General features: G+C 42.6%; 5 protein-coding genes, 3 long non-coding RNA genes and 1 other non-coding gene across 15 annotated transcripts; 2 read left to right on the top strand and 7 right to left on the bottom strand.

Moving 5' to 3' along the window:
• Positions 1-3,526: 3,526 nt before the first annotated feature.
• Positions 3,527-11,168, bottom strand: PCK1 (phosphoenolpyruvate carboxykinase 1). The gene is made up of 10 exons (XM_068149999.1): positions 11,059-11,168; positions 10,590-10,864; positions 9,042-9,223; positions 8,236-8,439; positions 7,745-7,932; positions 6,611-6,773; positions 6,258-6,482; positions 6,034-6,165; positions 5,211-5,306; positions 3,527-4,607 (listed from the first exon to the last, which is right to left on the bottom strand). Exons 2-10 carry the CDS (start codon positions 10,811-10,813, stop codon positions 4,153-4,155), a joined length of 1,869 nt encoding a protein of 622 aa, XP_068006100.1. The 5' UTR covers positions 10,814-10,864; positions 11,059-11,168; the 3' UTR covers positions 3,527-4,152.
• Positions 11,169-70,319: 59,151 nt separating this feature from the next.
• LOC137446918 (uncharacterized) lies at positions 70,320-76,739 on the bottom strand. Its single transcript, XR_010988759.1, has 3 exons — positions 76,333-76,739; positions 74,303-74,425; positions 70,320-70,560 (listed from the first exon to the last, which is right to left on the bottom strand). It is a non-coding gene; the product is annotated as an uncharacterized lncRNA (long non-coding RNA).
• Positions 76,740-92,428: 15,689 nt separating this feature from the next.
• RBM38 (RNA binding motif protein 38) lies at positions 92,429-107,917 on the bottom strand. Its single transcript, XM_068149998.1, has 4 exons — positions 107,531-107,917; positions 106,703-106,826; positions 106,062-106,116; positions 92,429-93,961 (listed from the first exon to the last, which is right to left on the bottom strand). The coding sequence occupies exons 1-4, from the start codon at positions 107,696-107,698 to the stop codon at positions 93,661-93,663; spliced, it is 648 nt and encodes a 215-aa protein (XP_068006099.1). The 5' UTR covers positions 107,699-107,917; the 3' UTR covers positions 92,429-93,660.
• Positions 107,918-121,810: 13,893 nt separating this feature from the next.
• On the bottom strand, positions 121,811-130,034 carry RAE1 (ribonucleic acid export 1). Its single transcript, XM_068149997.1, has 12 exons — positions 129,950-130,034; positions 129,411-129,507; positions 129,164-129,268; positions 128,431-128,523; positions 127,960-128,046; positions 126,821-126,907; positions 126,470-126,541; positions 125,919-126,026; positions 125,503-125,609; positions 125,340-125,415; positions 124,666-124,860; positions 121,811-123,138 (listed from the first exon to the last, which is right to left on the bottom strand). Exons 2-12 carry the CDS (start codon positions 129,498-129,500, stop codon positions 123,052-123,054), a joined length of 1,107 nt encoding a protein of 368 aa, XP_068006098.1. The 5' UTR covers positions 129,501-129,507; positions 129,950-130,034; the 3' UTR covers positions 121,811-123,051.
• Positions 130,035-130,123: 89 nt separating this feature from the next.
• Positions 130,124-147,205, bottom strand: SPO11 (SPO11 initiator of meiotic double strand breaks). The gene is made up of 13 exons (XM_068149995.1): positions 145,243-147,205; positions 142,210-142,323; positions 139,102-139,190; positions 138,417-138,483; positions 138,109-138,217; positions 137,055-137,141; positions 135,834-135,870; positions 135,502-135,611; positions 134,445-134,544; positions 133,274-133,311; positions 132,570-132,646; positions 132,266-132,377; positions 130,124-131,651 (listed from the first exon to the last, which is right to left on the bottom strand). The coding sequence occupies exons 1-13, from the start codon at positions 145,386-145,388 to the stop codon at positions 131,532-131,534; spliced, it is 1,206 nt and encodes a 401-aa protein (XP_068006096.1). The 5' UTR covers positions 145,389-147,205; the 3' UTR covers positions 130,124-131,531.
• Positions 135,197-140,697, top strand: LOC137446916 (uncharacterized). Its single transcript, XR_010988758.1, has 3 exons — positions 135,197-135,291; positions 136,367-136,432; positions 140,592-140,697. It is a non-coding gene; the product is annotated as an uncharacterized lncRNA (long non-coding RNA).
• A 454-nt stretch (positions 147,206-147,659) lies between the features above and the next one.
• Positions 147,660-267,816, bottom strand: LOC137446915 (uncharacterized). 7 transcript variants are annotated; one of them, XR_010988753.1, is made up of 14 exons: positions 267,706-267,816; positions 259,213-259,344; positions 248,553-248,643; positions 248,264-248,379; positions 241,627-241,808; positions 236,206-236,361; positions 234,586-234,676; positions 210,621-210,753; positions 164,438-164,590; positions 157,249-157,391; positions 154,307-154,466; positions 152,315-152,384; positions 151,289-151,734; positions 147,660-150,019 (listed from the first exon to the last, which is right to left on the bottom strand). It is a non-coding gene; the product is annotated as an uncharacterized lncRNA (long non-coding RNA). The 7 variants fall into 7 exon arrangements; XR_010988755.1 differs by lacking the exon at positions 154,307-154,466 and having other exon boundaries at positions 147,660-148,643; positions 149,812-150,019; XR_010988751.1 differs by lacking the exon at positions 154,307-154,466.
• Positions 172,236-218,830, top strand: BMP7 (bone morphogenetic protein 7). The gene is made up of 7 exons (XM_068149994.1): positions 172,236-172,755; positions 196,963-197,155; positions 207,412-207,560; positions 212,362-212,559; positions 213,930-214,006; positions 214,505-214,615; positions 215,916-218,830. The coding sequence occupies exons 1-7, from the start codon at positions 172,236-172,238 to the stop codon at positions 216,063-216,065; spliced, it is 1,398 nt and encodes a 465-aa protein (XP_068006095.1). The 3' UTR covers positions 216,066-218,830.
• On the bottom strand, positions 249,300-249,371 carry TRNAH-GUG (transfer RNA histidin (anticodon GUG)). The gene has a single exon. It is a non-coding gene; the product is annotated as a tRNA-His (tRNA).
• Positions 267,817-288,358: the final 20,542 nt, after the last annotated feature.

Below are 288,358 nucleotides of genomic sequence, written 5' to 3'. Positions count from 1 at the left end.
AAAGTTGGGTTTCACCTCTTTCCAACAAAAGTTCTACAGAAAGCTTGATGTTGCTTTTCAGTTTTATTTGTTTGTTTTGGATTAACCTTCACAGTGTTGGCAGAATACAGATCTGTGCATATCCTAGAGACTCAAGTTAATTGCTACTGAAACTGACACCTGAGAAAGGGATTTGAAGGAACAAGACAAAACACAGTCAAAATGTAGCCTTGAGATGATAGAAATGAGCCCATAGGATGGCATGAGGCTTGGAGACTTCTCAACCTGTGCAAGGATTGAACCAATGTCTGGGGCTGAGATCTGTGGATTGATCTGTGCTAATAAGAATACTTGGCACTGAAGCCAGACTTTTTGCCTGAGTAGATAGTATCATAGTATCATTCAGGGTTGGAAGGGTCCACAAGGATCATCTAGTTCCAACCCCCCTGCCATGGGCAGGGACACCCCACACTACATCAGGCTGGCCAGAGCCTCATCCAGCCTGGTCTTAAACACCTCCAGGGATGGGGCCTTGACCACCTCCCTGGACAACCCATTCCAGGGTCTCACCACTCTGATGGTGAAGAACCTCCTCCTCACATCCAGCCTGAATCTCCCCACCTCCAGCTTCATTCCATTCCCCCTAGTCCTATCACTACCTGAGATCCTGAGAAGTCCTTCCCCAGCCTTCCTGTAGGCCCCCTTCAGACACTGGAAGGCCACAATTAGGTCACCTGGGAGCCTTCTCTTCTGCAGACTGAACAGCCCCAACTCCTTCAGTCCTTCTAGATAAAGGTCATCTAGTCCTTCTTCTAGATAAAGGTCATCTAGAGGGACTTCACTAACTGTAAGGGAGTCAAGCACAACCTCCCCTGAATGTGGTGCACCCATCACTGTGTTTTCTCATTCAGTGAATCATGGTGTAAATGAAGTGTCAGAGATTGTATCCTCAACGTTAATGGTTAAGCTCTTGGTTTTGATTTTTATCTCTGCTTTTCAGTCACTGGTACATCCACAAGTGTTTAACAAAGTATTTTGTTTCTCACTTCCCAGAATACCAAGTGCATTTCATAACACAGCTGTTGTGAATGTTATGGCTCTGTACACTTCATGTGTTAGTCTTCCCTGCGCTTCCCTTCTCTCAGTCGTGTTTAATAGGCCAAGTCTTATGTTTCTTTACTAATTTGTTGAAATTTATTGCATTTGTTGCCTTCCCCTCTTTCTTTTGAAATTCAGGGTAACGTCCAAATTTCAATTTAAAAGCGTTTTGTTCTAATGTTCTCTCTCTCCCTCTATCTTTCTTTCTTTATTTTTTTTTATGGAGCATAGTATTTGTTGGAGGAAGAGAAGTTGAGATCATAATCTGGCACAGTTGACTAAGTTTCTAAATTTTAAACCACCGCCTTCTCTCTTTTTAAACATTTCCTCTGCCAATACTAAACATTTTGATCATTCAAAATGTAAATTGTACTCCCCATAGATGCTGATGGGTTGTGGATGTATTTACATACAAAGGAGCTGTTGAATGACTCATACAAAAAGTTGTTTTCTTGTTCTCAGCTTTAACGGTACAGCAGGTTTCTTCCTCCTTTCTCTGTGGCTTCCGGAACGATTTGTGTGCCCGTCAGTCTCTGAGCAGTGTTGGAAAAGGTGCATGTGGTTAAAACACGTTCTATAAAAAAAGCCAAAACCCACAAATGGTTTCAATATTTTTGCCAAAAGCACTCGTGATATCCACTTTCCATAAGTTGTGTTACGTTTCATAGAACGCCCAGAGAAGAACCCCAAGGGCAGCAGTGGTCAAGAGAAGGAAAGCCTGCCAACCTCGTGGGGTAAGGAGGAGAGAGCCAGGGTTTAGTCAGAATATGAAACCCAGTGTTTTGGGCCATGATGTGATGTTCTCAAGGCACTCAGTACCTCGTACCACTGATATTGCAGCACGCAAGATCTCAGTTATGTTGACCTACCATGATGGGACCAATCCCCTTACTGAGCAGCATTTTATGGGACAGGTCTCATTCTTATGTCCATATGCCTTGGCCCTTTGACACGGATTCTTCTGGCATGAAGTAGAAGTTGTTTCTGTTGGAATATTCAGATTGCTGGGTCCAGTTGTGCTTGAGAAGGCAGAGCAGCACACCAGAGCTGCTCAGAGTTCCAGAAAGCCCTGAGCTCCTGTATGCTTGCTGGACAGCATTTCAAAACATGCTTGGAACGTGTCTGCACTGCTCATGATCATCTCACAAGGCCCTAAGAAACTCTGAGGTGTAACTGGCCACAACTCTCTAATATTAGCATGATAGCTTTTCTCAGAGCTTTATTTTTCCTTAGACTTCTCCAAATGCCAGGCCCAGTACCATCACATCAGTTTGGGAATGGCCCAGGCCTTTTATGAACTATTTATAGAAGTACTTTATAATCAGCTTTATTTTATACTCTTGAGAGTAGTCCTCAAATCTGAGGAGTGCATATAATCTTCTCTCTTGGCTCACTTCCTCTGACTTATTTACTGCCTTCCACTTCGATTTTTCTTTTAATTTGGAGCTCACTCAAGAGTACACAGGATAAAACTGACCCTGTAGGAGACCTCTATCCATGCAGACGTGGTTTTTGACCAGCAAGCAGTTTGGTCTGTGATCATCTCTGCAAAGGCTGCCCTGCTCTCCTCCACTTTCATGACAGCTTTCTATTGTCTGGTTTTTAATTTGATTTGTCTATTGACTTGTGCTGTATTGTTCAACTCAGAGTTGAAAACATTTGTGTTAAGTCCTGAATGTGGAGTCAGGAGGTAGGTAGAGGCTTTTCAGGCTATGTGAGCTCTCCTAGCAAACTTCTGTTGTCTAGCCCTGGTACTGTTTGTTTTGTTAGGAAGCGAGGCCTATAAAAGCACTTATTACACAGAGTAAGTGATTTTCTTTTTGCTAAGCAAATATTTGCAATACATTTTGGGAGCTCAAGCATTCTAAGTTAAAAAGCAGAATGGGACATGGGAAGCAGGAAGCATGTATAGGCCATCTTTAATTGGGAGAATGTGGGATGGTTTTAGTATCTTGAATTTAAAAGGAAGCCAAGACAGGATCCTGTCTCTATTTCCACTGAACTATAAGGCTTTAGGCGTTTCAAAAAGCCTGGAAAACTCTTCCCCAACTGTCCTTCAACAGCTCCACTAGTTATAAAAGCCAAGGTACTGTGGAACAGTGAGAAATCATATAGCTTTAGAGTATGATTGAGGTTCTAATATGGGGCTTCCTAGAGGGTAGTTTGTTTTATAAATGCCTGCAGTAATGAACAATACCCAGTTATGGAGAGTGCATCGCTAGCTGGATGACTGCTCACAGCTGGTATAATTTCAGGATCATTTCTTTGACTCAAATAGAAGTTGCAAAACCAGCATGTGGCTTAAACTAGTTGGCTGAGGAGCATCAGATCAACACTAGTCAACATCTAACTTCCACATGTGCACTTCTCCCTGTGCTGTGGTATTGTCAGGAATCCTAATTTATATGCATGCAGTTTGTAAAGAGTGTGAGCATTGGAAGTGAGGTCATATTTTGTATAAACATTTATTTCAATAGTTTAAAGAACAAGCCATTGAAAACATCTGGAAATCACAGGAACATGAGTCATATATAACAGCAATATCTTAAATAGGCATTAGTAATACAAAGTCATCTTTCACTCTAATAAAAGTCACAACTTGGCTTTTCTAAAAAACATTCAAGCCACGGAGTATGTTTATCTCTTACATATATACAGCATCTAATTTCTTTCTTTCCTGTAGAGTCTGAGACTCTGGAGGTCTGTGTGATAGAAACAATGTGCTACACCTTGAAGGCTGGATTGACATGGATTACATGTGCAGATCTAGGCAAATGATTTACATACATCATGGCTATATGAGCATGTAAATGACAAATCACAGTTTTGAAGACCACGTGCACATTACATTGCTACAGCTGCTCACCCATTCACAACAACTGATGTAGTTATAAATGATTAGGTCTGGAGTTACTTCTAGAATGCCCCTATCTCTTTTCCAACTAAACTAAGACCTACTTTCATTATAACGCCCTGCCCATCAGTGTGCTGTTATGCTACCAGTGGTGATTTGATAAAATGTGTTTGTCCTGCCTGAGTATGCATGGATTGATAAATAATTGTGGGTTTGATCAGCTACAATTGTTTTATCCTTGTCTCTAAGGCAAGCATTTCCTTCTCTATTTCACAGGGAAGATCAGCATTAACTTGTACTTCAAAATATTGTTTGATTTCTTCTACCTCCTTTTCCCAGAAATCTTTGGAGATATCAAACAGTTCGGTCAAGTTGACATCTTCTAAACCCTTCAAGTTCAAAGCAGTGTCAGCAGGGATGTAACCGATGGCAGTTGGCTTGGCAGAGGCGCTCCCTTCAATTCTGTTGAACATCCACTCCAGCACACGGGAATTCTCTCCAAAGCCAGGCCACAGGAATTTCCCTTGGCTGTCTTTCCGGAACCAGTTAACATGAAAGATCCTGGGGAGTTTTGCAGCTGGCCGATGTGCCATGCTGAGCCAGTGGGCCAGGTATTTGCCAAAATTGTAGCCAAAGAAAGGTCTCATGGCAAATGGATCATGCATAATGACTTTTCCTGTTCAAAACACAAATGCAGAATGCAAGTTAACGAATAGCACATTTATTCTAATGCACAGAGTGTGAGACCCACCCCAGGATTTAGTATCCATGGTCCCGTAACCACGCTTCTGTATCCAAACTCGAGAGCTTTAGAAAGCATAACAAGCATTATCTTTGATGTACAAAAAAGTACACATTAAATTATTTTTTTGCTATCAGTGGAAATTAAATGTCTTAAATCTCAGGTCAGGCAGCTTAAATGAAGATCCTGAAGAGCTAACTTGGATAATTTGCATATTTAGGTTGAGCTCTAGCAGAAGAGAAAATTCAAGATTATTTATCCCAGACTATAACAAGAACTCCATATCAAGGCTTCTGACAATTCCATGCCTGTACCCTGTTCTGTATATTTGTCACCTAGGAGATTCTTTTGCTTAATTTGATGTTTAGAGAGAATTTGGCTTTAATTCCAGTACAAATATTTTTCTATTGTGAAAACACGTAGGTTGCAAAATAAGCTGCCACGATCAAAACGTGAAAGAGCAGGGGAGAAGGACATAGCAGGCAGTCCAAGGAGGATTGATTTTAATACAGGTAGGCAGATTAAATTTTGATTTACCTTTGTGCTCAGCAGCTGCTGTTGCTTCAGATCTCATAGCTGCTCCTATAAATACTCCATGCTGCCAGTTAAAGGCCTCGTATACAAGAGGCACACCTGTAAAGAACAAAATCACTTCAGCAACTAGAAGTCCAGAAACCTTTTTTGTAGCAGGTTTTGCTACCTGTTGTACTGCTGAATGCATGTTACTGTATAATGTATTCTAATTTTCCTGACTTTTCTAAATCACTTCATTTCCTGCCCTCTTATACCAAAGAAGTTTATATGAATGTTTTCAAAACTAGCTGCTGATTACTGAACACATTCATGTTTAGTTGCTCAGTAGGAAATCTCTGGGGCTCAGAATCCCCAGCAGATTTTATTTGGGAATAGAATCTGGTCCTGTGGTCATGATATTAGACTCAAACCTAGCATTTCTTTTCTTCCTGTCCTCTCCCCCCAGCTTTAGGTAGAAATTGTTACTTATTTTACTTCATTTTCTACCGGCTGTCTACAACGGGTTCACTTCTCTAACCATTTCCTATATGAACTAGTTAAACTGCAAGAAAATTGAGACAAGTGTAGCAATTTGCTTTGCATCTATTATCCAGGTTATTGAGTCCTGATCTGTCTCCAGCCCATTATTATCATGACCATTTTGGTGTTAAGATCTAACAATTCAGACATCAAAATACCAGTGGCTGTGTGTGAGCCAAAGGCTAACAACAGTTAGATGAACACAGTTATTTCTTTGCTTTTCCAGCTGTGAAAGCAAAGCCTATGCCTGGTTGTGTTTAAATTCTTCTGTGGTCAGCACCTCAGCCTAGGTTGCTGCATCTCTTACCAGCAGGTCTACGGCCTCCAAAGATTATCCCTTCAATGGGCACGCCTTCAGGTGATTCCCATGCAGGGTCCATGATGGGGCACTGGCCGGCTGGAGTACAGAACCGCGAGTTGGGATGAGCGCAAGGTTCCCCTGAACAGAATACAACAGAAAGGTCATAATGGCAGAATTAACTTGAATTCAACAGAAGAAGACAAGAAAGGCTGTGGAGTAAGTCAGGTTACCATTATCTGGGGTCCAGGGCTTGTTTTTCCATGAAGTCAGTGTTACTCCTGGTGGTAATGGCTCTTCAATGCCTTCCCAGTAGATACCTCCATCACTGGTTTCTGCTACATTGGTAAAGATGGTGTTCCTCAATATGGTTTTGATAGCATTGGGGTTTGTTTTGACTGAGGTTCCAGGGGCAACACCAAAAAAGCCATTTTCTGGATTGATTGCCCTTAAATTGCCTGGAAGTTAAATGACAAAATATTAAACCAGTTTGACTTACTTCCTTTAATCTGGAGTTCTGTAGCACACCTTGCTGCTAAAAGCAACTCATATTGCCCTGCAAAATAATCCAATTTCAGTTCCATACCTTGTTCATCAAATTTCATCCAGGCAATATCATCACCCACACATTCAATTTTCCATCCTGGAAGGCTTGGGTTCATCATGGCCAAGTTAGTTTTACCACACGCACTGGGGAATGCTGCAGCAAAGTACTTCTTTTTACCTTCAGGATTAGTAATACCCAGGATCTATTGAAAAATTAATGCAACTGTTAAACACAGTCTTTTTATTTTATTTTTTTTCCTTGCACTTTTCATTTTGAAGATTGTCTCTCAGCAAGTGGTAATGAAAAAATATTTAATTATGCAAATTTGTTTCTGCAGAAGCACCACATAATATAGTTGACAAATAACTCAAACTGTACTTCATTAATCAAAAACTCTACACTTTTTGCCCCTAGAATATCTATAAGGAGATCTCTTCTCTTAAAAAAAAACCCTACCAAGTATGTCTGTACTTGTTATTTTGGTGACTAAAGAGAGGCAGCCTATATACAGCTGTGTTTCTCAGCTGAGGCAGAAGAAAACCAAGCAATATCCTTTTGGCTACATGATTGGGGTGAAGTGAAAGCACTTCCTGCATGAATCTTTCTGCACTGCTCAGAGTCCATAGGTAATTTTCCCGTAACTGTTCTCTTATGCACTTGGAAATGATCTTGTTTTTAGTGGTATTTTATGACATTAGAATGTGTAAATAACAGCAGAAAGTAAAGGCAGGGAGGGTTCAAAGAGGAATTAATGTATAAAATGTACTATTTGCAGGTTGAGTGCGTAAACCTCATTATTATATGAAAGACAAGACAATTTTCAAAGCTTGCATTAATCTTTTACTGTTGGACTTGTAGGGGCAATGTGGTTGCATCGTGATGATGTGTAGGCTTTGCTTAGGTACATGTGTCTACCTACAAGGAGACACTTTCAACAGTTCTAAATCCTTCTTGGCTACTGATGTTATAGGTACTATTTTAGAATGTCTGCTACTTAACCTTGCAAACAGTTTCCTGTTTCCCATAAGGCTGCCATGTGATAAATTCCTACCTAATGTTACAGGACTATCGATATGAGACTAATTTCATTGATAGCCAGATGTGATGTATTTATGTTGAACTAATTTAGGATTTAATGGCTGTTCAAATAACACATGATTTAGTGGCTCTTACCAGCATGTGCTCAGCTAGCCAGCCCTCCTCTTTGGCAATTCTGCTGGCAATTCTGAGAGCAAAGCATTTTTTCCCCAGTAAGGAGTTTCCTCCGTAGCCACTGCCAAATGAAATGATCTCTCTGCGATCCGGGAGATGGGCAATCAACGTTAACTCTGGGTTGCATGGCCAGTTGTTGATTAATGGTTCTGCAGAACAGAATGTTGTACTCATGAATGCAGCAATTTCCATGCTGGATCACACTGTTGTTTCATCAGCATCAAGCCTCTGACAAGCACCCATACCAGATGCTTTAAAGGAAACCGCCTGGTAAGTACTAGGGATAATAATCTCCTTTCCATGAAAGTCTCATTGAGCTGTAATTGAGTTCTGAACCTAGTGCTGTTGTACGAGCCACCCTAGTCTTCTACAATGAGTGCCTACCCTATGCAGAGACCTCAGTCAGCTCTAAAGCATGCCTCTGGAATCTTCCAGGGATGACAGTTCCTTACCTTTTAGTGGTAGAGGACATCCAACTGAGTGAAGGCATTTTACAAACTCGCCGTTGCCCAGGGCTTTCAAAACAGCTGTTCCCATCCGTGTCATGATCCTCATGCTGGCCACTACATATGGGGAATCTGTCAGCTGAATCCCAATCTTGGACAAAGGAGACCCAATAGGCCCCATGCTGAAGGGGATGACATACATTGTGCGTCCTGGAAAACAGGGAGTAACCAGATGTGACAAAGAGCAAAACAAGGAACTTTGGAAATAGTTTTATTAAGATGGAGGTTGTTTCTCACGTCTTTAAAAGCTGCTTCTCTTGTGGGTAAGTCTGGTGATGTTTAAAGAGCTGTAGATTTGTTTGTTTAATTGTGTAGCAAGGAATTTTATCTTAAATGCTTGAAGCAGCTGTTCAGACAAATTGTCCAGCCAGTAGTAAAGGTGGGTGGAAGCCAGGTGCTCTGTTAGTATAAATTATTGAACCTGAAATTATTGCTAGGACTAGGGGTTCTCAATTATCAACTCCTTGTCTGCTACTTTGTTGTTGTGTGACTTCCTGAAAAAAGGTCACCTATATTTTCCTGTCTTTCCTTGCCCCTCTTCATGAAGAGTGCTGGAAAGAGACCAAAGGCTATCCTTGCACTGGCACTTGGATCTGTGGTAAGGATCCAGATGAAACCAACAAAGTGGCTAATATCAGGGATATAAACAACCCTCACCTAAAATCTATCTTTAAATATTACGGTAACTACTAGTACTACTAGTGCCTCTATAATCCTAGAAGTTCAACATCAAGCATTCCTTTCTTTCCTACCTTGCATGCAGCCTGGGAACCTGGTATTGAAGGCTTTCTCAAAATCTTCTTCAGACATCCAGCGACCCAGCTGGCTGGTTCCAGTTTTAGGGATGGGAATGGTATCTCTCTGTTCTTGAGTGATGATGACAGTTTTGCTCTCAACTCTTGCCACATCTCTTGGATCAGTGAGAGCCAACCAGCTGCATTTCACCCAAAATCAGAAAATTAGACTTTAATTATCAATATAGAACTTTTTACCAAGCTGCAGGACTGGTTTAGGACAGAAGGGTAAAATGTCACTGTCATTTTAGCCTTACAAAGCAGAGCCAGTATAACAGACAGTCTCAAATATCATTCAGGTACCCTCTCTCGTACAAATTGTTTCAAGACTTGCCAGTACAAATAACAAATTACATGGCCTAGGAAATTCTGGTTACACTTTAATACATCTTTGCCTCTTACCTCAGCCTTATTCTCTTACTAACTTTCAGGGGGAAGTTAATCTCATTTAGTTCTCATTCTCATCAGTGTGAAGTTGTTTTGCATGGAGACCACAAAATGATGCATTAAGCAAAGTGGATGCCAAGCAAATGCTTTAAAGTGTTGGTAGAAGTGCCTTTGGGGTCAGAATCCAGCTAAGTGGATTGGCATAGTCCTTTAAGATAGAGGCATCACGAAAGAACTCCTGAGTATAATCATGATCATAAAACGTGGAAGAGTTTATTAAAGGGGATTCTTTTTCCCCTCTGAAGAATTTTTGCCATCTATTTACAATGGAGAGGATTGTTTTACATTTTCACCTCTGTACACAGAAATTTTCCTTGAGTATAAAAATGTTCTAGTTGGGCTGTCATAACCATCATCACTAGAGCTAAGCATATAATTAACAATGAATAATTTATCTGGTGAATCTTGCCCTTTTCTCTCCCAAATAGTCTGCAAACAGATTGCCAAATTCCTGCACTTAGTTATCCGAAAGTCTTTGCAGATTCCTTCCATTAAGATCTCTCGGTCGGCACATAATTCCTGAGTGTGTACTTGGTGTTAATATTCTCCTTTCATGTTGGGTTAGTTGGGAGAGATGATGAAATACTTGGGGGAAAAAAAAAAAAAAAGTATTTGCTGCATACATTACAGTCAAAGCTCATCGGCATGATATGAATAATGTCTGTTCTGAATAATGCTGGAACACCCACAGAGCGATTTGAACGCCACAAAGTATTTGATGAATAAACTAATTGACTAAAATAGTAGAATTCTTTAAAAGATGTATTTGCTAAATAGTATTTAGCCACTGCTAACGATCAGTTACATAAGTCTTGTGACATTATTTCAGTTGCCTGATGTAACTAATCAACAGAGCCGCTGTGCAGGTGACAGTCCAATTGAATAGTGTGGTGTACATTAAGTCTTAGAGCAAAGAGTTTGTTTTTCCTGGGCGTTTTACCTATACAAGCTAGGAAAGCAAATATTGAAGGCTTATAAGCAGTTTTAAAAGTAAACAGGACAGAAAATGCATCATGCTGCAATTGTGAGGTGGCATTTGACTTCCTTCAGGCTACTCACCAGTTCTCATACTTCCTCAGCTTCTTGATCATGCCATGTTCTACCATGACGTCCAGAATTTTCTTGTTTTCTTCTTCTGAGCCATCACAGATATGAATGCTCTCAGGTTGGCACAGCTTGGCATTACTTTCAATGAAATCCCTTGCTTCTGGAGAAAAGCTGTCCAGATCCCCCTGGACAACCTTGGGCATGACATTTACCTCAGTTTTCAGCTGTGGGGGCATTTTTCAACCTGTAGTGGATCCTGTTGATGGCTTTGAAATACTGATCACAATCTAAAATCAAACATACAGAGTGTGTTATCACACTGTGACTTTCTAACTAGTATCAATAAGCCTTCCCAACAACATATTACACAAATACAGAATTTGTAATAGACCTGATCATGTACTTCTGCTTTAAAATCAATACAGAGAACTTGGATCATTGGTAATTTCAAGCTGGAAAAAATAGAGACCATTCTACTTACTGTATTTGTAAGACTAAGATGGATTTCAGAGAGGATTCTGCTGTTCCTTTCTGCTGGTTTTGTTTCTCTTGCTTTGGAGTACTCTTGTGATCACTGCTTTCCAAGCAAGCATCCTCCTTCCTTAAATAGTCTTCATGGTAGTGTCCATCCCACTAGGCGAGGTGAGAGAGGCTTGTCCTTTACGTCACCACTGGATGTATCTTGGGACAGTGCCACTGACTTTGTCATCATGCAGCCCTGACGAGGTAATCATTTAACAGGCCTGATTAATGAATGCTGAAAGCAGTGATTCTTAGCCCCTGGGTTTGCTGGTTTGAAGTAGTTACAAAATTTAGCAGTTTAATCAAACTTTGATCCAGTTTGGCTTTGAAAACAAAAGCACTGTAACTTCTCAGCGTGTGGGAAAGGTTGAGTACAAAGAGTATGTGGAAGCAGGAACACAGGGGTCACCCAGCCAAAGAGCAGTTGGCACATTTGATAGGCAAATGCTTGTTAGTTGGCTGTGAAGTGGAGGCTCGTCCAAGGTGTGTTTACTCACCTTGGGAACATTGCCCGATCTGGGGATAAAGTTCAACAGTGAGCACGGACAGACATGAATAACCACCATGATTGTCTACCTCAGGGCCTTATTTTTGTCCATGAAATTCAGGGGGGAAACCAAAAAAAAGGCAAAGTAAGTCTAAATACTGAGTTTCCTTCAATGCAGAAAAGAAAGGCTTTGCTTCTGGCTTGCTTTAGGCACTTGAAAACTGAACAGTATATTCTACTGCTACAAGCTCAGAAGAGGTAGAGCAGCAGCTGTCTCAGTAATTAACCACCTCCTTCAAATGTTATGTTTTATTCTACTGGGAGTCCTGTGGGGGTCATAAAATACTAATCCATCTTTAAATTACTGCTCAAAGTAAAGACACAAAACTGCTCAAGCCTGTGGCTGCACACTGTTACATAGCTGGAGTCCATGGCATACAAGCATAGGTATACAGCTGTGTACACCTTTGTATTTGTTGTGACAGTATGTACCAACAGCCATTCCTACTCTTACAATTCTGAGGCTGCAAGTGTGACCTCAGACATTCTGAGGTCTTGCCTCTAACTGTCCCTGCCTGCCTGTCTCTCAGCTCTTGACCTTCTCTTTCTCCATTTTAGACCATCATGCCCGTAACAGCAGGCTGATCTTCACTTCTGTTTGTCCAAGTATTCTAGGTATGTGAGGACTGAAATGTATCAGACAAAATTGCAGGAATAACCCTGCTGCCACTTCATCTCACTCTGCTTGCACACAGTCCCAGCAAAGCATCTTGAGCCTGGATGAGGCAATGCTTTCTTGCCAACCTGTCACTAGAATTTATAGGGCTTCCACTATGTATGTGAAAGATTGTCAACAGTAGTTACCAAAACAGGAAATCTGGGAGCCCCAGTGAAGTTTCATGGAGTCCTTTAAAGAAATACAATTTATTTAAGTATGCTCCACTCACTCAGGTTCATGCAGTCAGTGAGATGTTTCTAGAATGGCTTTTGCTGAGGCAGCCAGAAGCGACTTGGCAAGCCCTGAAAAGCCAGGTCTGACAGAGCACCACAGATCAGGAGTGCAGCTCACCTTCCTGCCCTGTAAGTCTGAAATACTGCAGAGATGAATCTCACACTGTAGGTATGATTCCACTGGGACTATATCCTCTATCTCTCCTGCAAAGCTTTTTATTATGTTTTGTAAATGCAAAAGGAAGAAAACAGTGAAGTAAGAGGGTTGTCCTTGATGGACTGCAAGACCAAGCATTCCTGAAAAAGAAAACAAAAATCTGGTAGGATAAGTGCTAAAGATTGCTCCAGATGGGGTTCTGCTGCAAGCAAAGATAAAATCAAAGATAAAATCAAAGCCAATTTAATGACAGAGGTGGTATTGGTATTTGGAGTCCACATACTGTGTCGCTGGTGGAACTGATCAGAAACATTTTGGCTAATTGCTTTTTCTTTTAAAACATGTTGTTAAGTACTTTATTATGCCCCATTTTATTTGTAATGTTCAGTGACACTAAGCAGACCCCTTTTTCAGTGAAGTACAGAAATGCGAAGTCCTTCCTGCTGGCCAGGTAAGTCATTACACAAAACCCCCCAAACAAACAACAAAAGCACTGAGAGAAAACCAGCAATGCTTAATTGTCAGAAAAAAAAGGGAGAACGGGCCAGAAAATGATCATATTGCAGCAGGAGTAAAGTTGGGATAAAAGCTTGAAGCTGACGGTGTAAGACAGCACGATTAGTCCTGGTGTCTCTTCAGTTTTGAGCAGAGGAGAAAAAGAAACACAACAAACCCCAAGCATTAGTTTCTGCCAATTAAATTATAGTCAGGCAGGTGTTGTGCAAATTTTCTCACACTGCAATCCTAACCTCCCACAATCTTGCTATACAAACTGTGGGCTTCTCTTGAGAAGACACTAAATATGCCAAATTGGTGGCACTGTGTTATGAACATATGTCCATTAAAAATCACATTAAGGATTCCAAATGTTTTTCATTTGTGATGGCAGCAGGGCTCGAGTGCAGATGTCCACTGGGAATTCTAGACACTTAAGCATCAAATTACTTGTATTTAGGTAACACCTTCCATCAGAGGATCTCAAAGCATATCACAAACACACAGTAAGCCTCAAGCCCCCCTATCAAACACACGTAGTATTTGGTGCAATGAAATAACTGCAGATCATGCAAATCAAGGACAAGGGTGTGTTGGTTTTTTTTCAAGAGTTTTCTCATTTAGAGATTCAGGTTTTTGATACCAAACAGAAGGCATTAAAGGTTTAATCCAAAGATACTGAATTCTTCCACAGGAGTAGCACTTCCAATAGCTCAGTTGCACTGGGCTTGAGGTGTTTACCCAATACCAATGTGTACTGATTTTGCTATGTACGTGTCTGCCTTCTGGATTCATTTCACTGGAAGATCTCAGTGAAAAACATGGGAGGTGCCATGGGGGAATGTGAGGTCTTTAAAGAAAAAAATCCAACCTTGAATGTAAAGTTTATTTTCCATTTAAACAAATCTTTTTTAGTAGTAACTGTATTGTAATATTCACCTAATAGCTGATAACATTTCTTTGGATTGAACTTTTTTTGGCACTTTTCCTCTGTGCTTCTTGACACTTGAATGTGATGCTCATCAGGTGCCTTCTTGGAAGCTGTCAAATTATTTAAATGAGTGTGAATCTGACATTTCAAGATGATAGTGCTCAACAAGTGCCTTGAAAGGAGTGTTTTCAGGATGTTTGCTTTGATGGACATTATTCAGGCCATTCAAAACAGGTTTTGAGCACTTCAGCTTTTACTGGCTTACTGGAGCTCAATGCAGCAAATGTAAAGATTCTTAGATGCTTGGGGAAAGTGGTATAAGAAAATGTAATTCATCACTACAAACCAAGGTGCAACAAAGCACTCTCAATGAGATCTGAAAGTTGTTAATGGCATATAATAATACTCAGAAATTCTACTCCCTTGCCATTGCTAATTATCCTGCATAGTGTCACCTCCAAAGAGTTTGTCACTTGGGAGTTTTGCTATAAAATTTTAGATCTAATTTTTTTTTTGAAGATTCTTTGAGCTATTCTACTATCAGAAGACTGCTGCTTGATTGTCATTTTTTGCTGTGAAAGTGTGCTCAGCTGATACAGATCACTCTGCAGTTGCTGCTGGATTGGAAGCCGCACAAGCTCAGATCCAAGGGCAGCCTTTGCAAGGGTACAGCTCACAGAGACCAGGTCAGGGACTGCTTCTTGCAGTTTCCAGAAGAAAACGTGAACTGTGTGCATTGCCTGTGGTTGCAAAAGAGTCTGTGGCCCAGCCAAGTGCTTATTCCAGACCCTGCACTGCCCTGTGTGATGTTTCTATCTCTCAGCCCCTTTCCTTACAGGCAGGCCTTCAGCACTGACCGAGCCACGGGAGGTCTGAGGGTTCTGGCCACACATGCTGCATGTTCTTCTCCTTGTGCACCACGAGATCAGCCTCTGAGACCAGGCAGAACAGGTAGCTGCAAACTGGGAAGACAACACTTCCTATTTTTTAACTCACTCACTTCAACCCTAAATAATATGGTACTGGTCTTGGGCTGATTTTAAGATATAACATTTGTGGCTCACTAAGGTGATGTCGGGCTGATTTTAAGATATAACATTTGTGGCTCACTAAGGTGATGTCACTTTTTTTTTGTCTCTATTCAAGTGGCTTGTTTTGATGGCAAAGAAAAAAATACCCAGAGTTATTGTGATTAGGCTGCACTTTGATTAGCCTGCCCAGCATGTTCAGCTGGACAAAAGTCACCAACCTTTGATATTTAGTTTAATATCAGCTTGAGTCATCAAGTCTGATGTGGTTTGCAAGGGAAAAAGTCTTGTCTTTGCCACAGTCCCAGCCAAGGCTGACATTATTCCACAAGCAGACTGGTTTCTTGTTTGTTATTCCTCTGCTTTGGAAGAGAAACTATTTACTCTTTTTGGTTCTCTTAGTGTTTCTTTTGTAGGGAATAAAAAACTGTGTCTTGGCTAGGGTGGTACTGTGTCACATCCATAAATTGCTTGTGGAGACAATACACTCAGTGTACTGTAGTACACTGTATTGTGTATTGTAGGATTTATTCCCTCATCTCAGCAACACAAGACACTCAGTTTGGACTCTGATTTCACACCTGAATCTCAGGTAGGAGATGGCACCCCACATGCAGAGCAGCAAGCAACTCCCCTTTCATGGTGCTTGCTCAATAAGTGAGTCTGAACAGCGCAGTTATTCACTGTCCATCACTCCCTCTTATCAGCTTGTTAGCACTCCAGATGGGATTGATTCCTGTAATCTTAACCCTGGTTAGTTGTCCCTCTTTTGGAGCTATTTCCTGAGTTGTGACTAATCTTGAGGACTCCTCCCCAAAGGAAACCCTATGAGGGATCAGCATGACTATGTAAGTAATGGGTTCTGTAGCCACTGATATCTGACCAGTGACCAGGTATGTGCAGCTGCCAAGTGTGAGCTTGGGAGCTCTTCTCATCTACTGCAGAAGGTCTAATAGAAATATGGAGAGTTTGGGCTCACAAAGACTTCAACTCACTTTATCTTATCCAGCACAAGGTGGATAAGAAAATTACTATGGTTTTTGCATGGTTATTGTATTTGGTTTTGGCTGGATGCACAGCAGAACCACAGCCAGGAGAGAAAGGGACAAACTGTACTAAACAGAGTGGAAAACAGTCAGCATAAGGTTGTGTGCTTCCCTTCACCTATGTAACATCTGCTCTGTTCAGTCATACAAAGCCCAGATGGCTCCGAGATTCAGCTTTGCAAATAAAAAGGTAACCCTTGCTGGAGCGAAAGCAATTTACCACAGAGCTGTGTGTCTGCAGCTGTCAAGGGCTCCCTGCTACCTACCTGTGCAGGAAGTAAATGACAAATCCTTGCACATAGGTTCAAGCAGCAGATGTTTCAACCTCTTGTTCAAGAGTAGTCTTCTGGCTTCCTGCTGATGACTAGGGTCCTTCTAACTGAGCCCTCTTACAAAGACTTCTCAGGCCTTGAGAAATTACGTGGCAGCACCTTTCAGAATTTAAACTTGTTTATTTTTGTCTAGGATGAGATAATCCTGGCTCCTCTTGCTTTTTTCCATTTGCATGCTGTTAATTATGTCTCTGCCACTTTTGCTTGCTAGTAGCACTCTCTTGTCAGTTGTCATTTCAGAGTTCCACAGTTCTGTCTCCCTAACTGGCAATGTGGGCTATTTTCCCATTTATTTCAATTATTCCACTTACTTTTTGTGCCTCTTTTGATCCCTGACTGCATGTAGACTGACTCACTGGACACAGTTCTCTGTCCTTTATGACTGAGTTGTTTAAAGAAAGGTGGCTTTAACTGGTAAGCATGGCTGTGGACTCAGAAGGTTCAGGTTCTGCTTCCTCCTCTACTATGGATTTCCCCTTTGACTTTGCACATGTAACTCTACATCCCCATGTAACTTTATCCTCTCCCTGGGAAGGGAGTTGGGAGGTGATAATTCCAATTTCTCTCTGTTCTTGTGCATTCATCCTACTTGGGTTGATGGGTCCTGGTCAGAGGAGTTAAAAACCTAATTAGACAAAGATCATTATCCCTTCTCATCTTCAGATCTGTGCTACAGAGAGTCCCTGCTGGGTACTCTCTAGGTTATTGTAATGCAAACAGTATGTTCTCATTTGAAATTAAAACTATTTACTATAACCTGGTTTATCCTTTGATAACAACACAAAAGCACCAACTTGGGCTACACTGTGTTTCAAGTAAGATTTGTTCTGGGGTTTTTTTTTGTTTGGTTGTTTTGTTTTGTTTTTCACCCAAGAAAAGAGTTTTGAATATTTCAGGCATTTTGTAACGCTGGAAGTGGCAACAGGATAGAGAAGCTGATTGTGCAGAAATAAAAGCCAGGCTACATCTAAAGGTCAGAAAGAAAATGTTCCTATGTCAAGCACTACATACCTTTTGGTTCTTGAACCTGAGGGCTGTAGGGAAATAAACATTGCAAAAAAAAAAACCCCAATTACCTCTGTAATTAATCCTGTGTTTACTGCAAAACCCTGAACAGGTCAGTTGAAGTCCCACATACTCTACACTTGAGCTTAGCATTTCTCTAAGAAGAAGGAGGAAGCCTGGGTGGACCACAATGGGATTTTTCCAACGAGTAAACATTTTTGTTTTGCTGGTGTAAATACTTCCTGCCAGACAAGTGCTACAAGTATGATTATTGCTATGAACAACAATCAGTAAAGAGGTCAAGGGTTCAACCAGGCCCCAGAGATCATAATTGCTTCTATATCTTTTAAGAAGACAGAATCCTGACTCTGCTGTACATGCTTCTGTTGACTGACCATCTGTACCTGTCTCCAAATGTACTGATTCAGGATGATTCATATACTTATGAATATTGTTTACTTAGAGGAACCTGATACATGAGCTTAAACTAATATATTCAAATGAATAACAGCCAACTTGCATTCTGCAAGTAGAAGTAACCAGCTTGTTAACCTTGTATAGTTCAGGTATTTGTGTTGCAATAGCATCAAGGCAGTACCTCATTATTTTGGGTGAAGCATAAAAGTGCTCTGCCCAGGAGATCTTACTGTTTAAGACAGAACAAAAGAAAGGTTTGAATGACAGATCAAGAGACTGTAAGTGTGTAGAGGCAGCTATGAACAGAGCAATAACCATTACTCACAAAACGAGTCACTTAGCTATCCTAATTTGCTTTCTAGGCACTTCCTCATCTTGCTGTTTAAAAACATTATGAAGTCTATAAGGCTGACTTTGTTTATTCTCATAGGAACATAGACAATGTTCAAAGATGCCTGCTATACCATATTTCTGTTACCAATTCCTGTTGGAGAGGCATAGGACTATCTGGCTTTGAATGGGCTGCCCAGGGAGGTGGTGGAGTCACCATGCCTGGAGGTGTTCAAGAGGGGATTGGATGTGGCACTTAGTTTAGTCATGAGGTCTGTGGTGACAGGTTGGACTTAATGATCTTTGAGATCTCTTCCAACCTAGGTGATTCTGTGTGGTCTTTAAGTGATGGTTTGTCCCTGTACCATGGAGAAAGACTAAGATTTAAGGTATTTCTGCTGCTAAATATGGAGCACTAAACCACCTGCTGTCTGTAAAGTCACACTAATATGCATGTCTTTAAATATGCCCTTAAATTTTGTAGTTCCCTTTTATTTTTTAAATTTATTTTGGGGCTGGCAAGCTTTATCAGGGCTCCTCAGTAATTTTAGCACCCATGCTGATTCGTGATCCAATCTAGTTAAAAACCACACAGGAAGCCAGTGCTCTTCTGAACGCCCCCAACCAACTCTGTGCTGCTGATTTTGCAAGATCTAATGTACCCTTACTCCATGTCCACGTGGAAGCAGAATTTGAACTCCTTTGGGTTGTACATCTTACTCATTGATTTATTAGGACAATGATTTAATGGTTGCATTCTCTGGAGAGCCTATTAACTTCCAAGCAATGGTGCCTGTTTAGCTGTACACAAAGAGCTGTTCTCAGAACTGTTTTCCTGATTAAAGATTAACAGTGTGATAAAAGCAAGGCAACATGGGCATCCTTGGATTTTGTTTCTTGCATCAGCTGGGTTAAACCTTTACTATCTTTTCTCACTGTGTATCTTCACTTTGTGTTTGGCAATCAAATTCTGCAGAGCTCCAGCACGTTTCCTGCACTATTTAGTCAAAACAAGAGGAAAACTTTCTGCCTTTTAAACTTTTAACTCTTTGACCCTTGAACAAACAGCAGCAGAAACCTTTACTAGCTAACTAAGGGGAGTTGTCTTTAAAACTTCCTTTCCTATCTCTTGGATTAAAGAGTATTCTGTAAAAACAGTGGAAGTCACTGAGGTGTAGTTAACTGTATAACCATACTAACGTCTTTTGAAATGGAAGACATAACAGGCTTCTCAAGTAAACATCCTCCTCCCAAACAGACTCAGGCACACAGATTTGCTGGATGGCAGAATTGTTTCTAAATATATCATGGTGTTAGATGGAAATGGTTAATAGATAAATTGCAATTATGGTTAATATTTTTTATCCCACTTCCCTGACTTGTGTCTGAGCAATCAATCATCGCTGGTACTTTGCGCTCCAACAAGCTTACATTAACACCTCTTTTATATATTCCACATCTGTATGCTGTTATGCCCTGTGTTTTTTTGTCATGCTATATAATTATAATCATTAACAGTATGGAGCAGGATTTTAAAATACTTAATGCTTTTAAGTCCTTTAACTTAATAGAAGTTGCTTCACTCAGATTTAAAGAGATGATTTGTCTGATCAGAGTCATGGTGAACGCTGGAGAGAAAGCAAAGCAAGGCTTTGCCTTGTGCCTGAGACACAGCCCACTTCTAGCTGATTGTGAGTGAACAGCATAGTCCAAGCAAGAACCATGCCTCAGCTCTGTAGCTCTCCTCACCCTCCTCTTTTGCACTGAAAGAGAAGTGGTAATTTACAGCTGGGCTAGACGCTAGTCAATCAATACCCTCCAGGATCATTTCCACCTGTCTGCTTTGCTATGCTCCCATCTTCCTTTGCTTTGGGGAATAAGTAAGGCAACAAGCAGGGTGGTATGTTTTGAAGTTCCTGGGTGTGAGGTCTGACTAGCTTTTATTAGGACTGTAGAGACAGGAACTAGAGAATTGTGTTCCTTTGGGTAGACAAGGAATCCAAGTCAGATCTGATATCTGCTAGAATAACCTGCAGCTCCCAGCTCAGAACCAGATGTCTGGGGGGGGGTGGACAGGGAGGGGGAAAGATTAAAATACTTGAACAATATACTTTTTTCCAGATAATCAGTATCTTTTCTGAAATTCAGACTTTGTAATTTCTCCTGAGAATCTTCCAGGCCCACATTGAAGCACTAATTCTGAATCTGCAACTTTCAGTTGCTTAGAAAAGGATCCAAAACAAAACACACAAAAAAAGCCTTTTTTCTTCTTTTTTAATTTCACTCATTAGCTGACATGATTTCTTTTTTTTTATTTTGGTTGGGTTTGTTTGTTTTTTTAATGAGGTTTCTGGTGGTCTCTGAAGAGGTGCTTCATCTGTAGGAAAGTGGGACGCTAAGAACAAGTTAACAACAGCACCAGAAAATACCGAGAAGAGATTTCAACCATGTAGAGACTACAGCTTCATAAGCTGAATATTTAAAGGAGCACCACGAATCAGAACATTATAAAAGTACACTCACTTTAGCTGAAACAGGTGATAGTGTGAAGGAGGTTATCTACTGCTGTCATTATTAGGAGGGGCAATATCTCACTGCAAAGCAGGTGATGAAGGTAGCAATTGTCCCATGTGTAAGAGCAAAAGTAAAGGCATATATGTTTTCAGCCTGGTGTTAAGGCACATAGATACCACTATGACAGGTGCAGTGTGAATACGACATACACTTGGAAACAAAAGTGAGACATCAGAGGAAAGTGAAAATGGAAAACTTTCCAGATGCCAAGTGGAAAATGATATTAAAGCTGTCAAAATAAGTCACAACAAAGATTGGGTTTTCTCATAGACTAACAGGAGTCATGTTCTGGAAGAGAATGGAGTTTTCAGCGACAAGGCAGAATATCATAAATGAAACAATCATGAGCACTAGAGGTTAAATTGGGGCTTATTTGTTTGGCTTTTTGCTTTGGTCTCTTTTTTTTTCCCCTTTTTAATATTTTTTTTTTCCAATTTTTGAATTTCTGTTCCATTCTCCCCCTCCTTCCTTCCCACCCCCCTTGTTTCAAATGTACTGCGACTGTCCTGATTTACTCTGAATTTCGTGGGTAGGTAATAAATGTGTACACAAATTACACCATGATTGCCTCACAGAGTGATCCCATTTAAATAGATGGCAATCCCTCTCTTGGCATCAGAGAGAGATTTAGGATCTCTGGCAGGAGGATAGAGGTGCAAGGTGTAGACAGTAAAAGCTGGTGATACAGTCTCTGCAGTCATCCAAAGTGATTCTCTAAAACATAGGAAGGGAATGAAACTGAAGACTTTGAGCTGCCTTCAAGGTGAAATATGCTTCATGCTACACGGTAACAGAGCTTTTCAAAGAGTCAGCTTCATCTGAAAAGCATTAAGAATCTCAAATACTATAAAAGACATTTTTCCAGATTTAAGGTGAACAATCTGTAGAGACAATCCAAAATTTTATTCATCAAAAAAGTCAGCTGTGCTGTTTATACTCAGAGGAAAACGCAGATCAGAACGAGGTTTGCTGGATTTCCTTAGCGCAGCCAAGGGCAGAATTTTCCCTGCTGATTTAGGATTTAGTTGTCTGTATGTTCACTTTCATGCACTGATAGAGTCTTATCAGCAATTTATCTGCATTTTTGTGGCTGAATTTTGTTTCTATATGTAACATTATCACAAGAGAATGTGCCTACGCTAAATTCCTCATAAAATACTGCTAACAAACATTAATTCTTCATACTGGGTATATAAATATAACTATGACTTAAGAACAGAGGATCTCTTTTATTCTTTTCTTTTTCAAGATAAGTTTTTCATGCTGATTGTTCATCTGCTAGAAATACCCTGTAGAGGAGTGGGTAGGACCTTGACTGCGGTTAGAGGTAGCTGGTGTAGTAGGCAGTATTGGTGACTGGAGGTTGTAAACACAATAGATCAGAACGACCATTATGGAGCTGTTAACACTCTATTGTGTCAAGAAGTAATTAGAAAGCAGGTGAGTTTGTAGATGTCTGATCCAAAGTATCACGGTAGCTCCTTTAAATGCATCAAAAATAAACTGAAGGTCTATTCTGCATTTGAATTATAAATCCTTGAATATATCGGTTTATAATGTTAATAATGACAGGCCCTTAACTGTAGCTGTATGAATGGTGCTGGTGGATGGATGTACAAGGCAGGACAGCTCTTGGATGCTGATGACTGTAAGTGCAGAAAAACTCATCAAAAAGACCTAAAGGAGGTTATATGATTACAACAACTTCAGTTCCCTTCAACTATCATGACTGCACTGTATGTAGCAACTTTTAAAGGTTCAAGAGATGTGTAAAAAGTCTAAATTGGTTATGGTCAAAGATGTACTTATATGAATGTATCATGTATTCTGCATCCTATAACTGGTTTTTTGAGAGCCCACAGATTCTGCAGATGGTGAATAATGTGGTATCAGCCCTAAGTACCTTCTCAGTATTAAATAATTGCTTTGGATCTGTGTTGATTCCAAGTGACATAATAGTTTTGACCAATTTTTAGTTTGTTGGTTTTTTAAATTATTATTACTTTTGCATTTAGCATCCTGCAGGTTTGTGAATAAGAGTAGTTGCTGTCAAGGGCATTTATGGGAGTTGCCAGACTTCTCTCTCTTCAAAGATAAGGCCCAGTAAGGTCAATGACCTAAAATCATAATGAGATTAATTTTTCAGGCTGTGAGGGTTTTAATTTTTCATTCTTACAACTTGCTGCCGTGGCCCCACTGATGTACATTTCATGGCTACCTCCTTTGTAACAATCAGAACCACCAGCTCTTCCAGTGGTGTATGGCACTTGCTATCTCACACATTAAAAAAATCACACACAGAGTAATAATGTCCCTGCCAAATTCAGTGGAAAAGGAGACGTGTGGTCCTTGGGTACCCAGCAGTGTTAACTGTACTCAGGAACACACCCTGTAATACTGCCTTTGTGCAAAACACCACCTCACCTGGTGGAATTGTACAGCTAAACAGGCCAGCAGCATTTGCTGCTATTTTCTGCTAAGGATATTTCAGAAATGCCAACTTCAGTAGGTTACTTACATAGACAAGGAAATTGGTTAGGGTTGATTTTGTTTTGTTTGAAGTTCAGTACGTGGTTTAGCAGGACCAGGACCATGCTGGGCTATAGCCACTTTACAATGTACTTCACTTTGCAAGGCACTGAACTAATATTTAGAGATGAAGCTCCAAATACATCCTTTGCACTGGTGTATAATAGAGTATTAATAGTAAGTAGGTCTTATAAAATGGTTGATGGTTGGAAATTGCTAGTCTAGAAGGGTACACAAGATTAAATGTTAAGTCCCTCAAATTGTATAAGTTTACCTCAAAGATATTTTTACAATGCCTTTGAAGAACTCTCATTGAATAACCAATTCTGGAATAAAGTACAGTGCAGGGATGCTTATACACGGCTTTAGTGCCTCTGCAAATGTACTTCAGCCAATTTTATAGGATACTTCAGCTGCCAGGATAAGCGATGCTGTGGCACTAGCAGTCAGCCAGCTCTTCACAGCACTCCAATGACATGGCACCCAGGCTGAAGTGTTTCTGTAACAGAAACATGGGAAGTACTTTAAATATTTTAGTAGAGGGGAAACCAGTTGAGCTTGGCCCTGTGGTCTCCAGCCAAGTGGGAGCAGAATGTTAAGGACCTACAATTAAGACCAGGTGATCTTCATCTAGGACTGGAGCACAACAAAATGGAAGGCAGCTTCTACAGGTGACCACTCTGTCTCCTGGTGCAGATTTGCCAAGTTTCACTGTGAGAAGGGCTCTGCTGGGCATTTGGCACAGGTCTTGCACAGGGTGGATTTTGGAAGTTCACCCATGTCAGGCCTTTGCAGCTCTCTGGAATTACCAGGTGAGGAAACAGCTCTCCCCCATGAGAGACACTGCCCACAAATGGGCTTCCCCCAACCCCAGCTACAGTGTCAGGGGCGGTTTCAGCTGGATGTTAGGAAGAAGTTCTTCGCAGAAAGAGTGATTGGACATTGGAATGGGCTGCCCAGGGAGGTGGTGGAGTCACCATCATTGGTTTGAGAGGAGACTGGATGAGGCACTTGGTGCCATGGTTTAGTTGATTAGGTGGTATTGGATGATGGGTTGGACTTGATGATCTCAAAGGTCTTTTCCAACCTGGTTATTCTATTCTATTCTATTCTATTCTATTCTATTCTATTCTATTCTATTCTATTCTATTCTATTCTATTCTATTCTATTCTATTCTATTCTATTCTATTCTATTCTATTCTATTCTATTCTATTCCTGAGGTTTGACTCCTCCTTGGAGTCCCTTCTCTGCCTGCCCTTCCCTGAGCAGCACGGCACAGGGCACACTTGCTACTCACTGGGGCTGGGCCCGCTGCCAGGGGAGGAGGATGAAGTGGGGAGGTGGAAGGCTCCCTACTGGGGAGGACTGGGGGTGAGGGAAGGTCCAAACTGAGGAGCAGGGACAGGGTGAGGGAGTGGGGCTGAGAGGGTGAAGGCAAGCAGGGAAGCTTTGGGAGTGGGGTGGTGAGCAGTGTGTCAAGGTGGGGGATCAGGCCAGTAAAGTGGTTCAAGGGCTGAAGTGCAGGTTGACCTGAAAGGCTGTGATTTGCCCTCATTTTTAGCCTCACCTTTTGAACAGATTCACTGTGCAGTGTACGTGGCCTTAGGGCTGCTGGAACATTACATCACAGTCCAGGGTATGGAAAACAACATGGACAGAAGAGGAGAGTGCATGAGTGAAGGAGAGGAGCAGTGTCAGCGACCACAGTGCAGGATTTGTAACGCAGACAGTGGCAAGTGTTCCCCCAGAGCAGCCCTTGTGTCCTGAAAAGGTTGAAAAGCACTTGCTGATGCTACAGACAATGTGTCAGAAGGCAGAGGACTTGGAGGGAGTATGCCCACTCTCAGAAGGGGATGGTGATGGCAGCCCTGGCCAGGGCAGCTGTGGTGCAGCCAGGGCAGGGCATCCTGTATGACGTGCTGGCAGGCGTGACTGCAAACGTGCAGGAAGGTATTTGTGTGTTTTACGACTTAGGACTGACACAGATTAACATTTTGCAAGAAAAAGGGCAAGCAAAGAGTTCAGAAAGCAAGCCAACAGACATGGAACTGATTGAGGTACAAGCTCTGGCTGTGCTGAACGTGGCAGTACATTAGCTGTTAGTGTGTGCTATCACATTGAATTTTGACCTCAATATTACTTTTTTTTCTAGGCAACCAAATTTTTTGGACTCAGGCATCTAATGCTTTGTACAACTTTTCACAATCTCATTCCCTGTTTCAGAATTCAAACAAAATTCCAGCCTTTCTACATGACTGACCTGTTGAAATTCAGACAAGGCTTTAGTTCAACTCACCATTTAGATGCTCTTTGGTTTGACAGCCATTAGGGTCAAATGGATTAAATCAAATGGTTAAATCCAGCATCCTGTGGAAATTTGGAAGAAGCCTTAAGTGATACACATTCAGGTTGATGTCATCTGCTTTGTGTTCAGAAGAGACATTTTGGATGGCATTTAGAAATTAATGATCTTGTGACCAGTATGTGGTATTTGAAACCTCCAGGGAGATCTCAAAGTTAATACTGTATAAATGTCTTTGAACAAACCTAGTAATTTATTTGATCTTTCTTAATTCCCTCATTCAGCTGCAAAATGCCCTCATTCAGGGGTTTATGGATGATGAGCTTAGAGTCCTTCAAGCTGCTGGCTGAGGATGGTGGACAAGTATCAATGTCTGTCAGCCAGTTATCTTCCAGAACCTAAGTAACAGAAAATAAACCATTATTTAGAATAGAATAAACCAAACCAGGTTGGAAGAGACCTTCAAGATCATCGTGTCCAACCCATCAACCAATCCAACCCACCTAAACAACTAACCCATGGCACCAAGCACCCCATCAAGTCTCCTCCTGGACACCTCCAGTGACGGCGACTCCACCACCTCCCTGGGGAGCCCATTCCAATGGGCAATCACTCTCTCTGCATAGAACTTCTTCCTAACATCCAACCTGAACCTCCCCTGGCACAGCCTGAGACTGTGTCCTCTTGTTCTGGTACTGGGTGCCTGGGAGAAGAGACCATCATCGGCCTGTCTACAACCTCCCTTCAGGTAGTTGTAGAGAGTGATAAGGTCACCCCTGAGTCTCCTCTTCTCTAGGCTGAGCAATTCCAGCTCCCTCAGTCTTTCCTCATAGGGCTTGTAAAAAATGTCTGATTTAAGATTTTTAGGAATGTACAAGTATGTTGCAGAAGTGAAAGACTGACTTAGAAGGGAATGGTTAAACAACTGTTTCCCTAGAAACTATGTGTGTGTACTGTAAAAGTTGGATGACATCAGTAATATTGATGAGGTTGTAAATGTGCATGATGTAGTATCTGGATAGTAAGAGATCTTGGCTGAGGCTGATTAAAGTATGGCTATTGTACAAATAGTTAACGTCCCTTGCTTTAGTTACTGCATTTATAGGAAGCACATTTGAGCAGCTTCAACAGCGCTAACATGTTTTTGTGTGGGCATGAATCCACAATGAATAAATAGCAATAAAGTGTTTTTGTTTGCTGTTACTGAAGTGAAGTGTTAGCTGCACAGCTCTGTGTGGTATACAGCATTGTATAAAATACATTTTGGTCTCAGCATGAAAATCATTACAGGGAGTGCACTTGGGAGCTGAGACAACTGTTCTGGAAAGGCTCTTCAAATATGACGTATTTGCCATTTTGCAGTTTCAGATCTCCTTCAAAACTGGAAGTGTTGCACATTTACTCTTAACTTGTTAAGCTCAAAAGAAATTTTTTTTACTGCTGTGCCATGAACTTGGAAATGTTATGTAATCCAAAAAGCATAACTTTATTATATTACTTCTTCAAGGAATTGATCTTTTTATTCCCCCCTCAGTCTCAACTAAGAATTTTTAAAGGGCTTTTGCATCAGAATGGTTTTCGCCATACACTGTACGGTTTCAGGACTCCCAGGAAGCTGAGAATAGCCTAACCTGCCATTGCCAAATCTTTGAACAAACTTACTTAGTGCTAATTATGCAGTTCTTATCTAGAAATGTGTTGCACAGGTTGTAAATGCCTTGCTGAACCACATCTTAATGATGATATCTGGAGAGGAATTTCCATTCTGTCTCAGAGGTGGGAGCTAGGCTAGGAGGCTTCCTGGGATTAGGTTCTAAACTGTCACCAACACATGGCACTGTTTTGGGGGGGCAAATCACTTCAGTCTTAAATACTATAATTTCTATTTGGGAATTTGATTTTTTATAATGTATGTTGAATCTTTTTTGTTTAGAAGTAGGAGCAGTTTTACCCAAAGTAGAGGAACTGTACAGATACAACTACCTGAAGTTTGGAGCAAGGAGGGAGCCAGACTCTTCTTGGCAAGTGACAGGACTGGAGGAAACTGTTACAAGCTATACCAGTGGGGGTTTAGGCTAGATGTTAGGAAATAAGGAAGCCGTCAGTACTCCCTGCTGTTGCAGAGCTCTCACTAATACTGCTATGAGCTTTACCTGGATGAGAAGAGCTGAAAGAGTCCCCAGTAATACTGTATGATTGGAGTTTTATATAGTAAACACTGGCAATCATGTTTGATTTTAGACCCAGTGAATAGCGGTGCAGATTTGAGTGGATCTAGCAGTGAAATCATTAAGTGTGTTTATAAATAGGGAAATTGAACATTAGGTAAGTCCTAATTTTAGCTTGCATACCTACAATATTTATGTAGAGCATATTATAAGAGCAGCTTAAAAAAAAAGCAGAATAAATGAAACTTTTACAATGAAAGTACTTCACTGGGATTTGAGGGTAAAGACAGACTTTGGTTAATGACTTTGATCTTTCATGTATTTTCCTGTGTGTTTTCAAAGACTTTTATGTTTGGCATATCGAAGTGGCCTGAAGGTAGCAGGTATCCCCTTCAGCTGACTTAAAAATTCTAGCTTTTATGTTATCATTGCAACATTTCTCTGTTTCTTTATGTGGACACTAAACATGGAGGTGAGATCATCTGGGGGAAAAGTACAGAAATGTTACATAAAACCACAACAGGCTGATTGTAGAGGAAAAACAGGGGTGGTGGTGGTGAGAGGACTGATTCTGGGACTGATGCAATGTTCAATATTCCAATAGATGTATTTTGTAAAATTGCTTATATTTCAATTAATTATGACTCTCAATGTTACTGCAGAAAATGTCTTGTTTTCCTACTAGGCAAGCCAAATGAAACAACACGTTCACTCAGATACAGGAGAGCATCTTTATGCCGGTGACCTTTGCAGTTATGCCAGCAAAGATGCATGCAAACTGAAAAAGCACATGATAACTCATTCAGGTAGGACTCTGATGTAATGATCAAGTCTGTGTCCTTAGGCACTTAACATTCAAAGGGTGAGAGTGATCTAATTTCAGGCTCTAAATTAGCACTTTTAAAAATCTGTGATTTGGAGTAAAAAATGTGCCTGGAAAACATGTTCTCTTTACATTTGTTTGGATTTGGCTATTGGAAGTCTGGCTGTACAGTGCTGGTTCTCCCTAAATGTTTCTTATATTAGAAAAATATTTCTGTGGGTTTGTTTTCTGCTGTTAATTTTATTTCTCAATTAGCTGATTTCATGTGGAGATATGTCTGACAGGAGACTCCTTAAAATGTCTGCTCAAACATGGGCATGGTTGTGACCCCAAATTGCTAATAATTAATTTGGTCAGCAAAGAATTGAGTTATTTTAACATTGAAAGCAATGGGTCCCAGTCAAGGCTTTATAACACTCATGCCTTCTTAGAAGGTATCTGTCACATACTTCAGGGTTTAACTTAGCTCTGTTATGATATGCAATGTATTTTATTAGTAGTGTTTTAGTCTGAATCAGAGTGTGAAAGTGTGCTCTGAATCTTCCAGACATCCCTCTATTCCATGCTTTGGTTCATGTCTCAAGGCAGTTTGCTGCAATTAAAGGGAATTCTTTTTTAATGAGAATGAACCAGAAGAGTCCAAGAATGTTACTCAGTACTGGTAGAGACTTAACCCACAGGACCAGTCTGGAGCTGGTTCAAAATCTATGTGCATTTTGGATCCTCATTTCTCTCTTACTAGACTGTCACTTGCAAGTGTTAATATTACTATTGATGCTATCCACACTTGATCTGACTTTGTGGGGAAGAAGGGCAAGAAAACAATTTACCACTTTCTCCTCCACCTTTATCAATGGCTGGTGTTGAATCATTTTATCATGATGTTGTTAAAGCTGTCGACTTTCTCTCCTTGCACATTTGAGGATAATAATTCTGCAGTTTTGTACACTAAATATTCAAAACAATAGGAGATAAGTAAAATTAATTCCTGATTAATATTTTAGAGTTATATTGATGGCTTTATGCTTCATCACTTTGACTCTCACATTCTGGAAACCAAGTTTATGCTTTGCAACCAGCTGCATAAACTTAGGGAAACTTGTTTAGTCTTTTCTGCATTGTTAACTAATAGTAACACTTTGCTTGGTCTGGAGGCCATTGCTGTAGTAAAATGGATTTTGAGATCTGTATGAATTTTGAATTTATATCAAATTAATAAGAGTTTTTAAGCCTATGGAATTTTAGTATGTTTCTTATAGATGAAAAACCCTATGCATGTGGTGTGTTCCAGGCCAGATTCACACAGAGGGGCACCATGAAAATCCACCCGTTACAGAAGCATGGAGAAAATGTACCAAAATATGAGTATCCACTTTCTGGTATCTTTATTACATGGAAAAGTGACTTGGGTGAGTTTAAAGACAAAAATGGAAAACGAAATGTAGAGATAAATAGAGGTGAAACCTCTTAATTTTCACTCCTTACAATGATACTAATTATATTAGATAGGATTTTATACCATTATAAAATATGTCTGTGGAAAACCTATCTTTTGTTTTACAGGTAAGCTCCTTCTGCAAGGAGATGTGGTGACATCTTGTGGTTGATGTTCTAATTTGTTTAAAATGCTATGTAGCCAACATTTAGCTTTGGGGTTGGGGTATTTTGCTGTTGTGTTGTGTGGGGTTTTCTGGTTTGCTTTGTTTTGGGGTTTTTTGTTTGTTTGTTTGTTTTCAATAGCTCTGGCATTGTGACCTCCTGTTTTTCAGTGAGAAGGTACCTCACAAAAATATCTCCAAGTTGTACTGAAAAGTTGTTTGTGTTTTTTTTTTTCTCAGAGGCACAGAAAATTGTCAGATCTGTGTAAAGCCTTTCTCAGCTCTGGTTAAAAACGTGTATATGAGTCTAGCTGTAAGAGAAACAAAAACTAGACTGAATGTTTTAGTTTTGGTGGGGTGTTTTGGGGTTTTTTTTTTGCATATACCAAATCATCTCTTCTCTCTTAATCCAAAATTATACTCCTTGTTTGGTTCACAAATGGTGAAGTTGAAATGCTGCAAAGTCTGAGGCTCTTTTCTTGATAAATCTTTGTTCAAGCACATCAGCTGCTTGGAAGTATTAAGTAAGCGCAATCACTTTCAGTGAACCTGTGATGAGAGCCAAATATCTTATATGCTCCTTAAATGTCATTTGCAGCAGTGTCACAGAAAATATTTAGTCTCAACTGAAAACTTTATCTAACAAAGTACATTTATGGAAGCTTCGCTTTGGCTGTGATATGTTGGAATGTACCATTGCTCCATTCTGATTTATTTTTTTCTCTCTGATAATTTTAATAAGCTTAGGATGAAAAACTCTATAACCTTCTCCAAGCCAGTCATTGGGTAGTGTCCTAATGTGTTCTTCGGTATCTGCTTACAGTGGAGAGTAATTAAGGAGTCTGCACAACCCTTGCACTTTTCTGTGTGCCTGTGTGGATTTTTGAACATGTCACAGAGGTGGATAGTTATGTCACAGATATTTTCTTTGTTTCAGGAATGACATTTAATTGCTCACAAACAAATCCATATTGTTGAGAAGCCCTTCATTTGCTTGTCCTGCAGCAAGAGCTTTTGACAGAGGCAGCTTCTCAATCTTCACTTTAGGAAGGACCATGATCCTAATATTAAGCCTACAGTGCACGAATGCCTTAAGTGTGGTAAGGGCTGTTCACTCGGGGTGAGATACTTCCTTCTAAGGAATTTGGGTGGAGTTATCTTTAACTAAGTGTTGCAGATCACAAAGGACTGAGAGCCAAAATCAGTGTACTGGCTGGAATGTTGACTTCTTAATGCAAAGTCAGCACAACTTGTTTGTTTCCTTTCCCAGACCTCATGTTAGAATCATAGAATCAACAAGGTTGGGAAAGACCGCAAAGATCATCAAGTCGAACCTGTCACCACAGACCTCATGACTACCATCAAGTGCCACATCCAATCCTCTCTTGAACACCTCCAGGGACAGTGACTCCACCATCTCCCTGGGCAGCACATTCCAATGGCTAACAACTCTCTCTGAGAAGAACTTTCTCCTTACCTCCAACCTAAACTTTCCTTGGTGCAGCTTGAGACTGTGTCCTCTTGTTCTCGTGCTGGTTGCCTGGGAGAAGAGATCAACCCACTCCTGGCTACAACCACCCTTCAGGTAGTTGAAGAGAGCAATAAGGTCTCCCCTTAGCCTCCTCTTCTCAAGGCTAAACAATCCCAGCTCCCTCAGCCTCTCCTCGTAGGGCTTGTGCTCGAGGCCTCTCACTAGCCATTGGGGCATTAATAAAGAACTTGATAGTATGTCCCTCCAGGCAGAAAATATCTTGCACATCATATTTAAATGAAAAAAAGAAACTAAATAAAATAAAAGGGCAGTGTGGCTGTATGAATTTTAAGGCAAACTAAAGAACTTGGAAAGATAATTGAAGTGAAAGTGTGCTAGGACCAGTGCAGCAAGGAAAGTAAGGAACATTCATTAACTTTTTCAAAACCATATGCAGTGAGAACATATCTCTGGTTTGAGGTTAACTGTGCATGCTTGTGAAATAGATGTAACCTTTTTTCCATGTACAGATTTTACATATAAAACTTTATTGCTTATCCAGGAACCAGAAAATGATAAATTTTCTTTTATACCCAGCAACTGGCAATGTTCCTTTAAAGCAGAATTTAAATACATATTCTGGAAAGTCTTCAGGAATTTTATAGAGGTTGTTAACTAAGTCAGCCTTTCATTTAATGTTCCAAAAGTTGTCTGTCAGAACCATATCTGAGGCTTGTTTATGTGTTAAGTTTCTTACATACATTAATACTTTATTCATATATTTATGCTTGATTATGCTAACAGAATAATATGCATGAGCATGCTGAATACGGTGGATTGGCAAGGCCAGAAACTGCTACACCCAGAAAAAGAGGCAAGGGCAAACACAAACCCCACGAGAACCCAAAGTGTGCTAACCAAGAAGGTAATCAGCGAATAAGTTAGAATTTAATCATGTAAATTAGAGTCAAGAATAAAAGACTGAGACAGTGAATCTCCCCTGCTGTTTAATTACTCTTTCACAATGAAGCTAATTTAAGTGCTAGTAATGGAAGAATACTTCCAAATAGTCTATTGTGTGTCAGAAATTCTCTCATCTGAGGTTGGGTCATTGCTCAGGTACCTATTCTGGGACTTGTGCTTCAGACATCTTCCTAAACTCCCTCTTTAGCAGTGCTTGCAAATGTGGTTTCCTTTTTCCTTTTGCATATTCCCTTTGCCTATATGAAGGAGGATGAAGCACCTCATGATTGAGGTGAGCCTTAGTGAGTTTTCTTTAAGAGCTCATGATTTATAGTTTGCTGCTTTAATACAGAGCAGATTGAAAACTTTTCAATTTCAGAACTCAGACTGCATGTTAGTCACAAAAGATCTAGCACATTTTAGTAAAGAATTCTTCATCTTCTTTCTCTCATACTTCGATGAGGTAGTGATCAAATAATAATGAAAATGTGACTGATTGCAATAGCTAGAGTCATTCTTCAGCCAATTTATAGAGCTCTTGGTTCATCATGTCAGAAACTCACTCACAATTACTGTGGACAGGTCTCAAACACTAAGCATTTATTATGAAAATGTCATTATAAATCAAAAGGTTGTCCATAGTTTATCTCTTTCCTTCTTTCTTCTGCTTACTGATCTTTTCTCATTAGGGGAAGAATCCCAGGAAATACAGGTTTTGGCAAACCAAAGCAGACTCAACTGGTCAGTTGGTGTGTTGTCAGTGAGAACTGCACAGTAGCAAGTGAAGTGTCCTTTCTTTCTATCTGGATTATGCTGCTAGTACATTTCTGATACAATGGTTTATATTCCCTCTTATTTGCATCTCTGAACACACAGGCAGACTCTGATCCTCCTTGTTTTCACTGGTTGCAACTGACCAGTTTAAAGCATGTGACTATGTCCAGTTAGAAAGCTAAAAAAGACACTAGCTGAAAGCTGTCGAAGCCCTTCTGTGCTCTTTTTAATTCTTGTCACAATTTCTACTGTGTAACCTAAATAGCATCACTGAAGTGTGAAAGTTATAGGGAACCTTCACCTGGTTTATTACACGTGTGAAGAAAAATTAGCTGATTTCGGAGTAATTTATGAAAAAGCAGGTGGCTTCTCTTTTTTTTTCACTGTGCATTTAATTTTTCTTCCAGATTGACTCTCAGAATTGCTTACTGATCTGAAACACACCTACTCCTTAGTAGCTCTGTGAATTGAGGTACATGAACTCCAGTCTGTTTGTAGTTTGCTGAGGTGAGCACACGAAAAGGAATAAATACTTTTTAATGCAAGAAACATTTACTAAATCTTTCTGCAAATCTTTTGTTTCTAATGCTAAAATACAATTTTGTGCTAAAGATGCAGGCCTTTATGCCTTGTATTTCTAGTGTTATTTAGAGCTGTTAGCTCCATTCTTTTTTCCCAATGCTTTTCTAGAGGCGTAATGTCAATATCTTCCCTTACTTTTATCTTGTTATTAGGATACTAAGTTCCTTCCAGCTTTGAGGCACAGTCTCATACTGCCTGTTCTGACTTTTCCCCCCATGTCCAGGGCAAAATCCCGCCCCCCCCCCCCCAAGTTGAAAATAGAATAGAATAGAATAAACCAGGTTGGAAGAGACCTTCAAGATCATCACGTCCAACCTATCATCCAACACCACCTAATCAACTAACCCGTGTAACCAAGCACCCTGTCAAGTCTCCTTCTGAACACCTCCAGTGACGGCGACTCCACCACCTCGCCGGGCAGTCCATTCCAATGGGCAATCACTTTCTCTGTGTAAAACTTCCTCCTGACCTCTAGCCTGAACTTCCCCTGGCGCAGCCTGAGACTGTTGTTCCAACTCTATCAGCCACACAGCTGTAGAGTGAGTTTGATCAGCATTTCTAATTCGAAATTAATCTTTTCTCTTGCCTCAGTTTTGGTCAGATCAATTAGCTGGACAGACTTGGAGGTGACAAAGCAGCAGCATGGTCTCTCAGCAGTATGCAGCATGACCCCTGTCTGAGGATGCATAACTTTGTGTCACCTGAAGCTGGCTACTTTTGGAATGCGAATGGTAGCCCTATCACCCCTCCTTCCCCTTCTCACAAGTGTTTCCACGTTAGACTGTGATCATACCTTTAGCACTAGGTCCAGAATACTCCCATGACTTGGATTCTAATTTGGCCTTCAACAAAGCACACATACTATTTAGCAAAGTTCATGTTTATAGTACATTTAAGGATCTGGTTATAGGAACTACTGGGTTTACTGCTTTATTAATAATGATTTAATAAAGTGATTACAGCAAGCACTATTGATTTTTATGATTAGTTACAATGATCAGAATTCCCATTCATGCACTGTTTGCTCCTTTTTGGTCATTTATAATTAATAGTTGGAAGCCTGTTTATAAAATCTTAACTACTTCTAAAATATTCATCATGTTTTTTTATGCTGCTGTAACACTTCATTATAAATAAGCACTGGCATTACTAACCCAATTTTAATACTACCAGGTCATGTAACAAGTAAAGAGTTAAAATGCCAAACCTTCATCCTAATTTCAGGATTAACATCCATGTTTAACTACATTATAAATATAAGACAGAACCCAGCCAGTATAAAATTGTTAGGGTTTGCATGCTGAGCAAGCTGTTTGCTAGGGATGGTGATGTGGTCAGGGGTAGTAGATTCTACTGTGGGCTGTGCCTTCCAGATTAACTGCAGTTTGAGATCTAAATACTGGAAAATTAATTTTTGTTACTTTGAACAGCCTGTTAAAAATTAAAGCTTAGGGGTTTTATCCTGTTAATACTTTAACAGCTTTGTTCTGTCCTTAACATGTGTACTGGGATGAGTTCTTAAATTTGGCAACTGTTCTGCTGTTAGTAGGAAACAAATCACTGACATGCTCAGGAGCTTTCTGTCATGCAATGAGATGTACATGACTATGAGATAAGGATGTCAGAGTTGCTGTCTTAGAGTAAATTAGCTAATCTTAGAAAATACAGCCCAGCTACACTAAAGGGCCTCTTCCAGACCTTAATCAATCAGCTCAATTAAATAGACAAACACAAGTCACTTCTCGGGTAGTAGATTCTGTTTTGTAGTGTGTGTTTTTATCAGTCACTGAGAAGTCACTGTAGTAGAATTTATCAAAATTACTCCTTGTCTCTGTCCTCCTTCCATTACAATGGTTTTAGGGTTTATTAAAGACTTAATGATTGGTTTGGGTCTGTTTAAACAGCAATATTTATCCAGTTGTAGTAAGTTAGTAGTTTATTCTGGCTGCCTTGTCAATAATAGACTGAGGAATACCTCTGTCCTTAATTGCTTACATGATACAGTTGACTTTGCTGTGCTGGTTTTGTCTTGTGCCATGAATTTCCTAGTTAAAATTCGTTGCAGAAGTTCTGTAAATTGCTTGATCAATTTTCTGAATATATATTGCTCATCTGAATTGTTGTTAATAACAAAGTTGGCTCATTTTGTGCTAACATCTACAAATCAGACTACATAAAGTGGAATTTGAATGTAAAAAAAGAAAAAGATCTTCTTGTCTCTGAACTCACAGAATGATCATTTAAGTAACTGGAAGCTAAAAATGTGTCTCTTTTGAAAACCAAGAAAAAAAATGCTTTGACCTCTTCAGAATCCATTCCTGGTGGCCTCCTGCTTTTTAACCACTGATTGTTCTTTATGATTAAGAATTTGCATCACTATGGCTTTCAGATGCTTGTTTTACAAAGATAATTTAATGGTATTATTCATATATTTTACAGGAGTGCACATGTAGAACATCTCCCTTATGAAGAAAGGCTGAGGCAGCTGGGTCTCTTTATCTTGGAGGACACTGAGGGATGACCTCATGCATGTTTATAAATGCATGAAGGGTGAGTGGAGCCAGGCTCTTCTCAGTGGTGGCCAGTGATAGAACAAGGGGCAGTGGGTTCAAGCTGGAACACAGGAGGTTCCACGCAAACATAAGGGAAAACTTAAATGTGAGGTTGACAGAGCATTGAACAGGCTGCCCAGAGAGGTTGTGGAGTCTTCTTCCCTGGAGACATGCAAAACCTGCCTGAATGTATTCCTGTGTGAACAACTCTAGGTGATCCTGCTCTGTCAGGGAGGTTGAACTCGATCTTTAGAGGTCACTTCTAACCTGTAACATTCTGTGACTCTGTAATTCTGTTTTTCAAAGCAGAGCATACTCTCAGCAGATGCTAATTTTAAAATATTTAACTAAGTATGGAGGAGTTGTTAAATATGTTGGAACGACTCATGTCATGAAACAGATCATGCTGAGGTATCCTGTAGTATTCCCTAGCAGGGTTCTCAGATAAGAACACTGAAAAAGAAGATTTCTAGGTAAGAGGAATTAAATAGTTAATGTGTGAGGAAAAGGTACAGTTTCTGCACAGGCACATTTCAGACATCATACCCAGTAGATAAAAGCAAATACAGAGTCGAACCAGTATTTTGGAAAGTTGTTTGGGTTTGGTTTTTTTACTGACTAGGCTCCATAAGACAGCTGAAACTTTGAAGTGCAGTAACTTCAGCAGTGCTGGTATGTGACACAAGATGCTGCAGCACTGAGTGCATTTTGATGTACCGACTGGAATCATCTTCTGAAACTCAGAACATTTGTTCCCGCTCACATTCTAGAATGTGCTAAGGAAATGAAGAAAAGGAGGTTTTGCAGCAAGAGTGGGTCTGTAAATTGGCACCTGTGCTTCCCTCACAGTCTGTAATTAAGCATTGTGCTGTGGGGTGATGACTACGAGTGGTAATAGGAGGCGCCTCCCGTAGATGGCAGTGCAGATTCACAGCTAGTTAAGCAGGCAGAACAAATGATACATGTCAAAGGTGCTCTGACTTCTTTTGTTCTTGGTTGATGATTTCACGCGTGTCAAGGCTGTACAAAAAAGAGCTCTTCCTAGCTTTTTCCCTGAGCAAGCTCATACTGGAATGTGAGGTCACCACTGCCTGGACAGCAAATGGGCTGTATGTAGCTGTTTGGCTTCTGCTGAAGCGTGGCTGGGATGGGATGGAGCTGCCCTGCAGCTGCTGAAATGGGCAGTGGTGCCCAGTGCAGTTGGCACAGCCCCAGCTGCTCAGCCCATCCCTCTACATTGGTTGACTGCAATGCCTCACCAGCCCCCGACACACCCTTGCTGTGTTTATCTTGACTGCTCTGGCTCACTTAGCTGAGTTGGCCCAATGAAAGGTCAGGTGAGTGCCACCAGTGAAAGGGAGGTGTAGAGCCTGTGCCTTGGGGCATGTTAACCTAATTTCTGTTGCTGATAAACCATTTCAACAGGTCAGATATTGTTCAGTGATACTTTAAACTGTTTATCTGAGAAATATTTAATTTCATCTTAGGGCTTTTAACAAGCAGCAGATTTGTTAGACATGGTTTTTAAGTGCCTTAAGATGAAGTGAAGTGTGTACACAGGCCACAAGGAGTCATTTGACCCTTCCTAAAAGGATGACCTTATCAGCTCCTACAGATTTCGTTTATAATTTCTCCAAGTTAGGCTTTGGCACAACAGTATGGAAATGGTACAGAGTCAGCATCACTACAAAGTCTAGGTCTCATCTGTGTTCTGTGATGTAAGAGTTTATCATGAGATGATCTTTACTCATTGTCTAAGCATTATTCTGGTAGAGATGAGGAAACAGTGGATTTCCAGCTGATTTCCATTTTCATGAGTGTTCCAAGAAATTTTCTTAAACTGTCATCTTTAAGTTCTTGCCACCCTCTCCATTGTATCCAAAAGAATATTTTCCCTGCCTTTCAACTCTCTTTCCTGATTGCCAAGTCTGGATTAGGGAAACATGTCTGCTCTCTGTTGGTACACCCACTGAAGATCTTTGCTGTGATTACTTTTTATTAGATAAAATTAATTTGATTTGGTTATTTAACTGCAGTTTATTGCCATTACATTGCAAAGATAACTGACAAAACGTTAGCAGGGATTTAACTGTTGCTGTTGTGAGGAAGCCTAACTGTACTTCTCAGACATAGCTATGGTGTCTCCATTGTACAGATGAGAAAGATGACCCACAGAATAAAATTAATCTCTGATTGAATCCTTTTGCTTTCAGAAGCAGTGAGGCCCACAAATGATACAGTATGCTGCTGCTTGTTACTAGTTTAATCTCTCTGAACTAGAAATAGAAACCTGAGGTGTTGCAGCATGTAATGATTAAGTTACATTAGTAGAAGGTAGTGAGCAAACAGGCAAGGACCTAATGACATTAAGTCAGTGCTGTTAATTACTTCCAGAGACATTAAACTCAGAATATTAAAACTGAAATAACATTTATAGCTTCTTAAAGGTCAATGCTTTAAGGCACAATGGAAGCATGACAAAACAGCCATGGGTGTGAGTGGTGGTATGGCATCTCCTAAGGAGGAAATAGAGTTTGATCTGGTGGTAATTGGAATGTTCATAAAGGACATGCAGGCTCCTGAGAACTTTCTGAAGTAGGAAGAGTAAAAGGAATAACATTTTCCTGTGACAGAAATAGAGACTCCTTTTGCTGTCTTTCCCACTGAAAGTAAGCTCACTCAGCGCAGTCACTTGTGGATTGCTGAATTATGACTGTCTTATATGCAACTCCAAAAGTAACTTCCAGTTGCACACTTTACTATCTACTTGTTTGGTTTAAGAAGCTGAATGTGCATTTGAAAGCAATTTACATTAATGCAGTATGTCTTCAGGCAAACATATTTCACTGTTGTTGTGCTTTTAAACAGCCCAGCTATTGTTTGAAGTTAGTTGCTGAAACAGTTGGACTCTGTCTGGTGTTCTGGGTGTGTGATTGCTACAAAATGGTAAAGAATTTTCTGACAGTTTTGGTTCAATCTGTTTTCACTTTGAACTGGCACTTGATGATGAATTATTACATTTCTCTTTTCTTTGGGAGGTGACTCTTTGAGTTACCTCTGTAATTATTTTGGCTTATTTTAACCTTTTTTATTCTTTTTCCCTTCTTCAAGATTTGGACTGTTATTGGGGTTTATCCCTGCCCTGTCCATGCAACATTTGCAGCTAATGGGAGGAATTCAAAGCAGTGAAAGTGCTGTTTGATAAGAAAGAGCCTTGCTTTTATTACCAACTATGCAAATGGTAGGCAACATCTAGTGGTGTTTATTATTAAGCATTGGAACTGCCATCCTTTTTCTGGATGAACTTCATGCTGAGAGATCTAAATTGCCTTGCCTTTAAGGCAGAGGTGATTTTTTTGCCATTCTATTACAGTAACTCATCAGCTCTTTCACTGTGAAATGAAAGTTATAAAACCATTTATAGTACTTATTTTTCCATCCTATTTTAAATGTCCTGCTCTTTGAACTGAGTTATTTATCCCTTCATCATTTTTAACATTACTGACTGCAAATTGAACTCACCCAGTTTTAAATGGGCTGTATCCTCCAGGCCATCCTTCTGACTAAACTTTTACAGGAGTTTTACTTCAATAGCAATTGTGGGGTAAGAAACATCATAGTAGTATTACTATATGACTCTACTCCACCTTTGCATGATTTTAAGATTATATCCATTTAGTCCAGTGAATTCATTACAGTTAGATGAGAGCTGAGATGCTGCTCTCTTCCTTTTTGTGGCTAACTTCCATAAATTGTTGTATAACCAAGAATTCCCATTGAAGACCAAGACACTTGGCACCTTTTAAGATTAGTCAATGTGTCTGTACTTTGTATACAAAATGATTCTTTTTTCTGCTTCTCTTGAAATTCCTGGGAGGAATGCAGAAACGTGCAAGGGTGCCTGCCGGCTTCCTCCTGACAGAAGAACAGCGCAGGAGTGAACTGCTGTTCATTCTGGGGCTTGCTGCTCCGTCTGACAGATGCAGGCTAGCTACAGGAGGTCATATGTATGGGCAGGCAGGCTGTCCTAATAGTGGAGTTTTCTCTTTCTCAGAAGCAGATGATTGAATAGAAACAATACGTTGCTTTGCCCATTCGATGATGAAGACTGACAGTTTGTACGAGATGAGTCAAAGGTTACTGATGAAAAGATCCATCCAGATAATTGCTATAATTGCACCCTGAGGATGCAGCTCCTATCACAAAGCATTAGGCAGCAGATTCTGTTTGTAAATATATACTTGGCAGTGAACTTCATCTTGTGTCTTAAATCACGAAAATTCCTTCATGAGAGATAAATGGGGACGGCCCTGACTTTCTCTTCATGCAGCTATGTGCATTATATGCAGCAGGAAATAGTCCCATGCTAAAACAGAGAAATAGTGGTGAATGAAGCATGAAAATAGCATTTAGTGTTAAATCCTTTGATGAATACACTTCATTTCTCAAAACTAGCTGTTGTTATAGCTCAACAAATACCAGTAAGCAGCATGAATGAATTGATATGCATAATTCATAATACTTAATTTGCACTTGCAGCCCGCAAAGCCAATCAGATCCTGGGCTGCATCAGGAGAAGTGTGGCTAGCAGGTCGAGGGAGGTGATCCTCCCCCTCTACTCAGCCCTGGTGAGACCCCACCTGGAGTACTGTGTCCAGTTCTGGAGCCCCTATTACAAGAGGGATGTGGAGGTGCTGGAACGTGTCCAGAGAAGGGCCACAAGGATGATCAGAGGGCTGGAGCACCTCTCCTATGAGGACAGACTGAAGGAGTTGGGGTTGTTCAGTCTGCAGAAGAGAAGGCTCTGAGGTGACCTAATTGTGGCCTTCCAGTATCTGAAGGGGGCCTACAGGAAGGCTGGGGAAGGACTTCTCAGGATCTCAGGCAGTGATAGGACTAGGGGGAATGGAATGAAGCTGGAGGTGGGGAGATTCAGGCTAGATGTGAGGAGGAGGTTCTTCACCATGAGAGTGGTGAAACCCTGGAATGGGTTGTCCAGGGAGGTGGTCGAGGCCCTGTCCCTGGGGGTGTTTAAGAGCAGGCTGGATGAGGCTCTGTCCAGCCTGATCTAGTGTGGGGTGTCTCTGGCCATGGCAGGGGGGTTGGAACTAGATGATCCTTGTGGTCCCTTCCAACCCTGAATGAAACTATGAAACTATGAAAGTGCAATTTGTTTATTTTTTTCTTGAAATGATTGGGTCATTTTTCTTGAGTTTGTACAGGGACTTCTGTGCAGTTTACTACAGAAAGCTTTTTTTTGTTGGAGAGTGAAGAGTTACAGACAGGACACATGCCTGCCCCAAAATTAGCTCTTTATTCCACCCCTTTGCAAAGCACAGAAATCAGCAATGCTAAAGTATTGGGATGAAAACTCGCAGTGGGGAATGAGAGGCAATGAAACCACATCAAATTTTCAGCATATCAGTAGCTGCCATTAAATAAATGCTCAGCTGTTAGGAGCTAAAACTCAAAAATGAGTCTCATAACAGCAGAGTCTCGTAAAGCAGAGCAAGATGAAAGAATTTGGATTTTCCAGAAAGCACACAAATAATTTTTAAAGGTATGTCTCAAAAGGTGTCAAAATTCTACAGTAGCCAGGTGGAAATCATTTTGTGTGCTCCAGCCTGTTTGTAAGTGCCCTTGGTGTGAAAGGAAGCCTGAATGTAAGAACAAGGAGTGTATACAAAGCTGCTTCATGTAACTTCCACTGAAATAATTGATTAGAGATTGAATTCTGGTTTTCAGAATCCAGGCGGTTCTGTGGTTGTTTATGAAACCAGTAAAACTCCCTCTCAGGCTTTGAAAGAATGAGATTCATGATCAAATTCTTTTTTTTTTTAGAAACTGAAAATATTGAGGTTTTTTAAGTGTTCTGACTTGGGAAAATATCTCTTGCCTGAACACATATATAATCTTGCTCAATCGAAGTAACTTACGTAAGTCCTTGTGCTGCATGACACAGAGACCATTCGCAAGGAAGTGAGGAAGTAATGAAGTTTGTTCTATTCTAGCCCATGCTCCCTGGGACATGCATCTAGCCTGGGAATCAGCACAAACTGGGGGCAACAGTGTATTTATTTACATTTACCGTAACACTTAGCTGTTAGGAATGTCTTTTCCTCCTGAATAGGACTCACGTTGGGTTTTTTTATGACTATGCACTTAGAAATTGTAAGTAGCACTGATCGCCCATGGGTCCTTGCAGCATGGACTTTTTAGATTAACTGTTCTGAGCTTATGTTCATGCCTTCCAAAAGATACAAAAATATTGGCATGATTTTGTGCTCCTCTGTAGTGTTACAAGACAAAGCCAGTCTCATGCTTCTCATTACGTAGGGCTAAAATCCAAGAGCTTTATGGGTGCACTGCTGAGTGAAACTAAAGAAAGAAGTAACACTGTTAGCCATCAGTCCAGCCCTTGGCAGTTAGGGTCTGATTGTATGAAGAATAAGAAACCTTGAACAGAGGTGGTGCTCACTAAGAAGAAGGTGAAATGGCAGGAACTGAATCAAATACAAAAATGGGGTTGTTTTTTACCTCAGACAACAGTTTAAGTTTGAATGCTGTGTATATCACCCAATGCTGCCTGGTTTAACAGACTATTTGTTTGCCCATAGGACAATTTTTCTTCTCTTCTGTTTTTCACCACAGTTCCAAGGCATTGGAAGCAAAATGTTTGGTTTTGAAAGAAGTTACAGTGATAAAGCTACAGAAAGAATCCTGACCAACCAAACCACAATGAGAAAGGTAAGTTAGTGTCCAATATTAATTATGATCCAGTTTAACACCAAACATTTACATTTACCCTTTGGACTGAGTGTGCTCTGTGTCCGTTTTCTGTGGTTACCAGAAGCTAACAGAATGAAGAAGCTTTGCACTGCTTTAAACAAAGACTTGTTCCTCTCTGATGCACTCTGGGGCTGGTCTGCATGTCGAGGCATGTTCTTTTCCTACTGACTCTTACACAAAGGCAGGGGAAGAACATAATTTTCTGGAAGCCACTTTCATACCTTTTAATCTGCCGTCATTTCCCCCTGCATAGATTTTTCTGCTCAAACTCCCAAGAAAGTGTGATAGGAAAGACAAGTACTTGTCTCTGAAGTACATGCCATTGCAGGGTTTATAATAATAAAGCTTTGCTCTCATATTGCAATTTGTTCAGTCAGGTTTCTCTTTTGTTCTGTTAAATTGCTGTGAGTCTTTTCACACCGATAAAGGCTTCAATATCAGAGACATAGTGGTTTACATCGTATAACCTTCATGCAAGTATTAATTCCACCCTACCTTTACTATTATGAAACAAGTAGGCATTAACATAGTCATAAGAAAAATTGTGCCAACATGGATTAGTACATTTACAATTAGATTAGTACAAATAGGTTTCAGACTCCATTTCATGCAGTAGAATATGCATGCAATCTGTGAAATCCAGTGATGCTCTTCTTGCTTTGGTAGAAATGCCTTTGAAATAAAATAATGAATCTATAGTTCAGGAAAGAATTTCACATTTTGTATTAGTTCAGTAGGCTGATGTTACAGTGGTTTAATTTATGCCTTTTGTCACTTCTCCAGCAAAAGGTGCAACAGTACTTTGTGCCCACCACAGATTTGGATATTTAACGGTAATTAATTATATAACTATAACTCAAATACACTCTTCAAAGCAAATTCAAATACACTCTTGAAAGTCTACTCAAATCTCTTGCTCATGGGAAACTAACAGACTTACATCAAACATATCAGCCACTACTAGAAGCTATCTGACGAGAGACTTGGGGAAAAAGAAACCTTCTTAAAATACAGTTTCAGAGAACTGCAAATATTTGACACAGCCTTCTTGAGACAGCTACTGCACAGGAGCTCTGGCAGCTATTTTTACTGGGAGTGCTTTTGGGTAGAAGACAAACATGGTCAAATTAACCAGAATGCTGGAAGTTCAGTCAAGGATACTGCCTTAAATAGTTCACCCGAAAAGGACAACACTTTCTTAGGGCAGCCCCTTCAGAATTCCAATTGCAGTTACCATTTTTAATAAGTTAATGTGAAATATTGTCATTTTTCTGGGGTCTGGTTTTTTCACAACAGGTTATTGGAATGTTTTGAGGTGAAAGTCAGCCCTCTTAACCATGCAAAAGTCACTAAAGCAAAAATATATATCCACGAGCAGACCTTGATTATTATCATTGTTTTCCTATGCTAGGTTATGTTTTTTCTATTCATGGCAATGGGTCACATAACTGGAGAAGGAGGGGAAAAAAAGGATGATAAGATGCTAAAATTTAAAGGAAAATGTGTTCATTATTGGGCTGCTTCTACTGTGTGATGGTTTTTACTTTTTGCCAAATACCTGATATTTGACCGGACCTCTGGGCTATGATAATATTGAGATTGTCTTTGATATAGGATAAAATCCTGTATTTACCCCTAAATATTTTGTGTTTGTTGTTCTTTTGTTGTGAGGAAAATAGGGATGAATGAGGTAGCAGGGCAAGCAGAACAGGAATGCACTGAAGCCGCTGTAGATGTTGGTTCTTGTTCATTAAGTCAGTTCAAGCTTGTTCAGAAAGCCAGAGAATTTTGCTTGAATGTTTATATAGCTAAGGGACAAAGGAGCATTTCTAGAGCATAGCAGCAACCTGGAAGTCTCAAGATGCAGCTGGACAGGTTGCTAGGTAATCTCATCTAGGTTTCCTTTCCCAAGAACCTTTGGGCCAGATGATGGTGTGAGCTCTGTGTTTCTATCGTTCACATTTACTTTTCAAGGACAGCACCATGGTATTTTTGATGTGATGCTTGGTGCTAGAGGTAAAACCTTATCAGAGCTCAATTTTAGGAGCTTCTGACAGCTGGTTGGGCAAACACTTCTGTTGCCAGGGAGTTCAGGTAGGTTGGACTTGAGATGGGTATGTGCTGGCAGACTGCAAACGGCTGACCCCTCTTTTTCACCCCTCAAATATGACACCTCATTGTGGCCTGCTGGCTGTCATTAGACTTCATTGTTTTGGGTCAGATTTGGAGGGGAAAACCAACATGCCTCATGTTGGGCATCCTTATTCTTCTCTTCCAGTGCTCTTTCAGGTGAAATGATCACCTACCACCCCATCTTCTGGCTCAAATACTTCATGCTCCTGGGTTTCCTGCTTCACCACTGTTACAGCCAACATGACAACATTCAGCCTTTCACTTGATCATTCCTGTTCACTCATCTCAAAATCCTTCAGCTGCCACTAAGCAGCTTTACAGAAGTTCCAGTCTCTCCCAAAATGCCATATGTGTGGGTGCAACCCCCCATCTGTTAATTAGCATTTGCAGGCACAGACCAGTTTCAAATCATGTGGGTAGGTAGTGGCTACACTCAGCCCACTCGTATAAAAGAATCCTTTTCAAATGCCAAAAGCAGAAACAATTCTCTGGATCATTTGTCATGGCCCCTTTGCAAATGCAGCCCCTCAGTGAGACTCAGCAAAGGGTTAACAGGGGCTGTGCACAGCCCATCCCCTTACTGCCTCTGCTAAAGAAACATTAATTATAGAGAGCCCTAAGGATTCAGAGCAGCTAAAAAGGCTGAGTAGTATTTAAAGCCAAGACAGTCAAATAAGTGGTTGGAGTTGATCTCTAATAAATTACTATGTTCTGATGATAAAATTCAGCAAGAGTGTGACAGTCAGATGGGAAGGTTGGCAGCAAAAGTTTTAAAAATAAATAGTCTTAAATTGCAGGAAATTACAGCAAGCAGCTCCTCAGAGTTATTTTCCTCGGTGCATTGTGTGTGTGAGAAGGCAGGCAGCCTGCTGGCAAGCTTCTGACCTTTTGTATGTGAAATAAAATATGCAGGTGCAATGGTGTGAATGCACAAAGGGTGACAGTGACTTTCAGCTGCGGGTTTGTGCACCAAGGCCCCACACGGCTGCCAGGGGTGCTCCAGATTAGCCCTATTAAACTTGAGATCAGCACAGTCAGAGGCTAGGGCTGGGAAGGATTGCAGAATACATGTCTGCTAGATGTATTCTGGTATTCAAAGCCTGGAAATCAGCCGATGGTCGACTTGTTATACATTATTGTCCTGATTCTCACATTGCCCTATTCATAGCTCAGCCTGTAGTAACTCTTCTCAGGGCAGTTGAATTTAGCTCAGTTACACTGCTGCAACCGTGATCTAACTCTCGATTCCCTGTGTGAAAGGGAATGCATACCTGCGTGGTATAGACGACTTCTGAGTTCAACTGTATTTGAAGAAAACCAGGTCAAATTTATACCATGGCATTTTAAAGCTCCTTTTACTGCATCATCTGAGCATCCCATAAGCTTTTATATGCTTCTAATCATTAAAAACCACTGCAAAATTGAGGAAGCACTATTGCCTTTCTTCTCTGCAGTTTTGTAGCTGATGCAGTGAAAGACTGACTGCCTATCTAGAAAAGTTTATGGGAGAAAAATCCACGCCAAGCTGTAGGCTGATGCAGCAGCAATTTTTTCTCATGAAGTCTTTGTCATGGGAAGCAAAATACAGGGATATTTTTGAGGGGGAGAAAAAAAGGTTGTTTCTTTTTTTCTCCTGAAAGTTTCACATGAGACTTTTTCTGCAGGGAAGCTTAAGTTTTGCATAATTTTTGCTCTGTAACATCAGTGTTGTTTGGCTGCTCCTACCCTGACAGCTGTCTCCTTTTTAATGTGAAGGATAAAATGTGTTGGGTTGTTGGTTTGTTTGGTTTTGTGTTTTGTGTTTTTTTTTTTTCCCAAGAGAAGTTTTAAAGATTAAACTATACTAAATTAATCAGCTCTATTGCATATCTTGTATTATACCATTCTGCACCTCAAAGGAACATTAGTTACTTAAATCTAAATGACTTATGCTTGAAAGATCCTGGGCTGCATCAGAAGTGTGGCTAGCAGGTCGAGGGAGGTGATCGTCCCCCTCTACTCAGCCCTGGTGAGACCCCACCTGGAGTACTGTGTCCAGTTCTGGAGCCCCTATTACAAGAGGGATGTGGAGGTGCTGGAACGTGTCCAGAGAAGGGCCACAAGGATGATCAGAGGGCTGGAGCACCTCTCCTATGAGGACAGACTGAAGGAGTTGGGGCTGTTCAGTCTGCAGAAGAGAAGGCTCCGAGGTGACCTAATTGTGGCCTTCCAGTATCTGAAGGGGGCCTACAGGAAGGCTGGGGAGGGACTTCTCAGGATCTCAGGTAGTGATAGGACTAGGGGGAATGGAATGAAGCTGGAGGTGGGGAGATTCAGGCTAGATATGAGGAGGAGGTTCTTCACCATGAGAGTGGTGATACCCTGGAATGGGTTGTCCAGGGAGGTGGTCGAGGCCCCGTCCCTGGAGGTGTTTAAGAGCAGGCTGGATGAGGCTCTGTCCAGCCTGATCTAGTGTGGGGTGTCCCTGCCCATGGGAGGGGGGTTGGAACTAGATGATCCTTGTGGTCCCTTCCAACCCTGAATGAAACTATGAAACTATGAAAGGAAAAAAGATTCTCAGATAAGTTGTGAGCATGTTAGGGCCATGTGCTAGTTACTTAAGTACCAATTCTATAACTTATGTAATAGATCAGAATATATCATTAAATGGTTATGATTTTTAAAATTCTTTGCTTGTATATAACAATAAAGTAGCCTTTAAGCCTGATCCTTTAGAATAAAGGGTAAATAACTGTATTTTCATTGTTAGAATTAATAGGACTTTCCATGATGAGCATAAAGACTGGATTTTTACTGTGTCCTTATTCTAAGGGTGACTTAAGCATTTTTGGAAGTTATATTTGTGAGCTATCTTTACTCCTTCACAGCAGAAGAAGAAAGACAAAAGGAGCTTTCATGTTCTGTCTCTTTTTTTTTCCCCCATCACTCTTTTAGAAATTCAAGCTTTAGTCTTGAGCAAAAACCCAAACAACTGAGGTAGCTACTGTCTGTAAGAGAACAGACAAAGTGCAACAGTGAGGATGCTTTATTAACATGCCTTTTAATTTTGTATGCCACAGCATGTTGGTTTTAATTGCTCATAGTCTGGGCTTCCCACTTGTTTCTTGGAGGTCCTTTATTCTTGCAAACTTGTCTGAAGATTTATTGGGTTATAACCCAAATTCCTAAAACTGTGAAGTAAGTATGTATGAGAAGCGACCTATTTTAAATGGACTAAAGGTGCTTTAGTTGGAAGGTGACAAGTAATGTTGGGAGTGTCAACATTCGAGACACATATCTCAATTTAAGAAGGGCATTGAGACACTTGAACATGTCCAGAGAAGGGCAACAAGGCTGGGGAGAGGCCTCAAGCACAAGCCCTACAAGGAGAGGCTGGAGGAGCTGGGATTGTTTAGCCTGGAGAAGAGGAGGCTCAGGGGAGACCTTATTGCTCTCTACAACTACCTGGGGGGAGGCTGTAGCTAGGAGGGGGTTGGTCTCTTTACCCAGGTAATCAGCACCTGAACAAGAGGACACAGTCTCAAGCTGCATCAAGGGAAGTTTAGGCTCGAGGTGAGGAGAAAGTTCTTCACTGAGAGAGTTGTTAGCCATTGGAATGAGCTGCCCAGGGAGGTGGCAGGGAGTCACCATCCCTGGAGGTGTTCAAGAGGGGATTGGATGTGACACTTGGTGCCCTGGTTTAGTAGTCATGAGGTCTTGGGTGACAGGTTGGACTGATGATCTTTCAGGTCTTTTCCCACCTTATTGATTCTGTGATTCTATGAATTCTCCCTCTGCAGCAGAAGTGACAAGTCTTGGCCCTCCCTGGAGAGAAGGAGTTGCTCCACTCAGCCATTCAATATTTGTCAGATCAATATTTGTGTAAATAAAACAGAAGAGTTCCAGTCATTCCTTTCTCACAGTTTAATGCTCTCGTTAGAGCTCCAGTGTTTGTCAGTTGTTCAGGCATGAACAACCACCACTTTCTACTGTGGATAAAACCCCTGCATGGTCCCAAGCACTTCCTTGTCTTTATAAATCATAGAAGAGACATAAGAAACTTAGAGAATTATGAACCCACAGTTTCACCCACTGATGGATCATATTTTGAACCAATTTTTAGCTTCTGTGTTCTTAGTAAAATATTGTTTACAAAAATCAAAGGATACTTCTTTTTTCTTTCTTATATGCCCTACATAGAGGTTTTTCTGCTAAAACCAGTTCTAACTGTTATCTGCTGGTGGCACCATTACACCAGAAGAATTTACCTTCCAAGTCTTAAACCCCAAAAAATGCCACAGATGACACCTTTCAATCTGATTCAATGGGGGGAAAAAAATGTGTGGGTATTTCTTTTCCCAGTATTTCTTCATAGTTTAATGCCAGTTATACTATTTAGCTTGTTGTCAGCCTTTTTCTTCAACAGATACTTTAAAAACAGGCTACTGCAGCAGATTTATGGACTCAGCGTGCCAACATGGCTCAAACAGTTAATAAGGAAAGGAAGAACAAACTGGTTTGGGGCTGAATATAAATATTGAAATTTTTGCTTGTGATATTGGTGAAGTTTGGCAAAAGCCAGATGCCTTGAGATTCTGGCTCTCCTGTCAGGTCAGGACTCAGGCTTTTAGATTCAGCAGAGATTCAGGGTTGATCACAGTGTACATTAGTGAGCTTCAGAGGAACAGGCAAAGAATTGCAGCAGTCTGACAGAAAAGTTCCACATCCAAGGCAGCTGGAAAGACAGACATGACCAGCTGGGAAAGCTTGGACTATCTCTACCCATGTGTTAAAATTACCTTAGAGCTTCAAGAGCTATTAACTCAGAGCACCACTCATTTCCATCCCCCCTGCTCTGAGGTGCTCACTGTGCCCTTGAGACAGCAGTAGAGCCTGGACTCTATCCTTGTCACTAAATCTCCTGTGAATATGGCACTTTGATGCCATGAGGCCTTTGTGGGGGACTTCTAAAGAAATGAGCTCAATAAGGAACATAATGGTGATGTAAGGAGGAAGGAAACTGTCTGGCAGTGTCACCTAAGGCTGGTGATCCTTTATGCAATCACACTGTTTTCTTCTCTGCATCAGCAGTACTTATGCATTGAGTTTTAGTTCCTCTGTTGTTGGGTTTGTGGGTTTGTGGGTGGTTTTTTTCTTTCAAGAATCTTGGCTAAATAAATTTTAAAAATTGGAACTTGGTTCACCTTCTGGATGCTGATGGTTTTTCGCTGACACTTGGCTTTGCTAATTGCAAGTGGGCAGGCACAAGGCTCTTAATCTTCTATCTCCTTTGGAAATTTTCACAAGAGTTTGGTTTGTGGTGTGATCTGTTGATAAAAAACTTCCTGGTAGCTCTTCATTTGCTGCAGAATGATTGAATGCAGGTGCATTAGCTTTTGTCTGTGGGGTAACCACAACCATTTGTTTTTGCTGGCAGCTAAACTACAGCTGATTCCATTGCCCTGACAAGCTTATACTTGTGTGAAAAATCCGTGGATTAAAAGCAGGACCTCACTTTTGAGACATATCAGTTGTGTTTGTATGTGGAGAGAGGTGCAGGGAAGTTTGGTTTGTTTTTTTTTTGTCTAATGAACACTGTACATTCACAAGCTTTGAATACAGCTGATATCCATTCCATGCATGGTAGTTGCATATATGTATATTTAATGTCTGTACCAAATCTTTATGATAGCTTAAATATGATATCCTTAAATAAGGATTACACTGATTGCTGCAGTTGTCCAGTTGATAATGTTACTGTGGGTTTAAATTGTCCTCTGGCTCAGGAAGTATCAGCAGTGCTGACTGTAGGTAGCATGGAGGGATATTCCAGGTAGGCTCCTGCTGTGTTTACTTCTCTGTATAGATCTGCTGTTGGCCACTGCTGGAAGCAGGTCAGTGTGTTTGTTGTCTCCTTCTCCAGCTGATGAATGGCAGCAGTTGGTAGTTAAATAGTTCCTTCCTATGCACTTTTTTTTACAGAAAGTGTTTTGGATGTACAATTTGCATGTGTTTAGCAGTTGCTAAGTTTACTGAATCTGCATTTCTTTTGTTTCTATATGTTGTATCTGACCCAGACAAAAATTTTGGGGTGTGAAAATGTCTGACTTTATCCTTTTTACTTCACCACACGTTTCCCTAATCCTTCCTGTAATTTCCCAGCCTTTTTCATTGTTGTTATATGTTGATAAGTATGTGCATGATCCAACTGTATGCCACAGCACACAGATGCAAATTCATCCCATGTTGCTCCCTCCCTTCTGGTTACTGTTGCTTTAGAACTGTAAGTAATTTGTGAGAGGCATACTGTTTATAGGACAGTGCCTAAAAATATTTCAAAAGGTCACTGCACATGAGAGAGAAGGCAGTGATTGTTCCAGCCACTCACACTGAAAACTACAGGTCTTTGTTAATATTAATTGTGCATATTTCAAACAGTCTGTGTTTTAAAACAACCTCCGTGTGAACACGCAGCGATGCGTGTTTTGTAAGCCCTGGGGCTGGATAATGGAGGTCAGTTCTTTGCTGATGATTTTAGGCATAAAATGTTTGCTGTTCTTATTAACCTCAGGCTTTGTGAGTTAGGGCCATGTTGCCCATATGCTTCCAGGAACATGGGCTATATTTCCATGCTCACCATTTCCAAAAATACAAGGGAAATAAAATTAGTAACAAAGATGTATAAAGTACCAAGAAGATTCCGAGCTAATCATTTGCACAAACATTCACCATGATTGTACTTATAATAGCAACTGTACACAGAACATGGGAAAAAATCTGCTGGGAGATCAAGGCCCGTTTCCCTACATGCTCAAAAAAAAGCTGAGCTGCCATGAGGTGGTAGACTTACAGCTTCTGCAGTCTCCTGCTCCTCTCTGCCTGCCCTGGATCAAGGATGCATCTGCTGGGAGGGCTCAGTGCTCACAGTGCAATCTGCTGACGCTGCTTTCCTGGCCACCTCTGCTCCCTTGGATGTTGCCAATGTCTGGCAAAAGGCAGAGGTGGCAGACTGCTCTGTGGATGATATTAGCATCTGGTTGATTTGTCCCCAGGGATCGTCTTTTTCGCAAGGGTGGTTCAACTGAGAAAGGGTGAAGTGAAAATCAGCTCCCAAAATGTAACACACGTACATTCACCCTTTCTGACTTCCCTTCTTGTGAGCTAAGCCAAAAGTCAAAAGACATTATTCCCTCATTTGCCCTACAGGTTTCATCTAGTTTTTCTTTTGAGCATGATTACAATTCATCAGCTCACTCTCACTCTGCCAATTTGAGAATCAGATCCATGAAGGAGGTTTGGAAGGGAAGGACATAGATTAGTTGGAGGCCCGGGAATATCTTCCTCTATGGTCTTTCCCAGTATCTGTCCATGCAGTCCCTGCCCTGTGCACTGGATGTCTTCCACATCTGCTCCCAAGAGATCCCCTGGGTTTTCCCTACAAGAATCCCAATTTCGTCCCTCAGCATCCCCCCTCAAGGATCCTGTAGCTCTGCAAATAATGTCCTACTGTCTTTTTTTTTCTTTTCCCCTCAAGTAACATTTGACCATATGTTTTATTTGGAAATGCTGATGGACAGCAACATCTGCTGCTCCCAGCCAGCTCATACACTCTTATTTGGATTGTAATTACTTCATCGTCTGCGATCTGTGTCCTGTGTTTGCCCACTATCTGTTTCTGTCAGGTCATAGTCTTCTACAAACTACCCATTATGTAGTGATGATAATTAAATCTCCCCTCCACCAGGCAGGTCTGGACGGTGCTAGAAGGGCCCTCCTTGTCCTTGCAGCTGCCAAAGAAGATGCAGCTTGTAATGATGCCTTAATCACCTGCCTGCTAGACAATGGCCGCAACCACCTATTTGTTTCAAACAAGCTATTTCAGCAGCTGTCAGATGCTAATGGCTTTCAGCTGCTGACAACCTGTGCCCTATGCAAACCAGGGGACATATCATGGGAAAGGCCATAAATATTCATGTGGGACTGACAAAACCAAAAGTGCAAGTATGGTTATCAGAGCTCTTGCATGAATGTATGTGCGTGTGGGTTTCAGTGTGACAAATGCAGACAAATGTTTTGAAGTAATGTTGCCCTTTTTATGTTTGTGAGAAAACAAAACAAAACACCACCAAAGGTAGTGGGGTTGCAGGAGCACACAAGTAAGAGCAGGATTGGTGCCCCTGGATAATGTAGGCAGGTTTAGATCAGCAACGCTGCCTGCTTGTTTCTCAGAGGAGGGAATGACTGTGTTTAATCATTCTCTGCATTTCTTTTCTGAATGTGTGTATGGAGAAGTGAAAGTTTCTCATCAGATCTGCGTGAGGTGCTTAAGGAACACAAGAACCTAGTTTTTGAGCTCAGTGTTTGAGTTTTAACTAACTTCAAGAACAGAGAAATATCTGATTTGGCCAAGAGATTACCATTTCCCACCATTCTAGCCCCCTGAAGCAAAAACAGAAACACTGTGAGCTGGTCTCTGTTGTACAAATCAATTCTGTGAATATGTCTGCATGCTAATATTTTTTTTCATGTTTTGTTTGTAATGTGCTTTTACTTTCCTCAGCAGATTCTGGATAGCCATGCTGAGAGGGGATGTTCAGATTAAAGTACACAATGGGAATGAAGAAGATTGTGTAACAACAGAGTTGATGGAAAAGGATGATGGTCCTTTTGGATCTCTTCCTTGGTAGGTACCTGTAAGGTACATAAGAAGCTAGTTATGCACATTAGCTTGTGTTTCTCTGCCATATTAATAACTTGCAGTAACATTCCAGTTCTGTAAAGCACTTTTAATAAGGGTTTTGTAAAAAGTAATTGATTCTTGGGAGACTACCAAGCTGTCTTTATATATCCCTTAATCTTTTTACCTCTACTGCCTAAAACTAAGTTCACCATTAAAAAAAAATCACTAAAAAGTTTCTGTCTTTAGGACTGCATAAAAAGGTGTGGATCTGGGGCAGGGACTAAAGAAAGGATCAATGCTGCAAGTTGTTGGAACATAACCAATTTTACTTGTGAGAGCTTGTGTGGGAAAAATTCACACTGTGGTTTGACAGTGGTCTGAATCTCATTTGCACTGACTATATATTGCTAGGGATGGGTAGGATTCAGTTTTGAGTGGGACTGACCACATGAGAAATCTTTCTTGGGTATGTGTGGATAAGACAGGCTCTATGAAGGCATCCAGTTGGTTAACTTCATCTAAGTCTGAAAATGATGATAAATTGTTGCTGGTACCTTAATTCCCTTGCATGATTATCCGTGTAGCCTGTGTGTATATATTTTTGTGGCAAAGAGGCCTTGTGGAAAAGTTAATTCAGTGTTTCAGATAAAGAAGGGTATTTTGGTTAGAAATCATTGTTGTAATAGTTAGCCAAAAGGATTCAAATATTTTATAGCTTAGTATGAATAAAGTGTTAAAAGATACACGTGTTCATGAACCATCAAAGAGTTTTCCACTGTCACTGTGTTTTATTAAAATGAAGAGGGGGAAAAAAAAGCCAGAGCCATGTGCTAATCCTTTCCTTTGTTGCTTAAGGGAAATTTCAGTATGAAGTAGCAATTTCCATATCATTTGAATAGCAGTTGCGACCAATTGATGTTTAAAGTAAAACGTGCAGCTACTGTAATCAGCAAAACAGATGCAAAGGTTTTGTTTGTCTTACATGGAGCTCTCTACTTGCTGTCTCAATTAGATCTAGAGTAGAAAACTCACTTAGTAATAGTTTGTTCAAGAGCAAGTTGGAGTGAGCTTGGCTAGGTGCAGCACACAGGAGCATGAGCAAGGATGCCTTCACCAGCCCTCTCTCTGCGCTGCAGAAGAAGCTGCAGCCTGTGCTGTCTTGGAGGTGGGAAAGGGGCACGTCCCTTACCTACCTATCTGTTTGCCAACACTGCTCCTGCCCCTGGGGACAGGAATGGCCTTTGAGTTGTGTTTATGCTCAGTGGCATCCCAGTGCATGTCTCTGCACAGTTTTGTAAGTAAGCAATAACAAAAATAAGTGACATTTAGCATTTAGATCCCAGCTCAGTGGGGCTTTTTGTGCTGCATAGTGTAGCAGGTTAGATCAAATCCCATTGAACTCCCTGAGCTCTGCCATCCCAGGCTTTGGGTGGCTGGAACTGCTCTTCATAGTGCTTTTTAACTCTAAAAAAATCCCTGTGATGGTATGAAGGAAGAGTTTGCTTTACCCTTCATGTTTCCAAATTAAACAATGGATATGTTGACAGTGCTTTTCTCTGCCGAGTGTATCTGAGCTGCTGGTGTAGCAACTAGAGCCAGCTAGAGATTTCCATCAGAACGATTGCTGAGTGCATCTGCCCTTCCTGGCAAAGGGAGAACTCAGGAAAAGACTTGGGGTTTGAGGAAATTGAAATTGAGCTTCTGTTAGATAAATTAAATAGATGGCAGCTTAGCTGTCCACTTGGGTAAATGGAACTTACGAACTTCTGTAAGGTGTCTGCTGGTAAAACACCTCCCTGTGTTTGGTGATCTGTGCTTGTCCTAGGCAAGGGAGGAAAGAGGGAGGGCACAACTCTCCGTCTTCCCTTCAGCTCCTGCTGCCAGGTGGAAGAGGTAGCTAAAGGGGAGGCCCAGGAGCTTCCTCATCCTTCTGGAAGTACCTTCTGTTTTTTTTTTGCCCCTGGATGGAGAAAAAAACAAAACAAAACGTGAAGTGGAAGTCTTCCAAACAGGTAGCTGATAGGATGAAAAATCCTGCTTTGCTTTTCTAAAATTACTGGTAGAAGGATGCTGTTGGCTTGTTGGTTTGTTTTTGTTTGGTTGGTTTGGTTTTAATTAGTATTTTTCCTAATCAAGAAGCGTCTTATGGAAAAGGATTTCCATCTTGTGGTCAGCTGTGGTAATAAAAGTCTCCTGCTTGTTGTTTTGTTTATAGCAAACCAAAATGCATTTAATAATAAATAGTGAAAATCTGTTGGATGAAGAGAAATGTTGAAGACCTCACAAAGTCTGTTTGTGAATAGAATAGAATAGAATAGAATAGAATAGAATAGAATAGAATAGAATAGAATAGAATAGAATAGACCAGACCAGACCAGACCAGACCAGGTCGGAAGCGACCTTCAAGATCATTGAGTCCACCATATCATCCAACACCACCTAATCAGCTAAACCACGACACCAAGCACCCTATCAAGTCTCCTCCTAAACACCTCCAATGATGGTGACTCCACCACCTCCCCAGGCAGCCCATTCCAATGGCCACTCACTCTTTCTGTGAAGAATTTCTTCCTGACATCCAGTCTGAACCTCCCCTGGTGCAGCTTGAGACTGTGTCCTCTTGTTCTGGTGCTGGTTGTACTTGGGCATGTCTACCTATCGGGAGGTTAAAGTGTTTCAGGATTAGCTCCCTTCATAAAGTCATCTTTGGAATAAAAGAAAATTGGGCAAGATGCAATATAAATTGGTCATGACAGAATATTCACTTTTAACAGGTTATACAAGATTTTGGGCTCAGGAACCAGGCACAGGTGCCCAGACTCAGAATTAGTTGTAGCCTTGGCAGAAGAGTTTCAAAACTCCCAAACTTCTGGGAAATTTTCCACCCAGAGCCAAATATTGTTGGTTGGATTGTTTTCTATTCCAGGATGACTCTTAGGCTCAGTAAAACATCATCATAACTTCATGTAGATATTTGGTCTTCAGGACGAATTTTGAAACTCATGCTCTAATCTTGAAATAGTAAAGTGCTGCAGGGTTAAGTGCTGGAGTTCACTGGAAAATCTACTCACTGCAGTGGGAAAGATTTTCTTTTAAACATATTAAAAACAAAACCAATTTGGAAAGGTCATTTTAAATATTAAGAACTATGAAGGACAGATCTGTACGCACTGGAGAACTTTAGAGCTGGTGGCAGTCAGGATCTAGTGTCAATTGTATCTCTGTTGCCTTTTAAATAGCCTAAAAATATAGGTGAGGCTGTTGAAAAGGAAGAACTTGATTCTTATGTTTAGTTATTGCCTTATTTGTCCAGTTTTATGCTGTGATGCCACCCCTGATTGAACTGCAGATATTCTGACTTCAGTGAGAGCAGGGCCAGCCCTGAATATTTATAAGGAGAGTTAAATAAGATCCCAGATCAAATTCTTATAGATAGATGTAATAACTTTGTAAGTTCTTTTTATTTTGAGGGCTTGTAACTAAAGGAGATGTTCAGTGTGTTCCTTAGTGGGTGCCAAAAAGCTTATTTTCAGATGTGTCTGAGGCTCAGGGAAAGTCAATGACTGCTATATTTAATCTGATGTCTGTGCAACTGCTGCCGAAATCAAGCCATGCTCTTTTTGTAGGAATAACAAGTAAAAACCCAGAGCATTTATGTGAAGATTCTGACTTGTGTGAAAGAAAAACAAAACCAAACAGTTCAACACAACTGGCTGAGGTTGTGTTTTAAATGTTACTGTAAAGAAAGCATTAAAAATTGTGACTTTTTTGCAGTATTTGGTAAATACTTTCCAGAAAAACTTGCTTCCAGAGTCTGAACTTGGGCCTTGCTCTCCTGGTAACTGCAGTCAGCATAAGTTTTTGCTATTGTCTCTGCTGAGACAAGATCTAGCTTATATTTTTTTTTTCTTCTAATGTGGAAATATAAATCTTGGGTCTTAATTGCAAGAACACTTGAGAAGGAAAATATTTTCTGTTGTTATTTAAAAGAAAGTAAGTAGTTTAAACTACTTGTTACTTAAAAGCATTAAGAATACTGGAGGAAATGATTCTTCAAATCAAAATCTCTCATTTTGCTTTGAGACCTTCCTGGAAAGTGCTGTGTTTATGCCATTTATTTTAAATGTGAGAACTTTATGTTAGGTCAAACTATTAGCAGCTGTCTGGGGAGCAGACAGTGCTGGGCAGGGCTCAAGGCCGCTGTTGAAACACCATTTCTGCACCTTCATGTTTCACCACAGGAAGCATGCAATGAGGAGAAATCAGCCTAAGAGAGGAGCGTGGCAGATAACTCAAGGAGCCCTCACAGAGTGGCTACTCACCAGCCCCTAAGGAAGGCACAAGTAGGCTCTCTGGCCATCCCCAGCCACCCCTTGCTACTGAGCATTGTAAATCTTGTGTGATGTGAATTCATCACCAAGCAAGCCAGGCTGGCTGCATCCCTGGGATCCCTCTCTGATCTTGGATTACGCTGTGAGCTGCAGTGTGTACCTGTGGGCATTTCTTCTTTCAAAATTTTGGGGACTTTGCCCATAGTAAAGCCAAACTTTTTTCAAACTGCTGAGCCTGCTCTTTTCTTCACTTTACTGGATTGTTTCTCTTCTCTGTTTTGAACTACTGAGTACTTATATTACCTGAAAAACTGTGCTTCATTTATCTAGTTCTCTCCTCCTCTAATGTTCCCCAGTATTTGTGTCAGTGAAGAAGTGTTTTACTTGTCTGGAACTCCACTGAGAAATGTCCACTTATATGAAGGAGAGGTTTGTGTTTTCATTTCACTTTGCCCTAGTCAAGTGACTGCAGCAGCCACGTAAGCTCTCATGTATCCAGCAGTCCTGACAACATTGGGTGGATGTCATCCTCCCCACTTCTGCTGTTCCTGGCCTTGGAGAGGACTGTTTTGTGCAAGTTTTGGTTCCCACATCTTCAGCTCTTTAAAGTGTGAAGAGAAAAATATTTATAGGTGCTTTAGAGAAAGCTTGATGACCAAATGGCCTGTTGCTTTTCTTTTTCTCTTTATTACTTGTTGCTAAGAAATGTCTGAAGCAAGCTGTCAAGCACACTTTTGTGGTGTTACTTTCCGTATAAATGGCTGCTAGGATCACCAATACAAGAGTGTGGCTATGAAGGAGAGAGGTAGCTGCTCCCAAGGTCAGGAACAGTGACCCAAGCAGGTACCAACAGAGTGACTTTCAAATAGGCAGGAAGATATTTGTAAATGTCTCACCTGGGCATGGTCTGTGATGGGACACACCTGTGAGGTTTCTCTTGTCATGGAAGGGGCACTCCTGGCTACTCTGCTTGCTTACACTTGGACTTGTGAAGTCCTGTGTTTTGCAGTCCCAGTGCACTGAGTGGAAATCAGATGTGTTGATGAGTGATGGAGTTCACAGTGCCTCACAGCAGGGCTTTCTACCTGCCCCAAACTTTATTTGTTTCTGTGGCCTGAATATGATGTGGGGTTTTTTCACTGGTTTTATTTTCTCTACAGTTCTTAAGCTGAGAGTGATATGCTTTCAACAGCAGCATCCCAGAAATACTACTTAATCATGAGTTTATTAGCTTATGGCCTTAGGCAAACCTGAAATCATTAGCAGCCCATTTGTTGGGCTAATGACTCTTTTTTACTAGATGTATAATTTAATATATGGCAACTTTCATGCTTAATTATGTTCTTCAAAGCTTCTTTTAAAGGAATTTATTCTTCTGCATGCATGTATAGAAAAGGATTGGGAGCTGGCTGGCTTTGCTTGCATGCTACTCTCTTAAAATCTGGGTAGTTTATTTAAGATGATTTCAATTTAGGTATGGATAATTCCTTCTTGGCTTGTTCTTTCATTATTTATTTTTTTTAATCTTTGAGTGCTTGAAAAATAAATAATGATGAATTACCAACATGTTTAAAATGGCATCATTTCATGCCCCCATTGTAGCTTGTTGCATTGTTTTGGGCAAGACATAACCCCAAAGTCCTGATCAACAGGGCCATTGTGCCAGCAGTTTCCAAATGAATGCCAGTCTTGATCTCAGTGTCCTGGCCCTATTCCAGCCTGGTTCACATTTTACTCAGCGGCAAGCTCCAATTCTGTTCTCTCTAACCTCAGTGAGAACAGAGTCAGCCCACTGTAAAGTGCTGCTAATCCCACGTGCCATTTGCATGCAGCACTTGTAAGGCATTCTGGGATCAGTTTGGATGAAAAAGGCTATGCCTGTAAGATGCTTTTCATTGGCATCCCAAATCTATATCAATGAAAGGAGGCTATGACTTCGGCATGATTTTTTTGAGCTGGGCAGCTGATTGAGATAGATAAAATAAAAAGAATCTGATTTTCATTCTGTGAGCTCTAGTGTCCCCTTCGTGGAGATTAAAAATTTCCTGGTACTGTTTTCAGCTCCACAGAGTGAGCACAAGATAATCTCCTGCTTGGATATACTCACACCATTGCGATCCACTAATAGGATCGCCGTACAGTTTTGACTTAACAGGCACTGGGAGAGGATAATCCTGTTTATTCAGCCATCCAAAACACTGATGATCTCAGATAATCAGTGGGCCAAGAGCAGGGAGGAGGAGAGATGTGTGAGGTTCACTTTGCCTGAGTGGTTGATCTGGTTGGACGCTCGGTGCTGGAGAATGGCTTGATCTCATTACTGCAGCCCCAACAGAACATGGGAGAGTACCCTGTACTCCTCACAACACAAGCCATGGGGAAGCCAGCCTGGTGGAATAGCTTTTGGCAGAGTCTGATCCAGATGTTGTGCTCAACAGTTTTAAATTGTTCTTTTTTGTGACTGATTTGATATAGACAGACTCACAGAAGTGTCCAAGTGGCCATGTGAGGAACTTTGTACAAAACACTTTGGCTACCAAGTGTCAGTGATGGCATGGTAAATGTGTCCTTTCCCCATAGTCATTCACATTTGGAAAGTTGAATGTCCTGTACTTAGATCCAAATGTGCTGAAAGTGGAACTACTACTAGATCTCTAGCTAGATATGAGTTGTTCTTTCACAGGAGATGAATATTTGTACGCAGCTCTCTGTGAGTGTAGGAGCACATTCTGCAAATCTGAGCTAGAGATGTCTTGCAACTGAAGTGTACAGAATCTCTTGAGAGGATATAAGTGAGCTTTCAAATGATTTTCTGCTCTTGTGATCATAAAAGCTTTCACACTTTGTATTATATCCTAATCACTTGCTCATTAATTTACTGGCTTGGGTGTCTGTGAAAGGCCCTATCTTCACTTCTATTTAATCTCAGTCCACGTGCGTATTTAGCAGTCAATACTTTCCTATTGTAGATATTTTCTCTATTTGTAACTTAACTTTTACAGCTGACATGAGCCATGGATTAACTTCAAATAGTGCTGCTGACTTGTAAGCCTTGGTTTATGATCTCTGAGCTGTCATAGCCCAGATGACAGGTTTACAGTTTGGGAAGCCAGTGGCAATGGCTGAGGAATTGCTCACTAGTCATCACAACTAATGTGCTGTATCTAGGTGCAACTCCTCACCATGGTGACACTTGCAAATATTGGACACACATAAAATGATTCATGGGACCCAGTATAACGCTGGCTTTAATTAATATTTTACAACCCACTAGCTTTATTTAACTTTCCAAATGTGAGTGGATATGGGAAGATGATCTAAAGGACAGAATGTTGCCATGTAAAATTTATAGGCCCTCAGGTTTTGTGTTTGTTTTTAAAACAAAATGTGAAAGAAAAGATTAAAAAACCGACAATTTTTTTTCTCTCCTCTCTCTCTCTCTCTCTGGCAGGTGTTCAGAGTCCTGCAAGTGGCTCCTGTGGATTTTGTGTGTGTTGAATGATGAGCTCTCAAAAGCACTGTGCTTGCTCCCCTTCCTTCCATGCTCCTCATTTCCTCATCAGCATTGCAGGGCTGCGGTCTTCCTGAAAGTGCTGTAGGATAGCTTGTGCGGAGAGCACCATGCAATGGCACAGAATCACTCACTTTCAGTTGTAGGTAAGCACTGATGTACTCCAACCATCAGGCCCTTCAGACTCCAGACTTAGCCATTTCCCCCTGAAGAAATGACATGTTTGGGAAAAGTAACACCAGATTCTTTACTAGAGTTCCAGGAAATGAAGCAGTGTGGCAGTTGCAGAGCTTTGGAGCTCTCTGTATCTCTTCCAAAGAAACAGCAGGAGATAACCAAGATTAAATCTTGTTAACCAAGGTAACCAAGACTAACAAGCTTTCTGGAACTGCCTGTAAGTGGTTTTGTGAATTGCCAGGTTTGCACACTGGAAACGGCTGCTGCTCAGTGGGTTGAAGTGGTTTTATAGGTGCTGGTACTTAAAGCAGCCCCCAGAGAGCAGTAACGCGGCGCAAGCTGCCGCTGGTGTGAGAAGCTCCTGCATGGATAGAACGGGGTTGGTTCCCCATGGTTCCTGCCTTGGCAAGTCCGTACTCGGCCTGACTGCACTTCCCAGACTTTGGGAGACTCTGATAGCCCATCTTTCTGGAGAGGACACTGTGGAGGTGGCTGTCTCCTATCTTTCTTCTGCCCAGCAGGGCCATGCAGGCAGCACCCAGCGATGCCCACATATCACTGAACAGTGCTAAGCTGGCACCCACTGTGCCTGCCCAAAGCTGTTGTTGACATAGAAAGCTGCTTTTGTGGCATCAGAATCAGCCTCTGTCTGGAGATGAGCTGACTGAAGCTGACGCTGGGCAGGTGATACTGGAGCCCTCGATCTGTGAATGTTGTGCATCCAGGAGGTCCTTTCTAATGCTCCAGTGCTTTGTGCTTCCCACACACTATACAAAATCCAAACACATGGCAGCAAAAACGTTTCCATAGGAAACTGACCACAAGACTATACTTCTGAACTGGACTGCTGTGATGAGCTTATTCCAGATTTCCATTCGTTTTAACTGGAATACATTGCACCTAAAAATCAGTGTATGGATCAGGAAAGCAGTTTCACCTGACAAAGAATACATCCACTCATCTACCTAGACAGTGGTCACACCATTCTCAGGTGTGATTCTCACATCATACTCGGGTGCTTTCCCCTTGGTTATGCCCTAACAATTCGAGATATTGCTTCATATTTATAGCCTTGACCTCTTACACCAATGAGATGGCAATCACCAAGGAGAAGGCATAGCTTCACAGTGTAGAAAACACATAAAATACCTTTATAAGGATTAAAAGATTTGGGTTCTCACCAGTGAAGTTTTCCCTGAATGAGTGCTTTTTGCATCTCTTTCGCCTTGCTCTTTGTAACCCATTACCAGTTGGGGTTTTTTTTCCCCCCAAGTCTGACATGTAGCATGACGTTACAAATTCTGGCCTGTGACAGCTTGAGAGCTATTTGTTTGTACAGCATCTCTTTCCTTCCAAGTTTATTTTAAATGCCATGGAAACGTTCTCTTAGTCCTGGGGTTTTGTTTGTCATTGTTAGTTATTAAAAACCTATGCTGAAGGTCAGCAGTGATCCAGCCATACTCCGCAGGAGGCATCTTCCACAGTCCAAGGATGGCTTTGGGAGGTCTCAAGGGATTGATGGAGAGGAGAGGAGGATTTAGGGATAGGAACTTTTTCTAGATGATTTGAAAGGTTTCTTTTTCTTTGAGGAGTGTACAAGAAGAAGTAACCATGAGGCATGCAATGAAAGCTGAAGCTGTGCAAGACTCAAGCGTGGCCCAACTCAGCGTCAGAGGACAGCTTCTGGTGAGTTTTGTTTCTTCCCCTGTCCTCATGGCTGGGAATGTGCCATGATTTAAAACCACTGCAGTATTAACTGCCCCATTACACAAAGCAGAAAGATGAGTGTCTGACCTCATCTGCTAGAACAAGTGTTTTAATGCTGTCCAAAGTTCAAATCAATCAAAAGGTCAAACTTGTTTAAGGCAATGTGTGATAAGAGAGGGGGTAGCTCAGGAAGCTCGTTCCCAGCCATTGGAACAGAGCCAGCTTGGCTGCAGGAAACACTCCAGAGAGCACAAGCTCTGGAGAACAGTGACAGCTCAGAAACTGAGGCTGCGTCTCCCCTTGCTGGAGTCAGTGGCTGGAGGGAATTCCCACCAACTACAATCGAAGAAAGCTAGACCCTGGTGAACAGGACTTTAGGTAAACCTCCTGGCAAACCCTGGACAGGAATCAGGTCATGATGTCTTTAGTTTGGTGAGATTTTCAGTTGGGTGGTTGTACGGACATTAAGAGGAAAATGTGATTTTCTATCTGACAGTTTTGTCCTTGTGAAGAAGGAAAGATCCCCTTGGGAAGGCAGGGAGGCATCATGGACCTGAGATGCAGGTGAAAATCAAGAAAACACTCCCTGCAGTCCTACTACAGACTTCTCAGCCTGAGAGGATGTCTACATATCCATCCCTCCAGCCACTGAGATTAGATTTGCTCTGCTTTTTACTCACCTTCCATGTCGCCGTTGCCAAAACCAGTACCATCAGCAAGATTTCAACAGAGGATTTTTTTTTCTGAGCCCTGGTTCATGAAACCAGATGTGCCTGTGCTTTTTTTTTCAAGTTCATTTGAATATATGCAAGGAACTTCTAACTTTGGAAAACTGTCACTTACCAGATGTCTTTTAAATTGTAAAGCTCTGTAGCTAGAGGTTAAAGCTGTCAAACAGTCACTGATAAGAATTTATATGGCATTTAACACACACTAGGGTTTCCTCCAGCTCTTTCCCCTGAATAGTTTGCTCACAGAAATGTTATGACCCACAAAAGATTTGCCACCTGCCCATTGCTAGTTTCAGTCCCTTATTTACTGATTAATGTATTTAATAATTAAGAGTTGCAGGACCTCTCTACCTCTGTCTGATAGTTCAGCTCTCTGACAGAAGGAAAAAGGGCCTTTCGTGGCTGGAGGATGTATGCTTGTGGAAGGGACCTGCAGCTGTACCACCTGGCCCCAAATGCACATCATGTCCTGTGACTGGAGTTGTTCATAAGAGAACTTTGTCCTGGGCCCAGTTTTGAGCTCAGGATAGCTGGAGGAGCAGGGATGCTCGCAAAATTCCTAAGGTAAGAGAGGTTTCTGCGGCCATGTTGCATTGAGAAGGAGCAGTGCAAGGCTAAAGGATGAGCAGGTTGGGCTGTGATTTTCTTTCTTAACCCAGCTCTCCAAGGTCTAATCCAGCCCCTGTGCTGGCTGCCAAAAGCTCATACAGAGTGGCTATTTTGGGATAAAGCAACACCAAGTATTATTTCAGAGATGTTTGGAGAGAGACTTTTAATAAATTCAGCTAATAAGATTTGATGTGCTGAAGATTACAAAGAGACTTTCTGAACATCTGGCCTGACCTCAGAGGTGGGAGGCCTAATGGACACATGGGTGTCTTGAGCCTGGGATGCCCATTCCTGGGACAGCAGGTGGGACACAGCCATGTGTGCACACAGCTCACCTCTTTGTGTAGCCACCTCTAAACTGAGGGCAAACCAGCAGGGACCACCTGGCACTAGGTATTTGCCTTAAAAGGGAAAATAAAGAAAAAGGCAGCAGAGCAAAAACACCAAACAAAACACAGAAGAGAGAAGCCAGCTGTAAGCTGTTGTACGTCCAGGGGCTGGGAGCAGCCAAGCTCTCTGTGCAGCAGGCAGCTGTGGGGGGTCACTTCAGCAGTTGTCCCTGGGTAAATCATCCTGTGCCTGGCTCAGCAGGCTCCCCTGGCTCACACTGGGGAAGCAGGGGTGAGCTCCTCTGAAACAGCAGAGCAACAGCAGTGCCCTTGCTGCTTATTACAGTTCTCACTGCCGTGGGCTTTCAGCTTCTGGTACTGTTTTGATGGCTTGAATTTGAAGGTTTTTTTGTTTGGTTTGGTTTGTTACTCTTTTTTTCTTGTAGGACCAACCCAGAATAGACTCACAAGGTCGGTGTTTATTATGTTCCAAATAATCTATAGGCTGGTTTTACTGCTGACCCTGTGTGTGGAGGGCTGTGTCCCCACTGTGCTTGTGTTTCCATGCAACACTGAAGCTTACTGGGTTTTCCCACTTCATAACTAATAATTGAAATGAGTCTGACGGCCTTGGATTCAGCTTTAGGCACTTGGTTCCCATGTTGCAGACAGGCTCAGTTAGCAGCAAATTCTTGTCAGGAGAAGAGAATTACAGCTCAGGCTTGAAATGTACTAGTGTCTAGTGCAAAGTTTGGAATTCTTGACCAAAGTTAGATAAAGTCAGTTGAAAGTGTGACATTTGAAAATACACTATTTATCTTCTCCTTCTGACCAAAAATACCTAGAGTAGAAGCATGTGCCTTATGTACATTCAAGTGGAGAACAGTTGAGCTCCTCTGAGGAAAAGAGTAAACAGCATTTTAAATAATCTGGTGATTTACTGTTTTTAATCTGTGCAACTCTCTCATTCCCTGTATATATGTTGTCTATATATATAAAAGAAAGTAAGTATATGTGTAGATGTCTTTAAAGAGAAGAGAATTATTGGGGTTTAAGATGTAGGAAAGCTTATTTAACTGGTAATGAGGAGGGGGAAAATGCTCTCTCCCACAGTAGTCATTAATAGCTCTGAGTTCCAGCCTGAGTACAGATGGAGCTTTGATATTATCAGAGGTTTGCTGTGACTATGTGCTGGATATCCTGCTGCTAATCCTGTGCTGGAAATCAGCTCCTCTTAACACCTAGTGCCAAGAAACAACCATTTGCCTGAACCTGACACAAGTGATGTCACCCACAGCATATGCAGCTTCATAGGCTGGATTTGGCCACATCCCAGTTCAGTAAATCAATGCTGGGCACTTTCTCTGGCTTATGCCATGTGCTAAGGTCCTCCTGACTCCTTGTGTGACATCGCTCCTCCAAAGCCACCCTTCTGGGCTGCCCTCCTGAGTTGCTTTCAGCTCAGTTATTTATTCAGGCTCCATTTCTTCATGCTTGTTGGGGACTGCTCCTCCCCTCTGGGCACACAGAAAGAGGATTTGTTTTTAGATGATGGTTTTAGTTATAGTTTCCAGCAGGATGAGCCATCCCACATCACAGCCTGGGTGAGAGAAGAACAGCTGGTGAAGTACAGCAGCTTCTGTAGTCATCTGAGGAGCAAGAGCCAGTGGAGCTGGGAGCCCCAGGCTCTGAGGCTGCAGCCCTGGGCACCATCAGGCCCATGCTGTTAATGAGGCCTCTCAGATGGGCTGTGGCTGGGCAGGGAGCATGAGTGCTGTGAAAACTTGTGTCAGATGTAGACTCCTCATGGTTTGGGCCTCTGCTAACTTGCAGCAATATCTTGTTCTTTAAGAGTTTTCCAGAAGCTGAATAGAAGATTGAGAGTGGTTTGGAGGGATTTTTGTTTGTAACAGTTAGCTAAATCTCTGTTTTAGATGTGAAGGGACCCTTAGCCTGACCTCTGGTATATAACATGGAGTATTGGATTTCATGCACTTAACTCCCACAGCCTATCCAAGAGCCAGCTGACCACAGTGCTTCCCTAAGAAAAAGAAAGCTCTTAAATGCAGCCATTTCAACATGGCAGAAATGTTTGTTATTCCTAACAACATGCTGATAGCTAGGAGCCATGAGGATTCTCAACAAAGCTCTAGAGATCAACACGATCTCCTGACTGAGGCTTTCCCTGCCTTCCCTTGACCTCATCACTCTCCCCAAAATGCACTCTGTCATCTTCTCATCACTTGCAGAGCAAAAATCTGTCCCAACCCCAGAGAAGTCTCCATCCAACTCACAAGCTAATTATTTGTCTTCATCCTTTAATTCTTCCTTTTTTTTTTTTTCCTCTTCTAGGTACCCAGATAATATAATTCCTCTCCCACACTCTCAGAAGATAATGCCAAGGAAATGATTCCATGTGACCTCCTGAGACAGGGAGAACTGGGCCAGACATGCTGCCAGCAGGCACTGACCTACCTGGGGTAAGGCAGATTGGTATATCTCAGAGGGGTGATGCACAGATCTGGAAAGCAACAGGGGGGCTTTTCTAAAATGACAGACAAAGATATTCTAGAGATTATCCTCCAAAACCTCCGTGGTCAAGGGCTTAATGACTTAAATAGCAGTCAAATGTCTGCTCATTATCAATCACCTATTGCCAGTTGAACCACATTAATGAAAGTTTCTTGATAACAACTGCCTTATCATCCGGAACTGAGATACCAGCTCTAATGTGCTCCTGCAAGGCTTGGGGAAATGGTCTTTTCAGCAGTAAGAGAGATGGTGTGTCACCTTCCTTAATTAGGCAGAGGCAAATGGTCAGTGAGCCTCTCCAGAATGAAGCAAGTTCTTTCACCTTTTGGTGTTAAATGACTGCATTACCCAAGTGCCAAGAAGTGCCTTGCAAGAGTTCAGAGTCCAAGCAAACATACCTTGCTGGCCATTTGCAGTGGCCTGGGCTGAGGGCCACCACACCAGCATGGGGAGGTGTCACTGCACCCTGAGGGGAGAGTGCAGGTTGTTCACTGCACACCCATCTGTCATAACTCATACCTCCCTGGAGAAAATGGGTTGGAAATAGTATTTTATACTGTGGGTTATGGTTTCTGCAGATTTACTGCCTGTTTGGTTTTTTTGTCCACTGTTTGGCTGCCTGCTTCCCCTCCTTCTGCCAGCCCTGTAATCTACCTCCTCTTATCTCAGCACAGTTTGCTCCACCTCTTGCTCATTTTCATTTTATTGCCTGGCTAATCTCATCCTCCTGCTTTTCTTGACACTGCTCCCCCTTCCCCATCTGTGGAGATTAAATCACTGCTCCTTTTGTTTGATGCCACTCAAAATTCCCTCATTTCAGTCAGGCTTTGGGATGCATCCAGGCACTTTTGCTGTTGGTGTACACATCCATTTTCCTGGCACAAAAAGGCCCGTCAGCATCTGATGGAAGTGTTACTGAGTCCTCATTTCCACCAGTTCTCAGAGAGATCCTGAATCAGAAATGGAGCTAAGCTTAGCCCAAGACATGCACAGTGCAACAGAGGCAGCTGTAAGTGTGTGGTCACTACAGGAACATTGGTGGGATGCTTAGGATGGGTCTGTAGTGATGTCAGAGCCTGGCACCTGAATATTAGCTGAGAAAAGTCTAGATCTAAGCATGGTCTAGAGAATGACTAAGCTACCAAAATGTGAAGTGGCTTCTCATGTTGTTAGGTGTACCTGTGTGGTCATCATCCCTATTTGCAGCAGCTGGATCCATGACAGTATCTGTGCCCTCAACAGTCTCTTATTCTAATTACTGCTGAGAGGTGATGGGGGTTTTAAGACCAAAGTTGAAACCAGCCTCCCTGTTCAAGGGTGCTAAGTACATCCTGGTTTGGGGTCACAACTGCAGGTATGGGTGGAGACACTGGATTTTTAGGCCATATCTTTCTGGCACTCTCCTACCTTCCCACAACTGAGAGCAGTGCTGGAGACTCTCCTACTGCTGTTTCCTCCATCTATATGATTGTGCAAGCCCACTGATTCCAGTGTTGCTAATAGCCAGCTCAGAACAGGAACCAGCAGAGCCTTTAACCACCAGGGAAACCCCAGACAACTTCAGCTGAGGGACCAGGTCCATTTACAGGACTTCTTGCAGCCACCAGTCTGCTGATCCACTCTGTGAGCACCCACATGTTCACAGCCAGCAGAGATGAGAAGACACAAGTCCTGATTCAAATAAACTCCTCTTTAAGTATATGTGAGATACTTCCCTTAGCAAGGACCCCTGCTGTTTGGCCCTAATCTTTGAGTGCAGGTATTCCATTTTAGTCTGTTTGGGTTTTTTATCTCTTGCCTTAATTCTCAATTTGCAGTGCCAACCATGATGCATTTGCTCTATCTTCCCTCACTAGTTTTATCTACCAACATGTTTTAAATGAGTTTAAAGAGTACAAGAGCTAAAAAAAAAATACCCAGGCAGCTCAAGATAAAAGCCAGCAGCATGCTTTTAAAAATAGACTGGGCAGCCCTGCAAGAGGTGCCGAGTAAGTGGGTGCATGGAAGGGGAGCCGAGTGGGCTGAGGAGGCACTGTTTAAACGGAAGGTAAATAAGTGACAGGGGGAGCTGCAGTTCATTTTGTTCCCTTACACGTTGCTCAGATAATGCAACATATCTTCAGGCAACCTGGTTCTAAAAATGGATGCAGCTCTTGGGTTTCACTGGGTGACACTCGGACTGCAGCTCTCGTACACAGTCTCCTGTTAAGCGTCCATGGGAGCGGTGCCAGTGCCATGCCAGTGAAATGGCATTTAGTGTTTGAGAAGCAGCAGCAGTGCTCGGGTCTCAGCACTTGTATTTTATGAAGAAGGCTTTTGCATGATGAATGTGTACCTTTGTATTGCACTGAGGTCTCTGTTGCAAGAAGGAGATGCCTGTAAATCCCTGAGGTCAGGCAATGTTTTGTACAAATTCTCTTCCCTGCTGTGGTCGACCTGTAAAAACAGCAATCGTCTGTCAGGGGTGATGGCACTCGATTAGTAACTCAGGATTAAAGTGTCTTGTCCAGCGAGTAATTTCACAGAAGCAGAGTTTAGGATTGAAGCTGGTTTAATATACCAAAACAATTGTCTTGAAGGCTTCCTTGACATTTTAATGGTGGTGTTCTTTGGTCTGAATATACATGAGAAGTTGAGAGGATGGGTAAACCTGAGCAGGAGATGGAAGGGACCAAGACTCAAAGACCTTGTCCAGACTCCATGCTATTGCACCACGGTGTGAGCCACTGGCTTCCCTAGGATAAAAGCCTCACCCTAGAGAGCTGCACTAGTCACCATTCCCCTCTCATGGCTCCAGGACGAGGGTTAGTGTCTTTATCTCATTTCTTACTCTCCTCTCTCCTGCCTAAGTGAGCTCTGCTTGGCTGTCAAAAGGATGAGTATTTGCCAATTTTCAGTGGCTATGCAATCATCAGCCAGCTTTTCCCTGCCCACGAGGAGACTGACCCTGCTCTGTAAATTCAGGAGAGAAAGGGCATCAGTGCTCCTTAGCCAAACCACAGCAAGCAGGTTTGTTCTCATAAAGAAGGTGACAGAGTGCAGCCTTCCTCCTGGGAAGAGTGTTTCCCTGTAAAGTTGGTGCCTGTTGGGCAAATTGTTGCCTTCAAGGTAAATTAGCTGTAGAAAATGAGCTGGAATACTTAGGAGTAACACCTCCTAATCAATTGTTTTATGTGAGGACTGGCAAGCTAAATTCATGCATGTTTTGGGCTTGTTTTAATCAGAATGGAAAATAGTGCTTTGCATTCTTCTGTTGTTCTGCTTTCACTTCTAGATGTCAGGAAGTAAATCAACATGGCCTGAGTTTTTAAGGTCTAGGGATGCCTGACTGCACAATATTTAAGTTGTCTCCTGAGTTCTTGAGCTGATCTAGGAGCAACAACTCTTCGGGTCTTTCTTGTTTCCACTGTTGTGGCTGCTCCTAGTATGGTCAGGGCTCCCACCTAGTAAGTACTGTAAAAGGCATCAGTGAAAAAAAGTGGAAATTTCTCCTTGGAGTATAGAGCTGTTACAGGAGACAGTCAGTGGGGTGACTGCTTGTAGACCTGGCCCTGTGCTTTGAGATGTGAATTCATATACAATATAAAACCTTCTGTGAAAGCAGCTCTTCTTGCTCTTGCCAAACTACTCTGAAGACCCATACAACGATGTTAATTGTAAGCCACAGGCTGGCTCTTATCTTTGAATTGTTTTTCTCTAACATTTTAAGAAGAGCTCAGCATGTTCTCAGTGGGAGCTGATAGATGCTGAGCACTTCTGAAATCCTGCCAACTTCATTTAGGTTCCTAAACGGGAACTGAGTGCTTTTCAACATATGATCCTAAGGGTTCATTTCATCACACTACAGCTTTGTCCATATTATTTGTTTCCTCTCTTACTGTCCCCAGAATGCTCCCAGCAGTGGCAATAACAGTAGGAGCACCAGGCTAGTCAAGGCTTGAGTGATGTCTCAGTTATTATGTCAGCTCAAGCAACACTGAATAAAATTAAATGGCAGCAGTTAAAAGGTGGGTGCCTGTTTGAATCCTATCTGCAGCAGGGTCCCTAGAAGTGCTACCAGCACTACAGAGACAGCTGAGATGGCTGTAGTGGATTTTATAGCTATGTGTTATCTATATGCAAACAAAACCCAGGACAAACTCAGCCTTCTTTGTCTGAGTCTTTCATCCTGTCTTTTAGGCTATGCACACTGCACTTGAGAATACTCCGGCTCTCCCTTTCAGGAGTTACATTTTCTCCAAAGTAGGTTCTTGGGGCAGATAGAATGAATATTTTTAATGTTTGCAAGGCAGAGGAGGAGGGAAGACCAGCTTCAGCTGAAACTTTTCCAACAGAGTTAGTGCATGGAAGGCATCTGTTTTGGTCCTGTGAGGTTGACATCCTCTCCCAGCAGACTTGGCAGTGAGTGGAAGAACCACATGTCAGAAAATCTGGGGGGCCCACACACTGTGGACAAAAGTATGTCAAAGAATTTAAACATTAGTGACTGGAGTGATGTGGAGGGCCGGCTAAAAGCGATTAGCATAGTGCTCTGGAATGTGGCCTTTCAATAGCCGCTCCAGAAGGATCTGCAGCCCCATTGACTTTTGCAGCGTCAGGAAAGAGCCCTTGCACTCTGGCTTTTGCCACTTTGAATGGGTGAACGTGCAGGGCAATATGTGTGGTGATCACAGAGCTCCCTGCTCTGGCTGCTTCCAGGGCACTGCATATCCTGTCCCACATGCCTGCTGGCTGGGGTGGTTTCCCTGTCCCCAGAGAAATCCCATGACCCAGTGACTCAGGTGGCTACAAGGTCCTCATGTATTGCCAAAAACTCCCTTTACAATCTTGATCCGAGTCAGACCATAACTTCACTGCCTGTTTACTCTGAGCCAAAACACTGAGAGCCTCCTTTGGCTGTGCTCTGGCTGTTGCTTGCTGTGTGTGTTTGGGCAGTGTGTCAGTGTGGGATTTGGGGGTGTTATTTCCACTCCTGCCTGGGGTTTGGTCTCTTTGGGAATGCATCCAGCAGGACTGGGCCTGTGGTCACATTCACTTGTTTCACTTCTTCTCCATCCCCCCTCTCTCCCCGCTTCTGATTTCTAAGTAGGTAAAGTGCAGAATCAATTATAAATAAAGGTGGCTAGAAGGCTGATATGAACAAACATTTCTATCTGAGGTGGGAAGTGAATACCCTCATTCAAGCCCTCATCTAGGGCAGGGAATTCCCTTGCTTTTGTCTAAATATGGAATGCAAGAGCAGAGCACAGGCAATGCAATATTTCACTGAGCATTGTTTAAAAGGGTGCTTGGCACTGAGCAGCAAGTAGGCTACTTGTGAAAACATGGCATGAGGAGTTGTTTGACAGATTCTGACATAGCAAAGTCTTTATGAGAGGCCAAAATGGGGGGAAAAAATCAAATTTAAAAAAAAAAAAAAAAAGAAGAAGAAGAAAAACAGTGACTCTGCAGAGTACATGAAGCCAAAAGCATTCTCTCTACCTCGGTAAAATAAAAAGCATTTAGTCATACACTGCATGCTGTATGGGTCTGATCCTGTTAGTGATCGATGGCACCAAGTTAAAAATCCACTCCTAAATGATTGCTGGTTGTCAGTCATTCAGGAGGGCTGATGAAGTAAGAGCTGGGGAAGAGAGTGTTATGTCTTGAGCCCACTGCCCAGAGTCTCTACCACAGACTTCCCTGTTCGGAGGGACCTGTCCTCTACTGTCCTGACGTGGCTGTGCATTGTTTCACCTTGCAGGCAGTGGTGTTTCACCAGCAGATCTTTGGATGCAACACTTTGTACCGAGCAGTCCTGTGGTTTGGGTGGGTTTCTCCCTTTCTGCATAGCTTATACTGAGTTGTGGCTTTGCATACTTATAGCAGTAGTGAGGCACTGCTTTACAAGTCACAGCAGTGAAAGGTTTTTGTCTCAAAAATTCCCAGTCTGCTCTTGTAATATGGCCATAATATGAGCGCATTTTGAGGCAGAGAAAACTTATCTGGCATTCAGTCCATTTCTGGAGGTCTCAGATGAGGACACCTCACTTGGTGACTCTGTTGCTAGCTACTCAACAGGCTGTGTAGTTCATACAGAGAAGGTCTTGGCTCAGCCTTCCCTATATAAAGTGAAGCCCTTCCCTGGCTTCACCTCGAATGCAGCTTCCACACTCAATCACAGCTGGAGCCTCCTCACCTCAGAGATAAGATGCTGTTCCCCAGGTTGGTTTATTGGATGGTGTCTTGCAATGTAAGGTAGAATGACAGAGGAGATGAGCAGTCTGTAATTAGCACATGACCTCAGGCAATTTCGTTGTTCCTGAAATGCAAAAACTAAATTGAGTTCTGCTGCAATAGTGTTGGCTGCTCTGCATTTGTACTGGTGTTGCTGGAAGCTGTTCCCTAAGAGCTGCACATCTGTCTGGTATGGAATAAGCCCATCATATGTTTTAATGTGTTGCCCATGAGATATGCTCAAAGCAACAAAGTCCAGCAGTTTCTGGGTCATCTTAGCAAAGCTCAGGAGAGGGCAAAAGCACAGGAGCACTCCTCTGTCGTTTTTGAGCATTTCAGCTGGTGTTGTTAATTACAGTGGAGCTGCTGCAAATACCTTTGAAAGCAAATATTTGATGTCTCCATCTACTAGAAAATAGGTGGAACCAACTGCCTGCCTACTCACCTGGGCATCTCAACAAAACCGAGCCAGGGCTGAGAATAAATAGCAACAACTGCTGAGCTTTTGTAGTCAGCTTCTCCATGAATATGAGCTGTGATGGGAGAGCAAACAACACCTGCCTGAGAGGAACTAGGCTGGAAAGGGGGGGGGCTGGTGGGCAGCGGCAGTTGCATAGCCATTGGTCTCTAGGGTGGGGCTGCTGGCAGAAGCAGGAGGAAGATGGTATCTCCATCAGCCCATGCCAATGCAAAAGACAGAGTGGACAAACACCCTGCTTCCCTGTGCTGTGGCTAGTGAACCATGAGCAGTGGCTCCTTGGTGCCACCCAGGAGGAAAGCCTGGAAGAGAACTGCCCCCTAGTAGGTCCTTCTCTTGGCTGGTGTTTGGGTCACACCAGAGGACAAATCAATCACGGGGTTGTCACAACCCTCGGATTGGTCTCACTTAGAAAAACAAACAGACAAACAAACAAAACCAAAAGAACCCACCACGTTTTGTCAGAAACCACTTAGCAAACCATCTTTATTTTACACATTTCCCAGTTGCCTACAGCAGTCACTTTAAATGTGGCTTCACCTAACTTAGTTTTACTTGGTGGGTGTTGCTTCAGGGGTTTGGGCTTTTGGTTGTTTTGGTTTTTTGTTGTTGTTGGGATTTTTGGTAGTTTGGTGGTCTTGCCTTGTAGTTTGGGCAGAATACACTGGAGGACAGGAACTTTTCTCCCTGGTCATTCCTGCCTCTGCCTTGTGTTTGGGCCAGCTGGCCCCAGCCCATCACTCTGCTACCAGGCAGCCAACTGGCTTCCTCCTCTTTCCTCTGGATACCCTTCTTCCCACTTTCTATTGACTAAAATCATATGTAATCACATGAACAATCACATTTATGATGCGATGATGATTCCTTCTTTGCCTCTGAAGCCATTTGTGGACAGTGGTGGAACATCAGGCTCAAGTTGTGGTTGAACTTGACTTCATACCATGACTCCAAACAAGGCACAGTACTGTGGTACCCAGGGCTAGCATGGGGTCACATAAAGCACTGCCCTGGGTGCAACCTTCTATGGGGTAAGAAGGGCTTTCTAATGGGCCCATGTTGAGGCAACACCAGTTCAGCTCTTTGCTGCTTTGCCCACCTCATATGTGGAGAAAAAACTTGTCTCAGCCTGGGTGAGATCTACCTTTGAGAGCTTGGGAGGGGGATGTGCCTAATTGCAGGTTGGTGAACACTGCTGGGAAATAGCATTGGCCCTCAGCCAGCCCAAAGCAGTGAAGTGGCAAAACTGCCTTTGATGCCTCTGCTGCTATTGAGTGGTAGCTCCTGAAGGGGTGGCCCTGCAGGCAGAGCCACAGGAGGCTCTCCACCAAGCTGTTCCCATTCCTGCTCCCATGGATGTGGCAGTTGCCGCCCCTCCACACCCCCACCCCCTTGCTGGAAGATCAGCTGGCACTGGCGCCTTGGCTCTGTTGTGTCAGGAGGCAATGGGCAATTTTTAATCCTTCTATTCAGAGTCTTTTGAGGAACAGGAGGAGAAGCATAAGGCATATGCTCACCTCAGCTCCCAGGAGGTGTAGGGGAGTCTGACCCAGGAGCTGCAGGGGTAATCCTTGACCTTCTGTACACAACACATTCAAAAGGTGTCTGCAGAGTGCCTGGGCATCACCCTACAAGCAGGTGGGCTCCACCAACTTGGCAGGGCTGGATGGGGGCAAAGACCCTCTTCCCTTCTGTGTCCCAAGAGGGTCATGGGTAATAGAATCTGTAGTGCAGAAGGACCAGAGTGACTCCATCCTCTCCTGGGTCTCCTTCAGGTCCACAGTGGTGTTGGGGGCACCTGGAAAACACAATTTATCCCACAACAGACACCGCGGCAGAAACTTTTTGGATACAGGTGACATAAGCATTTGGAAAGTGTATGGATTAAGGACTGACATTTGACCAAAGAAGGTCTGTGGTGAGATCCAGGTTAGACACAGATGTAGCCTCAAAGCACATGAGATAGAGGCAAGGGCAGACTGCAGCACTCAGCCATCAGAGACCTGCTTCTTGGACCACCCAATATTTCCGCCTGTCATCACATCTCCACCACATCATGATTTGATGCACTGTTATTGCTCATTGTCCTGGCCCTCATCCTGACCCTATTGCAGTCAACAGGAGTGGTGTTGGGATCATTGGCAGAACCAGCATCTCCTCTTCTCCCTCCACTTGTTCCACCCTGTGTCCCCTCCTGCCTGCCCTGATCTCACTCTCCCGCAGCCTCGCCTGCTCTGGGCACCATCTGGTGAATTTTGGGCTGTCTCATCTCACCAACTGTCGTTTGTCCTGGCTGTGGTGTAAACGTGCTCACATTTTGCATCAAAGGACCCCTAAACCATTTGCTTTGTGGACCGGCCAGCCTGTCGGAGAGGAGCCAAGCAGTTGGCACCCAGTAAGAAACAAGCATTAATAAAAGCGCTACAGTGAGGTTAGTGCCTCATTAAAGTAATGCTAACGAACCGGCTGCCTTCCAGGAGCATGAAATTTTAACTAACACTTCCTCCTACTAATTTTGTGTATAGTTACATTTTCCTAGGGAGGCAATATTCAGTTCTCCAGGATGCTGCAGTATGAGCAAAGCCAAGTTCAGAGGAGTTGCTCTGGGAATGCACTGGTGCTCTCAGGAGAGGTTTCTGGACTCTCGCTTCAGCCTCGTCACGCAAGGTGCACCCCAGGCGCTGTGGTCCCAGCCGCGTCCTGGAGCCCTCTGTACTGTGAGCTCTGGGGCTGCAGGGTGCATGCCAGCACGGGGGGATGTGGCTGTTCCCACCGCCCTCTCTCTGCTTGGTCAGGACTCTGCCTGGCCCCATCCACCGCAGACTGAGTTAGTATGGAGTGAAGGTAGGTTCTGGATCAACATACCCAGGTTGGGGCAGCCAACAGCAGCCACTCACTTGGAGCAGACTGGCACAGATCCAGCCCAGGTGTGGGCAGTGCCATTCATTGGCTCTTCTGCTTGCCAGGAGTGGGGTGCAGCTGGGAGGCTGGGTTTTCAGAGATGGTGAAATTAAAGACTGGGGGCTTGCGCTTGATGGGCATACCTTTTGCTATGTGTCTCTGGGAGGGAGAGGTCCCACTCCTTGTGGTCCTTGGGCTCTTGCAATATCCCAGCTTTTCTGGATGGAGATTGCTGGGTTTGGGAGCTGGGGACTGATGTGTCTTGGCCAACTGTGTCAGATGGGAAGCAGCAGGGGTTTGTACCACAGGAGTTTTGCTCTGGGCCCTCCTCCAGCCTCCTCAAGCACCTTTAAGGCTGTTTCCAGGTGGTTTGTCCTGGCTTCCCACACAGCCCCTGGGCCATGGGAGTTCTGTGCCCACTGCCTCTGGACCCCAACTGTCCACTGAGCCCCACGGCTCCATTGTAAAGCAAATTAATTCTCCCCTGTGCTGAGGAATAAATGCTCAGGAAGGTTTGGCAGCAGCAGTGAGGAAAGCAGCTGCTCCAAGACTCACAGCTCCTTTTCATTTCATTTGCCTGGTTTTAGCAGCGCATGATGGGCACATGAGCGGTGGCACTGCCGGACACACAGCCACCACAGCATCTCCCTGGCTGGACGGCTGAAGCTGCTGTCCTCCCTGTTCATCTGTGAGCTCATATCTTCTCTCTGCTGCTCCTCCTCTCATCTCTGACAGATTTTTGTTCTCATGCTCCCTCGAAGCAGACACAGAGGTTTTGCTATTAAAGGATGGTATTTGATGAATGAATCCCTCTCTTTTATCTTGTAGGTGGGAGGCGTACAGGGCAAGCATGGTGCTTTTAATGCTGAACACCACTGCCTTGAAGGGAAATAACAAATCATAAGAGTTTCTGCTGTGTCTAACAGACTGTTTGGATGATCTGTGCAGGGGAGAGGGTCTCGTCAGAATGGAATTGGTGTCACACTGCTGTCTTATGTTCAGCTTGTTTTGGATGCAGCTGCAGGTTTGTACTAAGGCTGTTCTCCCACTGCTTCCTAAAGATTCTGGGTCAAAGGGACCTACATGAGCAATCATTCAGCTTTGGGACGTGCAGCCTGGGGCTGGCAGTGTCCCAGGTGTAGGATGACCACAGTCTGGGGTACATCACCTCTCCCTACAAAATTTCCTCTTTGCTTCAGGCTTTACAGCACATCTTGCAAAGGCCTCAGCTTTCCAGACAAGCACTATCCTCACTGAGTGATGTTAACTGAGTGTCCACAGGCAAAGGTAAAACTAAAGCATATAAGTAAACGTTTGCAGGATCAGGACCTTATTCAGGCATCAGTCAGGTGGCTCCAGCCAACAATAGAATTACCTAAGTATAAAATCCCATGTAAGCCAGTAAGATCAGCTCCAAACCTGCTATGAATTTGCTTTTTGTTTCCATGCCAAGAATATATCATTTCTAACTGCTGCAGTCATGGCTGGGCCTTTTTATGGTGGGGGTTTCTTAAGTGCTTTTGGGCACATTTATTTCCTGTAGCCAGCAGATACACAGAGTCTGACCCTCCTTTCCTTGGGCATGCCCCAGCCTGCTTCACCCACAATAAGTTGTCACTATCAGGGTATATTTTTTTCTTTCTTTGCCTTTTCTGTTACTGCATTCAGTAAACAAAGGGACAGCAGCGACGCTCCAATACCGTTTTTTGTGTTTGCCTGGGAACTGAGTCAACTATTTGTTGGCCTTTTGTTATTGGTTTGTGGTTTTGTTTGGTTTGGGCTTTTTTCTTCCTTTTTTAACTGATGACCATTTAGATGGTTACTGGTACCTGTGGTTGCAAGATTTGTTACCAGTTGGTATTGGGCAGTCACAGACGAGGCAGTGAAGAGGACAGGGAACAGCAAATCAAACCAAAGGTCCAGGGCACTGTCCCTCCCAGGGAGCAGGAGAATAGCCTGCAGGGCTTTCCTGGTCATTGTATGTGCTTCAGTTCCCTCAGCTCTCAGTACAACGTTTTCAGATGGTGCATCAAGACAAGAAGTCTGGTGATGTTTGCACCTGCTTGAATGAGGATGACATTGATTCTTGGAAATGAGCTTGGGCAAAATACCCAAGGAGAAGGAAGGTAGAGAGAGAAGGAAGCTGGAGACACGTTTAACTTCTATTTGCCTCTCCACCCCTGGGGCCCATGCAGCAGTGGAGCAGGAAGTGAAAGCAGCTCCTTGACCAGTCTGTTCCTGGCAGACACTAAGATAAGTGTTCCAACTCCTGTTCCCGTCTCCAGCTATCCCTCTACATCCCATAAAAGGGTCCTCTGAAAGCCCAGGCAGAGCTTCCCCTACCCCATTACACTGCAACAGAGCAGCGCCCAGGACATGCTGTGAAGGACAGATATGCATTTCCCAAGTGGTATTTAGCCTCTTTGATTATTTTAGAAGGGCCCAGAGGGCCTGTGATGTGCTTTAGCTGTGAACCTCACCATATACTGGGGTTTTACAGGCTTTGCTTTCTCAGCCTCATGTCTTGAAGCAGAAGCAAAAACCACCAGGTAACTGCAACACTTTTCCCTCCTGGGATGCCTCTGCCATCATCACAGCTGAGTCTCTTGGGGATGTCTGAAATGGGAGTCCTTCACTGGTGCCACCGAGGGGATGGTTGGCTGGCATGGAAAATAAATCACCCTGAGCTGGCGTCCTTTAGAAGCCACTATTTCAACAGGCCACAAAAATGAAGAAGTGGTGGGGGAAGCCAGGTGTAACTCTCAAACAGTGATACTAGAGCACTCACCTCGATGCCTGCCCTCAGGACTTCAAGACCCTCCTATGTGCTGAGTCAGTGTGGAATGGAGGGGCCGGCAGTTCTGTGCTTCTGCCCTTCTCAGGGGTTTTGGTGCTTAGTTTTGTTCAGCTCTAGAGCAAACCCTGTGTCCTCTGAGGGATTGCTCAGTCTCAAATCATCCTCTTACAGCTCCAGAGCTGTGCTTTCCTCCCCTGTCTCCCTGGGCTTTCAGCACTGATGTGGCTGGGTGCCACCAGAGCCATTTGTCTCCCACTGGTGCTCAGGAGCAGCGGTGGGAGCTACTCCCCAGCCTCTGCCAACCATAACCCTGCTGCAACCCAAAACCTCCCACAGTGAAACATTCCTGGGAGCCATATGGCATCTCTGGGGCTTTGATCAAATTGAATGAAACACAGCACAGCCCAGCAGGTTGGACTGTGAGCTATGACGAGCCTGAGGGATCCTGTCCTACCCTGCTTGGAGGTGCAGGCTGCCAGCCTGGGCGTTAAAGGAGCCTGTTAGTGTCTCCTGCCAGTGCCCAGGGGAGCTGCTGAAGGGACCTACCAGACATGGGGTGGGGTGGGGGGGGGGGGGGGGGGGGGGCGTGCACATAAAGGGAGATGGTTTTGTGGTCGAGTGAAGAAAGAAGAAAGTGGAGGGAACATCTCAGGCTCATGTGTGAAACAGCCAGCAGATGGAAGTGGGTCAGGGAAACTTGAGCATGCAGAGTGTTTGCTGTAAACTCAGGCTGTAAGAGCCATGATTCACCCCCGTTATTAGGACAGAGTCTAACTCTGCTAAGCCTTGACCTGACCTCAGCTCTTTCAGGTGGAACTAAACAGTCCTGAAGCATCTAAGAAGGAGAGGTGCATGTGGACCTAGCCTGATGGTATTCACCAGAACAAGCTCCAAATCCACAGAGGGAAAACAAACCAACCAACAAACCACTACAGGAGATAGGTGATTAGGGGCACCATCTGCCTGTGCCAGGACATGGCAGGCTGAAGGAGGGCTGGAGTAACTCACTAATTGTGGGGCACTGGCCAGAAAAGCAAAAGACCTGGTGCAGAGGATGGATGTCTAACGTTGCAAAAGTTTTTGGAGGTTTACTCTATAATTCTCCTCAGGTAAAAATGCCAGCTTGCAGAGTTTAAAGGAGAAAGGAAGGTGGCAGGATGATCGTTTCTGACTGATTATGGATTAATATTTTTAGTTATGTACCTATAATGTGATGTCATGCAAAAAAATGGCTAACCTCTACAGAAACTCATTTCAGAATGAGTAACTGCACCATTTTTCCAGTCATTGTCCAAAAAGGATGTTGCAGGACTGCTGGGAGTGCCCTTCTCCCCCACCTCTCTTCACCAATCTTGTGATATAATTGATGGGGTATTTGGACTCTGATAGCCTTTGCACCCACCCAGTTTCTTGTGAAAGCACTCCTGCTGCTTCACAGAGCTACATGAATGTAGGTAAGCCTTGCTCCCCCACGTTCTCCCTCCCAGAGGGAGGACAGGAGTTGGAAAACTCCTCCAGTTCCTCAGCAGAGGGATTGAGGTGATACAGCTTTGCTCAAAACAGCTCTGGCAAGGGGCTCTTGCAGCAGTTTTATCTGCTTGCTGGGCTGAAAATTGTGATCTTGGCCATTACAGCAGATTCTCTCTGGAAGTAATTTGCAATGAAATCTGTTTAAATAGCAATAGCAGAACTGTTGGAATAATTTGTGCATCTGAACTAGCAAAGATGTTAATCTGTCTCAGGGGCAAGAAAAATTCCTGTGAAACTTCCAAGGTCTTTGCTTGATTTTTTTGCACCTTAACAGGCTCTTTGGGCTGTGCCTTATGCATCACTGCATGGAGGAGAAAGCCCTGCACACAGAGGCTCCTTCAGTGGATAATGGGAAAATCACTGTCTGGTCCTGCTGTCAACAAGTTTTAGTTTGGAGGGAAATCTTCCCTAATCAGCTTGCTTTGTAGCATTTTTACAGCAAAATAAAAGATGTCTTGAATTATTTGTTGGTTACCAAAGCAAATGTGTTGCTGCTCACATGTTCCAGAGGCCATTTACAAAGTCTGGATTGACAAAAGTGCCAAGAATTTATAATCCTACACATGCTCGCCCTTCTTCAGAGGCAACCCAGGCCGAGATGGAGATGAAGATGGTGGAGATGGAGATGAGGTGGAGATGGAGCTTCCTCCTGCAGGAGCCACAGGGGTCACCCAGGGCTGAAGTGCAGGTAGAAGCTCATTTGTTATGCAAATGTCTGCTTGAGCCTGGCATAGACAGTGGAAAGCTCTTAAATTATTTTAAGCAGATGACAAAGGTTCTTTCCCTCCCCCTATCATCTTGGATCCTTGTAAAAACAAAACTAAACTAAACAGAAACCTCTGTGTGAACCATCTGACAATGATCAGCCCTGGTCTTTCCTGGCAAGGGCAGAGGCCAGGGCTATGGTGTGCATGGAAATAGAACAATTAAGGTGGGGGGTGGGGTGGGGGAAATGTATTGGAGCAGCCAGGCTTTATTTTGTCTCGATGGCAGCACGAACTAATCATCCTCCAGCTTTATCTCTGTGAGTCTGCTGGGGACAGGGCTGAGGGGCTGTTGCTCCTGGGAAACCGGCAAGAGATGCTTCTCCACTGCCTGCCTGGGGGTGAGGGCTCAGCCCAGGCTCTCTGGGCAAGGAGGGCATCAGGGGTGGCTGTTTTGGATGCACGAAGCACTTGTAGGCCAAAAGTTCAAGCTGGCAGCATGGCTCATGCAGAAAAGCCACCCGTGTGTAACGGCGAGCTTCCTGCAGCGGCTGCCGGCTGAGCTCTGCGGCCCCGGCTCCCCCCGGGCAGCAGCGGTGGCTTTGCATTAGCAGATGTGAGGTTCAGGGCTGCTACCAGCATCCCGGCAACATTTACATAGCGCCGAGGTGCGCTGAAGGGACACAGCCAAGCCTTTCTCACGCGGGCTGCAGGAAGCTGTTCCATGGGGAGAGCAGCTGAACCTGTGCTGTGTGCTCCTGAAGCAGGGGGCTGTGCCAGGGAGGGGTGCTGCCCCTACTCTGCCCACCAGGAGCAGCAGCAAAAACCTGTTTCCCAGTCAGACTGCACCCCTCCAGAATGTTTTTTTCCTGAGCAGAGTTCTTCTCCAGTTTCAGCATTCCTGTGTCCACACCAGGCAAAAGTCTGGGCAGGCAGCTGAGCTTTGGTGTTTAGAGGGCTAGTTAAACTGTGGGTAAATCAGCTTTGAAAAGAGGCTTTAGATGGTAGCTGTTGGCTGCTCCTCAGCCAGGGCACCTGTGGAGGGCACAAGGCTGGGCCCTCAGACAGTGCTGGCAGAATTAAGCTCCAGTTAGCGTGGGCTCTGCCAGTTCCTCAGCTCGGGGCCAGCTTGCATCCCAGGGTCTCGTTGGTGCATGTGGTATCCCTGTGAGTTCACAGCTCTGCTCATCCTGGCTCAGCTCTCTCCTGTGGTGTGCAGGAGAACTAGAGCCAGCTGGCCATTAGGTGTGTCACAGGCTACACACAAGCCATGTGTGGCAGGGAATGAGCTGCCACACTGGCAGGTCACCAGCCACACACCATGACTGCCTCACTGCTGGCCCATGTTGCTGGAGCCTGTGGGGTGTGGAAAGGAGGAAACATGCATGTCCTCAGGGGAGGTCTGGACAAAGCCACCACCATCATCTGTACCACAAGGTGGGAACTAAAAAGGCTTTCTCCAGGATCATGAGCTAGTCAGAGAGAGCTCAGCTGCTTTTAGTAGTCATACCATAAATAAAAGAATTAATACCATGAATAAAAGAGTGTGTGGTGTGCCACAGCAGTCCATCCTCAGAGACGAGCTGTGACCGACCCAGACTGAAGGTGGCACAGAAGTTTGTGACCACCTCTGGAGCACTGGCCAGAGCCATACACTGCACCTCTGCAGTAACCACGGGACAGAGCAAACACCACCATTTCCCTTGGCATGGCCAGGTGATGCCACCAGGACTTCCCCAGTGATCCTAACATGCTTCTGCAAGGCCACCTGCAATCAGCAAGGTATGAGGCAGGGGCAGCAAAAGGAGTTTGGGTGTGAGGGACAGTAGAGCATGGACCACATTTTCCTCTAGAAAGTGCTTAATTTCCTTAGTGCTGTGCCTGCCCTGCAAATTCTCCACTGAGATTTTTCTCTGCCTCAAAGCAGTTGCTCTCATGGGCATTTCTGAAATTGTTAGAAATCTCTGTGTGGGCATTACAACATTTGTTTGCTCTGATGACTATTTTTAATCTTCAGCTCATGATAGATATGAATTGAAACTGTGCCTTTAAATACGGCATGCTAATAGTTACACAAAACTAAGCACAAAACTAAACACAAAATTAGGGAGAGTAGGAGTATGTGCCTAAAATCTGTGAAAGGCTCAAGCTTTTTGTAACTCTTTCTTGACAGCACTGCTGAAAGCCTGGGGACTGAGGCCAAGGCGCTGTGCTGGCCAGTTTAGTACCAGTGGGGTTAAAGGACCAGGCTCACCCTGCAAGGAAGGAGCTGTATCTGGAACTGGCCTTTCCAGGAGAGGATACTGGCATCAGCTCCTCCAGTCTTCCACATGGCATCCAGCCTCTGAGAGCTGCCAGTGTGCCCTGGCAAGGCACCCAGCAGCCCAGCCTGCCGGGAGCGGGAGGTGGCAAAGGCAGCGAGGGGGATGTTTCATTTTAATGCCCTGTTAGTTTCTGTCTTTGGAGAGGAGCCCTGCAGGGAGCTGTGCCCTCCCCCATCTCTGGGGCTCTCCAATTTTGTTCCTTTGCTGGGGATTTGGCCAAGCGGTGCAGCTGAGCCAAGTGAGAGAAGGCCAAGAGTGTGTGATTCTCCCTGCAGCAAGCTGGGGACAGGGGCCCAGCAGCAAGGCCCTGAGGGAGCAGGCTCACCCCAAAAGCAGAGGCAAAGTCTTGTCCTGCAGCACTGGTGGTGTTGTGTCACATTTGGTGCCATACCACCTGGAGAGTGCAATGAAAGGAGACAGGAGCAGCTCTCCATGTCCTGCTTTGGTTTTCAGGAACCCAGCCTTGCCCTGGGGATGTTCATGCCCAAAGCTGGGGAGGGAGGATGAAGGATGGTAGTGTGTGGGAAGTGTGGTGGCACAGACCCTGGTGAATGTCATGTTGAGCTATTTAAAGTTTTTTATCTTACTGCCCTCTGACAAAAATGTGCTTTGGAGCAGAGCTTATCATGTGCAGTTTGGCACATGGGAGGGCCAATGGGGGGGTTGATGGAGTTTATCCCCATAGCTGGGGGCAGGCAGTGCAGAGCAGGTGAATCAGTGGTGCAGGAGGGGCACAGCTGTGTGTGCATGGCACAGGAGATGGGCGAGAATGGGCATGGGCCTGACCCAACCAGCCTGTCTGGCACCTCTCTGAAGGGACAGATAAAGAACAAGTATCTGACCCAAAATCCCAGCCCAGAACTGAATCATGGGAGTGCCAGGCTTCACTGTGATCCTGCCTTCCCAACATCACCCAGCCCACAGGGTGGCCTAGAACAAGCCTTGGTTGGAACCCTTCTTCCCTCCAGTTTCTAAACTTTAAATCACCTTGAAAGAGTGAGTTATCAGATGAAAGATGCTACCTGCTGTAGCCACCTTTCCCCAGGGTTGTGCTGCAAGGAGGACAGGGCATCAACTGCAGAGGCAACGCAAGTGGGACAAGGTGCATGACCTGTGTTTGCCACCACTGCCAGCTCCTAGTGGCTCCTGGAGAAGGGTGAAGAGGTGTTGGGGTGGGGTGGATGCCGCAGACAAACTCCCCCAAAATGAGGGAAACTCTGCAAGCACTCAAACCAGCAGCACTATCCCCACCCCACCACTGGTGCAAGCCCAGGGTTGTTGTGAGTTATCGCCCTCCCCGTTTTGCCTGCTGGGGCTGGAGATTAGGGAGCTGCTTCTTATCTGCTGTCAGCTCCGTACCCGGCCCTGCAGCCGTGAGGCTCCTGTTTCAGTTTTATTCACAGGAGAAATGAGTAAGCCTGTTGTAACTGTCATGCTCTTGGGCAGCAGGCTCAGGCTGCACTCGGTTCAATTGGGGTGGGGTTTTTCTAAGCTTCTCAGCACACAAACCTGTAGCAACCAGGATGCACTGCAGGCACCTGTGGGAGCTGTGGCTGTGCTGGAGTTTAGTGGAGTTTAGTGGAGTTTAGGGTACACCTGCCCCCAGGCCAATGCCTGTGCACAAAGCCCTTGGGCCAGTTTCCAAATGGGGCCCAAACTCCTGTATCCATCCATCCATTCATCTCTTGAACAAGTCTTAGCAGACCAGCCTCCTCCAGCACTGTGCCAGGATGCTCTGCACAGCCACCATTTCTGGCAGTTGGGATGACAACTACAACAAAATATTCATGCACTCTTCATCTTTACTAGGCATATGACCTGAGCAGTGCCAATAGTATAAACACTAGGATTTGAGTAACTCTTTTGTTGGCAGTCTGTGTCTCAGCTGGACAGCTGCAGAGTGGCTCTGGGGCTGCTCCCCTGCTCAGGGGGAGAGGGGCTGGGGCAGGCAACTGGCAGTGCTTGGCCAGAGCAGCCTGGAAACCTTTGCCCAACTCTATGGGATATTTTTACTTTTTTTTCCATTCAGGCCCATGTAGGGCTGCTGGCAGGACTGGAGCTTTAGTCCAGACTGCAGATGCCCAAAATATCTGTATTCTAGACTGAGTAGAGTGAGGTTGAAGTACCCATGGCTGGGTGATGGAAGAGATCATACAGGAATGCAGAGAGACAGAGGGATAGGCACAGTTAAAACGCCTCAGCCTGCGTGGTAGCAGCAGCAAGAGCATGGGGAACACAAACAGGCACTGCTCAGCCCAGGGCTCTATTCAGTAGGAGCCAAGGACAACCCCCGACCATGCCTGCCCATCTCCCAGGCACGGCTCTTGTAGCAGCCTGTGATCTTTGCACTATATTTCCAGCCTAGTGAGCTCAGCCCAGGACATGATTCTGACCTGGATTAGCTTGTTCTCATCCTAGCAATGCCTGGGCACAGCATGCCCAGCCCTGTCCAGCCTCTCAGCAAATCAGCTGCATCCATACCACTGATGGCTGCATCTTACTGGGACATCCACTGGGACACATTACTGGTGATTCCAGCCATAAGTTAATCATAAAAGCAGTCCCACATTTAGCCTGCAGACCAGGACCAGGCTGAGTTGGGGCAACAGTAAGCAATGGGGCCCCTGCAAAGCCTCTGTCAGCCCTTGGGGTGTTCTAGGATGGGCTCAGCAAACAGAGGGCCTGAAATATCCTACAGCACACAGTGAGCAGGAGCAGGCCAGGGAATGCTGAGCCTTCTGACAGGAAACAGCTGAGCATCCCTAAACTGGTCCTGCTTGCCCTTAAACTTGGTTAAATTGCTGCTCTATTGTGCTCCTCATTTCAAAATGTTGTCCACTCTGCAATTCACCTGGCACCTTCAGCAGCCAGCAATGATGAAGCAGAAGTTAAGTATCAGTTGAATAAAGGCACTCATTCTTTCACACACACATTGCTGTTGATAGGAAGCATGTGCTTGCTCATACATACATGTTTCTAATCAGATTTATATATAATAGAAATATATGAACATACTACAAATGGTTTTGTACATCTATATTTCATTGGAAACAGGAAACCAAAGTGGTTTACCTTACTAAAGTAGCATGAAATAATGAACAGTGCACACTGTTTAAAATAAAGTAGGATGTGGGTTTTGGAGGGTTTTTCCTTTCCCCCAAGGGCTCATTCCATCACATTTGTGTCTAAAATCTGGTAATTTTAAAGCCTAATGGTAGGATTTATTTATTTCACTTCACTTTCATTCTGCAAAGCTCAGGCTTGGTTTAATGTGCTCACATGTAAGCAGCTGATACTGCTGGGGAAAGCAGACGGCTCTCAGCATCTGTGTGTGCACGGTGACACCACACGCCCACCCCCACCCCCCCCCTCCACTCCCCCACCCTGTGTTTATCCAGAGGTAGAGATTAAATGGGAACCACTCAAGTGTACTTAGTCTGATTTTGAAAGATCTTTTGAGTGTTAAACATGTAATAAGATGCTTAGTGCTATATTCAAACCAAGACATGCTCCTGGCTGATTTACAAAAGGCCCTGCTCCTGCTCTCCAGCTTTATGTGGGTAAATGCTTTTCAAAATCAGCTCCTGGGATTTTGGAGCTCAATGATTCAATAAGACTTAATAACCAGGTTGCCCATGATGCTTCCCAAAGCGGAAGCTGAGCTCCCTTCTCAAGTCAGTCCTTTAGATTATGCCACCTTATGCTGCTTTATCTTACTTCTGCTGGATGTAAAACCACCTTTAATAAGGGGCAAATAATATTAATGGTGTCCCAGGGCAATTTTTTAAATGCAACTTCTTTCTCTGCAGTACTGTGCTGGTTCAGTGGATGAGGGTAGGAGATGGTGGTGCAGCTGCCCCATTGCTGCCTGGCTCCAGGAGCCAGTCCCATGCATGAGGGGAATAACACAGACCATACCCTGGATAACAGGACACCGTCACGGCTCCAGCGAGCATGCTGCTCCTGGCATGTGAATGCAGCAAGCCCAGGGGCTGCAGCTCAAAAATGCTGACAGGGAGAAGGACAAAACTTAATTTGTATATATGCATATGTATTTATGTGTGTGTGTGTGTGTGTGTTTAAATGAATCTATATATAATTATGCAGTTAAATCATATATGCTTGAATTATATACAAATAAATAACCATAGAGATGCCTTTAAGGATCTCTAAAAAAAGCTACATATGCCCTGTGCTCATGCCCTGAGGCCCTCTGTGAGCGAATGCCTGTGCCATGGTGGCACTGCCCTTGTCCTGACCCTGGCCCTGGATTTAGTGGCTGAGGCTGGGCACAGCCTGTACCCACCACAGTCTGATTCTCAAGAGATGTGCTGTGCCTTTATTGCCTCGTTTCATCCTGAAGCATTGAAGCACTTGAAGAACAACCTTTGACTTCTCCATCTCTGATGTCTCCAGGTTTGATCTTTCTCTCACTCACTTCTCTATCTCCAACCTCTCTGTCACCATCATCATCAACCTTTCAAACACAGGCACACAGCTAATAAATCTGAGTCTTTAATTGCCTTCCACACAGCATGACCTTATCTGAGCCATCATCCCTCTCACTGTGCCTTGCCACACCTCTCTGTTTCCAGGTTTGTGCTCCTGGTGTCAGCAAAGGAACAAATCCACAGTTATTTGGCTTTGGGTTTTGGTTCAAATTCCCCCAGTAACACGTTCCTGGTTGCATGATGTGTCTGCCATGGTTCTGCCTGGGTGGGGATTTACAAACCCTCTGCATTTATCTCATGCAAGGTCCCACTTTTATGGTTATGTAGATAAAACTATGCAAATATTAGTGAAGGGGGGGAGGGAAAAATATCCCAACATAAATTCCATTGCTACAGACATCAATAAAGGCAAAGGAGGCTGCTGGCCCCATGTGCTGCTGGAGAAGCCTCACTCACCATTTACAGCTGGGTGTTATTCAGCAGAACTAATGCCTCAGGTACTCGGAGGGATTGGTTTGTCCTCCTTACCCCTAGGAGCCGGGGAAGCGCTCGGCCGCGCCGCAGGAGCGCGGGGCGGTATCAGCAGCCGCGGCTCTATCGTGCTGAGCAGAAGCTTTTCCAGGAACTATCTAGCGAAACACATGACGGTGCTCCCGGCCGAGGGGTGATACGTGACAGGCATTCACCGGGCTCCCGGCGAGTCAGTTGACTTTGTTATTCAAACTATTTTAGTGATGGTTTTTAATCCCAGGCTTAAGTTTTTCTTTTTTTTTCCTATTTTTTAACCTCTCTCTCCCCTGAACAAGGGAATCTCTAAGCTGGCAGGATTCAGGGAGGCACAAAGGAGGGAAAACGTGTTTCAACCAGAAAGGGGGTGTGGGGGGTGTGGGAAACAAAAAGGGATGCTGTTAGCATTCCTTGTATGTGAGGGGGTAAAATAATTTTGCTGTGAACTTTATTCTAAAGGGTAAGTGCCAAGAGCAGCCCAGTTACTATGCAAATCAACCCTGCCCTTGGCCTTTCCCTCTCAGCTGTAAACTTTTGGTGCTGGGGCTGTTATGCACAGAAGCTGGGCTGCAGGGCTGGCACACGATGCTGGCGAAGGAGGCTGTGCCGTTCGGCAACATATGAACAAAAAAAGAAAGAAAAAAACCCAAACCCCAACAAAATACACTTTTAAGCAATTGCAAAGGGATTGAAGCACTTGCCCTGTGCTAGTCAGGGCTCACAAACCACTGCCTGCCATCCACACCCCTCATGTACTGCACTTAACTCTTGTTCCTCTTACACAGTGACCCATTGGGCTCTTCCCTCCTTCCCGGCTCAGCACTGGGCCAAGGAAGCACTTGGGCTCCTTTTCAGGGCCACAGGCTTCCTTCACCCCCTGCCAGCACATCCTGGTCGGGGGATATCATACCTGGCTGTGATTGCACTGTTGGGTTTTTGTGACTGGAAAGATGGTAGGTTGGGCTCCTGTTTTGGTGTGCCTTTCTCAAAATGAGCCTGGGACAAAGCTGAGTGAGAGCCAGGAATGGCTCTCAGTGGTGGCATGCTGGGTGCCAGGTCAAGCAAGGAGCATGCTGCTGTTCCCAGCTGCCTGCACCCTTGCTTCCTGCCAGTTTTGGCCACCTTTCAGGAAATTAATGTCAGCTAAATGGAAAATCATTACTCTTCTCACTTCAAAATGCACTGGATGCATTTTTGCAACAAGGCCTTGGTCTTCCTGTTGTCTGGGGGAGGCATGGGCTCTTGGTGAAGACAAAACCTGACGTTCAGCAGTGCCCATGCCAGGCAGACACACTGCCCAAGGACGGGCACCCCCTCACCATGTGGCTGTGCACAACCCAGCAGCTCCCAGGGCCCCCTTCTGCCTCCAAAATCCTCGCCTCTCCCTCCTCCTTAGAAAGGCTCATGACAGGAAGAAAGAAGAATTGCTGAATAATCTCTCCAGGCCCGACAGTACTTCAAAAGTAGGTTTCTCAGGCCAGGCTGTGCTCCCTGCCAGCACCGTGCTGGATGAGGCACTCGGCTCCTTCTCCTTTGGCAGCCCCACAGCCACATCCAGAAAGTAATTACTTAAAAAGGAAATAAATGTCACCCACACAGCTGTAAGCAAAACCCCCAGCAGGTTGAACAGAGGCCCACCAGGATCTGCGTTCTTACGCAGTATGAGCCTGGGAGGAAGGAGCTGTTTCCATTCATCGAGATGGGCTATTTACTCCGAGGCCTACTGATGACATTAGACTTGCCCTCCATGTTCCTTTACGTGCAGCAGGGCTTTCATCCTGCAGCACTCTCTGCCCTCAGGACAGCTTGAGGCTTCGTCATCTTCAATATATGCTGGTGCAAAATGTGCAGGGAATTCACTAACCAGTCCTGTCATAACCTCTGTAGAGATGAACTAGGTAACTGGCATGAGCAAATAGAGTAATTTTATTTACTTTTAAAAACTGGTACTTTAAGCTTGCAACTGTCAAAATCTGAACCCCAAGTTTCTAAAGCAGGTTGGTTGGGGAAAAAGACAAATGCAGCCATCTCACTATCAAAAATGGGGTTGAGGGGTGTGAGCACCCTGGCAGAGCCTTGCTGTTACCTGCAGTCTGCCTGGGTCCTGCTGGGTTAGAGGCCCTCAGCAACCCATCCCTGAACCAAGACAAAACTCCCAAATAGCGGTGCATGGGCCCTGTGAGGGATGGTAGCTCTCATGCCCTGCCCATGCAGTGCAGTGCTGGGTCAGGATGCAGGCAAAGGCTCTTGCCAGCCTCTCTGCACTGCACAACACATACTCCCAGCCCACCAGGAGCCCGTTCTGCTGGGTGACAGCTCAGTGTAGCCAGCCCATGTCAGTTTGAAAGTACTCCCTAGTGGACTTCAGCCAAGCAAACAGGGTACCATACAGTACTGAATCATTTTAAAAGTTAAAATAGTTTATTGCTGTTCTTTGTAGAAATGCACTTAACTTACATCATCTGTTCTCTTCCTTTATTTGGCTGCTGGATTATAGGCATAAAAAGGTCACGTTTACCCATTTGTTCAGAGACACAAACACCTTTCCTCTCTCTCTTGCTCCACCTCATGCTATTCTCCTAAGCTTCACTGACCAACAGCCCCCAATCTGCTTCACATAAATACTGTAAATGTCTCCATAGGTTGCAGCATTGTAACAAAGGATCTACCAAAGTAGACAAAATGTTCAGTATTCTTGGTTTGTTTGTTTGTTTTTTTTTTGCATTTAAAAATATACCTAAATTTGAGATCATCTTAACAGAGTAACAATTACCATAAGAAAATAGTACAGTGCGTTGACTAAAGGAATATCCTGCTCTCCTTCAAGCCAATATTCCCTTTTGCATGTTGAAGTGATTCAGCAATTACTTGTAAGAACTTTGTACCTACATACAATAATTTAGTAAAAGGAGAATTAAACAAGGCAGATACTTACTACTATTCTTCCGTCTGCAGTTCACAGCTCATGCGAATAAAATCGCAATAAATATTAAAAAATAGGTTTTCTTTCCTTTTTTTTTTTTCTTTTCTTTTTTGTTTTCCTGTAAGGCATCTCTGAGTATTACAAAGTTTTTGTACAACCAAAAAAAAAAAAACAACAATAAAATGAAAATAAGATTGCTCTTTTCCACGTTCTCCGAGTACCTCAACGGTAAAGAAGAGGATTTCAGGGTTGGATGAGGAAGGAAAGGGCAGATTGGGGTTAGGGGCAGAGAGAGACCATGGCGGGATGGGAAGCAGACCGCAATGTGTGCAAGAATCTGGAGGGTTTTTTTTTCCCCTGTGAAACATTTCAGTCACTTTTGGAACATCTTCAAGACAGTATCTGTCCAGACTGCAGGAAAAAAAAAACCCCAACAAAAAATAACCCCCCCCCAAAAACCAACTTACCAGAAGTCCATTTTTGTAAGCACAGTCAGACTGCACCGTGGGTTTGCCCTTAACACTATAAATAGCTCAGGTATGGATATGCACCTGTGTGAAGGGGGTAAAGGGATGGGGTGGTTTATTTCTCTTTTTGTTTGTCGTTGCTTTGTTTCTTTCCTTGTTTCCTTGTCGCTGCTTTTCTTGTCCTAGTCATATCCTACCACTGTAAGAGATTGTCCTCGGTGGCGAAGGCATGGGCAGGGCCTCACTGCATGCGGTCAGGCTGCAGCTGCTGGGGCTGGTACTGCACGAAGGCGGTGGTGGGAGCTGCTGGGTTGCTGGCGGTGATGGGAGGCTGGACTGCGCCCGTGTAGCCATATCCCACGAAGCCGGCAGCAGGGGAGGCGGCGTAGGGGTACTGATCATAGGCAGCTGTGGTGTACTGGGAATAGGCTTGGCTGGCGGCGGTGTAGTCGATGTAGGGAGACGTGATGGACTGCACAGGGGTAGGGATCACCACGCTGGGCTGGATGATAGCTTGGGGGTAAACATAGTGAGGCGTGAGTCTGGGGAGGCAAAAGGAGAGAGTCAGCAAGGAGTTGGGCTCCCTCCAGCCTGCATGTCCTGCTCCTTCACCCCCAAATTCATGTGCATCAGCCACAGAAACAGTGCTGCCCGACAGTGCTGCCCTCAAATGAGGGGTGCTGCTCCGGGTGAGGGCAATGAAAAGCAAACACTCCTAGATCCCAAGAGTGGAAGTAGTGCAAGGTGAAGCATGGAAGGCAAGAACAGACACACACCCTGGTAACCATGTCTTGTACCTTCCACTATCCAGGCTGCTGGTCTTCAAGGTAACCTCCCTAGATGTCTACAACACAGCCCTTGCCTAACTGGGTCACCACATCTCCCTGGCCTCCACATTCCCTGCCTTTCCCTGCATGTGTCCATATCCTCCAGATCCACATTTCCCCTGCACTGCACAAACCCTGGGAAAGGTTCCCGAGAAACCACAGCCCCTACTTGGCACCTCCCAGCAGCCAGGACATCAGGTTATGCTTCTGTTGTCCCACCAACATAGCATCCCACCAGGGATGACCATTGCCCCCAGGCACAGCTGCAGGCATTCCAGCTTGCCAGCTGTTATCAGTTACCACACATTCAAGCCTGTGTTTCCATAACACTGGGTGTCTGGGGCAATGCTACAGGGTGCTTGTTGCAAAACACAAGAGATTAAATTCTGGTTTTCTTCCCTTCAGCAACACTGCTCAGTAGTGACTGTGCCAGCAGCTCCTGACCCAGCAGCAATGCCCACGTGCTCCATGAGCTTCCACATCCAGGCTCTGTGGCCAGCCAGGCCCTGGCATTTCCTCTGCCCTTTCAGTGCAGCTCCTAAAGCCCCAGCTCATTTGTCCCTGCCCTGAAGTAGCCATGCTGCCGAGAGGAACTTAACATGACCCCACACAATTAAAGTCTATTGACTGAAAGATCCCAGAGATGATTAATGCAGGACCCAGTAATTTGCTAGAAACTCCTGATGGAGGGGGGGGAAGAAAAGAAAAGGGCAGCAAAATGAAAGGACTGTAATTTCCACAGGGCCCACAAGAAGCTTCAATGACCAACAACTGGGCAAATCTGAAGGTGTAGACCCATCCACACAAACTGTTGTGGGCCAGACAAAAACGGGCAATCACACATCAACCACAGAGTGCAAACAGGATCTACCTGCATGGCCCTTGGCTGCTCTACTGTGCACAAGCTTGACAGATTTGGGGCTTAAGAAACATGGGAGTGCAGATTGTCACCAGCAGACACGGGCCACTGATGGATCAGTCACGTGCACCCCAAAAAAGTGCACACTCTGGAGAAGGTCTCTTTGGCCAGCTGCTTGCTGAATCGTTTAAGGCAACAGCATGAACCAAAAGCCATCCTCTGGAGAGCTCATTCCACCCTGCCCCCAACCCCAAGTCGTTTAGGCAAGCAAAAAAGAAAACCAAGGTAAAACTCTGCAGAGAGCTTATGTAGATTCAAATATTTTGGGGATTTTTGTGTGGATGTGTGACAGCACATTGTCAACCAACCACTTTTCAAAGCCTCCCACTAGCTTTTCACAAGACAGGCCTGTATGTGCCTGAACTACTCTTTAAAGATGAGCTCAGCTGCCTGGGCAGAGGAGATCTTGCCCACTTGCCCATCTGAGCTCTGGGTCTGAAAACCCCAGCTGACTTCCCATGACCAAATGCTCTGGTGCTTCATGGCCCCTTGTAGCCAGGACTGGGCACTTCTGCTGGGTGGGTCACTGGCTGCCCTCATTATACACAAGGCTCTGTCCTAGGTCTCAGCCACCACCTACAACATACCAGCGTCCAACTGGGGCTGGTCTCTCCTACCCAGCAGCTATGGGGCTGTTTCCTTTTGCTTTGCAACCAGCTCTGAATGCTGCTAACCTGCTCTTCAGGCAGGAGAAAGGCTTCCCACAAACAAGGACTCATCTGAGCTGAATTTTCTCTCATTTTCCCACTCACGTATGCTCTTTGTTTTGTTTTTTTATCTTGAGGCAATTTGCACAATGAGAGAATGAGTGTTCTCTTCTCTGCACCCCTCCAGCAATGCTGCTGCCTCCAAAACCAGGGTTGTTAGATATATAGAGGCCACCTCAAAAGGAGCATCACTAGGAACAGCAGCCATCTCTCCTAAGGAACTGGGCCTAGCCCCAGCCCAGAGGTTTTCACCCTTAGGCACTAGGGTTTCATTTTGTTTCATTTTGTGTTTAAACAACACAGAGGTACAACACTGCTTCTCTCAGCCTGCCAGAGTCTGGGGGAAGCTTTCACAGAATCACAGAATGCTTTTGCAGAGGCATTCCCTGGCACTGGCCCATGTAACCCTTAGGGGTGACATGAGTTGACCCCACACACACCTCTTGATCTACCCCTTTGAGTTTGGACTACAGCCTGCATCCTGGATTGCTGATGGATGCTCTGGCTGCTTGTTGCTTCTCCCTATATGTGGCATCCCACAAATACAACAAAAATCAAATGCACAGTCCCCACACTCCTGACTCACTGAAAAACAGGAGCAGAAGCTGGAAGGAGCAGGAGCTGGGAAGGAGCACTTTTCCTGTACAGAGGCACTGAGCCTCTGCCTGCAAAATGACCAGGAGGACATTGAGAGCCCCAGAGCTATCCAGCCTGAGCATCATCCTGTGTGAACAGTTCTGCAGGTCACCCCTGTGTCCCTTGCTGTCACCCAGTTTCTCTTTGGAGGTTGCACACCACCCACATGTGAGGCTGCCAGGGTGAGTGCACACTCCCACTTCATCCCAAATAAACTCCACATGCTGGCTTTGCCATCACATGCACAGCTCCTCCAATGTGGGTTCCATGGTGTGCTCCAGAGAGACAGCAAATCTGCAACATCCTGCACTATTTTTTCCTCAGCAAGGAAAAATTCCAGCTCTTCAATGCTACTTTGAATAAAAAGCACCATTAGCTAGGAAGGCAATAAGAACTCCCCCACTCTGTTTCCAGAAATACATCCTGGCCCAATGCAGACACAAGCACACATCACACACCAAAGCTTACTGCACTAGGGGGGAAAAAAAGAAGAAAATCACACTCAGCAACTCCAGAATCTGCTTCTATGTAAAAGAGAAAGTTCTTTTGGCCTGTGGGGTTCTAATAATTTAGCTACAAATTTCAATCAAGATATTATGCAGTCTGGACTTCCAAATTAGGTGGCCAGATAGTAACTTATCGATCAAAACAAAACACACAACCCAAGCTAAGGTCACTTTGATGACTTGCAGCTACAAACAAAACAAACCAGTGCAGTACAATGAAGTTCTCTGCTGGCTATGTTTAGCACCCACAGAAAGTCTTAAAATGTTTTCCCCTCCCTTCCATTATTTCTGAAGAAGATCTTTCAGGAGAAGAAGGAAAAAAAGGCAGCTCTTTTGGCATCCTTTTTCTAGAAATCAGCAAACTCTAATCTGAATTTCTACAGAGTGAGTCACATCTGTGTTTTAAGAAGCTTTTCCCTTCCTCCCTCCCTGCAGTTTGTCTCCATCCCCCACAACTGGCTCTGCCAGCCAGAAGAGAACTTCATCTAGAACACACACAATGTGATTATAAAACATCAACCAAGCGATCAGCCATGGCCACCACACAGTCATCCTGTGAACAGCAGACATAGGAGATGCTTATGGCAATAAGATTAATCGTGGGCAAAGGCCACAAAACAATCGGTGTGGGCAAACCTAAGTCTAGAGCTGGCTGCAGGAGGGCCTCAGGAAGGCTGTGGAGGTGCAGGAGGGCAGCCGGGCCCCCAAGCTAGCCCATGCTCCTAACTACGTGGCACAATGCCACACTGCCCCAGCAGCCAAAATAGAAAGACAGAACAAAAGAAATGGTTACAGAGCCATTGGCAGAGGAGATGCAGGCTTGGCTTCTGCTTTTGCACTGCACAATATGAAGGGCAGAACAAAAGCAGCTCGTTTTGTGTAGTCCTGGGTGGAGATGTTCAAATGCATCAGGTGAGGCTTGCAGCTGCCAGCACCCTCAGCTCCAGGAGGTGCTGCCTGATGAAAGAGTGAAGTCTTTAAAACCTGCCTTCTCCTGGTTCTCCCCATTGCACTGGCTGGGCAGAGGTGGTTGGTGGGTATCCACAGCAGGCAGGCAGAAGGGACAAGTCAGATGGTGATGCATCCCACACCTCTTCCCAAACAGCAAGGAAGAGGAATAAGCTAATGAGGCCCTCTCCTCTCCCTCAGCTGCAGTTCTATCTGCCAGAGCTCACCTCAGAGGTGTCTTGTATATTTTATTGTACCAGATTTACACCTAAAACGTGTTTTAGCTGTACTTTCTTGGTGTTCCCCTATCCTGCAGGGCTTCCTGTGCATGAGCAACGAGCAACTCCTGCAAGCCTCACAGGTCTGGGAGGAACAGCAAGCAAGAGTTCCTGACCCCCTTGATCTCTGCTAGCCACAACGGGAGCTGGTTTCATTGCTTCTGGAGATGTGGGAGACAGGTGGAACCCTCTGAAAGGGGGACAGAGCATCACATAAACACTTTGGAAACAAGGAGGGGCACAAGGGCTCTTGGCAGTCTCACAGAGATCAGCACACAAATGCCACCGCCACGACCAGCCTTTTATTCCTTGAAGAATAAAAGAAAACAGAGCCCTTTGTGTCTGCCAGCAAAGGCACAAATTCTGGCATTTGACCCCAGGAATTTGTCCTCCATTTCCACTAGAGTTGATCCATTAGCTGCTACAGGGACACCCACACTGTCACAATGTGTGATGGCAGGCAGTGTCGGGCTTCAGTTGGTACTGCAGAACAAGCTGAGCACAGGCACAGCTGTCCACGACAATATGAAAACCACCTCTGGTGAAGTAACACCTCCCACCATAGCTCAGGTAACAGATTTGAGAGTGTATTTTGAAGTGGGTTCTTGAGTTTAAAGGCACCAAACAGAAGCTGTTCTGAGAAGCACACCCCAGCAACACCAAGGAACACAGCAGCAATCCAGGAGCTCCACACTTGAATTAGCAGTGCTGCCACACCACCTTGGAGCTGGTGATGCACAGGTATCCTGATGTAACTCATGCCCAAGATCATTCCTGAAGGACACTCCCAAGCCAGCACTCACCTCATGGAGCCACTTTAAGTAAACCTGTGTGGAGTGGTGGTAGGCTTGTCAGAACATACCATATGGGCCCCAGTCACAATGACAGGCTGTAGAAACATGAGAAATTCAGGTCCTGTTCTTAAATCCAGACATGATGAGGAAAGGCTACAGGCTAGAGCGTGGACAGGGCATTCCCTGCCTGTCAACAAGGACTTTTGCTCAGGGAGAAGATCACGTAGAGTTGATGCACCAACACTTCGGTGAAGATCAGTACATTCATTGTGCCTCAATCACTCTGCCACCCATCATCATTCACTGACAGGCTGGCTTTCAACCACTGACATGACAAATCTCTGAATCTTGAAACATCCTTTCTGAAGCTCATGAAAATGTTCTTTGAAATGTCAATGGCTTCTGCCTCATCAGCCAGATTGAAGTAGGACAAGGATGAACCCTTCAGCTCCATAGTACAGTATTTGACCTCACCTACTACACTATGACACAAACACAAAACAGCAAACCAACCAACACAACTTCTGCTCATCTTGTAACTAATTCATCTGTTTGACTTCTACTTGTCCTCTGGCCCTGTTTCCCTGTTGGGACCAAATGTCACCATACTGGTGGCAATCACGAAGGAACAACCTTCTGCAACAGACTGTCCCAAGTTGGAATCAGTACAAGAGGAAAAGTGAGTACATTTCAGTACTCAGCGATAACCTCTGCTGCTTGAGAAAGACACGTGCCAACTTAAGGGTACAAGAGCAATCCATCATTCCAATTTCTTTTCTTTTTGGAAGGAGAGAGAAAATTTAAGGAACAGGAAGTAATGTAGTAGCTGAGAACCTACCACAGCACAGCAACGTCCTCATTTTACAGTGTTAGCACATCTTGAGCTCACAATGCAACAAACTAAGGGCCCATAGCAGAGGAAGGTGGATCCCACAAAAACAAGGAAGAAGAAATGCCATCTACACCCCATAGCTGGTGCAGAGGTGTGTGGAAATAATAAATCAAATGAAAACAAAACAAAACAATTACAGACCACAGAGTGCATCTTCTCACAAACATCTAATCCTTCCTCTCAACTCAGAGTCCAACATTAACACGTTGAGCTCCACCATGAGCTAGTCAAGCTCAGTAATTCACAGCTTTATCCTCTGTATCTTACTTCCCCTGCATCCAAAGGGGAATAAAAAACATCCAAAACAGAGGCATGCTGGGCCACACCAAAAACAGTTTTGGAGAAGTAGGCTGAAAAAAAAACCCACTCAGGTAACAGGAGATACTATCTGCCTGAAATGAGAGCCATCTGGCACCAAGGAAAAAACCACATGGAAGTTTATCCACAACTAGTCAGCTATCCAGAAAAGGCAAAAACCCTCCTCTTTGAAGTTATCAGCACACCCAAACCAGAAATGAACTGACAGAAGAGACAGAAAATGCTTCACACCAGGGCACTACAGGAGATCAAGTCCCTCTGCATCAATGTGAGAAACCCCAGAGGATGGTAGATTCACCCTGTCCACACAGGAGGAAAACCAGAGGTCCTTAGTTAAAGGAATTCTGCCTTTAACCAAGCTTTCTAATTTTCTTCTGTAATTTTGAGAAAACCAAAGGCAGAAACATCTCTGAAGTCTTCTCAAGTACCTGGTAAGTGTTGGCATAATATACATTAAACCAACTACTTTCAGTGGGTCCATTTTTTATCAGACTTTCTTTACACATGATCCCTTTCACTGGCTTTAATTAAAACCATCCACATGTTTGATTTATCAAAAATGCTTTTTTTGGATAGAGGAAGTATTTTGAAGTAGAATGCTTAAGCTATGGCAGAAGCAATGAAATATCTATTTTTGATAAAAGATTACACTAAAAAAAAAATCACATAGTTTCTCAAACAAGAAATAAATTTCATTGTAAGAGTTTCAGTGATCGCTGCTGCCAGTTGTGCCTGAACCGTTCCAGAGTGTCCATGTCATCTCTTCCACACCATTCTGCAAGCTGGAATCATGGGGAGGGGATTGTAAGCCTGCCCCTGGCATGACTTTCCCAGCCTCCACTGCTTTGGCCAAGAACAGAGGCAGCAGCAGCTCAGCTATGACAGAGGGGAGCTGAAATGATCAAACCTGTCAACAGGGAAATTGCAGGGGACAACCGATCCTGTTTACAGGATTTAGAGACCAAGAAATAGGAGACTCAGTTTTAACTCTGAGGTCCACAACTTTTCATCTTTTGTGATCATAGAGTATATTTAGCTCTGGCATGTAGCTTGCTCCCATCTGTGGGGAACAAGTTCTTCATGTAAGTCATATTTAGAAGTGACCCAGTGTCCTTGCTACCAAATTATCAGCACAACTGTCTAGTTCCCTCGCTGGTGTTCTCAGCTCAGAAGCAGGCTGATCAGAGCAGCATTCATCATCTGAATTACTGGGCATGTGTTTAATACTCCAGAGTTAGGACCCAGTGTGTCAACAGCTGCCCAAAGGAAAGATGAGACCAAGCAGGAGCTGGACTGCTCTGAAAATTCAGATGCATGCATGAATCTGCCACACCACAACTACATGGCACCAGCCAGGTCAAAACAGGAGAACTTTACATCTGCTACTCCCCAGCTTCTGCAACAAATGGAATGGAATTAGGGCTGTGCTGCTTCTGAGGCCGCTCTTCTGCTGGTGAGCATGAAGAGCGAATCCACTGAATGTGATAGAATCATACAGAGACGACAGCACAACCCAAGTCAACTGTGATAAAGACAAAGCTAGAGCCAGCTCAGCTTGGCCCGCCATCACACACAGGTCTGTACCCTGACTGCACTAGAATGGCACATGGCACCCATCACCTGTCCCTTGCAAAATGTGTGCTGCTGCCTCAAGCTTGGCACACCACTTAAGTAGCCAAGTGCAAGGTCAACATATCAGATCATGCTCTCCCTTGTATTGTTCTGCAGGCCTGTACGGGATGCAGGACAGGAGCAAACCAAGCCCAAATACAAAACAAATTGCATACTGAGCCCTTTAGATCTGATACCAGCATTTGTTACCTTGAAGGAAATGTCCAAGAAAATTCATAAAGTCATCTAATCTATCTGTAAACACATGGCTACTCTTAAAAAACAAACAAACAAACAAAAAGAACCAAGAAAAAGAGCTCTGACTGGCAAGCATTTCATCTCAATAGCAGTAATCACAGCAGCTGAAGCAGTTTGGAAAATGGGTTTGACTGTTTCTTAGGAAATCACACCTCCCAAACCTTTCATGTTACTGGCACATGATCAACAACAGGTGCTGTGTACACCATCCCCAGGGAGCTCCTCATGAGCCAGGTTAGGGTCCTGCTGCCAGACAGTTCTTTGGTGCCAGTGCACCAAAGTTGGAAGTTGGAGCACAGGGAATGCCAGCTGACAGGGGCTGAACAGAGCAAGGCCAGAGTGTGCTGGTTTACAAAGCATAACCACAGAAAAGATGAAAGTTTGTTTCCTTCTATTTTTAACCCAATAGAGACGTTTTGAGGATAAACAGCTGCAAGGGAGGGTGGGCTGACACAAAGAGGGACTTTCTTCACATCTTAACCCCAACAACAGTACAATGACATTTCACCTCAGGTAAGTTTAACTTTCTGATACTGCCTGAAACCAAATGTGGACCAGAGTCTGAGGGTCAAGGACTTGCAGTGAGGTCTCTGGAGCAACATCTAACACGCAGATACAGGGAGAGCTAGATCCTGCTGCAAGAGACAGCTGCATGCTTCCAAGAGCTCAGTCCCTTACGCAGTCACTGGTAGATCTCCCACACAGATAGCTCCTCTGCTGAGGCACAGCCACAAGAATGCATCTGCCAGATGCTGCTCAAGTCCAGAGCAGCAAGCATAGCTAAGAGGAGGAGAACCTGGGAATCCCCATTCCCTGCACAGGCTCAAGCCCGTCTCAGACACTGGAGTCACAGAGAAAAGGACCAAGAGAGGGGCACCAAGCAGCTCTGCTACATCACCATGTTCTACTCCTGGTCAAGGGTCTACACAATCGCTCCTACCAGCTTCCAAGAAGTTTCATATGTTTCTCAGAATTTCTTAAAAGGCACATTGCTGCAGGAAGAGAGCTCCAAAGCTCTCCCCCCTTCTCTGACTGTGTGAGCACAGCTCTGTGCTGGCTGCAGGAACATGCTGCGGTATCATCAGCTGCCTCCCAGCAAAGCAGTCTGTAAGCTCCAGGCTAAGCCCTCAGGCCTAATGCTGCTTCCCTAAACTCAGAAACCAGATCTCTGAGTCACCCTGACACAGATGCCTCCTTTGCCTTGCACTACTGTTAAGATCTCAGGTTATGACAATCTCGAGACTGCTTTTCAAACCAGGATTTACTATCGACTCCGTGCTGTCTGCTGTGTGAGTGCCTCCCCAGCCGGGACAGCAGGAGGAAGGAGAAAGGCTCTTCATGGTTTCTCTTTCTGTTCCGCATACCCCAGGCAGCATTTACAGCTGCATTTGGGTGCCTGGGGCTGGGGGGAAACCTTCAGTTTATAAATAAACCTTACTGATGTTTGGGTAATTTTCATAGTTTCCATTCATTTCAGCTTTCACCAAAACCTGCATTTTGTGGCTTGACAGCTGGAACATGACTGGCTGATTTTCTCTTATTTAACTTCCTAGCAGTTAATGGGATGCTCATTTATGCCAGGTTCAACTTGCACACCTAGAATCCCATGTCCCATAACAACGGGTCTTTGGAAACCACATGCCAACCCCTTGTCGCAATCACTTGTGGAGACAGGAACTACAGGAGGGAGAACCAGGCAACATCTTACACTATAGGCAAAGCAGACAACTTACTGAGCTTCACTTGGGGAAGGTCAGGATGCACCTCTCACTGTGCAGAGTAAATGGGCAACAGCAATTTGATAAAGCTTTCAAAGGCAGACAGACCTTGATAAACTCCTTGTCCATCCCACAAAAAGCCAAGGAAATTGTGGGCTCAAAGGAATGTAAGAGTGGACCTTGGCCGGCTCTTAATTTTGCTGGTCCACTGATGAGACAAAACAGGGAACTGGCAGCCAATCTCTGTTGATTGACTGAGCACCTGATGCTTTGCTCAGAAGCAAGAGAGCAACTCCAGTCATGGTGTTCAGGTAAGTGGCTCCCTATTTTGTCAAGTCTACATTTCTAGTGACTGCTGCTGAATGCAATGAAACTGTTTACGGATGCTTGCAAATAATGATATATAATCCTCTCCCTCCAACCCTCCAGTTCTCCTGGTTCCTGTCTCTTGGCAACTGATAAATAATTTATAGTGCTCTCTGCTGTATGTGCTAACTGCAGCTCTGCTGGTTTAATGATGAAACCAATGCCTAAGAACTGGAACAGTAACTGTCTAGATCACAAGGAACATGCAGTTAGTTGATACTCCTGCATGTAAAACCCAAAGCAAACTGTTCAGAAAGAGAAATTGGGTTTTCCAGAGCTGCAGGGCTGCAGCTGCTAGGTAGGAAGGGCACCCACAGAACAGCAGATTATCTTCAAGAGGAACAGGCACACACCATCACTCCTGCCAGCACCAGAAGTTTAACACGTTTCACCATTTTGCTTTTGTCTGTTAGCACGCATTGAAAAACTCTTTAACAGGCTGGCTTTAATATCAACTTTCTGTGCAATATGAAAAACCTCTAGGCTTCACATCTTGACAGTACTGCTGCTGCCTACTTCATAGGCTAAGGCAGTTATTGTAGCTCCTATGCAAAGAGAGCTATTAAAATGCAGCATCTTGTCTGTGTAACTAGCAGGGCTCTTGCACCGAAAAAAAAAGACTGTTCATTTCATGACAGATGTTCCTTGGGTCTTTCCAGCAGAGCCATAAACACTTAGGAAAACTGGCATGTTTGAACCATACACAGCACTCGTACACTGGGTGTGCACTATTGTGGCAACATAGTCTCTTACATCCACAAACTCACTAGAACGAGATTACCCAGGCAGCTGGCAACTGCAGCCATGAGGACAGAGGAGTGAAAGTTTCTGTTTTGTTGTTAGTAGATTTTTTTCTTTTAAAGAATAAAAACAAACCAAAGCAAAGCACACACACACAAAATCAACACTCCCCCCCAAAAAACCACAAGCAGAGAGCAGGAAAGGGCTGAAGGGCTTCTGTTGACAAAGGCAAAAATCCCATCTATTTATATTAGAGTCACACAAAACCCACAACAGAGCAGTGCTCAAAAGCTTTAAAAAAAGACATTTAAATGCACCTACTTTCTTAATGCTCTCAGAAAATAATAATAACCCCCCCCTATCAATATTCACTTTCTGAAATGGTGTAAAAAAAGAACTGCATCAATCATTAAACAGTTAAATGAAGGCAGTATGACAGTCACTATTGTTCTCGTGAAGCACACTTGTCTTTTGCCGAGCAGCTGCCAGATCCTATTAGATGTATAAAAAGAGGACTTTTCTAACCGAGTAGGGATGGTATAAGCTATTGAAAACAGCAGACAAAAGCCCACTTTTGCAGCCTATTCAAGCCTTGTATAACATCTGTCCAAAATCAATTTTTGACCTAATGTTACTTTCATTAAGTAACAGACTTTGGTTCCAATGCAATTTGTTTTCTAGGATAAAACTGTACTCTGAACATTACTACGTGGGAAATGGCACAGAGGAAGCACAAGATCTTACTTAAGATACATGAGAACAGAATTTGCTTAATTGCTTTGACACCTTAAGTATTATAATAGAGAAACTATTTTCCATTTATTTGAATGCCCGTGAATTCTTGAAGTTGGCAAAGCAGCAAGCACTGCACTGGGTTTATTATGACTAAGACTTACTGAAGATAAAGGAGGATCTTTGGGAATTACATTAAAGTTGACAAATGCAGAGAAATTCCGAAATCTTCACCAGAAATAAAGCACTCCCAACATTAGCAACAGCTGTTAAAACTGTCCACTCTTGACAGCTATGTGATTGGGGTTTTTTTCCCACACATTTTAAATAACGAGGCAGTTGATTCATGAATTTGATTTCAAACAGACTGTTAAGAAACATTTCCACTTACCCAAAGGGTCTCTGAATGAAGGCTGGATGGAGCTGCTGCACACCTATGGTAAAACCTGAAAACAAAAGTCAGAGAAAAAGGAATATTAATGAACAGCATGCATTGTACCATTCCACTCACATTATCCAGGCACATTTATCCCTCAGACCACACGTACGTGCATTTTGTCCGCTATGCGTGTGAGCAAATTCAGAGCCCCACATAGAAGTAAGCAGTGTGTGTGATAAATACAAGGACCAGATGGGAAATCAGACTGGAGAAGAGTGTGAAAGTGCTGCCATGGAACAGTGGGATATAACGCTTTGTTTTACGCACTGGGCCCTGTGGCCAAAGGATGGAATGATGAAAGTGATCTGTCAATACTGACGCAAAGAACATGATAACAAAACCAGACTAGCCATGGAAGAAAAGAGCTTTGACTCAGTTATATGAACTTAGGTGCACAACATGAGTTTAACTGGGACAAGCAAGAAAATATGGAAGAGAGGCAACTGGACTATACAGTATCCTCAGTCAACAATCAGAACTGTGAGTGATGAGCACACATCATCAGATCAGGTGATTCCAGCCTGAGCAACTTGTTTCCTTGTCTTGCAAGTTATTCTAATATATAGAGAGATGAGATCTCCTGGATGCCTCACCAGTTTGAATACTTCTTGGTTTTGCTCCCAAATATGCCAGGTTGACGTTTGCTTTCCTGCCATCGATGATGGGGTTGGGGTCTTTGCATGCTCTTTCAGCTGCAGCTCTGTCTGCCATGGTCACCTGAAATTAAGCAACAGCCTTGTTTATAGCAACAGCACTTTATAAACACTCCAGCAACAGGCACTAAGTGGAGTTTATTTATTGTTCTATTTCGGATCGGGAACTAAACTCCTCTAAGCAGCGAGATGGGAAAGGCTCCTGGGGACTTGACAGAAAAGAGGGCTCCCCCCTCGCACAGTTACTCTGTTGGGCTGTCGCCAGTTGTTTTCCCGTGCTTTTCCACCTCCTCCCCTCTGCGGTTGGAAGAAGTTGGTGGAACCAGTCCCAGGACTCCCGAAGCAGCGGCATTTGAGGGGGCTGGCAGCTGCCGATTACGGTGCTAAGCGAGGGCTCGGCTCGCCGCTATGAAGCCCGCAAAGAAACAAGGCGACAGGACCGAGGGAAGGTGCTGAAATGAACGGCACGATCGCGGCGGGTATGGAGGGTGTCCCCCACCGAGGGACCTTCCTCCCGGGCCCCCTGCCCCAGCTTTTGTCCTGGCCGAGCCACCCCGCTCCCGCTCGCACTAGGCATACCCTCTTCGGGCCCCATCGCAGCAACGGGACGGGCGACAGCACCGAGCTACTCCGGAGTGGGTCTGGCGGCCCGGGGACTCCGCTGTCAGCCCCCATCGCCGGGGCGTGGCGGGGGGAGCAGCAGCGCCGCCCGGCCCGTCGGGAAGTGGAGCGGGACGGAGGGGCGCAAACGCGAGGAGCGACACTTACAAAGCCATATCCCCGGGATTTGCCCGTCTGCCGGTCGGTGATCACCACCGCCTCCTCGATGTCCCCGAAGACCTCGAAGTACTTCCTGAGGGAGGAGTCGGTGGTGTGGTAGGGCAGCCCCCCGACGAAGATCTTGGTGAAGGTGGTGTCCTTCTGCACGGTGTGCATGGTGCCGGGCGCGGCCGGTCACAGCCGGCATCCACCCCGCGCCGCCGGCGACGAGAAGAAACACCCCCACACCACCCCTCGGAGCCCCCACGGCGGCCGAAGGGAGCGGGGCAGCGGCTGGCTGCCAGGGGCCTACAGCCGGTTCATGGCCGCGCTTTGTCCCGGGAGCGCGGGCGGCACCGCGCCCTCCCGCCGGTGCCGGTGAGTAGCGGCCGCCCGCTGCAGCCGCCGCCTTTGTAGGGCCGCGCCCGCCCCGCCCCGTTCCGCCCCGCTCCGCGCAGGGGTGCTCGGGGCGCGTAGTCCGGTACCGCGGCCCTGACGGTGGGCGGCCCTGCGAGGGATCGCCGAGACCAGCGGCCAGTCCCCCTACGGCGGCAGAGCTGTCCCCGACCCAGCCGTGGAGCTCCCTCGCTCCACAGGGAGTGGCCCCGCGGGCCGTGCCGTCCATGCACACAGAACACCCTGCGGGCACTGGGGCCCCCGCCGGGCCCTGCAGATGCCCGGGGTGCCCTGCGGGCGCCCCCTCAGTCCAAGCCTATCCCAGACTACAAGTCCCGGCGGCTCCCGGGGATACCCAGGGGTACAGGTGGGAGGTGAAGGCGAGGTGACTGCTCCCGCGGGAGCCCGCCAAAGAAACCCGCCTCGAAATAGTTTGTTTTTCACGACTCCTTCCCTCTTTTCAATTGCACAATAATATCAACTGCAAGTGTGTAATCCCTGGCAGGTTGGGACACAGGAACAAAGCCGCTTAGCAGTTTGCCAGCCCTTGTGGCACGCTGGTGGCAAAGGCATGTTAGGAAGCCAGGAGGAAGGGATGGTCTGGAACCAAGGCAACAAAGAGGAAGAGCCCGGGGTTTAAACACTGGACAGATGTCCAAAAATAGCCTTCCTAAGCAGATTCCTGCTTCTCTACTGGACTCATGGAGAACATCTATCTGTGCAGCCTGCCTCTGTGGTGCAGGGATATGTTATTCCAATTTCCACTGATGGTTAACAATGGTGTTCCCCTCAACTGCCTGCCTTTTGCATTTTGTTCCCTCTAAGGATGGGCAGCTCATACAAGGGAAGTTGTGAAATACCAGTGCCTGTGACCTGACCTGCAGTTTTCAGCCCTGACCCAGGAAAGCTGTGATTCAAACCTGGCAGTACTGTTACTGTACTGCTGCCCTGTATTCAATTCACATTCCCCCTCCATTTATAACTGCAGGAAAACAAAAGATGAAAAGCTAAGTGGTGCCTCAAAACCCACCCTTGGAGGCCACTTCAATGGTGGAGAGCTTGCAGTGCACTAATTCCTCCCCTTCTATACTGGTCAGAGTCTAGAGTGTGGGAGGAGGTTCTAGGTATCATTTATAATTTACAGTTTCCATCATCCACGTATTCATTGGAACCTCAAGAACTGCCCCTGTGCATTAGGTTTATCTTGCCTGTACAAGGCTCTCATTTTGCATAGAGAGGAGATTTTTTACTACATGATAAATGCAGAAGTAACATTCTAAAATAATAATAATAATAAAAGGCCAGTGAAGTTGTAAATCACCATCTACATTGGCTTCTATACTGCAGGTTCAGACCCTACAGACATTTCTCTTTAACAGAGCCCACAGAGAAAAGCCAGTTATTTCAAGAGAAAGGAATGTGTTAATGTCTGCACTCCATAGTTATTCATTAATATTTTTCTTGCACCACTTCCATAGTTCTAAACACCCTATGGTTCATAAAAGAAACGGGGGGAAAATAAAGCCAAGGAAAGCCATTAAGCTTTTCATTCCTAAAGCACCAGACTTCAAGACTAGGACACATTTCACATTGAGTATTGTGGAAGAAAGATGGATCTGGGCCAGCAGCACCCAACGCCGCTGCAACAGTCAGAGCCTTCTGCACAAGAGGCAGTCACATGGGACGCCTCAGAGCCTTTGTGCTCTATGCAGTGATGTGTGTAAGTGCAGCCACGATCTGCCCTAGTCCATCCCAACAGCAAGCCCAGAATATACCTTTGAGGTTGGAATGCAGCCAGAAGCTGGGGTCTCTCCACCACTGAGTCATACCCCTTCTGTCTGCATGACTTCCACCATAAACTGCACATCAGCTGCTTCCTGGGCTGCCCGAGCTAATGACAACCCAGTTGGCATTCAGTCACTGTCCTTCTACAGAGCTTCATTCTGCTCCAAATGATGGCAAAGATTCAAATAATCCAAACAGACTTCATCCCCTCTGCAAGGCAAGAGAGTTCTCAAAAGCTACCAGAAGTAGCTCAGGTCTTGATGCTTACACTGGTCACAGGGAGAACAACATTACATACTTTTTTCCTCATCAAACATGAGCCCCACACACCTCAGAGGTGGAATCCCAGATCTTCTCCTTTCCTAGAGGCAGGAACAGGACAAGGAAATTAGGGCTAACCCTGTGCTTGGTGCATGCTGCAAAACCCACAGTACCACTGGCATGGTGGCAGGGGGGGAGCAGTGTGCATTTATTTTGCCACAGCCTGGAAAGCAGGACAGGAAATGAAATCTCCTGTCTCATGGTACAGCTATTGCAAGCACAGGGTCTAATGAGCTGTTACCACAAACAAAGCAGGAAAGAGAACAGAAAGTGAGTAAGGGTAGCTTTATGGGAGTGAATTATTTTATTATTTTACATTCCCCCCCTCCTTGTTGTAAGGAGCAGCCATCCTCCCCAAAACATCAACAGATTAAATCCAGCCACCAGATGAAAACTGCAGGAACTTGGCAGAGCTAGTTTGCTGACACCTTCCTGTGCTTTCACTGCAATGAGAAGAGTACCAGAGAAGGATATATTGTGAGTTTCTCTGATCAAAGAGAGCTCCTGCAGAGACAGGCATATCTCAAAGTATGAAACCGCCTTGGGGAATGCTGGACAATGCTTAGCACAAAGCTGAGAGCAGACTGCTCTTAGATACATGCTACAGTAGGGCTGCATTTAGTTCTCTGTAGTTATTAAGAAATGAAACTACCAGTCAGACAGTGAGGAGGCTGGGAGAGAAGTCATCTTTAGCAGCACTGTGTGGTGTACAGAATTTGTATTGCAAATCCAGAGCATCCTATTCTCATACAGATCAGGAAGATTAATTTTATGGTAATTCAACATAGTTAAGAGAACTCACTTGCTTTTTACTTACATGTCAATATACTCCTTATGGTTTATGCAAAACTGATACACAAAGGCTCCTTCTGGTGGACTTCAGCAGCATTAGCCAAGAAATGGAGCAGCTGAAGATCACCAGGTGTCTTGGATTCCACTGAAAATCTTAGAGAATGTGACACTACAGGACTGTCTAAGTACAGAACCACATCTGTCCCTGTCTAGAGAAAGAAAAACAAATTATGGCAGAGAGACTTGTAGGAGCACAAGAATAGGAGAGGTGGGGAAGGAGCAGCTAATTCATTGTAGGGGGAAAGTTAACCCTGTTCCTTGCCCCCTGCAAAGCTGAAAAGTGTTTTCTGTTCTTGTCCAATAGAATGTCAGTGAAGCTCTGTGGTGCTCTCCTGATACACTTGTCTGAGCATTTCCATTTCTTCACCTGGTGTCTTTGAAAGAATTTGTGTCAAACCATTCAAGGTCTGACTTGAAAGCCACTGAAGAAGCTAATTTCTAAGGAAATTGATGGGGTTTCTTTTTAAAATGGAGCAGAGCTACTGTGGAGCTCTGACCTTTATCAGTTTCTGCTGCTGCTTAGCCAAGAGTTCATTGCTGTAGGGCAGTGTCCTTTGTTTTTGTCAGGGATACCTGATTATTGGTCATTGCAACAGTAGATGAAACATGGCTCTCAGAAGCTCTGCAGTTAAATAAATTAGCTGAAGAGCAAGGGACTTACTGTGGGAACTGTTGGGTTTGTTAACTTTACTAAAGCTCAGTCTGGATGCTGGCCACCAGCTAGGCTGTGTATGGTGGTGTAGCTGGGAGATCTTGAGGGAAGCTTCATTCAGTGGCATTTGGTTTTGGTTATAGCAGGAAATTCTGCATCTGGGCCCTTTGTCTCAGTTTTTCTGCTTTGATGCCCTGAATGTGCCATGACCATTGCATAACTCAGAGCTGCTGCTGCAACAAGAATTAAAATATAAAAATAATACTTCTTTGGGCCACTTGTAACAAAATATTTGAGCAAAGGATATTCCTAATCAGGGCTGCTTTTTGAATAGGCTTTTGGTTCACCGGGAATCTCACAACAGGATTATTTCCCCTTCCAAGACATTTCAGAACTGGGAAGTATGCAGCACTTGCAGCCCGCAAAGCCAATCAGATCCTGGGCTGCATCAGGAGAAGTGTGGCCAGCAGGTCGAGGGAGGTGATCCTCCCCCTCTACTCAGCTCTGGTGAGACCCCACCTGGAGTACTGTGTCCAGTTCTGGAGCCCCTATTACAAGAGGGATGTGGAGGTGCTGGAACATGTCCAGAGAAGGGCCACAGGGATGATCAGAGGGCTGGAGCACCTCTCCTATGAGGACAGACTGAAGGAGTTGGGGCTGTTCAGTCTGCAGAAGAGAAGGCTCCGAGGTGACCTAATTGTGGCCTTCCAGTATCTGAAGGGGGCCTACAGGAAGGCTGGGGAAGGACTTCTCAGGATCTCAGGTAGTGATAGGACTAGGGGGAATGGAATGAAGCTGGAGGTGGGGAGATTCAGGCTAGATGTGAGGAGGAGGTTCTTCACCATGAGAGTGGTGAGGCACTGGAATGGGTTGTCCAGGGAGGTGGTCGAGGCCCCGTCCCTGGGGGTGTTTAAGAGCAGGCTGGATGAGGCTCTGTCCAGCCTGATCTAGTGTGGGGTGTCCCTGCCCATGGCAGGGGGGTTGGAACTAAATGATCCTTGTGGTCCCTTCCAACCCTGAATGAAACTATGAAACCATTTCCTCTGCTGGCTACCCTAGTTACACAGAAGCAGACCATCAGCTCTATGCTTGTTTATCACTGAGTGATCTGTTCTAACAACACAAGTAACCGGCAATAAAAGAACGTCATAAGATACCACACGCATATGGACATTGGTAACTCTGGGACTGAGAGAACCCACAAATGGAACACCTGACTTTACTCTGCTGGGCTACAAACACATTTGAGAGGGAAAGTGGTGAAAGGAAATGTCTCCAAACCTTCCTGCCCTCCCACTTGACATCCCTGTGAAATGTGAAAGTTATGTGTCTGTGCCATGACAAAGGACAAACTGAGTCGTTGTAATGGCTAACAAAAGTCCCTGAAAATAGAAGAGACCGGTGAGAGATCCTCCAGTTGGAGGATCTTGCCACAAGAAGGCAGAGCTGCAATGCAGGCCTTGGATGTACATCTAGATTAAAATACAGACATAAGAGGTAAATGAAACTGAGGCTGTGCTGTCACATTAAACATATGCCTGCAACTACCAGCAAGAAGAACTGTGTGTTCAGGAATGTTGGTCTTTGTTCTCCATTAATGGTATGGGCTCAGAGTCTGCTATTTCTTTCCCAGTGTTAGGAAAGCATTAGGGAATAAAAGTCCACTGGATGGTAAATCAGTTTCAGTAGCAACTGATGAGTACTGACACTGTCAGAGTTTCTTTTGCTCCTGTTTACCAGGAGAGGAATTGTGGCAGAAAGACTCTCTGCAGCTCACACCATCACAGCTTCCTATGAGTTTCTCAGGGACTAGGCTCAGCTGCAACACAGTAGCTTGGCACTTTTAATCAACACTTTTGCTCTTGTCCAAATCATACATGTCACAGGGGAAGAATGAGCCACCTGTTTGGGAGCAGGAAGGACTGGGTCAGCAAGGAAAGGGGCTTTAGTGGAGTAGTGGTGAACATGTGCTGCAGCACACCTTAAGCATTCAAACCTACATTTATTTGCTCTGGTAACAGCAAACTGATGTTGATTATTCTGCTCTTGGGGAATTTCTCCTCCATGATCTATCATGTGCTGTTTATCACAGGGAGCTTCCTGGGAGCTGTATGAGTGAGTGTCCCAATCAACCAGACTATATCCAGTCTTGGCAAAGCATGCTGGGGAGCTGGAATGGCAGCACACCAAGGATGCAGCAGAATCTGGTTGGGCCTGCCAACTGGGGATTGTCACAGTCTGACAGCAGGGAGCTGAGGTGGCTTTCTGGGCAATGAAAATACTGCCCTTGATTAGGATGGTGACTTGTTTTCTGGCATTGTTGGCATCTATACCAAATAGTTTTGCCATTATCCATATTGTAATGTCTTGGCCTAGAGCAATGGTAACCCTTGCCTTTCCTGTCGTCTTAGAAATGATTCCCCTTTGCCCCATGAGTGAACAAACCACTGACAAGTGCTGTGATGCCCATACTGCAACTGAATTAAGCAATAAATTCATTAAACCCTTTACTAGCTGATGTCACTTTCTTCTTTACTTTGCAGAAGAAAGAAGGAAAGGGATGATAAAGGTTAGAAACAGAAAAGGAACAGGACAAAGCAAACAACCCATGTCACTTTCTGGATCAGAAGTTTCTATCTAGATTTTCTTCCACAGCTCCTTCATTGATAGTAAGTAATGATGGATAGAAGCTGTAAGACAAAGGGAGATCCAGCAAACATATTCCTGCTACTTACAGCATTAGATGATGTCAGAAGAACATTAAATATGTAGGCCAAAATCTGCCCATTTCCTCATGTTTACCTTTGGTGATGCATTGGAGGAAGAGCCTCTTCAGGAACAGGCTTAAGTACCCCCAAATCTGATGGGAAGAGCAGGCCAGACCATGGGGAAAAGGGAGAGAAAGATAAAGAGACAAAACCACTAGTCATCATCTGCTAAACACCACCTCCAATAAAGAGAGTCTTCCTTCTCAATATTTCTGCACAGAATTTCTGGCTTTGTTTAATGGAAATACTGTCCCGTTTCTCTCAGGCTGAGACTTAATTATCAAACAAAAGGTTTTCCTCTCTGAAAAAAGTTTGGTTGTTTTTTTTTTGTTTTGCCTGACAATCTTTGCCAGAGCTGCCAGGGCCACATCCCACAATCTTTTAGTGGGATTGCATGTGACACTGGTAACACAAACTGAGCAGGAACTGTCCACCTTCTCCAACCAGGGAACAGTCAGGATACAGAGGAACATTAAATGAAATGCCTCAGCTCTGGGACAGGCATAACAGACATTCCTAACAGTTGCTAAAGAAAAGTGACTTCAGAGCTGGAACACATCGACAGCACTGGATCAGACCTCAGGTGGGTCCTCTCTATCCACCTTCCCACAGGCAAGCATACCCAGGTCTCATCCATCTGGATCACTTCCTTAATCTGGTGGTGTCCTTTTCTCCAGGTTGCTGTATTTTAGAACTTACTAATACAGACTCTTCTGCCTTGTCACATCCAATTAGATAAATAATCCATCTACTCTGATATCACTCTTCTAACTGCTGATACTTTTAGAAGGTATTTTAAATGCCCACAATGAAGCAGGCCAAGTGCAGAATACTACACACACAAAACAGATGATCAGCATGGTATGTAATTAACTTTCTATAAAGGTTTTGTTAGAAACTCCTAGAGCCTTCTAGTTACTATTCAAACACAAGGCAGCAAAGATGTGTTGCAGTGGCTCTGAGCAGGATATGAACACAACTGAACTGTCAAGACATCAGCACTGGATACCAAAGCTATAACCATGGAGCCTGGAAAGATATTAAAAAGAAAAACACAGATACCTGGACTGAAATCTGGACAGAATAAGTCCTGCTTCTACATGATCTCAAAAGGCCTAAAATGTGCCTTTTACAAAAACCTCATTTATTGCAGTGCCACAGAAAGGCAGCAGTCACAGACTGCAAGGATAAAAACTCATTCTGGTGATGCCATCCAGTTCTTTGCAGTACAACACCCACATCCAGTCGGCTGGAGCATCGCAGTCATTGCTGGTAAGGAGCAGCCGTCAATAGCTCAGCAGGCAATTGCCAGCAACACGATGTCCCCAGCATTGCAGCAGGACAATGACATCATCTGAACATGACAACTGAAACAAAGGCAGGCCATTCCCTGCTAAATCACTCGGACCAGTTACTACATCATGCTTCTAGTTAGTGGATAAGCACATAGAGAAGAGCATAAGACAGTAGAGAGGGTGTGTATTACATGCATTTTCAGAAAGACAAAAGGGTTGATGCATCAGCTGATCTGTGCTCATGAAGTAAAGTCTAGGTCACAAATGAAGTGTATGGATTAGTACTAAATTAGGAAATCCATTCTGCTTCTTGGAGTATGGCTTTCCTTTTGGCAGCCCAAGGATGCCAAGGCCAGTCCTACCTCAAAGGATATTTTTCATCGGCCTACAGGGAGAAGAAAACAACACTTCTATTTCCTTACTAGAAGGGCAGCTTTGACAGCACTGTCCATGAAGTTAATGAGGCCCCAGTACAAGCAAGATAGTAGCAAGTAGGTTCTCAGATGGTGCCTTGATAGGAAAGTTGCTATTAGGGAACCTTTCCCTGAGTGAGGTCACATTCAGAATAGTTTTGAGAGTTCAATCATCTGCTCTTTCATTTTCCCACTGCTGCTGGCAGGACCACCAAAGAAAGGTGCTCAGATGATGAACTAGATGACCTAAGCCATTATGAAATCCATAGGTCAGCATTACAGAATGACTCAAACTGCTTCACACAGCCTATAGTTGAACAAAAGCTTGATAGGAGAAGGGCTCAGTGAAAAAGGTTTTGCTAAGCTGTTCTCTTTTGACAGATATTTCCCATCTTTCTGTATTTGTGTGAAAAGCCATTTAGGTCCAGTGAATGCCTTTCTGAAATGCTACATATTGATGTTTGCAGTCATTCAACAGATGAAAAAGTTGTTCTTTACAAATACATAGGTACTGTTCCATAAATTAAACATTAATGCATAAGAACCAATTACAGTCTGCAACCCTGCTGCTTCAGACTGTGAACAAACATTATGTAGAAAAAGGAGACCTCCAAGGAAAAGAGTCAGATATCTGCAGAAAGCAATTACCTGCCAGTAAGTGATATCTGTCCTTTTGAGTCCACATAAATCCCACTCTGTGTTACAGCAGGAGCAGGGCAGACAGCTGTCCTACCAAAGGAAAAAAAAGATAGAACTTATTTTAACTCTGGTTTTAGTCCTTTGAGACTAGTTTGAGCCTCTGCATTATCTCTGCACTTTACTGAGTACAATAACCATGGTCTATTCTAAACAAAATGTATCTCTCTGTTGTAGATTAGTAGTTGTGTCCTAGACTAGCAGAGGAAAGGGACTGAACCATTTGAGAGCAGCTGAGAAAAGGACATTCAAATTCACACCTTTCTGGGAGATGATGCATTTGTGATTAAGTACTTTGGGAGGGTTTGAAGCAAATCTGTTATGTGAGTTTTGATTCATAGCTTTCCAAGGAACTGAACTTTCTCATTGTCCTGGTCTGGTCCAGCAAACCAAAGAACGCAGCACTAATGATCTGCACTTAAGAAACATTAATGGCAGAAAGCATTCAGTATCAAACTACAAAGCATTTGCTAATACACCATAAAGTAAGGAGAGACTTAACTGATCCAGGTCCCCTAAACAAACTCATCACTGGATCTCAGTATATCCATACTTCACATTTATAAAGCAGTTATTGCCTGCAAAATGTACACTGGACAGTAAAGGGTAAACTTTCCCTATTCACAGTTAAGAGCACTACCTTAATCTTTTATCTAGGCCTGCTTTTCAGGGGCACTTGATACAGGAGCTATACGAAACACTTCCTTGAATACATAAAGCCAGAGATTGAGTTACACATGATTGAAGATCTGTGCTGCTAGTAAGACAAAAGCTCCTATATTACCTGGCACATGCCTGCTAAATTATTGAAGTGTCTCTTCAAACTGAATATATTCACTGGATAATTAGTCAACAGAAGAAAACAGTCTCTTTTTACAAAGCTAATGCTGACAGGTAATGTGTCTTTCATGCACTGTAACAAAAAGTATTTGCAGAACCCATGCAACACCAACATTTGGAATTGCTCTGCCAGTGTGCCAGTGTACCTGAGGCACATGGCCCCCTTTGTGATGCTGCATCAGTCTCGTATTACCTTAGAAGGAATGTACACTGTTTAGGACTTGCTCCTATCTAATGTAGCAACATCCCCATTTCAGGAGGAGGTAAAGGCTGCAAACAAATGGAAGCTTCCTTCATGTTTGAAGAAGGGGTCTGATCAAACTGGAGCCTGCCTCCAGCCCTACACTGCGCTCACCTCTGCTGCTGTGTCCAGTGGGGCCTACCCAGGGCAGTGCAGGCAGATCACTGCCACTTTCAATTCATAACGCTTGTAGCTGTGACATCCCAGTGTGCCACTCCAGTAGCTCTACTCTCATGAGCTTGTTTCATCCTGCAGATGCTTGGGAACACAGGCTACTCCATGTGTACACAGAACACACCACACAATGGAAGTACAAGCATCTGTCTGCTGAAACCATCGCCGCCTGCCAGCTGATGTTTCATTTATTCTGACCTGGCAAGGGGAGGACAGTAGCAGTTTCCACATTTAAAATGGCTGTCCCATCGCTGAGAGCAGTAGGATGCTCTCTGTACTATCTGTATGTAAACCTCAGCTTACTGGGAAACAAGAATAAATGGCTTTTGGCTGTTTGAACATGAGCTGTAGGATGAAATATAGCCCTGCCAACTCCAGCTCACAGTCTGGGGTGTGCAAATACAACATTCCATCAGTGCAGCTATTACTGGGTTGTTCTTTTCTTTTAAACAATGCCTGGCACCTGACACGAAGGGGACAGGCAGATTCTTTTAGGGATCCTTGGCAGGATGATGACAACACTAAAGTTGTAGTTTCTTAGCAGAATATTATTACTAGTATAGCACAGAATTTACAAGTAAAATGGCACAGGATTTCTACAGGTAGAATCAATATAGTACAGTTTATAAGTAGCATGATACAGAATTTTTAAATAAAACTTATAATTCCTTATCACCAGGACCCTTTGTAGATTGGATCACAGCACATGATTTCCTGTATCAATATAACAATCACAATCTAGACTCCAGAATCATATAAGAGAATACAAGCCACTCACTCAGTCCTTGGATGAAGCAGATGGTGATGGAGGCATCCCTGGCCATGGCAGGTCACAGCTCTCACTGTTCAGCATCAGTTTGGGTCCAAGTCTTGCATCTGCTTGATTTTTATGGGGAGTGCTCTGTGTGCTGATAGTGCTTCCCTGTTCTGTGACAGGGTCACCACCACCACCAGGCTGGCCAGGTGCCTGGGACCATCAAGGACAGCAAGGCAGGCAGTAACCAGTCTGCTGCCCAGGAATTTTGAGGCCAGGAGGGAACTTAATCAGAACCCTAGTAGCCAACTCACATACTAACTCACATAGTTTCATCCTCACCTAAGTCTAAACTCTTAAAATGTCTGATCCCCAAACATGCTACCAATGTCTTTAATACTATCTAGGTCCCCAAACCTCAGGTAGCCATACAGACGTCTCTCTGAGCAGCCAGAAGAGCACCTGATTTGTTCTAACAATGTCTTGGTTTGTATTTCTGGATAGATATCATGCACACTGCTGTAAAACTCGAAAAGTATTTCCATCGTATACAGACCATCATCCACTCTCAGTATTTTGGTATAGGTTGATTTTACAGGTTATTTGCTCCACAGAACTCGAGCTGAGCCAAGCGAGCAGCAGCCCCTGCCACAGGGAAAGCTTTCCTAAAGCCGCCACCGAGACTGCCATCTGCTGGCATAATGGAAATTTACAGCAACTACTTTACAATGCACGTTTAGAGCATTTTGTGCACACTGCAACTGCTACTGTAGAAAATGTGATCAGGGAACTGTTTGTATTCCGAATTTGTTCCATTCATTATCTTAGGATGCAGCACCAGATGATGACTCTCACCTGGCTGGTAAGCTGAAGAACCATGAGAAATGTTATACATAGTGGATATCCATCCCAAACTTTTGGGAGAAGGTAAATTAATCTTACCCCAGACTGCAAATGACACCTAGCTAGTGAATCCGGAGATGTAAAACCCTAACAGCATAAACCTTAACATTTCATTTTGCTCGGGTTTATTTCTACAAACAGCTACAGCAGAAAAGCAAGTAAAAAAGTAGCTTCTATCATTCCAAATGCCAGGTAACAGAAAACTTCTGAGACCAGTTTGACACATTCCTTATCACGGACAGATGCCCAAACATGTCATCTACAAACAGTACTTCATCACAAATTAAACCAAGCCTCAGCAATAGCTTTACTGAAATTTTCCACATAGACTTAACCCAACCCTCCCCCCAGATCCATACCCTCTGGAGAGTAACTCAAACCAACCTGTTTTCCTAGTCTAGGAGCTAGACTGGAGCACTCACTAACTCAACTATTGCATTTCATCTGACAGATGGTAAGTCTACCTGCTTGGTGTTGTGCAAACATGGTGCTTTCATTTATGAAAGGCTTTAGCAGACAAACCTTTTGTCAATTTCTTCATTCTCTGAAATATCCTTCGTTAAACCAACCTGCAAGGCCCCTGAGGTGAGACTAGGAGGAAGGTTAAGACAGGAAAATGTTTATAAAATGTCCTCATGTTGGGAGGATTAACTGAATTGCTCTTTATGACAAAGATTGTCCTTCTGCAATAAAACATAAATACTGACAGCAAACTTTCAAAAAAATCAATGAGTTGTTTCACTAATCTGGCATTCCTCTGGTTAACTCTGTGTACACATTTAGTACCTTACATTCTACTTTGTTCACATTTTTTGGTCAGGTAACTGCCATGGAACAGCAAGTTAACACTTCTCCAGAACATGCTCTGACACTTAATTTGTGTGTGTGAATAAGCTCTTACTACATGTTTGATGCTTGAAGGGATACAGCTGTGTGTACTTTACAAGAGAACCTCACAGCAATTCCAGGGAGGAGTAAATTGCCAATGCATTCTCTTAACTTGGGTAATGGAAAACAAAATCTGTTCAAAGTTTGACTCTGTCCTCCCAGCTGAATCTATCTAATGTGCACGGAAACGTAATGGAAAACACACCCTTCAAAGAGTAGTCTGAACAACTGCGATGACTAAGTAATTCTGAAACTTATCTGACAGGTAAAAAGAAATTTATTCCAAGAGGAGAATAAGGACTCAATATTGCTACAGCACTGATTTACCAAACAGGAGACTTTCCAGTGCTGCCTTCATCATGAAAATGTGTTTTGGCCAAACTTAGTATCCACCCACGTTGGTGCAACTCCACTGCATCCGGTAGAAACATACCTGCCGAACTGGAGCAAACCTGTTTTATCATCACTCACTATTTAGACAAAGAAACACCTTTTTTTTTAACAAGATGCAGATGATACATTCCATTCTTCCCAGTCTACAGCAGTGGGAGTTCTGCACACAAGAGATTTTTTGACCATTGATGATCACACACTTCAGCCTGTGGTTGCTTAGTGGCATTTATCTCACTGGAAAATATATGCTAATAATCAAAGATTCTAGCATAACAACCACCACCTTTAGAAATAAAATTCAACAAAAGCAAAAAGTATTTTTGAGGCAATTACCAGCTAATGATGTAGTTATTGGGAACTCTTTCCCATCTTAAAGAAAAAAAAAGTGAGACCTAAAACCATGTGAAGCACAAAAGCAGCAGGCAAGAAACTGATTTGAGAAATAAAACCCAGAAAAGAACATCCCTAAGCAACAGCAAAGTGGATTTTATGAACTAATCAGCCATACCAAGCAAGAAATACACTCCAAAAAAACCCCTCGTCAACTGTGTGAAGAGTCTGAAGTTAAAGGACCAGCAAGCTATGGGGTTTTGAGATGGTATGATTCATTTGTAACAAAGACAAATTGCCTGGTGTTTGGCTGCTGAGATGATTCACCCTCATAAAACCCAAGGCCTTCACACTAGTCCTCTTAATTCTCTGGTGCAAAACCACAGGAATCATTTGCAAGGAAAGAGCAACTGGAAAAGGCATTAGATTTCCAGCTTCAGCAGCTGCAGGGAAAGTACTTCCAGAAAATACGTCTGAATTACGGTGAAAGGACAAGAAGCTGCTTTGAGAGGTGAAGCATACCACCTTGCTCATGCTGTTATAAAAGAACTTTCAAATATATACATATATATATATTAAAAAACCCACAACATTTAATAAAAATTTTATTTGAAATGTAGCATGAATCCATAAGTGTTACACCATACAGTTTTACAGAGGATTTGTACAAGATGACAGGTATTTCTATAGATATGACTCCCCATTTTCCTTTAGTCATTACCAAACAAACAACAGTTAATTCACTCCTAAAAAGAGAACTTTGGCATGTATACAACTGGCTAGTTAAAAGTAAACAGTGGTAGATTCAAGTCAGAAAGAGATCCACTTGTTTTGTTTCACAGCATTTTTGCTCAGGATGAAACTCACGAGTACTATTGTCTAGTTATTACAAAAATGAGTACTTTCTTTTTTCCAGTCCACAAACCCCTGTTAAGGGACAAAAACATATTCAGAGAGATGTAAAAGAACTCACTTTTAACTGTAAAAGGTGTCAGTTTTAAAACAGTTTAGGCCATGAGGATTTTACACTCATAGTTTTGGTCATTAGGAAAACAAACCTCTTAGTGGTTTGCTCCTGTTACTGAACTATATTCCACTTGGCACAACTGATAATTTCTCCTTTGAGCTACAATCAGCATGAGTCCTGTTGGCTGCAAAGTCATGTCTGTTGAGAGAAAATAAGAAGAAACAAAAGAAAAACCTGCATCTGTTGTGAGTTTCTGTCCCTGCTGCTGGCCACTTTACATACCTACCAAATTCAGCCAAACCATGAGGGAAACACAATTTGCAAGGCAATTCTCCTTGGCATACAGCAGACAATATTTCCATTTTAAAACTCAGAAAGCAATGAAAGAACCCCTGAATAAGAAGTAGTAACAAGCTTCCTTTGAGAAGAATGACTTTCAATTCTTCAAGTACTTACAAAAAATACAGTATTTATACAACTTCTCCAGAACGACTATAATTAACATTTTAAGATAGTGCTAATAAAATAAATCCATAGATACAAATGGTTGCACTTCTAAGCAGGAATGTCTAGCTCAGATTTAAATTTTGCTGCAATTTCATTATTGCTGTGGAACAGACAATGGTTAAGTCATATGAACACAAGCCCCTCTTTCTTATACACATCAGGATATCTAATTTGGAAAGATGTTCCCCGGCACGTCAAAACGCTTTTAATGGGATTTTTACAGATCCTGCTAAATGTTAGCGATCCAAAGTTGACTGAACCATGGTGCAATAGGGCACAAATGGCAGGAGAGCAGTGGAGTAGAGGCAGGAATGGCAGAAAAACAGTAGAGTAACACAAGTCAGACTCATACTCGCTACTTCTTATTCCTAGGCTTTAACTCTTCTGCTGCGTTTCGCAGGAAAATGTAGTTTTTCTTCTGTGGATTATAAAATTCATGACCCTAGAAAACAAAAAAGCTCATCTGTATTTAGTCTCTTCAAAGAAATACCAGCATTACCTTAAGATATAAGAATATGAGTGTACTATTAGTTTGGTTTAGTAAGATTTAATCTTAAAGTCTTCAAGACCAGATATTGCACAACACTAGTGGATCACAACCAGCTTTACTGTAACAAGTAACTACAACTCTGAATAGAAAGCAAAATCCAAGGGACATTTATCCATTTTTAAGGTATTAAAAAAACCCTTTTAATAAAAACTAACCACATCTTTCTAAACTCTACAAATGCAGAGAAAGAGCTCAGTATGATTTTTGTTTTTATCCTTTCAGGCAGGGAAGAAACTAAAAGTGTAACGGTCACCTATACTCATTTTGTACTTTTTAAATGAAGTAAGGTCACATTTCTTTCAAAGTGAAGCCCAAGTTCCACAGGCAACTGCAGAGGTATCTCTGCTCCCCAACTGCAGATGCAAATACACTATTCTGCATATTGACATTATTTGCATACACATTACTGACTCAATATGCAAGTATTCAAATCAGGGACAGTAAACACTAATCAAGCTATTAGAAGTCCTATGCACATCTTGAAAATTACCAACTCCACTTGGCAGACATGGTTCTAGAGAGGAAATTTAGTACCCACTGGTATTTCTAAATATTGGTTTACAGACGCGAAGGATACCTTGGTACATATCCACCACTGCATCCACCCAAGCCTTTAGAACAGAAGAATTCATCTGCCCCACTGCCTAATGAAGTTATCTTGCTTTGAGTAGCATATACAAGGCTAGATACAGTGCAGTCATTTAAAATTCTGCTCTTTGTGGCATGCAGACAAGCTCACGTGATTTCTGCATACATTTCAGTCAAAACAACAAGGAGTATAATCCTCCAATTTAAAAGCCCTAGTTATAACAGGAAAGCAAGATTTTCAGTGGAAGTTGCCATTCCATTAAAGTCAGCTACGTTTCAACCCTGCTAACCCCCTGTTGTGTTTCTCTTGCATCTATAATATGATTTATTATTGAGTCAAGCTGGGAAGATGAATACGCAAGTACATGGTACCAGGAAGCTGCACTGAATGACACTGACAATTTAATACCTGGTATTCAAATGCTGTTTCAAGTGTTTACAATCAGTCACAACTTTTTTTAAGTTAAAGAGAACCTCCAGAAGCAGCAGAGATGTCCTTTTCATAGACATTTGTGGGAACCTGTTAGAGCGCCACACTGCTGCACAACACTCCCCACAGCACAATCTGTGTGAGCAACCATAACGACTCGGGTCATGTCACTGACCCTTGCAAAGCAGCAGTGCTTAGCAATCTTACCCAACTGAAACCAAAACCCAAACTCCATAACTTCAGCATTAAATTTCATCAGGTGTCTACAATGAGCATTTTAAATTCTCTTGCATGCCTGTGAAATTAGACTCAGCTACAATTTATAAAGCAACGGCCTCATGTGAGAGGGACAGGCCTTGCTGTCAACTGTAGGTATGAATACGAGTCTAGTCCTTTCTTACCTTTGACCAATCGTAACTGGAAGCATATGCAAATATATTGCCATTGTGGTTGAAACAACAAGCAGATATTGGCTGGTCAAGTTGTTCTGAGGTTTTTAGCTTTGTTCGTGCATCTTTGTCCCAGAAGCTGAATCTACCATCAGAGCCTACTGTAGCAAGAGTACCGTGGACAGGGTGAAATGCTATCCCATTTACCTGCAGAACCACAAATACACCATGTAAAACACCACACATGACAACACTCCCCAAGTGCTGAGACACCAAAGACACAGGAGAGATTTTTTTTTCAAGTAAATATAGGTCTTATAAAGAGATTTTCAGGTATGTTCTCTGGAAAACCAAAACTACCTCAACCAAAACTACTACTGAATCAATTAGGAGAGCATCATCATTTTTGTAGTAGTTGAAAATTCAGTGTCTAATCCCATTACTCAAATATGGATAAGTATTGCTTCAGTATCTGCAAAACTAACAGGTGTCTCCACCAAGATGCTTTAATGAATGGTTCATCTGGAGTTTGTTTTCTTTATGTATGACTATAACTGGTCTTTAAACATACATCTAAGATAACTTTAGAAAGGACAAAAGGTCCATGAGAAAAAACAATTCACAGCTAATTTCACATTTGAAATGTGCATTCCCTTGCATAAACTGATCTAGTGCTGAATACTTACAGCATAGATATCCTGAGGTGCTGATGTGTTTGTTCCATTAGAGCGATGACATTTGAAAGTGAAATTATCTTTTGCACTAAGGGAAACAACAAAAAAAGTCTTTTTACTTTCCTTATTGTAAGCTGAGCAACAAAGAAAGGACGTTTCATTAGATGGCACTTACGGATTTGGGGGGTTGATATAATGAATAGCTACTCTTCCTTCAATACTTCCAAGGGCAAATCCAGTAGGTTTGTTCACTTTGTCTTTAAAAATAGCAACGCAGCGATGCTAAATTTGAGAGAGAGAGAGGATTTTAGACAGAAGCCTGTGGACCAGATTTCCTGAATGCTGTCAATCTTCCATGGGGACACAAAACATCACATCCATCAATGCAAAGTACATCAAAACCACAAAGTCAAGAGGTAGGTCAAATTCTGTTGAGAATTTGTGCCACACTAAAGCCTTACGAAGATCACCAACAGATCAATGGCAAACCAGGATGTGCCACACCAAGTACTTCAGTTTTGGAACACTGTTCATCAACACTAAATTTCAGCAATCTGCATAAATATGCCTGTAATACACATAAACATTTACCTGGTGTTTAAGAGGAGATTCTATTCTTCTAAATTCAGAAGGCTGATTCTCTAACTGATAAACTATCAGACCTCTTTCAGCGGTGGCCACTGCAGCCATAGGATGAACCTGTATAAGGTTGGAAGACAAAGACACTTGTGTTAACAGTAGGGCATTCTATCTATTATTTCATAGAGACCCCTGAAGAAATTGAAGAAGTTATTTTCTGGACAGAAGAGGGAAGGAAAGGGAAAGAAAAGAAAGAACAAAGTTCACTTGTAGCTATATCTTCAAACAAAGCAAATCAGCTCTTCCCTGCCATTGAGAAATGAAACATAGCAGAAATCTTCTAATTATTTGGTGACCCATCCAAAGCAAGCTCTTTCAGAAATGAGGATAGGTCAGTTCCTGTGCTCATTTGGTTTTGTGATGTTCCAAGATTACTAATTGTGTTTTGTACTATGCAAATACCTTTTTTACAGAGCCCAGTTAAGATCATCTATGTCTTACTGCTAGCATCACACAGAGATTGAATACTACTCCATACTACTTGACTGTGTATCATGACTTACCACATCGGCACAGTAACACCTTTCAGGGAGCTGCAATGTCATCATGGGTGTTGGTGAACGAGTATCCCAGAACTGATGGAAACAGGAAAATGAAGAAAGGTTTGCTTGGAGTTGAGGATAAACCACTGAAATTTCTTTAGTAAAGAGAACACCATTGGTACCCAGATGTTTTGCTCTTGTCTCTACTCAGAATACTGCAACTTTCTGAGGTGGGACTTTGTTAATCTGCCTTTTATATCAGTCTTTAATAAAATATTTTCATTTCACATCAGTATTTTCATTTCACATCAGTATTTTCATATACAGATTACTAGCACACTTTGTGTCCGTTTGTTCAGGTAAAAATCATACCTTCAAAGTTTTATCCCAGCTTCCTGTCATCACGCAGCTATAATTCGGTGCTTTAATCCAATGAATAGTCTTCACAGGAGCATCATGCTGAGGAAAAAAAGGATAAACACATACATTTAATATGAACACAATCTGCATTTCTTGCTTATGCTTTTTTTTTTTAAATACATATTTACAGTTTTTACCTATTCAAGAAAAGCAATTCATTATTTTCATCACAGCAGTTAAGAGAGAGGAGGTGGTCACAGAAGAAACAGAAATTATGCACAGCAAACTTTCTTTTTATAAATAAAGTATATTAATCACCTTGCTAAATACCAATATTCAATACAGCACATTATTTACTACAAACTAATACATAAAACAGGTTCTTCTGACAAAAGCTACAGAAGGAAAGCCCTTTGTTTATTACACTACCCAAATTTAAATGAAAAATCAAAGCCAACAATCTGAATGCTACACCCTAAATGAAATACAAGACGTAATCATTATAAGCAACGACTCTTCTTAAATTATCTAACTAGTAACTCATTGTAAGTACACATTCTATGAGCAGACACTTCTCCATTCTCCCTGTTACTGCTGCAGCAGAAGGCTGGTAGTTGTGAAAATGAATTCAATTATTCCTTAATTAACTTTTTCCCCTGTAATAGAATAGACCAGGTTGGAAGAAACCTTCAACATCATCGCGTCCAACCCTTCAACCAATCCAACCCACCTAAACAACTAACCCATGGCACCAAGCACCCCATCAAGTCTCCTCCTGAAAACCTCCAATGACTGCGACTCCACCACCTCCCCAGGCAGCCCATTCCAATGGGCAATCACTCTCTCTGTATAGAACCTCTTCCTAACATCCAACCTAAACCTCCCCTGGCGCAGCCTGAGTGTGACTTAGTGCAATCACAGCAGCAATGGAAGAGCTCTCTCAATTAACAGAGAGGCAACAGCTGCACAAGCTATTCAAATCACTTTGCAGGTCTCCCTGTTCATGTGCATTTCACTATCTCAAAAATACAAAAAAAGCACCTCTATTTCACATCTAGTTCAAAAGTACTAAACGTTAGCTTCATTTGTTAATAAAGGTAGAAATTGAAAAGGAAAAACCCCACCTAATAGCTTGGGGCTTGCTTACTTACTTGTGCAATCTGAATAGCTTGATTACTGTTGAGATCCCACATTTTGGCAGTTTTATCACAGGAAGCAGTAAATACTTTACTCCCATCCTAAAATAACAAGGCCAAGAGATTAAAAAGCTCTACCATGCAGTACTTTTCAGAAAGCTGTCAAGTCTTACTCTCTTCCAGTAACAGCATAACAGTAACATAACATATATAGGGATTGCAAGAAAAAAAACACAAAAATGTGAGTTTCCTTGTAACTCTGTCATAAGAGACAACTGTTCAAGTTAGTATATAGTTTTAAATACACTTTTGCACATAAATTCATTGTTATCCTTCTCATACCTATGATAGTCTACTCTGACATGGTTAGCACCTATTTACAGTAGCAGAAGTCTATACAATAATCACAGATTGCACCTGCATATGCTATATGGAAAACACATGCCAATACATTTACAGTTTATTTGTTTTTACTAGTGAACATACATCACTCCAGCAGGCATCTAGTACAGGCCCTGTGTGCATCTGCTGAGCCTTTGGAATTGTCTGTCCATTATCCTGAACTTCCCAGCAGCGAACCTGTACAGGAGAAGAGTATACAGATGGAACATATTAATACCTCCCAGTGCTCTCCTGGAGAACCCTTCACTGTCAGCTAAGAAGCTGCATAGTGCAGGCTACTGTCCAACAGGACAGTTTAAAAATGCATTCAGGTTTGTCTTCCCTCCTTGTTTGTACAAAATGGGATCTCAGCCTTCAAATTAAACAAATTTCAGTAAGGTCATAAGGAACTTAAGCTTTTAGAGAGCACACTGTGAACCTGGATGATTTACCACATGTTCATGGCTCTTTTACTGGACAAAGCATAACTGTGCTAGCCTAATTGTATAAGAAAATGAAGGCAACCCAAACAAGTTAAAGAAGGAAAGTCAAAGTAATAAAATTCTAACAGTAAAAATCTAACAGGGAAAACACTGACTACATATCCCAAGCTGAAGCTTAAAACACACAGGCAAAGGAACAACTTATTTGAAGATTACAACTGAGTTTCTCAGCTGAAGCAGCTCAGCTATGTCAAACTTGGCACCAGACAAAAGTTTTGCAGTTCTGCCAGAATGATTTTCAGGTGCCCTGGCACAAATTTTCAGGATCACATTCTGCAGTTCAGGCACCCATGCTCCCATTGTGTTCAGCTGTAGATCTGACTGTGAGTACTTACATCATTTGCCCACGATCCTGCAATGAGAAAATTACCCGGCAATGTTGGCGGGCTAAATGCTAAACAAGATATGCTGTCATCAGGTGGAGATGTTACTTCAATATCCTTAAAGGACAGAAGAGAAAACAAAATTAGCCACATTTGCAAGCTGCACACTGAGATCCTCTTACTTGTACAGAGCAAGATATGGCTCTAAGACATTAATCCACAGCAGAACAATAGCTGCCACTGGGGCTAAGGCACGTACCTTCATCGGATTGTGATTATCAGTCGTGGTACTGCCAAACATACTGGTACCTCCAGTAGCAAACCCTGGTGTTGATCCAAACAGACTCATCCTTGCCCTGCAAACGAGAAAAAGGTTTCCTGAGCCCTGCAAGGCCCTCAAGCATCCCTGGGGGTGTCTCACCACACCAGCACACCCCTCGCCCCACCTAGGAGGGCCAACCTACTACTACTATCAGGGATCTCTCTCTCTGGTCGTCACCTATCCGAGCTTACCCCCCTGCCATCTCCCTCACCGGCCTTAGGGAGCCACAGCACAGACTCCCTAGAGGAGCTTCTCCTCCGGCCCAAGCCCCAGCCCCGTATCTCTGCCTGTAGCCACGACGCCCGGCAGACGAGGACGCGCCGTTTGGCGGGGGTCCTGCTTCTCTGCCAGCAGAACTAAGGGGTGCGGCCGTTTTGGGAGGACGGAAGGGGGCCAAGTAGAGCAGGGCCGAGGACACAAGGAAGGAAGGGGCATCCAAGAGCACGGGGAGGGCCCCAACGCCGAACCCCACTCACCCGTATGACGAGCCTGCCCCAACTCTCTGCCTTCAGCGACACGGCCCAGCGGTTAACGCGGCTCCGGCGCGAACAGGCCGCGTCTCTCTGCGCAGGCGCCGTGGCCAGAGGGGCGGTGGTGGCGCCTGCGCACTGCCCGGGCAGGGCGGGGAGGGCAGACGCTGGGAGGGAGGCTGGGCGGTTGGTGCGGGGCTCGGCAAGAAACGGGTCACCAGCGGTCTACCGGCCGAGAGGCGCCCAGCGCGGAGCCTGTACTCGTGCTCGCCCTGCTGCACTCGGCATGCTGGGAAGCTCCGCGGCGCTGCCGCTAAGCTAAAAGGATCCAGTACTTTTTCTTTCCCGGCGCTGGGGGGAGTGGCGTCAGCTGAGCAGTGACGCTTGCAGCGCTGCGGTAGAGATTGCGGATGGGTGTTTTTCTGACGCCGAGGGAGTTGAAGTGATCAGGCGGTCAAAGCACATTCGGTCCTCTCGGGTCTTAACTGCTGGAACGTGGGGAAGGTTCACCAGGCTGACTTCAAATGATGTCAGCTTTTGGTGCAGTACGGCTCCAAATTCCTCGAAAGCTCACTCCCTCACTATGAAGTCTCTCAAGGCCAGGCATAAGAAAGTTGTGTGTTGATCTGACCTTCCTGCCCTTAGGACTCTGACCCATGCAGTTACACGTGCTGTTGGAAGTGGCCTGGTGTTCCCTCTGGATCTAAATTGTGCACTTGGACACTAGAGTACTGCTACTCCGCAGTAAATAAAAAGGAATCTTAATTTTGTTTAATCCTGGTGGAATAGTAGTTTGTTTGTTGGGGTTTTTTTTAAATGTCTACTGAAGATAGATCTAAGATTGATGCTGATGACTGCATAGATAATTTGGAAGTATTTTCTGTGCAATCTGGTTTCCTTACATAAAACTGTAGGCTTTAATCACCATGGTTTCCTGCTCCTTTCTACTGTTCTAGAGCCAACTAAATAAAATTAATAAGGGATTCTGTTATGATGTGCATCATTAACAGGATTGTTTATTAAATTCTTAATCAGTAACATCTGCTTGCTTGTCCATTGAAGACAAATAGTAATTTGCTTGCTGGAACATTTATGGCTGCTTCAGATAATGTGGTGATAAAGAATTATCTCAGACTTTTCAGTCTGAATTTACAGCAAACACAAAATGCCACAATGCTGTAACTTACAATAATTTCCAAAGGAGGCATTTGCACTAAATTGTTAACAAAGTCTCTTACCCTCTTCAAACCTGAGAACGTTAGTACAGCATCATCTTGTGCTTTAAAGCAGAAATCAAAGCAATTAGTTGATACTTTTTTGAACTTAATATTTTCTGGCCAGAAAGAACATACCTCGTTATCTTTTAATGTATGTACCACTGCTTTTGGCATCATTACAGCATGGAAGCCACAGACTTCTGTTAAATTATCATATTTTTTCTTAGTTTTAAAAGGAAAAAGATGAACTAAATACAGTGCTAAAGAAACCTAACAAGCTGACACATAGTCTTCTGTCTCTGCATTTTCTCTAAGATCAGTCAACAATGTAAATTAGTATCAAGGAACCCATTTCAATTGCAAACAAACATTTATATCCATCCACCAAATTGCAGTTTGTTTGGTAAATAGACTCTGGAAAGGTAATGCGATGAAAGAGAAGTTAAGACTTGGATTTCAGCCTTCAGTTTGGATGCTGCCATTATTTCCAGCTGAAAAGGAACAAATTAATGCGTGATGTCTAGCAGCCTGGGCCAGGGTTAGGCAGTTAAGTAAGAACTACTGTCATATGCGCATGTAGAAGGGTAAAGTTAGTGTTACTGATGCTGCAAAATCTCTGTCACTAAGCTGAGATTCATTTTATTATATCTCCTGTGGTGTTCTCTAGTATGCACCACACAGCAACACAGTTTATGAGGTGAGTAGAAAGAGGCAGAAGGTACACAATACCTTTTCTTCCTTTCTAACCATTTCACACAATATAAGCTCAAACTGAGATATAGGTTCTAAAAGCTACAGATAGAATTAGAGGGCTAGTACAGAGTAAACTGTAAGCAGTCCTCAATATATTTTGTACTATTTAGGAAAGCAGTAAAATACCATGTGATCATTAGATGACTAATGGCAGGAAGGCTTAAAATGATGCCAGTTCTGGCCTGTAAGCTACCAAGGCCCATGGATTCAGAGACACAACCCAGGACATTGGCTTTCAGGCTGCAAAACCTTACTGGTTCTGCTACACTACAAATTTGTCATCACAGAGTTGCAGATGATAGGATTTGTCTTGTGGGGAGTAAGAAATAGGAAATAATAGGTTTATACTTACTTCTTTTTTCCACATTGGCTGACAAGCAATGTAAGGTCTCTTTTGTAAACTTGCTAACTTTTTTTGATCTTGCTTTGTAAATGGAATCAGGGCATCTTTGTGTATATTTAATCTGAAAAGAAAAGTTGTTAAATTTTCTCATGCACTTAAATAGTTATTCCAACTCATTTCCTTATGTTTACCCAAAATAAGTAATAAAAAGAATAATGGAAGTAAATGACAGTTGTCTTTTAGTGCATTAAGTCATTATTTCCTGTCTACGGAACAGAGCAACACATCTCTTTGTTTTGGGAGAATAACTAACCTCTCAAGATCAGAAGGAAGAAGACCAAGCCACTTAATAGATGGAACGGTGAGATGATGAGCCTCAAATGACATGGACTGAAATAAGAAAGTTCAGCTAAAACTACAATGACTTTTAGTTTAATTATTTGAGATACATGTCTTCTGGGGTCATATCCAGATTTTGTTACAAAGATACTGGTGTATTTTCACAATCAGAATGGGAAAGCAGAACAGTGCAACTTACCACATCCCCTTACCAAAACTGTTCCTGCGTTAAGATTTGAACCCTTCAGCTTCTGACAGATTCTAGGCTAGTCTAGTGTAGGCTTGTCTAGCCTGAATATCTGAAAATGTCTGCTATAATCTGCTGGAAAGTACCACAACATATAAAAATAGCCCAAACTAAGGTTCATCTGCTACAGTAAATACATTAAGGAAAAGTGTACCAGAAAATAAGCAATTAATGATACTTCTCAGAATACTCCCCCTGCTTTCCAACTTTCTGAGCCAGAAGTGGTGGTGGTGATTTTGTCAGGTTGCTTTTAGAACCGACCTCCCTGGGCAACCTGTTCTAGTGTCTCACCACCCTCAGTGTGATGAATTTCTTCCTTGTATCTAGTCTGAATCTACCCTCCTCAATCTTAGAGCCATTCCAACAAAGCCCATAACATTTCAGACATTCCAGCTTCAACTAGGTATTTGAAGTGGAAAACCTATACTCACCACAGATCCATATTTGTAGATGCACATTATTTCCACACCTAGGTTGCAGAATACCAAATATTAAGTGTCTGTCTATCTGGACATGTTCAAGAAGACTGTGTAACAGTTGTGGCTTTATGATTAGAAAGGTTCTTTGTGGTTTACAGTTGTTTTCAGAGTATGTCAAAATAATCAGAATGTGAGCATAGTATGCCACCTTTGTATAGCTAAATGTTTCACACAGTCTCTGCACAGTCAGTTTGAACCCAGAGATAATCATCTTTTTTACACATTGTTGAACATCTATCACAAAATTTGTCTTTCCATTGTCCTGTCTAATCCATATCACTTAATACTATTGCTCTGAGCAGCTGCTTCTCATTTTGCAGTGATCTCCTTAATTTCAGGCAGGATCACTGTAGATTCATAGAAGATTGAATTAGTACTCAGAATTGAAATTCAGGCATACACACACACACATAACAGAATCCCTCATGAAATGAGGGAAATTTCTGGCCTGCCACTGATGTAACAGAATGCACTTGTTTTAGGATTAACTGTGTTCCTCCTCTATCGGACTTGGAGTTTCTAGCTTTCATTATTGTAAACTATTGGCATGAGTGCTGGATTATTATTATAAATCTATGTGAACTACTTTAAAACCAAAAAAACATGCACTTCACTCAAACATACTATTTTCTTGACATCTGTCTGACCTAAAAGTAATAATGTAGTTTAAAAGTTTGCTTTATAGTAAACTGAGCAATGTTTACTAAGTTCTTGTTACTTGCTTTTATTTTACAAACCAGAAGGTGTCCAATAGTCAACAGTGGAATTCTTGGCAGAGCAACTTTTTCAATGATATTTAACTCTGTAAAGATAGACCTAGGCCCCCCTGACACTTGGAAGTGGTCAATTGCCTAACTCCCATTAACACCAGTGGAATCATGCAGTGTATCATAAAATGCCATTGTCCTCATCCTCATTTTTACTTTCCAAATCTCTCTCTCTTCTGAGCTACCAATTCCATATTTTATTTTTCTTTTTTAGGTACAAGGTGAGATTCTTTTTAGTACCTCAAAACACAGCAAATCATCACAGAGGGTAAGAGCATATTCAGTGGGGAAGTAAGGAAAGGTGTTCTATATAAATTGTGCTTTCCCCTTATGTCACTGAACCTCTACAGATTTACCATGTGGATCTGCATCCATAAGGGTGAAAATAGGGATTTTGAAAGAATCCCACAGCTTCCTGACAAAAAGTCGTGTATTAAGGTCTGGTATGCCTTTGCCCTAAGGAAATAAAGTAAAAGCAGACAATTTAATTAAAACAGCATCTGACTACATACTTGTTTACATTGGCCATTTAAAAGCAAGCAAGCAAACAAACAAACAAACTGCTGGCAGAAGTATTTCTCCAGCAGCTATTTTTCAGGAAAAGTTCTCTGCTCCTTTTTGGCTCTGTGAGGAGGGAAGCAGGAATGGGCTGGGGTGCAGCACAGTGGATGTCCTGGATTACAGGCACTGTAGCAGCATCATCATCCCTCTATTGAAGGAGTTAATTTGTAAGTACAGATGTACCCAGGCATCTGTATAAATTAGTGTAAGAAGGTCATTTTTTTTTCTTCTTGGAGCTGTGAATGTACCTAATGAAACAACCTAGAATCATACAACCATTAATTTCAGAAAAAAACTTGAAGATTATCAAAGTCCAACTGTCAACCCAACACTACCAGCCAAGTTCTTGCTATGAGTGACTCTGACTGGACAGTACACAGCACAGTGCAAATGCTTCTCTCCTGTAGGTATGGGGACATGTTTTTTCCTCATTGTGGGCCAAATTCGTCCCAGAACATGTAGCTATGTATATTCCTATTAATTATCCAGGCTCCATAGCTCCTTCAGTACAACCTAAAATCAACCAATTCTGTTTCAGTGGGGTTTGCCCAACTCAGGATCCTGACGCACCAAAAGTTACTCAACAGCTGAGCCTTTCTGAGAATGACTGGGGCAGCTACTTTGCAGCAGCACATAAAGGTGGTAAGGTACCCAGCTCTAAGGAGACGCTTGGAGAAAAGAAATCTTTAGAATGTGTAGTTTATGTCTCTATAAAGGTAATATTTTTTTTAAATATTGTTAGACGTGTTTCATACTAATTTTATTATGGTCTTTTTACCAAGTTTGAGTACTACTACAATGCTAAAGTACTGTTTACATTCTTGTGTCTAGCTAGTAAGGCAAGATACATACCGTAATCATTATACATGGGGACATTCTATTGCAGAAGTCATCATCCAGCAGTCTCTGAAAAGTTGCATCTTTTTCTACAATTAGCATAAATTTGGCATGTGAGATTAAATCTTTTTTGTTAAGGCTGGCTGCATGTAAAATGATCTATCACACCAATCAATTAAAACAAAATGCTTTAAAATACCTGTTCTAAAGCCAAAAGTTGTGTTCAGGACTGAACTTCAGAGCCAACAGGCTAAGAAAAAATTACCAGAACGTTGTTTAACTTGGAAAATGTTTGGTTTTACTTAATTTTTTTCAGTCTACAATGAGAGTTCTTGCTCAAAGGATACTTTTAATTCCTTGAACATTAGATGGCACAGTGACTGCCTAAAACAACAAAACTGAGATTAATCATTTTAAATAGAGAAAATGATATATTTTAAAATAACAACATTAGGTAATGAGGGACACAATTACATCCTGAAACAATCATTCATCTTCTATATACATGATCAATCTTGACATTTTCACCTCTTTATAAGTGCATTCAGCCATTCATATCCTGCTCTATTTTATGGTTTTGGGGGAGTCATCCTGTTACAGAAAGATACTTTTCAAAAGTGTTTGTACTGCTGTTTCAGAATATTGGGCAGATGGACATCACAGTGAGAACAATGTCTTGATTAATTCTTTATGTGTCCTAGCCAGGAAAAAAGTCAGCTTAGTGTGAAGATTCCAAATTTAGTACAGGCTTAAAATAGTTCAGTATTCTTTTTGAAAGACCACTATATCCTTTCTTTTGCTGACCTGTAACCTGATTTTATAAGTATTTTTGAGCTACAATTTGAAGACATAGTAATGTTTACTTTACTTCTCATATTAGGATTGGCTTAATCTGGCAAGCATATGGATGAGAAAATAGGAACTGGAGAAAGAACTTGGCAAAAGAGTATGTATATTTTGAAATGTGTGGTCTGCTTTTACTTCTGACTGCTAAATCATCTCTGGTGCCAGGGTGGAAGAGCTCAACAAATAAAAATATGAAGAGTTGTAGAAGAGCATTAATAACAGAACACTTTACACTGCTTAAAAACAAAGTGTAAAAGGCAGCTTATCATTCCAATTTGAAATTACTAATTTAGGCTTACTGTGAACACATTTTCCAAGAAATCATGACAGCAGTCAGGCAGTCTGAGTTCTGTCCTTGCTTTCGTATTCTGCACAGTTTTAGGAAATCTTTCAGGATTAGATTAGTTGAATCTCATTATCTCAAGCCACTTTTGTCTCTTGAATCTTAGGAAATCATGATTATAATGTTCTCTTTAGCTTAGTATCACCTTTGATAACATAAATTGATGTACTCCTGGTTAGCACACAGCTGAACTTCAGAACTGCAGTGCAGTTGAGCAATACTTTTTATCTCTCTTTTTGCATCCAGGTTGTAATGTCAAAATTTGCCACATGCACAGGTCTGTATAATAAATTTATATGGTCACCTGAGCTACAAGAAGTGCAGGATGTAATGAACGGGTAGATACTAAGAGCTGCTGTTACTGTTTTGTAATACATACTGTTGCACCACAGGTACAATTCACTTTTGTACCATCTTCCTCTGTGTAACTTAAATTGCCAGCAACAAAACCATTAACTGTAGACAGCTGGAAAACAAAAAAAAAGTAGTTGTATACAGTAAATTGGGTGTTATGTGCTGCTGTGTTACTCTATTGCACAGGCAAAACAAGAAACCTGTAGCTGTACTTTTAAAGCACTAAGCAGTGTCGTTATCATCCTGGGTAGGAAGGCGTACTTACCAGAAATGGTTAACTACATTTATAGATACAAAGGGATACAAGAAAATTTGATAGTCTCTTACTTTAAAATTTCATTTAACCCCCAAGTCAGCAAATAATTTGACTATGGATTGCCTAGCAGATGTCTGGCATTCTGAAGTTTAGGGACTGCTCTCACTAGACAACAGCAAAAGGCCCTGTGCCTTTATAGTTTCATAGTTTCATTCAGGGTTGGAAGGGACCACACGGATCATCTAGTTCCAACCCCACTGCCATGGGCAGGGACACCCCACACTAGATCAGGCTGGACAGAGCCTCATCCAGCCTGCTCTTAAACACCTCCAGGGACGGGGCCTCAACCACCTCCCTGGACAACCCATTCCAGGGTATCACCACTCTCATGGTGAAGAACCTCCTCCTCACATCTAGCCTGAATCTCCCCACCTCCAGCTTCATTCCATTTCCCCTAGTCCTGTCACTACCTGAGATCCTGAGAAGTCCTTCCCCAGCCTTCCTGTAGGCCCCCTTCAGATACTGGAAGGCCACAATTAGGTCACCTTGGAGCCTTCTCTTCTGCAGACTGAACAGCCCCAACTCCTTCAGTCTGCCCTCATAGGAGAGGTGCTCCAGCCCTCTGATCATCCTTGTGAGCTGGCAGTTTGTCCAAGACTTTTTGGAGCAAGCAAATTCTGTAAATTAGGTTTCATGTACACAAATGACACTTTTTATTTCAACTATATATTTCCTGCTGATAACTTTTCTTTGTACTTCAGCTTTCAGTTCAATCTGTGTGATTTGGAATTAACAAAAAAGACATTTGTAATGAACCACTTACTATATGCAGACTTCTCCGAGGTATCTTAAGCATGCAAGAAATGTCAGTGATTATATTGTCCACAACAAGCTGGCTACCAAACAGTTGTGTATCTGTATAATATATATCTCTATCAAGACAAAATATTGCATTTGTAATTATAAAACTGAAACAGCTGAAGGCTTGTGAGAGTTTTATAGCAGTCATGGATAAAGCATGCTATGTACAAGAATCCATTTAACTACAGGTGTGCATCATGCAGGCTGATTTGCCCAATAACATTCTTAAAATGCAACTTTATTTGAAATGACAGAAATGTAGTGTGTTACCTTTTAGTTGCATAAGTATTGCTCTGCACCATCTTATAGATCATAGATAATATTTTGAGCATCAGAGCTGGAAAGATACATTTTAAAACATATTTTATCCTCATTCAGAAATGCATATACAATTAATTTCTCATTTTATTGACCTATATTTGCCTGTCATAAAATAAAACGTTGAAATATATATTTTAATGTGCTGTTATAATAGAGAGAGACTGTTCTAATCAATAGACTCAATAATTTCTAGCATAGCTAGGAAAAAATAGGAGGGAGTTAACTGAGGAAATGTATGCCCTGCTGTCCAGGCCAAGAAGTGAAATGATTGAGTTAGAAAAAGAAATTAGCTTATTGTCTGTATTCCAAGATTCCTTTCCTAGTTAGCTTTTTGAAGAGTGATGTTTTTACATTAAGACCTTTTGAATATGCCTTCAGCTGATACTCATTCAGGGAGGGCAGAAACTGTGAGAATGCTGTATTAATTTCACTGTCACTCTAATTTAATAGAGAAGAGCAAAGCTAAGGGCTGATCATACTATCAGGTTATATTAGCCATACATTTCTAAACCACAATGGATAATATTCTTTATGGTTTACTTCTCTTCCCCCCCCAAAAAAAAAAATTAAAATAATTTTGAACTAAAAATGCAAGAAAAAAACAAGGATTCTGCTTTGGACTTTTTAAACTTACCAAATCTTGATGCTGATCTAGGACAGTCACTTCTTACTTGTTTCATAGTACAACGTGGCACCATCTGCAGACCTACAGAATCTGTAAATCTGATACATTGCAAACAAATGCAATAAAACTGTAAACATACTGACTATATATAAATCATTCTCTGCAAGGTAACTCAGATTCAGACCCTCCTGTAATCACATCTGCTAGCGCTGTTTTCAGACTCAGTAGGGAAACCATCAGCTTGGGTGGAGTTGGAGTGGCCAAATGAAGAAGGCAGGCAACAGTCATCCAAATAAACTATTCAAAATGCTACTGAACTGAACTGACTTAATTCATCACTGCATTCAACACATGAAAAAAAATTCTCAAGGGGATGCTTCAAGACTGAATTGAAGCCTAAAGTTCATAAGTTTCCAAACAATAGTAAAGACAAGAAATCTATTTTATACCTGTTTACAACTGTTAATATATCAGCATCAGTTATTATTTAGCATGAAAACAAAGGAGTAAATGTGAATCATTAGAATACAAATCAAGTCTGACATGGTGAGTTTCTCACACAGAATGTATGAAAATGTGCCATTATTTCACGTTGCAATAATATTATCTACTTTATGTCCTTAAATTATTATCAGAATAACTCAATTAAATTCCATTATTCATGTTTGGAAACAAAATTGTGGTTCATCCTCCCCTCTGAGCACTTATTTAACCTAAATGAGCTCCACCATTATGTGTTTCACCAATTCATGTCTGAAGGTGTGCATTTCACCAGTAGAATCAGTTATTTTCTAAGGATGCTTCATTATTCTACTTTATTCTGTTGCCTGATGATATGATGGTCCTGACTTTAAAGCATTCTCTTTCATTCAGCATTTTGTATGTGCTTTCAAAAAGTACTGGTGGTAAAATGGCTATAATTTCATCTAAACCCACAGTGTTTCTAAATGCCCTTGTCAATGTTTTGCTCGCTGCATCCTTTGGGTGGCAGAACACACCACGCCGCACACATACGAAGTGGCAGCAATAACGAACAGCCCACACCGGCATCATCCCGTCAGCCCCAAAGGAACTTTCTTGCCTTTGTGCTGCAACATTTAAAAGGTGTTTGTGCGTTTGCCTACGGTTTAGCTGCTCAGGAGCAGAGCGGTAACTGACACGATGTGGGATTGCTCTCCCAGGTTAAATAAGCAGCACTCCTTTCAGCGTGCTGAGAAACCTGATCATCGTGGCTGACACAGGTGTTTCATAAAGACAACTGCAAACTGGCACTGGATCAGACACCCAGCAGTTCTTTCTAGGATTGTGTTTACCCCAGAAGAGTAGTTTTCTCTAAAATCTCCCTTTCGTTACGAGGATTTTGGTTTGGTTTGTTTATTTGTTTTTAATTTTTCAGTTGGTTACATTGTTGCTGGGTTTCTTTCTGGAAAGATACAGCTGGACAATGTAAACTGTGCTACTTTAGGCCTGGCATTCTCACTGCTTGACATCATTCTCAGGTAAATACTGCTCTGGGCATCTACAAACGTTTACAGAGAACATTTCAACAATGAAATCATTTTCCCATTCTACTAGTTCCTGCCCAGCAGATTCCAGTTGTGTAGATCAGGTATGAAATGGCTGCCTAAAATAAATAAACAAACACATAACTAACTAAACATTAAAAAACACTTCCACGGACTAAATTTCCTTCCACTCACATTGTATTTTGGCATTCTGGTTTTATTTTTATTTGCTTATTTTTATTTTACTCTTCTTTAAATGCTGGTTTGAAGTGTGGTATGGGTCACAATTCAACAGAAATGCATAGCTGAGATTACATTTTTCCACCATCAATATGGTTCAGCTTTTATCAAAATCTGACTGATGAGTCTTATTTTTAACACACTGTGATGTTAACTTGCTTTAATTTGAATGTTTCCCCCCCCAACCCCCCCTGTGTTCTGGTGGCAAATCTCATCTCACATTTGTTTTTCTAGCCTGGAATGCCGTTTCCCCAAAGACTGCCAAAAATTGCAAAACTTTGTTATAGTATTTTAATTTTACAGACATCTGAGTGAAACATTTCTGTCAAACTATCAAGACACAAACCATTAAATTCCCTGGAATGTACAAGCCTTTCAGTTAACTGATTACCTTCAGGCCCCTCAGGTTTTTTGAGTGACAGAAATTTATTGTTCTCATTAAATGAGTATTCCACCAAAGTGTTACGCATGGAAGGTTTGCTATACTTTCTCAACCTCGGATGTTTGTAATGTGTCCACTTACAAGCACCTCTGCAATCTTATCAATCTAAATATCCTTTAACCCACTGATGTCCAGAGCAAGAAATAGATTTATGTCTTCTTTTATCCTTTTGCTTCTGTATTATAGAAAGCAATTAATCTCTCTGTTTCAGGTGGTTTCAGTTTAAATGAGTGCCTTGGGAAATGGTATTGCACAAGCAAGTTCTACAAATCACAGCGTGTGTTAAAAAGGAGGACAGGTTGCTTTTATTCTGGTCCTGTCTAGATAAACTGGCATGAGATCTGAAATTTGGATAACATGTTAGAAACTTGTTTTGCTTTATTTGGCTGCTAATGAACTTAGTACACAACATGGAGGAAAGAAATACACAGGAAGAGGTGAGATGAATCATCTTTGAAGAACAAAAAGAATCATCTATCACTACCATTTTAAGAAATAAGATACCATGAGGAAAAGCAGAGAAAAAGAAAAGAGGGAGCACAGGAAAGGCAATAGAGGAAGAAATTGCTAGTAATTGTTTCCAGCCTAAAACAGACTTTTTCACTCTAACACAACTTACCATTTCTGGTTTCTGCTGCTTCCAGAAAATGATTGTTTATAGGACCTTCCTTTCCCTTCTAACCCCTGCTATGGTACTTTTACTTTATGCTATAATCTGCTGTTACTAAATACTTGATGCCTGTTCATGCAGAGTGGCTACTAAGCATTACTTTTTATTTGTCCATTACTTTCTAAGAATTCAAATTATTTATTTCTTCTAATGCTTATAGAACTATGTATGACTAACTTCTCTGTAAGTTACATAATCAAATTTATATCTGTGGCATTTATATTAATATAAAGCAGGAGTTTAAAATATATGATACTTACTTTACATTTCTCCAATCTGATCTCCTAGCCACTGTCAAAACAGGTGCTTTGTTTTGGGCCAAGCTTTTAAATACACCTTCAATAACATTTTCTATTGCTTCAAGTACTTCAGAACTGAAACAAAGAAGATTAATGATAGAGGTCACATGATAAAATCTAGTTCTGCTTTGAGTTTTCATCATCTATCCCTGCTCCTGTGAAAATTATGTGAACCATAAGAGCTTCAATGATATATTTGTCTCGGAAATGTGGAGGAATTCTTTTGCTTTTTAGTCTTGATTTACTCACTTTCCCTCAAATCTTTGACTTCTCATTCCAACTGCATGGCAGAGGGCACAATTAAAAGTACATTTCTGTTTAATCCTGAAGCCATTAAATATTTCCACCATATGAACTTTTAGACCAACTGTCTGGTTTGTGACTGATAATTCATGTTTTACTGTAAATGATGTAATACTGGCTTTAGCTATGATTTGGGCTAGGGCTAAGGTTTTTTAAATGCTGTAAATTTTAAAAATGTTTGAGTACAAATACTTCCTGTTGCACCATTGTACATTAACCTTTTGATCTGCTGCCCTGAACAAATTGTTAAGGGTTTTAATTGTGTCAAGGCTTATTCTGAACAGATAGACTGTGAAAAGAATAAAATTTGAGTCTTTCACCTAAAAAGGCAAAGTAACCTTGCAGTAGATCCCTTACAGCAAAACTGTAGGCTGGCTTGAGTGTTATGACAGATGCTTTTTATTTTCACAAGCAATCTGACTCCAACATTTCAGCTGTCCTGAAAATTGCAAGTGTACTATGTATCACCATAAGTAGGAATGAGAAGAATAGACAACCCTTTAGTTCAAAGTTTTATCAGCAAAGTCCAATTTTATCATTGAGTAATATACTATGAAGAGATGAATCAATATCAGTGCACACCCCATCAAAGGATTTTTAAAACCTAGCTGTAAGCCTCCTTAAACAATAATGAAGTCTCATTAAAGCTCTCTTCTGTCAACAGAATGTATTTCTTCATTTTCATAGCCCAGCTTCCACTTACTCCTCCTTCTGTTGAAATTAGATTGTAATTTTTTTGAAAGCAATTTCTGAAAAATAGTGATCTTTTGTTTTAAAATGGTGTTTGTAATAGTATCTGTATTCAAACAAGCAAACAGAAAAACTTGTATTGCTAACGTTCTTATCCAATTATATTAAACCATTCAGCAAACGCCATGTAAGATTTTTTTCTGTTTTCTTTTCCAGATGAATGAAAATGAACACAGAGGGTTCTAATGATTTTCCAAAGGTAAAACAGTGAAGCATTTGCAGTGCTGATAATACTAGAAGATCTGGTCATGCAGCCAAAAGGTAAATTCATTTTCCACTATACAATAGCTTCATAATCAAATCCAAGATTCTCTAACTTTCAGACTTGTAGCCTCTTCCTCCAAATTAAAATCCTACTGCCATATCCATAACAGAAATTCCATTAAGGACAGAGGAAATGATTGGCTGGTAAGATAAATGCATAATGCAGCAAAAGGAAGAGTAAAATTGTTAAGCAAAGCTGACTATGATACAAACCTTCAACATGACAAAAATCAGTGTTGAAGACAATAAAAATAAATGGGGGTGGATAGATGAAAGAATGAATATGTAGGCAGGAAATCTAAAGCATGTAATTGCTTTCATATATAAAAATATTTTTCTTATTCATTTGGCTCTGCCCACTGTAACTATTTTAATATTTCAGATTTATTTCAAAGCCTGCTGCAGAATTTGAAAGTTCAGGTTTCTGTTCCAACCCCAGTTTCCCAGTTTATTGGCCAACAGAAGTTGTAAATGTGGCAAAGTAGGAGGAAGAGGACAGCAATTCTTTATGTGGCCCCCTGCTGATTTTCTGTTTCCTTTTGCAGAGATTAATTGAATTTTAATAAGCAAACATACAATACTGGCCAAGTGTGCCTACTTAAAATCCATACTGGTTTATTTAACAGCAGAGAAGGAGTAGGTAGGCACTGTATATCTCAGAATGTTTGCCTGCTCATTTCTAACAGGTTTCAGCATGAGTAGATACTTGTTTCTGTATGGCACAAGAGGCAGTCTTCAACATTAATAGCATAAAAGATTAACATTATAGCACCTTTGGCAAAGAAACAATATAAATACACAAGAGAAACTGTTACATATAAAAATCTGCAGTGTAACAGGCTAAACCATTCCAAACCCCAGAACTGTACATCACCAAAGCCACACAGTTCCCATACCCTGCCACAAAGACCTTTTCATTTCAAACTACTTCTAAGATGCTCTCAGTCTGTGCTATCTTCTGAGGCTGATAACGCTGTCTACAAAAACATTTACAAATTTGTGACAGTTTGGGGATTTTTTTTTTAGTGAAATTCATCTTGCTTTGTCATGTTTTTCTGCACTTCTGTCTGTACCAACAGACCTTCTGGACAAGAGGGCAGGGCAGGGCAGGGCAAGGAAGGGAAGGTTTGGGAAGGGAAGGGAAGGGCAGGTTTGGGAAGGGAAGGGAAGGGCAGGTTTGGGAAGGGAAGGGAATTAACCAGGTTGGAAAAGACCTTCGAGATTGAGTCCAACCTATCATCCAACACCATCTAATCAACTAAATCATGGCACCAAGCACCCCATCCAGTTTCCTCCTAAACACCTCCAGTGATGGTGATTCCACCACCTCCCTGGGCAGCCCATTCCAATGGCCAATCACTCTTTCTGTGAAGAACTTCTTCCTAACACGCAGCCTAAACCTCCCCTGGTGCAGCTTAAGACTGTGTCCTCTTGTTCTGGTGCTGGTTGCCTGGGAGAAGAGACCAACCCCCACCCCACTATAACCTCCCTTCAGGGAGTTGTAGAGAGCAATAAGGTCTCCTCTGAGTGAGAGGCTTTGTGCAGTATGAGAGCCCCTCCAGCCCTGTGTTTTTATAGGGGAAGAGGTTTCTCACTCTTGCACAAGCCTATTAGGTGCATCAGTGCACTGCCTTACCACAGAAAGGGAGCATGGGTGCTATGTTCCACATCTTTTACCTGGGGACATGGCGCTCATCGCCAGGCAGACGTGTTTCTTTGCAGCTGGCCTTGCTCCCAGCTGGCACGTCAGGGGAACACACATCGTGGTCCTCCAGCGAGGCTGGCGCAGCCCAATCCGACTTCTCTGGGAGGGACGAAGCCATGGTGAAAAGAGGCAAGAGAGTTACCAAAGGAATTAGAAAAGGCTGTTGTGTGTGCCGGGCTTAAAAGTCTTCATCTGAGGTGAAACCAGAGAGTGCCAGATGGAAAAAGCAGAAAACTTTCCTAGAAATCAAAGTCAAAGCTTTCCTGCCCTTGCTGACGGAGGCCTTTTCCCGCCCTTTCCAACAGACCGGAACTGGCCCTGCTCTTCCTGTTGGGCTGCTTTGCCCTCTCCACCTGACTGACCAAAGGTGTTTTTCTGCTCTTCCAGACTGACCAATAGTTTTTCCCGCTCCTCCTGACTGACCAATAGTTTTTTCCCGCTCTTCCTGACTGACCAATAGTTTTTTCCCGCTCTTCCTGAATGACCAAAGGTTTTTTTCCCGCTCCTCCTGATTGACCAATAGTTTTTTCCTGCTCTTTCTGACTGACCAAAGGTTTTCCCACTCTTCCTGACTGACCAATAGTTTTTTCCCGATCCTCCTGACTGACCAATAGTTTTTCCCGCTCCTCCTGACTGACCAATAGTTTTTCCTGCTCTTGGTAACAGGCAGGAGATGACTCTGCCCACCCAGTTCCCACCCTGCCTGCCTGACCATGGTCTCCACAGAGAACTGAACCTCAGAGCTGCCTCTGGAGCTGCACTGTCTGAATAGAGTGCACAGATCAGGGCTCCTTCACTGGCAGCTCCATGGTGAAAAAAAAAGTAAATCTAGACATCTAAATTGCTCTCACCTTCGCAGTTATGATATGCTAAACTATTTGAAACTACCAAGTCATTGCACCTAACTGCCTGATTATGGTTGTTCTGAGACTCCTAGCAGTTCCTTAGGAGATAAATATCTTAAGGCTTGTGCTTTCTAGAGGATTTTTCTAAAGCCCACTACTGATAACATCATCCCCTATGCACCACAGTCAGTGATATTGGAAGCTGTGCTCTATCTAGCTCCCTGCCAACAGCATTTCAAATGTTGTGTTGCTTAGGCTTGCTGTTAGCAAGTTAGATGATGTAGTGTTTAAGATCTGGTTTCTCTTGCTGTTTGATTAGCTGCTGCCCCTCAACCTTTCTTCTTTGGCACTTGTAAGAGGAAGCCATCCAAAGTCAGCTTGGGTAGGTAATTGTAAAAGATTGTGAATTGATTTATTTAAGGAAAACCTCAGGCTGTGAAGATGTGAACACAAGGGGGTTCAATTAACAGAGGCAAGCAAAAGAAAGGGGAATTAATGTATTGAAATGTTCAGATCTTTCATCTTAAGCCTTTGGCCTTTAGGTACCTTGAGATCACCCCAGAAATATTTATGTAAAATCTCTGTAGCTCTTTCCAACAATTCAACATCAAAATCAACAGGTTTGGTTTTTTTTGTTTGATATAGAACTGACAAAATTATATCATGCCCCCAGCAACAGATTGCAAACAAAACTGTAAACATCAGCCTGTGAGAAGCTAATTTAATAACTTGCCTCTTCTTCACAGCAACAAACAGCAACTATAAAAACCCACAACCAAATGACTCGGTGTTTATACCTGAGTTAACAAAGTAGAGACTGAAAAAACAAACAACAAACATTTCTGTGCTTCAACCTTAATATTGCACATGCACGTAAAAATAAAGAAATAAAAGTAACCATGTCCACTAGTATCCAGAATGGGACTGGGAAATGAACTACAATCAATAAATAGACTAGCAGGTTCATTTCCTAATGCTCCTTTTCCTTTTATCCTTCTTCTTTCTTTTCTTCTTTCTTTTTCTTTTTTACTTTCTAATTCTTCTTTCTTTTCTTCTTTCTTTCTTTTTTACTTTCTAGTTCTTCTTTCTTTTCTTCTTTCTTTTTTACTTTCTAATTCTTCTTTCTTTTCTTCTTTCTTTTTTACTTTCTAATTCTTTTTTCTTTTCTTCTTTCTTTTTTACTTTTTAATTCTTTTTTCTTTTCTTATTTTTTCTTGTTTTTTATTTTTTATTCTTTTTCTTTTCTTTTTTCCTTATATTTTCTTTCTTTCTTTTTTATTCTTTTTTCTTTTCTTTCATTTTTCTTTTCTTTCCTTTCTTTCCTTTTTCTTTTTTCTTCTTTTATTTATTTTCGGTTTTTTTCTTTTCTTTTTTTTTTCTTTTGTTATCTTTAATTTCTTTATTTTTCCTTTTCTTTCTTTTTTTTCCTTTCTTTTTTGTTTTTTTTTTTCTTTCTTTTTTTTTTTTTCTTTCTTTTTTTTCCATCTTTCTTTTTTTTTTCTTCCTTTTTATTCCTTTACTCCTTTCTTCCTTTCTGTTAGGAAAGCAAATAAGGAGCTACTATCAAACGTTAAGATGGACAGAAAGATGTGAAAAATCAGTGTAACTGATGCGGTTATCCCAGCATTTGTCTTGCTTCTCCAAAGACATGCAGTAGAGGGCACCACAGATGGCAAGGAAAAGAAGGTTACTACTTTGAAGCTGTTAAATGTAACACGATTTCACTAATCCTTGATAAAACAAGTATTATAGGTAATGAAACACTTTCAGATTTGTTTGCTTTAACAGATACCCTGTTACCAAAATGTTCCCTTAAGACTGTCTCCTACTATAAACACCTGCTCTTATGAGGAGGCTTTTGAAGGAAGCTATGCTGTGAAACAGACTGTGTGAGCTGTCTGATTCCAGATTCAAAGTCTGTCTGCAGCTGCTTAAGAGGAACCTGCCTGGATCAAAACATGTTACCATCACTACATGCTATGCAATAAAAGAGCTATACCGAACAAAAATGTGCATTTATCTTAGTGCCAAGATTCTCAATTGCTTGCTACTGATTTCTCATGTATAAATAACTGCATAAATACAATAAATAATATGCAATATATTTTAAAGCATATGCATGATTTTTCCTTCTCTTTACTCCATTCCTCTTTTCATATGTAATTAGTCTCTTACATTCAGTGTTTGTGACTGCTCTGGTAAGCATTTATCTCCAAGTGGTCTGTCTTTCATTGTTTTACTAGACTGGTAGGCACACCAGTCTATGTTCAATTAATATCAACTAACTTGTGGAATTCAATCTTTCACTCAAGCCTAAAGAAAAGGGAGACCTCTGTTAAAAGCAGTGATTCGGAAGTATTTGGGCAAGTTAGCAGTGCTAAAGAGATAAATGGAGGCTTAAAAACTACAGCAGGAACATGGGGGGAAAATCCCCACCAGCCATCTAAGAACTTGTCAGGAGTACACCTACTGTGTTCCAGCAAGCTTCAGATTCTTTCCAGCTTCCTTGCTTCTGATCTGGACAATCCCTGGAAAGACAAACATTGTGTGAGCCAACAGATTGTACTGTGAATAAGCTAGGATGAAACAGGAGCCACATCTATCACCTGCCAGTTACATGAAAAGTTGCTGCTCTATTTCTAATGAGCAAAGCCCAGAGAAACAGGAGATGAAAAGTCATTCAGTGCTAGCGGCTAACAACTTCAAATGGGATATCTCCTTCCAACTAACATGGTTTTTAAAAACCCTTCCAAAATGAATACATTTTCAGTTTGCCTAGCTCTGGAGAGACACTCATGGAATATTTATTCTGTGGTGAGACAAATCATCATAAGAGGAAGTGTTTCTTTGTTACCATCCCTTCTTCTTGTGTTTAATCTTTCAGCCAAAAATACATTCTAACAGGTCTGTCTTAAAAGTAACTTTCATCTAACCTCTGTCACAATGATTTTCAGATCCAACATTTTCTAATGCTTTTAGAAGCAGTAATGTATTGTGGGTGGCAGGGCAAGACAATTACTTGGGACAAAGAAACACAAAATAAACGAAATAAAAGAATGCTTTCCCCCAATTTAGCATAAATGCCATACAGACTGTGGTTCATTTACAAGAATTAGGCTGCAAATAGGCAGCATTATATGACTGAACAGTCAAAGACTTCATTTATATGTGCTGAGAAGTTTGTGCTTCCCCAGTACTATCATAGGCACTATTTCTGACTCCTAATCTGGTCTCAGAAGAGCACATTAAAAAGGAACATAGAGAAAATATTGTGAAACATCCAAGCCTCCAAGCATCATAAAATTATAGAATGGTTTGGGTTGGAAAAGACCTTTATAGGTCATCTAGTCTAACTCATTGCAGTGAACAGGGACATCCACTAGATCAGGTTGCTCAGAGCCCACATCCAGCCTGATCTGGAATGTTTCCAGGGATGGGGCTTCTACACCTGTGCCAGTGTTTCGCCACCCACATTCTAAAGAATTTCTTCCTTACATCAAGACTAAATCTCCTCTCTTTTAGTTCTAAACCATCACCTGTTTCCCGTTGCAAGAGGCCCTGCTAAAAAGGTTGTCCCCAGCTTTCTTAAGTGCTCTTTGAGTATTGGAATGCCACTATAAAGTCTTCCCTAGGCCTTCTACAGGCTGAACAACCCTAGTGCCCTCAGCCTTTCCTTACGAGTAGTGTTCCAGCCACCTGACTATTTTTGTGCTCCTCCTCTGGAGCTGCTCCCACAGGTCCATGTCTTTCCTGTGCTGAGTGTAAGCGACTGTTGAAAATGAAACAAAGAGATTGTCTTGCTTTTGAAGGTCTTTCACATGCAAATAATAAATATAACTGTCTATATTATGGACAGGATGTTTAAAAATCTCCCTGCTGTCTTCTGTATCAAAATCCATGACATCTGAAAAACAAAAGAGATTAGGCAAATACATGGCACCACTCTCTGTACCTAATGCTGCTCTGTTTCTCACAGTTAAACACCTATCATTACCTATCACTCCATTTTTCATTGCTAAGGAATAGGAATCAAATTAAAATCCAGGCTGAAGTGCTTACATAGCAGCTAAATAAATAATAAGGCTATGGAACCAGGAGTGAATTACAGCCAATTCCCTCCTCTCTCTGGCAACTCCCAGAAATCAGCTGCTCTTACTGTCTGTACAGTAAAAATATGACCAAACCCACTTATTAACAGCGGTAAGGTCTTGGGTAGCTGCATGTCATACTGTATAAGCAGTAATAAGCATCTCATGAATTGATTTGTAAACATCTATATACTTGTAAAAATCCAAATCTGTTTTTAACTGAACACTGCATAAACATGCTATTAGGAAAAAAAATCTGATTTAAAAATGTGTTAAAGGGAAAATATGTTGAAACAAACAAATGGAAGACATCTGTGCTAAAACATAACTGGAAAGCAAGAATGTCTTCTATTTCATGTTCATGTGACAGCTTGAACATAGCAGTCTTGGAAACAGCTGCACCATTTCTTCTGGCTTTCAAAAGGTAAAATGTCTTGTTTATTTTCTGTTTTCCTTTTGTTGGCAAAACCCTAGAAAGCATGAACACTCAGGTGTGATTTTCTTCTTTAAACCCAAAAATGCCAGCTGCTGTACATTAAAAATACTCAAGCCAAAATCAGTCCTTTCATTTATATAAATTCTACACCTATGCTGTCATGGCCTCAGATTTATGCCAACAGGTAAAATTCAGGATGGACCTTTGTTATTAAGTATTTAATAATGCCTGGGGAAAGTGAAGTCAGAGGATGACGTAGGAGTCTATGCTGACACCCAGCACCGTGGGCCGTATAAAGAGCAAAAAAAAGGTGGGGCAGTTGATTAACAGACCTCTGCTTCATTTTTGGAAGCCTAGATTAAAATCAACTTTATGTCATCCTTAAAAATGTGTTTGGTGATTTTTAATTAAGCTACTAATTTTAATTGGTCCACACCACAAAAATGCCAGGGGCACCATGATGTCATTTTGGATAAATGACAGCCTTTGCTTTTGAGGGTCCTAAGGCTCAGTAAAAAGTATATCAAATAAAAAGCCAGCACAGATGTCTTATCTTGGTTTGCTGGTGGTTTTATTTTTGTTTTTTATTGGAGAAGAGAAAAATCATGATTCAAATAGAAACATTAATCTGGGCCAAAACATGTCTTACTGAGTTGTTGTATAAGTAGTTCTGGATCCAGTGAGATTGTTAACTGGCCTTCAGTGAAGAATTCTCTGCACTGCCTTTTCAGGACACATTTTTAGTCCATTCAAACATTTTTCAAAGTCTTTCTGTATATTTATAGACCACTCTTTTTTCTGTACTCAGAGCAATGTGTCAGCTGGATGTCACTGCTGTAAATCATCTTCTGTATTTGGGCACGGAGGAAGGTATGACATTTTGCTCTGTTTTGCCTTGTTTCACTGCTGTTGGCAATGAAAGCTACCGACTGTCTTGAGTTTGTCTTGATGGATCTTCCTTCAGGCAACTTTCTGTCTTCTGGTTTAGGATGGGGCTCTAGAAGGTACCGGACCAGATGAATCACAAGGATGTCCCACAGTCAAAAAGGTACTGCTCACAGCTACAGCATTGTTTCGGTAATGGAAGTATGGAGTCTGTGAAAACAAATACAGACTTCTGCAATATAAAGCTCTCCCTGGCTGATTTCATGCAACGATCCCAAAGGGAGATCAGTGCTGAATAGGGGACTTAAAGAATGTAGCAGAACACAAAAAAAAAGACAACATCTTCTGGCACAAAGAGGGGTTTGGAGCTGTAGACTAAGGGCTTTTCTACACTGGAAAACTGACTAGAATTGCTGTTGCAGAATAAGCTATTCTGCAGCAACTTACTGACCGACCAGTGACTTCTCCTCCAGACTAGAATACCCACACAGGGAGCTATTATGGATAGTTTATTCAGAAATAGCAACTGTGGTCACTTTTCCTACTCAGATAAATGCAGTGTCCCTGCATCTCTGTAGTAAGGAAAAAGCTTGTTTGTTTGTGCTTTTTACAGAAGAATACTTTTTTCTCTATATATATATTTTTTTCTTCTCTTTTCCTCCTTTTTTTTTCTCTGATACATAACACGTGGCAAAATGGTAAAGCAGACAGGAATCTTTCAATCAGACTCTGATGCAATCGATTAAGATACTTAATTTAAAGTATATTATAATTTACCATGATTACTTACATGCTAAGAACATCTGTACATCTGCAAGGCTACGTCCATTAGTCCACTACAGGATGCTGCATCAGTTTAACTAAATCATTAAAAGGAAAAAAAAAAAACCTAATTAAGTCAGTAGAAAAATATTAACAAAATGATTTGCTGTAGTCTCTGATTGATGGATCTCACATCTCAGTCATCAGCCTTCTGAAAACATCACATGCATTGTGAGAAAGCAAAATACACCAGTTCCATGCAAAACCCAAGTTTTTTGTGTGTTATCTCAGTAATTTTAATAAACAATACATAGATGATTGCTGTCAGCAATGCCTCAGCTAGTTAAGAATTCCTGCTTGTGCCTTAGGCACAGGTGGATGGCTGGTGGGTGTCACAATTGTTACCAGAAAGAGGGTTCCTTTCTAAGAATCTGGTGTAGTATTCATTTATTATTTCAATATTTTTCTGCATGTCCTCTACTCTCTAATGTTAAAGGGCCTCTCCTGAATTGTGCTAGAATACTTCCATGTTTGGATCCACTCACAAGGACTTTAGAGTGCCAGGAGAGCAAGACTGGGACCTTAACATGTTGAGAAGAAATGGCATTGTTGATGATACCGCAGACCAACCACTAGTTCTAAGAAAACAATATTTAAAGCCTTTTCTGTAAGCAGAAGGTTTTCTTTCAGCCATTTAAAGATGTTTGATACTTCGTCAGAAGGAGAATTAACATGCTGATCAACCACTCCAGTTGTGTATTTGGTGTAGAGAGCCTGATGAGGTCATACCCTCAGCAAAACTTTAGAATGCTATGAAGCAAATCAGGAGAACCAATTCCTATCTCTCATTTTAACAATAGAGTGCCTCATAGTACTGGTGTAATGTAAGCAAATGATAGATGTTGCTGAACAGCTGCAATTGCACTACATTGGCTCTTCTCAAAGATTCAAGCAGGAGGGAACTGTTCCTTTAAGATTTAGGTAAATTGATTTTCTTGATATTTCAGCCATGTTGTCATGCCAAATTAATAAAAACATTAATTTTTACTTAAAGTAATTTTAAAAATTATTCCATTAACATTATTTAATTCCTGCAGAACATGCTTATTCTAGAGAGGTATTTGCTGAAATACATATTTACTTCCAGAAAATGGGATTCACTGAACAAATTCTATCATGACATGTAAGGAGAGTCATGCTGCCTCTTAGATACCTTTAAAATAATTTTGACATTCTATATTCTTTTAAGGACTCTTGATTATGAAGCTCTACAATCTAAAATAAATATTCACATATATGTGTATATATATTCATATATGTTACCTATTTTGACAAAGAAAGACACACTTTATACAAATCCATTTTTGCCAACAAACAAACAAGTTGCCACTGGGAAATAAATACTCAGATTGTCACACAAACATATTAAGCAATAAAATGGTAATTTGAATAATGAATAGGAAGAAGACAATTACACCACATCTGTTGTCTGCAGGGATCCAAATCCTTACAGGTTTAGTGTAGTTTTGGGGATTACTGACACACTGATGAAATATTGGCACTTCTGGCTCGGTGTTTTGGAAGTAATTCTGACAGTTCTAAGAAGTGCTGTGCTGACAGTATGTTTTCTGGGAATCATGGTTCTACCCATGGGAACAGATGGGAATCAGATTGTTCACTCACAATGACAGAATGAATGGCCACAAGAGTAATTCTGTATAATCTCCTTGGGGAGAAAAGAGCTGTGGTAAAAGGATTCCCAGGGAGTCCTGGGGAAAAAAAGAAATGAGGTTTCATTCTGGTGCAGCAATCCATTACAAGATTATTACCTAAACCCTTTCATGTCACAGTTACACTGGGAAGAACCAAAAGAGTGGCTAGTGGGAAGAAAATGATAAATAGAAGTTGGAAAGCAAAATTAGACATCTCTCAGGCTAGAAATGGAAGAAACAGGACAAAGAAATGCCCAACTAGGAGAATTCAATTATGCAAACAGGTGGAATTATGGAATCAAACTGACCAAACAGTCTTCAGAACAATCTGTGCCCATTGTTTCATTTCAGTTGTGTGCACCTCTTGGGAGCTTGTTTCACATTCATATTGCACATATTCCTCTTCTGCCAAGAGACCATAACCCAAACCAAAGCGGTCACGCTACACCTATCAGGTGGATTTAGTCACTGATAACATAGAATTGAAAACAAAACAAACCAAATCACCACAGAACCATATCACAAACCAAAATCAATAATTTGCATGATGCACAAACTAATATTAATAGAGATTCAAACTGATTTCCAGCCCTAGTAGAAAACTTCTTGTGTCATCAATGAAATAGTGCCTCTTTCACAAGACAAGCTCTTGTAGAATATATGGTCATCACCTGCAGTCATACTAACTTTCTGCTGTTATAAGGCAGCAATAACAGTCTTGATTTTCCTTCTGTATTGTAGATTATTCTGTCTGCTAATGAAGAGTTAAACTGAAAATAAACTCCTTTGAAATGACATGTTTCAGTGGTTTGTATAACACACTTGTAATAAACATATTAAAGGATACACTGAGGTCAGTCATGCTAAAAGACTGCAATAAAAATGCTTTTTGCTGAGTGTTTGAGAAATTATTAGCAATAACTGTTTTCAAGTTTTCATAATCATAAATTTCCCCAGATGGACTTGATATTGGAGAAACATTTCTGTGCAGCATGAATAACTATTTTAATCCTCATTTAAAAAAAAAACCAATAAACTCTAAATTTTGCCAGATGACTTCCTAGGTAAGAGTCTTGCCCATAAATGCAGTGAGGCAGATTGATGCTAACGATATGTGAAGTTCATCTTTGTACTCTATCACTACCGGCAAGATTAACAATAGCATATTTGCATTGATTTATACTAACTATTTACAGTCTGCAGAGCACAGATGCAGAGTTTGTTCATCCATGGAAAAAACTCGTCATACTCTCCTTTTTTGTAGTCATTCCTCTACATATGTGGTGATAGAGAGATTGAGCTTCTGTCACTGGAGTATCCTGCGCAGAAGTCAACTTCTCTAAAGCCAGGTATAGTGGAAAAAAATAACTTTGCTAATAGCTGGGGAAGGTGACCTAAAGAGGACAACCTGTATGCTACATTTTATGTTTAATTTTTTCTGTATGCAATTAATAGTTGACAGAATGTTTTGGTTGGGTTTGGTTTGGGGTTTTTTTAGGAAAGAGTTCTTTTTGCATAAGCAAAAGCCAGAAGTGCTCAGTTTACAATGTAATATGGACTATTGTCTTCTTGAATTGAAAATTAGCATCTTGTAATGAACTCACTGAACTGTTTGGGCACCATTGCATCACTTTGCCCACCAAGGCAAAGGAAAAAGTTGGGAAGAAAAGAAAACTGCATAAAATCTCTTGGCCCAAAGAATGTGAGCATGCTAATTAACCAGCAGCAGTTACTTGAATAATCAAGACAGGTTAATTCTTGTATTTATTACAAGCTCTTTCAGGTATTTATTACATCAGCTGTGACATGTATCTAAGCATCTGCTCAGAACACCACATTGGAATGTGTGTGCTAGAGGAAAGGGGTTAATTCTGGTTATTTAAACTGCAGGTATTCTATTTAAGGAACTTTTTGACACCAACAAGTTTTCAGCTTTCCCTCAGGATTTACAATCTACTAGCACTTTTCAGATGGCTCATACTAATTTTAGTGCTTTCCAAATGCAGTTCCATTCAGCTTTTCAGTACCCAGTGAGAAAACTGGTTTCCTTTCCCTCCTATCTTTTCAGTTTCCACAGACTGGTGGCTAATATTATCAGCACAGACTCTCGATTCAACAAACACAAAATGTTTACAACGTGGGTGACATAACTATCTCTACAACGCTAAAACCTGAGGCATGGACTCACTTGTAGCCAAACCAAAGCTTTCTGACCATTTGATTGCTGCATCTACAGAAAATTTGCAATGTACAGGTAATTGCTGGAGGTATAAACATTGATTTGTGCTTTAGTAGATCAACTAATGTTTGAGATTATTTTTCTTAAGTCTTCCCTGAGAAGTCACCCCCATTATACTGAATTCATAACTTTGCATCCTATTTAATAATATCTCTGTGCTTTGGCATAGTGCTGAAAGGACACAGAAATTGCCACACAAATTTTCTTGATGAGAGGAGCTTTTGTATGAACTTTCTAGAGCAGCTGGCAACAAAATATAGAAATATCTACCATGCTTCCCTGGATTGGTTTAAGAGATGGAAAATAGAAGGAATACAAACACCACAACACTTTTTAGTCCTGTTTGACAACTAAGGGCTAAATTACCTGCTGCCTTCTATTCTTAATAAAAAGCATAAGACATATTCTACTTGTAAATCCAAAGTCCAGCTAGCCTAATACTCTGCTTCTGACAGCAAGCAGCACTGAACATCACAAGAAGACTAAAAGAAAAGAACCTAGTCATGCTTTCCTAGCATACTCTCCCAGTCTCCTTCTATATATGACTCACGGACTTCTGGAAACAAGAGATGTCTTTGTATTCATCAATTATTATGTTTTTCCCTGGTCCATGACAATAGAGCCCAGGGAAGAGAAGTAAAAAATAATAAAGAGGTGTAGAGGAAAATGGAGGGAAAGCAAAGATTTGAAGAGAACACAATATTCCAAATATTTGCAGGATGATATGTGGAGCAGAGAGTAAGAGCAGGAAAACAGGCTGTGAACAAACACATAAGAAGAGAGTGAAAATCCCTAAACAGCAGAAGTGGTCATTCCAGACAAGATCCTCTGTCTTCCTTTGGATAATACAGGTGTCAAAATTCAGAAGGAGTTTTGGCCATATGAACTTGGCTGGAAGCTACACATTTTCTCTATTTCTTTTTTCCCCCCATACATATCAATTCTGCAATCAAATAAAAAAAGCAGGTTTTAAATTCCTTAACATTTGGGCATACACAGGGCAGGTTTTACCTCCCATATCCTCACTGCAGTCCACTGATATTTCAGCCCATGGAAATCTGAGATTGTTGTTTGGCTCCAAAGAAATTCAATGTATAGAAGGACATTAAGGAGATACACCATCTCTTCTCACCACTGGAGGGAACTTTTTTGCCCTAGTTTGAAAAAAAAACTTGGGTGAGATCAAGATAAAATAGATTATGGAGAATTTGATATATGTGTAAATGCTTCCAGATATTTAATCAATGGGGAAGCAGTGGAACAGGTTTGGGCAGCCTACAGGTTGATGACCTGTTCTGATAAAACCTTGCTGGACTATAGAAGTCATTCAATATCCATCCTTGCTGCATTTTCTCATGGCCAGCTAGCTACACGGAAAAGAGATTCTTGATCTTATTAGACTTTAACCTGCCACCCTCATACAGCTTACTGCATTAGGATAGAAGGAAGTAATCTGAAAAGGACATGGAATTTTTACCTATAAAAAAAACAAACAAACAAAACAAAACTAAAACAAACCAAACAAACAAAACCCCCAAAACACACACACACAATAAACAAACCCCAAAACCAACCAAAGAAAAAACCCTACCCCAACAAAACCCACAACCAAATCGTTATCTCTCCAGATTGGGATGGAGAGGAGGAAAGTGTAGGAAATATTGGCTAGGAGTCCTACTATATATGCATGGACATGAAATCTTGGCTGCCCACTGTATGAGCTAAAATGTTGGATAGTAACAGTGCTCTAGAAAAGATTGAACCCTGGGGCTTACTGCTAGGCAATGATGGATTTAATTAGCAGGGTGTGTCTAGAGGGAATGGAGGAGATTCTTCTCAGGACATGACTACACTTGAAACTGTGTGGGCTTTGTGCATCTCTGTTAAATTATTTGAAGAGACTATTGTATATCAATGCACACATTCCTCCTCACAATACAAGATATTCCTATTTTCTGTCATTGCAGTTCTTCATGCAATAAAAACATATTCTGCATGAGCTTAGTTTAATTTTTTCACCTTGTTCACACTCCTTTAGTCTTCTGTGCTATTTCCTACATGTTCAGCTACATTGTCAGTTACAAATAGGATAAAACCTGGCAGATTAGCATTCATCTGAAACAAAAATACCCAGTGAAAATGCTAATGCTATGGTTTTGCCCCTGGTCAGCATACTACATTAAATAGCACATTTCCATTTATGCAACAGGAGATCTTGTAAGTCAACAAATCCACACAATCTTAGAGGAAAGAATTAATCTTACGTAATTGGGAGTTTTGTTTCAGGAAATGAATTTATACCAAGAGTGCCAGTCTTCTAATTGAAAAGATTTAGTGTATTTGCATTCCACTTTGCAGTCTTATTTGTTCTTGAATTTTCCATACTAGGAAGAAATAAAAAAAGGAAGAAGAAGGAGGAAAAAAGAAAGCCAAGAGGAAAGGGATGTGCATACCAGCTTTGTGTGCAGACAAGAAACAGGGTCTCCAGCTATGCTATTAGTTGTGACTCTTAAAGACCTCAGAAAATTTCAGAACATTTCGTGCTGGTTGCTCTGTCTGTAAGATGGAAATTGAGCACTTGGTTATCTCGCGTAACTGCTGTTAGTATTGGTATCCATAGAGGGTGCAGTTGGTAAGTGCACTACTAGTATTACCAATGTAACAAAATCAAAGGAGGCAGGATAAGATTTCATGGATGGGAAAGGCAGCCTTAACAAGAGGCTTTTTCAAATGTCTTTCTCTCCTGACAAAAGATGAGGAAATTACTAGTAAATGCATTAAATTGTATTGCAGGAGGAAAAAAACCAAACCCTGCCATGTATACGTTCTGCCAGGAGAAGAAAAAATGGCACTGAGCTGTACCTCATACAAAAGTGTTTGTATATTGAATAATCCTGTATCGAGCTTGTGTCCCCATGTGGGAATTTCATTTGCAAAAGAACTTCAGGGACTGTTCTGCAAAGAGCATCTAAGCCTGCAGACCCCCCTGCCTTTCCCAGGAACTCTTGCTGCTTGGCTTACTCTTTCTGGCTGTGAAGTCTGAAAAGAGTTCACAGAAGAGCAGCAGGATCAGACTTCCCCTCTCACCTTTTGTTGAAGAAAAAGAAAAGGGTTTGATCCAGACTGCTAAAAACACTTCAGCCTGCATTAGACCACAAACAAATCCATATTACACACAATCTATACACTTACAAACACCCCCACTCCCCCGCCTTCCTAACTCCCGGAACTCAAACTTTAGAGCTTCTATTTACAACGAAATACAGCCAAATATCTTTAAGACCGAATATAAATGATAGTGAAATTGTCTTTGTGCTATGACTTGAAGTATCCCATAGGTCTGATTTTAGCTTCCACTGAAAGCTGATGTAAGGAACCACCACCCCTGGACACAGGGAAATAGACGTGCACATATTTCGTCCAACCCACTACTACCAGTTCCAGGTCACACTGATTAAAACTTTTCATGTAAAACCACATTTTCCTATTTCAGATGTTAATGCTGCACAGTGCAAGGTGAAAGTCTATCCAAAGACAGAATCCCTTAAGAGTGTTAATTAAGCAGGACAATAATAATCCACTGGTGATTTATAGTGAGGTGGATTACTAGACCATAGTGGTTGGTCTGATAGGCATTTATTACCTACTTAACCATTTAAGTATAACAAAAAAAATCATTGTGGTACAAAAGGTGATGAATGTTTCTGCTAAAACAGTCCATTAAGATGATTCATTAACATTACAAAGAGGTCTGCAGCCTGTGTGCCACTTGGAGCCTTTAAAAGTCTGGGAAAGTGAGAGGCATTACCATAGGAAATGCTTTATGCTAAATGTGCCCTGATAGAATCTAAAGTCCATTTTCTGCAGATAACATCACTTTTTACATTTTGCACTACAAGGTCTAAGGGTGCTTTGTACTCAGCTCTCCAGCTCGAGAATGTATCTTCCTAACAGAGGGGTGCGGGAGGAGAGGAGCAATAAAAGTCACAATGCTCTGGCATACATTTGCGTCCCTCATACTTCCCTTTGAACTGATGTCACTGGAATGCTGAATCGCTGGTTACACCACTGCAGAATGACATGGGAGTCATGAGTTATAGTCACAACAGCTACAACTTTATTAAATGCACACCAAATAAAGCTCGTGTAATGATCTTTTCAGGTCAAATAACAGCAGGTTCCTGCTGTGTAACAGCAAGGCAGTGTACCAGCTACAACTGAGGCAGGGAATTGTAGAAGGGTTAAATCATCGTGTAAATGTATCCAAAATACCAAAATTAAGAGCTCAATATTTTCCTAACAAATTATTCCCTGAAAAGTGGAACTAATGAAGCTTGATTCTTTATGGATTTATGTTACATCTCTTACATCTCCCCGTTGGAATAACCCCAGCAGTCCTTCCTCCCGTCCTCTGCTATGTCACACTGCAAGGCCGCCCAGCCCCCTTCAGCCTTCCAGACTCTCACCTCCTCCAAGAACATTCGGTATCTCTTCTTCCCTGGGGAGTACCTTAGTGTGCCTTGGCATCTCTCCCCTAGCCATCCCCTGACTTTTTCGATTAGGCAGCTGAATAAAGCAATGCTTTGGCTGAGGAATGTCAGAGCGATGTGCAAATCAGTCGAATGGCTTGCTGTTGTCAAACAATGAATAATTGCTACGTTCTCCCTTCTTCCTCAATGGGAGCATTAATAAGGATTCCTTCCTCTACTTAGGTGCTAATTCTTGCAAAACTGGAAAAGACATAGTATCTCTGAAACATCTATGTAGCCTGTGACAAGTGTGTCAGCATATTAAAATCTGGGTCAGACAAATAATAAGATTGTGTAAGTAGTTTCCCTAGGGAACCAGACTAAGAGGCATGATAGGATCTCTACTGACCAGAAGTCAGTAGGATCTTGTTTATATATTTCATCTAAAGTAGAGCATCATGCAGCACTTCCTAAATTACAGGAAGTGTGTACAACACCTGCCCAGACTACCTGCTTTAACTCTAAACAAGACAGACCAGATTCTAGGAGGAGAACAAGAAACTTGCACCAGAGCTCATAAATTTTGCCTCTTAGTAGGCAATTAGCCTATTTTATTTCTCAGTAAATGAATGAGCACAGCTACACCAAATCCTGGGCTGGCAATAACTTAGGTAGCTTTGCTGCCCCTGTATGGTGTTTATTTGGACTTCTAGACCTTTCAATTGTTCAGAAATTAATGTAAAAGTGAAACACTGGAAATGCTGAATCTGTTCAAGGGAATGAAGCTGAGACACACCTATGACATCAAACATAGCTACCCTCAATACTATTCAATATCATTTAACTGCTTGGGGAATTGAGCATGCCATATTTAGTGTCTGATGGAAAATATAACTCCATTTCATTCTTACAGGAAAACTAGGCTTTGACTGCATACATAGTGTTGAACAATGCTTTATTACAAGGCATGATGAACTGGATTGTTTTCATCTACAATAATAGGATAACTGTTTTCAAGTAGAGCCATTAACCCAGTAATCAGCTTTCCAATAACCAGTTGCAGAAATGACAAACATCTTTAAAATTAACTATGCTGATTAATGAAACAGTACTGAGGCTGGGAGATAGTGTGCTGTTGAAACACATGCTCTCCACCTCTACATGCTTTAGATTCCCCTGGGACACTTGCAAGTCTCAGTTCTTAGTCAATAATGCCCAAGGGTGAACAGCGCAAGGGAAGTGTATTTGTATTTTGTGGGATGAGGCCTGGGTGTAAGGCAGACAGGAGGGAGGAAGGAATACAAAACAGGGGGAGGTTGGCAGAAGCACAGGCTAAACCAGAAAGAGAAGCTGAACATGTGTGTCCAGTAGGGCTTGATGAGATTCAGAGTGGGACTGGAAACAAGGATGAAAGGATTGGATTGAAAGAGCCACGTTTGCAAAGCAAAGGAGAAGAGTTAGTTGGGAATTTCAGGACAAAGTGTTTTTTGCCATCAGAAAATGCCAACATGCCAAAAATAAATAATAATAATGAAAGTGATATACTGATTTCCATGGAAATATAGTTAGGCAGGTTTGGCTATTTCCACGAGAAAAATCCTTTCTGATTGAGAATAGAATAAAATAGAAATGTGGATGTTCATGTATTCATTACTAAGGTCAGAAAAATACCCAAACATCTGATAACTCCCTACCAAATGCTGAGTGACGAAACAGCCTGGTGACTAAGTCTCACCTATGAGGCACAGCACTCCAAGCAAACTCTTTTTCAATCCACTTCAGAGCTCAAATTGGAGCCTGACAAAAAATAATGTTGAAAACATTATGTCAAATGTCTGCTCCAAACCCCATAAAGCACTCCTTGGATAGGACCCAAGTAAATACCCTAGCCACTGGATGTTGGCTATTCTGGGATGTCTCATTCTTTCTATTCATGTTTTGTTTTTTAAATCATTTTGTGACAAATCTAAAACAAATGTCAAAACCGTTAATTTTTTTATGTACTAGATTTTTTTTCCCCTTTATTATTTTTTTCTCTTTCTGAACAGCTGTAATTCTCAGTGCACCACCCTTAACTCTTCAATTCATTTTTTTTTCCTCTTCTAACTTCATCCAAATTGCTGGCCTTTAGAAGAGTGACATTTAGCTCTCACATAGGGAAAATTAATTTGATTTGTGCGTTCTGCATTGTCCTATATCACTGATTTTATTTAACGTGAGCTTCACAAGAGTTTGGGGCCCTTGATCCCAGGGATCCTGAAGGGTAAAGAAGACAGATTGCTTTGATATAACACAGAGAATTGGCTGCTGCCAAAGCCTGCAAATCAGGATGCCAACATACATATATCCTACTGTTGTTAGTACGGGTTGAGAGCTTGCAACAAGCTTTTATTTGCACTTGGATAAATAACAGCTAACATTAATAAAGGCTAGGAGAATCACACGATTGTTTGAAAGACAGTAAGAATACTTTGGCTCAGGACGTTCATGGTTAACTGGATTCATTACTTTCAAGAGACAGCAATTTTGCATCACTCAAAGTTAACATAAAGTTCATGTTCCTACTTTTTCCTTGCCTATATCCTAACAGAATCATATGAAAACCAGGGGGGAAAAAATAGTCCTCTTCGACACTGCTGTCCTCCATGATGAACAACTATCACATCTCTAATATGACCCTTAAACGTGAGTTTCTAGTCAGAACATTAAATAAAATCTGGTTTACATGGTATTAAACACAGTTAGAAATCCATTTGTTCATTTATTCTGACAAAGTAATCCCCATTAACATCTGTTAGACAGATTCAGAAATCAAGGTGCTTTTTTTTTCAGTGCACGCACCTGCACTTCTCAACCAGAAAATCTTTGAGGCAGCAAACTTTAGTCAGACACAATTAGATACAATTTTCCTTAAATGTGCATTTTTGAGGAAAGATGTGAGAAAACTAATAGTGTACATTCTGTACCTACTATACCATGTGTACAAAGCACACACACTTTTAAACCTGAAAATTGGATGATGCACAATACCCTGTGTCATGTTTCTATGCATACAAATAAGAATAACAGATTTAATTCATAGCAAACATTGTCCTGCACTCATGGACATTTGTTTTTACAAAAGGCCAGGTCAAGCCTCAGCTGTTCTTCCTCAGCACAGTGTTTTACCAGAAGCATTTTCTCTATCCCTAGTGCAACAACACAGCTTGCAGTAGAGACAAATTAGGCTCTGCACTTTATTAGCTCCCTTGATGTCCAAACTGCTCTTCCATACATACCAAATATAGTAAACAGTAAATGCTCAACTTTTTCTTCTTGCCTCGAGGCTTAGAAACAACTTGCAAATCCTCTCAATTCATTTCACATCTCCATTCTTTCTATTAGACTTGCTAACAGTATCTTTCACAAAGATTCTTTTGTTTCTACTGGAAATCTCCTAAAGATTTCTTTGACATTTCTCTCTCTCGGTATCCTGTCACAGGGCACTAAACCTTCATCCTGCACTTACCCAAATCCTTCCTTTCTCCAAGAGACATTGAAACCTTCCATCCCATTGTTCTAAGAAGGAAAAGTGTGGGCACTATCCATAAACAAAACCAAACAAACCCAAAGAAACACCACCCCCAAACCCCCAAAATTAAAGTAAAACACACACACACACAAGAAACCAAATCCAAAACCCAAACAAAACCAAAACTAACGCTCAGAGCCGCAAACTGCTGAGCACTTACCACAAATAGCAGAGTGCTCTCAGACCCCCATCACATCGCAGAGACTTGAGTGTGTTCTGTGTCTTGTAGGGGTCACTTTTCTCCAGCATTTAGTCTCTGCTTAGAGTGTGTGGTTCCTGTTATAATGCATGCTCTCTCTTCCACAATCTCTTCCTGTTTCCAAATGAAGAAGTAGTCCATGCTTTAACTTAGAAATACCCTTCGTAAATCAGATACTAGAACACAAACAGCAGCTTTTTTCAGAAGAAACTGACACTCTTTATTTGCAAATGTAGTCAGTGTAATTCTCAAATCATCCAAATTATGGACTTCTGCTGATTGAGCTATTGTTGCTTCCCAATTACACTCAGTGAAGATGCTTTGTAAATAGTTTTTTTAAGTGGAAGGTCTGTGCTACTTTTTTGATGTATCCAGGACACAGAAATAGGGACAGAAATAACCAGGAAGTGATTCATAATCTCCATAGCCCTCAACTGCATGAAGACACACTGTCTATGCTACATGGATCTGTACAGAGCGTCCTACAGTTACTCATCTGGAAGAACAAGAATTTGGTCCTTAGTGGTTTCAGTTTGTCACCATATCTCTAATGTCTCTAGAAACTAAACAACTGAAACCTTTCCCCTCCTCAGAGCTTTTCCTTGTCCATGAGAGAACATATATTAGCCACAAAAGTAAATTTATGCTCCCCAAAATGTGAGGATTCTACTGGAATGCAAAAAATCTTAACTTTTTTGGACTTTGAATTTTTGTTTTCATATGAGTTTAACAGATAGCAACTAATAAAAGAAAGGAAAAAAAAGCACAAGCTTTTATATGGAACTCATAAGAGTTTATTTTATAGCCCCTTGATTTAAGTAAACAAACAAACAGGCAAACTGCTTCCTTCTGCTCTTTTCCCGACAATCCAAATATTTAGAACTCTTTATAAGATGCTAATTGTGGAAATTCATGCTTTTAAATTATTCTTTTTCGGTGCCTTGAACAACAAAAACAACAGATTCTCTCTTGTGGTCAGACCACCAGAGCGGAGTAAAGTGCAGTAACTCTGAGAGTTTCTGCCCTATGTTCTGCTCTGCTTGTCCTTTTGAAAGGGGTCTCAATGAAGAGCCTTGTTGAGACCTCCGCTGGTGCCACTGTTTATAGAGGGGGTCATTAGGAACAGTTTAGTCAGAACAAAAGGGGGTTTGTTTCTATTGTCCTGCTTGCAGTTTGACGATGTCTTAACTGAAAATTTATCTTAATAGTCTAACAGTATATATTTGCCTATGGGGTTCAGACAACTGCAGAAAAGGCTCTCGATGAATGCTGAAAAGATGATCTTTACAAAGCAAACTCAGTGCACGCTAAGCACTATTTAGGGAGCAAAAATTTTCCGACTGAAAACTTAGAAGTCCCAGTCTCAGAGAGATAAAACCCTCACAGCGTTGCCCTTACAACGAAAGTATCCCTGACAAACAGAGCAGCAGCGATACCAGCCCCTCCATACATAGCCCCAGGAAAGCCCCAGGTGAGTTCCTCGGAAGGTGTAAATCCGCATACCTCCATCTGCTCACACGGTGCTATGTCGTGCTACACCAGCAGAGGAAACAGCCCACTCGCATTGTTTTAAAATCCTCCACCATAAACTTCTGATTAATGATTTTCTGCTGCTAAAGCTCTGGGAGATTGCTTCACACAGCCACTTGTAATGTGGCAAACCTCCTCCCTCGGTCAGACCGGGAGCTGGAACGTTCCTCAAACCATGGAGAATTGGGGCCAAACAGTGCTACTCTGTGCAACTTGGGAAGGGATATTTGTGGCCGGGGCTTTACAGAATCAAATGAATCTTCAGCTTCCATCTTGTTTCAGACCAGTCCAGAAACACTGCTATAAATCATCGCAGATATAATGAAAGTTGTGTTAGAGGCAGAACCAGAAACAAAAAATGCACATTGTATCTCTGCAGCCCCATGCAGCTCTAAAGTGGCAGCTCAAAACTTCCAATTGGAGTGGTTCTAACATGCATTCAAAATAGACTGGTAAAATAATTGTTCCTATGGAAATGAAATATAAATAAAAGTAGAAGCTGAGACTGTATTAAGATAATGTTGGACAGAATTCTGTTTCCTGGTTATTTAAACACAGAAGATAAGCCTCAACAGGAGAGAAACGGTGGGGTGCAGCTGTTGTATATAATCCTGCTTCCTACAGACCTGTAAAACCCATAGTCTCCAAAGATCTCCCTGTTCCAGCAACACAAGTTTTATGATTCAGGGGCATGGTACATATGGTTTAGCACACACACCCCAATTTTCCATGCAACCTCCCCTGTTAGGATTACTAATACTTGTGGCATGAGTAGTTTGTACAGCAGCTGTGCAAGGGTTATGCAAGCATTTATGTACACATTGGAATAAAGGCACAAAATAATGGTTCTTTTGAGGTATTACTCTGCACCTGCCTGGAGAGAAACAGTAAAACCATCCAAATCTATCTCACTGTATTTTACAGGTCAGAATCAGTTATTGTTCCCTTTGCAAACAATGAATAGGTTTTATATCTTTTTGTACATAGCAGAGTGTAAAAATACCAAACAGCTCTACCTTTAGAGATTAGAAACAGCAGAAAACTAAAGAATACTCTGGAAGACATAACCATATGTGAATAAAAAGAGTTCTGCATGTCTGATGATGGACAACCACCATTTATTGTATGAAAACCTAAGCAGACTCTACATGGCACGTTTTCAAGGTGCTGCAGCATGGCTGACATCTGCTCCTCACAGTGACACCTAAATGTGTTCTCAGAGTAATTTTTCACCAAAAAAAGTAGGACTAAGATTTCAGATGTTCAAATTACAGCATTAGCAGCAAAGGAAATGCCTGGGTTTATGCCAAGAGCTTCAATCAAATCAAAAGTGTATGGAATAATTTAATAGTACAAAATTAAATTCAGTTTTGTTTGGGCTGCTTTGGCAATATACAGACCCCAGAGTGATCTTCCATTAAACAATACACATATGTATGTATCTGTGCCACAAAAATATATTGCTTACATAAAGATTACAGACATTATGGAGGTACACTGGTGTATGCACACGTACACACGCCCCTAGTGATATACAGCTACATACAAACATAGATAGAAAATAGAACGTTGGCCTCTATTTAGGCTGCATGGAAATGTATGATGGATAGAACACTACAAATATTTTAATGGTACAAACAGATTTCTAATGTTCTCTGGAGCAAATAAGAATAAAAGAAGCCACACAGTTTCATCAAGTGAAGTCCTTTGAAGTGCTGAACTGTGAAGGACTGAACTTTGCCTGCCTTACTCAGTTGGCGAACATTAGATTCGGCACTATAGTCCCATTTCGTAAACCCAAAGATCATTTTCTACTTTAGTTACCACTAGCATCCCCAGATGTAATAATTCCCTTTCATACCCCAGGACAAAGACGTAATGTGCGACTCGCCTTTCACTGGCAGCGATGAGAATCAATATTTAATTCTTATAACATAATCAGTATTCTCCAACCCAGCACAGTTCAACCCAGATCTGTTCAAATTCCTGGATTAGAGCTAATGTAATGGCTTACTCATAATGCGATTACTTTCATATTGGTCAATATGCTCTCAGTAATAAGGCTGAAGAGATGAATAGAAACTATTCCTAAGAATGAGCCAACACAGCGTCATCAAATATGCACGGTAATTATGCATTCTTATGCAAATAATACTACTATTATTTTCCTTCTAAGAGTGTTTTGCATACACAGGGCCCAGAACAGTTCAAAATTCCCCAAACACATGCTACTTTAGTGGGAATATCTGGAAGAAGAAAAAAGTTTGCTATAATTTAGGACTTTCACTTTGTTCAAGACAAATGAGAGAAGATGCAAAACAGAATGGAAAAGAAACATGGTTAAAGTTAAAAAGAGGACATCAAAGTAGGAAGGCAAGAAGCTTGAAATTGATTCAGCAGAAAAGAGGAAAAAATGCTTTGTGTCTGACTTTTTAAAAATCATGAAAGGCATTTGGGAGCAGAAAGCAGAATTTTTACTGCCCAGTTGGTAAAATTTAATGCAAATGGTCGAATTCTGCCACTGGCATATTCCTAAAATGGGTATATGATGATGACAGCAGCACATACAAATTCATGAAGCACAAACCTGCACATTTTTGGCCATTTCATATGTTAAAATCAGACCCTTTATCTCCTATACACAAGCTTCTAGCTGTACTGACTTCCCCACAAAAAAACAATGGCAGTAGATGGTACAAAAATCAGATAACAGTATATTCACAATGCTCAAAGAGATCAAAAAGTTATTCAGTTGGTAATGTGGCTTGTGCAGACCCTCAGAAACTTTGAGAGTTTGTTTTTATAGAACTGATCTGAAGCAGCAAGTACCAACAAACAGGATTACTTCATCATAAGCATTTAGTTCTCCTTTTCAAGAAGAGGCCAGACGAGAGCAGAGTAAGAGTAAGAGGAAAAACTGGTTTCTTAATTGATCCAGGAAGGAGGAGGAAAAAGACAATGACATGAGGGTGTCAATATTTCAGCAACCTGTGTGGAACTGATCCTACAGGAAGCAGGATGGGATTTATGCAGCAGGCAAGAAAGGGGTGGAAAGACCTTGTCCATGAGAAAGGCAATCCAGTACCTTTTCTGTTTGAAAGGTATTTGAAATTCAAGCTCAGATCTGAGGACCAAACCACTGTGGTATGAGCTGCATCATCTTTTATTGTATGCAGCAGAATAAATGCTGCTCTTTGTTGTGCCCCAAAGCAACCCGAAGTCAAGAGCTGAAGACCTCACATTCCAAAAAATGACTCTTTAAGAGATTCTCTTTCTCACTGCACACTAGTGCTACAGTGTTACACCTTTTAAGAACACATGCAAGCAGTACCCTCACTACAAACTATCACACACTTACTTAACGCTGTAGCTGATTCAATAGGATCATAGAAAACGCTGCTATGTAAAGTTAAACTCTTGCAAATGTTCCTGTGAAGGCATGGGATACACTTGCAGCCTTGCCTTCTCTTTAAAGAACATAATTGCATTAATGTATCTAAACTTAGTCAACCAGACCACATAGCCAAAAAAAGAAGGAATTAGATTCAAACATCACTTTCCCAAGAAATTTATAAATCAAGGTTTCCAGGTTTACTTCCCCCCCCCCCCCCCTGCTATTTCTTGATACATACATATACAGCTTCAACAGTAGTTACCCAAGCTGTAGCCAGGATCCCAACCTTCCAAACTGTTTCTTTTCTTTCTCTCCAAGAGCAATGTCATTCCAAAGGCTGACACTGACATGTTTTAAAATGTGAGCTACAAGCAGTTCAGGTGCAAGTAGTTCAGGCTGCAGAGACACCTGCTCCCCAGCCCACTGTTCTATCACAGATTTTTGATCTCACTGTCTGCGTTTCCTTGCCCTACTGCTGCTCCATCAAAGGCCAACACACAAAACTAAGAAAAAACAAACTTCCTACGAGGAACAAAACAGAAAGTGAAATCAAGTTATCTGCAGCTGAAAGGGAGAGTAGAGGGATACTGAATCATCTGTCTGCCCTTCCACCACCAGCAGTTTCAGCCAACCTAAGGCAACCCAGCCCAGACACCCTATCCTTGCCCCCAGCTGTGCATTCCTGTGGCCTCCCTAGCTCCGGCACAATATGTAATCAGTCAGAACTGACTACAGCTGATCCAGCAGAAAATTAATTCAGCACAAACCTAATACATAAATGGTTAAAAAACAGAACCAGCTTCCTGACCTGTGTGTGGATGTGTTAGCACTGGAGAGGGGTGGGGTTTCACAGCTGAAGGTCCAGACTGGGGTGGGATGAGGAAAAAAAAACAATCTTTCTCAAGAGGAGCCTGGCTTTAGATCAGCTTAAATTGATCTAGAAACCACACCCTCGGCAAGAGAGAAATTTAGGCAAATACCTGGCCTGCTTAAAAGCAGGTTAGTGCTGCTCCTCGGGAGGTACAAAAGATGCTAGAGAGTTTGATCTTAACTGGGGATCCAAAATGCAGCTGCTTAAGTATTCGTGTTTTCGTTAGCGGGAAGCAATAGGAGGGCCACTACAGAGTGGCTTTTGAGCACTCCCATTAGCACCAGTGAGTTTTGCAAGTGCTCTCATGTTACTTAAGGTAAATGTAGATCCACAAACTCTCCCCCGCCATGGTCCCAGAGCTTGAGCCATTGCTAAACATATGTTAGAACTGGGAGTTTATTGCTGGTTCCACCACTATTTCAATAACTCTGTGAGTCATTTTGATGTCATGCCTCAGTTTCCCTGTTATTAAGAGGTGTATATACATTCACACAAACACACTAAATCACTCAATGTGCTTCCCATGTGGCTTTTTACCTGCTGTTCACACAGGGCTTTTGAACATAAAGCGCTAAAAGAAGTAATCAATACTAATTTCCACAACATATGGAGGATCTAGTGCTGGATACTGCTGGGTATTTCTTGCCTGAAAACACCAGAAGAACAATGTATCAAAAAAACCCCACAAACCAAAAAGCCTTGTCCTCCTTCATACCGTGCCCTTCTTCATCGTTTGCTTAAGGAGCAAATCTTAATGTCGGCATAAATGTAGCATGTACATGTGTATGTTTTTGTGCACTGGATGCAGTAACACAGATAAACCCTTCCATCCTGTCTTCCCTTGCATTCCAAGTAAGATTTGGGAAGAAGTAGCCTACGTTTGTTATCTGAGATTATTTACTGTTGCAGTAGACATCTATCTGGACTCATCAGGTCTGGGGCTCACTCACTGCATATGATACGTCCAGTGAGGTAAAAAAAAATTGTCACTGCTTTAAAAAGCTCGAGCCAGGGCTCTACGAAGGTGTGTGACCAGTGAGCAGAGGTGGATAATGTAATGGTACAAACCACGCATGGTGTGCACAGGTTGATGGTTCCAATCCAAGTTCTATGACTCCTCTATGATAACTTGCCCCTCGGATTTCTGAGTCTCCTCCAGTAACACCCCCCACTGCCAGCTGGAAAAGGTGACCCGGGGCTCCCTGCACACAGACATACGTGCCTACGTGCATGAGTATGTAATCCTCACATTTGAAATAATTTAGCGCTGTTGGTTGTGTCCTGGACAGCTTCTCCCCTTCCGCACTGCTTCGAAAAAAACAAAACAAAATAGGGTGGAAGAGAAGAAAAAAACCCACTGCCGAGTATGCATGTTTGTGCAGACAGGCGAGACACTTGCATCTCTGAACTCTGTGGGAGTTTGGGCCCCTTCCTTATGCATAAACCACCCTCCCTCCTGGGGTGTCGTCTTCTTAATTACATTCACGTTAATTGAAGTATTCGGGACCGGCTCACCCTCTCCCCCACGCCAGCAGCCTCCCCAAACATCCTGCAAAGCAACCTGATCAGATGTTCCTCCTCTAGGCAGTTACAGGGATTTTCTCTCCCAAGCGGTTTGGAGCGGGCGAGCGAGAGCGCTCGGGTTTTCCAGCCTGCTCCTCCCACCAGAGACAACCTCCCGCTGCCTCCCCGCCGCGCAGCACTGCACACACAGCTCCGCCGCGGCGTGCGGGACACGGGCACAGCGCACTAGTCCCGCTCCCACCGCCGCTGCCGCCACCGGGAGAAGCACTTCGGACCGCCGCCGCCGCCGCCGCTCCGTCCATGGGCCGGGGCCGCTGAAGGTAGCCCCCGCCGCTCCGCGCCGGCGGGCCATGAGCGGGCTGCGGCGCCTCCGCGGGGGCTGCCGGCCGCCGCAGTGAGCGCGGGGCCGCGCCGTCCCGCCGCTCCGCTCCGCGCCGCGCATGCCGGTGGGGCGCGTCCCGCGGCGGGGCAGCCCCGCGCCCCCCGCGCCGCCCCTCCGCAGCCGCCGCCGCCGCAGCCGCGCCGCGATGCCGGCGGCGGGGCGCGGGCAGCCCGCCTCCTGGCTCCTGGTGCTGGGCGCCGCCGCCCCCGCCCTCTGGTTGCGCTGTGTCCTGGCCGACTTCACGGTGGACAACGAGGTGCACTCCAGCTTCATCCACCGGCGGCTGCGCGGCCCAGAGCGCCGCGAGATGCAGCGGGAGATCCTCTCCATCCTCGGCCTGCCGCACCGACCGCGGCCCCACCTCCACGGCAAGCACAACTCGGCCCCCATGTTCATGCTGGACCTCTACAATGCCATGTCCGTGGAGGAGGGGGCGGCTGGGGCCGCAGCTGAGGAGGGCGAGGGCTTCTCCTACCCCTACAAGCCCATCTTCAGCACCCAGGGGCCGCCCCTGGCCAGCCTGCAGGACAGCAACTTCCTCACCGAGGCTGACATGGTCATGAGCTTCGTCAACTTGGGTGAGTGCCTGCCCTCGGTGAGGCCTGGGGGCTGGATCCGGGGTGGCTGGGCAGGGGAACCGTGCAAGGGGAGGCTGGAGCAGGGCCATGGTCACCGGCGGGAGGACTGGGGTTGGTCGCACAGGTGGCCTCAGTGAGGAGATGTTTCCACGGAGGGTCAAATGGGTGGCAGTGCACTTGGGCTAGGAAGGGCAGGTAGCGCCCCTTGGAGAGGCGACTGCTTTGCGAGGTGGTAGTTAAATGGCACCAGCGTGGAGAGGACTCTGACTTTCCATCACAGCATTTGGACAGCCACAAACTCTGGCCACAGTCCATCCCACACGCTGACACAAGAAGTTCTTTGTCGTCTTCTTCCTATGATAGTTACTTGCTGCATCTCAGAAATTGGATTTGCAGGTAGGAGTTGCGCAAGACGATTAGCAGGTCTGTTCTGCACCCTGCACTGCCAAGGAAGACACGAAAACCCAGGCAGGACCACTGGTTCCAGCACAGCTCCAGTGCTGGGCTGGTGCTTGTGTGTGATGCAGAGCCACTGGGGCTTCCCAGATGAGTAGTTCTGGCAACATCCCAGCAGCATCCCGGCACCGTGCACTCTTGGCCGAAGGGGCCGAGCCACTCACACATGTTTTCCTAATGGCTTGGGAGGGATTCCACAGTAAATCCTTATTTACTCCTGCAGCTTTTTCTGTTGACCCCAGTTTGTGCAGCTCACTTGCCTCTTTTCACAAGCACATGTGGATGGGTTTATGCAAATGATACCAAAGTTGGCACGTTTTGTATGTGGCTCGCTAGGCCTCTCTAATTGGATGCCACGGTCCAATCTGATTTCTATTTGCTTGCTGTAGATTGCACACCCGTGTGGACTGACTTGGCTGGATTTGAGTAAAACACCGTCAGGATGAGCATTCTATTTTAAATATGTAATTACAGACCTGGTTCACTCTATCCATTTTTAGACCTCGTCATGTGCAGCTCCGAAACCACCACATATACAGATTTGGTGTCTGCAAGTTCAAGAGAGAATCTGAATACTACTTCCAAAACAAGTTCAACTCAAACTTTGTCCCAAACAAAGGGAGAGGTAAAGAGCAATAGCAGCCCAGCTCTGGCATGTAACCCACTAGGGATTACAGACACCCCCGTTGCCAATAAATCCATTAACACCTTTATGGATGTCACTGTTCTGGACACTTCCACTGTCTGGAACTTCAGAGGCAGCAAAGATTAAATCACCACCTAAATCACCAGCTCTCTAATCCCAGCGCTTTAACTAACTGAAAAAGATCAGTACCTGTAAAGGCTTGGTGACATGCGTTAATAATTGTTAGACACGGTAGCCGTCCTGACACAATTCCTGTGAGATAGGGAGACACAGGACGCTGTGGGAGATCTCTAGTTTGCATGAGCTGCACCTCCTTATTAACTGCCATAAGCGTCACAGAGGGAAGCTCGGAATTACATCTGGCCTGGGGGCTGCACTCTTTGAGAGCACGGGTGCTTTCCATTTGGAATTACAGTGTTTGTCTAATTGCTGTTGGATACTTAAGGTGATCAGCAGTGATACATTTAAAAATCAAATATTTGAGCAGCTAGAAGTACCAGCAAAGTCAAATATTTGACTTCAGAGATAGGAGTGATCTTGCTAACATTGTTCTCTGTGCTTCTTGGGTCCTACACAATGTACAATCAGCATGCAGGGAAAGTCCCAAACAGAAGACAAAGGAAGTTGAAGTAGTGATAGCAAAATTCACACTTCTGTTTCCGTTTTGGGAGAGAAGCTTTCTGAAATGTGTAAGTACCTATAGAAGGGATTTCAGCTCTGGGGAAGCTGCTTTGCTATTCGGCTGTAGTTATTTACTGCATAATTTCCATCAGTGGAACTGCAGCGCTCCCGTCCTGTGCTTCCTGTGTAAGGAAATGTCACCTTTGCAGCCAGGGAAGTTTTACACGGAAGGAATTAATGTTCAGGTCCCCACATATTCTGAATACAAAGGAGTGGAATCAATCCATAAACCCTGAAATAAAAATTGCAACTTTGGATATGCCTATTTCTACCTGGGAACTTCTTACAGAGAAGGTTTTACCTGCGTAAAGTGTACATAATCAAGAGTCGACACCCCGATGCGATGTGATGACCACAGTGGATGTATTCATTCATCATGACCTGCTGGGTTTTATAGCTGGCTTAGAAATCCACAAAGTGTTCTTTATTCAAAATACTTAATTGTCATTTTATGTAATTGCTGTCAACATGGTCATTGAGCGGGAAGAGTGCAGGCAAAATCCAATAGGTTTTTAAGGATAGGCGGAATTATTACCATCAAGGCACATTTTGGAGGTTTAGCTGTACTGTTTTGTTCCCTTGTCAACTGTGCATGCCAGGACGAGTTTAAAAAGGACATAGATCTGTAACAGCTTTCTTCATCCCTGTGTACACCTTTCATCCCATTATAGTCATTGGTCTTTCATCTTTATAGGACAAAGACAGGCTTGTTTATGGATGTTTTAGTGAATTAGACCAGCCACTCACTCCTGTATATATAGTCAAATGCAACACCTGCTTTGATATGTACAGTTTTCTGTGACATTCAGGGAAAAATCAGAAGATCTGTTGTAGAACTGATATTTTTTTGGAGACTTTCTACAATGATCCCTTTTAAAGCAGAGCTGAATTGCTAAATGCAGACTGTAGTAAACTGTGTCCTAGTTTTGTAAGAGATACTCTGAGAGCATTGCATTTCACAGGTAGACTTTTATTTCTATACCAAAGCCCATCACAATGAGGAAGTGTCACAGCATAATACAGTTTCATCTGAGAATGGAGGAAGCAAAAGTGATTAAAGAAATGGTACTTTTAAATTCTAATAAATAAAACATGTTGTTCTAGGCTTCCCAATGCTAACCTACAAAACCACATTTTTGCTTTATTCACATTCTTCATCTATCCAGTTGTACAGCTTTAGAGGGAAAAAATAAAAGAAAGAAAAAGGAAAAAAAGGGTTTGCTTTACAAAATTTATTGGGATACATAATTTAAAAAGGAACAACCACCCCTCCACACACTGATTTCTATGGAGATACTGTGTATTTATTCCAGAGAATTTATACTGGGTAGGGAGGAAGCAGAATACAGGTGCTCCATTTCAGGGTTAGGCTGCAGGGAGCTTTGTACTAAGCATGTAATGTTACTGTAAAATCTTGGCAAATAATTAGATTTAGAATCAGTTAATTCACAGGCTACATTTTGTCTTAGCCTACACCTGTGCTAGGATGGATGAGGAATGGATTTATGTCAGGAACGAAGTTACATTTAAATTAAAAGAGAATTTAGCCGCAGTGGTCTGACTAAGTTAGTTAATTACTGGCTAATTTTGTACAATTTATTGCTGTAATTTCAGTGTTTGGAGTTTTGTTTCAGGTCCTGTCCAGGTTAGTTTACAGAGTGATCCATTTTGGGAGCTGAAAAACACACAAGGCATTTTTTTGCACAAGTTTAATTTCAAGTTTATAAACAGCAACTAAGGAGTAAACATCCTCTGGATTACTTAGACCCTCTACTTCTAAAAATAATTGAGTTGTCCCTATGTGGGTAATCATGCCTTGGTAAACAGACTTGCTTAGAATATTTTTTAAGAGAGTCAGCACAAGTGATATGCAATTTGTTAATTTGTCTTGTGGCTGATTATAAAATGAACAACATTGTTTAATCCTGGCAAAAAATAAAGAAGGGGTGTGTGTGTGTGTGGAAATTAGTCATTCTTGGAAGGAGCACATGAAAGTGGCTTTTGTTAATGTAAATCAAGAAGCTGAAGAGCCCCAAAGTTTCCTTTTATTTCATACCATCTGGCTGTCCTTTTTGTTGACAAGTGTTTGGCATACAGAACCATCTCTTTGCCCTTTAATAACAGGCTTTAACACTGTAGGGTATTAGAAAAAGATTCTATAACAGTTAAAAAATTTCCTTCGGGGAATACTTTATAAAGTGAGCACGGGCTGCAGGCATTTGCAGCTGTAACCTGGCTTGTGTTAAAATTTGGAAGGGGCTGCCTTGCATTCCAGCTCACTACAGGCCTTCATTGGTGTACAGCCAAAGGTTAATATAGATGTCACACAGTTTTTCTTTGGAGAGCCTCAGATATAAGAGTGTGCGTACAGCTGTGTTTTTAGTAACCCTTTCATAATCACTTCTTTTAAACCTCATTTTCCTGCTTATATAAATCAAAGATTTTCAAGGATATTTGACCTGGATTTGAACTTATTTGATCTTCGCATATTTCCCACTTGAAACAAAGCAGATTAAATGTTAGCCCTGGATGCCTGGTCATGATCACATGGTTTGTCCATACATTAGGCCAAGCCCTCAGCTTCTTTTTTTCACTCCTCCACCTAGTGCTGTTACAGGCTCTCAAGCCTGGACAGGTACATCCTGTAGTTGTTTTGGACAGTATGGATGTATGCAACACTTGGTGGTATAATATTAGCTGAAGTAGAAAGCTTGAAAGCTATGAAAGCTTGAAAGGTATGAAGTACACTGATGCTATAGTAAGGTATTCTTTGACTGTGCAGACCTGTTCTAGAGACTAATGAAATTTCTAATTTTCAGGTGCAAAATGCTAGAACAGAACAGGAAATATTTACCTTTGACATAGGGGTGTAGTGGTAGTGGAGAATGGAGCAGCTGAGGAGAGATGTCCTCATGCAAAGAAAAAGCGCATGGCAATTGTCCCCATCTGCTCGCACACTTCTGTGGCCGGTTTACCCCAGCAGTAGGGTCTCTCCTCTGTTCCCACACAGGCTGTCCTGGGGAGGTGAAGCCCCCTCCAGGAACTGTAGTTTAAAAGCCAAAACACAACGGCTTGTAAAGCGCTTTGAAGGAGACAAGCCTTGATGGCCAGATCTTGTGATGCTTGTAACAGGAGTTAGGCACAAGTGAAGCGTACAGGACCCATTCCCACCCGTGCTCTGCTCGCCCTTGGATTTCCTTGTGTGTCTGTGTGTCTCCCTGTGTGTGCGTGCATCCCCCCTCTGCTCCTTTTGCAAAGGAGGTTTAATGGCCTTAGAGCAGCAGGCAGCATGAAATCAAGCGTTATGTTTTGGTCTGTAAATAAGCTTGAAACACATTTTTGGGTAGGGGGCAGAGAAGCATGAGAGAAGGCTACACAAGTAGTTGGAAACATTAATTAAAAAAAAAAGATTGTAACTATTAAAGCCTAGTCAGGGCTGTTGACAGGCTCCTTTTAAATAGGACACTGCAATGTTTTAGTTTAATACATTCTGGCAGTGTCACCGGGGTTAAGGCTAATACTGGGATGTGTGGATCCTGTCATGTTATTGTCAGGAGGAATGCAGGGATTAGGTTTAGAAGTGGTGGTGGGTGAGTGGTGCAGCTGTGTACACTTATTGTAAAAGATTTAAGTCCCACTGGTAAAATCAATATATTAAATTGCAAGAGCCTCTGTTTTTAATTAGTTTAAATCAAATATACAGTTAGTGCCATTATGGCTTCTATCCTAGGACCAAGTGAGGAAATACTAATATTTATATGGAAACTGTTAATTTCTGGTTAAAATGATAACACATTTAGTTGTGTGCATCTAAATTGTTCTAACTTGAGGAATACCAGTGAAAAGTTGCAATGATGGATGAAGACATTTGAGCAAGAATACAAGTAAGCACATTTTGATAGCACGCCAGATAAAGAGACTACCTGTTGATACACAGTATTAAGAGACCACAGTATTGAAAGCCCTTTCCAATGGTACAGTCCTCTCTGGGGCCTGCATCAAAATACTCAGGTGAATTAACTATACATATGTGTATATACATATGTATGTATATATATAATATCTATAAAAATGAAATGTATTCCATGTGTATACTTCTGTAAAGGGAAGGAACTGCTACAGAAATGAGTGAGCTGTTTAAATTAGTTTCAGCATGAAGATTTTAGTTCTAAAAGTGTTTGAAGTAAATGGGACTAATCACATAGATAAAGTTCTGCACATGCATATGTTTGGAAAGTGGAAGCCCAAGAGAAAATTCTTGGCTAGGTCTTCATTGGTGCAAATTGTCAAATTTCTACTGAAGCTGGCCCTATGGTCTCATTATACAACTGTACGTCCAAAGTAATTCCCATAAACTCCCTCTTGATTTACACTAGCACAGTTGAGAACACAACTGGGCCAAAGAAATGCCCCTGTGTTGAAATAATGAGCATGCAGTAGTTTCTGCTAGAGCTTCAAACAGTTTTGCCTCCTCATCTTGAAATTGTTTTTGAGAGAGGTTTCCTTTACTGCAAATAATCAAAACATGAACTAGCTCCTATTAGTTGCTGCTTATCATTATTAGCCCAGTCCATGTTGTTGAACTACAGCTGAATTCCCATCTTTGCAACAAACAGAATTTAACAAATAGTGTTTGACAAAAATGTGAAACTGATATTTCTTAATACAAGACATATTTCATATGGAGAAACTTCAGCGATGAAAGATTCCTGGTATCAAAATATCTGAATCACAGTACAAATAAACAGTGTGTTGTAAAGGCTACGGGGCCAAATTCCGTGCTGGAATAATTCCACTGAAGTCTGTGGAGCTGTGCCAGGAGATAAACTGCCATCAAGACTTTTTTTTTTGGTGTACACATGAAAAAAAACCCAGAAGTGTTTTCAGGGTATGTCAGTAAACATCTTTGTTAAGGAAAAAAAAAATAATGTTGCAGGTAGTGAAGTCTGAAGTGGTTCTAGTTCAAACTATTTCTTTTGCAAGTGCTTATTTTGTTGATGAGAAATACCCTTTATTTGGGTATACACTGTATAATTCCATTATTCATACAGAAATTTACCTGATTTGCAGCAGGTAACATGAGAGGGTCTGGAGTGTGAGCTCCTATGTGCAAGCCTCACAATCTTGTGCCTTGCATCTTCTTTTTAAGCATTTGTGCCTGCTACATCTTGAAGTCAACTGCAGATCCAGATTGAATTAATGGCAACTTTGAGACTACAAGTTTGTAGTGTAATTGCTTTATTGTTTTGGAACCAAGATGCTTACAATCCAGTTCCTGTGCAAACATGTTTAACGTGTGTTAATGTGTTTCAAAACCAGACCCTCTCTGCAAAATTCTGCTTTTCATTAATTGACATCAGTAGCATGGTACAGTATTTCAAAGCACTGGCCAAATATAAACTGTGTTTCTAATTTCCTTACTTTCCTGTGTTTGGAATGCCAATGTTAATTTGTTCCCATGGAAGAGTGAGAGCTGCCAACCACAGTTTTATATAAATGGCTTTGCAGTGCGGGGTTGCCAACACTAAATGATACTTTGGAATTTTCATGACATTATGTATTTACTTCTTGTGTGTGTATGTGTGAGAGAAATAGAGAGATATATAGGATGTTGAACAGCACAGCCACTGATGATCAAGGCAGATGTTGGGAAAAGTTAATCCTCTGAGTAGCTGTTACTTCATGTTTCTTCTCATATAAGATTTTAAAACAATTTATCAGATATCACATAGCATGTTCCTTCTGCTTAGGAAAAAAAAAACCACCCTGCAGTCAGTTTCGTTGCTGACTATCCAAATAGCTCTGTGGTTCCCCCCCCACCTCCCACAGTTTTAGTTATTCATTAATAGATGAGCAGCACTTTTGTTTATGTTGCTGTTTGGATCATTATTATGAACTAGACTGGAAGAATGTGATATTACTCAGCATGAGAAAATGTAAAAGTAGAAAAAGCTGCCACAACTCAGGAATGAGGGAATTAGCTGATTTCAAATAAAACTGCCAGCAGATATTTATTTATTTTTTTTCTTTAAAAGGAGTAGCTAGATAAAATGATTTGGTTTCTGAAAGAAATTCAAGCATGATCATAGTTTCTTTAGTGGTGAGTACTGTCTTTGTTCATGAAACAAATGTGAAGTTCCGTTTAAACAAATGCATTTTAAACTGCTGAGGGTGAAAACAAGGACTGTTTATGTGTTTTTTCCTTTTACTCCTGGAGGATATTCAAAATACAAATTGTTCATGTTTCAGTAGATTCCTCTTAATGAGTGCCATGGTTTATCTCTCAATTTTCCCATTTTATTGGAACAGGTGCAGTGTCTGCCATCTGTGCCAGCCCTGCACTATACCAACAAACAAAGTGTTGTTTTGGTTCACTGGATTTAAAAGTCTCCTGAGAGTAGAGAAATGAAAGAGAAAGAATTTAGAAAGTGCCTAGTGAAGGAAAGGCACTTCAAGTAATGTGCTTTGTCACTCAAGTCTTCCCCTAAATTACCTTAAACTATGTCTAAACTGTTTGAAAAATTTTATCCACAGAGTATTAAGTTTCTGTTACATCTCAGAGGTCCCATGCTATTCTTTATCATCTTTATCCTACCACAGTAGCTTCCAAGTGAGACTCTTTTGTTGTCAGGTTGAATTAAATTTTACAGGAGGAAAAATTCTTTTTTTTTCCATGCCTCAAAGTAGAAGAGTTGTAAATTTCAGCTTTTCACTGTGTCTGATTCCACTTAATTTAAAAGATACTGCAAATAGCCATCCGGCTTTAAACAAGATTATGTTGTAATTAGACAGACAAACTCATAATTATTTAAGGGCTAAACCACCAACAACAACCCTTTCAGGTTCATTTTGACAGTGTTTATCCAGTGTATCTGGAAAGGCTTACAATTAAAGTGCCTGAAGGGTGGGGATGAGATTTTTCAGCATGCAGTCAGTGCTATTGGGTCCACCTGGCCTGGGAAACTATGCAGGCTTTGTACTAGAGAAAATCCTTTAACTTAGATCTTCATGGCAAGCTCTTAGAAGTTACCTTCCTTTTAAAAAAAACAAAGGGAGGGGGAGAGGGAAGTCTCCACTTCCCTCTAAATAGTAACTAAAATGAGCAAGTGTCTAACTTAGGCTCTCTGTGACTAGGGAACACTGTTGCTGATAATCTGGTGGTGTGTCATTTTGTAAAGGTTTGCCTATTGTGCACGACTGAGCTCAAATGAGCAAAAAGTTTCCTCTCGTTAGGCTGCAACCTCCCAACGTGTGATGCTGAGCTGAATTACACCTCCATGCAAAGCCACTGATGTCACCAGGCAATATCCTCAGCTGGCACAAGGCCACCCCAGCAGTGAAGTCACCACAGTTGACGCCATCTGAGAGGCTGGCACAGTGTCTGCACCATGTCTGGGGGGCTGTAAATCAGGTTGAGCTTTGACTCTGTTACTAGAGTCACTAGGGCAAATCCTGCCTTCAACCACCTTGTTGCATTGGCCCTGGTGTGGCTGCCTTAGTCTTCTGATTTTACCAATTGTTCTTCCAACAGCACAGCGGCTGTAAAACTTTTAAAAAGGGACCAGAAGAACCCTGGGAGAAGCACTAAAAAATGCTCATAAAATAATACAGCATCAGTAGTTGGGAGTTATAATTCTGATGGAAAGACAGGTTTCTTACTGAGCCAGGATTAGGAACAGGGCTGGTTGTATTTCACTGCTGGTGTCCCTGAAACACCCAGTGACTTTAATGAGTCCTTTGGCACCCCGAGGGAAAGCAAGTTCAGGATGAGCATTTAAATGGAAGATTAAAAGTTAGTGTAATTTGGGAACTCTGAATTCTGGTGCTTACAATTAAGTAGTGTTCACATAATTTTGTATCAATATTTTAACAACTCACATCAGCCAACTCTCTATAACGCCACAAGCAACATTAATTTGCCACTGACAGGGATAAATTCCTAGTTGTATCTGTTCCACCCCCACACTCGATGCTAGCAAGCTGCTCCTCCCCTGGTTTTAAAGTTTAAAACTTAATTGCTTCTATCACTAAAAGTATTCTGAACATTTTAATCTAGCTACTTTTATTTGTTTATTACTGTGCAGTAATTATAATCCCACAGGGACTTTTTGGATGTTAATAAAGAGAACTGCACATCACTCTCTTCCTGGAGTTTGTGTGGCACTATAAACATCATGCTGAGTTTAAGTTCCCCTTTCTGACCATATCCTTAAAAAATCCAGCATTTGTTAAGAGAAAGGAGGGGACATATTTTTTTTTCCTTTTTGAACAAAATAGAAATGGGGGAGGGGGGAGGGAAAAAAAAAGAAGGAACTTTACCCTCACAATCTGCTCACTAAATAAAGCAGTAAATGTTCAGTTGAGACAGGGAAAAACCAGAACTGCTGGAGATTGGTTGTTTCCTTTTGGAGGAAACAATAAATGTGCCTACTTGTATTTTAACAACATTACTACTGGGGCCCCTAATTACATAAATATACTTGTAATAAACTGCAGAAGAGAAGAGCTGAAAAAGAGTCATTCTGCACCAACCTTCAACTCAATAAGAAGCTCTTTTAAATGTTGGCCTGAATGAGAAGGTGAAGATATTTCAGCACTGTGATGAATCATTTGTCTCCTGAGACAGGTGAAAAGGAGAAACAAATCAGACATGTGGTGTAAAACTTTCCTCATTGGTGTGAACACAACTTTGACCTCTGAATGCAATAGTTCCTGCACTCAGTGGCATGCATTATAATTGAATTACAAGATTATCAGACTCCATATCCACAGAAATCTCTGACTGTTACGCTACATTAAAACCTAACATAGGGAATACAGAGATACATGAAAGAATCCAGAATGATGCAGAAACACATTTAAGCAAACCCCAAATATTATTTGAGAAAATAGTCCACTGCTATTTGGCTCATTAATCCACAACTGTGAGATAAGAGCTGTTTCACTGAAAATATTGCAGAAAAAGGGTGTGTGTGTGTGTGGGAAGACTATCTGGGTCTGTGCGTCTGACACTACAAGTCTTTCCTCCCTGTATTGACAGTTGTGGTTCAACAAGAGAACAGTGGCTGATAGGCAGGAGACCAAGATGGAGAAGGATGATCTGTGTTCTTGCTCCCTGAAAGACACTTTCCTAAAGGCCATACTCTCATTTCTGTGTTATTTTTAACAGTTGCATGCAACGGGACGTGAACTGTGTTCCCTTCATTCATAGCAAACTGATGCGAGGACGCGAGGGTGTATTACAACAGCTGATCTTTTACCCCAGAACTGCAGTTGCAAAATTATGTTTGAAGACACACAAAACCCAAAACAAAACAGAAAATGCTGTTGTTAGGGGCTGACTCAGGAGGCCTGAATGGCCCAACCCTAGTGAGAGGCTCAGTGTGAGGAATCCAGCCCTGCGATCCACAGTGTGGTATGCAGGGCTAGGTGCTGCTGATGTCACTGATGGGCTTATCTTGTACCAAAGAAAATTCCTCTTGTATAATAGAGATCGTGGGTGGGAATTAAATTGAAAATAAATCTTCTCCTAACCTTCAGATGTTATGCCTGGGGCGTTGGCCACCAACATTTAAAGTGTAAAGTGGACACACACATGCACACGCTCTATACATACATCTATATCTCTATCTCTTCCTGAGAAAGACATTTCTGAAATGCTAGTTTTCACTTTCCATCACTCTAAGACACTATCATTTTACATCTACCAAGAGAGGTATATGTGAATGCCATCAACTTACAGATCTTTAATATTCATAGCTCTCAGGCCCATATACCAAGTTATTAAAAGAACAAACAGTCCCCTGCCTGTTTCTCAGTGAATGTATTGCACAGCAAGCATTCCTAGAAAGCAGAAAAGATTGCACATGTAAGCCATGAGTCCCATTGCAGGCAAAAGGCCAGCAAGTGGATGTGTGGCTCTGGGCAGCGAGGATGATTGCTGGGAAGTGATGTACTCTCTAGTCCCTGTGTCTCAAATTGAGGAGGCTGTGCTCAGTGCCCCACCTGAGCTCAGCTGTCTTGGCAGCACAGATGAAACACTATGATCTCAAAGGAAAATGTGAAATAGGTCACATTTTCCCACTTTCACGAGGAAGAGCGCTCTGGACTATCTTTTTAAGCAGTAATTGAAGTCTCTAATTAGTGTTCTTCAAAATGTTCCCTTCCATCCCTCCAAGCACTCTGTTTATCTAATAATTCTGGCTGCTAAACTATGTTAATATCACTGGACCTCCCACATATAGAACACCTGAAAAATATGCAGTGGACATAACACTATAGACACAAGATGAGCTCTGCTCTCACAGATGGACCTTCTCCCTGAATAGCTTGTTGCCTGCTCATCTCCCAGCACTTGCCTGATGGAGGAAGGCACAGATGTTTGTTATTGCACAGTCAAGCTCAGAAGACCCAGCCAAATGCAGTCATATGGCACAGCTCAGAGTGTATACATTCCAGTTTGAAAGTTTGCTGATCACAATCAAAGGCTGAGATTCTTATCTGATGGCCACCTGTCTGATATCAGCTGGTCATTTTGTAATATCCCACAAACTACTTTCTCAACAAAGCCAGAATCTGAGATTTCAGCTGAGAAATCTAGCAAGTCATATGGTTTCAAACCTGGAGAACTGGTTCTTGAATTATTTTCCTTTTATCACAGTGAACCACAAAAAAGGCTCAGTTCCCCATGCCTGCGACTCCTGCTGTGTCCCTCCCAGAGAGCCTGTGCAGGTGTAGACTCACACTCTGGAACATTTTGGGGGGGATGCTGTTATTGTTGTGGCAATACAATATTAAAGGAGGATTAATTAGATTTATGTTATTTATTTGGGCAGCTGTTCAGTAGATGAAAGGCAGTCTAATGCAAATGAAATGAAAAAGCCTTAAGAGGCCAATGTGCAGTCAGTGCTCCACTCGTGTCCCTTAGCACGGCCAGTGCAGAAATGGGCACATTCCTTTGACAGAAATGAGGCATTTGAAGATTCCATCAGCTGAATTTTCTCTTTCAAGTGTTGCCAGTAGATGCACAATATATACATGGGCTTTTAAAAGACTTTTATTTTGAACTCAAGATGTGAATCTGTGGTATTAAGGAAAGCAGTACAATCCTTTATTTAGCTGCACCTGCACCTTAATGCCTAATGAGTTTAGTCTGATGGAATCCAGACCTCAGGAAGGATTATAAATTCTCATTTGATTTCATTTACTTCTAAAATACTTTAAACCAGCTGTACCAGTCCAGAATCCAGTCCTCATTTCTATATCAATTTTGCAAATGTTGTTGAATTTTTTGCTGTATTAAGTAACTTTATGCTATATAATAATACACCAAGAGTAATGAGGAACAGGAGGCAACTTTAAAAAAAATCGTGTAGTGGAAGATAATTAGCAGCAGATAAGCTGCATCAGTTTATGAACACAACTTTCATAAAGTTCTTCAAGCTCTGGAAGCATGATTTGGAAATTACTGGAAGTAAGTTGGTGGGCAATATCCTCTCTCGCTGGCCCAGTGTAAAGCAGAGGAGCCTGGCCTTGCAAATGTGGATGAATGAGCTCTCCAGGGCGTTGGTGGTGCATGTAGCCATTGCTGCTGTCTGTTTTGTATAAACATATCAGAGACGCTTGGGCAGTGACCTCCCCAAGATTACTCACTCAGGCTGTTTATTATGAACAGTGTCTGAAGCCTTTTTAGTTTGCCCCAGTGTAGTTACTGGAGCGTAAGAGCACAATTTGATATTGTCACATCTCTACATGATCAAATCGTTGCATCAAAGAGTTACTATGTCACAATTTGCTCTCTCTTTGCATGCCCTCTGCACATGCCTTCCTGCGGATCAAGGTGCCTGTGCTACAGGTTCCCGGCTTCCTGTAGAGATGCTTAGTCTGCCCCTTGTACAGACATTGGGGTATGATGAGCAGGGAGGCTTGCAGTGCTGCTGTCCTCACTCTCTGAGGATGAGCACCCTTCCACTTTGCCCATCGCTAGTGGGCTGTCTTCTTGAGGTTAGGTTAGAGTGGGCTAAAAATGCTTCAGGGAAGCATTTCGTGCCTTCCCCTGATCTGAAATTTGGTCCAAGCTCAAGAAGAACCATTTCACACTTGGAAGTTTTCAAGAATGACCTGGAACATTTTCTTCCAGGATCTGCATTTTGTCCCCCAGTAGCCCATTTTAGGTTTCCCTGTTGTAGTCTCTCACACTGCCTCTTATCTTCCCTGCATGAATATACGTTACTTCTCACCAGATCTGGTCAGTCACTTGTCTCTCCTTCTTTGGCCCTGGGGATGTGTTTCTGTTTGCTCAGTGCTGTGTGCACAAGCAGACAGCTGTTTTTTGCATCAATAATTTTTTGAGAGGCCTCCAGCCTCAGAGCACGTTGCAGGAAGCACCTTGGGCCCCATTTGTCTGCTGGTTAGACTTGGGGATTACTTTTCTCAATGAACCATATTGTCACTAACTTTTCTCTCTCTTTGTGCTCTGCAGCCTCTTCTTTCTCTCGAGACACCCACCACCCTGCTTTCTCTCCAAATGTGTACTACCCATTTCTGTGCTGTCTGCCACCTCATCCTGACCCTCATCTGAGATTCCTTCCCCTTGGCAGGGGGGGAGCTGTCACTATCTCCTTGACCCTTGGATGCACTGGCAAAATGTGTGACTAGGAGTTCACACCTAATGCTGGCACAGCTTCCCTGTGAAGCTGGCCTCACCAGATACAACACACTGACTTCACAGCACCAGGAAAGTAGACCCACTATCCTCCAAATTGCAAAAAGAGAGCAGGGTAATGTATCAGTCATCTCAGCTCAAGGAGGGAAAAGAAAAAATATATTCCTTCATATACTTCCCACAGCTGCACCCAAAGGATTTAGGGTTTAAGAGATGTTTTAGACAGCAGCACACCTCTGCTCTTAGCCTGTGTTATTCCATGCTATGCATTACAGTGCAGACAGAGAAGAGGAAACAGGAATTATGCTGAGCTTCTGCCTTTCATTTTGCTCAATTTGAACACAGAGACATTTCTAGAGGAGGATAAAAAGAAGAGCTAAGATTGCCTTTGATGAGCAGGAAGCTTTGCAGCTGCCTTAGCCTGTCCCATGCAGCACATGGTACCAGCAGGGAGCTGCAGGAGGCCCCTTCTTGGAGCTGCTGTCCAGGTGCATCCCTGTCTTTCAGATACACAGAGACATGCAACAGCCCCAGTCTGTCAGTGGGGCAGTGTGCTGGGGGTCAAAACCAGCCAAAGTTAACCCTGCTCTCAGTGACAGCATGAGAGCTTGAGACATTTTGTAATGGCCACAACTTTGTGCCATTGGGAGGACATAGGAGGGGCCACGTCTTGCAGCATCACCACATTCCCCAACTTGCCTCTCTGTCTCTCTGGCAAAATGCCACCCCTAAAGTGCTAGTAAAGGGAGAACTGCTGGGGGTAAATCCCCAGGTCAGCACTGTCCTGAGACAAATAAGAGAGGCTGATGAGGGAGACCCTGCAGGAGATTGCCTTATATTGGATTCCTGGAGGATGAAGGTAGAAATAGATGAGTCTGTCTAAAAGAACAACTTAATGAACTCCCATTCATTTCTTTACTATGTCACCCCTCATTTCTCCATTTCCCCACACACCTCAAATCCTGCAGCAATCCTAAGTGCGTTAGAGCAGCTGCAGATGGATTGCAGAGCTATGTGTTGCTGTGTTTCACATGCTAAGGCTGTGAAAAAGGCATTCTGAAGAAGCAGCTCTTGCCTTCTTATTTAACTTTGCTTTCCCCAGATACACATACAGACACTGCAAACTCAGCATCAGGATTCACACCACAATCTGTCTGTTTACTATTAGGAGAGTTCTGTGTTCACAGAGCAGTCCCACATATAAATTTTTCACAATACCTTTCATCTAGCCTGGCTCTGATTTCAGCAGAGAAACCACAATGTAAATGGTACTGATCAGGGCGCACTTGGAGAACAAAATGGATTACCTGTGCATAACCTGCTAGATGGTTCATGGATGTTCTTTAAGGAGAAATAGTTTTACCATCCGGCATTGCCTTAAAGTGCCTACAAAGAAATCTGGCAAAGGAATATCTTCAAATGCAGAAGGCAGTGTGCATACTTCTCTCTGTCATTTCCCTCCTGATTATGATGTTTGCCCTTTGCTATCTACCACCCAAGGAATTGTAACTTAAAAGTCTCCTGGGTCACACTTGGGGCAAGAGGATGTGGTGGCTTGCAGCATCCTCTCATCCCCTGCTGCCTTCCTGGCCAACACAGCTCCCAGAGGAGCAGGTGGCTCCACATCGCTCCCTGAAGCCTCAAAGCAGGTACAGCACTAACCCAAATGCTGGAAGAACATCGTCAAGCACTCAGGCTGGCATTTTGTCAGAGAAATGCCAATTTCTGTCCTGAGCAGTCCTTGCTAGCTGAAGTTTAACTTGGTCAGGAGGAACTTGCTGCTGCTTCGGAGATAATTAAACCCATCTTCCCTCAGCCCGCTGTTTGTACATGCACAATGATACCATTGTTCAGAGTCATGCAACACATATGCTGACATTAAAGTGTTTAATCTTGTAGTACAGTATTCCATTATTTTGGACATCTGTACATGATAGAAAGGGTACGTATTAGGGGATTTGTTGACAAAGAAATAGCTAATGCTGATACATGTGTGGACTGAAAGGATCTTTCCAAGTTGTGCTCGGCAGTAGGGAGAATGCTCCTTCCCAGGCCTGAAGCCTGGCACAGATGTGATATGCACTGTTGCTATTACCACTTTGCAATTTATAACAAGGAGTCAGTGTTCAGAAGAATTTTGGAAGCTCCCTGCTGGGTTTGTGGCTAGGTGGTCTTGCTGGCAACACCACCTTCATGCTGGCAACACCACCTTTATGCTGAAAGCTGAAAAAATGAAGTGATGGCTAAGGGAAGAATATTAACTCCAGAGGGTTTTCTTTCCCTTTCAAAGTGAAAATGCTTACCCCGTATTGCTTTGCAGAGTGAGCGCTAAAGAGTTTTGAACCCTTCTGTTTCTAACCTCTGGGGCTGGGGATCAGAATTTACAGAGTCTAGTATTCACCTCATTTGAAATTAATTCATTAGTCCTGCTTCCACCCATGTCTGGGGCAGGACTTCTCCCTGCCACGTGCTGAATTTACTGTGCAGGAGATACTGTATCACTATCACCTCTCTCTACCTAACTGTGAAATGGGCGCATGAGCATCAGAGTGTCTGGGTGCAGGTTCTCTTTTGCTGCATGCTGCCTTGGCTGAGAGCAGCCACTTCTGCAAAGGATTGACAGGCTCAAGACCATCAGGACAGGGCTTTGACAGGTGAGTCCAGACCCCCCAAATACCTGGGGGTTCTGAGCCTGTAGCTGAAGGACAGGGTGTGTATTCAGAAGTGGCATGATGGCAGCAGTCTCAGGTGGTGGGGTGCATTAATGAGTTCCAGAAAAACCACAGACTATTTTTCTGGTAAGCTTATCTCACAGACCAAAATGAAGGGATGCATTTGTTTTTCCATAGGTTTCTCCAAAAACTTGCAGTAGCTTTTAGATGACTTTAGAGAGCTGCAGCTATCCAAACCCTCCAAATACTGTTTTTATCACTCTTTAAAAAAAAAAAAAACCAACAAAAAATCCCATCACACAACCCAAAATGTTTGCTCTGCTCCATTTATAGGACTCCCAATTTATATCCTGTAACGATTTCTTCAAATATTTCTTTAACTGCTGCTTTAACTGCCTCATGTCAGCATGTAAATCTTGTAGCCAAGAGGATGAAACAAATGAAAACCAATCACAGAACTTTTCATTCCCAAATTCTTGCCATTATAAATTTGCTGCCACTGCCCCTGTAACTCTTGCTGTCAAGCACAATGAGGAGGGAAATGTGTGCTTTAGCAGACCGTGGCCTGGCATGACATTATTGCAATCTTTATTATACTCCCCCTTTTCCTCAGAAAAATATAAGGACTGACCTTGCACTTCTTGCTTCCTTGGGAATTCTGCTGAGCCCAGTAGGCTCTTTCAGCTGTGGAGACCACTGGATCCTTCCCTAATTGGTTTCCTCCTTCTTGAACCTCACTAACATATTGAGAAAAGGCCTGTATTTCATAAGTGGCATGGTTTTATCCACCAATTTAGAGACAAAGAAGTGCAATTTATAGAGGGAACATTTAATGCCTGTTAATTAGAATCCCATCAAGAGGTCTCAAATTTGGCATCCTGAAAATTTACAGTGCAGTTTCACAACCGCCGCAAGCCCAGAGTCCAAGGGGTGGCCCTGCCCTCCCTCCTGCCATCCTGGGAGGTCCTCACTCCTCCTCCTGCCACCACTGCTCCTGAGGCACCACAGTGGGCTGGGTGAGGACAGGATCTATTGAAAACTCATCTGGGGAATGGAAAATGATTTTCCAGTTGAATCCATTTCCTAAGAGAGGCAGCAGGGTGAAGCAGTAGGTAGGAGTGGGACCTTCCCTTTGGACACTTGCTGAAGATGCTCATGGACTTCAGACAGCACTGGTGGTCCCAGGGCAGCTGGTTTCTAGGAACCTCATGTTCTACACTGAAATGCAAGAGATTTTGTGAAGTTTTGGCTTCAGTCTCAAGGGGGTGGTGATGGAGGGAATTAAAGGTAAATTTTCTTGGAAAATCAGATGAGATTTTCAACTGCTGGATGAAAAATGGTGTAATTCAAAGTGTAGTTTGCCCTCTCAGGGGTTTGCCTAGGAGGGCTCACTGGACAAATCAGGCAGCCCTCAGCCATCTCTGAAAAAGAAACGCTCATTTTCTGGAGTTCTCTTTCTGTCAGGAGGAAAATAGATAAAGACTTTCTTACCCACTAAACACACCTACATGACTTCTTCAGTGCCTGGGACAGGCAGCCACAGGTAGCCTCTGAAAACCTGTTAGACCTTGATGCCAGAGCATGGCAGATTTTTTTGGCATCCAAATCTCTGAGGGGTTAAGATTGTCCTTAAAGTTGCTTAAGTGCATCTGCTGATGGCTCTGCAGTGAGTCTCCTGCCTGGCTGGGAGGCTGAGGCAAGGGGGTGTTGTCTTTTGGAATCTATTTTCCTTTGACTTATCTTTCAGTTTCAGGAATTCAGGACCTTTCATCTATTTGAGATTAAAGTCCTTTACAAATCCCTTCTGGCCTTTTTTTGGGAGTAAAGAAGTTACAGACACCCTACTGCACATTCCTTTTGGTACTTTTTTTTTTTTCCCCCCTTCATTGTAAATGAGAAACAAGTAGCACTCTTAATTGTTGTTAGCTCCGCAATAAATGAGACAACTACTTTTAAAGTGCCTTATAAAAACAATTAGCATATTATCAGGTGAAAGCATTAACAGGAAAAAAAATCTGAGTTTTTCCTTGTTTAAATATTCCAAGTGTATCACCCAAATGTGCCAGGGAAGAGGAGGCATGGAATTACTGAAGCTTTCCCAGTTTGGCAGCCTGAGCACAGAATCTATTCATCTGGTGTTTACTTTGCTTGTGAAACAGGGAGTTTTTACATCTTCATAAAACAAGAGCAGAAGAACACTTAGGTAAATTGGCAAAAGGCCTCTCATGAAATCCCTTGAAATTAGTGCAAATATTTCTGTTGCCTTCCCTGGGATTTGGACCAGCTCTTTAATGCCTCTGTAATAATTTTTTTTAACATAGTCATTCTTGGAAAATTGATGCTGTGATTCACTGGTTCTTTGCTTGACACGGAGCTAGTGATTGACGTCGTGCTACCGTGCTTGGTACTAGGACTAAACCTCCGTGATTCCTTTCGTATGTGTGGAGAGAAATCGTAACTTCTGCAAGCTATGTCTCAATGTAATTTTTGTTGTCATGTGTCATGCCTTGCCTACCACCAATCCCTATTACAAAACCAGTGGTGTAACCAGTATTTACAAAGTTGGCTCAGTTCAGCCTTTCACTTACCGGTCGTGATTTGCAAAGTAACTGAAAATAGTTGGGGCCCTCACTTCTAATCTCAACATTTTGTAGTGAAAATAACCCAAGCAAATGTAGGATCATTTCAAGTTTCCCAGCTTAATGCTGATGTGTCATTTGCTTTAGAAGTTTGGGTACCCTGAGCTGTTAAACCAGGATCTCAAGACTTTGTCCAGCATGACATTTTTTCATACTGGTTTCACCTTCGTTGCTGTGAGTTCTGGCTGTACCTACACTTTTCCACCTCTGCATTTTAATGTTTGCAAGTTATGTGTCTGAGAAGAGTATGCTTTAGGACGCGTCGAAACAAGTGCCAGGGATTTGTTAACGTTTAATCTCCATCTTTTCCATATTTTTGGATCTGATACTTGGCTACATCACACCTGAGCATATGTATCTGTGTTTTCTTTTAACCATCCTGGTTGTTGCACAACTATGCCATCCTGCCTCCTCTTGCATCACCACAATGCCACAACAGAGTTGGTTTGGAGAGACAAAAGACTTCAGAGAGATCAGAGCCTTATCTACATCAGATAGAGTGCAGTCTGTGCAGCATTCAGATTGCAGACAGATAATCAAGGCTGGGCTTTCAAAGATGCTGAGCTTACTTGCATATTTGCAACAGAGGTGTGGCAAATTTACTGATAACCACTAACCTAAGATATGTGCTTGTTTTGATCACCTTAATTGTCCTGCACAATTTTTGGTGTCTTGCTTATTTTCTCATGAATCCGTTGCCTGCCTCCATCCTACAGCTCGCAAGTCCCATTGTCTTGACCTTTCCTTTTCCAAAGGACTATGCCAAAGGGAGTGTCTGGTGAGCCCCACCTACCATAGCTACGATTAACTACTGCACTCACCATGCCCAGAAGTTGTTTTGCACCAGTAGATTTTGAGCCAAGTGTTAAATTAGGTCTCTGTAGTTGTTGTGCTTCCAAATGGGAGACCACTTCTAAAACTGAGGAAAGGTGCATTTACCCATGCATCACCTGTGAGTGACTTTGGGTTGTTCCTCTAGGAGAGGAAATCCACTATTTTCCCACAGCTGAAGCACACAGTCTGTTTCATAGCAGAATTATTTTTCAAGGGTGTTCTTCCTTTTCATATTTTACAACCTTTGATTGCACATCCAGAGCTTTGGTTTCCTCTCCAAGCAGCTGCCTTGCCAAGCCATTTGAATTGTGACAGTTTCTGAGCTGGAATTTCCAATGTTTGAAATTAGGAACTGGGCTAAAAGTATTCACCAAAAGCCTTTGGGTAGCAGTGATTTTTAAGAACTATGAACCTGGGACAAGCACGAGTTCAAGTTCTTTGGGCAGAAGGGCTATGAAATATAGCCAGAAATATTCATATTGTTAGATGACTTTTAAGGGAGCATTTAACACATAATGGCTGACAGACAGCTGAGATGAAATCCTTCAAGAATGACCAAAAGGTTCTCATTATGGTATGTTGCATCAATGGGGATCACAGATTTTATGGATCTAATGGAGAAACCACAGTTTGTATTCAAAGAGCTGTAGCAATTTGCATGGCTATTTTGGTGAACACTTACAATATCACCCCCCTCCCCTTTTGTTTGTTAACTTCCTCTCCTCCCCTGCTGAGACTGCTCAGGTAATTAATTGGAAATTACCCAGTTGCAGTATTGTCAAAGGTCTGACTAACACCCGTCAAACCCAGGAAACTCGGGCTTCTTGAGCACTCTCCTGCTCACCTCATGCTGTTGTGCTCGGGGTCTGCACAAAGTGCACAATCATTTATACTGTACCATATGTTCACAAATACCAATGCACAGCACCATGAATTAAGGATAGGATTTCAGCTCTCATAATGAAGAGTCTCGCTTTTATGAGTTCAAGTCAGACCCTTAACGTTATTTTAAAGTAGATTTTGGTGTTTAATTATGTAATAAGATTTACTGCAGTCATCTAACAGATGTTGATTCAGGGTCAGTGTTTCTCATAAATTAGTTCTGAAAGGATTTGTTACTTCTGGGTCAGCAGATAGGTCCAGAGTGCAAAGAAAAAGGGGAAAAACAATAAACACTGAGTTGAAGGGTTCCTTGGGATTCTTTCTTCAGTTACATATCCACATATTTTCATGATCTTAATGACTATAGCCACAGGAATGTTTGCTTTAACACTAAAGATGGCTCAGCCCAAAACCCTATATCCAAACATCTGCAAAGCATGGGAAAGTTCAAACTCTGGGGCTCTTTATTTTATGACCCAAGCTGTTAATTTTTCATACTAATATGACAGATTTTTTTCTAGGGCTCTGCAGTGGGAATCACTGTGAACTCTAGCAGCACCCGAAAAAGTTCCATCCTCATGTGTTTGTTGTCAGACTTTGTGTATGAAGTGCAGCCAAAGCCTGGTGTTGGCCGATGTAGTTGTCATCACATATGTATGCTGAAAAGGTGCACCCACCTTCCTTTGAAAAAGCAGCCTTCCCAAGCCTTTGGAAGCAAAACACATTGATATGCTACTGCTAGACCTCTCTGTAAGACACCCTGCTGGTGATACTAGCCATAATCTAACTAAAACCACACCGCATTATATTCATTCTTCTATAGTTGTGGTTAAAGGAGCTATTCCATATTAAAATATTTTTCCCTCCCCTCTATAATTTAGTTGCAGACAAATTCCTTTGAGACTGAAATCATGCTCTTTATATCTTGTTCTGCTGAGAATGCTTTGGAGGAAGTGAAATGAGGCATATTTAATAGTGTTGCAGCACTTATAGGGTGGTTTTAGCCTGCCAAGTGTTTTACAAAGACTGGTGAATGTTAACAGTATTCCCCCACTTGTGGGTATGAGAGAGACTGAGTGATCTTCCTGAGGATGTACGAGATGCTATACTTTAGAAGGGCAACAATAACTTTGTTCATTCAGCACACACTAAGAGTCCTCAACATATAAAACCATTTGCTGAACTTAATCACCTTTGTCTTGGAAAGTTTAGGCATTTCATACCTAAAAACCTCTTCTACAATGAATCCCAGCTACTAGTAAAAGCTCTGAAGTATTTCCCTGAAGAGCAATCACACAGTGGCAAACTGCAAGCTCTGGACTCCTCGCAGAAGTAATGTGTGAGAGGAGGAAGAGCCTGTGGCCAGCTGCTGAGTCTCAGCCAACAAAGCAGCACTGAACCTGCTCTGTGTAAGTGCTTGGACACAGCCTGGTTCCCAGAGGCTCCCCACGCTCTGTCCCTGCCACAAGGGAGGCCCTCGCCAGTGCCGATGGACGTTTGTGCAGTGTGGTGCTGTAAATTTAAATAGCACTTTCCAGACCTGTGCTCGAAGCTCCTCTTTTTCAGGAGTAATTCCATTTAAGTCAATGGATTTACACAATGGATTTATGGCTGCCAGAAGAGAATCAGGCCTGTAGAAAGACACACATTCTTTGCCAAGAAAGTCTCAGAGCTAACTACTTGAATTGTGCAGTTGAGCTGCAGGGAGGTCAAGTGGACAGACAACGGGACCGTGACATACGGGAAGTCCCTGGTTCAAACTTCAGCTCTTAAAATGTCACGTGGTGTGACCTCTGGCGAGTCAGTTCATCCCCTTACACCTCTGTTAACCCATTTTCCTTTGTGTGACTTGTCTACTTAATTTGGAATTTGTTCCAAGAAGGGTCCTTCACTTCATATGTTGGTATGGGGCACTGACACCTTGCCTCCCTGTTGATGCAGGACAGACTCAGAGTCTTTGTTTCCTCACAACACTGACCCTTCCCTTCAGTGTCCACAAGCAGTGTTACATGAGACCATCAGCTGTCCATCAGAAGACAGGCAGACCCTTTGCTCAATGGGATAACACACCACAATAATACTGTCTTGGGAGGGCTCTGGCACTTGCTTGTTCTTCAACAGTCAGGGTTGGGAGTAGAAAGGAAGTACTCACTTTGAACATTTGCTTCACAGCCCTGATTGCTAAAGATGCTTTAAAAGGAAAGCTTTGACCCTTGGGAGCCAGGGCTGTGAGCTTGTGATGAATTCAGCTGGCAGTGAATATGGGTCACCAGCATGAAAAGCCTCAAGGACTGGAATTTGTGTATATATGTGTGTGGGTATGCATGTGCAATTTTCAGGAGGAGAGTCAGGCCAAGAACCAGTGCTTCTGAAAAGCCCCATCTGTTTCTTTCTGCTCCTTCCCACAGCAGCTTGGTCGTTATCGGTGGCAAATGTCCAAAGTCACTTGTCAAGCATGAAGCTGCCAAAAATCATTAAGACACAATGGTCACCCACACCCTGTACCAGCCAGCTGTACAACTGTTTCAAAGAGAGTCTGATAAACACATATATCCTTATAATAGCCCAGATAAAGTTGTGTATTTCCTACGTGCTTTAATGAACCGAACAGCAGCCTGAGATGCTGCAATCAGATATTCTTGCCCTTTTCTGTTGTGGCAACTCACAAGCTTGTTTGATGGCAAGGGGAAAGGGAACAAAGCAGGTGGCTAATGGGCTGTTTTTCTGTTTCAGTGGAGCATGACAGAGAGTTTCACCATCAGCGCTGCCACTACAGAGAGTTCAGGTTTGATCTCTCCAGAATCCCCGAGGGGGAAGCGGTGACGGCGGCAGAGTTCAGGATATATAAGGATTATATCCGCGAACGCTTCGATAACGAAACATTCCAGATTAGTGTCTACCAGGTCCTCCAGGAGCACCCAGGAAGGTGAGTGACCTGCAGGGATATCCTGATGCAAGCACAAGCACTGTGTGTTCGTTCCGAGTTACATCCAGCAATTTCAGAAATCCTGATGCCATCAGCACAAGGGTCTTAAGAGCTGTCTTTAGCCGTCAGGATTGTACAGTGACCTCTCAGTCAGTGCCAATGCAGCAGGCACATAGCTGCCATGTACGTTCAGCCACTGAGGGCATGGGGAGAAGGTGCCCCAAAGGCAGTCCCAGTGCTGCTGCTGTTGTCCCTGGGAGCACTCAGTAGTTGAGGAGCCAACAGGCCTGGGCCTGGGCCATGTGCTAGTGCAGGAAAAGACCATAAACTCAGGGTATTTCAAGATTTCTGGAAGACCTACCCTCCTCCTCTTGCCACTTAGGGATCCTGAAGTGGTAAACCCACATCCGAATGCTTCCTTTCTAATTGTAGCTTAATTACCGAAGGCATTCAAAGTCCCTAATTAACAAAGACAGATGACACCATGCTTTTTATACTGACTGATTGTTTTGCATGTGCAAAACTACAAGATGAGCTATTAAATCCATTCCAAGCAATTATTAATATATGCCAAGATCCCTGACAAATCCTCCAGGGAACTTGAATAAGAACATATGTTCAATTTTCTCATCTGTTTTTAGTTCCAATTAATCAGCAATCCCAAACCATTTATCAAAGGCACTTAGTTGCATTTGCACATGATTCTGTTACATACAAATCCTACCAAAAGTGAGACTGCATTTATTTACATGAGAAGTATTTACAGTCACATGCTAGTCAGAAGTTATTCTTTAGGATTACTAAATGTGGGGTAATAATACTAAAGCCCTAATTTAAGTTTATGAAAAGAGAGAAACACTAGGGATTTAAAAAGGAGAAAGTCCAAAAGGGTAAGAAAAAAACCCCAACAAACCAAACACAAAACATATATAATCAAGAATCTGGCTTTTTATTTTTATAAGAGCTAGTAAAAATGCAGGAAAAAAATTGAAACACGACAGGAAACCTCATCAACGTTTTTAAATGGTGAGGATTTCTACTGGCTGGGCTGTATGGTTATTTAACAACTGGTGTGTTTTCTTCCACATCTGAAACTCTAATTTTGTGGCTTAAAGCTCATGGTTGTCCTGACATTTCTAATAATGCCGTTGTTTGCAGAGTTGGGGGACTTTACTGATGTTAATCTACTTTTTTATCAAGCTCTACCTTTTAACCAGGCTTACTTAAAAGAGAAGGCAACATGGCACACGTGTGCATGGGACCTGTTAGATGTTGTGCTTACCATAAGCATTGAAGTTTATTCCATCTTAGGCCCTTCCAGCAACAGAAGCCTCCCTTTGCTGTGCTTTTTGAGTAGGTTATTTGGGTATCAGCCTGCAGGGATGACTTTTCCCTCTTGAGAAAAGCAGAAACAAGAGATGTGTTGGCAGATGAAGAGGCCCTAATCAGTGTGCCAGGGCATAAGAGAATTGCCAGAAACCTGTTCTTAGAGTAAATGTCTTTCCTCATCAGACGCCAGGGAAGTTTTCCTTCAGATCATGATGAGGGAGGTAGGTGCCCACTAGGAATCTTACTGACAGAGTTAGGATGACATTTATTACCTTAATTTTTATGATGATACATCCACGTTTGTGAAAATTAGGTTTAGAGAGGCCTGCAAGGGAACCCCTGGGCATAATTCTGTGTGGACCAGCAAGTGTTTCTGCAAACTGTGTCCTTCGTAAATGCTTGTTTCTAAAGGAAAAAAAATGTGTGCAAAGAGCAGGCATATACATGAACCACTGGCTGGAAGAGGGGAGGAATCTTGCTAGTGATATGGATGTTCCAGCTACAAGATTAGATGCCATTTTACTGTATCATATTCACCATAGGAACACTATTTTTAATGAGCGTCAATGCATATTCACTCTTCGCATACATTTTGGCACAGGCAATAACGAGGTTTTGAACAGTTTGTCCTGAAAAAAATGTTCCTGTTGGTTTGGATTGACCAAAGGTAAAAATATTGTCACTAACATTTGTAAAAATATTTGTTCTTTTTCTGCATTTTTCCACTGACATTTTCCAACCGGCTCTGTCACAGACCAGTCATCCAAGTCAGTGTGTCATTGGGCAAGTGGAGAAAGAAAACAAACTCTCTCCAGTGTTGATCAAAAAACACCCATTCACTTTGATGCTTCCTTGGCTGTTTGTCTCATCCTGAGCAGGCTGGAAAGTCAGACCCATCTGACGTTGTTAGCAACAAGAGCAAAACAAAGCCAAACCCTCCACCCCACGCAGGCAAGAAAACCTTTACTCATTTGGCTTTGTAGATTCCTCTCCTGAGAGCATGGCAGGTAAAACGGCCAACAAAAACCCAAATGGTTTTCCCTCTCCTTGTGCTCTTATGATGATACAATAGCAGTGGGATCTCCCAGGAGATTGATGGAATTGCCTTGTGGGATCTGAAACACCAGGTATTCTCCAGCCCAGTGCACCTCCTGTTGAAGTGCACCAAGGCACAGCCAGCTCAGTGCTTGGCTCCCCAGAGATCAGGACAGCGTCCAGGGCCACAAAACCAGCACAGCGTGCAGCTGGAAAGCCCAAGCTGAGGCCAACTGGAGATTTTTCCCTTTGAGGGTGAAGAGTCCATCAAGCTAAAAGCTGGATTTTCAGTTAAACCTCAGATGAGCCTCCAGTTTGGAGGGTGTGCTGGTGTACCCTCAGTTCAAATAAACCAGGAGTATGAGCAGTTCAACAATTACTGACTTGCTTTACAAGTTCAGGCAGGTTGGCTGGTATCTAACCAGTAACATCTCTCGTCTGCAACTTACTGTCAGTGAAAAATAGAGGCATAGGTCTTTCCAGACAAACAGCTGCACCCACAGCAGGCTACTTCTGAAATCCTGCCCCTCAGTACTATGCATGTGTGAACACGGGATGGAAGCTCTCCTCCATCTACCGCTCATATAGGCACCTGACAACCCTAGCAGTAAAAACAAGAGCCCAGCTCCATCCTTACTAGTCAATGGGATGCCACTCTGGACTTTGACTAACAGAAATTATGTCTTGTCAGACTGAAGATATTATTACAGGTGTTTATAGGAAATCAGACTAAAGGATCAAAGATTCTTTCCGGCCCTTCCAAATCTGTGAATTCATTGCAAGACAAATCTGGCAACATCTCCTTTATAAAAAAGCATGTGCAGCATTCTTCAGGGACAAAGCATCAGTTATTCACTTGATGCAAACAAGTACATTCATGAGCAAAAATGTTCCTAATATCATAAACACTGTGAAAACTGTTGATATTTTGACTAATATGTCTCAAAGCTTTCATGTGCATAACTTAAAGTCTGGTGATTCATGTCCAACTTTTGTTTGGTCTTCATGGTTCATTCATCTGAAAGCCTGGGAAAGAGTTTTTTTAAGGACAGTAACTGGCTTGAGAAAGGTATTGAGCAGAAGAATATCAAGCCCTGGTTTTGGTCACAATCCCTGCTAGTGGGAGCTAAAAGTTGGCCATTGCCCTCAGACTCTCTGCTGTTTTTGTAAGCAGCGGCCAAGGCAAGCATTTCAAAGGGACTTCAGTGCTGAAAAGACATGAAGGTGTGCAGAAGAATTTCTCACAACCAAGCAGATTGGATACCAAACTCCTATCACAACTGAGAGGAGCTTGTGGTTTTTTGTTGTGTCTTTTTTTAATGTCCCCATGCAGTGCTGGGGCAGATTGTCAGGCCGTCATCCTCAGTATGTTAACCTGACAATGCAGAGCAAATGCACACTGTATAGTTCTCCTCAACACCAGAGCTTGGTCCTGCCCATCTGCCTGCACCTTCAGACATACCTCATCCCAGATCTACCTCTCTGATTTCACTGGACTCAGCACTTGCACTGTGGAGTAAATCCCAATCCCTTTGAAGTTGATGGGAGTTTTGTTACTTGGAGAGAATAAAGCCAGGTAATTGAAATGTAGTTGCTACCTGTTGACTGGGTGGCCATTACAGATTTCACAGGCTTCAAAGGCAGCAAACAATTTGAATGCTCCTGTTGCCAGCCCTACAGAAAAATAAGATCCTGCATTATGCATTCCTGGATTTGATTTGCAGCTGGAACACTTGAGTTTGCACTTCAAACTACACCACTTCAGCACCCAGATCAAACCTGAGCCCCTGTCCAGACCCCTATGTGTAACTTGGTAACTAAGCAAGGTTGAGGCCCACCCAACCTGTGAAGCAGATGTGCCTTCTTTTTGGAGCTTTTTGAAGTACCAGTGTGGTCATTCTAGGGATGTTGCAGTAAAGAAAGGTATAGTTTGTTTTAACATGGTGCCTCAGTACCATGATGGTATCTGCAGGTACTAACAGCATCTAGAAAGATACTGACAACAGCTTTGAATTTTTTTGGTGACTTATCTGCAAGTCAGTGGTACTCATCTCTTAGCAGGTAGCAAAGGAACTTTAGCATGGAAACCCCATAGCTCTGCAGAAGCAGACCTACATCTAGTTCTCTCTTTCGGCCCATTCCTAAAAGCCACTGCAGCCTGCAAAATCTCTGACAGATCTTGAGCCCATGTAGTGAGGCACAGCTCTTCACAGGCACTTGAGTGGCTGCAGGAGGCATTCTGCATACCCCAGTGGGCTCTTGCTCAGCAAAGTGATGCACTAATGAACAGCAATTCCATGCTGAACAGAAACAGCTGTATATAAAGTGTCAGAGATATGTATATAACCTCATTTCTCTCAGCACTGCTTTTGCAAGAGACTTCGTAGGAAACATGCTGCATTGCTCTGTAACAAGCTCACATTGCCACTTTAATGTCTTTGAAACCCACCTCTTACCCTTTCAAATACTCTCAAACATAGGAAAGGGACCATTATTACCAGAAACATACAAAACAGCATTAAGGATCTGCTGCAGTTTAAAAGTGAATTTAGTTTCTCCCATGATTCAACAAAATTTACACAGATCTCTTTCACTACCAGGACAGCCAGTTTGCAGACCAATCCTTGGAAACCACCTCCAGCAAATTATTCCTGCTCTGGCCATCCCTTCACCTGGAGAAGACCCCAGACTGTATAGGCTGATGGCTCCTCCCTGGGGCATGAGGAGGGTTTTTTATCAGGGGAGAGAGAGTGGGAAGGACAAGCAGGGAATCCGAGGCGTGTGGGGAAGGAAAGGTGTGGGAGGAGGGCTGCACCAGGTCTGTGTACAGAGGGTGTTGCAAACGTGCCAGGGAGAGGCCCAGGGAGATCCTGGGGCCTGCTCAAAGTAGGAAAGTCTGAAAAATATTTTCCTAAGCTTGCCTTTGAACAGCTGCAGCCGACTTAAAGCAATGACACCAAGCAAACTGGAATCTGGATACTGCAGTTTTTAATCCAAACAGATGTCTTCTAAGCCCAGATCTCATCTCACCCTCCCAGGATGTCCTTTCTCCCTTCTCATCTCTCCACCTGCTCAAACCTGGACATGAATTGCCCCTAGCCTACCATGCCAGCTCCATCCTTGGGCTGCCTCCTAGTAAACGTGCTGTCTTGCATCATGCCTGTGACCCAAACAGCCCTCTGGGGTTAGAATACCAGTGAAGAGGACAGAATTATGCTCCTAGTTTAGTAGCTGTGGTTTACATACCAAGTCAATAAGACATTTAACATATCTGTGCCTCAAGTGTTTGCCACTTTAAAACGGAAGCAAGAGTGTTGACCTGTACTTGTAAAGCCATTTGAAGTCTCTTGCAAGTCACAGTATGGTCATTGTTTAAAACACTGTTAGATCTGTAATTCCTCAAACTAGCAGGCAGGGATTAGAGCAGTGCAGCTGCTGGGCAGCCTCAACGTACTCTTTTGGGCTGGCAGATTACCTGGACACAGGCAGGAGAGTGCAGGACCTCCTGGCAGTGGCCATGTGGTTGCTGCTGCCAGGACACAGCCAGGTGAACCAGAGCTCTGGGTCTGCCCCACATCACAGAAATCAGCTTGTCTTGAAATGTAATGAAAGTTGCCAAGAGTCACCTTCACTGCTGCTGCCTGTCCTTCTTCCCATTCATTTTTATCCCACTTGGAAGTGATCATTAGTGTTTACTGCCACTTGTCAACCAGCAGCTTGAAATAACAGAGCTGATGAGGGGGATGGGGAGGGTGAGTGAAGAAAACAGACACAAAAGCAGGGGCTGTTTGGTGAAAGGGCTGCCCTAGAGCAGTGCAGACCTTGTGTATTACAATTTATAAATGCAGAATTTCATCTCCTGTTCTTTCTTGCTATTGCAGAGCTGCCAACTCATGTTTTCACTGGCTCTCTCTCACTAGCCCATTTTCATGAAGCTTCATTGTTGTTCATCCTCACAATTACCACATTTCAACATGGCAACTTTTTTCTTTGCTGTTTCCTTACAGGATAATCTTACTTGCCTTTTCTGTATTTTGTCTCCCCTTTTTTCTCCACTCACCCCTCACAAATCTGACTTTCTTAGTCCTGTTCTCTTCCACTAGTCACCAGTGATTGCTTTTTTCACTGTATTCATGCCACCGGCCCTCAACAGCCCTTTGGCTGTTCTATCTCCAGCTGCTTTCCAGACACGATCTCACATGCATCCTTCCCAGCCACCCTCGCTTTGCAATGCTTGTTATTCATCCTTGAGTTCAGAAAACAAGTTCACTAAGGAAATTTCATAGACCACACAGCAGTTACATGACCTGTAGACAAATTGTTGGAGTACTTTCTAACAGGAGGTGACTCTTCTTTCTGGCATCCAGTGTCAGACACCACCAAAGCAATAGTAAATGAGTGCCAACCTCACATCCTCATCTTAGGCTCCACTGACAGCCCAATGCTTGAGAAAACTGAGCTGGAAGCCCTGAGTTTTATCATTGCTTAAAGCTTTGACATTCTTGCTGATGTCAGTACTTTGAACGCTGAGCCATTTTGATGTGGTCTCAACAAAACATACTTGTGGTCTGGATCCAGACTTCATAATTTATGTAACTCTAATCTAGACATGAACATTTCCATGTCCCAGCTTAATTTTCTGTAAAATGAGAATCATGCCTTTTCCTATCTCTTGGCCTGGTAAGAAGTTCAGTATAGCTTCTAGCTTCTCAACTGCTCTGAAGTTCTCAAATGAAGGGATTGAATGCAGGGCCAAAGAGCCAAAATGCTTTTCTGCCTCCTGGTTGTGAATCCATTCTTCACATCATTCCAAGAATGCTCTAAATATAGATAGAGTTGGTAGGTGAGATATCAGAGAGTCAGATGTGCACAAGAGAACTTTACTGTTTGTGCTTAGATCTTTACCTCAAAGCTAAAACCCAAACCAGCTGCATTAGACTTAACTAACCCAAGTCAAGAGGTTGGAACCCTCAGAGTAAAGTTGTTAAGTGTAGGCAGAGTAACATTCTTTGACATGTTTATTAGGTCTTGTCCAATAGTGATGTCTAAAGGCCTTGCTGTCTGCTATCTAATGACTGAAGGCTGTTTGCCACAAGTCTTTGGGAAGTATGGCATGTCTTTGTAAAAGAACAAGAGATTTCTTCTCATCAGAGCTGGTGACAGTCTCAGGAGCCTCTGCTTGCTACACCAGTCAGGTTTTGCATCCTACCCCTGGCTGCTTCTGATGGACCAGAGTGAAAAGTGCTAATCCAGGAGTACTTGAACTTCTCCAGAGAGTATCTGACACATGGCCTTTTGGGGTCCAAATGTTCCAAGTGTGTGTGGGAAGGACATTTCCCTTCAGTAGGTCCCTTTGATCTCTCTCACTTTAGGCTTCCCCTCCAGGCCTATTGTTTGCACATTGCTGTAACTACAGGAAAACAAATGCATTATACAATTTCCCAGACTGACTCACCCTGGTACTTGATGCCTCATGTTGTCTGGTTACCCTGATTGCATCATGTCAGCATGGGAAGCTTAAAGGCTGGTTTTTCTGAGTAATAATACTGCAATTGAGCAGTAGCTAAAAACAAAAAAGTTATCATTGTTAATATTATCTTCAACCTACAAACTACAAGGGAGAAAAGCCAAGCAAGCCAAGTCTCTATTAACTAAACCTTGTGTGAATCATGAGTTCCAGTCATGGGCCATGCTTAAATGATGCAGTATGTGAATATAAAAACCCTTTACTTCTGGAAACTTGGACTCAGCCATTGGAACGGTCCAATCTGTACTACTCCCTCGTCCCTGGCTCCTCTGGGATGCATTTTGTTCAGCATGTTGTAAACAGGGAAGGGCAGGAGGTGTTCATGTGGCTGTCATGCTCTGTGGGATCAGGGCTGTTGATTCAGAGTGGAGATGAAACCCCAGGAAATTTGTCCCCCCAGTTTGAGTTCAAGCATCTTACATTCCTGTAACTGATGTAGAGGAAGGGTCTTATCCATACTGTTTATTTTCAGCTGTCCCAGGTGCACCCAGAAAAGCTAACTGAGCTCTGGAGAGCAGCTCCAGCACCTGGATTGAGCCTCTTCAGCACTGCACCACAAACTTCCTGAGACACTCACCTTGGTTTCCCAAACATCCACCAAAATGCTTCTCCACCATAAGATCCCTGGCATATTAGCATGAAACTGTTGCAGCAAGTTCAATTCTAATGCAGGGCTTCTTCCACAAACCAAAACTTTGCTTAGAAGAAACCAAAGCTCCTCTCCAGTGCCTTCCTCTGTGGCAGGGACATGTTAGGTGAGAAATTATAATCTTTACAATCCCTCACCTGCAATACATCTCTTGCAAGCCTATGAGTTTGCCTCCTATTTCTGAACTGAGCTGACCCAGCCACTGCTTTCCCCAGGCTGCCCCATTCAGCACTAACTCGACCCTCAGCAGCTCTGGCTGTACCTACACATTTAGCCATGGGCATCCAAAGGTGAGGAAACAACAGAATCCTCCTCTTACACACACTGGGCAACAGGCTCATGTGTTCTGCAGGAGCTGTTTTCAGAAGCCGCATTTCATGCAAGCCAATACAGAGCCAGAGGCAGCAACATCCGTTAGCTCACGGAGGAAAGCCATCACCTCCTGTGCTCTGGCTCACAAAGGTTGGAAGGAAAGCCAGACAGTAAAAATATTTCTATAAAACTGCATCTTTGTTTTGAGTCAGGTGGACAAAAGACTCTGATTTCTTGGTATCTCACAGGGAAAAGAAGCACTAAAAGCTGCAAGACAAAAGCCTCTGTGCTGACTCTACTTCTCAGATTCATTTTTGATCACTTGATATTTGGTGCAAACAAGCAGCACTGTGTCAGCTGAGTTAAATACATGACAAATCAATACTGACAAAATTAAGAAGGCCTTCTTTATGCTTTGAGAAGATGATTAAAGGGTTTTCCAAGGATGTTTCTTCATTCAAAAGGATATAATTACACTTGAAGAAGTTATCATGTTTGTGCACTGTAACTACAAAAGCAGCTCTTACAGGACTTGTCTGGACACTTCCACGTTTCTTTGTTCTTCTTGTAAAGCTGTTTTTATGAAGGAACCTCACCACTATCCATACTTTTCATCCAAGTTTTATCTCTCTCAATTTCTGATAAGAGAAGATTCCTTCCTTTACAGAACCTGTGTTTTCTCAACTTTTTATTTTACATAGCTTTGCCAGGGAATGTTTTGTAAATCCAGAACGATTTCATCATTTTCAAGTGCACAAAATCCTCTCTGTCACTGACACTCTCTGGTATTATTTCTTGAACTAAAATAACTCAGCAGTAGCCTTTAAAAAAATAAATTAAACTAGGATTGAAGGCAAGTTGCCACCCAATGTAATGCAGACCTGTGACTGTGCAGAGGGTTATTACCTTAATCAGTTATCTGTAACCTCTGATGAACAAATGTGAAAAAAACATTATCTATGGTAATATATGCACACCAGTGTTCCAGCTGGCTTGTACTGACACTACAATCATGCATAAAAGTCAGGAAATTATGTGTGGAAAGGATAATGAGCAGCATTGTCTGCCCAATTACCAACTTTGCATATGCAAACAATAATTTTGCAAATCTGTGCCTGGCAAGCATTTTTTTCCTGAAGTTGCATCAGCAGCTCTAAGGTTAACTGTAGCAGCAAAGTAACCCAAAACCACCTCAACTCTGCTTCAACCCATCCTCCCTTTTTTGAAGGGAAGAAAAGTGCTTCATCTGAAGGTGATTAGAGGGGAAAGCACTCCAGCCCAGCTCCAGCAAAGCCTGTCTGTGGCGGAAAGGCCAGCTAAGTGTGGTGCTTAAAGCCTATGTGTGGATGCTTATAGAGGCTCCAGAGGAAAGCCTAACTGGGAATTACACTTCTTTTATTTCAGGGACTCAGATTTGTTCCTGCTGGACTCTCGAACGATCTGGGCTGCAGAAGAAGGGTGGCTGGTGTTTGACATTACTGCGACCAGTAATCACTGGGTGGTGAATCCCCAACACAATCTTGGCCTGCAGCTATCTGTGGAAGGCATTGATGGTGAGTGTCAGACACCCTCATCAGTCAGTGACTCTCCATTTCGGGTACACAACTCTCAGCCAGGGCAAGCCTTAAGCATTCAGCACTCTTTACTTTGAATAGGATTGCTTATGCATGGTTTTCCTGAATTTGCCTAGGAGGGAAATAATAATAACAGTAATTATAAAAAAAATCTGTAGATGTGTCAGGTTAAGGATGACCTCAAATGCTTTAACAGATGTGTGTCTGACACACAAAGTACATATATGCTGCTATCTAATTTGCTGGTAGTGCAGTCCAGGTGTGGAGAGAGAAGGAAAGTTTGTACACATGGAAAGACACAGCTGAGGGTTGTATGTAAAAGGCTGGTGTTAATTAGCACAAAAGTCCTGTCAGATTCAGAAAACAGCTAGGAACCCTTTTAATTTCCTCTCTTGCAGCAGAAATTACTAGTAAAGTCATGTCTGGTCTGGACTCCAGGGTCTGCAGTAGGCTTAAGGTACAAACATGTGAGGTTTGGGAATGGGTGAGAAGACCCAGCTCTGAAACATCTCCAGAAAGGATGTGCTCAGAATCACGCAGGGAATTTTCCTAGCCAGGTATTAACTAAGTCATGCTGCTTTGTCTTAAAGTTAAGACTCCTATGCTCACCTGGGAACTTGTGCAAGGAAATGAAAGTATTCTGGATCTTCTGGGGTATTTTTGGGACCAAAACCATCTGGAATTTCCTGGATGCCCCACAGGAGACTAAGCAAAATCCACCCCAAATTTACTATAAATACTCAGAATGTAATTATCTAAGGACACATTTTAATTCTCCAAATGTGCATTTATGGTATCACTTGCTATTGGTTTTTATACAACACTCTGAACATTTCCAGTAAGTAGCATTTTGCATAAAGACTGTACAAAGCAGTTTTGCAACAGGCAACATATGGAGAGTGATTTACATGAGAGAGTGATGTTACTCCTGTGAGACCTGCACACAGAGGTGCATAGAGTTTGTTTTAACCTGCCCTGAGTGATCAGTCAATGCAGCAAACCAAACCCAGATACAAAGCAGGAGCTTTACGATCGACATTACTAGTCCCCACCCCAATGACAGATGCCTTTTGCCATCTTTGTATAAAGATTCGATTTCAACCTGATGTAGAAGTTCATCTTAGCTCTTCAAGCAGTAAGGCAAATCAACAGCCCAGACAAGCTTAACCTGTTTTCAAACACTTCTTGTTTTGTTTCCGGTTTGCTTCCTCCATAAAATGCTTGGAAGTAGAGGAGTTGTGCCCAGGATTATGGCACGTTTGTTCTGTTGTGGTTCACACACAGGAAAACCATCAAGACCCAGCACAGAACCCGCAGAAAAGCAATAGCTGGAAGCAGACTAAGACCTCTAAACACTATGGATACTACACTATCACACTCTCCTACTGATAAAGTCATCTTATCACTCTTTCCTCCCCCACCCTCACCTAGTGATAAAACAGCAGAAGTCAGTGCCATTTCTCATCGTTAAGGAGGACAGCAGCTGATTTATGAGCATGTTACAGATTTCAGTGGAGACTTCTTTGGGAACCTGCATCCAAGGAAATGTTGCAACTTTGCATACATTTACAGTAACCCTGTCTGCTCTGCTGGAGCAACTAGAAACAGGCCCTTAAAAGCATATAGCCAGCTCTATCACACAGTGAGCCTTCAAAGACAGAAATTCCCTGGTTCAGTGATGAGTGCATGCTCATCTGTTACTTGATTCAATTAAAATTAGGAATCTGATTTATTATTGTTTTGGACTCCAGAGAAATCTCTCAGAGTTTGTATATGATTTCAACCCATTGCTAAGTGACCTGCTCCTTTCCTAAAGCAGATTAACAAAATACTTCAATCAGCTTGTCATTCAAGTTAGAAAAGTCATCTGCAGTGTTTGAACAGTAAATACAGAGATACAGGACCCAGCTGTCTGCTTGTCTTCTGTAACCAAGTTCCCTGGCACCACAGCTTTGCATTCACATTTCTCCACCACACACTTGAATTTTTCTTTCTATTCTGAATGGCAAGGACACGTCCTTCCTTGCTCCCCAAGTTTCATTTTGGATTTAGACCAACTGTGTGTGCTAACAAGAAGGCTGCTTTAACACCTGGACTTCATATGAAAATCATATGCTACAAACACAGCAGGATTTTGATGCAACACTATATGCTTGAGCAATCCCCAAAGCTTTAGCTGAATTAGAAAAAACCCCTTGACTTTCCTCTGCATCTGTCATTACAGAGATCTCTAATCATGAAGCCAGTACAGTCTATTAAAAATTCTGACGTCATGAGCACTGTCCAGATGAAATTATACACAAGAAATTAATTGTTTTAACAGATCTTTCTATTTCTTTATAATCTTGCCAAATAAGTCTGTCAACGTGTATAACTAGGGTGGAATCAAAGGGCATTTGTTTACTCTTTGAAAATGGGGATCAGCTCAAGCAGTAAGTAAAAGAAATGTTGGAGTGACTCAGTAGCCTTCAGCAAGCTCTCAGCCCAGCACCCGATACGCCTTGCTCAGCAGCAGCATGTGGGAACCACAGCTGCCCACTTAGGTTTACTTAGTTTATTACTTAAGATCCCATTTGTGACAGTATTTAAAAAGCAGTTTTATAAAAGCAGATAAAGCAGTGGCCTCCAGTTCAAGAGCACAGCTCTAGTTCTTTTGGGAGAAGTTTATCATTGTCTAGCGGTGACTACACACGTCCTTGTGTTTAGCCTTGCTTTCTGGATGCACAGGGAAGTGAGGAAGTGGATTTCCCCCCTCTTGATTAAAAAGAAATGTTCTACACCACATAGAGAGCATTCCATGCCTTTTTTCCACCCCCCCATAAGGAAACACTGCCACCATTCTGCTCTTGAACCCATGCTGATGTTACATGAGGAATTCATTGGCTAGACGCTAATTACAGATGCACAAATGCAACTCCATTAGACATATCAATGTAAGGTTCAGTCCCCTCACCACACACTGCTAACCTACTCTCTAGAGACATGGTAAAGGTAAAATAATTTACACTGGAAAAAAACATAAGTCATAGATGTACTTACTGGTTTGGAGAGCTTTGGGAAGCTTGGAGGCTGCTTTGAAGAGGCAGGAAGAGCTGCAGCAGTGATCTTCAGTGAGCTCAAACTCTTGCAGCTGAGTTTTTTTTCAGGAAATAGGGCTTCAATCTGGCAAAGCCTGAGCACAAGTGGAACTAGTTAGATATCTAGCATTAGCTGCTTCCTTAAGTACTTTGTGGGCTCAGCCTCAAATGTTTAAAATAAAAACTGTTTGGACAAGTTTCCAGAAAGGAGCTTAAGCAGAAGGTGAAGAAGTTGTTGGTGTATGTCCACACATAAATCTAAGTACATGAGTTTTTGCCCACACATAAATCTAAGTACATGAGTTTTTGCATTTGCCATTTTCACCTGAACTTTCCTGGTGTCCTGTCCCAGGAGGAGTTTTGCTTTATCTAGTTGGCAAGGCCTGCCTACACTGGGCAGTTGTTCTGTTGCTGAGCTCCCATTAAAACCCCTTCTGAGCCAGTCCTCTCCACAGATCCCATATAGTGCAGCGTGGGGTTTGCTCACAGGGCTGCACACTTCTAGACAAATAGAAAATGCACTCCAGTTGAGGCTGGTCAGTCTCTTAGCCTCAGGCTTTGACCACAGTCCCCCTTTATCTGTCATGTTTACTGATTTTTTTGGCCACATGCAAGAGCAAAGGGGGAAACAATTCCATAAAGACAAGGATTTATAATCTTTGATATGCAGTCTATTCATTTTGAAAACAGCAGTTATAGAACATCACCTAGAATACTTCCAGTTACCAGCTTCTTTATACATGGTAGTCTGTGGCCTGTAGAACCCCTCACTTGCTCTCCCTGACCAGGCTGCTTTTCAGGGCTTCCCTAGACAAGTGCTACCTGTCCTTTGGCATACTCAGTTTGTGGCTGACAAATTGTGGCCCAGCTCTGTCCTCAGCAAAAGGATCACAAAAGCCATTAACATGACTTTGACCTAGCAGCAAGACTCAATAGCTTGCAACAGTGAAATTCTGGATACCACCCCTGCGTTTCTCCACAGCACTCAGACATCCTGTGGAGGCAACATGGAGAAATACTCAATTCCCCAGTGCTACCTGCTGCTTGCAGATTTTGGGGTTCTTTTAATAACAATTGATTTAATTCTACAGAGAAAGCACCTAATCATCTTTTCCCAAAAATCAGACTATTTTAAAAGCCCAGGATGAAGGAAGCATGAATGGTAATCAACAATTGTGCAGCAGTGGTCAGGTACAGTAGTGCCAAGATACAGCAATAAGCAAAATGTCTCTAAACATCTGAAGTATTTGTTTCTCTCAGCTACAGTATATCTGGAACTCTGTCAACATTTCATGCAAGGCATTTTTGTTTTAAGTTAATAACCTTCCAGTGGGAATTTAGTGTTCCTATGGGCTGAGTTTTATGGTTCCTTTTATAGGATCACTTCAAATTATAGGTTGGTGAACTTAAAGAAACCCCTCTAAAGAATGTAGGAAAAGTTAATGCTAAGTGGATTTAAGGTAAAATAATTATAGGTAGGGCTATTTTATGTAACTTTTACATGCAGATATAAAATGAAGTTAGCTGTGCTGAGCTGCTGCTCTTGTCAGAATAAGCCCAGGCCCTTGGTGGATGGATTCATACAGACATGCCCAGGGATTGCCCACAGTAGCCAGCAGCTCTCCCCCTTGTTAGCCTCACTATGCCTGCTGAACACAAAAAGTCACTGCAGGCCTTCTCATCAAGTCCGTTCTGTTATGAAGGGCAAAGCATCAATCCCAAACTGGCCGGTCTCATCGGAAGGCACGGCCCACAGAACAAGCAGCCCTTCACGGTAGCCTTCTTCAAAGCCACCGAGGTCCATCTGCGCAGTATTCGCTCCACGGGAGGGAAGCAAAGGAGCCAGAACCGATCGAAAACGCCAAAGAACCAGGAAGCTTTCCGGGTGTCCAACGTTGCAGGTACAGCATGGCTTGCTGGCTGTGGGGTAACATGGGAATGGTTTCTCCCACATTCAGCAGTTGGTTGTCTCTTTGGTCTGCCAGGTGTTGGTTTGAAACTGCTTGCCCAGATCTGAGCCCCTTAGTTTGAGAGGGATAGGGAACTGCTTGAAAAGGTCCAGTGCAGAGCCAGTGGAACATCTCCCTTACTTAGGAAGAAAAGCTGAGACAGCTGGGTCTCTGTAGCCTGGAGAAGAGGAGACTGAGAGGTGACCTCGTTAATGTTTACAAATATGTGAAGGGTGAGTGTCAGGAGGAAGGAGCCAGGCTCTTGTCAGTGATGTCCAATGATAGGACAACAGGCAGCAAGTATAAGCTGGAGCAGAGGAGGTTCCACATGAACATAAGGAAAACCTTTTTCACTGTGGGGATGACAGAACACTTGAACAGGCTGCCCAGAGAGGTTGTGGAGTCTCCTTCTCTGGAGACATTCAAAACCCACCTGGATGCATTCCTGTGTGACCTACTCTAGGTGATCCTGCGCTGGTGAGAGGGTTGGATCAGATGATCTTTACAGGTCCCTTCCAACCCCTCACATTCTGTGATTCTGTGACTATTTCAGAAAAATTATAAAAATAATGTTTCTTTGAAACAATGTGTGATTAAAACAGTAATGTATTTTAGTGGATCTGAATTGAAATGCTGTAGATTTGCAGAGTCTGTGATACGAAGTTTAGGCTCCCCAAAGGTTTAGTAGTCCCAAAAGTTTCACACGGAAGAGGGAAGCCCATTCATTGCTCAGGATAACCACAGCTATTTTGGGGGGAGCTGTGCTTCCTAATATGGAAGAAAACTCCTTCAGGCATTTGAAATAGAAACGTGGCTTAATTGAGAGATACCTCAGGATAACAGGCCCTTGGTGACCTTCCCAGCAGGAACCACGGCACAGGGCTAGCTCTGCTGAGAGTAGTGACAAATTCCAGGCACTTCAGTGAATGAGGGAGAGATTGTAAGAAGCAGAAGGACAAGGACAGTGTAGGGTACAGTATTATCTCAGGCAGCTAATCTTTGCCTTGGGATGCTTGGGGTTACCTGCAAGGCTAGAGGAGAACTCTGTCCCGTCAATGTTGTTGCAGCTTCCCTGTATTTAATCAGTGCTACTATGAGGTCAGAGGGAGCTCAGAAAAAAACAAACCATAAAAAGCTATGTTCCTGGGTCTTTCCCCAGCCATTATTTTATGACTACAACTGAAAATGTATTTAAAAAACCAAAAATCAACAACACAAATGCACCAGTTGAGCAGTGATGCCTTGCTCCCTTTGGGGGCATTGCTGAGAGCTCTGGGTACCAGAGCCACCCAGCCTTATGGCCACCCTTTCTCCCCATGCAGAGAACAGCAGCAGTGATCAGCGACAAGCCTGCAAGAAGCATGAGCTCTACGTCAGCTTCAGGGACCTGGGGTGGCAGGTAAGGGCTGTGCATGATCCAGATGTGTGAGCTGGAGTGCCTTTGCACATCACATACTGAGCTGCAAGGGTGACATCAAGCCAGTCATTTTTATGTCCTGAGGGAGAAATTGCATACTGCCTTTAGCAAGCTTCTGCAAAGTTAGGGTCTACAAACATTTAGTGTGAGACTGGCTGGACTCAACACAATAAGGGCCTTTTGACAAACTGTGGCCCAGAATTTCCTCTGGTGGTACTGGATGATGCTGAACAGATAACCAATTAAACCCTGAAGTTAACTACTCCATGGGCACATTTGCTAAGTCGGATATGCCCCTCCAGAAAAAGCAGCCTCTTCAGCGGTGTATAAGATAACGTGAGCAAGGCCAGGGTGCCAGAGTCTTACTTTGCAGAGCACTGCAAACTGTGTGTGGATGTACAGATTGAAAGATTGGTTTGCTTTTTGTTTCACTGCACAAGATGTCTTTCTTTGCAACCTAACATCTTCAATTTAATCCAGGACTGGATCATTGCTCCAGAGGGCTATGCTGCGTATTACTGTGAAGGAGAATGTGCTTTCCCCTTGAATTCATACATGAATGCTACCAATCATGCCATTGTACAGACACTGGTAGGTGCACTGTGCAACCATGTACTTATGTCTGATAGGTGCTACTCAGAAGTAAGCTTATACACACAAAAATCTGCCAAGCTAACAAGAGAAGGAAGGTCTGCATTAGCTTATTAAGATGCCTGCAGCATCTGGCTCAACATGTCTAGCCAAGTGGCCTGAATTAACAGTTGGCTAGGAATTACCCTGCCTTTGCTGCAAGCGTTGACATGCTGTCTCTAGTTTAAAAGGGCCCTATGATTGACATCTTAATGGTGGTGCAGTCCCACTGCATAGGGAGGAAAGAGCAGGATGTGAGAGCCACTGTCAGCATCTCTTGGAAGGACTCTGTAAGGACCCACTACAGGCTGCTGCCAAAAGCAGATTTTGGGGCAGCCTGAGGAAGGAGTCAGTGAATCCTCAAATTACACAGCCTGGCTGCTCTGTGGGCATATTTGTTTTTATGATACTGTACAAAGATGCCCAGATAGGAGCCCTGAGCTGGCATGTCCTCATGACACAGTGCTCGTGCTCAGGGGCAACACTGGCTGGGGGCCACCCAGCCCCAGCAGTGTATCACCAAAGCCAATGCACTATAGTTTTTGTCATGGGACAGGGGACATGCTGGTCCTGAGTACCCAGGCTGTCCAGCATTCCCAGCTGACCTCCCTGGATGCCCTCTCCTACCCAGCCTAGACCCAGTTTAGCAGCCCTAGGCTCCCTGCACGCATCTGGAGGGCATGAGGAGGCTCACTCCACCTTTCCATCTGCATCTCATGTCCTATGCACATCTAAGGACAGCATAAAAAAACCTATTAGGTAAGACCAAGGGAACAAATATCTGGATGGTTTTCTCCTGGTAGATTGCTTGCTATTTGCTTTTGCCTCCTCTCCTTGGAGGTCCCTCAGGAGAGATTAGAGAGGACCCAGAGCCCTTGGCCCAAGCTCAGTGTTGGTGCTGCCAGCCACAGGGACAGGGCCCCATGGCCAGAGCTGATGGGATTTCTTTTGAAACCTCATCTGCATGTCCCACGGAGGTTATTGTAACTGGTACCCTTCTGGAGAACACTGATCTGACAGACGGGAATTTCCTAATGCAATCATGCCTCACTGAAAGATTTCCAGCTAGATCCGACTTGGCTGCACGTGTCAGCCTCGGTACATGCAGGGGACATCTCAAGACATTTGTACACAAAGCCAGGTGTTCAAAACATGTCTGAGTGAGCGCATGGGACAGACAGAAGGTTGCTTGGGAAAGAAAACTATGGGGGAGGAGAGGAGGAAAAGTAAATCTTAACACGCCTCTATTTTCATTCCTTAGGTTCACTTTATAAACCCAGAGACTGTGCCGAAACCCTGCTGTGCTCCTACACAACTCAATGCCATCTCAGTGCTCTATTTTGATGACAGCTCCAATGTTATCTTAAAAAAATACAGGAACATGGTGGTACGAGCATGTGGCTGTCATTAGATTTGTAGGAAAGAAAAATGTTATTTGTGAAGAGTGGTTTTGTATGGTTATGTGGGGGAGGGGAAAAGGTTAGCACTCCAGCAATGGGTTTGAAAAAAAAACAAATCCCAAACAGTTTTGTAGGACTGGGCTTCTGAAAGTTCAGACAATGGAAGAGTTTCTGGATCTAAGTGGCTTTTGAACACATTTTGTTTTAGTTTATTACAGACAATGAGCTTGTAAACTGAAACAAGCCAGAGAAACCATTTAAAACCAAATCTGCCTACAAAATCGGCTCCTGCAGTACATACTTCTGCAAATAAGTCTTTCTGAAAGATTGCAAGCTCACCAGTGTTGATTGTGAGTTAAAAAATGATAATCTATCAAAGGTGAGAATGTGCTGTGACTAATAAGCGTGCGTAGTTCCTGTAACACAGTTTGCAATAAAATGAACATAATATACCTGGAGTGAACAGGTTGTTAGAGAATGATTACTTCCATCCCTCTGTTTCCTTCAATTTCATAAGCAAAAAGAAAGACTAATTACATGAAGCTTCCAGTTTTAGACTATAAGAGCAAAAACTATGCCTGGATTAATGCAAATTCAAAAGACTGGTCTTAAGGAAGGAAGAAACAAAGCAACACAACCCCCTCAAGAATTTTCTAACTGGCAAGCAAAATAATTCCAAAGAGCAAGACTTTTTGAGCCTACCTTTTTTGATCAACAGGGAAGGAAATTTCCTCAAGCAAGCAAAAAGAATTAGTATAGCTATGAACTTGAAACGGGAAAGCAGCAAAATGTTAAGAAACAGAGATTAAACCTCACATTTAGCTGGGTTAATCCTGTGCAGTTATGGAGTTGTGAAAGCCAGCTAAAGATCCTGCTCCTGTTTGGAAAATGTCCATTGACTTCACTGACAAAACAAGTTCCAATGCTTTCTCAATACAGGGAGGTTCAAGTGCAGAAGGTGCTGTAAACTGGGACATACACCCAGCACCACACAGACTCGACTAGAAACAAGCTAGGAAACCTTAGTTCCCAGGGTCAGTGGTTTTGATAACCCCCTCTGCTTCACTATTGGCTTCATCTTAAAAAACAAAACAAAACAAAAACCTAAAAATTAGAAAACCCTTTCAGGAGCCACAGCAAAAAAAAAAAACTGGAATCAGGAGCAAGAAAATGTAGCCTCAAGGCTTTTCTTTTTCCTTCTTTTAAAGTCACAGGTTACACAAACATCACACTTACGTAATTAAAACTCAATTAAAGTTGTTGTGGTGAAGAATACAAAGTAGCAGTATCCAATCATGAGCTAATTCAACACTTTGGCATAGGTTGTGATTACAAAAGTAGGATTGGCATATGTGTCACCCAGGAGATAAAAAAGAAAATTCAATCCAATAAAACACCAGATCCTCAGCACACCCAGCTCTAAGTTTCCCAACTTTGAAACCTCAACCTCCAACAGCTGGGTCCAGAACATCATAAATCCCTGGAGGTGGTTCTCTTTGCTCAGGGTGGACAGGGTGATGCAGCCACAGTGGGAACTTGGCTCCATATCTTGCCTTAGAGGAGAGTTAGGGAAAGAAGATAGATGAACACAACTGCCTTATTCTAGAAGACAGTCACTGCTCTTCTTCCTATAAGTTGCAGATCAAATCCAGACCAGATGCCTCACTTTAAAAAGAATGAGCAAGGGAAGAAAAAAATTGTTGCCTATTATATAAATTGGAAAACTTGTTTCTAATGTTCTAATTCTAATCTCATTTAAGTCAATTGGTGCTTTCCCAACAATTTTCTCAGTAGCAGGATCAGGCTTATGGGAAAGTGGAAGTCTCTCCACAACATGGGTAGGTTTTGGACTGGGGCCTTGATGAGCAGTTGCCACATTACCAGATGTACCCAACCCAGATGACTCAAACATCTGCAGGACCATCCTGGCCATAGCATGCATACTCCTCAAGCACAACTCCAACAAACTTCTTAACTGCCCCAAAGTGAGACTTGAACCAAATAGTTACAGCCAGACAAATGGCAGGACAACAGCTGAAGCCAAAAGACTCTCTCTCCCTGGAGCCTGCAGACAAGACCATCTACAATAAACAGCCAAAACTGCCTTCAGTGCACCTCTTACTTAAGAGAGGTAGAGCGATCACACAGATGGGAAGCATCTTTTGACATTGTATACATATATACACCAGTGCTTCTGTAAACCTCCTAAAGGAAGTTAAGATACTGCCTAGAAAGTTAAAAAGCTAATGATGCCTAAACTTCCACTATTTAGTAGTCAAGGATTAGTTTTTGTTGCGGGTGTTTCAGTGTGTGGTCACTGCATTGGTGTATTGCATTTTTAACTCGGACCAGAGTATCTTGCTGTATAGGGTTCCTATATTAAATATGATGTGGGGATTGTTTCTGGTTTGGTTTGTTTGTTGTTGTTGGTTCTTTTTTTTTTTTTCCCCTAAACATAATAACAGGATTTCTGTTGCTAGGCTCAACATCAGCTTCACTGTTTGTACATTTTTATGTAAATAGTTGTCACAAGCTGAAGAAGAATTATTTATTTCCATCTCTGAATTCCTTTTCAATCACATCCAGGAAAAATGATTCTCGGTTCCTAAACACATTTGTTTCCTTATTTAAGAAAGATATTTATTAACAGTTGGCAAAAATGCATACACATTTCTGGTTCTTTTCATAGAGCAGTTGTCAGAAGCCTTTTGTACAAACTAGTAAAATAAATCATTGCAACTTTACAAAAGATATCCCAACAACAGTGTGTATCTGTGTGGTTATTCTCCCTATACTCAAAGAACCTTTCTGGCTGGGCGTATTTCATCCTGAGCCTCTGTTTTCACATACGTCAATCCTTATGTACGAGCAAGACCTGCACGTGTTGCTTTTGGGTGTGATTCCTTCAGCCCAAATACAACAGAGAGGGAATTCTACCAAAAAAAAAATATGAATATGTCTTGCAGTCTGCACTGCAAAGATCTGTGATTGAATTGTAGTGCAGCTGTCAGCAGCTGTTTCAAAGAAGCAGGGGGTAAATTAGTTCTGTTTACTGCTAACATAGTTCAGAGATTTAGTCATCCCAATAAAATTATAGAGGCACAAGAAAGGAAGAAAGAAACTCCAAAGGAACATCAGCCAAGAAGCTGACATTTTCTAATTTAGATTGTTTTAGCATATTTCAGAGATGCTGCTGGCATGAGGTTTCCTACTGTGGATACCACACCACATTGCTATGGAGGCAGCTGAAAAAAATAATGGTCTAAACCCCTGTATTAACTAATATTATATCTTCAGGGCATAACAGCAGTTTTTGGGTTCTTGTTTACTTTGAACTGCAAGCAGAGTTGTGCCCGTTTATGTAGATATCTTTGTTGATCCAGAGGCTTAAATCATCAGTGTTTTGGAGTTGAACTACCATCTACCATCTTTCACAAGTGATTACATACCCAAAAATGAATTTGCTTCATGCAGCAAGCTGAAGTCCAGCCAAGCATCAGCAGAAAGGCCCTTATTGACCAAAACTAATGCCTGCTTGACTTTGCTATGCCTACCTTTAGAAGTTAGAAGGAGCATCCTCTGCTATTTCTCATTATGGTCCCAATTCTTTGCTTTTAGCCCCAGTGTAAGTCAGAGGTGGTTTCAGCAATAGGCAGAAACATTTAGAAAGAAGAAAAATCATCCTGTTTTACAGTGCCAGTCTTGCACCAACAGAAGCTTTACCAGTAATGTCAACATCTCTAGCCTTACATCATGAAATATTGGTTGGTTTCCAGCTCTGCCACAAACACACACAACTAGCTGGATATGCTTTGGAGCAGTTTTCCCAGCCTGGGAGCCAAAACTCTGCTCCCGAGCTGGTTGCAGCCTCCCCTCAGTTTGCAGCGCTACTGTGGCTTTGTCTCCTCATCTACTGTTCTGGAAGAGGAATTCTTGACGTGAATACAAACGCTGCCATAAACTGGCAGGGCCATAAAACTCTAGAGAACCAGCTTCAAAACAGCTAGATTTATCTGAGTAATGACATTTTAAAGAACATTTAAAACATTTATAGATCAGTTATTTTAACTTCCTTCCAGGCCAGACTTGGAGGACATTATGTTTGTTTAACTGGGCTCTTTTAGATCTGTTCCAGTACTGACAGTGGGATCCTTTTGTCCCTATGCAAGAAACTGCCTCCATTGTTGCCAATGGTCACATAATAAAAGATAATGATTTAAGCAAGCCTTAGTGTAATGTTAAGAGTCCTGACTTTTATGGAAGTGTCACTTGTAAATCCTAAACCCAGCAAGGGAGAGCACAAGCACAGCTCAGTGGCATGGCCAAGAACCAGAGGATTTCCTCTGCTGCTCTCTTCAATCCCTTCAGCTCTTCTTGCAATGGGAATATACACTTTCTGGGTAAAGGCTCATCTTTTGAGTTCAGTGTTTGCATCCTCTGTTTCCATCCAAACACCCTGTTTGCTGACTTTCATTGCTAACACATTATTCTCCATACTCAGCTGCTCCTTTGGAGAGAAATTCTGCCCAATTAAGCTAAAAGGAGCCTGTTTGAAGTTTTTATTTATCAGGTAATGATTGACAAGACCTTGAGGCAAAAACTAGGAGCACTTTATACTACAGTCATTCATTACCAAGTACAAAAGCAACACAAATGGGTTATTATGGCCACTCTGAGTCGCTCTGTTTCAAATAAAAATATCTATTCCTACAACAGAATTTGTATTCCTAAACTAGAAGCTAAGAAAGATCAGAAGTTTGGAATAACACAGGTTTAATGCATCAATTTGTTTCCTAGCCCCTAGGAAAACCAGTTTGCATGCTATTTGCTGACCAGACATAGAAGCAAACTTTTTAATGGTCTGAGAGAGATTTTGATACTGTGGATTTTGCCCACAAATCTGCTCTTTTCTCCAGTTAATAGAATCCTGATGTTTGAATTAATCCCATAAATGAAGACAACACAAGCTTTAGACAGCTTGAGTTTGGCCTTTATACTTAAAAGGAGAACAAGACAAGTCATAGTCATGTTCATCAAATTCAATTTTCGTTTTTTCCTTTTTTTTCCAATCAGAGAAAAGTACTGGGGAAATTGGGAGAGCAGAGAGGCCTACAGCCCCGCTCCCACAAGCCCTCAGAAAGGCAGCTTTGCCCTTGACTGATTTTTGCAGACATGGTTAAGCATTTAACCATTTGAATGATGCGTTGTAAGTGGGACGGCTGAAATTAACCTCACCCTCAAAGAATTGGCTTGCTTGTCCAAGGTAAAATCCAATCCCAGGCCAGTCAGCAGTAATTTGGGGAATGGGGCATTTGAGTCTGGAATTGGGAGAGGGTGAGTGGCTGTATTCACTGCAATATTCATGGGCTTGCCCATAATTAGAACCATGCATTCACCCTTTCAGAATGGGAAGCAGAAGTGGCTCCTGCGTTAGCAGCCCTGCGCTGCTGATTACTTTAGGCTAATGGTCTTATTTTAAGCAGCTCTTAAGAAAAAGGCGGGGAGAGACATGACACAAGGACCTCAGCAGATCTGGTGTTCTTTAACGTGTCAGCACCTGTAGCTCAAGACCTGAACTTCAGGTTTATGCCATACTTCTAAAGCAGCATGTCGATGTTTGGGAGGTCACTGTGGTTGTGAGTGTACAAAAAAACCACCTAGCTCCCCACCTTCTATTCCGCAGCATCATCTCTGCTAAGGTCTAGAGCAAGCAATGTCCTTGGTAGTGGCCAGACTCTAATGGTGACACCAGCAAGGTGACCTTCAGCTCAGCTAATGAAAACAAACCATTTCAGGCTGCTGGATTTATTCCTTTGTTATTTGCTGCTGCCGTGTCAGATGCTTCATATAAAATACGTGGAAGCAGAGACATTGAATGTCTGGATTTGGTTATGAGGGGTCAGAGCTCAAAGATATCATTTCTCAGGTGCCAACAATTTAAGCCATTTTGTCCAGCATTTATAACAAGCTGTAGACAAGAACAGAGAGGTTGATGGCTGTACATCCATCTGCCTTGGTCAGCAGTACTGATCAGCCTCCGCAGAAAAAGATACTTGGGCAACTGCTTAATGAGAGCAAATTCTGTCTTTGACTATGTACTAAACATGCAAGAGAGGAGAACAAACCAACATACTCAGCTAATCCAAAACTGGCAGATGAATAGTATTGCTTCTTATTTGTTTATTAATTTCTTGCAGTGTTCTACTGCCACTACTGACTTACATTTGGCTCTTGATGCTAGCACCTAGCTCTTAAATTCACTGAATTGAGTTGTCTTACCTTAACAGGGTATGACCTGCCTGGACTGCAGTTTAAGGACTTGGTTAGTTACTCCAAGGCCTTCTTTAATGAAACCTCAAGGCTAAATTTTGGAGTGCACAGCAAGCAGAGGTAGGGCTAGGCATTTCAGAAAAGAAAGCATTCAGCTACTCACTTTGCAACTGTATAACCAGGTGTTGAAATCCATCTTGCAGTGTTCCTCAGGAAACTCAGCCAGTGGTTTTAGGGAGAAGGAACATGACACTCACAGATGCTGGGCCACCATCAATTTGGAGCAACTTTAATCAAGAGATCCTTTTCCTAACAGCATACCAGACCTTTTTTATTCTTTTTTTTTTAAATTAGAGAAATGCACAAGTGATTCCAAATTCAGTTCATCGGTTGTTTTGGTTTCACATGACTACTGAGAAACCAACTGTAAAAGCTGGTGTAGTTACATACACACATACCATGCACAGAATGTGAACTATAAATACTGGCAGGGAGTCTGGTTTAGGAAGCTGCAGTTAACATTGTGTGAGAACAGACCTCGGAACCCCCATTTCCAGAGATTCAAATTGCAGAGAGTGGGGAGGGAATAAATCCGATTTTACTGGAACGTTGCCTACAACTTCTCAGCCATAAAGCCTTTATTTATGGCTGTTACATAGCATGAAGGATTCAATTTGCCCTTTGTTACGAATTTCAGTGGATCATGTAACTGTTTATTTCCAGATTGTTTTTTAAAGTTGGCATTTTTGGTTTGCAGGAGAAAACAAAGCTCTTCATAGTGCACACTAGTGAGGGTGTGCTTAAATTACACTTGATGAAGAGTACAATGGGATTCCAAAGCAACTGCTTTCAGTGGTACACAGAAAAGAATGAGATAGGGTAATAAAGGACTTTCATGAGATTGGGGGGCTAGGGGGATGATGACTAGTGTCTAGGTTAAGGTATCCCCACCTTAGTTACTTGGCCATGATCTTGTAACCATTTCAGTCAGGAATGGCAGCTAGATCCCTTCAAGAACTGATGGAGGGACTTCTCAGAAGCAATAGCTGCAGCTTCACAGGAGTAGGTGGAAATGCGTAATCAATCCAAGGCACAAACTGTATCAGCTCTTTGCAGCTTGGAGAAATTTCCTGCTTTTAGTAGCAGCTGAGAACAAGATGCTCAATTAAAAAAAAAAATAAATAACACAGCCAGAGAAAGATGTGTGCCTTTCAGGGACACACTGCAGCCTGACTCCTCTGCACTAGCATATGAAGTTGCAATGACAGTCCTATTAACCAGCACTTGCAAAGCAGTTACTCTTCAAAGTGGTTTGATTGGTATTAGTTAAAAAGGAGGAAGGTTGCATTTTGCATTCATTTACTTCATGTTTCTCTTCTGGCTCAAGAACAAGCCTTGATAAACCTGTTGTTTGGGTAAGTGGCAACAGCCTCAAGTTAAAAGAGATGGAGACTCCTTCCTGGGAGATGGGGGAGACTGACAGCAAATTAAGCCCACAGGTCAAATATTATGTTCTCCAGATGGGAGTGACAGTCTTTGAGGAAGCAGATCTGGTTTTCTGCTGCAGCACCTCTTAGAAAATGAAAAGAAAAACATGTCTGCCAACGCTGCAGGATACTGGATTTCCTTATGCTTCATTTCCAGACCATGTGTCAGACATACTCTGGTGTCTCCTTATATGTATCTTCCTCCTCTTTATGAAACAAGCTAGACGACCAGAGAAGTATCAGGCCTGTGATTTACCTACCTCCTCTTGAAAGATGCTCAGGAAATGGAGAGGTGGAGAAGATCACAAGGACTGTCATTTTCTAGGTCAGTCCCTGGCTGATCAAATACAGCATCAATACACAGTTTGCAAGAGCGTGACACAGTCTACAGCCCCTTAGTACCCTGCAAGCAAGATACAACATCCCTCTTTTGTTAGATACACTCAGACAAACTGAAAACCTTTGGTACAAACTACGTAAAAACTGTGTGAGCTGCAAGCTTTCAAGAAGAGATCAGGAGTGCCAATGTCCCTACAACAGGAGCACTTACTAGACAAACACATGAACATAGTGCCATGCCTCTGGTGGCAGAGAGGCCCCCATTTTGTTATGAAGGCAACTGTTTTTCCAAACACTGGGATGGAAATCACAGACAGTTCTAGGCTTAGTATCCCCCAGATTTGTCAGCCTCTAGTTGAAAATATGAGTCAATTGGACAGAGGCATAGTAAACCTTTCCACCTCTAAAGGGAGGGTAAGAATGAGCAACTTGCCAAGAGGTGTCATGTATTTGCAGAAGAATAAACTCTTAACATCTTAACTAAACTCTTAACATCTGCCACTCCCACATATGAGAATCTTCTGGGGAAAAGCAGTTACTTGATCAATACACAAAAATACTGAGCTACAGCTCTTCTCTCTTTGGTCAAGCTAAGGAGAGGCCTTTTCTGTATGTTGTGGATTGGTGAACATCGTGCCCTATATTTCAAGTCTTCATTGCTGGTGCCGACCTTAATTGCTGCTTCCCATTTGCTTTGGCTTTGTCTCAAAGGAAGCAGCACATATAATTGCACACTGAGGGAGATGTCTGCCTCTGATCTGTCTGACCAAGTTTCTCCCAGAAGTAATTTAGGGGTGTCTCTGTTGGTGGTACACTTAACCAGCAAATGAAAGCAGCTTTGGGATTCAGCCACCTTCCCAAAACTGAAAGATTTTCCTGGTTCAATAGGAAGTTGTCACATCTGGCTGCCAAAATTGTTTATTGTGCTGCGAGTTGTTGGCCAAAATGAAGCTAAACTGCTGCCTGAAGTTGTACTCATTGAGGCCACCTCATCTTTAAGAGGAAACTGCCACATCCCATTTCAACTATCGCTTGTGAGGAGCGGATGCAAGCAATGTAGAATCTGGTCAGGAATCACCAACATGTCCTTCTACAGATAGCCCATCCCACACATGCAGGGGCTGTGTGCCAGCACCCTGGGTTTCTCATTGTGCCCTGGCCTCTTTCACCTCTTAGCTCAGGAGAAGAGTCCAACACATTCACAATCACTCAACAATTTAAGGTGGAGAAGCTACTGTGGCACATCCAAACCCCCACAGCTGCTGGCAATATTACCAGCTGATGGCCACAGCTGCCTGCCAAGCTTGTCCCTCTACCTCCTCCATTCTGCCCCCCTCCCCCCCCGTTCCTCTCCCCCCCTATTTTAGTTGATTGCATTAACTTGAAGAGCAACAGTAGAAAGCTTGTGGCAATGGGACTGGAATTTCTCAGTGGACTTAAACACATCTAGAGTACCAGATATCCACAGAGCTATATATAGAGAGAGACAGGGCTACATCTCTGAGAAAGAAAAAAAGAGAGATCTCTATACTTCTGAAAGCCACAAGGCCATGAAGATAGATTATCTTGAATTACTGTCATTACCAAAATTGCTAGCTAAAGGAGAAACTTCTAAGCATCATGCATCTCTCTAGCAGCTTGACTATAGGAACCACAGTAATTACAAAGTATTTTAAATCATGCCAGTACAAACAAGATCTGGAAATGGAAAATACGGTGCAGTCATTGCATCTGGAAATTAATGGCTGGCATGGAAATGTGTGGAACTGGTTACTCATGCTAAGCAGTGGGCACAGTGAAGTCATGTCCACCACCACTCCTGACTACCTTTGACTACAGGCAAAGGTTATTTCCACAGTCTCACCCACACTTCTGGCAGCTTCCAGATCCAAGCCCTGCTCCACACAAGGAGAGATGGTGTTGCTGTTAGGGGAACTCTCATCTCACAACATCCCCAAGTGCCAAGAAAGGTGCAACATGCAAAGAACAACGGGCAAGACAAGCCATATCAGCCCTGCTCCAGGCTATATTGGAGCCCTTCACTTTATTGGATACCTTGCCCACAGATACAATGGCTTCCTGGTAACAACCAATGATGGGACTCGTGGAGATCCACACTCAACACATCATCCCTTCCAAAAGCTTTGAGGAGGAGGTAAAGTGATTTTTCCTACTGAAAATATACACATTGTGATCCCTGCAGGAACTCCCAAATGAGCACTGCCAGAGCCATCTATGTCAGATGATTGCTCTCATTCTCTCTTGCAGGAGCAAAGCACCATTTAAGTCAAACAATATAGACAGAGATGTTTTAGTGAATCTGTTTGAAATAACAAATTTTAAGAACTCTAAGAGAAGAGTTACAATCAAGTAATTTCCATTAAAAAGGAGGGGGAAAAAAAAACCCCAAACATCTTTGTGGCAACTTCCAGATTCATTGCATGTGCCCCAGCTTTAACAGACAAGAATAGTATTTCTCCCCAGCATCCATAAGATGAAACAGTTATGGGTTTACAGCAGAGAGACAAAGCAGAAGTTCATCAGTTTACATCACACCTACACATCACAGCTACAGCCCTGATACACAAGCAGGCAATGTCCTTCCCCAAGGGAAGGACTGTCCCAATTGCAGGTGTACAAACCAACAGGACCATTTTGCCTTTATGGGCTGCACTCCTTCGTTGTGCAACATCCTGAGGACTAATCTCCAAATACAATCAGCCTGGAGAGTGGATGTCCTTATCTACTGCAGAGCAGCTGTTGTGGACTTCTGTCTACAAGATCAAAGGAAAGCTTATTCCAATAAGCCTGCATTACTCAGAGAGCTGGAATCAGCTTGCTCTGGGATAAAGCTCACCACATCCCAACAGTATTGCTCCAGCCAGAACTGCAGATTGAACTCTCCTGTCCCAAGGACAAGAGCAAATCAGCTCTTGCAAAAAGGCTTCTGACTACACTTCCTACTCATTTCTGCACTCCCTGTTCCAAGGAATGCTTTTAGTCACCTACATGGACAAAGCAACACCCACTCTTCCTTAAGAGGACAACCTCACACTACAGCAACAAACTTTAAAAGTTTAGAATTATTTTGTCTGCAGTGTGGGAAGAGCTTGCAGGAACCTTCTCCATACTTTGTGTTGTACTCAGTCCTGGTGTTGAGTAGAGCAGAGACAGTAGCAGCAGAAAAGAGCATAGAACATGAAGTCAGCAGACAGCTTTTGCTACCAAAGACTCCTAACTCACCTTTATACATCAGCAACCTCAGTCCTGGCCATGGCCAAGAAAAGGGTGAAACCAAGAGCAAATCAAGCACTTAAATAATAATTACAGGTGACACAGTTTGAGTACAGAGGAGCTGACACCTGCCATATTCACAGCCTCCAACCCCCAAGTGTTCACTAATGAAGCAATCTTCCATTTATCAAGTACATGCAGGTGTTCACCTTCACCTTTCACAGACTCCTTTGATGGCTACAAGAAGCCACTTGCATGCCTGATTCCACTGGGGCCCCACTGCAGAAGGACCTTCTGCCTTACACCACTGTGGAGACTGTGAGAAACCTGCTTCTATCCTGCCTTCCTCTCCCTGGGGGCTCTCACAGCCAGGCCTGCTCTATCAGCAGCAAGGAGAGGCTAGACATGGTTCTAAGCAGGACCTCGGTCTGCTCTCCCATAGCCAGCTGGGATGTTTGGAGTTACATCACTGGTTCCTGGAAAGCCTGGTGTAAAAAACCCTATTTTTTCCACATCCCATGGCTGTTTTTTAGTCAGAATTTCTCCCATGATCATCTTCTGTCAAGAAGATTGGGGGCCCCACATTTGCAAAGGGGTTGGGAGCCCTGCCCATGCAAGTGGGTGTATGGACATGGTCTCAGGTGCCTGAGACTGCACACAAGGAGGTTTGGTGGAGGCACAGAAACCTTTTCCTCTAGCAGTCCAAGGCTGGCTGTCTTTCCCCCAGTCCTGTATCAGCCTCCCAAGCACTTCCGCATCTTCCTCCAGAGCCATTGCTTGTCTGATTAGCAGCACTTTAATGTGGTCTCTGTTATTTTTGCATCTGGGTTCCACATTTAGGAATTCAACGCTGTGGATGCAGCAAGGAGAGAGTGGCAGCTGGCTGAACTGCTTAACCAGTTGTTTACCAGTTCCCCTGCTCTGCATACAACTTCCCCTCCAGTTGGAACTGGCAGCCAGCGCTTCCCATACACTCACAAGGCTGTGTTTTAACAGCAACTTTGTGAATCTAAGGATTACATTAAACCACACATTGTCTTAACCCAGCCCTTGCCATATCTTAACAGATTAACACAACGAAAGTATTTCAGAACCTGCTGAAGAAAATGTTGAGTACTGAGCTTTGATAATTGCTACCTCACTTCTGTACTTTAAACAAGATGTAACTCAGTGTAATATGGTAGCAGCTGGATCTGAATTCTTGATCTCTCTTTTGCACCATCCACAGCATATCTTTGGGCAGGAGACATCACCTGTCTGTGCCTTAGTTTCCCTGTCTGTAAAATCTAAATTTTGCAGATGTGGTAGAATTTTGACAGAAACTGCTAAGGTGAGGTGGGCTGTAAGGCTGTGAAGCATGCAACGCCCTGGCACTGCAAGCGGGAGGGCATGGTTTAAGCCAAGGAGCCTGGCAAAGAGTAATTGCACTCAGTGAGTAGACAGGCATGAGGGCAGGCACTGATTTGCCATAGGTCATGCCCAGTCCAGCTGTCCCAGACCAGTAACCAGACTGCCCATGACAGGTCATTCCAAAGCAATAAGAGCTGGGAAAAACACACAGCAAGTCAAAAATGGGAAAGTGTTTGCCTGCTGACCACCTGTCCTCAGACAGGCAAAGAAATTGCTTTCTCTCTGCTACTTTGCTGAATGGAAAATTTACCCTCTGCAGCTATTTGTGATGTGTCACATCTCTCAGCCTGGCTGATCTGCCAGCTGAAGATTTTATAGCCCTTTTAGGGAGAAGAAGAGAGTAAGCTGATCCTATGGCTGTGGAGAAATAACGAAGAGGTTTTGTTCAGTAAGATCCAGAAAACAAAAAACCTGCAAATGGCTGAGTGTCTTAATTGAAATACATTTCAGCTTTTCAGTTTTAGCAATCATTTGCTTTTCCTTCACTGAAAAAGACCTCTGAAATAAAAAAAATCTATGAAAAAAAAGAAAGTGTTATATAAATAAAGTGCAGATGTCAAACACAGGGGAGAATTATGTCAGGTTTAAACTTTTGTCAAACTTTGAAGGAAAGCTGTGTGAAGGATTTGGAAAAATAGACTCCTTTTCATGAAAAAAAAAAAAGGCCATTAAATTTTTAATGTTTATTTTACATTCAAATATATTTGCCTTTTTTTTTGCCATTTTTCAGTCTGTTCTGTATTAAAAAAAAAAAGAGGCAACTTTGAAATTCCCTGAAGTTACAGCTTTTGGAAGCCAGGTATAAGACAGTTCCTCCAAGCTGATGGCAAGGTGATGGCAGGAGGGAGTGCCAAGGGATGGCAGGAGCTGGATCTGACGTGGAGATGGCTGACACAGCAGCTACTGCAGACTTGGGTCAGTCTGAAAATGAAGCTTGCATTTGGCTGACCTCGCTCCTTAATTGTTTAAGGGATTCATTCATTCACAGAAAAGAGTGGGTCTGCATGGGTCAGGAAATGGGGGTATCCCTGTTGGCTGCAGATGCAGCTCTCATGGGGATGGAGCTAGAGCACCTGAAGCAGTGCCCAGAAAACACTGAGTATTGGGCAAAATTAAGAACAAAGAGGGTGAAAGAGACCCTTGAGTGGTACTGAGATCTCAGGATGCAGCAGGGCTTCTCTGTAGCTCCTTTTCATGTTTGCATGACAACCATGTGGGACAGACCTACATCACCCTAACGGTGTGCCACTGCCTCTTCCATGCTCCTGAGTTCATGTTTCTCACAGCAAGTTGATGCCACTTTGAAAGCTTGCCCTGTTTCCTCTAATTCAATCCGGAAAACATTCATATTAATACCAACAGATACCGCCCACACACAAATCAGAGAAATTAAAGGGCATTGCAAAAGTGACTGTTTCCAGTGGTCAGATTAGCTGCAGACGGAAGCAATTCGAGATGCATTAAAACTAACAGGCTATAATTGTCCAGAGGCATTGTCTTGCAGTGCAACACTTCTCTTTGGCTCTTCAGAGAGATTTCTTGGAATTCTTTCAATCGTTCTTCTGCTTGAATATACACTACATTTCAGATCTTTCCTTTCCGTGTCACAAGAGAACGAGCTAAAAGTTCATCAGCAGCCTATGGCAACATCTCAGCGGAGAAAGCTGAAGTCATTTCTTAATGCCATTTCTTATTAGCTATCATTATTGTGTAAATGTTGCGAGTACAAGAGCACAGGAGGTCTGTTGTTAATCATTGCTAACCTTGGTTTCTCCCTGCCTAGCAGTTAAACTTTCAGAATCATTTCATTTCTTTAAAATATACAGAAGATTGGCTTCTCCCAGACCCTTGGGTGTTCTAGTAAAAATACCTTGAACTTAGTTTTCAACCAGCTTGCTTTAGTTACTTAGTTAGTTAGATCTTCTATTTAAAGATAAGTTCCATCCCACCCTTCTGCAATCTGGTTATGATTACTGGTTACTGCCACCCGCAGACTGATAAACTTATAACAGCTGCATTGCAGGAAATCACCTCCAATTCAACCCTGATGTTGTATGGATGTCTTTAGTTAGCTTAAATGGGCTTTTAACATTCATTTTTTTTGTGTGTGCAAAACACCTATCATTAATTTTGACTCGAGAGATCAAACAGTTAACAATGTGTTGATCCTAGCTTACTTTCAAGTGATGTATTGTATCATTTCTGAGAGTTATGAGGGGTTGATATTTTCTTTTACTAATGCATCAAAGTCGATAAGTGAACGGGGCAAACCCGCGTCCTGGGAAAGGAAGCTATTAACAGCTCCACTCGGAAGGTTCTGAGGGCCACATTGCGTCATAGCCCTTGAGTTTATTGAATGTTAACTCTTGCTTTTTTTTTTTCCTTTTTTTTTTTTTCCCCCCTTAACCAAAGGAAATGAGTTTCAATAATCCTCTGCTTTGAGCTGCATCCTCAGTGGGGTAATGAAAAATGACCTACGCCATTTGATAGCGCACTACTTTGCACACAATAGATCTTCACAAGAGCGAGCACAATGCGGCTCTGGCTTTTTCTTTTCCTTCTTGTTGAAATGCACAATGAATTTATTTATTGCTGATCTAAAAGGCACTAGAAGAGAACGGGGCACAGCAGGGGAATCACCCGAGTTTAACTTGGCGTAGTAAGAAAACAGGCCCAGAGAAAATGACCAATGTTCAGACCTGGGAGAGCAGAACATTTTTATAGGGAGGATCTTGAAACGGTGGGTTCACACACACGCAGAGAGCAATGCAAATTGGTTCCAAGAACAAGGCATCTGCTTCCTTGAAAACTTTTTTTTGGCAGAATTTGTATGTGAGTTGGGCATGTTGAGTGATTTATGGGGCCATTAAACATACACTAAATCAATCTCTATTAGGGAAAAAAAAAAAAGCAGCGTGCCATGTACTTAAAAACTTCTGAACCCAGGGTCTGATGTTGCAATGCAAAATGGACATTGGTAATTTGGAGATGTAACATGAACTCAGTCAGTCAATTTGGATATGATAGTTTTTACTGTTCCATGAATCTAGCAAAATGTGTATCCAATTAACTACTACTAAAGGACCTTATTTATAAAATAATACTTTTGTGGTCAGCTTGCACTCTTTCCATTCATTTCTGTACACAGTTCAGGTTGCAGATTGTGTGTGTGTATGATTAATAATGACAAACATGCACTTTGTGCCAGCTGCTATTGGCACCATGGCACAGGGCTGGGCAGCAGCCCTGCAAAAAGCAGTTTTGTCTCCATTATCACAGTATTAGGCTGAGAGTGGAGGTAGGAGAAGGGTTTCCCACTGGACTTAAGCAGTAAGAATTAAAGTCAGAGGTTGTCTTTTAATGAGAGATCTTGCTAAGGGGATCAGTGGGAACCCTTAGTTGGCAAAAACATCATCTGTTTACTTAGTGCTGTTTTGGAGCTGGAGAAATTAATAGGTGGTACAAACTTGCCCTTCAGTCCATAGGAAAAACATCCTCCTTTGAAAACATATCTGAGATATTTAAAGGATATGGACAAAATATATGCATCCCAAAGCAGTCCCTTTCCAATGTAATTTCATTTTAAGGCCAAACAGTGGGCAGGCATTCACAAACTCAGGCAACAAGAGCTTTTATGAACTCCCCTATGAATTGCCTATGCAAACGAGCATAACATTCAGATGGAAACTGGCCAAAAATATTTTGTGAATAGAGCATTAAGATATTTTCTTCTTGATGTGGTTCAGGATGGAAAAAATCTGTACCAATGCCCCATAGCTTCTCAGAGAAAATTCTCATGTGTGTGTGTATGTGCACACGTGCATAAGAGCATAAGATACTGACATGTAAAGTTTCTGACACACTACAAGATGAGATGACAGAAACTGAGGAATGCTTTGTGAATCCAAGGACAATTCTCACCCAAGTTCAGCTTTTAATTTCCAGCTTTTTTTCTGGTATTGTTTTCAATTATGTGTTTGTTTGTTTGTTTATTATTATTTCAAAACAAAAACATTCTACGTGTGACTGGCAGAGGAGCGAGATTGTAGCAGAAGCTGACATGGATACAAGAGAAGACATGTAAGTGATGAGGCTATCTTTGACAAGATCCCCAGGGAGGTATCTGGAGCAGAGAATTAATTTTGCAAGAAAGGGAGGCAATAGGAGTTAAGTTTTGGTTCCCACTCTCATGGGTATAGGACTCAAGTAGTGACAGCTGAAGACACAATTACTGTAACAAGTTTAAGCCAGTAATCATTTTGGCACTATAGCCTAATTACAAGGAAAACAGGTCAACACTGGATTTCTCCTGAGTACTGATAATATAGATGGTTTTGTAGTATTCTGGCAGTTGAGTTCATGGTTATGAGACATATTGTTTGAGAAAACACTTTCTGGGAGGAGCAGATCTTCTCTAGTGATTTCTCTCTAAAGACCAGTAAAACTGCAGCAAAATCAAGATATGATAAAACAGATACCAGAGACATTACTGGATTAGATGGATGTGCATGAGTGTGCTCCTAAAACTGTAGCTGACAAATTAGCAGCAGCAGGTAGAGCAAACACAGGAGAAAACATGAGGCTGAGAAGTGTCTTGAGGAAATCTAGAGAAAACAGCAAATGCATAAGCACTTCCTAGAGCTGAATTAAGAATCAGATTATATCAAGTCTTCTCAAAAACCACAAATGATTTTCTCAGGATGCCAACACTCAGCTCCCATTGTTTCAGCTTGGTGCTGACCTGCACCCTTCCCTACTCTCTAGGCGGTATCCCCAAGACAGGGTGGTCTTGGCTGGAGTAAGCATGGCCACTGTGTGAATGGGGCTCCCATGGTTTGCCTTCCTTCCTGAACACACACAGGCGTGCACAGACACACACACAGTGGGAAGGACAGTGCTGCATGCACTTGGCTCACCACCAACAGGACCTACTGCTTAAGCTAATACTCATTAAAGCAAGCAGAGCCTGCACACATTACTCCAGGAGCCTTTGCTATTTAAAGGGAATTGAAAATAATGGAAAAGAAGACACTTGTCTGGAAAGTGTTCCTTGTCAGCTTCACTTCCTACATGAATGAGACTCCAGGGGATGCATCATGCACATATGCCTCTGTCTTCCCAAGACCTCTTCACTTTTCAACTGGAATGTTTAACACATTCCATAGTAGGGATTTTCAAGTGTTGAAGGAGAGAGATGCTGTTGGGGAAACACTGTGGGGTACTCCTTGCTTGCTGGCCACCAGGATCCCCTGTGGGAGAGGACACTGCACATCAGGCAGGCATTGCTCAGAACTCGTGCTTGCTGGGGAGTAAAAGCCCAGAAAAGACAAAGTGACCTTAGCTCACTGACCCACAGCCCCTGCCATACCTGAGTGACACATCTACAGCTGTGGGGTCTCTTTGCACCCAAACTTTGCTGCCACTGCAGCTTAAGCATGAACTATACTAGGATTTTCACCAAGTCACAGTTTCTTTCCTCTCCTGCTTATACAGCTGGTGAAATATCCAGAACCTGCCTTGCATATCCTACTTGGCTATTTTCCTCTTTTCATTTGCATTAAAAAACAAAACAAAGCCAAAACCCCCCCAAACAAAATCCTTTTCTTTCTTTCATTGAAAATGGAAAACCAAAATAAACAGAGTAGCAACTGCCTTCCCTCCTCCCTCTTCAAACCCTCCAGGCAGCTTGGAGGTAGAATGCCCTTTCTAATTTCATTGACAGTGCTGTTGATATATAGGGTAATTTTATCTTAACAACCTGTAACAAAGGATAAGACAGTAGTCATCTTACATTCCAGACAGTAGGAGATGTTTACTCATTCTCCCAGCAGACTCTCTCATCATTCATCTAGACTTTATTAGGATGCCAGGAAATGGGAAACCTGTAATTTAAGAAATGTATCACACAGAGAAACTTCTTCTGTTTGGTAAATAAAAGGTAGCTGAGGATCTGAGGCTAACTTGCTTCAGAAAAAAATGTTCTTATCAGTTTTCTTACACCTTCCCAGAACTTTACCTTGAGTTAAACTTTTAAATGGAGTGTGGTGTTGAGAAAGAACATCACTGCACAACTCAAGGAGGACTCCTTTGTGTCCTTCTCACCCCAGAACAGGGAATGTGCCTCTACTCTGGAATCCTACACTAGCCAGTTTGCAGGCTGTGTTCACAGCAGTGGCTGCAGCACACAGCAGCCTTCTGAACATGAATGAGTTATCTATTGGGAGAGAATTGGGTTTGGTTTTCCTTTAGTACTATCATATTGTCCAGGAGAGCAACATGCTATGAGCAGTCTCCTTGGGATTGAGAGTAGAAGAAGGCAAAATAAAGCACATATTCTGTGGCAAACATTCTTACGGGGTTTTGCTTCTTAAGCAAGTTTCACGTGAGCATTTATTCCTGTTTACGTAGCTCGACATGAATGCCTGGCTTTGATTTGAGGACAAACTGCCCCATAAACTCATGAATGTCTGAATTTAACCTTCACCTTTCACCCCTAACCTCCACTCTTGCTTTTCCTGTCATAATTGGTGACATTCTCACAGCCAAATTTAATAAAATACATGCTACTGAGAGTGAACTTGATTGTGAGCACAGACTGAGGCAGGCAGGGGTGATGTGTGATGCTGGTCAGTAACAGGGGAGAGAATTCCTTCCCAAATCAGGTGCTACAACAGAGTTTCTGCTGTTTAAAAGCAAGTTTCTCAGTGGCCAGAAGACTATTAGCAAATGAATAAATCTGGTCCAGGCCCTACCCATCAACCACAGCTTGGCTTCTCCCTCTGACAAGTTAAACAAACACCCAAATTCATCAAAACCAAGTGCTTTAAGTGCTGTTGCTTATGGATCACGGTTCCTGTCACACCATCAATCCATGCTGATTGCAATACTGTTTCAATAAATGATCAGCATCTCTCTAGGCACAGCATGCTCATCCTGAAAGGAAGCCATCACCAATTTTGGATATCCATCAAAGGAACATTTTTGCTTTAAGTTGTGCTTCAAACTTTTTACCCTCCGGTTGTCAGCCAGGAGCACGGCTTTCTCCGGCATGCTTCTGACAGCTGCCACTGCAGTTGTGTGGGCTGTATAGACTTCATTTATGCTTAGATTTGGCCATGTGGTTTTGAGGCTTCTCACCCTACAGCAGTCTCCCAAAGAGTGTGGTCTTTGTCATCTTCCAAGTAGCTATTAAAACTAGAGTTGAAGTCAAGTTTATGTTGTACCACAAATCTTTGAAGAGATTCTTTGCATGCTATGTAAAGCAAACCCAGAAGACCACTGATGTACTTGCTAGGTCAAATTCATCTCTGCTGTGAACTCCACCTAATCCAGTGGAGTGAATGGAGGGGTGAGTGTGGTCAGCTCTGCAATTATTAAAGGATGGATAAAGACCTCTCACATTTGGACTTACCTGACCATAGTTGTTAGATTGCTTGGCGCAGGAAAAGAGAGACTATTTTCTTCCCTTTGCATTTATACATAAGGTCAATTTAGATATGGGCTGCACCAATGGCATGTTGTTGAAGGCAATAACAAATGGAGGTAATATATTCTGTGTATTTGTTCCCTGAAAGGAAATACATTTTTTTTTAATGCAGTCATTGTGGAGCAGGAGGAGAAGGAGAAGGTAACTGAAAGAATAAGAAGTGTGACTTTAATGACAGGAAAAGAAAAATTTGTGAGCTCAAACTAATTCAACTTCCAAACTTAAATAGCTCTCACCATGGTAACAAGGCTTCAAACTTCATAATTCTTTTCCTCTTCCCATTTGCAGTGAGCTCTGGTACCCTCACACATCCAAAGCCTTTTAAAGAGTCATTGGACTCAGCTAAGCAAGCAGATTTCCTCATAACAACACTCATTAGGTATGGGAAGAAACCACATCTCAAGCTGTTTGCTTTTTTCCTAAACACTGAAGATATGATTTTTAGAGTTAGAATTAATTGCTTATGTGAAGCCTCACTTAGAATCATAGAATCATTTTGGTCGGAAAAGACCCATAATATGATTTCTATCACAAAAATTCTAGCAGAGAAGCCTGTGGGAAGCAGGCTATTTGTCTCAAGGTCAGTGGACCCAAACTTGGTAGCTTAGATATGTCTCTATAACTAGTGGTTGGTTTAATACTGTTCCAGTGATGAACAGGAGCTTAAATAGGCTGCCTGGGTTTGCATAGCCTCAAGATTGCTCTGTAATCTTTACAGAGCTAGCCAATGTACTTACATCTCAGCCAAAGCACAGCTTAGTACTCTATAGCTATCACCAGCTCAGATCCATTTGGAGACTGATGGAATGCCTCTGGGTGGTTAATTAGCTTACAAGAGGAGAGCGCATGGGGCAGACCAGAGCACAAAGTGCATTGGTTTATTCCTGTGCAGCACAAATCCCTTGCACTGAGCCATGGATCCATTGCAGGACATCCAATGACTTAATCAAATACCTCCCCATCCGCAGTGTTCTTCACTCCAGCTAGTGGAGAGCAGGTGGGAATGTCCTTTTCCCACTCCCTCACAGTGAATTTAAAAGCCTATGACTGTGCAATAAGTAGGTCCTGATGCCACTACAGCACAATGTCTGTCCCTCTGGCCCTTACTGGCATGATGCTCCCTCCTGTATTTCCTCCACTATTTGTCTGCTCTCCAGCCTACAGCATTTTCATTGCAAACAGCAGCAAATGAAAATAGTATTTCAGTATCTGACTGGCAAAAATCTCTTTAAATTTATATGATGCCACCCAAACATGAGACTCACAGCAGGTTCTTCTGTGAAATCTAATCAGGTTTGGGCCTCAGTGTCAACCAGATATGTCTCACTCAGCATTTACCAGCCACAAAAATGTCACGGGCCCAAATATTTTAGGATTTACTGCTGCTGAAACTCCAGTGTCACCTTTTTCCCCTTTTATGGCTCAGCCATAATCTTAAATTCAGCTGAATACAAAGAGCTGCCTGTAGACAGCTAATCCTAAAGACAGAGCTTTGTGTGAAACTTGGAGGGGGGAAAAAAAAAAAAAAGGAAAAGAAAGAAATCACTGAGAGGGATTGGCAGGAAACACAAATATTTTTGGCTAATTTTTGCTAGTATTCTTCAGGCCTGCTTAAGAACCGGACTAAAAGGCTTCTCCTTTGCCCTGGCCCATTCTTGCACCATGTATTCACCAAAGCAGATAATTCAGCAAACAACAGATACTGCAAACACAAGCTGGGATGGAAAGTCCTGTGCTTTACCATCTGTGGGTGCAGGTGTGGGAGGTGGATGGCTGAGGTCAGGGTGGAGCAGAAGGCTTTCCTTTCGTATGTGTAAGGATTATCCACCAGATCAGCAGTGAAATCCAGGTTTGATAATGCTGCAGTTAAATGCCAATAATTGCACAGCAAAACCAGCCTGTAACCCAAATCCTAATTGCATTTAAAGCATTCCTGTTGCATCCAAGGAGATACTAGGTTTGGATATGCCTTGGTAAATTGTGCAGTCCCACCTACCTCAGATCCCCCTGCACATTCAGGAACCGCTCCTGCTGAGGAGTGCCTCAGAGCTGGAGCAACCGAAGCCCAAGCTGATCCATGATTTGCAGAATTTCCAGCTAAGATCACCTTAATTTTTACAGGCTCTGATCCAACTCTTTCTCAGGCTGAGGTGCCCTAAGGTACATCAGGTCTTTCCAACCTTTGACCCTGGTCTTTCCACCAGGGTCAGTTGAGTGACTGAGTAGTGGAGCACCTTGAAAGATGCTTGCCATTTTCCCTGCTCTTTTTCTGCTGAACAGAGAATTGCTGCCCTCAGGCGCCAGTGTATTCTCACAGGTGTTGGGAGACAGGAGGCAGAGGTTTCAACCTTAAAAAAGAATTCTGTTACTTCCTCTGCATTTCACAGAGTAACAAAAGTTACATGCTTCCTAAACAGAGACCCATCCTGCACACCTGAAATCAGCGACTCTCCTTTCGGTTTAGGAAACCCATCAAACAAGGGAATATCTCCACAAAAGAGTGTAACCCTTTTCCTCCTGGCTGTCCAGAATTGCCTCCCAGCATCATTGCTCCAGAAAATTAAATTGTGAAAGACCCTGAAACCAGGTCAGAAGAGCAGGAAGCTCAATAAATACATGTATGATAAATAACACTTTTCTCTCCTATTATTTTACTAGGGTGTGTGTACATACACAAAAATGGGGTATACAGTTAGTCTCCTCAAGTTTTAATCAATTAGCAATTGGCTCATTTTTAGTATTACTTTGTATTTTTAAAAAGAAATGTGGAATGTCACCCATATTATGGATGCTGAGAAGGAGAATTGCCCTTCTGCTTTGTGTTTTACCTCATAGTGTGTATATAAGCCCCAGATATGAAGCAAAGAGAGATTTCCAACTGAGTGGGAATCCCACATTTGCCAAGCACTCAACACTCTCAGACTCCTGGATCCTGGTGAAACTTATAGACATGGTTTAGGATGACTCTAGTCTCCTTTTGATGCTTACCACTCCATTTTGCAATCAGTATCCAGGATGCCTTGTGAAACCAAAGAAGAGTGATGATCAAGCTTTTATGGGGAGCCTTTCTACTCGCTGCAAACTGCGGGACGCTGTTTTACAGTCTGTGGCTCTTTGATATATGACACATGCTGCTGTGTGGGTGCTTACCTGCTAAAACTGTTTTGATTTGTCCTGTTTCTTTCTTGTCTGCATATGGTTTGTGTCTATGTATACTTTGCTAATCTCTCGTGGCATTTTTTAAGTAGCTAAACTGTTTTTGTCTGTGCTATTTTGGGTACGCTATGCCTTATTGGTCCCCTGCAATGAAAAGAATCCAATTTGCAAATGAAAAATATATTCCCTGCTTTTCATTATAATCAAGTCTTTCAGCACAGAACAAATAAAAATATTACTGCACTACACAGAGCTGTCTAAAATCTTCCAACTGACCTGGTGATGAGAGCGTAAATGAGGGCTTTGCGACAAAATTTATCTAAACGTATCAAAGTAAAAGACAAAGCTGAGAATAAAACCTTTGAGGCATCATTTGCAGATCATAAAAGTTTAAATCAAAGATGTAAATGGTACATTTCAATAGCCTCAACAAAATAAAAGTTTAGCAGACCTATGCTGAAGAAAAGGAGTTAAGACACAGTACCAGATTCCCAGGAAACAAATACCCAGGAGTCAGCTGAGCTGTGCTCATTTATGTCCCCTGAGAGTCTGAATTGATTAAAACACTTGGTCAATGTTAAATGACATAGAGGAAACAGGAAAAGATGCTAAATGCTGCTTTTGGGATTTATCCATCACACTGTTTCCTCAGTGTGACTTTGCCTGGAGATGGGCAATGCTGCCTGCTGCCCCAGGGCTAAAGAGATGTAGCAGCAGCACGTGTGACTTGAGAAGAAAAAAATCATTAATCTTTAAGTGTGGCTTTAACTCCTCTGAAGGTATCAACCTTACCTCCCTACAAGTGCTAACTTACACAGTCTTATGCACCTCATACACATCCCTGTCCAGGTAGGATCTTTGAGGGCCACAAGCGATCTCTAGTCCCACAGAATGGCTTTTCATGGCTCTCAGCAGCTTACGGCACAGGCTGTCTTTCATGAGCACCAGATCGCCGCTAATTAAACCCTACTAAAGCCCCATTCTCAGCTGTGAAGACTGCAGCTCCTGTGGGTTAGTGGTGTTTAGAAGCAAAGACGGGAAGGAGCTTACCAAGACCAGGACATTTGGTACATGCTTGAGCCCAGACCAAGGCTGCACACTGTGGGAAGAACAGCCACTCCTCTCCCAACCTCGTTATTCATGGAGGTCCTGAGAACAGCTGAAGCATGGCAGAAATGCCCTGCAGCACTGCCACAAAACCCACAAACCCTGACTGGAGATCCCAGCAACACCAGAGGCAGGGGAGCAAAATACATTTCCTAGTCCTGTTTTTTTTTCCCTGCATCTTTATTCACATAGTGCAAAGCCCTGGCACTGGATATTAGGGTAGGACTCTTGTGGACATACACCATGACTGGGAACAGGGAGTACTGCTGTGAGGTGCTCTTGTGGCCCCACGCATGTGCCCATCAGAGCATGCCAGGGGTGCAGGGTGGGGACAGCTTACACCAGCGTCACTGGAAGAGCTCTGCTAAGCCCTGGCTTCAGGAAATCCCAATTTCCAGGAATAAAAGTCTCTTTCATCTTTTAGGCTGGTCCTTCCCAATGACTTAAACTGAAAGGACCACATAATCCTGTTTTTCTGTGGGGATGTTTGTAACCCAGGGACAATGTGTAATCCCACTGCAATCACTTCAGAACTCTTGGAGAAGAATCAAGTGATGCTGTTACTTGTTGTTACCAACAGAATAACTGGTAAGCAGTGTCCCAGAGGGCTGAGTAAGCAGGGGAGGATCATAGTGCCTCACACAGCTCCCACTCCCGTTCCTCCTTACATCTCCATTTATTTTAGAAAGTCAAGCAGGAATAAATGTTGAAATCTCCTTATCTAGATATCTTTCCCACAGTGCAAATCCTCAGCTCCCTTGAACTTTTCAAATCCCAAATTATTTCTTCTGAGTGCCGGAGTTAGACCTAAATGTTAGAGACAGCATATTTGGGGCACCAGAATGAACATTTCTCTATTCACTAAGGAGTCAGTGTGGATGGAAGAAGGAAGAAGCTGCCATTTCTGCAACTCACAGGTACTATCTCACTGTCAGTAAAACAAATCAATATTGTTCTGCTCAGGCAAAATCATTTCCACCATTATGCTTCACTGTTTTTTTACTAACTGTCTTAACAAAATTAATTGAGCCAAACAGTTCTTACATGCTGGAGACATGACTGAAGTGATTTCACACTACTCACAACGTGAACTTGCAAGAGTTTTGGCTGTTTTGCTTGATGCCATCAGACGTGTAGCTGCAGTAGAAATGCTCCCTTAAGGCTCTTGGAATTCAGTGAGTCTTGTCCTGGGGGATGCTGCCTGTTTGCCCCTGTGCCACGTGTGGTCCCTCTGGCCAGTATTTGTCACTGAGATGTCCAGGCACCTGTCAGAAGATAGCAGGTAAATTAGCTTATTTTCTAGAGCCAGGGGTGTTTCCCTGAAGGAAAACCCCAAGCAACACTCTCCTCCTTCTCTGAGAAACCCTGAGAAGAGCAGAAAACCTGGGGAGCTTTGTTCTCAAAACCCCATCCTCAGCAACGCTCCAGACACACCGATTTATTTACCAACATTCCTCCTCGGGTTTACTTTGAACACCCTGTTTGTTTGTTTGTTTTTTTCCGTTTCCAAGCAATCCCCGTTTGGCAGAGCCCCTCATTCACTCCTCAGGCCGGCGTTATCGGGGCGGAGGTGTCGGCCCCGGCGTTGCGCTGCCTGCAGCGGCGTTGGGTTGAGCCTGCTGACCTCTGCCGGCAGAGCCCGGCCCGGCCGGGGAACTGGAGCAGCACCACAGCATCGCTGGGAAATCACCGAGAGACAGCGGCGTGGTAACCGGCAGATGGCTCAGCGACCAGGACCAAAAGGAGTTTGTTTGGGCTCCACTTTCAGGTGGAAAGCCAAAAGTTCCCAGGGGAAATGCAGGGAAAACAAAAACCTGGCAAGAAGAGGTCTGAGCAGAAGGGGTAGGAAAAAGTAAAGTGGCAGAGCTCAGAAATAACAACAAATGAAGGCTTCTTTCCGGTGGCACTGCCCACCCCCTGTGATCTTGCAGCCCTAGTGAGCCAGCCTGGACAGGATGCTCCTAGCAATAGATTGAAATAATGTGGTCTGGATTCTTTCAAAAAGCGCCCACTTTTCTGGCATCAGAGGTGGGTCTGCTTGCACTAGCAGGTTTCTCTTAAGTCATTCTACAAGTATAAAGCCACCCCAAATATTGTGCTACTTGGTGTGGAGAGAGGAGGGACAGGCAGGTGCGATGGTAGTGTTGTGTGACTGAGTATGAACAAGCTGTCTGGGGTCAGCCCTGCTCTCAGAAAGCAAAACTCTCTGAACATACATGGTGCAGACACTGACCACAGCCTCTGCAGACCCCTGCATCAGGCCTGAGTGTGGGGCAGCTGCTCTCTGGTGTGATGCATAAAGCCTAAGCAACAGCCCAGACTGCTGTGGAAGGACCTGTATATGCAGTGCCTGACTGGCAGTTTTTAGGCAAGTCTCTTTGTTCTTCCTTATAAGAACATTTTCCAACTAATCCACTTTAGCATCCCAAGTTAACTTCAGTGACATTTCTATACCACACACAACACTGGAGTGGAAACTATTACTATGCTTCTAAACTGGACAGGAGCTGCATGTGCCAGTTAAATCACACAGAAATGCTACATTGAATTTGTCATATACCAGGTCTCCTTTAACAGAGGAGAGCTCTTAAGAGCCGATTATGAAACCAATAACTTAGCCACCCACACCTTCAATGGTCCTGCTTTAATTAAAAATATACATATTTAACTAATCACATTTTATATTCCTTTTCCTTTGCTCTTTAATGCATACAATATCTCACATCAGCCTCGTCCACAGGTCCTTTCCTTTGGGCTGGTTGTCACACCAGCTGCTTCCTATTTCATAGTTTCATAGTTTCATTCAGGGTTGGAAGGGACCACAAGGATCATCTAGTTCCAACACCCTGCCATGGGCAGGGACACCCCACACTAGATCAGGCTGGACAGAGCCTCATTTTCGCTTTCTCTCTCTCTCTCCCTCTCTCTCTCTATGTTTCTCTAATTGGTTTTCTGTCAGTCCCCTCCTTTCCTCCCAGAGAGCATCACTGAGCCACTCCTGCTTGGCCTCTATGGCATCATTCACTTTGAACTAGGAACCCACAAACCTTTCCCCTCACTGCAGTGCATTACCTAGGTAAATATTTTTCTGTGCTTATTGTGCAAGACACTCTAAATGCCAGTTTTAATTTCTGAGAGCATTGTTGCTGGTAAGGGAAGAGAGTGGGAGGTGAAGGAGGACTTGCTGTGGAACTTCACTATCCCCAGTGCTGCAGCATCCACTAGTGCAGACCAGGGTGAATTGAGGATGTGAGGAAGCCATGGCCTGAACACTTTGCAAGGACAGTGCTTGCCCACTTGAGATCTGCTTTGAGTGATCTGTATCTACTAGACTTAAGAAAGGCCTAAATCACCAAGGTGCGTTTTTCCACCGGCTCTGTGAAGTGTGTGACCTGAAGCGGGACAGAGGGTGAGGAAGGGCGCCGGGGAAGGGCAGGACTTGCCGGTGGCTGGACTTGACTTCCCGGCGGCTGCGTGCAGGGGGAGCTCACGCTGCGCTGGAAATCTTGCTTGTCTCCGACCCCGGCTGCTGCCTGCTTGCCATTTCCCGTGCTTTTGCAACAAAAGTCGTGCAAGCCTTTGTGCAGCACTGCCCAGCTACTCGCGGAAACTACAAAAGCCTGAGTAACTGTGACAAGCAGAGAGATGAGCCTACTGCAGGTAGGTGCCAGGCCATCTCAAGCCCCAGAGTGTGAATTGCTATCATTTTGAGAAGAGCAATTGGCCTTGCTAAGCCTAAGGCCCCTTCCCATATGCCCACAGGAGCTCGTGATGAGCAGAGCAGGGTGACAGTGACCCTTGTGTCTGTGCTGGCAGTGCAAGATGGGCTCTTGGCTGCAGGACTTGTCAGCTTGCTTTGCTATGGCTTTCTCATTCTGATAGGCAAGGATGTTCTCTGGGTTGGAAGTCCACTGGCTCATCCATTTTTATACTTTGCTTCATATTTCAGAATAAAAAGCAAATGCGGTTCCGAAGACAATAAACTTGAACCTTTCCATGAGCATGGAGGAATACCTTCACACTAATGTGCCTCCATGACCATCTCAGCAGGGGGAGAGGATTCTTTGCTGGGCTTTCTCCTCACCTGTTTTAACAAAGGTGGCTGCGTAGGGCTTTCTCTGGGAGACATATGGCCTTGTTCACACAGAGAGAGTCACTTGAGATTGGCAGATAAATACTCCAGAGGACTCTCAGAGGCTACTCCTGAGCTAATAAAGTAATAGTAATATGGATCAGTTCTCTTTCTCAGTACCTTTCTGAACACATCCTTTAGAAGAATAACTGCTAAGGTGCTGATTTATCATTTCCAAATTATTAACATTCCTATTTTAGCATCACAGAAGCTTAATTGCTGAGCAAGTATAAACAAGGAGTTCCAGTTACAAACTTCTCTTGCACACACAGGATTCTTCTTCTTCTTCTTCCCCCCCTCCCCCCCATCGTTGTATTTTATTGCCTTCATTTTTCAAATGGCAAAAATACAATGGCTCCCATTATAAAGTTATGCACTGTAGTTTACTACATGGAAGAGTTTGGGATAGTCTGTGTGAGATCTCTAGCAGATTGCTGATCTGCTGCATGCCAACACTTTATAAATCTTTGCTTGTTTTGAGCATTTGCAGTATCTTACCACAGCACAAGGGGCTAAACCATGTTCAGGTTTGCTGCACACAAATGTTTTCACTTGCTCATTACTCAAGGTTATCTGTTTCCCAGCCTGAGCTGATCCAAAACTGCTTCACCTGGTCCTAGCACACAAAGATTATTCCAAGCCTGGGGCAGAGGAAGAAGCTGAATATGCTCAGTGTGGGCCATACTGACCATGCTCCATATCTGCAGGACCACACCACCAGCTTCATGGTGGGGACAAGTGTACAGGAAAGAGTTCCTGCCCCTAGTTCTGCCACACTGAAGCCATATCTCATATCTGCTATCAGAAGCTTTGGGTTTCCTGCTGTGCTGAATGGCAGGGGCTGAAAGGGTATCATGTTTTCAAATGCAGCGTGAGCAAGACAGTTCCCCAGGTTTACTGATTTACTGTCTCCAGAGTTATGAGTGACATGAAGCCTGGGCCACATTAGGCTGCTGCTGTTGGGTGTGACAATTACAGCTACGCCTGCCATCGCTCAGACTGTGCCCTGTGTGATGGGGTCTGTCTTGGCTGCTTTTCCCTGTAACCGGGGAAGGCAGGGCAGAGAAAGGCAGCAAATCTCAGCAGCAATCATAGTACAGTTTTCTACACCAAGCACACTTCCCTGCCCCCACTGCACCCACCTTTGGACCACCTTGGTCCTTCCAGCCCCCACAAGTACTTCCAGCCCTGGCAAAAATCACCACAAAGCCCTTTGCTCTCAAACATGCTGAGTTTCCCCTCTACTTCTTTCACATATTTAATTGAGCTTTTCCTCCTCATTTCCAAACCTCTGCCTAACTTTGTGTTAGGTTTCTTTCCCCCCTCCTTCATATCCCAGTCTCACCCATGCCTGTTTCCTCTGTCACCCATTCTGTACTTCTCTGTTTTCTCACTATTTCAGTTGCCTGGAATAACCTTCTTATCAAAATGCAACAAGCTGTCTCCAGCTCCTTTACAAACCATATGAATATCCACCTGTTCCCCTGACAGTAACCATATGCCTCTCTCTCTATTTGTTCTGGAGCGTGGGAGGCTGCTTTGTGCTATTTGGGCAAGATCCAGCTCCTACTGAAATCAAGGAAAAACTTCCCATTGATTCTACAGCACTTGTACCAAAGCCTCAGACTGTAAATTTAATGGGATGCTTTCTGCATGTTTCAATTACTGCAGCACATCACACACATTTAGGACTGTAATGAATAGCCAATAATGATCATCACTTAATTGCAATGACATAACACCACCCCAAGAGCTAACTCCAGGATTACCGTCTCAGAAGGGCAGCACAAAATCAGTGTCTGCATAAAGCCCCTTTACATGGCAGTGTCTAAACCACATCATGCAAGGAATTATAGGCATCTAACAATATAGACTTCAGCTGGGGATAAATTCTCTGAAGTCTAGCTCTCTTTGGTGATTTGAATGCAGAAGCTATCTCTGTATCAAAAGAAATCTGTCAACACTGTTCGTGCAGAATCGTAAACATAATGAATCTTGCCAACTCCTCTGTGAACTGGCTATTTATTGCACTCCTCTCCATGGCTTTTTGATACCAAAGCTGGAGGCTGCAAACATAAATACTGAAGTGATGTGTTGCATATGCCATAGCCTAATTGACTATGTTTGATTTGAGGCTTGGTTTTGGAAGATCATCAGCATCTAGCCTACATCCCCCCCTGCACAGCCTGAGAGATCCCAACAAACCACATGTCAGCCTGCCTTACCCACATGAGTCAAAACAACAGCCAGGCCGTGTACCTCCCCAGTCAGCACTGGAGCACAAAGGACAAGGACAAAACCCAACAGCCCAGAACTATGTCCTGGCAGCTTATGTGAGCTGCCTGAGCAGAGAAGGTGGGTAAAGCACGTCCCATCCTCATCATCTGTTATTGGTGGTGGCAGGAAACTTCACAATGTGGGAGTCTGTGTGCAATGCAAGAGCCAGGGTCATGACCTCCTTTCAACCCCTGCATCAAACGTGGCAGCTGATTTGAAGTACTAAGAACTAGATCTAGGGAAAATCTTTTTAGTCACTAAAAATGCTACTTCTGCAATTTCAAACAAAGAAAACCTTTCCAAGCTGAGTGTCCCATATCCAAAGAGACGCTTCCCCTCCCCTGTAGGTCAGTGCTTAGATCTCTCCTGGGAGAGATCCAGCCTCAGAGTGCTGAAGGGGATGGTGAAACTCATCTTTTGTCATCCTCCCCAGATTCAATGACCATTTAAGAATGTGATTTAGTGGAACAGTTTCACCAGGAGCTGTTTGGACTCCTGGAAAAGGAACAAATAGTCTTATAAGAGAGATGATTTCTAAAGTCCAAAGGTTTTGTTTGTTTGCTCATTTGTTTTCAAAACAGAACGGCAAAGATGGGAACCGAACTCAGCTTTCCTGCATCTTTCCTGCATCTTTCTTACCTTGAACTTAGGAGCAAAGACACAATTTGTACCTCCACCCTCAGGTTAGTGGTTCCCAATCCTGGGACTATATTTTTGTTATTTCTTTTCTTGTAGAAGATTCTGCATTAAAAATTCTTGTCTCAAACAGCTACCAAATTTCATCCACAACAGAAATACTTGCTTTGTTTCCAGTGAGGAAACCAACATGCTGAAGGACATAGTTCAGCACCTGAGGACCACGGCTTAACACCAGAATTGGTAGAGCTAGGTAGTAGTTGGGCTTAATAATCTTAAAGGTCTTTTCCAACCAAAGGGATTTGATGATTCTATGATTCTATACTCTGCTTTTATCTGAAAAGTCCTTCTTTCTTCCTCCTTTCCCCACAGATTTTAATTGCTGCTTGTAATCTCAATAAAAGCCTGGCTGATGTATCACAAAGGAACCTTTCTCTGTGTGTTTCATGCAAGGCACTGCCTCTGCTCTTGTCTGCATTGACCTTCGCCACAAATGCACTGATTTTTGTAGTGTATTCAGAAGTGAGATCCATGTTGTAAGAGAGCAGGGCTTCTGCTGAAGTCAGGGCTCCCATGCTAATATGAGGCAATATTAACATATTAATGATAATGCACACAGGAACTCTTAGAAAGGACTTTGTATGATGTCTCTTGCAGGGTATTTTGTCTACTTACATGACACATCCAACTATAAGTTGCATTTCAGTTAAGGAAACTGAGAAGGATGATGCAAGCTGAAGTTGTCCTTACATCCCTTGAGATCCAGGAAAGTGATGGACTATTTGATAAAGCTGGAAGAAGAACAGATAATTTCATCCAATATTTTTGGGGGAATTGGTCTGAATATTTCTTAAAGTTGTATTTTTTCTCATGTGAAATGCTTCTGTGCTTTTTCCTACTGCTGTCTGGCATCTTCCTTGTTTGAAATACAGGGCAAGGTTTCAGCAAAGCAGAGGGAGGTTACCTGAATGAGGTGTGGGTCACTCCTACTGCCTCCTTGTTTCAAAAGTCATTCATGAGTTTGGGAGCTCAGTCTGACACATCCGAAAGGGTCTCTGTGTGTGTGAAGTAAAGATAGAATGCATTGCTTTAGATTAGACAAGAAGTGACTTGAACTTCTTTTGCAACTGAAAAAAATTCTGACAGCACATTTAAACACATTTAGCTACTTCATGAGAAAGAAAAAAAGAAGCAAATCAAAAGTCCACATTGTTAGAATAGAATAGAATAGAATAGAATAGAATAGAATAGAATAGAATAGAATAGAATAGAATAAAATAGACCAGGTTGGAAGAAACCCTCAAGATCATCGTGTCCAACCTATCATCCAACACCACCTAATCAACTAAACCATGGCACCAAGCACCCTATCAAGTCTCCGCCTGAACACCTCCAGTGATGGCGACTCCACCACCTCCTCGGGCAGCCCATTCCAATGGGCAATCACTCTCTCTGTGTAAAACTTCCTCCTAAACTCCAGCCTAAACCTCCCCTGGCACAGCCTGAGACTGTCCTCTTGTTCTGGTGCTGGTTGCCTGGGAGAAGAGACCAACCTCTGCCTGTCTACAGCCTCCCTTAAGATAGTTGTAGAGAGCAATAAGGTCATCCCTGAGTCTCCTCTTCTCCAGGCTAAGCAACCCTCCCTCAGTCTCTCCTCATAGGGCTTGTGTTCCAAGCCCCTCACCAACTTTGTTGCCCTTAAAATTAGTTCTGCCGTGACTCGGATTCGAACCGAGGTTGCTGCGGCCACAACGCAGAGTACTGACCACTATACGATCACGGCGACTCAGCACCTGGCGCCACCGCCGCACATACTGTAATCTTTTCCCTGGGCACAAGGGAGAGTCAATGCCTCCATCCCAAGCAGGCAGTGCTGAAGTTTAGCTGTATGACAGTTAATCCTTCAGCTCTAATAGTTGGGGATCTCTGCACTTCTGTGCCTGAAAAGCACAGAGCAGCCAGCAGAAATGCCAGCTGGACTGTGCACAGTGCACAACTGGCTTGTGCATTTGGGCTGAACAAATAATTATCGACTCGGCTTCTGCAGCGCATCCACGGGAAATTATTAACTGCTCTAGAAAAAAATCAGTGAGGCAGATTCACATGCAGGGCTGAGTTTTCCTCTGAATCTTTCCTGCTCCCCATCCCATTCAAGAGATCATCTCATTCAGCAGGTCAAACATTGCCAAACTTGGCCCATTACTCATTTTATGTACATATATACATATGAACAGATACATAAAACTCCCCTCTAGCTGTAATAAAATGGTCAAGCAGAATGTAAACCATCATGATTAATGTAACATGAAATTCACTATGAAAATCTGATGAAGGATGTAAAGTACCTCAAATATGGTTTTTATTAGGGTGGGTTTTTTTTTGAGTGAAATATGGCATCGCAGTTGTTTCTAAAACAGAACAAATTAAGAGATTTATCTTAAGGAATTGGTTCAATTGGTAACTTAAAACACAGTCTAGTGCAGAATGATTTACTTTTCTCTAGCAATTTCCAAGTTACAAGACCCTGGTCTTTCTTTTACCTTTTCATAAAGCTAATCATTACTTTCTGATCTACATTACATCTTGAAAGTTCAAAATATGAGCTCTAAAATAATAAGCCTCCCAAAGATTTGCTGCAATCAGTTCAATCCTGCCTGTGGTTGCAGCAGAGGATGGGGAGACAGAAATTCAAAGTCTTAATCAGACCTCTGCCAGTAATTTGCTGAATTACAATGAGTTCAGATCTTTCCACTTGTGCTAATTTTAAGTTCCAGCAGGATTAAGCACCCTTATGGGAGACACTAGGGCTGAAACAGAGTCCCATAGGAGAAGGCACAGATTGTGCCACTGACCTGGCTGGGATCAGAATCTGGCTCACAGGTCCACTCTGGAGGTGGTCTGCTTTGTGAGCAAGAAGGATGCACTGACCAGCAGCACTGAGACACCCTGGGATGTTGAGCTTCATCTTCCTGTTTCAAAAATGAGCTGTTAGTCCCCTACACCTTTGTAAAGCCTCTGAATTGAGTTAGACATCTCTTAGGATGCAAAATATCCACAAACTGATGATGATTTCACTATTTTTCTTTAAATAAAAATCTATTGAGCACAAAAGTAGAAGATTTCACAGACTAATTATCCTTTTGGTCCTAGATTTGTTCAGTCACACAGGGCAAGACCTTGGTTCCTCTCCCTTTTAAAACTCTCACTAACCTCTTTCCCATTGCTGTTTCCTTAGATTTCCCCCCACTCCCTGAAAATACTCCTGAGAACCAAAGCATCTGTTCCTGTGTTCAGACCACATGAAAAAAACATCACCGCCAAAGAAGAATTTTCAAAGACAGAGGAATTGCCTTCCTCTGTCCAGAGACAGATCTGTGAGGACAGTCTGGGCACACTTAACATTCACAGTCAGATACTGTGCCCACAGAGCACAAAGAAGACTCCTTCTCCCTCGCCTGGCCCATAGAACACGCACAGCAGCATCTAAATCTCACGCTCTGAACTCGGGTTTAGGATTCCTTTGGTGCCTCCAACTAGGATGTCAATGTTACTGTCGACAGATCTAAACCCGAGGTCCCCCACAGACCTGCGTGTAACATGGAGCCAGCAGATGAGCACTTCAGACAGCTTATGCATGAATACATTGACAGCTCCGCAGCTTTGCATTGTACAGTTCTGTCCAATCCCAGTGTCTGAGGATGGGTGGCAAAAAAGAATGCATTTAACAAGAAGAAAAAGACATTAAACATCAAACACCCCTTTGCTTCTGACAATTAATTGAGAAGAAAACCTCATAATCAGTTGCAGATTTGTCTCTGTGTAGCTAGCGTGACTTCAGTCAATTATCACACTGTAGTCCAGAGCAAGGAGTTTCGTTCTCATCTTTGTGTTACTTGAGGATGGGGAGCCAGCGGACAGAGCTGAAAGGTTAAAGGTGGCAAGAGGAGGTCACCAGTGATGTCACTGTCTCTGTCTTAGCTATAAATAATAGAAACCAGTGTGGTCTTTGGTTTGCATCCCAGCTTTAAACCTGCACTGTATGAGAAGATGTCAGTGAGGTGCTGGGAATAAGTGTGCAGAGAGTTGCCCTGCGTCAAGGCAGGTCTGCTCCCACACCAAACTGTGCAGGGCTGTCAGGAGGAGAAGACATCTCAAGAACATTCCAGCATGAAGAAGCTATTGCTGCTTTCCAGTTCCTAAGCAGTCCCAGTGCCAGTCACTGTCTTTTGGGCTTTAACAGAGGGGAAAAGGCCCAGTGTGAAAAATCACAGCCATTTATTGATGGTCTTGCAATTGCAGACTCCTAATCTGTGTCAGTAGGTAACTGCCACAGCCCTTTGCCAGCCATACATTGCTCCTTTCCTGACCACCTGAGTTTTCAAAGACATCTTTCCAAGGTATCTTGACTGATTTTGGGTGACATGCTGGGGGCACACTTAGAAGGATGTGCTTTCTGACTGGGACCAATCTTCTCCCTTGAGCATGGCCAGAGACAGTCTCATGGGGCATTTCACCATTGCCCTCAGTTTGGTTGTGCTTCTTATAAGCCAATAAAAATTAAGGAAACCATGAATTGTTGCTGAAGTTAAAGCTTCTTTAAGTCACCACCTTAAGAACAAAACCAATCCCTGCAGCTGCCATCTCAGTCAAAACCTTGCTAATATTTCACAATGCAGATGGACCAAGAACAGTCCTGCATCAGTCAGCCTTTGATGCTTTAACACTGCGATGTAAAATAGATGAAATAACCCAGCTGAACGGAGATGCTGAGACCTAATCTACACTTGGCCCTAGAGTGAAATAAAACTGTTGGTACTCCTGACCTTCCTCCCACGCTAATTTGTTCCTCTATGTTCCAGAATTAACTGTACTGGAAAAGGGGTCCCTGGTGCACAAAAAAAAAACCCTAATGGTATTGGAAATGATTCAGGAGAGCTCTGGACCTGAGCCGAGGAGCAGTGGGAACCAGCAATGCTAAGCACTTCCAGGGCAGATTTTGGAGAAACCTGACTGGATCCCAAGGGACAGAAGAAAGGCAGATGTGCCCTGCCCTCTGTGACACCTTGGCAGTTTCCTCAGTCTATATGATACATTTACTATCACCTGAAAGCAAAAGAACCTTAGAAGTAGGCATGCAGATGCACTAATCTCTTAGGACAGCACATACACAAAAGCAAGTGTTTATATAAATGATACCCTTCACTTCAAGGCTGAATTTAATCATCAAAGGAGAAAAAGCACATTTTGTTTGGTCTTTAACTAGTCAAAAATGCCTGGTATTTAATAAGCCCTGGAGCCAGATCTCAGTAGGACAGGCATTTTATTGGCCAGAGGCACCTACCATGCCATCCCTTCCTACATACAGACACTGACCTATGCCCAGCTGATTTGAATTTACTTCCTAAATCTGATGCCTCACCCAGTCAGATAAAAAAACAAAAAAGACAAAAATATGGCATTTCTAGACCACAGTTCTTGGTGTCACTACACATTACAGATAATTTAGGAATGCTACAGAACATCTCAAGTTTAAAGTACTTTCATGGTTCCAATGGAGAGCTAAAACAGATGGAGTTTCAGCCTGACCTTTCAACCCACCAGACACTGTTGACCCAGATTATAGTTCAACAAAGCTGCTCCTGGATTCATATTACACTTTGGGAGAAACAACAGTGGGAATGGATATGCTGCTCAGAGGCAGCTCTAATGGCTGGCTCAGAGAGCCGCGGGATGGGGAATGGCACATCAGTCCTGCTCCAGGGGCAGATGGCTGTGCCAAAGTAAGTGCTTGATGCTTAGAGAGAACCTCTGCTGTCCATCACAAAATGCTGGAAAAGGAATGCAGGAATGGGAAACAAAACAGCTGGGAGATTTCACTAAGAAATCAAGGAGAGGGTAAAAAAATCAGTAAACCAGGAGAAGCAATCCAGTTGAAAGCTCACTTTTTCCACATTCGAGTTTCACACCACAAAGTCAGAGCTGAAGGCTTTCTGGTGGTGTTCAGAAGAGCCCAGGTTGAATCAGAGACAATGACTGCATTTCAGCAGTGGGTGAAGAGATTGCTACAGCTCACCCAATTTGGCAGCAGGGTCTGGTCAGCCCAGACTCAAATGTGCCCACCCATGCTCCGGTCGCAGTGAGCCGGGTCGTCTGTCTGAGCTGAGCCAGCTGGGAATTGGAGGGGGACCGTAAACCACCAAGCACTGTGGCATCCTATTGAAACTGCTGAAGTTCCTGTCAATGTGCTATTATTTTAGACATTACAGCCCTAAAAATAGCGCTTGTATTTTTTTTAGCAAGCTTGTTGTTTTCAGGAGCTCTGCAAACATAAAGCGTTCCATAAGTGCTAAGAACAAGCTTGTGAAATAGTCTCGCTGGAATACAAAACCACTTGAAAATACTCTTTGCTACAGTTCTCTATGAGCTCAACAATAGACTATGCAGACCATTTTGCTAAAACACTGGATTTATTTTGCTTAAATTTTATTTTACTCTAAGAAAGTCTATGCAAACATCCCCATGATACCTAGCTGGTTTTCCTCTATTCCAGATGGCAGTAAGAAATCTGTATTCTCACAAAAGGTTTCCAAAATGCTACCACCATGCTAAAAGCCTCTTCAGTCTCTTTGCCCCCATGATAAAATGTTGATGACCCAAACTTTAATTATCTCTGCTTGTAACAACTAAGCCAGAAAAAAACCACAAACCCTTATGTCCTCCGAGTGGAGATCAGCTGCATAAGAAAGACCAGGTTCATCTTAATCCTCAAAAGACTGACATGTGTCCTAATTGTGAAATCTGTACAGTGTTTTTCAAAGCAGCTTTCTGTAACTGCTGCCCACGTCTATTGCTGTTTGTTGGAGCACTGCTGGAGCCTTTGCCTCGTGAGCCAACAGCAGCCAGAGTCACTGGTGGAAGCAGCTCCTCAGCTCTCTGGTCCGGCAGAAAGCCATCGGGACAGAAGTAAAACATTAGGTAGCCGGTGGGGAATTTCCTAATACATCATCCCAGGAGCTCTTGATGCTGAACAAGTAGGAGCTTATCACCAGGTCACTGTTCTGTAACTGAAATCGGATGATGATGTGCTGGTAACTTGCCAACATTTTGTGTTGTAACATTTTACAGATTATACCTTGTGATAAAGGTGCTGCATTTAATGAGTTTTGTCAACTCAGTTATCATTTTCACATTGCAAGAAGCAAGCTTTGGGACAGACTTAACATCTATGCAGCCCCTTTCATCACAAGATTTCAAAGTGATTTGTCCACATTAATCAAGTTTCAAAGGTGCCTTGTGAAAGATCTGTTTAGGCTCCTTAAGAGCACTAGGAATGGCCTGGCTGAAGTGCTCTCAGGAGCAGGCAGTAATGGTTGCTCTGCATGGTGGGGAGCAGGAGGCATAGCTGGAGTGGGGCACTGCTTTCCTAGAGCACCTGTCATTGTGTTGCAAGGGCACTCACAGGTACCATTACTGGGTGTAATGGATCTGGATGGATTTTTTGTTGCTGAATTTTGAACCCACCTAAATTTTCAGTGATCACTGTGTCTCCTAGAAGAGAGTTTTACAGATTAAATACACAGTTTTTCCTTACTCTGAATCTTCTCATTTCATTTTGACACCCCTATACTGCTTTCTTGGAAGAGACAATCTCTGTTTGCTTCCTCTATGCCACCCAGGCTTTGAGGACATCTACCCTTTTCATGGAAGAGACAATCTTGGAAGAGACAATCTCTGTTTGCTTCCTCTATGCCACCCAGGCTTCGAGGACATCTACCCTTTTCCCATCCTTTCTTCTCAAAACAGAAAGACCAGACACACACTGGTGTTTAAAAACCTGATTGCTGTATAGGTGCCAAACTGCCACTAAAACCAAAGGTAAGAACCTAAAAAGCCTTGCAGAACTGACTCAAAAGAGTCTGTCATCCAGCACCCACAGTATCACAATGCACCCAGCTCCCCTTTCCTGCTTCAGCCAGCAGATACCTGCACAGAAATAAGACACAGGGCAAAGCAATAAGCTGACGCTAACTGCTAGGTGTGTTGCTTCTCCAGGCTTACTCTGCCCTGTTGGCAGATAGCATGGAAGGATGGGGAGAGGCAGAATCTGTGAGTGTATATGGAGATGACTGAATACACACAGGTACTCTTTGCTCCTCTTCTCACACCACTTATTTATTTTCTGGTTTTAATTACTTTAAAAACTCTAATTTTAAACTATCATTATTTCTTTAATCAATCTTTTCCTTGCACTCCAAATGAAGGCTTAATGCAACAACAACGATTGCAAGTCCAAAGGAGACAGATTTTCTGTCCCCACCCATGAAGAACAGTTGATTCACTCAAAACCGTGCCAAGGCCATATGCAAATCATCCTAATAGGAGCAGCTGCTGGCCTCACAGCCCAGGGGATAAACACACGCTATGGTCAGGCTGCTGCCCCAACTCACATCCCCAGAATCAAATTCAGGTGGATGAAAATCACAGACTATGAGCTTGCTGCAGCTGTGGCAGGTAATTGTAAAGGAGATGTGTGCTGGTGATGCAGCCCAGGCAGCAGGAGCAAAACAAAATGTGTCTGAGCTCTCCTGCAAGCAAACTGGCATTGTCCCTCACAGCTGTGCCAGTCTGCAGCACATTAGGGCTTGGCCCATGTTTTCTGTTGAGAAAACAACCTTCCATCTGGATTTCATCCTCTTAAACCCCATGAGTGTATGTTATTTGTATATATTCTGTAACTGACAGGATGTTTTATGCAGTTTTAGGACAAGCACGAAGATGATACCTGGTAAAATTGTTCTTCTGTATTAAATGGGAATGACAGAATTTCTGCATTGCTCTTTTAAAGCTCACCTGACAAATATCTGGATGAAACTAAGTGAGGGAAAGACTATGCCAAGGCTGGTGAAGAGTAGGAGAGCCAGGAAGAGCTGAAGGTCCACTTCACATTGTCCCCTCCAGGACCCCAGCCTTCCTTCTGCTGCCCCACAGAATGCTAGGGCAGGAATCCAGCTTCTTGATTTTAAACAGTGTCTGAAATTCTCTCAGTGCTTCTTACCTCCTTTGGTGGAAATCAGATGTCCCTGCTTTGGTGGTAGGATGTCAGGCAGTAAAAACTGGCTCTACTTTGTCCTTCAGAAAGGCCATAGTATTAAGATGCCTTAGCCAAGGGCTATCACTACACTGCCTTCTGCTCCTGTCCTATCCCCAGTCTTGAAACAGTTATCCATGGTTTTATTACTCAGTCTGAATTTCTGTAATGTGTCCTGCCATGGTCAGTTTATCCTTCAAATATTTATTCATTTAAAACAGTAGCTTGAGCCAGATGAGCCTCCTGTGCCCTCTAGTCTCTTGTTTGTTTAGGTAGCCCATGAAGTAAGGACAGCCCATCAGAAGAACAGGTTCAAGAGTATCATACGTCATACTTGTTTCACATCCTCGGAACACAGCACACTGCTGCCTGGGGAGTCTACACATCGAAGAGACAAGGGTTGCCAATCACATCTGTGGCCTACAGCTTCTCAGTTCAGGTCAACATTAGAGGAAAACCACAGCAACCCAGCTTGCATAAGTCCTGGAGGAGCTTTGGAAACAGTGTTCCACTCTAGTAATTAAAAAATCAAAGTGAGAGGAGATTTCCTTGCAAATTCTAAGACTTCAGTGCTGTTTCAAGGATCAGCAGATCAAAATAGTGACCATGTAGCATACAATTAGAGTGAGTGTAAGCGTAAGGCTGAATTTCTTGGAAAAGAAGCAAAGTAGTTTTCAGCTCTGGAGAAGCAAAACCTCCTTTTCCTTCCTTCCTGGATCATGTACATTTTGGGTAAGACACAGTGAGTAAAGCCACATCTGGGGGAGAGGAGGCTCGGGGGAGACCTTATTGCTCTCTACAACTACCTGAAGGGAGGTTGTAGCCAGGAAGGGACTGGTCTCTTCTCCCAGGCAATCAGCACCAGAACAAGAAGACACAGTCTCAAATTGCACCAGGGGAAGTTTAGGCTCGAGGTGAGGAGAAAGTTCTTCACAGAGAGAGTTGTTTGCTGTTGGAATGGGCTGCCTAGGGAGGTGGTGGAGTCACCGTCCCTGGAGGTGTTCAAGAGGGGATTGGATGTGGCACTTGGTGCCATGGTTTAGTGGTCATGATGTCTTGGGTGACAGGTTGGACTTGATGGTCTTTGAGGTCTTTTACAACCTTATTGATTCTATGATTCTATACACCACTCAGAATGGACAGTCTATTATATGGGGTTCATCTATCCTGTCCAAAACCCATCCTGGTCTGACAGATGGATGCTAACAAACCTGAGTACAAGTTGCTAGTGGGGAGATTCAAACTGGATGCCAGAAAAAAATAAAATAGAGTAACCATTTGAATTATTAGACTTTGGAATAAACTCTGAAAGGAGGTGATTCCCCTACATTAGCCAGTTTCAAGGTCCAGCTTGACAGGGTGCTGGGCCATCTCATTGAAACTATATTTTCCACCCTGAAAGGTTGGATTAGATGATCCTTGAGGTCCCTTCCAACCTGGTGTGCTATGAATCTATGAATATGTCCAGCAGGTAAAATACCATCTTTTTGGTGCATGTATTTCTCTCACTCCAACTCTTTTTTGTCTTATAGAGGTTAAGATGGCAGAAGGTAGAAAACTCAGAAAGCTTCATTAAGACATTTGACTATGTCAGATGAAAATACATTTTTCAATTAATTGAATTAATGATTCTAGGAGTGCTAATGGCCTGAAATCAGTCAATGCATTGGAGAGGAGCAGACTAGCTGTCTCTAAGCTGGCTTGCTTAGAAAGATAATTGGCAGAGGAAAGAAAACTTGTTTTGAAGCTGCTCTACATCTGATCAGTGTTTCATCTGGAAATCTGCTGAGAAAGAGGAGGGAGCATGGAGAAAGTGACTCTTCCTCCCTGGTCTTCAGAGCCATTTGAAGCCGGGTCAACAGCTCAGGTCGTTGTTCCAGTGCTGTCATTTACAGCCATGGAGCTCAACTCAAACCTACCCCAGTGAGTGATCTGCTCCTACAAGGGCCAGCTGCAGCACTTCTCCATGCTCCTTCCATTACTGAAATACTCCAAAGGGATTACAAATTCTGGCCTGAAGTCTCCATAGTTGAGGTTGAATTAAACATTCCACTTTGGGTGCAATGTTTAATCCCCTCAAATGCTTGAGAGAAGAACAAACATTCACATTTGTTGTGTTTTTTTCTCTTTTAGAATTCCTGCCCTCAGCTAATTTTAGGAATCTTCTGACCACTGCTCCAGACTTCATCTGAGCCTCAGGGCTCCAAAGAGTTTTGCTCAATTTCAGACTTTGCAAGCAACGTTTTGGTAGATTTACATTCAGCTTCAAAAGATGCACATTTTTTTTCTACTCCCAAACTAATGAAAAATCAGAGTCAGGGAAATCCTCTTCCCACCTTCTTCTTCCCTACATTGTTTAAATGGAAGAAAACTGGTTCCAATTAATAATGGAGTATGAAACATGTACAATTTACAAGGGCACTGGGGAAAAAACACTGCTGCTGTCAAATTGTTTCAGCAAGACGATCAACGACATCAAAATTCCAGTTGCAGCATCTTGAGTTGTTCTAGACATAAAATATCTCCACCTACTCACCAGAGGGAAAAATAGATTTTCTGGAAGAGAGTCTTCAACTTTTAGTTCTTCTGGATTTTATGCAATCTCTTGTGGCTTTTCCTAGCGCTGGTTTTATGACGTTGACATTCAGATCTTCAAGTGACATCAGTACTGGTGGCACACACAAAAAAAGAAACAAAAAGAAATGGTTAGAGCATAGACATTCTGGAAATTCAAAGCAAATAATAAATAAAAAGCACACTAAACACCAAAAAGTGGATCTTAATGAAAAGCTTGCCTTTATTAGAGCAAAGAAAAATCATTAACAGCTTGTGTTCAAACTTCTATCAATATTTCCTTTTCAATCAGGCAAGGAGTGTAGCTAACAAAATATGCTGCGTGGCCAGGGACAGGATAATCGCTTGCTTAATTGGACCAAAGTGTCTTAACATCATCTAGCTCAGTACCAACAAAAGTCCACCAAAAAATAGCCACATAATTCACCATCAGCTCTTCCCTTAGCATGAATCAGAGGATCCTATAATTGCTCCCAAGTGGCAAAACCACAAGCATGGAAGTAAATGAACCATGATAAGAGTCTCTTATACTAAAAGCATCATAAAAGCCTGAGCACAAAGCCTAGCAAGAAGTGCCCTTCTCCACATGGCACAGCTTTGAGCAGGCTGCACTCACCCCCTGGGTGCTGCCTCTGCTCTTCTACACACTGGAATTCAGCCTCTCCGTGACAATATTCCAGATGTGGAATTAACACTTCTGAAAGCTTTTAGGGATCAAAGGTTGCCCCCTTCACAAGTTTTTTTCATACCGAGGACATGATGAAGTAGTCTGGCTCCAGTTGGAAAAATAGCTGAGATGACACTCCAAGGGGTTGTGGTAAGAGGCGGCAGCTGGGCAGCTGGGACTAAGGTTGGCACCAGTCTTGCAGATTGGTCTCCTCTGCCCATGCAGCCACTGCAGAATACGCTTCTGCCTTTCATCCCCAGGGTACAGAGTCTGCTGCTAACCCTTCTTAGGGATCTTGTGGATGGAGCCCCAAATACAGGAAACACTACTATTTGTTCTGGGGTTAACCCAGACTGCAACCTCTTTGTGAAGCAATGATAAACTTGGAAAGTAGCACTTAGTCTTCCATCAGAAATGAGCCAGAGAGTCCTAGCTCAGAGGCAAACAACCTTCTCTGGGTGAAGAGGAGGGCAGCATCCTCCCTGGGAGTGACAGAAAGTCAGCCTTTCAGCTGGGCAGACAGACAATGATTTTTTTATAGGTGACACATCCAGAGCTAATGGTAGTTTCTCAGCTCCTAGGACAAAATGGGATTGTTGCTGTTCTGTCTCTGCTGGTGATGGTGAAGATAGATATGTTGCTTCTGGCTCCAGCTGTTGGGAGTGTTGCTTTTCCATTCTCTTTGCAGTGGGAACTGGCTACTCAGCACACTGTTTGCAAAACCCTAGATGACTTAGCCATCAAAGCTGTGTTTTCAGGGATTTTTCAGGTGTTTCACAGACACTGTTGACACCATGTGCTTCATTTCTTTAGGTGCTATCGGAAATGTAGGTTTCCCTGGGGATGGCTGACTAAACAGAAGTCTCAACATTTGTGTCATAAATATCTCGAGACAAGCCTGTTGATTCAGTGAAATGTGTGGTTGGCTCCTATTGTAAATGCATTCATAGAAAACCTCACAGTGCTCTGCCTCTTGGGATTACTTGGGAGCAAAACAAATGGCAAACTTTGGTGTTTTTGTTTTTTTCTTAAATAACATTTTGATATATGCCAGAGTGGCTTTTCTTTTAATTTTGCACCACATCATTTAAGACAACATGAAGCAACATGATTTGTTAAGACAAGATACGTCAAAATAAATAAATAAATAAGGGATGAAAAGGAAAGCTAGTTCTGAAAGCTTGTTGCTTGGAAATGGCTGTAACTGCTGTCAGAAAAGTCTGGATTAGATTACTCTGACAAGTTAAAAGAAGGCAAAATTTTTGCTACACACTTACAAAGCAGAGATGCAATGGAGGGAAAGCAACATCTTCAAACCAAGAGAGGGGCTTTCAAAGCCATCTACTTCTGGATTTGAATCCACATCTGATAATGGCTTGGTAGCTCTAAGCAAGACACAGACCTTTACAATTTCAGAATCACTGATGAGCTAGGCCATGAAGCAGCAGGACAACCATATCCCTCTCCAGGAGACTCAAATCAGAGGGCAGGATACATGATGTTCATATTTACAATGATCTTTCCACCACATAAAATCCTACACATTGGGAGGCAAACCCAGTCATTGACTGCTTCTAGGCAATACAGAAATCTTCAAACTCCACTGCAACATGCAAAGCCACAGTAACAGTGGACAGATATACTTCATAGCAAACACAAACCAGCATCTCTGAAGCCAACCAGTCAACCAGAACTCAAACTAATTCAAGCAGAGCTTTTAATTCTAGCAAAGAACAAAGTCAAACATTTCCAACTAGAGAAGGGGAGATCCAGTTTATCTGATAGCTTAGGGTGAAATTTATATGACTGAGTGCCAAGTCCCAGACACTCAGCTGAAGGCTGTGGCACAGAGACCTCCACCCCTCAGCTGTACAGGAAGAGTTGTAGGCTGGTATCCTAACCAGTTTTTTTCCTGAAATTTTCCTAAATTTCCCCTTGATGGGTGGAAGTATCACTGGAACAGACATTTTACAAGCAATACTACATTTCTAAGGGTCAGCATTTCCCACTGGAAATCTTATTTTAACACAAACCTTATTATATTAGGGAGTTTGTGGAGCACTTTGAAGAAGGACATTGTTATTAAAACAATACTTGCTAATACAAATAATTACTGGCATAATACTTAAAGGATTATATCATTATATTTATATTATTGTATTATTTTATGTCTCAAAGTATCCTACAGTGATTATAAAAAGAAAGTACTACAGTAATAGCAGCTCTGCTAACCCCTTTGGGCTGGGTGTTAGAGGAAAAAAAAACCAAAACAGCTTTAGCTTTCCAGAGCCCTGAAAGTTTAAAGAATCAGTCTGTCAGAATGACACCCTTCTTACACCTGCCTACTTTTGTGCCTAGGGATAAATGACAGCAGAATTCTGGCACTGCTGTTTTAACTAGGTGAGTATCAATAAAATCACGCCAGAAACCTGCCCTGCGCTGTAAACATTTCCACATCTAACCTCTCAGGCAGCATTTCAGAATAAAAACAGTCCTAGTTGTACTCCCAGTCAGGAAATAAAGTCCCTGGTTCTTTATTCTTAGGCAAAAAGAAGGATAAGTCTCACTTGCTGAGATTTTAACACCATATTCCTGAAAGTCCTGATATGATGAGCATGAGATTCAGCCTCCTGCTCCATGCCCTTCAGCTCATGTCATGTCTCACTTTATAGCTTGCTTACAGATACATTTCGATTGGTAATATTCAAAATTTCCAAAAGGAAAATAGCTCCTGGTATGTGAATATGGCCAAATCACAGGACAGTTCTATTCCCACCAGTTGTTGCCACGCAGTGTGATGTTACAGCTTGTGTTACTCCATACCGTGGCTCGCAGAAATTTGGACCAAAAGATTAAAGATATTAACGCGCGTATGCAAATGCAGTCTTGCACATAAATCAAGCACACACACTTAATAATCTGGTGCTTTGGCTTTATGAAATGATAGATCAAAGGAGAACAAATGAGAAGATGGAACCCAAATTAACACATTAACTGAAAGGGAGCACTCTCAGATGCTGGAAACCACTCTCTGTCTGGGTGTCACATATCCAATTACATCCCTCGTAACTCAAATGACAGAACAGACTGAGAGAAGCTAGGATGCCTATTCCTACTCATCACCAGCTACTCATAGTAATGTTTTTCAGAGTACTAGTAATTATCCTTAAAGGAGAACAATTAAAATCTAGTGTAATTGGGAGTCTGGTTTTGATTACAGATGAGTCAAACTGCTTTGGAAAATGAACACAGAACTGTTTGGAGCTCCATTGGTATTTTATTAATCATGTCATTAAAATGGATACATAAAGAGGATGCAGCTATAAAGTGGGATTTTCAAAAGCTCTCAGCACTAGCCACACTCTGGTCCTAGTAAAGTTGGTAGGAATTTTATTCCTTGAGTTTAATGGGAACAGATTTATGCCAGAACTGAGCATTTATACAGCATTCAAATCTTATTGTTCGTAAGCAGCCAATTCCCTTGACACTTCTTTAATTCTTTCTCCTGATCCCATGATCCCATAATCCTGACATTATTTTCCTGTCCCACTCGTAGCCCCAGAACTGGAGGTGCTTCAAGGCCTTGAGCCCAGAGGATGTAGGGAGAAGAGATCTTCCCATCTTCCTCACAATAGGGGTGAGACCTGATAGCAGCTGAGGCTCTGCATTGCACAGGGAGGACTTGGCCTGAGCCTGGAAGTTGAGCTTGCTGCTGAGGATAGAGCACACGAGACTTGGCCTTGCAGAGCTCAAGAGTGATGTAGCAATTTACAGCAGATGGTTAGCATCAGAGAGCTGTTTAAAGAAACAGTGTTGAGAGTAGAGAACTGAAAAATAACATAACAGCAGATTTATTTGTGGTCTCTGGTTCAGGGCTGTCTAAGAAACATAAGCATTAGTTGGTGCTCTCAGTTTGCCACAGACAACATGGAACCTTGAACCAAATAGATTTCAGCTTTTTGCTTTGCAAAGCCGAAGACTACTCTGATAAGAGGAGGTCCAGACAATGCATGACCACCTTATGCCATTCTGCCACGGCACCCAAAGCTCCATACCAGGTTCTTAAGAAAAAGAGGGGCATGCCCCTCAAATCACAAAACGTCAGAGAGAAACACTTCCAGTATTTTGCTTCTGAATCAACTTGCAGACATTGGAAGCTCAGACTGAACTGTGCTGAAAAGATGGGCAACCATTCATATAAATCAAAGGTAAAGAACAAGCAGAGGGAACACAAGCTTGGTGGTCTACTCTGCTCAGCTCTGGAGAAACCTCTCTGGATGCACAGACAATCTGCTGTAGCTGAGCAAACCACGCCAGTAAACTAGGAAAGACACACTACTAGCAGGGCCTCCCAACAACATGGACAACTTGGAAATCAGGATTTTAAACTCAGTCTTGTCATTTGTTTTCATGCAACAAAACCTTCATTCTAAGGACCCACTCACTCAATGTGAATCATAGAATTCTATGATTCTAATTATGCCAGTCTTACAAATGGTCTTAAAAAAGCATCAAAAGTTCTCAAACAAACTCCAAAGAGCATGCTGAAAAAGCTGTGCAAAAATTTGAAAGGATTCCCTGAACAAGATGCTAAGATCTTAATTTTCCTTTTGTAATTAAGAAAAAAATAAATCTACTTATAATCCTCTTGAAAAGTGATCCCTTCGGAATGAATTGTCTTAATGCTTTACATCTGAAGAAAGCAAGGTAAGACAGTACTGTACTGCATTTTCTTCTGTCTGAGGGAAGCTGGAAATAATCTGGAGAAAAGATTATTTCCAACTTTCCAGCTCTTTTTCTATAATTAACAGGATGTAAGACATAACAAACAGAGGCTGAAGAAAACCACAAACTCTCCATATGGGGTTCAGTTCCTGTTTACTAGTATCCTGTTTACAGCATAGGCTTTGATGGTCAGATAATCAGGCCTCTCATGTTCCCAGAATGACCACACTTATTCTGTACTTATTTAAGGCTGGGAAGACTTTTTAATAAAAAAATATGCTGAGGAAACAAAGCAGAGAGAGATTGTAACAATATGCATCACTACGGAAATACCAGACTCATTGTTATAGAATACAAAACTACCAAGGTCCCTTTTGTGTGAATACAGAAGGATGATGCAAAGTGCCACTTCAAGGGGAGGCAAGGAACAAAGCCCTTCCCCTCCTGCCCCTGCCCTCCTCTGTACCTGGGTCATGGAACTCCTCAGGTGGAGGAAGGAGAAATTACCATTTCCCAGGGCATCTCTCTCTGCTGCCTGGATTTTGTTGCTGGCCAAGGGCTCCCCTCAGGACAGGTGCTGCTTTTCAACCCATCTTTCTCAACTCCAGGCTGGGGAAGGACAACATGGGGATTTAGCCTCAGGTTTGACTGCTGCTTTGTTCATGCCTTTTCTCTTTAACCTAGAGGGCCACTTCAGATCATATCCTGTTCTAGCACAGACTGGAGATAAACCTCAATGCCATTCGAATAAGCAAAATCTAAACCTACTTAGCAGAACCAGTTCCTGGCTGAAATCTGTCTGAAGCGCAACCTGGACGCTCCTGTTTCTGCTCTTCCTGCATGGAGCCCTGCTGACTAGGCTGCAGTTGCTACTTAATTCCCAAGAATTTGATGGCAGTCTGTGGTGACAGTGATGAAAGTCTGAAGTGCACATTGCCAGGAACAAACCTGGGCTGTACTGCCTGAGGAGGGCTGAGTCCTGCCACACTGCAGCAGAAGCATGTGCAGCTCTGGCCTGGGCAGAGAACTGCACCCCACAGTGTGAGACACGTCACTCTCAACCTGTTCCCCTTCCACAGGAGGTCTGTGCCAGGAGTCAGCACATGCTTGGGTCCAAATGAGACTTATGAAATTACTTCTAAACTGCCTCGGTGCATCATTCTGATGCACTGACTTTACAACATGATTCATAGCATCTTATCTGAGTCTGGGAGACTAGAAAAGGAGTTAAACTATCAGTCCCTAGGGGTAAGGAGCAATGAAGTAATTCTTCAATGAGCTGCAGAATAGGTAAAGTATTTATTTTAAAATATTTTACTGACTAAAAAGTTGCTGCCTGTCTCTTTGAGACAGTGAGAGCTTTCTACCTTGAGGCTGCATCAAAATGTCACTAGCAGAGTTTGCAGCAGGAATGGTAAAATCCCATGAGCTCCTTTTGGGGTTTTTTGAAGTCCCAAGTAATAAAAATTTTGCAATATCAGTTACTCTTGTGGATATTCCTGTGCCCCCAGGCACAAAGTTTGGCTTTGGAGACAGCTCCTTTCTAGTTTTTGACCTGAACTGGAACCACAGCTGTATGGACAACTTGGAAAAACCACAGAAGCTCGGAGTCAATATAGAAGCTTTGATGTCTCTTGCTACAATGTCATCTTCTAGTGCCTTCGCAAAAGTGTATGCCCTCCTCTTTACAAACAGCTTCTTCCCCTCTCTTTGGAACAGACAACTTTTAGAAAGCCATTCTATTCAGCACAGACCAATTCTTCCTCCCTGTGTCTTTGTGATGTATTTCACACCACTAATTCCATTGTTAACTTTTTGCAACATTGCTGGTCGTGTACAAAGTGTACAGAGTGTACAAAAGTGGGAATTTATTGTATTATTTTTTAGCTGGGAGGAGAGCTTGTGTGAGTGGAGAGGCTTGCTGTAGGAGAGCTTCCTACTTTCATTTCTTCTTTAGAACTCCTGTTACAAGAGCAGTGATTGAGAGAAACTGCCCTCAGCAATCAAGATTTTCTCGTCACTTTGTATATGCTAAGAAAAGTTGCAAGTGTTTAAGTAAATACAATTAAGAATGGTTGCTAGATAGTCACTGAGATAGCACATTGTGTAACAGCTTTTATCTCTAAAAGAACTGAGGTTTTGTTATAAATAAAGCTGCTGAAATTATGCATTGCAAATAAATAAGGTTTTGTTTATTTAGATGCTTTTCTGGTAAGTCTTTTCATAAATAGTCTTTCATTTTGCTCTCAAATCTGTTTGGAAATTATTCCCATCCAAACCCACGTTGCTGTACCAGACTTACTGATGTCAGATTATTTGCCTTACACCTGGAATAAATGAGGACAGCTCAACGGTAATTCAGTGGAGTTACAGCTATACATCATCTGACAGCCTAGCCCTTATATGACTCTGTCTGTATCAGCTAAAATCAGGTGAGTTTAGAGGTGCTCATGCTTCCTGCTTGTTAGAAACATTGCTTGGATTTTATTTTTTCCTCCCTCCAAAGGTCATCACTCCTATCTTATGAAAGAAGAGGAAAGTCCCTCTGATTCACACAGAAATACCTTAATTAGTGCAGTTTGCTGGTCAGGATATTATTCCTCAGGGACATGGTCTCCTGGGAAAAAAGCCAATGTCTAAAAGTTTTCTCTGGAAAAAACATGGGTAACAGATGGAAACTTTTTCAACACTATTGTTTTGGTATTTAAATTATTTCAGTGCTCCTGAAGAGGATGAGATAAAAAACTTCACTACACAGTTAATTAATGGCAATCATCTTCATACGGTTTGTACCATAAATATACCTGGCCTTTAACAGAAGAACAAGAAAGATATTTGGAAGGGTATCATGGGTGGGGAAGATTTCAATCTTGTTTAGCCTGAGGTTTATCTGAAGTGCTCTTTGCCCAAGATCTCCTCACACAGTCTCCTGATTCATTCCAGTGCAAATGAGGAGAGAATCTGGCCCAAAAATTTTATCAGGTTTAATATCATCATAATTACAAACAGCCCATTTCACTCAGTAATTATACTGTAGAAAGGGAAGTTTAACTCCATCCTTACTCTGAGGTGTTCTGCTTCTGGGTGATGCCTGTGGCACATTCATATTCTTGGTTCTTTATGGCAGCACTCTATATCCCTTACAACAAAGATGACTTTGAGTCCAGTTCTGGACATCCTATTAGGAGAAGAGCATGGACAAGGTTTAACTCAGAGAGGTAATTTTTCAGTAAGAGTTAATAAGGCTAGATTTGAACCCATAACTGAGAGGCAGCAAGCTCCATAGTCAAACAACATTCCCAAGAGCCTTTCAACAGGAAAATAATTTAATTCCACACAATTTGTCCCTAACCATGAGAAAGTCTTAACGACGTATTGGTCAAACACTGTCACTGGTTCAGCACAAGGTTTGTCTGATAGATCAAATGATTGTGGATATAATTTCATAAACTTCTTGGCTCAAGGGTACTTGCTCACTTGCAGAAGGAGCTCGGTGCCGCATTCATTAGTGCTCATGGCACTTTAATGACACCATTATTGTTCACCAAGATAAAATGACTCACCTGACACTTCTGCAAGACGAGATCTAACAGTAGATCTAAGTCCTGACTCCCCTGTCACAACCAGATACTTTGTGCACCACAAACATATCACAGCTGAGAAAGCCCTCATCAGCCATTAGGACAATGCTATGAGCTGTTGTGAGAACACAGTTAATTTGGAGCATTATCTTTTAGAGGACTGGCAGTATGCTCAAGATCTCTCTTATTATTTTTAAAGGGCAAACATTTTGGCTTTGTTGAGCTGAAGTCTGTAGAATTCATCTTACAAGTTCAGTCACATGCCACAGGCCATGAGCTGTTGCCTTTCAGCAGAAAGTGAGGATTCATCATTGTTTTATTATTATTGAACATCCTTTATGTTGATAATAAATCAGTTTAACAACATCTGTCACTGGAAGGCTCCAACAATCGCGCTATTGCACAAGCACATGTACCACCCTCTCAGCAGCCTACTGCAATCCAAGCATTCTGGGGGCATGAGTGCCCCCTCTTCAGCTTAGTGTGCTATCTACAGCCTTGAACAATAAAATCCCTTTACCATGAGCTTTCAGGAAGCGCAAAAACGTTCCTCAATGTTCATTTACTGGGCGGGGGGGGCACAAGGCCAGGTCTTCTGCTGAGAAAGTCATAAGGGAGCCATGATTTTTGCAGTAAAATTGCTCCCCAAGAAAATCCTTCTCATGGTGCTTTGCTGAAAGATTTTCCTATTCTCTCCAGTTATCAAACAGCAATAAATATTAAGTAGACTTGGTCAATACTTTTTAATGTGGTTTCTTTTCATTGCTGGAATATGCTGCTTTGCCCAAGCAGATATAGTTAGGAGGGGTGGGATGGCCTCAGTAGATTTACTTTTTTTTTCCCCCATTTGAATTATTCTTCTAAAAACAATGGGTTTGAAATGGTCAAAGAAGCTTTCTTTGACATTTTCAGAACTGGGAAGAAAAAGCAGTGTTCTTTATTTGAAGCAGCTTTTCATTTTCAAGTTGCCTTATCACCAAAAAAAATCTGAACACGAACACAAAGATGAGTGGTTTTCTGATGTGGTGTGGGAAAAATCTTTGAAAGCTTAAAAGTTCTCAAGGTGCAATTAACTAATTTTCTGTTGAATTCTATGACTAGCTGTATACTATATATACTGGCAGATTAGTTGGAAGTAGTGCATTTTATAGGGTGTACTACCAGAATAAAATTTAATCTACTAAATATGAGGTCTTTTGAAAGTAATCGCATAGAAGTGGAACTGGCTTGATTGAAATGAATGCCAAAACACTGGCTGAGTTGAAAAGAGGAGGTCTGGATGTATTGCACTCAGAGTTTATTCAGGAGTAGATCTTGTAGAGGTATCCACTGAGATGAGTCTAATCTGATTCTCCTCTTGCTGTCCTTTGTGGCTCCTCCACTACAGCTGAGACAACTTTTCCCAATCTTTTCCTCTGAAAAGCCCAATGAGAAAAGCTCTAATCATGCTAGGATGGTTTTAAAGCATTGGAGTTAGAACTGGAAAATGGGCCCTTTTTATTTTGAGAGTGTGAGCAAGAATGGCAACTAGCCAAAAGAAATAAGAAAAAAGGCCCACACCTCTTCCCAAAGTGAGGGGTGCTTAACATCTCAGCATCAGCTCGTCAGTGATGTACAAATGGCTCATTCAAGGAGTGCAAATATGCCTTTCTAGTAAAGTATTAACCACACTAGAAGAAGGTTTACAAAAGAGAAGTGGTAAGCCCTCTCTTGGCTCAAATCACAGGTCTCTTACACTCTTATATTGGTAGCAGCTCTAAAACAATATACAATCTCTCCTAGGTAACTGTAGCACTATATGAGAGCTCTTTTATTAGTTTCCTAATTAAATTTTACAAACTCCATAGCAGTGACAGATTCTTGGTTATCTCCGCAGCAGAAATTCAGATGGGATGCCAGAGGGAAAGGATAAGGCCGTTCGTCTTATGGCATGCCAAGACTTTGTGCTACCGGTTGCACTCGTCAATCTCTATCTGCAGCACTTAAGAGCTATAAAGAATTCATTAAAAGGGCTGAGATTTGTTACAGACACCTCAAGCTCATTAAGGATGCTGATGACATTTCAAGCCCGTCAAGCCACATGCCACCTAAGAAACACTCAAATAGAGTTTATTATGTTATGGAAGAGGGAAGGGAAAAAAAACCCACCCTTTTTTACTTGTTTCAGAAAATAATTTAAGTGTGTACTGTTACCATTGCTAAAAATGGATGCTTTTCTGCTGTGTGCCTTCCTCTCCCCTTCTCCTTTCACAAATAGCAAAACAACAGCAAGGCTGGATGTTCAGAGAGAGAAAGAGGGGAGGAAGATAAGAAATATTAAAATCTGGTTTAAGCTGTGGGAAAAGCAATTAGAGAAAGAGGGAGTGAGAGGGCTCAAGTAACAACTTCTGTGGAAAAAACAATTTCAACAAACCTAACTCCCCCCTTGAGGTGAAATACCAGAATTACTAGAAATAGTGAAACCACATTTGTTTTTTTCCCCTCCGTCCTCTGCAGGCATTTCAAGCCTTCCAACATTTTCAGTTACACTGACAGCTCAGGGGTTTTTGGACTGGATCTTGTGTTTATTTTCAACAGCTTTAATTTATTTCAAAAATTTAAACTTATTTTCAGTTGTTTTAATTTTAACTTTTTCCATAGAAAAGAATGCTTGGGGGGTGGGGGGGAGGGCAGGGAGGGAAGGCAGGCATTTTATGCAAAATTATTGTTGTTGTTAAAAACCCCACCATTCGCCTCTCAGCATGCCAGATACAACTACCTGTCTGAAAGGAAAGAAAGGAGGGGAAGAGAGAGAAGAAAAGAATGACTACAAAAATATGGAAACATGGACAATTTTCACCCCATCTGAGCTGTAAAGTGTAATGCAGAGGAGATGCCAGGTGTAGACTTGCCTTTTGTCCATCTCCAAACCTGAGCAGACTCAGCTTGTCCCTCCTGCACGTTAGTCAGCTCAGTCAATAAAGGCAGAGCCACAAATGGTTTTTCAAAGGAGGGGGGAAAAATATCAATCAAACAAACAAAAAACCCAACAGTAAAAGTAATTTTCTTCTGAAACAAGTATTGACTGAGTTCAATAACAACCTCCAGTCCAGCTTGGTTTGAGATCTTTTCTACTGAGTCTTATAAACGCCTTAGATGTACGTATGAAGACTTCTACGCCAAAGGCACAAGGAGTTTCTGTGGCCAAATGAAATTAATTTTGTGCACAAGGCATCCCCCCCCAGGGGAAGGATTATAACCCAGGTAATAAGAGAAAATCCCTAATGAGTATGCATGTGAGAAAAGGCTGAGTCGCTCCACAGGATGCTTGATTGGGGAGCACTGTCACCCGACGGGCAGCCCAGCCTGTATGCGCAGCACTGCTTGCATGCTGGCTGGCAGTCACTGGAGACGTGAATGCAAATGCCATCTACTTCTCTGAATACCAAAGGTTTGTGTTTTCTGTATTTTGTATATCTCAGGATGCAAATACAGTTGAGAAAATTAAACTTTACATCTAGATAGAGATAGAAATCCAAAGTTCCCACAGATTTAGAGATATTCTCATTCAGACCATTCCAGAGGTACACCCAGGCCATACTGAAATACATCATAAACTTATGCTGCAATAGGAGAAATTTCAACAGAAACCTTACCAAATAGATCAAGAGAACATGAGAACACATTATCTTCTTTCCTCACTCCCCTTCTTTTATATGTTTTATGTAAACTCTGCTTTTCTTTTTCCTTTTTTTTTTTTTTTTTCTTTTTCTCTCAAAAAGATTTCAAAGTGAATACCAAACACAACTGAAAAACCCACCCCGGTGTCAACACAACAAATTACCTTGCTAACCAACACCTAACATGCCAAGACCAAATTTAGGAGTTATTTCTTCAGACCATCAGCAACAAACACAGTGGAACCATTTGTGTGTTGCACTCACAGCTGCTGCATCATTTGAGAGAAGGAGCCCCTTGCAAGTAAGCTGCAGAGCAAAAGCAGGGCTGACCCAGGGAAGATCATCATCTAAATGAGCCCAGAAAACATTTGCAGACAAATCCATGCTATGAAGCAGAAAGTGTTTGTGTCTGAGCTCTCCCTCAGCAAGGCAAACACATGCCACTGCAATCACATGGCACCAGTGAGGCAGTACACGTACAGAAACATGTGAAGAGATGGCACCAAATAAAACCATAACAAGAGTTACCTGAGTTAGAGAAGACAGGAACACCTCATTTTGAGCTTAAAATCCACCTAGGAGAGGGATAGATTTGTATTGGTTTGATTATTGTTTTCAGGTGTAGACATTTCTGTCCTGTCCCTCTCCAGGTTTTCAGAAAAGCTCAGGTGCCTTGTCCTGTATCCTAGGCAGTGCAAAGGCTCTTGGGTGCCTATCAGCAATGCTGCTTAAAGGGGACATTGAGCAGCAGCCACTCATAACCAACACAGTAAATCGTGTGAATCACTCAAGAGCAGGTACACACAGCCTGCTGTCCAGATGGTGTCAGAAACAGTATGTGGCACTGCAGGCACGTAACACACAGGTGCAGATGAACAGATAAGTCACTTGAAACCTTGGTGCTGCTTTATATTGGCCTGCCTCACAGGATCCAGCAGTTTGTGAAGTGTACATTCTATTAAATTCCTAAAAGAAACTGTTCTTGGAGCAAAGATTTGTGTAATAGTTTACTGCAAAATACATGATCTAGTGTGGGGTGTCCCTTCCCATGGCAGGGGGGTTGGAACTAGATGATCCTTGTGGTCCCTTCCAACCCTGAATGAAACTATGAAACTATGAAACATCCTTTTCCAACCATGAGGCAGAAAATTACTGACAAATATCAACCCAAAGAACACTAATTTTCTAATTCTGTATTTAAACTGTGGAAGAACTTTTGAGTCCTCCTCATGCTGCAGAGTAAGGACTTCAGATGCACGGACATCTATGTATTCACTTATGCCTTTTTAAGTGTGTATGCCTTTCTCAGAAGGACTGAGGTAGGAAAAGCACTAGGTCAGGTCCCCATGTCTCACTGCTGAAGAAAAGCAGTGGCACTACATTAAAGACAAAGCAGAGTTACACTGGAGACCCAGAAGCCCTCAAGTAATTAGGAAAACTGTTTGTGGTTTTATGCCTTCAAAAAATATTAGCACCCAAACGTTTATACACATCTCTAAAGAGAAGTGGAACTTCTAACCTCCATACTCACTTCTCTTTGAGGTTCAACATATTTATCCCCTAGGACCACCTGGAAAGAATTGCCTAAGAGTTACAGCTGTACTTCACTCGCAGAAATAGACATCTGCCTTTGTCCTGCATTTATGTTTAGCAATATTAGTAATTTAGGTGAAGATGCTGTTATGCCAGCATGGATTAGTTACACAATCACCACTTGTGCAGGGTGTGGGAAGCTCGTTAGATCCCTACAAGAGTGAGCAAAAAGATGAAGAGTAGCTTTTTTTAATACAGAAGAATTCCTAACAATAAAGAATAGAGCCAGCTGTGGAGCCCACCAAGAAAGCAGGTGAACATATATCAATGAGAACATTTACTATAACAAGTCTCTTTTTTCCCCCCCAAGACATTTCTGCTCATTCAAAACGTGCAGCTATAAATCAAATCAGATCAAATACGACCGTCTGAAAGGAAGCCACACAACAATCAGTTTTGAATTTTCCCACCCCTCTCCCATAAAAAGCCAGTACAGTATTACAGAAAGTTAATATGTGCATCCAACCCTTTATATCTAGCTTGAAACTGTAGAAAATGACATCTGATAGCAGCCTGTATGGGCAAGCTCTTATTAAATGTTATTATTACCCAACAAGGTCTATCCTAAATCAGTTAGTGATCGGCATCAGACAGATAGAAGTGCACCCAGTATTCCCTGACTTTGCATATTACAGGAACAGTTTTTAATATTAAAAAGTTAATTTCATACCTACTCACACTTTGATTTTCTACTCATGAAGTGAATGTGAAATCTGATTACATTAATTGAGCCCGTTGCCAGATTGTCACTTTTCTCTTTCTTAATTGCCTCCCATCTCTTTCATTACCCCTGACAAGCCACATTTTAAGCCCAACATCCAGGTTTGCATGCCTGGTTTTCCCACGTGCAATGCTACAGAACTGGTTACTCTCTGAGGTTCCACAAACTGTATGATCTTGTTGGGGTAGCTGGGATGCCAGATGAAGACGTGCTCAGTGTGAGCATGCACAATTGTTTGCATTCCCTGATACGGTGAGACAAGAATAGAAAACTAGAATATTGTTAGGAAAGATAGAGAGCAGTGTTTCTGACCCTGCACATCTGTGCTATTACAGGCATTATAGATCCCTACTGTATTGACTATTAGGAGACATTAATAACTCTTCATATGTGTATTTCTTCCGCAGTGCCTCAGCTGTACTAATTCAAGACAGTACGACAACCTACATCAAAACTCTGCACAACCATTCAGTGGGTTTTACATTCTCAGTAGATACTTAGGACTATTCTTTCCAAATTGTAGAGCAACCTTTCCTTTAAGGAGCATAGTGTGACTTTTACTGTGACCCTGCTCTTGCAACACAGGAATCTGTGCAGAGCTGAGCAGCTATGGGCACTAGAACACCCAATGGAGCATTTCAGGTCTCCTCCTCCCTTCCTTCTAACTCACTGAACTGAATGCCCTAACTACACCGAAGGAGTTCTCCCAGTAAGTGAATTTCACTGTAACTTACCCAAAGCCACCTTATGCCTCTTGAGACCTCCTGGATTTCTACAAAACACTGTCATCTGCCTGGGAGTTAATGAAGGGGTTAATTAGTTAGGTAGTCCCCTTACGCCCCCGCTGTATTAATTTGTTTTAGGTGAAGTTACACCTAGTTTTAAACTGCCACTGTAGGAGAGTCCCAACTTGTTTTGCTATCAGTTGGCTTTGATAATTTGCCAAGGAGCTAATCCTGCTTGACATGCAACTCACAAGATACACCTCACCTGTGCTTTATCAAAGCAGTTAACCTCCACTTTAAAAGCAGTGAGTGTAAGCCTGCCAGTGGTTGTTGAGCTGCCTGGAAAACACATCTTGTAAATGATTCTGCATGCACTGTTTCTATGGGGTTTTTGTTTTTCTCCCACCACCACCAGCCAGGAATTTTGTCTTTCACATTACAGCTCTTGGTGTGTTTATGGAGTCACCTTCTGTCCTAGAAATCTGCTGTGCTGCGATGCAGGCTCCTGGCAGCTGTGGGACATGGAAGGGAATAGTTCATTGCTAACACAAATGAATTTGCTGACAGTGTAATTACTCCCTTCCCCAGAATTTTTCCTTGTTTTCTTAAATGCAGGACACCTACAGTCACAATGGCAATATATCATTTGCCTGTAGCACAGCTTTCTTTCCCCTGTAAAGTGTTAATGAAGTTCCTGTCCTTGTTTCTGCAGTAATTGTAAAAGCATGTTGGATAATATACTAGCCACACTTTATTAAAATACTGGCCACACTTTATTAAAACCTAACGATCTGATCCTGTGCTCCCTGCTAAGGGGAGAGCTAACTCGAGTTGCATTTGGAGTTCATTTCGGTATGCTCAGATCACACACTTGGTTTTAATTCTTCCAAGGTCTGGGTTGAAGACAATGTGCCCAGTTGCAGCATATTCAGCTGTTTCACATTTAGCTGTGGCCACATCCCCACTACTTTCTAACTTGAGGCCTGATCCTGGAAGGTGCTGAGAATGCAGAGGTCTTACTGCAAGCCTTTCGGTTCCCACCAATGTCTGAGGTGGAACCAAGGCAGCTTTGTGCCACTCAGGACAGGTGGTATCTACATGTGGGTGGATCCAGGATGGGTCAAAGAGGTCCACACAGACCTGCTCTGTGCCTTGATATGCCTTGGGATGTCAGGGACAGCCAGAGCTTGCACGGCCTTCACCACAGTGTGACTCAGCATGGCAGTGACTTGAAGCAGACAATGGAGGGGGTGGCGGCAGCTAATTATTTGACAATTATTATTGTTGAATAATTCTTCCAAGGGACAAGGAGGGGGATGAGTCTCAAGCATCTCTCTTTTTGTTTTTCTCTTTTCTGATGATCTTAACATCTGAGTCTCCCACAGACAGAGGTGGGTTGAGGTGGTGAAACCCAAGGGCCACGTAGGGTCGGTTTTGCTCCCAACTCAATTGCTGTGGTAGGAGATTTACATAGCACTGTTCATCCAGTGGCCTTGAATGGGGTTGGTTTAATCACCATCACTTTACCTGCAGGGAAACTGAGGCAAGCCATGCCCATGCCTACCATGGTGCTCTGACCTGGAGGTGGCAGTTCCACAGGCAACTGTCCCTGAGAATTTTTGTGTGTTTCTCTACTGCAGAAGCAGTGTTCCCAGGATTGATCTCCCAGGATGAAATTTCCTCTCTCTGAAAAATGTGACCTCTTCTTTCTCTCTTATGTCTTTCTGCCCACAAGCTCATCACAGACTGGGTGTGGAGACACATATGTGTCTGCGTACAGGGAATATCTTGCCATTAATGACAAGATATGCAGTGAAGCACACTGCTGTGTTGTATCTGAGGCAGAATATTGCTAGAGGTAACCAAGCCATCAAACTCTTAGGTGTTAAGGCACAAAAAAAGCGCCTCTTGTCTGATATAGAGTGCAGAATGACATAGCATGAACTTAGCAGAAGAAAAGGTCCATACAAAACCTGTGAGGCAGAACCCCTTGGCCTCTCATCTTCAGGTGTCACCTCAGCAAATAATGCACAACACTTTACGATGTCTTCTCTGATGACAACACTCTTTGATTTTACTGAAGGAAACATCATTGAAAAATGTGTGGCTCTTTCTGCGTGTGATTAAACAATTAAGAGAATGGCCACGGTGTACAGAAACACTCAAAAATGTCACGGCAGATGAGCACCCAAATACTTCTTTGGCAGAAAGTGATTAGCACAGCTGGATTTCCTGGTTAAATACAAGGTTAGAAAAATACTTGAATAAACTTCTTTCAGCAAGGACAGGATTAAGGAGAAAGTCTTATTCTTGTGCTGACAAAGTTTTTTTTCTGGTCGCAGGCTGATTATATCTTTAATTGAAGATGATTATTTTCCATTTTCAGTGGTTCATAAGGAGAGAGAGTCTCTAAATGTTTGTACTGCACAAATTATTGGGAAGAGTGATTCCAGGTACCCTCTGAGACTGTTGGGAGGTGGTAAGTTGGGAGTGGAAGGGTTCAGGTGGCCTCTGGTGCTGTTCTGGGGCAGGGGGGTTGCTTGCCTGGAGAGTTGTGAAGATTGCCAACAGCCCTCCCGCTGAGCAGACCTGGACCTCTTCTGTCATTGCATGAGTTCCTTGTTTTTCACATCCCTCTTGCAAGAATGATCTGCTGTGAAGAGCCAATGGTGCTTCTCACCAGTGGTGCTTCTCACCAGTGGTGCTTCACACTGTCCAGGCCATAAGGAAACTCACTATTAAAGTGACTTTCTTATTTTAGTTTCTCCTAAGGTAACGTTGCTCATAGGCAGTGCAAAAGGCTATGGAGTCCAATGCAGCAGCATCTTGCCTTCAGCTGAGAGTGAACTGGAGCTGCATCATGTATTAGTTACAAAATATGACTAGCATCTAATTTAAAATTAGGAGTCCTGCCACAGCTAAGAAAAGGGGAATGCTTTTTGTTCTTGCTTAGTGGAATGAGAAAGATTCACTCAACACTTGTGTTTTCCTGCATGCCCTCTGCAAATACAAGTGTAAGCACTTGTGTAAATACTTGTGCAGAGATTGTCTGCTAACTCCAGCTTGTGAGGGAGGAAATGTTACTGTCAGGTAAGAATAAACACTGGCTCTGTGTCTTGTGCTTGTGTGTCACAGGGAGAGTCTGCTACAATTAAGAGTGGTGAGAGCCCAGAAGAAATATTCCTTGGACTCGTATATAGTTCAGATTTGTATTGTGTTTATCTGGGAGGGTTTCTGTGGTTCATGAGCATTTACAAGTGGACAACACCATAAAAGAGCTGAGTGCTATTTATTGCTATGCTCTAAATCCTGTGGTCCAATCATTTATGCTGAGTAACATGGATCCGCTGGCACTGATGGTCTGGGGCATGAGAAGCTCCACAGTTATATTTCTGTTCTTGTAATTAAAAGATTAAGACCCTATAGTCTGATCTTCATATGAAAGGCATTGCAAAAGGAGTGTGCTGGCAAAGCTGCAGGTCAGTTTAGATTCATCCTCAGAAAATCCTAAATGGAAATACTGGCCTGATTTATAGATCTACAGTTAGGAGGTATTACAGCTTCAGCATGTAAGGAGTTATTCAGTATTTAAGGCAAGGCAATGGCACAGAATGAAGCCTAGGATCTGAGTGTGAAATAAAGCAAAAACTCTGCCACAAAAATAGAAGGCGCAATAGCCTTCCACATTGCAACTTTGGAAAAGATTGATTTGTTTGGCTGCTATTGTGAAAGCTCAGATGCAGCACAAGGCTCCAGCACCAGCTTCTGAACTCAATGGAGCCACAAAAGGGCTGGGTGGTGAATAACTTTGAAGAGTGAAACATCAAACCAGCCTCAACTTGAATCTGAGAAACATCCTAAACCAAACCCAAACAATGCTGCTGAGTGAATGATTCAGGGGTTTGGTAGGACCCTCCACATTTTATGTGGAGCAGTGGAAAGGTTGATAATTAAGTCTGGTGGAATACCTCTATCCAGGCCAGAGAAGAGAGACAAATAATAAACAAAGAAGACATATCTGTCCCTGGTTAAGCATAATTAAAATCACCTTCTTTGAAGCAGGAGTGCATTTCTGTGCCTATTCCCTAAGTGAAAGTCCTTACCAGGATATTTAAGTGTCTGTCTCACACACACTGTTATAATTGATGATATTTATCCATGGCTTTTACAGCATTGGAGACTCACTTGATGGCTTCCTTTCACAGTCCCTCAGCAATTTATGCACTGACAATGGTGTTGCATGGCCTTTTCCTTGTGCATCATGGTTGTGCCCAGCTAGTGTGCATCCTTGAGAGAAGATGTGATGAAAATCTTCCATAAGGCAGACTCCTTGAGAAGTCCATATTTCAATCTCCCTTCCTGCTGTGTGAGTAAATCCATACCAACTAGCCCCCTAGATATGTTTCTATTGTTTCCATATAAAATGAGCTGAGTCCCTCACCCTGACCTCCCATCTAGAGGGCATGACTGCATTTCCTTTATTTGGAAATCAGGTTGCATAGACATTCAGGTCAAGGTTTGGTGTGGAGCATGGATCCAGCCATCCAAGTGTCCCACTTAGAAAAGAGAGAACAGGAACTCATTATCCTGTTCCTGTCCATGGCTTATTGGACTTTGGGATGCCTGATGACCAGTGACCACTGTGCTGGGGCTTTGTATCCATCAAGGAGTTCAAAAAGCTCTTCTGCTCCCCTTGAGTTTCCTAATTCTGGCCTGAATCACTCATGCCCTGACAGTGTGGGGTGGAGCTCATGGAAGGCACGAAGCTTCTTCCTTATACAGAAAGGTGAAGAACCTAGCAGTTATCTCTTTGCTTTCACCAAAGGTTTTCATCCTCAGACAATCTTTCCTCCAACAAAGAAAACCTTTACAAAAACTAAAACTAGGATCTAGATCTGCTGAATTCTGGGCCCATGCAGTAGCCAGCAGCCTGTAATTCCCAGATAAAGGTAAATACCTGGCTGGAAGAATATTTACTTACATCTGGCACTACTGATATGGAACAAGTTTTTTTTCATAAAGTGCCTTGGGATGTTAGATTAAATGAAAAGTGTTGCAACAAAGCACAAAGAGCATTCATAACAGTGCTAATAATAGCAGTACCTGGCGTCACTGCTCCCATAAATAGAGACCAGCATGAGATAAGTCCATGCATTTAAATCAGATCACCAGAATAGTTTTGCCTTAAGCAAAAATATCATGAATGTTTTATCATTATAAACGATTGCAGGCACAGACCATGCACAGGGGTGTTTCAGAAGATGTGCAGCTTTCCCCCACTGCCATGTACAACACATTGGATTACTGCATCACATGGAGGAAGGCAGAAAAGACATTTGCCTCCTCCCTGTTTTCTTAACCAGAAAAGATCAAATTTAGCCCTTCTGATTCTTCTCATAATGTGAAGCAACCAAAGAGAATGAAAGGGCTCACTTGGGAAGTAACCTTGTACATTTTGCTTGCCTTTTATTTTTTTTAATCCTAGGTCAAAGAAAAGCCCATCCTGGCTCATGATGACATTCAGACCAAGAAGATCACTCTTTACAACCCTTCTATTCTCTCCTCTAGTTCTTATTTTAACCACTGGTCTGTCAGCTCTTTCATGAATGAAGGTGATTATGGTGGGTATGTATACTGCTTTCACTTGCAATGATGCAGTACGCACATTTGTGTATGAACACTGTATATTGTTCTCTGCAGCTCATTCAGACACCAATTACAACTGCTAAATGGGGAGAGAGCAGCAAACAGGATCTGATCTAAAAGACGGAATGGAATGGAATGGAATGGAATGGAATGGAATGGAATGGAATGGAATGGAATGGAATGGAATGGAATGGAATGGAATGGAATGGAATGGAATGGAATGGAATGGAACAAACCAGGTTGGAAGAGACCTTTGAGATCATCAAGTCCAACTTATCATCCAATACTATCTAATCAACTAAACCATGGCACCAAGAACCCGATCCAGTCTCTTCCTAGACACCTCCAGTGACGGTGACTCCACCACCTCCCTGGACAGCCCATTCCAATGGTAAATAACTCTTTCTATGAAGAACTTCTTTCTAACATCCAGCCTAAACCCCCCCTGGCACAGCTTGAGACTGTGTCCTCTTGTTCTGGTGCTGGTTGCCTGGGAGAAGAGACCAGCCCCCACCTGGCTACATCCTCCCTTCAGGTAGTTATAGACAGCAATAAGGTCTGAACCTGAAAAGAGCAAAGATGAGTGAGAAGCAGGTAGTTTTGGATGCACCTTTGGATCCCAAATTTTGCTGACCTTAGATAAACAACTTGGCAACAAATAGTATGAAAGTATGACTCAGATGCTTTGGGACATTTTTAGATCAGTATGTTCTTTTGCAGTCCCTAATCTCCAAGTAAGCCACCCTACCATCACACCACAGGATTTCCTGAGGCTACTAATGCTGTAGGCAACACGTCAGCTGAAGAAACATTCTTCTTGTGGAAATTCTAGTGGGTTTTGTCTAGATCTAGAGACAGCACACTAGAGAGCCAAATGATGAAAAGGACTAGTTTGGCCATGAAACTTCCCTGAGTTCTGTCTTAAACTCTTCTTACACTAAGAGTGGCTGTTGTAACACAGCAGATGGGACCTGAGACTGTAGTCCTTTTGTATTAAGAAGTCACAATCCACAGGTCTTCTGACTTCTCTCCTACCTTACTTTTCTTCCTCACATACAGTTTTTCCTTTCCTCACTTCCACCTCTCCAGCTTCCACCTCTCTTGCCCTCTTTCTTCTTCATTTTCATATTTCTCTTAGGGTGTTTCTTTCCAATGCCTATCTCTCCCCATTGCACTTCTGTCCTCCAGCTCCACAACTCACACTCTCAAGGAAGTCTTTAGTCATCTCCTAATCTGAGGCATACATTAATTAGGTGGAAATAATATTTTTTTCTGCTCTGTGTTGGCACAGTAACAGGGAAGCCTTCATCTCTGCCCTGCTATGGCAATACCACCATTTTGGACAGGTGCCAGATGTAGGGATTAGTTGCTGCAAACCAGAGGGTGGATGAAAAACTCTGCTGGGAGATGGGGTAATAAGAAGAAATCTGCCTTCTCAGTTGGGCTCAAAGATCCTCTTTGCTTTTTGACATCTCACACACTCTCAGGCCAGCAGTGTTCAATGCAACACTTAGTCCAGAAACTGCATCCCCAATCCAGGCAGGCAGTTAAATCAAGCAAGGCCATTATTCACCTTGGAAAACGGCCAAAATAGGTTATTTTGCTTATTTCACATGTTCTATCACTTGGAAGTTGTGCAGTGGTGGGGCTCAGATATGGTTCAAAGAAACCCAGCTAGGAGAGGAGGTGTGTGGGACAATCACTGCTCGCAGCCTGACATAGGTATTCCAGAAGCCCCATGTTCCTGCAGAAATGGCTTGAGGTGAAAACAGGCTGTCTGAAAGGCTCAGGGACCACTTCTTGGGTTATTGGCTAAGATTGAAGGTGGAAGATGTCAAATCACTCAGGTCAAAATCACTTTCTCAGAAGGGGATGGGGAACTTTGACAGGAGCCAAAGCTTCTACTAAACTTAAACAGTTCATTTGCTCAAAAATAGAGATGAAGGCTTTATGTTTGTATTGCCTTGTCAGAGCCTTTTCCTTACTGCTACATACTGACTCATTAACAAATTAACATGTTTTGATTCCACCGTGAAAGTCTTGAGATAATTATTACAGCTATGGTCCTGGGGCTGAAGAACTGTGCTTCTAAAATGCTTTTATAGACTACAAATTGGATGCTTTTCATACAGGTTATCTAATTTTAATTACTATTTCCCCTCTGGCAATTCCTTCTCTGCTTTGAAGTTGCTGGAGTTTTGTCATCCTTGGGGAGTGAGCAGTTTCAGATTATCATCATGTCAGATTTTATGTCCATTGAAACACTTTTTCAGCAGTTCTTTTATGTGAGACAAGCTTTCATCTATGGGAGTTTTATTGGTCTGAAAAGTAAGACAAGCAACCTAAGTGTAAGTGATGTCCTACGTGCAATGTGGGGAAAAAAAGAAACACTCTAAACATATACATTAGCCACTAAAATAAAACCAGCAATTACTGTCCCTGCAGAGACAACTGCAGAATGAAAAAATATGACACACTTTTCAATTAACTATTTTTGTTTTCTTCAGTTAAACATTTGCCCCCCTAAACCAATATTTTACCTGCCTGAGTCATGAACAGCTACGAACAAGGGAAGGGCAGAGCAAAGGAGTACTGAAATGAGCGGATCATCTCTTAGAAGAAGGCCCAGACAAGGTATGACATCTGCCCATCAATTCACAGGTTTGTGCTTTCCAAGCCCTGACAAGACACCCCTGAGCATCAGCATTAGTTTTGACCATTAGGCTGGTGCTGGGTGCATTTCACATGACTAATGGCATAATACTTAGCGTTCTGCTGTCATCAGGAGCAGATATGGTCCCTCCCTCTGCTGCGTTAGATGCTTGCCGCCCATATATAACATGTAATCTCTTGAACTTTATTGCTAAGATGTTTGTTGATGTTTGTCAAAGCCAAGGAAAAGAAGGATTTAGCACATAAGCATCTCCAATGAAGGGCTGATTTGTTTGTGTTTTAAGCCTCAGGCACTATGTCCAAGGGACAAGCTGTTAAATTCGAAGCATATCAACTACGTTTGTGTCAGTGATTTTTCTTGTCAGAAATGTTATTGAAGAAGCCATTTGGTTTTGCACAGCCAATAGCAGTGCTGACAGCACAAGGTGCTGCCTCACAAGTTCGATGGGCTGCCAACATGTTTACTCCTGTAATGCTCTCATGACTGAAGCTGTGATAAAACAACCAGAAAACGAACGATACTTAAACCATTCGGAGTGTTTAGACCTTTACCCTGCATAGTTTTAAGGCAGTAAGAGATGCAAGAGTAAACAGCTAATAAAACAAACAAATGAACACAAAGCTTGAGAGGTTTGCTAGTGAACAAGAAAACTCTGGGGGGGAGGGGGATGGGAGAGGGAGTGGAAGACACTTACAAGCTTATTCTCTCATCTTTGACAATCCTGAGCTAAAAAACGAGAATCAGCCCAAGCAGAATCAAGAAGTAATTAGGAGAAAAATGTACTGTAGGATCATTGCTTACATGCAAATGTCATAACTGCTGAAATAATTTTCTCCATGAGGATTTCTCAGGGTGTAAAATTATATGAAAAATTCAGATATTACTTGCCTTTCATCCCCCCCAAGACCCTTCCATCATACAAGAGATCTTGGATCCTGTTCACAGGAACTAAACCAAGCACTTCAGTTGAGGAAGATCAGAGGAATTAGCCTGAGCTGATTGAAATCCCTTTTAAATTTCCATAAGTCTTTTAAAATCACTTGAACTCAGGTTGCAGCTTCAACAATCTAAGGAGAAAATTTTGCTTTATACCCACATAAACAGGATCTACGTTTTCCTGAAATGCTGCTCCTTTGCACCTAGTTCTGTCCTCTGTGGCTGTCAGGGAAACAGTGGGGGAGTTACAGCAAAGGAGCCCCGGTTTTGGAGACAAGAAGTGACTGCAGAAGCATGTCTTTGTCCTCCAAAAAGTGTGTGGAGCCTCACAGCTGAGGAACCACCAGTTAAGGAAAAGTCACAGATTTTTTGCAGACATACGTTTTTTCAAAGTCATGGGTTTTTTAAAGACTATTTTATTTTTGAACTCACAGACTTTTTTAAAGAGAGTGAGAGAAAGAATTCTGGGCTGGCCACAGTAACTCCAAGCACATGGACACAGCTTCAGATGTTGGTCACAGGATTGTTAGTCAAGCAACAGCAAGAAACTCCCAGCTCTGAGAGGAAACCGAATGCCCAGCCTGGCTGCTCACTTTGCCCACTCCAAGAGGTTTCTGATGGCAGGGAATTCCCTGTGTGATCCATGCTTTGGTTTTTATTACCCCAGCTATTAGGCAGCATTTAGCAACACACGTTTCACCTTGCTGATGCACCAGGTCAGCAGGTTCCCACTGTTTTGTTGCATTGATAAAACACTGTGAGCACAGCAGGCATGCCACATGCACCCACAGTCACACCAGTACATGGTGCACAGCCTCCTGGCTTCATCTTTTGCCATGATAAGCTCAGCACTGAATGGGATTGTGGCTTGCAGCAGTGGTTGGGATAGTGGATGCTCAGCCAGTTCCCTGTGCAGCCAGGGAACCAACAAAACCTTGGCCGAGTGCAGGTTCCTTACTATGTCTGCTCAGTGTTGCATAGATACTTGTGTCTGAAAAGGAAAAAAAATGAGGGGCTTCCTTCTAGTTCCCCACAAAGTGCCCCGGCAATCCAGCTGCCAAGCACTGCATGACCCTCTGACACCTGGGTTGGCCAAAGGGGTCTAAAATTTACAATTTAAAAAAAAAAAGGTAATAGAAGAAAAAAATTAAGACAGAAAAAGGTGAAAGTAGGTTGACTGTTTTGGTACTTCTCATTCTGACACAATTTTAGGTAACTGCTAATATCTAATGAGCTGTTTTTGGATTTATTCCTGTAGCTCAATTCACATTGTGATTTTTAATGGTAAAGGAGGCTTAGTGTTCTTGCCTACAAATGATTCAAGGGTAGCCCTAATATTCAGAAAGGCAAACTGGAAGAATAGGTCTTGGTGCTACAGGAGGAGTCACTAGAAAAACAAGTTCAGTTATTTTGAGCTAAATCAGCCTAAAAAGATATCAAAACTGTGAGAATCTGAGGTGGCCAAAATGCCTCAAAAATGTTACTTCCCTTTAACCAACTAGTTTCTCTCTACAAAGGGTCTGGGAGAAGTTCTGACATTGCCTGATATGCACTTCCAAAGGCAGATTAGTGTTTTCAAACATCAAAGTAGAGCTCACTTTTAAACTAGGAAAGGATATCAAACTTTTCATGACAAGGACTTAAATTACATAGGTTCTTTGCAGCTCTGACCATATTGTCCTCCTTTTAACCCTTTCCTGTGTCCAAGTTATTCCAGTTGAGTAGAAACCCATCTGATTTTGAGCTGCAGGCAACTCAACAAACTACTCTTTTCCTGTGTCCCTCCCAAGGTAGAGCTGCAGCCCTCTGGAAACACTCCTGGCCCTGTGTCTTCCAAAGGGAGGGCTGCGATAGGCTGTCAGCCCTCCATTTTCATTGAACCCCAATCAGCTGTACACATGCCATGACCCACAGCTATTTCAAAATCACACAGCAGTACAAAAAAACCCACTCTAACCATGCTTCAACATCTACATTGAGACCAGTACTCTCCACTTTCTGCCCCTTATGCACTTACTGCCACTGAAAAGTAAAGAAGGGCGGGGAAAAAAACCCTGCAAAGTTGATCTTCACTGCATTTGCTCATTAAAATCTGGTCAGCCTACATGAGAGTTTTATTTGGAACGAAAGGACTGTTGGAGAATTAGTCACAGCCTGGGAGGCAGGAGAGGGCATTGTTTCATGGAGACTAGCAAGGCTTTGGGAAGCAGATGATTTTAATTTACCTTCTTGAATATATTTATTTTTTTTCAGCCACTTTCAAATACATTTTCTCTTAGCGTGGACTGCAATGTTTAGAGCTGCAAGGAAGAAGGTGGTTCACTTTTAACTCCCAGGGGGGGAAAAGTAAAAAGACTTAAAAATAAAAAGACTTAAAAATAAATCCTAGAGAATTCTGCTTCTTGCTTGATTATCAAAGATTTCAGCTCAGGTGACCTTCTCCAGGAAACACCAACCAGCAGTAAAAAATAACACTGTGAAGCTGTAAATGGGGAGTTCTCACACTCAGCTTAAAATGAAAAGGTATCTGTTTCAGATGTGAAGTTACATCCTTATTTAGATACTTAATTGAAATGTACTACTAAAAATCACTAAATTTAAAACATGTATGGAGATATTTCCATTTACTTTCATATTTCCATTTGCTTTCATTCTACATTCCATTTACTTTCATTCTACAGGTTTCATTCTACAGGTTTCATTCTACAGGCTCCGAGGTGACCTAATTGTGGCCTTCCAGTATCTGAAGGGGGCCTACAGGAAGGCTGGGGAAGGACTTCTCAGGATCTCAGGTAGGGATAGGACTAGGGGGGATGGAATGAAGCTGGAGGTGAGGAGATTCAGGCTAGATGTGAGGAGGAGGTTCTTCACCATGAGAGTGGTGAAACCCTGGAATGTGTTGTCCAGGGAGGTGGTCGAGGCCCCGTCCCTGAGGGAGTTTAAGAGCAGGCTGGATGAGGCTCTGGCCAGCCTGATCTAGTGTAGGGTGTCCCTGCCCATGGCAGGGGGGTTGGAACTAGATGATCCTTGTGGTCCCTTCCAACCCTGAATGAAACTATGAAACTATAAATTCTGTTCACAGATTCATAACTTTCAGGCTGTGAGAAGTGGGAATAATTTTTAGCGTATCTCAGGAAGGTTTCAGGGTTGGGAAATCAATTGGTTTTTAGCAGTCCTAGTTAGAAAAAAACACTTTAAAGATGCTGCTGGAATCCAATTTCTGTCTTAAAATTAAACTCTGAAAGAGGCAGTGGGAAAGAAAGAGAATCACCTATTTCATCCTTTTGCATTTAGAAAAAACACTATACACAACTCTCCATTTCCAGACATATACATGTATTTCATGTACCTTCTCCTCAGTTTCTTTTATTAGACTTTTTTCATCCTGTCTAGCCTGAAAGACAGTGGTAACTGAGAAACTCACTGAATTGTGACCTCTCATCATCTTGCTCCTTAAAAGAGGAAAGCTGAGCAAGCAGAAGGAAAGGTGTTTCACTTTGACTTTTCAAAGCTTTGTTTTGGCAACCTCCTACATAACTCAGATGCCTGAAGAAATGTTTGAATAAGAGAGGTCTTTGTTAAAATGCACCAGCTACAATTTAAGTTATCCTTTGCCTACCAAAATGTTTTACCCTGACGTAGAAACTCTTCCCAGAGATAAATCTCACACCTTTCATTTACATAAGTTTAAAAATAAATGTGTTAAGTAAATCTTTCCACTTTTAAAGTTCACAGAAAGAAGAAAAGGCAAAAGCAATTTGTGAGGTGTGTCCCTCTTAATGCACATGTAAATAGATTTCTCACTCTCTCACAAAACATACATCCCTCCTGCAAACCCATATTTGGACTGGCTCCATTCTTCATCCATTTCCAATCACAAAAGCCACCACTCCTCCCAATAGCAATCAAAGACTTCAACATAGCAACTACAACAATTGCTACCATGGAGAAACAATTTAATGAAAACATGTGAATGTATTTTTAGAGTCTCATAACACAACTTCCCAATTGGAAGTGAGGGAAAACAGCATCTCATGACCATGGGTTCAATCAAGCCCACCAAAAACTGCTCTGCAGAGCATAATTCGAGCCATTGTGTCACACTTTAATACGCTAGAAACCAGCTAACCAAATGTAACAAATTAAGGCAACTCAATCTAAAAGGGCAAAAATATCACTAC

This window comes from Melanerpes formicivorus, unplaced genomic scaffold (genome assembly GCF_026170545.1).
Source record: "Melanerpes formicivorus ecotype bairdi unplaced genomic scaffold, bMelFor1.0.p_v2 SCAF_19, whole genome shotgun sequence".
Classification (NCBI taxonomy): Eukaryota; Metazoa; Chordata; class Aves; order Piciformes; family Picidae; genus Melanerpes; species Melanerpes formicivorus.
The sequence above is the reverse complement of the archived record's forward strand: the minus strand, read 5'-3'. Positions and strand labels throughout refer to the sequence as shown.

Excerpts from the sequence above, each read along its gene's own strand:
- PCK1 (XM_068149999.1), bottom strand. The coding sequence starts at position 10,813 with ATGCCCCCACAGCTGAAAACTGAGGTAAATGTCATGCCCAAGGTTGTC. Across the intron at positions 8,440-9,041 it reads GTTCCCAGGCTGCATGCAAG|GACGCACAATGTATGTCATC; the intron begins GTAGGAAAGAAA and ends CCTGTTTTCCAG. Across the intron at positions 6,483-6,610 it reads GATGAAATTTGATGAACAAG|GCAATTTAAGGGCAATCAAT; the intron begins GTATGGAACTGA and ends TTTAACTTCCAG.
- RBM38 (XM_068149998.1), bottom strand. The coding sequence starts at position 107,698 with ATGCACACCGTGCAGAAGGACACCACCTTCACCAAGATCTTCGTCGGG. Across the intron at positions 106,827-107,530 it reads AATCCCGGGGATATGGCTTT|GTGACCATGGCAGACAGAGC; the intron begins GTAAGTGTCGCT and ends GCTTAATTTCAG. Across the intron at positions 93,962-106,061 it reads TTCATTCAGAGACCCTTTGG|ACTCACGCCTCACTATGTTT; the intron begins GTAAGTGGAAAT and ends TTGCCTCCCCAG.
- RAE1 (XM_068149997.1), bottom strand. The coding sequence starts at position 129,500 with ATGAGTCTGTTTGGATCAACACCAGGGTTTGCTACTGGAGGTACCAGT. Across the intron at positions 129,269-129,410 it reads ATAATCACAATCCGATGAAG|GATATTGAAGTAACATCTCC; the intron begins GTACGTGCCTTA and ends CTGTCCTTTAAG. Across the intron at positions 123,139-124,665 it reads CCAGTTACGATTGGTCAAAG|GGTCATGAATTTTATAATCC; the intron begins GTAAGAAAGGAC and ends TTTGTTTTCTAG.
- SPO11 (XM_068149995.1), bottom strand. The coding sequence starts at position 145,388 with ATGGCTTCGTCCCTCCCAGAGAAGTCGGATTGGGCTGCGCCAGCCTCG. Across the intron at positions 142,324-145,242 it reads GATGAGCGCCATGTCCCCAG|TTCTGAAGTACTTGAAGCAA; the intron begins GTAAAAGATGTG and ends TCTTTGTTTCAG. Across the intron at positions 133,312-134,444 it reads TATGGATGCAGATCCACATG|GTGTGGAAATAATGTGCATC; the intron begins GTAAATCTGTAG and ends TCTGCAACCTAG.
- BMP7 (XM_068149994.1), top strand. The coding sequence starts at position 172,236 with ATGCCGGTGGGGCGCGTCCCGCGGCGGGGCAGCCCCGCGCCCCCCGCG. Across the intron at positions 197,156-207,411 it reads CTCCAGGAGCACCCAGGAAG|GGACTCAGATTTGTTCCTGC; the intron begins GTGAGTGACCTG and ends CTTTTATTTCAG. Across the intron at positions 207,561-212,361 it reads ATCTGTGGAAGGCATTGATG|GGCAAAGCATCAATCCCAAA; the intron begins GTGAGTGTCAGA and ends TCTGTTATGAAG.